General features: G+C 37.1%; 1 protein-coding gene and 1 pseudogene across 1 annotated transcript; both read right to left on the reverse strand.

Annotated features, from left to right (window-relative positions):
- Positions 1-11384: 11384 nt before the first annotated feature.
- Positions 11385-146820, reverse strand: LOC125138077 (bifunctional heparan sulfate N-deacetylase/N-sulfotransferase 3). The gene is made up of 13 exons (XM_047799323.1): positions 145658-146820; positions 103781-103868; positions 94372-94526; positions 77723-77908; positions 73364-73492; positions 44778-44960; positions 42287-42383; positions 37282-37405; positions 32488-32662; positions 28980-29150; positions 27216-27325; positions 17020-17122; positions 11385-11651 (listed from the first exon to the last, which is right to left on the reverse strand). The coding sequence occupies exons 1-13, from the start codon at positions 146678-146680 to the stop codon at positions 11532-11534; spliced, it is 2664 nt and encodes an 887-aa protein (XP_047655279.1). The 5' UTR covers positions 146681-146820; the 3' UTR covers positions 11385-11531.
- On the reverse strand, positions 108488-109310 carry LOC125138078 (ras-related protein Rab-40C-like; annotated as a pseudogene).
- Positions 146821-288358: the final 141538 nt, after the last annotated feature.

Raw genomic sequence — 288358 nt, forward strand, 5'->3', positions numbered from 1 at the left:
ATAGTATTTATAAACTAATATTCATAAAATATATAATGCTTTTTATACTGGACATATTAATAGTTGAAAATTTAATGATCATTTGGTAAAATTCTATTTGCTTTTGTTTTTTACACTATAATATACTTTGAGGATGTTTAATAATATCAAACATTTTCTCTAGTGCTTTAAATATTATTAAAATCTATATCTGAAAAGAAACATGCTTAATGTAAAACTGAATGAAAATGACAAGCATCCAATTTTTATTGGACACTAGGTGGTGCTATCATCCTATTATTTAAGGCTGTGTTCAACCCTAGGTTTTAATTCAATGCATTCATTTATTATTGTGGTATAAATGAATGTGTGGGTAATAACATGAAAATTTCAGGATATATAATGGATTTGCCAACCTACACTCTGGATTCCAGTTTTTTATGATAAATACACATAAAGAATATTGAAAACCTTTTATTCTACTAAAAAGGAACAAATTTCCCCAGATGCAGATTCTAAGAATGTAACTGAAATGCCACAACGTTTTTTATATGTGAACTTGGTGTATAGATTTCTAAAATACTAAATTAATAGAGATTTAATTCATTTACTGTTAGCTGAAGTATTTAAGTTGGAGTGTATCAAATTAGACAGTGATTTGGTTGGAGAAATGAAATATTTTTGCCCAGTACTTGGTCCTTGGTACATGCTCAGTGTTGAATGATGAATTAGGATGATAAAAGTGCAAAAATTTGTGGGAAATTATAGTGTTCAAAGGAAAAATAAATTGCCAGTTATCATATTAAAGCAAAAATGACAAATTTTTTTGATTTGGTACATATATTACCTGTCTTTGCCAAAAGGTTTAAATTTAAGGGTTTTTTTTTTCCCCCTTCTGTGGGAATATAGTCCAAGATTTATAATGGAAATCATTTTATAGAGAAAATTTTAGGATAAATTTTGGAACTGATCCATATTAGTTAAAATTTATAATTGAAATTGATTTCACTGTCTTGAATCTCAGTATTAGGGTTTACATTCTTCATGAGACTGTAAGGATTGTATTGATTAATTTCTATTTGATCCTCAAACAACTGACGGGGCTTATACTATGCTCTCTGAAAAATTTTAGCTTGAAGTGAATTTAGAAAAATCTTAACCTTCTTTTTTTAAAAATGAAAATAAAAGACTTCAGGTGGTATGTGAGAACACCCCAATTTACTATATGACATGTTTTAGTAGTTATTTCTTAATTCTATCCAAGTAAATTTATAGAAAATCAAGTAGAATTAGAATTAGATAAATGACTTTCAAATTTCTTTAATGTAAAAAACCCTTTTATTTGCATGATAATTTGTATAAATGGACTGTATGTCTTAGAAATCAGAAGAGTCCTAAAAAAATATCCCTGGAATTCTGTACATTTGATAAAAGTACTAGGAATTTTGGAATATTCATCATTCTTTTTTTTTAATTTTTAAAAGTTTTGTTGAAGTATGGATTTACAATGTTGTGATAATTTCTGATGTACAACAAAGTGATTCAGTTATACGTGTACGCACATCTATTCTTTTTCAGATTCTTTTCCCACATAGATTATCACAAAAAATTGGGTAGAGTTTCCTTTGCTATACAGCAGGTCCCCACTGATCAATCATTTTATATACCTCAGTGTGCCTATGCCAAACCCAAACCCCCACTCCATCCCTCCCCAACCATGTCCTTCGGTAATCATAGTTTTTCAAAGTTTGTGAGTCTTTTTCTCTTCCACAAATTAGTTCATTTATATCTTTTTTTAGATTCCACATATAAATTATAGCATATGATATTTGTGCTTCACTGTCTAACTTCACTTAGTATAATAATCTCTAGGTCCATCCATGTTGATGCACATGACATTATTTCATTCTTTTTTATGGCTGAGTAATATTCCATTGATGGAATACTCATCATTCTTTAGCACACTGAGCAGTAATGACTGAGAAGGTCCAAAGAGGGAAATGTAAAATGAGCAGACACAAATGGGGTTCTGAAAAGAACAGTTATAATACAGATATTAATGGTAATAGCTAATATTTATTGAGCAAATATATGCTCACTAACTCATTTTATTGTTACAACAAAAATGTGAGAATGTACTATTATCTTCATTTTACAGATGAGTGTATTGAGAGATAGAGAAATGATATGATTAGCCTAAGGTTAGGTTTGGGATTTGAGTGTAGTCTGGCTCAGGTCTACATTCTTAATTGGTGTGTGTTATAAAGAGGAAGAATGATACTAGGTATAAAATAAATATAAATCTGGGCCCAAATCTCACATTTTTGACTTTGCTTCTGTGTGACTTTGGGAAAATTATCTGTCTTTCCCATACCTGTTTCTTTGAGCAGTGACCTCTTTTTTAGCATTGTTGTTAGGGTAATTAATACGTGTAGTCTGGTAAATAGAAGGCACCACTTAAAAGTCTAGAAATTTTTTTGGTCTTACATTTAAAACTTATTTTGCCAATTTTAATTCTTTATTAGAAATTCATTATTTATGTGTGAATTTGTTTCCTGCTATTTAGGAGAAAGACATAGTATTTTAAGTCTGCATATTTGGGGAAATATATATCTTTGTTTATCAAATGTACTGATTTGTAAAAAAATTATACTTTTTTCTAACATTTAAATGTAAGAAGATGTGCCACATTAAAACCGCCATCCTTTGACTTTTTTTTTTGTTTTTTTTTTTTTGTCTTTTTAGGGCCACACCTGCAGCACATGGAGATTCCCAGCCTAGGGGCCCAGTTGGAGCTGTAGCTGCTGGCCTATACCAGAGGCACAGCAATGTGGTATCCAAGCTGCATTTGCAGCCTACACCACATCTCATGACAACGCTGGATCCTTTAACCCACTGAACAAGGCCAGGGATTGAATCCATGTCCTAATGGATGCTAGTAGGGTTCATTAACTGCTGAGCCACGACAGGAAATCCCTTTTGCCTTTTTTTCTTCCCCTTATTTATTGCTAAATTAATTAATTCACAAGTATTTGCTGAACACCTATTGCGTGCCAGAGACTAGACATGTAAATGATGAAAAAAAGGAAATACACTTGCCTTCATGAAGCTTATTACAATAGGAGACAACAACAAAAGTAATCAGTAAATTATATCATAAGATTATAGATGCTATGGCAAAACAAAAATTAGGTCAGGGTACTGGGAATCAGGAGAGCCAGGGAGGGAGAAATTTTATATAAGGTTGTTGGCCTTCTAAAAAATATATTTGGGCGGACATGCAAATGAATTGCAGGAGTTAGGCATGCGGAGCTTTGAGGGACTGTCAGCAAGGAAGCCAGTGCAGCTGCTGCAGAATGAGAGCGAGGGTGGAGGGTGGTGGTGGGGGGAGAGGAACTGAGGCTCAAAGGCAATAGACATCAGATCACATGAGAAAATAGAGCCAATGGGATTTCTTGACATTGAAAGTGGGGTGTGCTAATCAAGAGAGTGACCATCCTAACATAGTTACAGGTTTAGTCCTCATTCAAGGCAATGTTATACAAAGGCATGACTCTTAGAGTATATCCACTTAAGGATGAAACAGATTTCTTTTGCAGGAAGATGAAAATCTGCCTCCGTGCTCCATTTGCAGACTCACACCTAGTAAATCACCATTCCCCCCCCCCCGCCCCCGCCCCCGCCCCCTCGACTCTTCTGACTTGAGGCTGCCTGTCCACCTGTCCATACTCTTGACCTGGCTCTTGGCTCTTTTTCTGTGTGTCTCCATTGTAGCTAAGGGGATCTGGGATATAATGCTTATACAGTCGGTATAAATTCCATAATCCACAACTTGTGCAGAAGTGTAACTTTCTTTAGTTTTCAATAACTGTCTCCGTTTAAGACATAGTTCATCACTTTAGGGATTTTCAATTCTATTTTAGAAAAACCCAGTCAAATTCAGGATTCGTCTTTCTCTTTCTTCCCAAGGTAGCCTTGGACATGAGATGAGAGGGTGACACTTCGGCCTTAGACATCATCTGTCCTCTCTTGGCAGTGGATGAATCTCAAGTTCAGTCTCTGGTAAGTGGCCTTTGGCCTCCATAGTCTGGGCTCTTCCTATGCCCTGGAGTCACCATCTGTGCAGGTCAGTAGGTGTCCTGGTCCTAGCTGCTCGGTCCCTTTGGATCTGAAAAGACCTATTCTGAGTGTTTTCTGCAGGTTCTATGGAAAATGGGGATTTTTATGAGTTCTCCAGCGCCACTGTGAAGCCTGTGCCATCAGAAATGCCTAAAACACCATGTCCTGGTTTTACTAGTTTGCTCCCATACCAAAGGGAGGCAGAGGACACAGAGGAGGTTTCTTCTTGGCAGACTTTTAGCTATAAAGTAGGACACAGTTTCTCTACTCTTGGGTCCTCAGTCTTAAAGATCTCCCATCCTTTGATTTTTAGGACTCACTTTGGTGACAAGGAAGAAGGGCGGGAGGAGAAGAAACTCATACCTGTGTTTACCCCCCTTCTCTGTTTGCGGTATTCCTTCATCTCCAGGCCAGCCACTTCTGGTCTGGGGTGATGTGGACTTGGCTCTCTGTTTTCTTTCTTGTCTGTTATTTATGGTGTTAGCTTTACTTTAATTTACTAAATTACTTTCAAGATTACTAAATTATTTTCGAGCTATGCAGAGGTTCTTACACTTTTTGGTCTGAGGATCCCTTTATGTCTTAAAAAATGATTGAGACCCTCAAATGGCTTTTGTTTATAAGGGTTATATCTCTCAATACTTACTCTATTGGAAATATAAACTGAAGAACTAAAAAATATTAATTGTTTAAAAGCAACCAGAGCAAACACATAATAAAATCACAGTTTTAATGAAAAAAGTTACTTTTTTTCCAAAACAAACAAAAACATTAGTGAAGATAATGGCATTGTGTTACATTTTTGCACATCTCTTTTATGTTTGGCTTACTGGAAGATGGCTGGATTCTGATATTTAATTTTGCAATTCAATCTGTTTTGAAATATTACTTTTGCTGAAGTGTATGAAGAAATCTAAGCTCACCCAAATATGTATTTGGGAGAGGGAAATGTGTATTTATTGCCTTTCAGGTAACTGTGGATGTTTTTCTTTGATTATTAAGCTAAAACTTGACAAGTACTATTTTCTTAAAGATTATTTGTAATGTAGAATCTGATTATGAGCTGTTCACACTCTGATACATTTAATAACTCTTAGTTTATCTTGCCCTAAGAATGGGTCTTTTATAATTATAATTGTTATACCATATATAATGTTTTTGTGGTCTCCTGCATTGGTCATTTAGAAAATACTGGTTTACTGAGTTGTGCAGATCTTCCAAATATTAATATATTTCAATATAATATTAGAAAATCATATTTGTGGGAGTTCTCTAGTGGCCTAGTGGGTTAAGGAGGTGGTATTGTCAGTGCTGGGGCTTGGGCCATTGCTGTGGCACAAGTTTGATCTCTGGCCCAGGAACTTTCACATGCTTCAGGCTCAGCCAAAAATATATATATATATATATATATATATATATATATATATATATATATATACACACATATATATTTGTTAATATCACCACCAGTCTCATCAGAGAAAGTATTTAAATAATAATCTGCTGTTAAATTCCTAGTGTCAGACACAAGTATTGATTACCTCTCGAATTCCAACCACCACTTACCTTAATTCCTTGGTTCATCAACTTTAAGCAGCATTTGTTGGCTCCCACATGAGACATTTGGCTTATTTAGATCACTGTTCTTCATTTATACTCTTGCTCATCTTCCTAACTTTTAAGTTATATTTTTTAATTTATATTTTTATTTTTGTTTCTACTTTTTCTGTTATGTTTGTGGCTTTACATGTTGTGCTTAGACATAGATTTCTGCTGAACTTATTACTGCAGACCAAAAGCAGGCCAGAGTGTTCTCCAAAGAGAAGAGAGGGAGGAGGCATTGAACTCTTCAGGCCCAGTTTCTGCCTCCAGCTTTACCACCTAGATAATTCATGGCTCCTGCCCTATGGCAGAACGTGTGAGAGACAGGGAGAGTCACATGTTTCAGTAACTGGTGATAAAAGAACACAGGGGAAGTTGGTGCCCGTGACACATTTGACTTCTGCCATTGACAGAGGAGGAAATTGAGGTCCCAAAAGGAAAAGTGACTTACCCAGTGTTATTTGGTTAAGAACAGATATCATCCTATCCTATTTGTTATTCCAATTGTACTTAGGACGTTGAGTATGAAAACAACATGGTTTTCTCAACTTGATTATAGATGAGAATGAGAATATATCAACATTACATTTTCATAGCTTTTTATTGTTTTTAAAATTAGAATCTTTATAAGTTTGTTCATTTAGTCATTTGTACGTGAAACAAACCCTATTTTTTGTTAGTATTATGTTTTGTGGGCTTTTAAAAGTTTTTTTTTTTTTTGCTTTGAAAGATGAAAGTTAGGTTCTGAAAAGGTAACACCACAGCCCTAAGAGTATATAGCATTTTGAGCTTGCATTTCTGTTTAAAGTCATTGAAACTGAAAGGAAATTCAGATTCAGGATACTATTTACCAAATAGAGAAAATAAGACCAACTGTATAAATTATGCATAATATTTAAGAGCAAGATCTGGTTTCCATTTCAGTTATTGATTTGAAATAGAACATTTTGGCAGCAGAAATGCAGACAGCAGGCATTTCCTGCACTTAATTAATTCCCTCATAACCAAGAAACAGCTTGTTATAGACAGTTTTATGTAAGATTTGTCACAGATCCTGTGCACTTTGGAGATGTTTCACATTTTATTCAGTTTAATTCAGTTTTCTGCGTGATAAAACGTGGGTAAATACATTCTTCCTAACAATATCTTGGAGATTTTATGCTGTGAGTATTTAATTTGTGAAATTTGCTTTGACTTCCGTGAAAAGGATTGCTAGGCAAATAAAATACTTGACCTGAATCTGGTAAATGAATGTCTGTCTTAAACACTTATTGACACTTTTCATGATTCCTCTTTCTCTAAAAAGGATATGGTGAAAATATAGCAGGCTGCAATTTTTGTGATTTATTAATCTTTGTATATATAACTTTTGGGAATAGACTTGAGAAATGATAGAAACTCAATGGTTAGTACAGTTACAGGATGAATGGAAGAAAGTGGAAGGGGAGGTTAAAAAATAAATTTTGTTTACTAATAAATAAGTGAATAAATTCTTGGTGAATTTTTGTTAAGAGCACTAAATATGTAGAGAACTGAATGGACAACAAGTTGAGGACAAAAAAGAACAAGAACTAGTAGTCTCACTGGATGGAGTAAAGTGGCCCTCAAATTCTAGGAGGTACTCTTGGCCACAGGTGAGAGGCTGACTCAAAGCATATTCTAGATTTTCTTGGGAATGGAATGAATGCCACACTGTGTCTTTAGCTTTCAGCCTTAAAGCTAAAATTCATGGCTTGACCCGAGGAAATTTAATTTGCTTCTAGGTAAAGTTAAGTGGAGAAAAGGTAAACATTTCAAGCCAACACAAATAATTTCTTAAGGATCATCCGCCACAAGTATTCATGGCTCTTTCCACGACTGCCAACTATTTGGAGCTGGGTGTGTGTGCATGGGGTGGGGTGGGCAGCAAGAGGGCAGCAACTATGTTGTAGAGGGTAACCAAACAGAGTCCATTTTGGCAGAATAGAATTCAGCTATAGAGTATGATTTGAAAATAGAGAAATCTTGGGACTTTCCTGGTAGCCTTATGGTTAAGGACCCAGCATTGTCACTGCTGTGCCTTACGAGTCCTGGGAACTTTTGTATGCCATGGGCACAGCCAAAAAAAAAAAAAAAAAGAGAAATCTCTTTATTTTAAAATATTTGAACTGTTCAGTGCCTCCCCCTTCATGAGCCTCTAGGCTAAAACACAACTCCTGGAAAATACAGTGCTGATATCTCTGAAAAGTATAATGTCATAAGATATTATAAGCCACTCACATTGATGGGGTTGGTTTATTAACCACCTACCAGTTGGTTCTGGAATAGATAGAACACAGGATGGCATATTTTAGGTAGAATTATTGGGAGTCGGATGAATTGTAGATCGGGGAGCTGTGTGTGGGAGGGATAATCCTATGAGGCCCAGTTGGTGCCCGTAGATGGGGTGGGTTGCAACATGAGAAAATCGGATGTTTAGAAAAGAAAGGGACTGGAATAGAGAAAAGGAAGTTTGTGGAAAATGTTAATAAATATCTAATTCCTCTGCCCCTCCCCCCTTTTTTTGCAGAGATAGTTGTTTTGCTAGATTTTTGTTTGTTTTTGTTTATTTTAAAAAACCATTTATTGGAATATAGCTGACTTACAATGTTGTGTTTGATTCAGCAAAGTGAATCAATTATACATATACACATATCTATTTCTTTTCAGATTCTTTTCCCATATAAGCTCTCACAGAGTCTTGGGTAGGTTTCCCTGTGCTTTACTGTAGGTTCTGGTTCCTTATCAGTTTTGTATACAGTAGCGTGTATATACCAATTCCCAAAGAGAGACTAGCTCACACCTTTTAAAGCTCAAAAGAGAGGAGTGGATTTGTGGGGAGCAGAGTGGAGCACTGGGAGTGACAAATGCTGTAATAATTCAGGTTCTCAAGTCTGTTACATAATATCTATGTTTTTCTCTATTCTCTGGTCTCACGAGTGACCCTAGGAACTGCTTTATATCTATTAGGACTAAAAAAAAAAAAAAAAAGCTTATAAACATCGATTAGAAGATCTGTTAAAAATTGTATTGTTGAAAAGAAGCTTACTTATTTGCCACTGGCACGTTTTCTATGCATCTCTCCATTTTGAATCGTGTTAGTGGTATCTATATCCTACGACAAGACCCACTCCAGGCAAACACAATCAAATGCCTACTCATTACCCCAAATCACCAGGCCCAAACTCTTCATTTTCTTATCACAGTTTATTGTTGTTCATATGAGGTACCATGCTACTATCAGAATTATATCCAGGTTTTTTATTTTAAAAAACTCAGAGAAAAAAACGTTTCCATTAATTTTCATTCAATGTGAATGACAAGAATATTATAGCTATAAATACTGAAATAACCATTTCATTTCTTCCTGAGGAAGTTTCATATTTGAAGCAATGAAAAAGGAATTCTGTACAAAGCTAGTTTAAAATCACATTATCTCTCATTCTTTTCTCATGTGTATTTATGTCACTTTCAGAAAAGCATAATAACCAGCTGGAGTATACAGAAAATATTCAGGTCCTCTAGAGTTTGAGGTGCTTCCCAGATACAATGAGTGGTCAAAATTCCTTTCAAAGGTTTGCTGTTCTTAGTAGCATAATATCTGTACTATGAATGAGTACATTTTGGTATGATTTCTTCTTTTTTCTTTTTATTACACAAGCATCCAGTGTGTTTTTTTTTAAACGTTTCTTAAAGAGTGAGCCATTTATTTTAATTTTATCTTATTTTAAGAGTGTGCTGTTTAGTTGACACAATTTACCCAGACAAAATTATGCCATTTGCATCTTTGTTTTGAAGTTGAAATGCACATCTCATCCTTGAAAGATCTATGTATCAGTTTTTCTTTTATTTTTTTTAAATTAGTAGAAATGTTATCAAAATGAAAACATTATACTGTATGCAACTGTAAGGGCCTATTCTCACTATGTTTGATCTTCTTAAGCCAGTTTTCTTAAATTAGTGGAGATTAAAGACTATATTTGTTTTTCTACCATGTTGGGAACATGCTGTTTCAAAAACATTAGCTGTAAGCATGAGCACTGAGATTAACATATTTGTCCAAATGCTTTGACTTTGCTTTTACTGTCAGGGATCTTAAAACCTGGTTCTTTCTCCAGTTCTTTCTGCCAACAGCTTGTTTCTTTAAAAATTAGTATAGCATTTGGGTATATAAAACTTAAACAATTTTATTAATAATTATAATGCAGTTTAAAAAATTATAGTAAGTGGAAGTATCTCAAAATTTGTTTTTTATTTAGTGAGTAATTTATAGACTTTAGTTTCACACATTATAATGGCAATGAAAAAATTAGGGCATACTTTTTTTTTTTCTAATCATACTTTTGATAACATTGCATAAAAGCTTATGTAATCATAGCAGGGAATTTATTTACTACTTAAACTTTTTACATGTACAGTATATTTAAAAATTAAATAAATGTAAGCACAAGAAAATAAGTATGACATTCATTTTTTGAATACTTTACTAATCACAATAATTAAAAATTTAAGTGTAAATATATTGTAAGAACCATGCCTAGCTTATTTTTTCACTTCTTCCATTTAATTTAGTAGATAAGCCATAAATTGGACTACGTGCTATTGTCTTCTGTGAGAGTTATGTATGAGATATACTAAAAAAATTGGACTCATCTTTGCTTATCTTTTCCTGCCTTGTATCATTGCAAATACCAGATTAAAAATCATATATTAATTTGTTTTTTGTAATAAATCTCTAAGTTACAGAATTTCATTTTGAATTATCTGAAAAAATGTAGCTTTTCTATAATTGACAGGTAAATAATCTAACATCATCTAGAGAAACTGTCCTTACTTTCATTTAGTATGCTTTGTTCTAGGGAACATTAAAAACAATTTTATTTACACTTAAAAGTCAATCGGTTTCTGTAGATGACACATCCCTCAGATTCTAGGCAAGCATTTCTATAGAACCACTGAGGCAGTGATCTTCAGTTCACAGAAAAGCGACGTAGTTTGCCAATATATCTTCAAACCTCTACAGTTTCTCCCTTTTAGAGGATTTGGCCAGTACACTTTACATTGTTATTTACTGTTTTGGTATACTTATTGTGTTTCTCTTTCCCATCCAGTGAATTTAAAACCTATCTTTCAGAATAACAATGATAGAGAAGTTAGTTACTTTTACATAAATGCACTAGACTATGTTATGAGAAATCACTTTTTTTTTGCTATAACAATTTTTGATGCAGAAAAGCTCATAGATAGCTTTCCCACTCTCTGATCTAGCACAAATTTTAACTTATAATCCTTTTTAAATACATCAGTGGATTTATATTTTGGCAAGCATTTTTCATGGGTGTTAGGCCTTTGGCATTTTATGCTACATTGTGATGTTTGCTTCTTGTTTTGTAGGACACTTGATAGAATCAAAGAATAAGAAATCATTGTACAGGCAAACAGTGGTCTAAAAATCTACAGAGACACAATTTTAGTTGATATATAAAAGTGTAAATATGACTACGAAATGGAACAGTTCTGCATTTGTGTTTGATATTTATATTGGTTGTGATTGATTTTCACATGAATGCACAGTAGTCTCCACTAACCCCACAGGCTCAGATGCGGGCTAAGAGAAAGGCCATGGGCCTCAAGGCGTGTAACAGACACTTTTTTGTTTGTCTCGCATCATCCAAGTGCCAGCACATGGATGGAACCTTGTTCTTGTTTTCTCATTTGAAGAGGTATATTTTTCAACCGCTTTTTGGTAGCTTCTGGAAGTTTGGGAGAGGTGAGCGTTCCATGGAGATGGATTCTCGAGCTTTCTCTCAGTGCTATCTCACTTTCTGTAGCTCCTGCCTCAGCCAGGACGGCAGGGGCTGGCCCAGTCTGTGCAGCAGCTTGGAGAGCTCCACGTTGTGGTCCCGGTAGTAGCTGGATAGGAACGCTCTGCTCTGAGGAGGGAGGAGGTGATGGAACGACATTTTATCTCATTTGTTAAAGTATATTTCATATACTCTGACGACGTTCACATCTGTGTCAAGTAAACCACACTGTTTGAAAACATATTAAGCACATGGACTACTACTTTAGCACAATATAAACACAGTGACTCTCTTCTTCAAAATCCACACTGCACACACTTAACGCTATTTGTACTAGGGGAAGGGCCTTTTTTTTTCTTCTTATTCTTTTTTTTTTGGTCTTTTTGCCTTTTTCTAGGCCGCTCCCGCAGCATATGGAGGTTCCCAGGCTAGGGGTCTAATCGGAGCTGTAGCTGCAGGCCTGCGCCAGAGCCACAGCAACGCGGGATCCGAGCCATGTCTGCGACCTACACCACAGCTCACGGCAACGCCGGATCGTTAACCCACTGAGCAAGGGCAGGGATAGAACCCGCAACCTCACGGTTCCTAGTCAGATTCGTTAACCCCTGCGCCACAACGGGAACTCCATAGGGGAAGGGCTTTTGTATTTGGTTTACTTGATTGTGCAGAATTAAATGTTCAAATAACTAGACTGAGTGGCTAGAAGTATACTGGTAACAACTGATGGTGACTAATATGCACTATTAAAACCATCCTGGCTTTGAAGAAAGAGTGGGTTTGGTAAATCTATAAAAGAAAATACTCCTCTGTAGTCATTAATTTACATTTAGATTTTGAAAGTAATATTTTCTTAAGAGCTCTTTTAAGGTGTATACATTTTAAAGCATATACTCACAGCTAAAACAGTACTGTGGTAAACCTTAAAAATATAGTGGGTAAAGAAGACAAGGAAGGAAAGGAAGGCCTTGTAAACTCTCCTGACTTATGGGGAGGTAGACTTCCCTTTAACAAAGAAAAATAGTTTAGGAGTTCCCACCATGACACAGTTGGGTTAAGAACTGACTGCAGTGGCTCAGGTTGCTGCAGAAGTGCAGGTTTGATCCCTGCCTGGCGCAGTAGGTTAAAGGATCTGGTGTTGCCTTAGCTGCAGCTTGGATCCAGTCCCTAGTCTGAGAACTTCCATATGCCATGGGTGCAGCCAAAAAAGAAAAGAAAGTTTGATAATTGAAACTGTCAGAAATGGCAAGTGCTGTGTTGTAATTTGACATTTATTGAGGTTTATGTGTAATTTAAATGACCCTTGTTAGGAATGTTGTAAAGGGTGGATTTCTGCACCTGTATCTGTCTCTCTATACTAACCTGAGATTTTTAGTTGAGTTGAATCTTTTAAAGGTTTTAACTCCTTGCACTATTCTTTTCAATTTTTTTTTTTTGCTTTTTAGGCCACACCTATGGTACATGCAGGGTCTCAGGCTAGGGGTCTAATTGGAGCTATAGCTGCTGGCCTACGCCACAGCCACAGCAATGCCGGATCCTTAACCCACTGAGTGAGGCCAGGGATCTAACCCGCAACCTCATGGTTCCTAGTTGGATTTGTTTCAGCTGCGCCATGAGGGGAACTCTGTCCTTGTACTATTCTTTTTAAATGTCATATCTGGTACCCCATGTTAAATGCCACGGAAAAGCATTTTGTTTTATATTGATAATTTCAGTGTAACAGAGTGGTTTTTGCAGTAATTATGATCACTGGCATGAGACGGAACATTTGTGCTATATTCTAGCCATCTCTGTGATAAAGTGTGAATCCAAACCTTTGCGTGGCTTATGCATCAGTCTGTCTCATTCTCTGTTTTTGGTCTTCTTCAGCCATTAAGTCTAAAACCACCGACAAGCCCAGCTGGCAAACCCAGGCAAGAGAAAGGTGGAGACGTATTACATTTCCCAGATACACCCTCTGGGGGCCTGATGACCCTGGGACTTGTTTGCTGCCGGACAGACCTGGGGTCCAGGGATGAGCCCTGGGCTTTTGTGCTCCAACCTCCCCACTGGGTACTCCTTAGTCTCTACGCATAGTTCCTCTTTATGACTGAAGCCCTGTTTCAAACAACAGCAGCCTGGGGCTTCCCAGCGCCTGCTAGCTTGCTTCCCAATTTCCCCTATGGCAAAGGATTCTCTAACATCTTAACTAACTTTAGAATGGAAGCTCCTGGGATCCATATGTATACACATCCCTCTGAAGTTTGGAGTGTACCTTCTGAATCTAAGGATTATCTCAACCATAGCTCAAATTCTTGGCCTTTTGGGCATTATTTGCCAACCTGGCTATCTGTCCCCATGCTGCCTCTGTACCCACACCCTGCCCTGTGTCTTAGGATGTGTGTTTATTGGTACCCATCATCAAGTACTCTTTCTTCTTGTTGCTCTGCTCCCTCATTTGGCAAGATAAAGTGATAAGAGAGAGATCTGCAAAGCACAACATGACCTATTTGAGAGTCTAATATTCTCAGGTCAAAAGTTACTAAGACAGAACTCAGTGATATGCAGGATTTCTTGTAAACACATTGTGATCTGACAATCATTCAGAAAGGGGAACATTTTAGATGGCAAGATCACAGATAGGATATATGTTCATGTATGCCAAGGGAGTCTACTTCATGCACACTCATGTGAAATTAAAGTCATAAGAGGGAATAATGATGACACATAATATAATATAATTTTGTAATATAAAATATGATCAAAAAAGCACTCATATAATAAATTCAGGTTGATTACTGATCTATTGTTAATCTATTCAATGCTTTTGATTTGGAGAGGTAATAGACTTAGTAGTTAACTTAAAATGACAGTTTTTATTCCTTTCCTACAATATATTTTGATAAATAAAGTCAGAGTAGAAGCAGACCAACAACATTCTTAATTTCCAGGATCAAATGCATACTATGATGTTTTGTTGATACTTGCAGGGGAGGGTACTGCAAAAAAAAAAAAAAAAAAAACTCAATCCCCAGTCCCTTTTCCCTTCCATAGGTGGAGGAGAAGCAAGCAATGTGGTGACAGTACACCTACTCTAATTTGTTCTACACACTTGTGTTTCTATTATCTCCACAAAGGGTCCTATACTCTTGCCTCCTCTCTGGGCACTATTGGCACAAAATAAGCCACACTGTTCCCTCAAATAAACCCAGTCTGTATATGCTATTGTGATATAATAAGAAATACACATTTGTTTTTTTGTCTTTGGTTCCTAGCACAGGGCTCCTAAAACACTTGTAATTTCCTGAGTGACAAGGGTGAAAACAGTGTCTTTGGTTATTTATAAGTTCCTTTAAACCTTACCTGAGTTTCTGAGTTTATGCTAATGAAGTGACTCTTACACGGCCCCTAGGTAGCTTCCCATTGGGGCTAGTTGCTAGGGGAACCTAACATATATTAGACGGTTGGAACTTTGAGCCCTGCCCTTTGACCTCCAAGGGAAGGGAAAAGGGACTGGGGATTGAGTTAATCACCTATGGCCAACTATTTAATCAACCATGCCTAAGTAATGGGACCTCCATAAAAACCCTAAAGGAAGGGAATTGGAGAGATTCGGGGTTGGTAAATGCATCCATGTGCTGGGTGGGTGGTACACCCCAAACTCCACAGGGACAGAGAAGGTCCTAAGCTCCTACATACCTCTTCTTTTATAATAATAGGAAGTAAAGTGTTTCCCTGGGTGGTATAAATCATGATAGCATATTATCATGACCTGAGGAGGCAGTTGTGGGAGCCCCTGATTCGTAGCCAAATTGGACAGAAGTGTGGGTAACCTGGGGACCCACCACTTGCTATTGAAGTCTGAAGGGAGGCAGTTTTGTGGGACTGTGCCCTCAAACTGTGGGGCCTGTGCTGTCTCTGGCTAGATAGTATCAGAATTAAATTAAATTATACCTAGTTGGTGTCTGTGGAAAACTAGAGAATTGCTTGGTATGGAAAACTCACACATTTGACGTCAATCCTAAGAAAAAACTCCTTAGGATTATATTACACAGTTACCTTGTTGAAAGATATGGAAATGCTGATAACCTGAAAAGTTACATTTTTTTAAATCTTTCTCTACCACTAAATTTAATCTTATGTCTCAGTGTATGTTTGTAAAATAAAATAAAATGCTAAGAAAGATGTCCTACAGTGTCGCTTAAGTGGTTTGATTTTAATACATGAACAGAGAAATAGCTTTAATATACATGCAAGTAAGATGTTTTTATATTGCTGTCTTGAAATACTATGGAAATCACCCTTAAAAATTTATTAATGTATAAGGATTGTTTTCATAGTGCTCTGAAGGTATATTTTAATAATCCACCAAAGAAAACTGGAGCCTGAGAATGCAATCTGTTTATCAAAAAGTAGGAAGAACCTCCACAATGCGTTTTAGATAGACTTTAATTATGAGTTTAGTGAAGATAAGGCCTTGTTTTTATCAGGTTGGAGTTAAAAAAAAAAAAAGATCCTTGGAGTTCCTGTGGCTCAGTGGGTTAAGAATCCGACATAATATCTGTGAGGATGCAGGTTCGATCCCTGGCCTCCCTCAGTGGGTTAAGGATCTGAAGTTGCTTTGGCTGTGGCATAGGCCTGTAGCTGCAGCTCTGATTCTACCTCTATCCCAGGAATTTCCACATGCTCCAGGTATGGCCCTAAAAGGAAAAAAATAAAGGTCCTAAAAGTCTTCAGGTATTAAAAAGTATTCAGAAAAGTTTAGGCCACGCTAGGATTTTCGGACCACCGTAGAATTCTTAGTTAATGTATTAAACACTGTGGGGAAACAATCCTAAATAATTTAATTTTTGAGTTTAATTTTTTTTTAAACAAAGTTACTCTACTTGCATTCTTATAATCAAAACTGTTTGTTAACTAGACTGATTATGAAATCAAAATAATATCAATAAATTTTAATATATGTGCAATAAGCATTACAGTAAAAAAAAAAATAGGGTCTACAAACTGGGAAAACTGTAATATTAAGTGATCACCATGTCACATTCTGAACAGATATCTGCTGCACTGTTTGTTGTCTCCATTCTCCAGAACCTAAATTATCTGCTAGCATATTGTACATTTGGGAAACATATTCATTCTTTCATTAATAATTCAAAACTTAGTATACCAATAATTCATGTTACTATATAGGCCACTTACTACTATAGAGTGACTAAGTGAAAAAAGAAATTTTTAGTGTTAAAATTTCTGTTAATGTATCATTCTTTTTGGCATGAGATATTACCTTCTTGGTTTTGATTCAAAATGGCAAATTCTATTGTTTTCCTTTTTTCTTGCATGGTAGGTAATATATAACCAGAAAAATCAAAACAAGCAACCTGGATGCATTCCAATCCAAATGTCACTTTTAATTTTCATGAAGGGTGAATTTTTATTTTAATCATTTTTCTAAGAAAATAGATATATTATTATGTATCATTTTGCTTATTTAGTTTGTACTTTTAAGCTCTGTACTTACATCAGGATCCATTGGAGGGTATTTTCTTCCTTTGCTCTTTCCAAGGCATTTTGTTTTACCTTCTTCTAGTAACTGACACCAGAATCCTTTATGAGAATCAAACCTTGAAAAAAATTACAGAGGACAAAAAGGCATTTTTTCAAGCTACTTATAATAACAACCAAAAATATGAATATTTTTATTTGGATATTAATCTATAACCAGGGAAACTGGCATATTTTTTTCTTACTACATTACTTTGCACAAAGTCTTCTGGCATACTTCTGAATTCTCAGTCCATCTGTCATATTTGTGAGTTAGCCAGATTCCTAATAGAAAAATTGTCAGCAGAAGGTCTCCTATTAATAGAAATTAATAAGCCTACCTCCTTCATCTGGAAGGAAAAAGTTTTATAAATTATAAATTTCAAGCCCATTCTCTGCCTTTGCAGGGTCTAAAAATGACAAGTCAGGCTTCATCCATGTCTATGGGTTTACATACTACTTGTACTATTCAATTTCAGGGTAATAGAAGAGATAAAGTTTTGATGCATCCTGGAGTGATTAACTTTAGGATTCTCTAGCTATAATCCATTTAATTTTTTTTTCCAAAGCCACTTTCTTATTTTGGTATGAGCTCTGCATTAAAGTAAGAGAAGCTATAAATGAGGATTTTAATGGCATAATTATAACCAAAATAATAGCACATTAAATTTATATTTTGGTTTACCAAAATGTTTCATTTAACTCTTTCTCATTTGGGCTTTCCTTGTAACCCCTTAATGATATGGAGTACAGCATTTGTCCTATGTTATGTTTAATGGCACTTAGCATAGTGTTTGGCTCTTTGTGAATGCTCATCAAATGTCAGTTAAATAAAAAATGATAAAGAAGGATGGAGTTCCCATAGTGGCTCAGTGGTTAACGAAACTGACTAGTGTCAATGAGGAAGTGGGTTTGATCCCTGGCCTCTCTCAGTGGGTAAGGATCCAGCATTGTGGTGAGCTGTGGTGTAGATGGAAGATGTGGCTTGGCTCCTGGATTGCTATGGATGTGGTGTAGGCCGGCAGCTGTAGCTCTGATTCAACCCCTAGCCTGGGAACTTCCATATGCCACAGGTGCAGCCCTAAAAAGACAAAAAGCAAGAAAAAAAAAGATGAAGGAAATGTTTGCCAAGCTGTATTTAATCTTGGACTATATACTTTTTCAGTACGCAGGTGATGACTCAAGTCTAGGGTTCCTGACCCTAGGTCCAGAGACTTTTTTTCTTCACTGGTCTCTGAGTATATTTTGTATTACCTTTTATTATGAATAAATAGTAATATCCATGCTTGAATATAAAAGTGAAAGTAATAGTCAGCAGGGATAATTCTTTTTTATTTTATTTTTTTTATTGTTATTTCACCCAACATAATTTTTTTCCTCACTGTACAGCATGGGAACCCAGTTACACATACATGTATACATAATTTTTTTTCTCCCATTGTCGTGCTCCATTGTAGTATCTAGACATAGTTCTCAGTGCTGCACAGCAGGATCTCATTGTTAATCCATTCCAAAAGCAATAGTTTGCATCCGTTAACCCCAAACTCCCAATCCATCCCACTCCCTCCCCCTCCCCCCAGGCAACCATAAGTCTATTCTCCAAGTCCATGATTTTCTTTTCGTGGAAAGGTTCATTTGTGTTGTATATTAGATGCCAGATATGAGTGATATCATATGGTATTTGTCTTTCTCTTTCTGACTTACTTCACTCAGTATGAGAGTCTCTAGTTCCAGCAGAGATAATTCTTTAATGTTGCTTTCATTATGCAATGATTCTATTGCTATAATTTCTTCTACATTAGAAAGAATTATCATTTATGGCCACTTTTTCCTTTTATCTTTAGTATATTCTACTTCTCAGAATACTGCTTCTTAATTTTTTCTTAATAAGTATGAACAATTGTAAATTGAAATTAAGGCACATTTAAATTAGCATAAACACACGAAATACTAGGGATAAATTAACACAAACTATGTGCAAGATCTACATACTGAAAACTACAATTGTTAAGAGCAATTACAGAAAACATAAACAAGTTAATTAATTTCAAGATTTCTTATAATGCCACAGTAATCAAGGCTGTCATATTGGTACCAATAGATCGATAAATGAAATAGAATCTAGAAACAGACCAACACACCTGTCAACTGATTTTCAAAAACAGGTGCCAAGGTGGTCCAATGGGAAAGGACAGTCTTTTAAACAAATCGAGCTGAGAAACTTTGATATCTATATGGAAAACATGAATACTGACTCCTCACACTGTATATGGAAATTAACTTGAAATGGATCATAGAGCTAAATCTACTAAGAGCTAAAGTGTAAATATTCTGGAAGCAAACACAGGAAAAAAACACACATGGAATTTTTCGTATCCTTGGGTTAGGAAAATATTTCTTAGAACAAATGATAAAAGAAGAATAATGATAATTTTGAATACATAAAAATTTAAAAAATTAGCTTTTCATAAACACTTTAAGACAATGAAGAAAGAAACTACAGGTCAAGTAAAAATACTTGAAAAATGTATTTCTAATAAAGGACTTATATTCAGAATATGCAACTCAACTTAGTAAAAAACAGATGACATTACCAATGAAAATTGAATAAAATATTGGAAAAGACACATCATTAAAAACATAGATGAATGACCAATAAACAAATGAAAATTTGGTCAATGTTATTGGTCATTAAGGAAATGTAAATTAAAATCACCAATAAAATACCACAAGACACTCATTAGAATGGCTTAATTTAATAAGACCAATACCGAGTGCTGGCAAAGATGTGGAACAATTAGAACTGTGACACCTTGTTGGTAGAAATTTAAAATATCATAGCCAATTTGGAAAATTTCTTATAAAGTTAAATATGTAATCACTATATGACCCACCAATCCCATTTCTAGGTATTTACCCAAGAGAAATGAAAATACGTGTCCACATAAAGATCTATATACAAATGGTCATAGCAGCTCTGTTCTGAAGTGCCCCCAAATGGAAACAACTCTATGTCCATCAACTGGTGAAATGATTAATAGATGGTGGTATATCTATAAAATGGAATACTACTTAACAATAAAAAAAACCAATTACTGATAGATGTACCAATATGGAGGAATGTCAAAAGCATTACGCTAAGTGAAGGAAAGTAGAAGAGTGGTTGCTGGGGTCAGGGCTGAGGGGGAAGGATTGACTGCAGAAAAGTATGATGAAGCTTTTTGCATTAATGAAAATGTGCTATATCTTTATTGTGATGGCATGTTCAACTGTACATGTTTATCAAAATTCATCAAACTGTACAATTAATATAGGTGGATTTTATTATATGTATATTATATATACATCCAGTAAAGCTGATTTAAAATTATACTGTGATTGAATGTGATTTAGAGAATAGTCTTTATGTATCTAATCTTTCAGAGTTTATAACTACAGCCCAATGGAAAGAAGGCAAATCTATATTTCTGCCTCTCACTGCACTGGATATTAGAGACACTAAAGTATTATTTGCATCCCACTTATGCAAAGCCTGTTTCTGATCATTATTAAAGCAATTGTGTGGGATCAATATAGAACATGATATGTCCACATGTTGTTTATATCCTTTGAATCAGTAAGGCAACTGAATAAATTAATTTCATACCCAGAGGTGGAAGAAAGGAGAGCATTAATAAAGACTAAGATAGAAATAATCTATACATGAAAGCTGGGATGTAAAACATTTTTGAAAATCTGTTATTCATGTAATTTTTTCATTTAACATTTTGTTATTAGTAATTTCCATAACTGAATTCTGACTCATTTTATGTACTTAAGTGATCAAAATTCAGAATTCGGAACAATTATTATTATAATTTTTTTGCTAATATACCTAACTATAGATACATATCTGGAAAATTCACATGCCTTATGTTAAAATGAGCAGCCTTCCTTTTTTTTTTTTTGTCTTTTTGCCTTTTCTAGGGCCGCTCCCGCGGCATATGGAGGTTCTCAGGCTAGGGGATTAATCGGAGCTGTAGCCACCAGCCTACGTCAGAGCCACAGCAACGTGGGATCCCAGCCGCGTCTGCAACCTACACCACAGCTCACGGCAATGCCGGATCGTTAACCCACTGAGCAAGGCCAGGGATCGAACCTGCAACCCCATGATTCCTAGTCAAATTTGTTAACCACTGCGCCATGAGGGGAACTCCTAAAATGAGCAGCCTTCTGAATGAATGTTTAAGAAACACTAAACTTTACACATCTTAAATAAAATTAAAAGGAAAAATTTAAAGGAAAAATAGGTTGTTCTTTCACCTCTGCCAATTGATTATATCTCATGCAGTGGGCTGTCATGCTGGGCTTTACTGGAAAATATGTATGTGTGTGTGTTTGTATGTGTAGTGGACACCTAGCCCAGACATTGTGCATAAGTTTATAGGTAGTGGTGTAAGGCTATCACAGTGGAAACAGAAAGGAGAGGAAGGTAGAACGGAGACCATATTTGTTTTCCCAGGTGGCCTGAGGTAGAAGGCGAGGGATTGATGTTGACCTTGTGACTTTGAGGACACAAGCACTTCAGAGCCCACGTGAAGAAGCTCAACAGGAGATGGAGAAAAATCTCCCATATCTGTCCAGAATATCAGCAGTGTCCCTCTGAAGATTAGCCTTAGTACTACTGATATCTGGTAGAACAGCAAGGAAACCTTTTTGTGTAGGTACTGGCAGCTAGTCCTCTCACGGAGACACTAGTCACAGTTAGGACCTCCTTTACAGGCTTTCAGGGAGTGAATATTTTGGAGAAAATTTTATGTGTTGTTTAGTGTCTCTCCATGGATACCCCTTCCTGGAGGTAGCAATAGTTTGTCATTGTGTCCCCAGAATCATGCCCATAATAATTTAATAAATCATTGTTGAGTTAAAGAATGAAACAGGAATGGACTGGTTCTTCAGTTTATATGGACTATCACCAAGGGACACCTAGAGGTAACTGGAAGAGACTGGTGGGTGGGGATAATCAAGAGTCTCCAATGATTTGGCCTCCAATTGGTAACATTTCTATATTAATGAAAATGTGACCTTCATTTTACTCTTGGACAGGTGAATCCCAGGGAACATTCAGATTACATTTAGAAGGTTCACGAATGTTTGAAATGACTTTACCTTTTTTTTTTTTTTTTTTTGGCCACACCCACAGCGTGTGGAAGTTTCTGTGCCAGGAAATCAAACCCTCCTATTGCAGTGACCCAAGCCACCGCAGTGACAATGCTGGATCCTTAAGTTGCTGCACCACAAGAGAACTGAAATGTCTTTACATTAAAATAAATTTCCATGAAAGAATACTGAGTTGCAAATAATGCCGGTAAATTTTAAAAACAAAATAAACATGATTTAGGTGTTACTAATATGGAACAAGTACAGAAGTTCTTTTTAATCATTTCCTTCTCTATAAACATACTTTTATGATGTAATAAACCATTTTACTGATATACATTTTATTTTTAACAGCTTTTTTGAGATTATAACTTATATATTGTAACACATTTTAAGTGTATAATTCAATGATTTGTAGAAGATTTATATAGTTTGTATAGCCCTAGAACATTCCAATTTTAGAATATTTCCACCTTTCCCCCCAAAATTCCTTAAAAAGCCTACTGCAGTTAATCCCTGCTGTCACCTGCCCTTCCCCCAGCCCTAGACAAGCACTGATCTGTATTGTCTCTAAATTTATTTTTTCTAGATTTTTTTGGTGTGTGTGTGGTGTGGATATGCCAAATTTTCTTAAATCCATTTACCATTTTGGTTCCAGCTTTTGGCTATTAAGGGTAATGCTGCTGTGGGAACATGGATGCAACTAGAGATTCTCATACTACGTGAAGTCAGAAAGAGAAAGACAAATACCATATGATATCATTTGTATGTGGAACCTATCAACAAAATAGAAATAGACTCACAGACATAGAGAACAGACTTGTTGCTAAGGGGGAGGGGGAGGGAGTGGGATGCTGGGAGTTTGCGATAGTAAATGCAGATTATTACATTTAGAATGGATAAGCAATGAGGTCCTATGTACAGCACAGGGAACTGTATCCAGTCGCCTGATGGAAGATAATGTAAGAAAGGTAATGTATATGTATATATGTGACTGGATCACTTTGCTGTACAGCAGAAATTGGCACAACATTTTAAATCAACTATACTTTAATAAAAAATAAAAAAGAGTAATGCTGCTGTGAATAAATCTTTATAGACATAGCTTTTCATTTCTTTTGGGGTAGATTCCTAGGAATGGAATTGGATTATTTGTAAACTTCTGTTTACTTATTAAAAAACTGTAAAACTGATTTTCTAAAGTGGCCATGTATTATCTATAACCATCAGCAATATATGAAGTTTCCATTTTCTCTACACTCTTGCCAACATTTGGTGTTGTCTTTTGGATTATAGCCATTCTAGTGGTATTTCGATGTGGTTTAAATTTGCATATCACTATGCTTACACGTTTATTATGCAAAGTGACAATGTGTCTGGAGATGGATTCTTTATAATGTCTGAGACGACTTAAAAAGCTCATTTTAAGGTTTTGATTTTTAAAAGGAAGTACTTCCTGTCATTAAGCTCTCCATTAGTAAAAATTCACAATATTGTTTTTCTCTCATTCTTGTGCCAGTCTGAAGGGCTTAATAAATTGGCAGTTAGGCTCCAGAGGAATGACTGCTTTTCAATCCTGCTTCCTCAGCTTATTTGTGGAGTGATTTTTGAGTTAGCTTTTCTGTGCCCCGGTTTTTCTAGCTGAAAATTATTTTTAATTATTTTAAATTTTAATTATTACTAAAAATTCACACAACTCAGTCTGGTTTCATTCACATTAATAAACAGGTTAATTGACTGAGAAATAAAGATATGTGATATTTAACTAGCTAGAATTTGTAAGTGTGAAGACTCTTGTCATGATCATTGATGGCTAGGTATAATTGTAAATGGATATATTCTTGGGAAAATTACAAGTTTATATCTTTCATTTTAATTTAGATAAATTAGCACAGTTCCATGTTCAGCATTATTTTCCCTGCTTTTTCTTAAATGATTAGACAGCTTTTAAATACTGTGTAACACATAACGTGCAAGCTAAAATAATGTTAATGTATCAATCCTATTTATAACTTAGAGATTAAGGCTATGTTGAATAAAAATTGGAAAGTGTGAATTTACTTAATTGAATGAGAAAGTTTACAGCCACATATGGAAGTTCCCAGGCTAGGGGTCTAATTGGACCTGTAGCTGCCAGCCTACACCACAGCCACAGCAACACCAGATCCAAGCTGTGTCTGTGACCTATACCACAGCTCACAGCAAGGCCAGATCCTTAACCCACTGACCAAGGCCAGGGATCAAACTTGGATACTAATCCAGGTTACTAGATCCATGGATACCAGTTGGGTTCATTACCACTGAGCCAAGACGGGAACTCCCTCCATTTATATTTTTAAAAGTTTGTATTGCTTATTTCAGATCACAACCAACCATAGTCACTAAGAAAATCAGATTTTTTTTTAACATATTCAATGTCATTTAAAATCCATGATGATAATACCAAGTCATTTTAAGACATCATAGACTATCCACAACTGTATGAAATTTGAAAGTCTTGAACCCTTTCTGGAGTGGTTGTGGAAGGGAATAAATAATACCCTTAATTATGGAAATTTATTGTCATTTTTCTTGAAAATAGTTTTGGAATTGGGTTTTTTTATATTGAAGATAATTAGTTTATAGATCTCAAATTGGAATGCAAGATTGTATGGTAAAACATTTGCATCAGTTTACTTTCATTCATTTATTCTACTGTGTGCAAAGAACTGGATTTATGTGGTTTGTTGAGAACTCATCTGTTTGCAGTTCTGGGCCTTCTTAAAGGGCTTTAAATAATTTTTTTTCAGTACCGTTTTTTTTTTTCCTCATTATTATCAGGAAAAATATGCAGCAATAAATGACACTCCTGAGAACATATGTGTTCTACACCATCATCCCAACATGCCCAAAGCACCACTCAAACAACCTACCAGCACAGTTACTTTTAACAAGAGTAACTACATTTTGAGGGCAGGATCCAGCTCAGTTGCAAATGGCATAGGTGAAGGAGGATTTAGCCCTAAATAAATGACATGAAATCCCAAATATTCTACCACAGGTACACTGCTGGTTTTTACAAGGCATATCAAGCCAACTGAGTGACAAGAAAATATAAGAAGAAACTGAATGGCAGTACCTTATCTCTATCAGTAGGTTGAGTGCTTGGGCAACCTACTGGACCAGAAACTGTGGTTTCAGAGACTACAAACATCTTATCTTGCTACTTTGACCACTGAGCCCCCAACCAGGCTACAGAATCACATAAGGGGTAAGTTTAGTCAGATACATCCCAGGTGCAAAGTGACCCATGGTTCTTTGTATCTGGTACATTGCTTTGATACTATGTCTCTCGAGTTTATACTCCCTTTACTTGGCAGTGGAGGTGAATAAAAAGCTTGCTGCTGAGCTGGATGCAAAGGGGACAAATACACAGCATGTAGGTCAAGGACCATTCCATAAGAAAAAGATTATGTCTTTACAGAATACTCCACTTACTCTTTCTGAAATACAATGCTTTGCTATATACGCTATTTAAAAAAAAAAAAAAGACCCAAAGGTAAGCCAACTTGAAATAGAAAACTGTTTAGAAAATAAAAGCTTTCTTTTCTAAGAGATACTTAAAAAGATATAAAGCAGAAAGTGGACTTGAAGTTCTAAGTGAAGCTAAAATCACTCAGCTTTCCTTAAGGTCAAGCTGAAAGTTAAATACCTAAGGCTAGCATCTGTGTTAGTACTTCTGCTAAACTCTACAAAGCTCGAATACTACTCACACTACAGAAAACACAGAGGTCAAGAGGTTAATAGTAACAACAAAGTAGATGACTCTTAGGAAGGAAGCTCAAAAGTCAAGTTTCACCTACTCCTTTGTCCTCTAAATCAAAATGTCTCTCTTACATGTGCCTTTATATATGATTTGTGCAAGATGTACGTGATATTTGATGTTTTTCTGCCAATATTTTACTGTAAAGGATGGTGAAAGGCAAAGGAATCCTGTCTCTCACTTTCTAAACTGCTAAAGCATAAAGAGTACAATGAAAAGCGAAAATCAGTTGATCTAAATAACTGAGTTTTATACTGAGAAACACAATAGAAAAATTCGACAATTCAGTCTTATTTGGTTTTGTTAAGCCTCAGTCTATAATTTAAAATTAATACTTATATCATAGAGCCAGGTCCACAGCTCATTCAACTCAGTATCTTCCAGTTGCTTGTTCCGGTTGCAAGTGAAATAGGAACAAGCAATCCTCATACATTTGATTGCCAACCATTATAATGGACAAAGTAAGATGAAGTCCAGAGTCAGGATTAAGGTGAGCTAAGGGAGGTATCTTGGCTGACAAATTTTAGGAGGCACTCACTCTTAGGTATTTGTAGGGGAGAGAGTATGTGCCTCCTTAAATCCTAGTGTCTCTACTGCCTCACCTGGACCCCCACCCTGTTAGAGCTGATAACCTAAGAAAATCAGAGGGAACAAGCAGAAGAAAACCAGAGCTGTAACTGCTGGGGCCTCTGATGGAGAGGCCATGGGGTCAGTCATACAGAAGGTAAAGACCAGCAAAAGATGGAAGTATGTATAAGAGTAACAATAACACCTTTCTCTCTGCCTGTTCAGTCACTTGTTGGGCTATTTCTTGCTGTATGCCATTAGTTTTGAAAGTTACACAAAAGAGAGAGGAGTTTATAAACCACCTAGTTGATAAATCACCTTTTTATGCTTTCAAGAGGTCCCAATGTTGTCTGTTCAGTAGGCTCAGTGCTTACCAAGTCATTTTAAGTAGCCTATTTTAAGGTTAGTTGTTGCTTTTAAGATTTATAACTGTTGAGTTCCTCTACTTTCCCTCCAGGGGAAATCTTTCATAGTTAGGAATCAATAGAAGATTTTAGACATTTCTTTGCCATACTGTTGAAATGTTCTTTCCCAAATGGTTAATGACAACTGGAAAATAATCAGTATGTAAGGAACAGCTAAACTGACAGTTGCATCACCAAACTACAATTTCTTTAAGATAAATTCTCTGCCAAAACTTCAAGTAAATTAGAATATAAACTTACGTTAAAGCTTCTGAGTAATTATAATGAGGAGAGACTCCTAGAAACTTCTGTACTTCATCCATCACTGTAGCAGGATCAGTTCTTAGCTGTTGCCCATCGATAATTAGCAACTAAATTACCAAGGACATAAAAAAGAGGACAATGAACATTGAAAAAAGACATGTAACTATATAATTAAAAAATTCTGCACTCTGAATTTATTCAGTGAGAGATACTGTATTGAGGGGATTTGCATGCATCGTTGTTAAGAATTAACCAGGCCATTCTCATTAATTAACTGGAACAAAAAATAAATCACACTAATTAAGTACACTCATGTTTTGTCATCTGAAAAGTCCTACAAACACTATGAAATCATAAAAGACATTTGAGGATACTAAGAGAGCTTAAGAAATGTGACTGCAAAATCACAAATGGAAAGCAGGTTTAATGTTTTTTAATCTTTATTATTTTTATTTTAGGGCCGCACCCGCAGCTTGTGGAGGTTCCCAGGCTGGGGGTCTAATTGGAGTTACAGCTGCCAGCCTACGCCACACTACAGCCACAGCACCGCCAGATCCGAGCCGTGTCTGTGACTTACACCACAGCTCAAGGCAACACCAGATCCTTAACCTACTGAGCAAGGCCAGGGATCAAACCCACAACCTCATGGTTCCTAGTCGGATTGTTTCCTCTGTGCCATGACTGGAACTCCGGAAAGCAGGTTTAAAAACAGACAAAACAATGATTTCGTGATTCAAGCTGGGAAGGAGCACTTAGGAAAGAAAAAAGTTTACATGACCAGGTACAATGAATGGAGGACTTGTTAATTCTCCATGATTCCATTCAAAGGAGTGAGTAGCACTGTAAAGTTTTAAGAAATACTTTGATAATGCATTTGGAGAAAAAGGTAAGATTCCTAGAAAACCCGAAAGTAAATAAAAGTTCAACAGACTAAAGGGGAGAATTTGCTTGTACTCTGGTAAGGGAAGGGGGCGGGCCCAGCAAGATAAAATGACAGGAGACTATGATGGAAGGCCATAAAGCCTGGAAGGCAACCCTTGTTCACACCTCTTCTCCAATATTTCTATTTAGTCTATACTGGCATTCATTAGAACTTTCTGTGTCAATGGATACGTTCTATGGCTGTTGTATCTAACTGGTGGCTATTGAGCATTTGAAATGTGGTTGTGATTAAGAAACTTAATTTTTAATTTTGTATAACTTTAATAAAAATTTAAATAGCTATAGATGGTTGCCTATGTGGTATCATTTTAGATAGACTGGTTCTAGACATGCAGGCATACACCCTGTTTGATGTGACTGGTCTGCTTTATGCAATCCAGTGTAGGGTCTGACTTTGTAATCCAGGCTAATGCCAGGTAAAGGGAGGAGCAAGGAAGCCAAGAAATACATAGGACTTGTGAAAAAATCAGCGAGGTTGTTCAAAGGGAAATAATGGCACTTAATTAAGCAAAACAATGTTTGCCTTGTTTGGGTAAGAGGTTCTCAGGCTTTATTCTCAGAATAAGAATCAGGAGTATCAAGCTTTACAATCAGGAAAGGTACGCACTAGAAAACAGGGCAGGGAGAATCATCCAGAAAACTTCTAGAAAGAAAATAAGACAGTTTTTCTACCTTTCCCTATTATTGTCTGCCAGAGACTCATTTACAACTAGAGTAAAATCTGGTAATGTTTTAATGAGTAAAAATTTCCTCTAACCTAGAGGCAAAGTCATCAGCTTAATGAGATTGTAACATGTTTTAATTCTTATTGCTCAATACCTGAAAGGGAGGGAAATAAACAAGCCATCTCTCGATGTGGCTGGCATACCACCCTGGGACCAGACATCTCTTCTGCAAGGCTCTGAGCTCGGAGGGTGCACGAGGCCCGGCTGAGATCACTTCGTAGAAGCTGAACTTCAGAGCTGCAGGGTCTTCATGTGATCGCTGATGCTATGATGAAAAGGTGGATAATTAAGCTGACTTCAACCATAGGCATAAATAATTAAAAACCAATCTCTGTGACAAGTCTCAAAGCTAAAGGAAGGAGTGCCTCACTGCTGGAGAATTATTTGTTTTGCAATTAATAAAGGATGAAAATGTTTGCTGGGAGCATCAGGATTTAAAGTTATGACACTGATGAGAGGATGTGTTTGAGAATTATTTGGTAGAGGCAGAATTCTTCTTGATAGGATTCCCTAACCAATTTCACTGAGTCATTTCCTTAGTATATATATTTTATTCTGAAAGTCAACTTTTAAAAGTTGCATTAATGCCCTCTTTTCAGCTCATAGGAAACCATTTATTATGTCCGTTGAATATCCTTAATGCACAAAGCTCTCTGCTAGTTCTGCCACATGGTTTTGCTTCATCTAGTAATGCTGTTTTAGATTAAAAAAGCCCTATCGGCTATTTTAAATGGAGAAACTACTGAAAACTCTGACATGTGCATTATCTGAAATCCACAGCTTTTATCATATACCACCTAGCATCCAAAAGCCAAGATTATTTTACCTACTGGTAACCTTTGCGATGAATCACAATCACTTATTGTATAGAAAATGCAGAAAGCAGCAATCCAAATAGGAAAGTGTTTCATAATGGCTCAGGCTCAGGCCCAGGGATTTGAGGAAATCACCTTTTCCCTAAATTGACCAATAAATATTCAGGCTTAGTAGTGGATTGGTGGATGTTTACCACATCTAGTTGAATAGCAAATTTGCTGCAATTGAGATTCAAATTACTATACTACAAACTCTACTAGACTTCGTTAAGGCCTGCATTTTGCCACTGTGGAGTGATTTATTTGTAATATTTAGGACATTTTTTTAGCTTGCAGCCTTGAAACCTCCTTTTTCAGCAAATTCTCCATTTTTAAGGGGCTAAGTGGTTGTCAAGCTGCAATTTTCTTCTTTCTCTTTGAGTCAGTTAAAGCTTATTTCTCTTTTCTCCAGATATCCAGTAGAAAAGGTAAAAGGTGCAAGATCAAATCAATTTGCAATTTTTTGTATTTTTTATTTAAAAGATGGCTCTAGGAGTTTGGCATGGCTGGTTAGTGTGGAATTGCGGATTTCAGCTTTCCAAGCTGTCTCTCTTCCTCTTATGCAGATGATTATCAATACGCCTAGCCAGGATCCCATGACTTTTTCCCACTTTACAGTGGCCATGAAACCTTTCCTGACAATCTGTCCTTCTTTTTGTGAACCTGGAAAAACTGCTTGTGTTAAAAAAGACCCCATGCTGAGAAACTTTATTGTCTAATATCAGATATTGTCAGGAATGTAGATGTTTGAAATCACCGACAATGGAACATCCCACTCTTGCCTGAAGGATCCGAGATTTGTGGATTATTTTAACACAGAGAAGTAGCCTATTTCCAACCCAGGAGCAGAGTTGCAGACAAGGGGTTTTTGGACACAACAGTCCACATTTATCTTAACTTTATAGTTTCCAAGGAAATAGGACCCTTAGTCTGCTTTCCAGCCCTGACCTACTGATAACCCCCTTATAATAGCCCTGCTTGCACCTATCAAGCACGGCATTTGAATTTTACCTAAATTTTGTCCCTTACAAATCTTTCCCTTCTGTAGGGAAATGCCCAATAGTTCAGCTATTCAGTCTCCTCTGCTGCCACCAATTCATATACCTAACTTTTTGTTCCTGGTGATCTTTATCAAATGGACTTTATCACTCTGTAGGAGTCTGTCGCTTAGTACTTTGGGATTTATATACTGGTTATTTATACATATTTCTCCAGACTGAAAGCAATCTCAAGTGCAGCATCCTCATTTATTAATTTACCTTCAAATTGCACTTAGAACAATACTTTGCACATGGTCGTTATTAAAATAATTTAATGAATGGAAAAACACATGAACATTAGGAAAGTGGCTTTTAAATAACAAAACAGGAAAGATAACTAAAGATTTTAGAGACAAAAGACACTGACTCTATTAACTTTATTATGTTCTTATATATAATTTCTAAAATTAAACTTTTTTTAATAAAGTACAGTTGCTTTACAAAGTTGTGCCAATTTATGTCATATAGCAAAGTGACTCAGTCTTACATATTCTTATATATTTAATTTTGACTTTTTTTTATTGAATTTTTTTCCATTTGGTGATTAAGAAAATTGACAGCTTTTCTCCTTTTTTTTTTGTCTTTTTTTTAGGGCCACACCCGCAGCACATAGAAGATCCCAGGCTAGGGGTCATATTGGACTTACAGCTGCTGGCCTTCATCAGAGCCACTGCAATGCCAGATGTGAGCCACATCTGTGACCTATATCACAGCTCACTACAATGCCAAATTCTTAACCCGCTGAGCGAGGCCAGGGGTCAAACATGCGTCCTCATGGATACCAGTCACATTCATTTCTGCTGAACCATGACAGGAACTCCCTTTTCCCTACTATTTTAAATGGCTTCTTAAAGCAAAAATGTACTTGATATGTAAGTATTATTGTTAGAGTCTGTTACATTATTTCAAAGTGATCCTTTCTGTGCTAGGTTTGAACCAGCATCAGAGACATAATGGCAGTAAGTGTGTGAGAAAGAGGCTTAGAAAAGGGAACACTGGCTGGGCTTTTAAGGATGAAGAATTGTGTTTGGTTTTGCTACTAAATTATTTCTTCAGTCCAAATAGTTATTGAAGCTCTGTTAGAATCAGGGTCCTCAACCTATGGCCCATGGGCTAAATTTGGCTTGTTGCTTGTTTTTGTAAATAAAGTTTTACTAGAACACAGTTAGGCTTATTAATTTACATATCATCTATGGCTGCTTTTGCAATACAGTGGTAGAATTTCAACCATATGGCCTGCAAAGCCTGAAGTATTTACTCACTGGCCCTTTATAGATAAAACCTGTGGGGACTTCCCCTTTGGGGAATTAGTTATATTCCTTATCTGTAAAACTGAGATAATAATAGCAGTATTATACATATATTAAATGAAAAATAATGATTTTAAGTTATAACATTTTATGTTTAAAATGCAAATATATAGAAGCACAGATATATATGTAATATTTTGCTGTATTTAATTTAATTTCTTCATTGCATTAATACATTTTATTAAATAAATACATTTTATTGAATGCAAAATCAATAAAACTTAAGGACAAAATTTCTCTACAGAAACAAACAAAAAATGTATTCACCTTCCTGAAGATATAAAACTAGCAAATCTTCTCTTTTGTTAAAACCCAGGGAGGTGGCTGTTTGCTGAAAATGACCCTCCCTTCCTCATACTTCTTTTCTACCTGCTGGATTCTGTCTGAATTTTCCTTACCTGGTACCAGGAATATGCTCGGTCTGAGGGGTCAATAAGAATGGTGATGATCTTGGCTTTAGGGACCAGAGAAGCCGCTCTTTTAGGAGCTTCCTCTGAATGGAAGTAATTGGCACTCTTCTCAAACAGAAAGTCAGTGGTAACATTAGATGGGACTGGGAAGAAATCCATATACCTAGAAAAGGAATATTTCTCAAAATAAGACTGGTTTATATACAGACCCTGGTGACTGAAGATGTTAACGATGTCCCACGAACAAAGTTCATTTGTTTGCTAAACAGAAGCCTTTTCCTTTAAGGCATCTGTCCCATAAGCCTGTTAGCAAGGAAAAAAATATACAGAACAATAATAATGTATTTAAAAAATTTTTTTTTTCGTTCTGCTTAATATCAGGAAAAAAGGTTTGGGAGATAACAACAATGTAGACACAGAGTGAGTGATCAAATAGCACTAATAATCAACCTAATTGTGTAAAGTGAATGCAGAAATATTTTACAGAGAAAAATTGTTAGCACTCAACCAAACAATAAATTTTTGATCAAAACAAATGATATGTTCAGTTCAAAGGCATTTTAAAAGGACTTACGCCAAACAGTTTTTTACTTCATCACAAGTAAAATAATTTCATTCTCACTAATGCTGCTGTTACATCCAACTCCTATAAAGTGTCAAAGGGCAGAACAGATCCTGTGTAAGCACTGCCTATTTGCTTATTTTTTCCCATATAGAGCCATTTATAGTCTTTGGGATAATTATGAAAGTTTTAAAGTATGTACATATTTCCAGATATAAAATCCTATCCAATTTTCCAACATCAGTTCTTGTATCCTTAAGTGGGGTGAGAATTCAAATCACCAGCAGAGAGAACACAGGAATGCCTATCGCCTCCAGCATAGAATCATAGGACATAATGGATTTAGTGTAATGTTCCATTTGTACAAAATATCAAATATAAATGAATTCAGCATATAATATTAGCTATTTCTGAAGCACCAAGGAATATCTTTTAGAGGAAAAGGGGCCTTTTTAGAAAGAATATGGGAATTTAACTTCTAGGGTTTCTTACCTTTTATAATAATGGCCTCACTCTCTACCCACATCCTCTTTGATTTATAGGCCACTCTGACTATGAGTTATCAAGACAAGGAGGTTCAATAATTACTGAACAAGAAAGTCATTAATATTTACGTGATGACTTCTTTTTGCCGAGTGTTGTTTGCTTTCAGTCACACAATAAAGCTTCCAGTAGGTTTCCAGTTTTTAACATACTATAAAGTTTGGCTGGTACAACAAAGTGAGGTCTTGAAACTCAGGGCAATAAGGAAATCCTTTTATGTTTTCTGGAAATAGCCTTGTTGGTGATATATCATTCTGACATCCTTTTGTTTTAGGGGTAAAGAGGTATACAGACATTTCTGGAAAGCCTGATCTGCTATCTGTCCTGGTATATTCTATTTATAGAAAGTGCCAAATTTCAGGATACTTTTAAATTTTTTTTTATTTTTATTTTTTGGGGCCACATTTGTGGCATATGGAAGTTCCCAGGCTAGGGGTTGAACTGGAGCTGTAGCTGCCAGCCTACGCCACAGCCACAGCCACATGGGATCTGAACCATGTCTGTGACCTACACCATGGTTCACGGCAATGCCAGATCCTTAACCCACTGAGCCAGGCCAGGGATGGAACCTGAATCCTCATGGATACTAGTCGGTTCGTTATCACTTAGCCACGATGGGAACACCAAAATTTCAAGATACTTTAAAATTTAGATGACCACACTGATTCCAGTGTTGCTAAGGTTATATCAAGTATCTAGTGGTATCTTATTTGGTCCAAGCTTGTTTCAAGGCTCCAAAAATCACAAAAAAGTCCTCCAAAAATCACAATAGAAGGGCAGAAGTTACTGAATTCAGATAACTTTTAACTTCTAAAAGCTGTCTCACCTTCCCAGTAGTCTTCTATTCCTACGACACTTGAGGCTTTGAAAACTTCCTCAAGCAATTCTGAATCTTGGACCTATGATGTATTGGTTTTGCCTGGCTCCAGAGGCTCATGGAGAAAGCAGGGGTCAGTTCCTTGTTTGCCTATATGCCCATGTTTTTCTAACACAGTGACTGGTACATATAGCACTTAAGAAAGGTCTGATGAATAAACAAGAAAACACAAAGGATTCAGCTTCATATTTCCAGGGTGGAAATAGGCCCACATTTGGAGAATATGAATTCAGGTTATTCAAATAATTGGTGAGCAGGCTAGAGTAGTTTAACAATTTGGGAGTCAAAAGTGAATGCTTCTTTCATTTAAGCTTTGCCACCCCCATAACAACTCCGTAGTTCTTTTTTTTGTTTTTGCTTTTTTTTTTGTTTTGTTTTTTAACTGAGAGAGAGAGATGTGGTTTCTGCAACACTCTACATTTATTTGTTTCTTGGGTTGACCCTGTATTTCCAAGTGATTTTACTCAAAGCTAGATTGAGATGTGTAGAGGTTCTAAATGTTAGCAGGAATTTATGGCCCTCCCTGTGCCACTCCAACCCTCCTCTGCCTCCTTATATAATTATAAAAAATAATACCAAACCATAAAATATAACATTTAGCTATATGCATAAATCAAATATTTTTCTTGGAAATTCTAATGGAAAATTCTTGGCTATTTTGTCAAAGATGGAGTTTTCTCATTTTCCTTTGCCCTGCTTTGCTTGTGCCCTAAATCTGTGTTTAGGGCTGCCTGTTACTCAAGGCAGCCCTGATTTTACCCCATTCTTCAAGAACAGACCCATTAACTACCTATGCCTGCGCTAATTCTGTAAGTGACCTTGGTATGCTGAGACACATAATCTCCAACTTTGTGGCTCTGTGGTTCTAAAGGGATTGCTGGGGTCCTGATGCTTCGTGGAAAGGCAAGGCCAGTCCGAGGACTGTTGAGTACATTTGATATCTTTGAGAGCAAAGCTATAGTTATTGCTAATAGATTGACATTTGCAGGTACTATTATTTGTTATTTGTGTTAACTGCCTTTTATAAGCATGTAATTTGTCGATCAAAAGTGGGATATTGCAATTGGGATATTTTTAGTGAGATATAATTAAAATCTTTAATCCTTTCTACCTTTCTACTATTTATGCCATCTCTTTGTAACCTGCTTGAGGGACTTTCTATTCCTGTTATAGTGACTATACACATGACTGGGTTATGTACAGCTTTTTTTTTTTTTTAATTGAATAGTCTCACAGATATTCTTAAGTCCCAGGGAATCCAAGTATTATTGTCTTTCTCTCCACTTCTATTTTTTTTTAATTTCGTTTTTGTCTTTTGTCTTTTTAGGGCAGCACCCACGGCACATGGAGGTTCCCAGGCTAGGGGTCTAATCGAAGCTGTAGCTGCCAGCCTATGCCACAGCCATAGCAATGCCAGATTCGAGCCATGTCTGCAACCTACACCACAGCTCACAGCAATGCCGGATCCTTAACCCACTGAGAAAGGCTGGGGATCGAACCCACAACCTCATGGTTCCTAGTAGGATTTGTTTCTGCTGTATCATGATGGAAACTCCTCCTCTCCACTTCTAAAGCAAATTTTTTTTGGCTGCACCCATAGCATATGGAAGTTCCCAGGTCAGGGGCTGCATCCGAGCTGCAGCTGCCACCTATGCCAAAGCTGTGGCAATACTGGATCCATAACCCATTGTGCTGCATCAGTTTTTAACTACTCCCTTTAGTTCTGGTGTTAAAATCATTTTATTATACTCTAAATCATATATATTTGAGTCAGTGGGAAAATAGCTGCTAAAGTAGTTGCTGGTTTCTTGATTCTCACAGCTGTTATTTAACACTATGCAATTAATCAATTTCAAGCATGGATGAAATTGGCAGGGAATTATATATAATCAGGATATATGTAAATCCTAGTAGGTGCTAAATTCTACTCAATTCATTTCTTTAGATTTTCATTTGGACTACTCACAAGCAAACCTTGTGGGAGCTGATGCATGTAAAATATAGATCGTGCAATTTGACAACAGAATTAATATATAATACCTTTATGCTAAACTACATGCACAATGTTTATGTTCATGTTTGAGAGTTATTTTAAGGACTTACTCTTTTATATCACTTTCTGTCCAGAATTTATACCTTAACAGAAAGACTTCTGAGATACATTTTATGATTATGTCTGTTTGCAACTGTATTCCTGCTACATTACTATATTTTGTGTATATTTGACATGCTAACTTTTAATTTTAATTTAATTCTTGTCCTCAAATGGTTAGTATGGTCCTAATTTCAATTCAAAAGTCAAAAATTAAATTTTGTGATTTATTGATAGCCTTTTTATAACTTTCATTACTTATGAAATACATACACATTTCTAGTTCTATTTATTTATTTACCCTTTATACCAAAGTGAAATAGAAAACTATACACATGACCTGTAGCATCACTTTAAGGCAAAGTGCATAATAACAGAAAACTATGAAAGTGTTCTTGAGTAGAGAGGAATGAAATTCCTGAGTATTAGGTATTTCTCTGACTTTAGATCTGTAATTACCATCAAAAATAATTAATGCAAAGTAAAATTACATGTGACTCTCTTGAGGCGACAGGTCTCTTCATAAACTGAGAAAAGTTTGTTATAAATAATTTCTTTGCTCCTTCATGTTATTCAATCAGTATAAAAGGCACACAGGATAACTTCTGTTTAATTTGCTACAAGTTCATATGTTTATAAATATTAGTGCTAAATTTATACTGTGAACAGTACATATACTTTTAGATTTATACTAATAACCCATCTTACCAATCAATCCCCCTGTGGTAGTTATTTCTATTAAAGAACTGTACCTCCTCAAAGGTTTTTGGGCTGGGGGAGTTACTAAGGATGGAAGGATGCATAACCAGGAACAAATACAAAGCAGTGGTTCCTGAAAAGACAACAGAGGTTCAGAGATTAATTAAGGGAAAATACAGTTTCCTACTATTGGCATTTCAAAGTCATTAATAAACTACATATCACAGAGATCCAAACATACATATAAGTATTCCTTGAAGTAAACTGAATAGATAACCAGCATCTTAAAATAAGAAAGTTCTGAAATATGGGGAGAGTGTGATGTGAGAAGAGGCCTGATGCAGGAATTGGAAGAACTGGCTTTTGACCTCAGCTCAATCACTGACTTGGTCTGTGACTTTGGCGTCTAGCTCCTCTTTGTCTTGACTTATTAGCAGAAAATTGCCTGCCTTGCTTATTTCCTAGGCTTTCTCTGAGGATGAAAAGACATTTTGTACCTGAAGTCATTTTGATATTAATAGAGCATCATATAAATGAAATATATTATTATTTAATATGACACTACATGATCAAACCAATACTTTGATTTTCCTATAAAGTTGTTCCTGAGGACTATGAAAGCTTATTACATTTGAGACAGAATTTAAACCCTCAACAAGTTTCAGTTTGAATGTACTATTTACATACTTAAAAAAATAGTGTCGAAATTGTTTACATTGCTAAATTTGAAAAGAAAAATCGTGCCCTTTCCTAGTGACATAACAAACTCTGCATTTTTGAAAACATATCAGAGGTACCCATATGAATGTGACTTTTAATTTTTTTATAATGAGTAATGTCATAAACTGTTAAATTAGTGTTTTAGAGCCTAAATTACAAGTAAAAGGTTATAACTTAGTTACATTGCTCCAGGAGAAAGTAACGCAGTCTGAGTTCAGGTGTTTAACCAGGTGCTTACAACTATAACTTTGTGTATAAAATCATAATAAAAACAATCTGCTCTATGTATTCAATTTTCCCAAGAGAGAAATATACCCTCTATTTCCACTTCTCTACTCTAATGTGATTTACATTCTTATACAGTCTGATGGACCCAGACCTATTAATTGTCTTCTAGGTCAATAGCTAGCAATGGTAATCAGATATGGCCTTATCATATTTCTCTTGCTTGGAGAAATTACTGTTGTAATTTTGCTTACTATGAATGTTATGTTGCCATCTATATCAAACTTTGAATCTTCTTATCTTTCTGACAAGCTTTATTTAGTATTATACTTAAATCTACCATATGAACACATCAGAAAAATTGTGAAATAACTCTGTCAACAGCAAATATTGTTTAAAACAATGAGTTGGAAGAGGCAGTGTTTCTAGATTATATCTGAGCCAAACAATGAACATTTTATCTGTGATCAGACATAGCTATAGGGAATGCAGACATAGTAATCCACAATTTACAAGGCAAGAATGCTGTTCACAAGTTTGACTTAACGCAGTGGTTCTCAGGAGTTACCGTTGTGGCTTAGGGGGTTAAAAACCCAACTAGTATCCATGAGGATGCAGGTTCCATCCCTGGCCTCACTCAGTGAGTTAAGGATCAGGTGTTGCCACCAGCTGCATGTAGGTCACAGATACTGCTTGGATCCTATGTTGCCATGGCTATGGTGTAGGCTGGCAGCTGCAGCTCTGATTCGACCCCTAGTGTGGGAACTTCCATATGCTGTGGGTGTGGCCCTTTTTAGAAAAGAAACAAAATAAAACAAAAAAGCCAATGGTTTTCAAACAGGTGCATGCATCAGATTCACCTGGAGGGTTGGTAAGACAGAGAGCTGTGCTGTATCCCAGAGTTTCTGATTTAGTATACTTTGCGAAACACTGACTTAGAAGAAATGTGGGACAAAATCTAAAACTTATTGGGGAATGAAAATGGTAAAGCATTCTAGAGCATGATCTTTAGAGTCAGGTAACTTCTAGGATTGAGAGTTTTAGTTCTGGGAGTTCCTGTCATGGCTCAGTGAAAATAAACCCGACTAGTATCCATGAGGATGCAGGTTTGATCCCTGGCCTCACTTAGTGGGTTAAGGATCTGGCATTGCTGTGAGCTGTGGTGTAGGTTGCAGATGTGGCTTGATCCAGCGTAGCTATAGCTGTGGTGTAGGCTGGTAGCTACAGTTCCAATTAGACCCCTAGCCCGAGAACATCCATGTGCTATGGGTGTGGCCCTAAAAAGACAAAAAAAAAAAAGTTCTATTTCTGATGTTTATAAGCTGTGTGAACTTGGAATGAAAAAAGAATCTCACCTGAGTTTTAGTTTTCTTATATGTATAGTGAGGAAGAAAATATTTAGCTATCAGCGTTTTATGAGGGTCAAGTGAGATAATCTCTGTGAAAGTACCTAAACAGCTCCATATCTGAATATTAGTAAGGTATTTTTAAAATTAACATTTTTACTGAGATAAAATTCAGTAATACATTTTTTAAAAACTGAATAGAATTTGTGAAAACGGAGTAACTATTACAATGTGAAAAAAGATTAATTCCTTTTTAGATCAACCGATAACCTTTTCTGAGTTTTATTTTTAAGAACTGTATTAAATCATCTTGCTTGCTTTTTTTTTTTTTCCTTTTTTCACTGCTCTGTGGCATATGGGTTTCTAGGGCCAGGAATCAAATCCTAGTCACAGCTGCCACCTATACTGCAGCTGTGGCAATGGATCTTTAACCCACTGTTCTGGGCTGGGATCAAACTTGCATCCTTCAAGAGACACTTCTGGTCGTGTTGTGCCACAGCAGGAACTCTGTGTTGTTCGCTTTAAATAACATGATGAGCATTAAAAAGACAAACAAAAAGTGAATATGATCTAATCATTTGCATAAATTACAGGTACACTGTAATTTATTAGTGGTCAAAAAATTAAGTTGTGGTTTCTGAATTCGGCCTTTGCTTACTCAAATTCTTGGGTCTGAATAAACGTGTGTGTGTGTGTGTGTGTGTGTGTGTGTGTGTGTGTACATAATCCTACACACACACATTTAAAAAAAGCTTCAGGGAGTTCCCGTCCTGGAGCAGTGGTTAATGAATCCGACTAGGAACCATGAGGTTGCAGGTTCGGTCCCTGCCCTTGCTCAGTAGGTTAAAAAGATCCGGCGTTGCCGTGAGCTGTGGCGTAGGTTGCAGACGCAGCTTGGATCCCGCGTTGCTGTGGCTCTGTGGTAGGCCGGTGGCTACAGCTCCAATTGGACCCCTAGCCTGGGAACCTCCCTATGCTGCGGGATCGGCCCAAGAAATAGCAAAAAGACCAAAAAAAAAAAAAAAAAAGAACCAGTTTGGGTATTAAAAAAAAAAAACACTTCAGTTTTCATATTTTTGTTAGTTTCAATACCAAAAATATTTGCAAATCCAGATAACTATATGTCAGTGCAAGATTATTCAGAAAAATACTTTTTGACAAAACTGAAGTTAAAAATAAAGCTGGTTAATTTTTATGGAACTAATATAAGAAGATATTTTTGTTCATTTAAACAATAATTTCATAAAGTATCAATATATGCAATAATGTGGATGAATCTCAAAAGCATTATTCTAGGTGGAAGAAGTCAAACGGGAGATTACAAACTTTTTAGGGAGGTCAAAGTGTTCTAAATCTTGAACACTGGAGTGTTCAACAGTGTACAATTTCCAAAATTCATCAAACTGTGCATTTAAAAATGGGTGAATTTTATTGCCTGTAAATTATACCTCTGTAAAACTGGGGAAAAATTCAATTTCTATAAAAGGGAGTTAAAATTCCTGTCCAAAGGTAAATGTCATATACAGATTGTAACATAAACATTTGGAAACCCAACTGAATTCAAGATGACAAGTAATAATTCTGCCATCTAACCATGATATTAAAATGTCTGCATATCCAGCACAACACAAGAGGAAGCATATCCTGCAGGGCTTTCTGAAGCAAACTTGATCTGCCAAGCTTCAGCAAAGAGATGTGATTGTTAATGACAAAGCTACGTGATGACAGTAGGAGTTCGATGAAGAGACTTTAGTTTAAATGTGTTTCTGGTTGCTTCTTGACTTTAAATAGATAAAGACAAGTGAAATAAATAAGGCCAAGAGAAGTAGTTGTCCTATTTATTACTGTTGTCAGATTAATATTTGTAAATGGAACTAAGAGAAAATGAATAGGCTAAACGTACTGTGTACATTACATAGAATTCTCCCCATTTATTACTAGAGAAATAAGGGAAAGGAATGTATCTCTCTTAGGAAAGGATGTGGTTGAAATGGCTGTTTTCTGTCAAACAAGAAACTAAGAGCCCAAAATAATTTCTCATGCGGAATACAGCATGAATGTCTGGCATTTTAAAGCTTCCACTGGGCTTCGTTTTAATACTGTCTTACAGAAATAAGAAATTTATGGGAAAAAAATTGCATACCAATTTAAGAAAAGGTGTAAAAGATTTCTCCTGGGTATGAATAAATACCTTTCTTAGCACAAAGTTTTGTTTATGTCCAGGAATTCTGCTTGTCAAACATTCTTTATAGACCTTTAGAAAATGGTCACCTCTGCAAGAAATAGTTTAGAAATAAACTATGTAAGGAAGATAGCAGGAAGAAGCTAAAATTCTAGAAGATTTATAGATGTTTATATGTGTCCATCTCTATTTTTCATGAAATCCTATCCGTCACTCTTCAAACACATGATTAATTTTCATTTTATAAATGTTAGTAGCAACACCTTTCCGTTAAGATCTTTGGAGAAAATAACATTTCCCACCAAATTGCAGGATATTCAAACCGTGTGACATCTATCTTCATCCTTTTTACTTTAAAAAAGACTTCAACAAGAGCTTTTAAGTACATTATTGAGCTAAACAATGGTTATGTTGGAGAAAAAAATGTGTTATGCATTCATCAGTATTTATAGGAAGTTTGAGAAGTTACGTAACAAGACTCATTGTCTAGTCATCAGGATTTTTACACTGTTTGGTTAATGGTAACGTAAAAAGTTCTCACCAGTTTTCTGGGGTCCTATTACCAAGAATTTTGGTAAGCGATCACAGGTTTTTTCTTTAGACCAAATGTCTCTATGGCGTTTGTCATCACAAGGATTCTGAAGGGGAGAAGAAAATAGAGATGTATTTTTTTTTTGGTGGGTGCCCATTGTGTGTTAGAGTTTTTCAACTTCTGTCCTTGAAATGATATCCTAGGAAACAAGGCTATGTGACTCCTTCTTTTACATGAAAACCTTCAAGTGGCATCACGGAAGATATCAAATAACTTCTTTTCATCCCAAAGCTGAGTGTCTACAAAGGAGGTGGGGGAGGGGAGTCATTTCCACTATGGATAAACAGCCTCATGATACTGAGGCTTTAGTATTTTTTCCTGCCGTTGGCAGTTCTGTGTCTTAATTGTATGTGTGTGTGGAGTGTTTAAAACAGTGAGCTTGTTGAGGAGAGGCTTTGCTTCCTGCCAGCCTCAAATAGATATACCCTCAGCATTCATAAATTACTGAAATATAAGGTGTTAGATTTTTATTCCAAGTAACTTTGAGCTTTCCTGCTGTGCTTCAAAGGGATATGAATCTGGCAGTAATAGTACTCTTTAAAGAGACAGCAGATTCTTTCTGATGTCTTCAAAGGTTGGTAAATGTATGTCTAAAACTATGACTTTACAGATGCTAAAAGGCACTAAATTTCAGCAAAAGGGTAAAATAAGGATGCATTACTACCTTGGGGAATCTGCTTTTGGCCTATAGTTCTTAAATCAAAACCACTGTGCAAGGAACTAGAATATCCTAATTTTAACTGCAAAGTATATATTATATAAAGCATTAACATCAACCTTTAATACTCTTTAGGAATAAGCAAACAGGACAATACTTTATTTCTATTCAATTAACATTATAGATATGTGTAGTTAAATAAAACTTCTGCTTATTTAGCATAAACAACAGATTTTTCAGACTAAAATAAGTGTATTTTTTTTGGCTGTTGTTCTAGAAAAAAAGTGGTTTCACCTGAAATAATACCAATTTCAATGTAAAAACAAGGCGTTAAGGAGTTCCCCCTGTGGCACAGTGGATTAAGAATCCAACTGCCTCGGCTCAGGTTGCTGAAGAGGCATGGGTTTGATCCCTAGCCTGGATCCCTAGCCTGCAGTGGACTAAAGGATCTGGTGTTGCCACAGCTGCACTTTGGATTCAATCCCTGGCCTAGGAACTTCCTATGCCGTTAAAAAAAAAAAAAAAAAAGTATTAAATTAGCAGGAAAGTTGCAAGTCTTTCCAGTAGCTAACATTTGGTTAAGTTTTGGCACTCCAAAAGATAAAAAGATGTTTGTTTTTTTTAATGTCATCTACAAAATAATATGCAGTGACAGTTCTACAACCACTAGCTTTAACCTCCTAAAATGTGTAGTTTTGTTTCTTCTTAGGGTTATCTGTTTGTGCCCAGGAGGTAACTGGCTCAACTTCAAAGCTAAATGAATAGAGTATGAGTGCAGCATTTACTGTGCTTCAGTCTGTGAAATTTACTGAGTTCTTCTTCTGAAGATGGTTATTACTATACCATCAGTTCTGTCTTTCACTCTCTAGCAGCATTTAGGACAATGATTCAGAATGCAGTCTCTGAAGCCAGGTGGCCTGGAACTCTTTCCCATTCTGTCACATAGTAGCTGTATGACCTTAAGTGTCTCAGCCTTTCTTGTTCTCCAGCTTCTTCTTCTGTAAAATGAGGATAATAAGTATACCTACCTCATAGGGTAGTTGTGAGGATTAAATGAATTAACATATATAAAGCACCTAGTCTCACATATAATTAGCACTATGTAGTTATTTCGTAAGAGTATTACTTTGCTCAGGTCATGGAGTAGGCAATTTAAGCTCAAGGTGTTTTTGCAATTCTAGGCCACATGAGAGTGTAAGCTTTGAAATCTGGGTTATGCCTAGAACAGTTTGAATATGCCATTTCTATGTGACATTTTCTCTTAAGAAGCTCAGTGATTTTGCCACTAAGCACTTCCCCATGTCCAAAGTAATTCTCAATTAATATGTTTGAAAGCCTCCTATATTCTGCAGCTGCTGGTGCATCCTGTGATTCAGAGGCAGTTATCAGTTCTGAACTCTCTTCACCTATCCCTCTAATGTAATTTAGTTGTGAGAGGTATGGGGAGGTGCTCAAGGCTGACCAGCTGACTACCTCCCTAACACACCCTGAAACCACCTTCTGTTCTTTCAGCCTATTGTGATCTGCAAATTGGTCCCTTGCTCCTGATTGAAAACATTACATTCAACCTCTCACTGAGCTTTCAGAATCCCATAATTTCTAATGGGCATGGGAACAGAAAATTTGGTCTGCTATGAAGTTTCTCAAATCTACTAACACGTCCAAAATGCACATTATTTTACCCCCCAGACGCTGTCACTTTTCAGATTTGGATTACCTCCTAGAACTCCAAGATATGTTTTTGGGATTATTTCATTATACCAATAATCAACTCAATCTTACCTGCCAGAGAGGGTCTTTTTGATCAGGAAAGAGCTCAAAATATTTGTGAGCCAGCTGCACTGGCGGCAGTGTCTGAAGTCGCAAGTTGGTCCAGCTCTGCACGAAGTTTGCCAGATTAACAAATGTATACAATCCCAGCCGGTCATTCCCATAGTTGGACAAATGGGTCATGAAAATGCTGATCTGAAAAAGGCAAATGAACTTCGGTGTTCAAACACAAGTTATTTTAACTCTAGGGGGCAGTGCAATCATAGCAACGCTAGTTTTTCTCATGAAGTCTTTGTTCAGATTTTCAGTTCATGCCATGTTTATGATATCCCAAATACTCTCACTGTATTAATGGACACTGAAGAATGTGTTATTAGTAAGATCTGATGAGCATTTCTATGGGGTTTTAATATATTTAATAACAAAAAATGGGTGCAACTGCCATATATCCATGTTAGTGCAATTAGATTGCTGCTGAATGACATAACCTAGATGTTCACACATCATGGCTTCCTGATATGTGAACTATTCATAATTTGAGGCAGCAGGATCCCAGGAGGCTGGGATTTTATCATGCCAATCAGTTTAATTTGATTTGTAATGTAGTACATAAAGTTAAGGGGTATAAATAATCAATGAATTGTCATTATTAGCATTAACTGAATATCCTCTGATTTGTATTTATTAGAGGCCATGATGACAAAAGACTAGTGACTAATTTTTACTAAAATAAATATCAACTATTTTCCATCACTAACACTCTAAAACTATTTTCCGTATTTATTGCATCATCTGTTTCCAATATCAAATACTTTTTTGAGGCAAGTTTTCAGTGCTTGACTAGATAAAATAAATTCTTCCTATGGAAGCAGGTGTCCTAGATTGAATCCATGTATTGAAATAAAATTACAGCAAACATGGGAAACTTCTTATAATAAAATAAATTTGAATTCTGGAGATTTAATTAAATTGGTCAGGAATGTAGAAGGGTCATTTTTAAAGCTACTGCTTTAAGTGAATGCAAATAGTTTTTGTTGGTTAGTGTTGAAAAATGGAAATAATTCTGAATGAGATTTTCAATGGCAATAAAAATGACTGTGGCATTCATGTAGCTATAAAAAGATCATAAAAATAATCTTATGAAAGTAATACTTCCTAAAATATATAATCTTATATAAATGAAGAGTAATAACACTTGTTATAATTATCACAGTAATGAATATAAAATGTTCATTCATTGAGAGACAAAGAAATATTCTCGAAAGTTTATTGAGGTAAAGTGACAGAAATAAGAGTAAGGTTTGATATAATGAAATACAAAACATAATTATTTACAACTATGAATAAGAGGAAACAGTGATATCTTGTATTTTAAAGAACAAATCCTGTGGACTTTCACATAAAAAGCTTGAAGAATGATCAATTGTGTTTAATTGTGTTTCTATTCACTCTGCCGAATATATTTTAAATCTTAGAATTTTCACAGAAAGAATAGTCTGAGAGTGATTTTATGTAGCTACCAGATGACTGATGAAGTCATGGAATTGATAAGACTTACCATTGGAGGTATTTGTGAGAAATGAGACTTTAAAAATTTAACCTTCTGGTCATTTATTGATTTTTTATGGCCATATCGACAGCTTATGGAAGTTCCCAGGCCAGGGATTGGATCTGATCCACAGCTGGGACAATGCCAGATCCTTAACCTACTGTGCCGAGGCCAGGGATTGAACCTGTGCTACCTCAAAGACAACACTGGATGATTAACTGGCTGGGCCAAGAGTGTGAACACCAAACCTTCAGGTTATTTTTTTTTTTATAGTAGCTTATATTGTTTGACTTTTCCCTCTTCCTTTTTCATCCAAAATTCATCAAAACAGTGGGGTATTGAGAGACTTAAGAGAATCATACTTAAATTTGGAAGTTCTTTTCTAATGTCTGCTAAAGGCAGTCTATTATCATTAGTTTTATATGCCACATTTTTCAACATAGCCCAATAACAATGGCAAAATGATACTTCAAGTTTACTTTCTATTAAATTTTTTTCATACAATGTAAAACTATATTATGTTAACTTAGCCACTAGTTCAAGTTTCTTGCTTTATTTTTATGAAAGGTTTATCCAAAAATCCGTGTCTGTATTTCACTTGAATAATATCTACATTGGACAGAAAATGAAAAACGTGGAGATAGTATGTGACTTGTTCTAATACATGTGACCTCCTTTTGAATTTACTTTTCAACCTTGGAAAGCATTTTATGATGTGACATTTAAAACATAGTGCCACTTTTTTACTTGTATGAGTATAAAAAGTAAAAAAATGCTTCTTTCTTTGGTAAAAGCAAAGTGACCTAAAGTGAGTATGAACTACTTGATGACACCGCTTTTGCTGAAACTGAACTTGATTGGCAAGAATTATGGTAACACTTATAAGGTATTGAACTTAATCCTGTAAAAGAAAAGCTACTTATCCTCCAACCATAGACCCTTTCTAGATTTTCAATTCTATTTTTGTATATCTGCTTTAATATAATGCAAAGTGGAAAGGACTATTTCAAAGTGCTGGTTTTGCAGTGCATGTCACCTCCTGACAGTTTTAGACTTTGGACTCAAGGCTGGGATTTGTTTTGTGCTCCTAAAGAAATGTAGGGCCCTAAAAGGAGTATAATTGATCAGACACAAAACACCTCAGTTTCTTTCTTTTTTCTTCTTTTTAGTACTTTGCCTGTAGCATATGGAAGTTCCCAGGCTAGGGGTTGAATCAGAGCCTATGCCACAGCCATAATAACATTAGGTCTGAGCCATGTCTGTGACCTACACTGCAGCTCATAGCAACGCTGGATCGGTAACCCACTGAGCAAGGCCAGGGATTGAACCCACATCCTAATGGATACTAGTCAGGTATGTTAACCACTGAGCCACAATGTGAACTCCCCAATTTCTTTTTAAACTTTTTTTTAGGGAATGAATCACAACACTCTCTCTGTACATGACATACAGTATAATCTTTTACTGAATATATAACCTCTCCAAGTTTTATTTACTGTTTTTTTTTAGTTGGGAAGGTGTGTGCAACAGGACAGGTGGGAACAGATATATAATGAGAATGTTTTGCCCAAAATTTAGCTTGCTTTCCAAACAATATTTCTTCTTACTTCTGTTCTGACCTATGACAACTATAGTGTCACATTACTTCTTGGCAGTTCTGTATCTGACAATTGCTGCATGGACTAGAAAGTAACAAATAAGCAGCTTGAAAATGTTGCTATTTCAGGGACAGCAGATATTAGTTTTTCCCCAAAGAAGATGCCTTTATAATTTTAAGAGTATTTCAGAACTGAGGGTTTTTGTTTGCTTTTAAAAAAGCATTGAATATATCAAAGTAAGTTTTCTTTCTTTTTTTTTTTAAAGAAAGTAAGTTATCTTTACTATACATGCAGAATCCAACAAGAAGGAAAATGTCAAAAAAAATTACAAGAGCATTTCTGTAACAGTTTTAGTTATAAGCACACTACAGGTAATTAGTTGTTGTCCAAAAGACTAATCAGCCGCTTAAAACTCAAATCACTGGAAACTGCCAAAGGCATAAAGCTTATCTGATTTACAGTTGAAAAAAATTCTAGCCCAATAAACATAGATTTGTATCTATGATTTTTTTTTTCTGTAAAAGGCAAAACGTAAATACCAAGTATCATATGTATTGACATTTATGGGAAAGGAAAGAGATACCAATTGTAAAAGTGTGGCTAAGAGAAAGATATCAGGAGCTTTAGCTACACTTTCCAGACTCAACCATGTGAATCTAGTAAGTTACAGGTATCAGAGATGGATGGATAACCACCAGGAAGAATAAGGAGCAAAACATGCATCCCATGCAAACACAATGGACAATGTATAATTACTGTTTGTTTTGAGAACATAAGGGGGAGGGGAGAAGAATTAGGGTATAAAAAAAGTATGTTACTTATATGTTGATTATAAACCATGCCATTTATGATCATGCTGCTCAGTTCAAATCCACAAGCATTTTTGTTTGTTTGTTTATTTGTTTTACCTATTTGCTAGATACTCCGACTGGTTTGGGCTGGTGGTACAAATATATATATGTTGTTCATTCTTTTTAAGTCTTACTTGAGAAAAAGAATTCAAAAGGCACAAAAGAGCATACAGTGAGAAAGATTTGCCCTTTACATCTCTGGCCTTCAGCCAACCGGTTTTATTTTGTTTTCGTATCCTTCCATGTGACCAAAGCTTCAAGAGACTTAGCACATATACAGATCACGTAGGAAGTTTATAAAAGTTCAGATGACTCAGATTCTGATTTTCTAGGTTTGGAGGGTGCCCTTGTGCCTGCCTTTTAGAGAATCATCCCTAGTTTTCTTGATGCAAGTGCCTGTGGAATACGATTTGAGGAAAACTGGCCAGACCCACTGTTTATTCCCATGGAAAAGATTTTGTTCACCAAAAGCCATCAGCTTTTCTATAGCGGTCTTTTAAAATACATTTTAAAAAAGAAGCATGTCTTGTCAAGTTTATAAATAAAGTTTGATGTTCTAGACTTAGAGCTAATCCTGCCACAAAGGACAACTTGGTAAATGCCCTGCCTGTGCCTTCGGAGGGCTTTTGCACTGCTGACACACGTGTGGAGATGCACAGAGGATAGTTAAAAAAAGAACTGGTCCATATAGACATGTTCAGTTGTTCCTAAATCCCCTTCGATCCTGTTTTTATTATTATTTTTTTTTTTGCCAAAGCAAAAATTCTTCATCTCCACATGTACCTCTCAGATGCATATTACCTTATGACTTCTCTATTTTAAAGGCTGCTCGTCACATTCATTTTTACTTCATTTCATAGCATTGAAAAAGTTGTGTGGAAGAGGACAAACATACTTAACTTCTTTAGGAGAAAAATGCGGAAAGCAGTTTATTTTGGGAGAATAGTGAGCAAACTGGGAACACTTCATTTTTATTACTATGAAAGATGTATGAGTTTTCCCATTCTCAGGATGGTACTTTATTACATGAGCATGTATTTTTCTGGAAAATAAGTTAAAAATTCTAAGGAGAAGGCTCTTCTAATGAGGCACTGGGCCTAAACTTCCAATTCTGTAATTTCCCAGGTCAAACCCTCTATTTCCTCACTGTCTTCTGAATTAAATAACATTCAGGCTGTCTTCCTAAATTATAACAGGAACTTAGGTTACCTTTCCACTCTTGTCTGTGCTCAGGGCCCCAGTCAGCTTGCCTTGCTTACTGTTCCCCTGTGTTCCCTGGACTCACCTGCCTCTGTGCTTTGTCTAGTTTCTTCTCTAGAAAACACTGCCTCGCTTTTCTACTGATGTCAGTCCCGGGTATCCAGAGTGTAACATTTACCTTTTCAGAGCTCTCTAGGCAAATGCAATCTTTTAAAAATTTGAGCCCCAGGGCATTCCAGTTTAGTCTTTTAAACATTTTCTTACTCTGGCCTGTATTATGCTTTAAAAATAAAATCTTTTCACTTGTGTCTAGATTGTAAGTTCCTTGGGGGCTGGCATGGGGTCCTTTCAGAGAACTTTATTCTCTGAACTGCTTAGGATATGTAGTTATGTGTCTTGAATTGGCCCCAATAATCTTATTTAAAAAGTTCGGAAATTTAGGGTCAGTTATCTTTTCAGAGTCATTCATTCTGATAATCCTTTAGCACTGTTCAAATTGTGAGCCTCCTCAATGATTTATTCTTGTTTCTTTCAACTTTGTTGCCATTTGCACTGTACTCTTTTGGCTGAACTCCTCCTGCCCAGTCTTCACTTGTTTTTTTTAGTGCCTGCTTCCCTCCATTTCCTGTGAAACCTCCTTCCTTTGTAAATAAATGTTGTCTTTAGGTCTTTGACTTTGGCCTGCATGGTGGTTAAGAACATGGGCTCTGCCACATACTGGCTCTTTGATCTTAGCAAGTTATTCAATCTCTTATGTACTTTAATTTATTTATCTAAAAAGGAAAAAAAGAGTAGAATAAATAGTAACTACCTCACAGAGGTGTTGTGATGATTAAATGTAATATAACAAAACATTTAGGAGTTCCTGTCGTGGTTCAGTGGTTAACGAATCCGACTAGGAACCATGAGGTTGAGGGTTCAATCCTTGGCCTTGCTCAGTGGTTTAAGGATCTGGCATTGCCCTGAGCTGTGGTGTAGGTTGCAGACGCGGCTCCGATCCCGCATTGCTGTGGCTCTGGCGTAGGCCTGTGGCTACATCTCTGATTAGACCGCTAGCCTAGGAACCTCCATATGCCACGAATGTGGCTCTAGAAAAGGAAAGAAAAAAAAATGAAAAAACCCCCAAAACATTTATTTAAAGCACTGCTTGGCACACAGGAATTGTTTAATAAATAATAGCTTTTCGCTATTGTTTTTATTGTTGTATTACTGTGATTTTGGAGGAACATCATTTCTCACTTATAGCCTCCTTCCAGCAACTCATCAACCTTATCTATACCTCTAGACTTTGAATCCCTTAATTTTTTTCTGCATCTGTCAATGTACATCTGATCATTTCCTCCACCAGGTAAGATTCTATGGTCAACAATTTGAACTTCTCTCCTGCTATCATCCTCAGATTCCCAAACCATATTTTTGCTTTCAGTGCACTGCAGATCTGAGACTTTGAATCAATTTTCCATCCAATTTCTTCACACCTGCATGTGAACTATACAGCACAGCTAGAAAAAGATGGGAACTCTTCAGATCACTTAGGCACATGGTCCCCAATTTGAATGGAATCCCCCATACTACTGGATATGCTTTTTATTCATTCTTTATCCCCTCACTTGTCAGTTCCCTTCAGCAGTTATTTCAGACTCTCATTCTTCTCTTGAGGCCTTTTGCTCAGTCTCCACTCACCACAGTCTCCCTAGTTCATTATCCCATGATTAATGGGGAGTAACGATCATTAGGCAGGAACTCTTTCAACTTCCTACCCATATCCACAGACATTTGTCTTTTAAAAATTCCTCCTGACACTTTCAGTATCAGACAGAGCTGTCCCATTTTGTATTCAAGATTAATATATCTCCAAGTGTTTCTTACCCCATCTACTTTCAACTGCCAAGAGATCTCATTTTAACACTTATTTCTCTGTTTTCCTCTATTTTTAATCCTTTCTACTGGTCCTTTCCTACTGCCTGAGAACATGCTTGAGTCTCTCGCATTTTAGGTTCTCTTGAGTTTTGTACTTTTCTAGGCACTGTCCTTCCCAGCCAAGGTCTTCAAAGGAGTAGTGTATAGGTGCTGTCTTTACTCCCCATTTCCTTTCACTTTTCAGTACTTTGTAATCTGGCTTTTGTTCCCACCATTCCATCGAAAATGCCTTGTCAAAGGTGAGCAGGTACAAATAAAATATCTATAGTCTTAAAAATCATTATGTAACTCACACATTAAACTCTTCGATTCATGGAGTATAATCATTAGAGTAACCTAATCACTTTTTTGCACTGTCCCTTCAACATTTATTCAGTGTGGGTGGTCTTCCCCTTATCCCTGGATGAAGGCTAAGGTAGGAGCATGGCCTCCCTGGTTTCTTAGGTGAACAGAAAGCTCTCCTGTAGCTTTAAGTTGCTAACACTGTATTGATTTTGTAGTTTAAATCTCCTAATCCAGAACATAATCAAGACTCCAAACTTCTTGCTAGCTGAGGTTTCTGATCCCTTAGTGTCTGGAACATGGAGATGAAGGAGGTAAAGGGATGCAGGGAACTATGATGTGACTGATATTGTCACAAGGTGGTGGGCAGTTAAAGCCATTTGAGATCTTTGGAGATGCTCCCTTGAGGCCCCAGAATGCAATTTCCTTTATGAGGCTAGTGCAATCCTCAGTCTTCTGTCAGGAGCCCTTTTAAAAGGATTCCCAGATAACATTCCTACTAAGAATTTCACATCCGGTCCCTGGGATTTGGGGCCCTTTGACTTGACTTTGGAACAGAAAGCACATACTTCTTAGATGTGGCCCCTTCCTCCTCTGACACAGACCATTTTAGCCAATTTCTCTCTCATGCTTTAATTTTATGAGCCATGAGGCAGACACCAACCTAACACATCCCCATTATGCAGGAAACACATACCAAGCTCTTGGATGGTTCCAGTGACCCTCAAGCCAGAGGTGAGATGAGCAGCCGGGCAACCATTTACCCTATGCTCTCCCACGGGTAGAAAAGTGGTATGCTCACTGCACAGCAGAACTCTCGCCAAAAGTCTGCCTCACAAATTCTCCTTGATTTCCAGAAACTTGGTCATTTTATCCTGGATGTGGGTGAGACATGGGAAATTTCTTTTCATAATGGTCCCACTCATAGCTCACTTTGGTGCTAATATCTTTTGTATTTTGTGTTGTTACAACTGTTTTATGCTAAAAATTACTTTCATGAATTTTATCACCTTGTCCAACAGGAGAAAAAAAGACGTCACTTCCATTTTTAAGGCTTAAATTCATTGAGTACCGTTTTTCTACCTGGCTTGTGCCTTAATCATCATTTAAGAATATCAGTGGGAAAGCTCAATTGCGGAATAATTTGGCAAAGGACCCTTAACATTTTGAATTTGGGATAGGCTTTACAGGAAAGCTGAAAGGGTAAATCAATTGCTCTCAATTAGGGACAGGTTTCAAAGGTACAGTGATGAGGTCAATGTAATTTAAAGCAATTTAGCTTGGAACATTTGTCTTTTTTATAACATTTATGTCTCTCACTTAATTTTTCTGGCTATACATTCAGAACTGCAAGTTCAGCCCTTTTATTACAAGCTAATGATTGATGATCAATTAACATTTCTGTTAGGTGCCAGAAGAAGTAATTCTATTGGTTTAATGCATTGCCATTACTTGAGCTGCTGAACAAATGTTTACATGCACAAGAGCGTCTCCAGCTCTCAGACCAGCAATTTTCAGTCCATTTTGCATTGTGTACCTTGGGTGTGCTGATCTGATATTGTCTCCGCATTACTCTGAAAGACCCTGTTGCAGTTGTTTGGAGACTAGACAACAGCTGTTCTTCTGTGAGACTCACAAAGTGACAGCATAACGAATACAGTTATACCTTATGATAAATTTAAAAATGATTAATTAAGAGAAATGCTTATTTAAGCAGCAACAGAGTATGAAGGTTATATTCAATTTTGCAGTGAAAACATTTTTTTTTCTTCTAGCAGAAAACATTTTGCTTCTTAGTTTTCAAGCACTGCTTCCAAGGCATAATGAAGATATAGAGAGGAGATGAAATTGAACCTCCCTGAAGGGGTTTAATATAACTGGAAAAAAAAAACAACAACAAAAAACCCCAAACATGACAAAATTAACAACAACAAAAAAATCCTTGAAGTAAATGGACATACATGAAAATCTGATTTTGGCGCATCTGTGAATGAATTACATTTAGATAATCACAAAAATCAGCTTCATTATCAGGAGGTTTCAGTTAATTGCATTTGGTCATAAAGCTGAATTCAGTTGGGGGGGGGAGCGGGGGGAGTTGGAATGTAACCACACCAGACAAGTGCCTTTATTTTATATTTAAAAAGCTAGGTTTTGCTGTCAAGTTTCTGAATATTCAAAAATACAAAAAATTTCCTTTTTATTTATTTATTTTAAGGCAGTCCCTCTAATAAAATTGGTTTGTAAAATGTTGGAAGATTTTGGGTATATCCATTTTGTACAGAAATTTATGTAGAGGCAGTTCTCATCCTGGCTCAGTGGTTAACGAATCTAACTAGGAACCATGAGGTTGTGTGTTCAATCCCTGGCCTTGCTCAGTGGGTTAAGGATCTGGTGTTGCCGTGAGCTGTGGTGTAGGTTGCAGGTCCTGCGTTGCTGTGGCTCTGGCATAGGCCGGCAGCTACAGCTCTGATTGGACCCCTAGCCTGGGAACCCCCATATGCCATGGGAGCGGCCCTAAAAAACAAACAAAAACAAACAAAAAAAGAATAAACACTCTAGGTATTAACAGAGTCACTTAGGTCTCTATACCTTCAACAAAAGGAAAAATATCCTGGCTTGACTGGGCCCATACAGCCATGGTTTAGTGTTTTGACTGAAAAAAGGCATTTTAAGAAAAAAAGTTTGGCACAAGATGGCACAAGTGAATTAATTCTTTCAGGGCTTTGAAGGAAATAAGCCCGGATACAAGAGTCAGCTAAGGTACCATATGAAACTTAATTAAAAGCAAGATAACGAGAAGGGCATTTCTGAAGAAATGGATTGAGAGAAGAAATATAAAGGATTCCAAACCTTTATGAGTCAGCACAGCTAGAGGCCACCTACTGCCAAAGCTACTGGCAGCTGGAGGCTCTCTTTCAGCTGTGGTGAGAAAAATACTCTTGAGATAAAAGGTGGTAAGGTCAGAAAAGATTGTAGCTAGATCAAATATCTATTTTTTTAAAAAAACTGCAGTAGGAATCCCACATTTAGTCTATAATTAGTTATTACTGCTTAGTTACAAGTTCTTTAAAAATAACTTATTTATAGATAAACCAATCTATAAGTAATACTGTTATGTAATTGAGAAGTTACATTTTCTAAAAGTGAATTATCTGAGGAATTAGGTAAACCATCTTAAGAAGAACTGGAGTTTGTATATGTTTCCTTTCTGAATCTGTGAACCCTTTCACATAGTAGCAGCTACCCAGAACTGCACATAACAGGTACCAGGTACAAGGAGACTTAACAGGTTATGAAATCTGAAGTGTAGATTTAGTCCTCTACTAAAGGTCAACGTTTTTGTAGTGACTTAAAGGAAAGTCCTAAGAATATTTACTTGGATATCATCAACATCATCATCATCACAATCAGGAAAGCTTCAGACATATTAGAATTTTGAAAGAACTGCAAAGGTTTTTATAAATGGTTTCATTAAACACCAATGTCTGGGGAATAGTGCCTGCTGAATAAGAAAATTCACTTTATTAGGTGGATAGCTGGGCAGAGGGCAGAAGGGCAGGGTTCTCCAGTTCCTTTCTGCTGTGAAGGCAGTTTTCTGTATTTTTCTATATATGGCTCCCGTTCTAAGCTTTATGGAACTTTATGATGACACTCACGTTTAGGTGTTTCATCTGGAAGGATGCCTGAACCACTTGAATGACTTCCTAAATGATCTCTTTGCCTTTGTTTCTCCCAACTCTATTATGTTCCATATACTAATACCAGAGAAATTCTCCAAGGCAAAACTCCCTTGCTTAGAAAATATCAGTAACTCCTTATTTGCCACTAAGTTAGCCTTCTTTTCCTAGTATGCAGAATCCTTGACAAAACAGAGCCATATTCCTTCTTGAGTTTTATTTTCCTCCACAAACACTCTCCAAGGAGAAAACTGAACCACTTCTTATTTTCCAAATGCTCATGCTTTAGGCTTGATATCTACTTCCTCTGTAAAGAATACTTCTCTATCTATGTGTCTTTCAGGCTAAATTCTATCCACTGCTCAAGTGCCATCTCAAACATTACCTACTTAAGGTCAAAATTGATCAGTCCTTAGACTTATGCTCTTTATTCTGCTAGTAGTCAGTGTACACCTAGAATAAACAAATACTTATACTATAATCATTGACTTTTGGTCTAGGTGTAATTCAGACCTTCTTGGTTGTGTAGATGCCTACTTCACAGATGAAAGGAAGGAAGAAGTCAGAAGCACGATGTGTGCAAGGTTTCTAGTTTGAGTGTTGTAGAGGGTGATGACAAGGAAAAAATATATATTGAATGCTCACTATCTGGCCAGTATTATATATTTTTAATCTCATCACTCATAAGAAGAATGCTAATGAAGGTGGATACTACAATTCCCTTTTTACAATCAGACAAGCCAGATAGCTAGGAAAGAGCTGAGTTAAGAACTAAACCCACATCTATCTGGAAGCAAAAGCCTGGAGTCTGTCACACGGCACTACACTGACGATGTCTGGTAGAGAACAGTAGGAAGAAATGGCTAATATCTTGAACTGTATCTCTGAAGATGGAGAAAGAAAAACCTACAAAAAGCTAATTTGAGAACATTGGCATCACTTACTGGAATCATCTAATGTAAAGTGTCTTATACTCTATGGATGTCAATTTATTAGAGCACAAGGAGATGGGCAAATCATATGCAGAAGAGTGTGATTTAGAAGGTGGGGAAAGATTTACTGTATCTAGCAAGACTTCCATTCTACTTTTAAAATGATAGGTGAATGTGTTGATTCTGTCTGGAAAATTATATCACTTGTCTGTCATTCCATAAACAGGATAAAATGGGTAAGTGTGTGTGTGTGTGTGTGTGTGTGTGTGTGTGTGTACATGCATTGGAGTTTTTGTCTTTCTTTTTAGGTATCTGTTTGTATGTCTTGAGGCCCATCTACATAAGTGAAATCCTTCCCTATTTCCACATAAACTGATATCACTATAAACTAGAAGGTAAGGTCTGCTTCAACTTTAGAGAAATGTTAAGCATATAGAAAACAGAAGCAATGATAATATTAAGAGTGTTAGTATTAAGTCAAAAAGAAAATGAACAAAAATATTTCCAGAATTTACAGTTTTTTTGGAGTTAACAGAAAGTGAAGTTAAAGGCCACTTTTATATGAGGCCAATCACTTTGAAAAGTATAAGATGCTGATGAAAGAAACCAAAGATGACAGATGGAAGATATACCATGTTCCTGGATTGGAAGAATCAATATTGTCAAAATGACCATACTTCCCAAGACAATCTGCAGATTCAATGCAATCCCTATCAAATTATCAATGGCATTTTTCATAGAACGAGAACAAAAAATTTTAAAAGTTGTTTGGAAACACAAAAGACCTTGAATAGCTGAAGTAATCCTGAAAAAGAAAAACAGAATTGGAAGAATCAGGCTCTCAGACTTTAGAATAGACTACAAAGCTACAGTCATCAAAACAGTAGGGTACTGACAAAACCCAGAAATAAAGATCAGTGGAACAGGATACAAAGACCAGAGATAAACTCATGCACTTATGGTCAACTAATCTATAATAAAAGAGGCAAGAATATTCAATGGGGAGTTCCCACTGTGACTCAGTGAGTTAAGAACCTAACATAGTGACCATGGGGATGTGGGTTTGATCTCTGGCCTCATGTAGTGGCCCCTCCATCTATCTGGAGAAAACCATAATTCGAAAAGATCTGACATTGCTGCAAGCTGCAGCATAGGTTGCAGATGTGGCTTGGATCTGGTGTTGCTGTGGCTGTGGTGTAGGCAAGCAGCTGTAGCACCAATTCAACCCCTAGCCTGGGAAATTCTATATGCTGCAGGTGCAGCCATTAAAAAAAAAAAAAAGAGTATATAACGGAAAAAGAGACAGTCTCTTCAATAAGCAGTGCTGGGAAAATTGTTTATCTACATATAAAATAATGAAATTAGAATACTATTTTAGACTCTACACAAAAATAAACTCAAAATGGAATAAAGACCTAAACGTAAGGCCAGATACTAAAAAACTCCTATAGGAAAACATAGGCAGAACATTCTCTGACATAAATTGCAGCAATATCTTTTTTGATTCACCTCCTACAGTAATGAAAATAAAAACAAAAATAAACAAATGGGATCTAATTAAACTGGAATACTTCTGCATAGCAAAGGAAACCATAAAAAAATGAAAAAACAACACACAGAACGGGAAAAAAAATCTTTGCAAATGAAGCAACCAACAAGGGATTAATCTCTAAAATATACAAACATCTCATGCAACTTTATATATATATGTATATATATATATATGTGTATATATATATATATATAAAACCCAATCAAAAAATGGTCAGAAAATCTAAATTGACATTTTTCCAAAGAAGACAGACAGATGGCCATAACACATGTGAAAAGATGCTCAATATAGCTAATTATTAGAGAAATACAAATCAAAACTACAATGACGTATCACCTCATACCTGTCAGAACAGCCATCATCAAAAAGTCTACAAACAATAAATGCTGGAGAGGGTGTGGAGAAAAGGAAATCATCCTACGCTGTTTGTGAGAATGTAATTGGTGCAACCACTATGGAGAACAGTATGGAGATTCCTCAAAGAACAGAAACAAATGCACAGATTTCAAAAGCAATCTTAGGTTACTATAAGGGAAACCATGCAGCAGGGAGAGAGGAACTGGGAGGATGGGAATAAAATATACACACTACTGTATGAAATAGATGTTTAACACTAACCTACTGTATAGCTCAGGGAATCTACTCAATAGTTGGTAATAACTTATATGGGAAAAAAGAATGGAATATAAACTAATTCACTTTGCTATACACCTTAAGCTAATACAACATTGTGAGTCAACTATACCCCAACAAAAAAACAAACAAACAGCCAAATACAGAACTACCATATGACCCAGTAATCCCACTCGTGGGCATCTATCTGGAGAAAACCATAGTTCAAAAAGATACATGCAGCCCATTGTTCATTGCAGCAGTATTTACAATAGCCATGTTGTGTAAGCAACCTAAATGTCCATGAATAGAGGAATGGATAAAGTAGATATGGTACATATATACAGTGGAATATTACTCAGCCATAAAAAAGAATGAAATAATGCCATTTGCAGCAACGTGAGTGGACCTAGAGATTATTATACTAAGTCAAGTTAGTCAGACAGTGAAATACAGACATCATATGATATCACTTATATGCGGAATCTAAAAAAGGATACAAATGAACTTATTTGCAGATAAGCGTGAGACAGACTCACAGACTTTGACTACAAAGTTATGGTTACCAAAAGAGAACAGGTAGGGGGGGTGGACAGAGGGTTTAGGATTGGCATATGCACTCTGTGGTATATGGAATGACTGGCCAATGGGGACATGCTGTATAGCATAGAGAACTCTACACAATATTATATAATATGATAATATTTTATTATTAAAATATTCTGTGACAATCTATGTAGAAAAAGAATATGAAAGAGAATGGATGTGTGAACATGTATAACTGAATCACTTTGTTGTACAGCAGAAATTATCGCAAATTTGTAAATCAACTATACTTCAGTAAAACTTTAAAAAACAAAAAAAATCGAGATTATTAAAAATGGCCTAGTTCGCATATATACACATGAAATGAAATGCTTTCTAGAATATTAAATGATAAGTCATCTCATATGTCTGAAATTCTGTAGGCATTTAAAAATATAATTTAGCTTATGTATCTATTACATTTCAATTATATTTTAATGTTATTTGGAGATGTAATTAAACATCTATTTCCCATTACATGTTTCTTTAGAATTATTACTTCTTAAGAAACAAATAAACCATTGGGATGTTTTGTACAGAAATTTGGTGATTCGTATTTACTGTTCTTGAAATAAAGTGGAAAAGTCTTATTTGTCCTTCATTTGCCAACTAATTAACAAAGCAGGGAAAAAAAACTGATAGAGAACAAAGAACTTCATGGAAAATGTAAAGGCCTAGACATGTTTTGTAACCATCCAACTTTCATGGTCACAGGGCACAAGTGAGAATGCAGACCACAAACACAGATGTGCTCATGATTAGAGAAGGTAAATATGATTTATTTTCTTTGATATGTGAAATAAAAGCACATTTATACTAATCAGTTATGGATACTCGATACCATGTATGATTATATAATAATGAGTACATCAGTTACAGTTTTCTAAAAAAATAGAACCAACAGGATGTATGCACGTATGTATACCCCCCCCCCCCCCCACACACAGTGTAGATCAGCAGAGCTGAAGACCCTGGGAAGAGCTGCAGTTTGAGTCCAAATACAGTCTGCTGCAAGAATTTCCTCTTCTTCTGAGGATGTCAGTCTTTTTCTATTCAGGCCTTTAAATGACTAGATGAGGCCAACCCACATTATGAATAATAATCTGCTTTATTCAGTCCACTAGTTTAAATGTTTTCCCATCTAAATAATGTCTTCCCAGAAATATCTAAAATAATGATTGACTCAGTATCTGGGTACCCTGGCCTACCCCTGAATTTGTAAAATTAACCGTCACAGAGAAGAGGAATTCTTTTTTAAAAAAGGTTTCATTTGCTTTTTAAATACAACATGTAACAAAACAATTCATTAACTATTTTGTCATGCCCGTTCTCCTTAGAACCTAGAACCCAGTTTTTTTTTTTTTTTTTTTGTCTTTTTGCTATTTCTTGGGCCGCTCCTGCGGCATTTGGGAGGTTCTCAGGCTAGGGGTCCAATCGGAGCTGTAGCCACCGGCCTACACCAGAGCCACAGCAACTCGGGATCCGAGCCGCGTCTGCAACCTACACCACAGCTCACGGCAACGCCGGATCATTAACCCGCTGAGCAAGGGCAGGGACCGAACCTGCAACCTCATGGTTCCTAGTCGGATTCCTTAACCACTGCACCACGACGGGAACTCCCAGAACCCAGTTTTATGAGAGGGTTTTGCTCAGAAAGAAGAGGGAGAGAGATGTGTAAAACTCTGCAAAACTAAAGCTAAGACAGAGGTTCTGTGAGTGAGGAGCTGCCTTTGGCACCCTTTGACTACCCTGAGTAACTGGCAGGACCTATCATTTGAGTGAAAGCCTCTGAGGTATATCTGTGTAGACCAGGGCCTAGGATTCTGGGTTCCCAAACTCAGTCCAGAATCCCTTATCCCAGTCTGACATACATAGAAGCCACAGATCTGCTGGCCTTTGCATAATCACACAGGCTTAGCCAGTGAATAATTAAGAGGATGTGAACCTGGAGTTATTTTAGTTTCATTTTCATCTGAGGTCCAAAGATAAAAGCTGTTAAATCCTAAATTTCAGAGTGAGAGCCTGGGCTACTTATCTTTCAAGGGCAGTGGTAGAAAACCTTTGGGCTATTTACTCTCTAGAGGATTGTTGTTACTAAAGAATTTGAGTGGTCTTTGTCCCAGATTCCTGGGAGGAAACTCTAACCCTTAGAACTTCCCACCTAATAGAAGTTCTTTGTTATTCATGGTGGGTCCCAATGGTTTATGCTAATAGATTGACTCACAGAGGGCCCTCCATAGCTTATGCTAATGAGATGATTCAGTATAGGGATAGACTAAGCCAGAAAGACCAACCACGTAATCAGAGGGTTGGAGCTTTAACCTACTTGACATCAAACTGAGCTCCTCTGAAGGCAAGGAAGGAGGAAAGGGTTGGAAATTGAGTTCTCGATCATGTGGCCAGTGATTTAATCAAATGTGCCAATGTAAAGAAATCCCAATAAAAACCCTGAACACCGAAAGTTGGTGGAGCTTCTTGGTTGATGAACACATTGATTACCAGGAAAGTGATGTGTCCGGATTCCACGATGAGTGGGCAAAGAAGCTCTGTGTTCTTTCCCAGACCTTGCCCTCTGTGTACCCTTTAAAATAAAACTGCAGTCATAGCTGGAGTGCTCTCCTGAGCTCTTTGGGTCCCAACCTGAGGGGATAGTGGGAACACTTGAATTTGTAGCCCACTGGTCAGAGTACAGGTGGCCTGGGGAGCCCCTAGCCACTTGCGGCTGACATCTGAAGTCAAGGCAGTTTTCTTGGGAACCAGGCCTTTAAACCTGTGGAGTCTGAAGCTAATGCCAGGTGGTGAGCATCAGAATTGAACTGAATTATAGTATACTCTGTTGAAGTGAAAACAGAAAAGGATATAAAAGAGAAAAGTAGTGAAGTGGCTGAGGGAGTTTGAAAATTATAATTTTTTTAATGAAAGTTATCAGTGTGCTATGAATGCCCTCCTTCCGACTCCTATGGAGGAAGTAGGACTATTTCTCACCTGAAGACTAGTGAATAGAGCATCCAGATCACACTGAGAGATATATATTTAGCATTATTTAGGGACTCGAAAGTGAAAGTTTAATAGAGATAGCAACTTTTAAACCAGAGAAAGTAGTACAGGTGGCAACACTTGGTGATGGATGGGTAGTAATTATCAACATTTGATATTAATGAGATGGAAAAAAAAAGGGAACTAAATGGAACCAAGAGCAAGAGGAGCCTTATGTTAGTAAAAGAATGAACACTGAGCAGAAACTAGGCAAGAAAAAGGTGGGGAAAAGAAGAAATCAGAAGAAAAAATTTATGGTTTCATGGTTAAAGGGAGTTTAGTTGGTAATACTGGCATGGATAGGCTATTAGATAAAAAGGGCAGGTAGATTCTGGTGGAGGTCTTTGAGTATTCTCTGCGAGGCAAGAAAACGTCAGGGAAATCAAGGCTAAATGTTTGGAGCACTGAATTGATGAAGGGTGCAAAAGGGTTCACAGCCAAAGCTGAGAGAGGGATGCTGGTAAAATATGGGGTATTATAAAAGCAGCATGAAGCACTCTGTAGACTATGATGAATGACTGGGGTTCTGGTCATGGATTTAATCTTAGGAGGGTTATAGAGTGGTGGGTCCAAGCAAAAGAAATGAGAAAATTACAGGTGACAATGGGGAGGAAGGTAGAAAGGGAATCACAGGAAGGGATCCTTACAAAGGCTGCTAAGGATGAACTCCAGGATATTTGCATCTGGAAGAGTGACTAAGGAGAGGATTCTTTCAAGACTCAGAGAGTCAAGGAGAAGTAAAACATTAGAATGAAAATGGTGCCAAACATTTTGTGAATGCGCACGAGTCTCTGAATTGGAAATAGTGGTGGGAGTATTTAAACACAAAAATTACATCTGATAGAAATGTTTAAGTTAGCAGCACGCTATCAAAATATTCCATCTCCTTTCACTTGGAAGCATAAATGCTTTAGGAACATACTGGGCAGCGCTGCTGAGATCTCTGTTCAATGACAGTTAGTTCACAGTCCAGCCAGCCATGCAGAGTGATGAATATAGCTTTAAAAATTCTGAACAAAATGGTGTGTTACTTCCTATATTCTTCATCAGATCTGATTTCTCTTGTAAATATAAGTAGGGATCATTTGCAAAATAACAGAGTAGAATTTCCTGTGCAGACAGATGCTTTTTATATTTATAAAGCTTGAGCTCCTTTTTTTTCCTTTTTTTCTTTTTTTAAAAAAATGCTCTGGGAGACTAGAAACTGATATGATTTTTCACATCAAGTTTAGTTTAACATATGGCAAGAGCTCTATGAGACGATCTCCAAACTTTGCAGTTAACAGTTTCCAGCCTACACAGGAAGCAAAGCTGTGCTTCTGACGCATTCCCGCGCTATGGGAAGACGGCAGAGAACAGCCTAAAGTTAAACCACATAAATTATGTTTATACAAAGCGCAGCATTCCATTTAAACCGCAGTAGTGCAGAAAGCTTCAGGTGATGTTTCAATTCCATTTCTACATTGTTCTAGCAAAATATTTCAAGGCTTATCAATAACTAAGCAGCTGATAAGTCTATTCTTGAAGATTTTACTTAAACAAAAAACAAATTCTGAATTCGATACTGCCTATTCTGAGGGGCCTCAGTTGAGTAATCACATTGTGTTTCTAAGTCTTCTGTTAGATTCTTAAGTATCAAACAAAACAAAACAAAGCAAACAAATATGTCATCTCTCCAGAACCCCTGGAGAAAACCGCTAGGATAACTTTTGTGCAAAATTTTTAGGTACTACATTCCTCCTGTATTACAGAGTATACAGAAAATAAAGTATTGAATATAATGGTTACCTCACTCAGTATGGCATCGAGTTGTATGTCTTGTCATAAAATTGTTGTACATAACCACATAGCTATGCTTTTTGAGTTCTTAAGTGCTCTTTAACAGGTGGGTTTTTTTGGGGGTGGGGGAGGGAGGATCCTGCTCTTGTGTCAGCTTTCATTTCCCAGGGCCATTGCTATAGCATTCTTTCTCTCCTTTCTCTCATGTTCTAATGTTTGTGTGTGATATATCTCTTAAGATGAGAAACTGATCAAGAAGTGTGGCTTATTTCTGTTTAAAAATGAGGCTATTCACAGCTGAGCGTGGGCCATGGATATTCTATCAACAAAGCACAATCACAGAAGAAAGAATGAGGACCTTCCTTTTATTGTTTGTTTCTCTTTGGTCAAATTAGGGAATCTCTTTGAACCCCAGTTTCCTTATCTATAGCATGCCTCATAGGATTGCTGTTAAAGTCAAATAAAATAATATACACAAAGCCTCATAGAGTCGTTGCTAGAATGAACTTAGGTCCTTTAGAAAAAGCATATGGCACATGGCCTTTGTCTCTTTTCTTTCTACGGAGGGACCTTCTTGCTAACTGCCTTGTTCTTGCTGCAGTCCACTCAGTCGTTAAAGGGAAAAGGCAGAATTACTGATAGTTGAACTATTATCAGTGTTTTACTGCTTGTCCTATGGAGTTTTAGAAGTTGCTAATATGTTGATATTGAAGAAAGTTACTTTATATTCTCAAAAAGTATTGTTCAACCAAACTTTTCAAATTTGAAGAAAGTTACTTTATATTCTTAAAAAGTACTGTTGAACCAAATCCCTTAATATAATACTTTGTCTGAAAATAACTTGTATAAATGGTAATTCATAAGTCAACTGTTTGATCATTCTTTGCTAGTAGGAAATCTTGTGTTACTACTTTATAAATCAGTGCTTTACACTTCTTGTTAAAAAGATGATGGAGGGAGTTCCCGTCGTGGCGCAGTGGTTAACGAATCTGAGGTTCGATCCCTGGCCTTGCTCAGTGGGTTAATGATCCGGCGTTGCCGTGAGCTGTGGTGTAGGTTGCAGACAAGGCTCAGATCCCGCGTTGCTGTGGCTCTGACGTAGGCCGGTGGCTACAGCTCTGATTCGATCCCTAGCCTGGGAACCTCCGTATGCTGCAGGAGCGGCCCAAGAAATGGCAAAAAGACCAAAAAAAAAAAAAAAAAGAAAAAAAAGATGATGGAAATTGAAAGAAAAACTTTAAAATACAGAAAAGCAGAAAGAAAAAAATACTCAATTTTCAACATCCAAAGATATATTTCTTTTCAGTATGTACAGTTTTTTTAAACAAAATTTTGATGCCTTTTATTTAATTTTGTATCCTGTTTATCCATATCTTTTACTTCTCATGTTATTGCCAAATTATTCATACACATACATTTTAAAACATGCATAATAATCTAAGTGGACATAATTTATTTATACTTTCCCTTCAGTTGGATATCATTTATTTCCATTTTCTTTCCTCATTACAATTAATGCTTTTTTCTATATCTAGGATAGATTCCTAGAAGTGGAATTATAGTATTAAAGGATATAAATATTTTTTAAGTCTTTTGCCAAGTTGGAAAATGGCAATTTTAGAATTATAATTTTGTACAGAGGACACCTAGCTAAGCCTTCCTAGCATTTAACCGTCCTGCTTCCTCCAAATGAATGTCAGCCTACTTCATTGCAGATAGAGAATCATACCTGAGGTTTGCTTGCTTTACAGATGCCAGTGTGGTGAGCATTCAGATGGTCCACTAAAACTTCTTTGAACATGATTTCTAATGTCTGTTAAATGCTTAACTTCTAATAAGAGGGACCTGTGTTGTTGTTGTTGTTATACCAGTGATACTGATATTGTATAAAAGCACATGGAAGCACGGAATAAACGCTGCAGGAGAACCAGAGTGAGCATGCCCTTTCTTGCCTGTCCCAGAACCTACACTACTTCTTGGCCCCTTATCTGGCTGTGAGTTCCTGACACACTCAATTTACCAACGATCCCTACTTAACATGGGGTTCACTGGTTTGGAAGGAAAAATGTGGCCAATCTACTCACCTGGGAAATCAAAAGGCCCAGTCATCTATGGGACCAATACCTCCCCTGAAGAGAGTATCATATGACCTTCAGAAAAGAACCATAAGGAGTTCTTGTCATGGTGCAGTGGAGACAAATCCGACTAGGAACCATGAGGTTGTGGGTTTGATCCCTGGCCTTGCTCAGTAGGTTAAGGATCTGGCGTTGCCATAAGTTGTGGTGTAGGTCACAGACATGGCTCAGATCTGGCATTGCTGTGGCTGTGGTGTAGTCTGGCAGCTGTAGCTCTTTTTTGACCCCTAGCCGGGGAACCTCCATATGCTGCGGGTGTGGCCCTAAAAAGCTAAATAAATAAATAAATAAATAGAAAAAAACATAATTCTGTAGAGACCTAAGACTGAAACATCAGGGACAAAAATATCCAATGACAATATGGCTTCTGTAAGGGTCTCCATTCAAGACAGGAAAATACTAATGTCTGTGATAGGTAGCACCATGCTCTAGGGCCATGGACAAGTGAGGTCCTTCAGAACCCTGAGCATTAGGCAAAGGCTGCCAAGCAAGAAAGCCAGTGGATTAAATCCTGCAAAGTAAAATCTTGTTAAGAATTTGCTAGTTACTGTAGGGCATGCTTAGACAATCTAAACCTCAAATATAATGCAGTATACTTTGGAAGTAAGATTGAAACTGAGTATCAAGCATCCTGAGGGGAATATCAAATAGGTAAAATCCCAATTTTATTTTATTTTATTTTATTATTTTTTCGTCTTTTTGCCTTTTCTTGGGCCGCTCCCGCAGCATATGGAGGTTCCCAGGCTAGGGGTCGAATCGGAGCTGTAGCTGTCGGCCTACGCCAGAGCCACAGCAATGCGGGATCCGAGCCGCGTCTGCGACCTACACCACAGCTCACGGCAACGCCAGATCGTTAACCCACTGAGCAAGGGCAGGGACCGAACCCGCAACCTCCTGGTTCCTAGTCGGATTCGTTAACCACTGCGCCACGATGGGAACTCCCCAATTTTAACATAACTGGAAACCTTTTTAGGTTTTCCCAGCTGGTTCTGATTTCCCTTTCCTAAACTGAATTCTCAGGCATTTTGGGGGAAGTGAGAAGTGATCTGGCTTTGAGTTCTTCTACGGCTGAAGTTCCTACAACCAAGATAAAAGTCAGTAGGCAGGGAATCGAGGTTTCACATCAGAGATTCTCTAAGACATGGTCACAAAGATTTACAAAGATGTTTAAGAGGCATCAATTAAAACAGGATATTGTAAGCAACCTGCTGTTTCTAAAACAAGCCAAGCACACCCATTGGGTTTTTGTTGTTCCCTTTGCCCCAAGATGAGATCAGGGAGTAAGGGTTTTAGATCACACAAGGTCCTGCAGGTTGTGGTAAGGAGTCTGGCCTCTACTCTGAGGAGTATGGTTTGGAGGATGTGAGAAGAGAAATAACATAATTATTTGAGAAGCATGTTATAAATCTATAGGAAAGCAAAAAGTAGGACAATGAACATCTGTATATCCTTCACCTATTCTCCAGTTGCTTATACTTCACTATGTTTGCTTTGTATTTTCTTTGTTTCTTTTTCTCTTAAATATACCTGGTATTTTGCTAAATCACTTTAAAATAAGTTCCAGCAAGGAAGACTCCCCCACAATTTCTGTCTCTTCTGGAACTTTGCCACTCCCCTGTAAAGAGGTGGAATCGAATTCTACTTTCGAATGTGCTCAGGTTTTGTGAGGTAGAAATGCTGCTTTGACTTCTGAATTCAATGTGATTCTGCTTCTGCCTTGGTTGCCCTAACACTTGAGGAGCCCTAAAGCCCTCTGACTGCCCTGAGACCATCCTTCTGTGAGGAAGCCCCTTGGGAGAGGTCACATGCAAAAGCCCTGAGACCCTGTGAGGAGACTTCAGCAAGCTCACGGCTGTTCCATCTGCCTGGTTTTCTGGCCCCAGTCACTCTCTGACTGCGACCTCATGAGACACTGGAAGTCAGAATCCCCGCCCAGGCCAGCACTTTCTGAATTCTAACCTGCAGATACCATGAGGGATAATAAAATGATGAACTTTTTAAAAGCCATTATGTTCTGAGATATTTCATTAGCCAGCAGTAATAACTAGAAACATGATCTTTATACATACATTTTAAAAAAAATTCAGGATCCAAGATTTAGAAATTATGTTAGGTTATTATATCTTTTAGTTTCTTTTAAACTAGAATAATTCTCCTTTCTTATTGTTTTAAAACATGTTATCTTTTTTGAAAAGCCCAGGACATTTGTTTTATAGAATATATCAATTTTTGGATTTGTGAGATTGTTTCTTCATGACTGGATCCATCTTTAAAAATGTACTGTCAAAAATATAAAAAGGTATTTCTTTCAATTTTTTCTTTAACTGTGGTTAAAAAAAGTAAGATGAAATATACCCTCTTCTCAAATTTTTAAATGTGCAGTGCAGCAGGTGCCTGTTGTACAGCAAAGTTCTATAACTTTCCCATCTTGCATGGCTGAAACTCTGTAACCACTGAACAGCAACCCTTATTCCCTACTCCCAGCCCTGGCAACCACCATCCTACTTTGTTCCTATGAGTCTGGCTACTTTAGATACCTCGAACAAGTGGGATCATGCAGTATCTGTCCTCTGTGACTGGCTTATTTCACTTAGCATATAATGTCCTCAAGGTTCATTCATGTTGTAGCATATGACAGGACTTCCTTCCTTTTTAAGGCTGAATAATATTCCACTATACATATATACCATATTTTCTTTATTCATTCATCTGTCAGTGGACATCCAAGTTATTTCAAACTCTTGGCCATTGTGTATAATTAATGCTGCAACAAACATAGGGGAGCAGGTATCTCTTCGAGATCCTGTTTTCAATTCTTTTGGATAAATATCCAGAAGTAGGATTGCTGGATGAGATGGTAATCCTATTTTTAATTTTCTTTGCATTCTCTCATTAGTGTTGTACCACTTTGCATCTCTACAAGGATGTATGAGAATATCTGTTTTCCCACAGCCTTGTCCACAGAATATTTTTATCAGTGTTTTGAATTTTTGGTAACATGATGGATAAGAAATGGTATCTCAATGTATATATATATTTTGTTAATTAAAAAAAAAATTAGGGCTGCACTCTTGGCATATGGAAGTTCCCAGGCTAGGGGTCTAATCGAAGCTGCAGCTGCTGGCCTCACCACAGCTAGTAACACCAGAGCTGTGAGCCACGTCTGTGACCTACACCACAGCTTGCAGCAATGCTGGCTCCTTAACCCAAAGAAGGAGGCCAGGGCTCAAACCCGAATCCTAATGGATACTAGTCTGGTTTGTTTCTGCTGAGCCACAACTGAAACTCTGGTATCTCAATATATTTAACTTTGCATTTTTCTTCTATGAGTGAAAATGAATATCTTTTTATACGTTTAGTCACTTTCAAAATGATCTCTCTGGATATCATGTTGGGTGAAAATGACAGCACAGCATGTAAACTCTTGAATCAAGTGAAATCTGTGAGTAGCTACTCTCAAGGCAACTAGATTTTCCTTCAAATTCAAAGGCTAGTCCATATACAGGCATACTAAATTAACGAGTGCATTGTTCTTTATTGAGAACCTGCTATAAGCCTACCAAAGATTTTGCAACATATCTGGAATAAGACATGATGCTTTCAATCAAGGAATGCAAAAACTCAATGGATGAAAAAGATAACTGATTATAGTACTAGGGCAAGTTATGGTAGGTTATGCCTGGTGCTATGAGAACACAGAGGGTAAACAGGAAAGTTGGGGGAAGCCTCTATACAAAGATGATGTATGAGTCCACATTTGTTAGAGGGCATTACAGTCTGAGGCAGTAGCACTTGAAGGCACAGAACTAGGTAACAGGTCTTGTTTAGGGAACTACAAATTCTGTATGGATGGCCTGAAAGATGCACATATGAGATTATTGAAAACAGACCATAAAGGTGGGTAGGAGCCAAATTTCATTTTTTTTCCAAGTGAAGGACTATAAATAATAACATATATACTTTTTATCATTAAAACAATAAATCTTGATGTTATTTATAAATTGATCATTTACTTTTTAATTGATAATTTTTAAAAATTTAAAATTTTTTTACTTTATTAAACTTTTTAAACTTATAAAACCAAAATATTTTATTTCATTTATTTCCTACTTTCCATATCAGCCCTATTTTTCTGTCAACGTTCTTTATGACTAACTGTAGTTTTATATAATTACTTGCCACTGTGAGATTAAGAATATTACATGAAAGCACAATTAAATCTTTTTGATTCTATAGTTAAGAAAAATAGGAGTACAATAAATTCTCTAGCCATTGAAATGGATATTTTTTAGAAATTTATGAAAATAGATATTAAGGTAAAGAAATGAATATATGTTATTCTTTTTTAATCCTTTCATAATTTCACATAACTTATAGGATAAACAAAAAAAGTCCTTCAGATGTACTTTTAAAGAACTATAAATAATAACATATATACTTTTTTATCATTAAAACAATAAATCTTATTGATGTTATTTATAAATTGATCATTTACTTTTTAATTGATAATTTTTAAAATTAAAAAAAAAAATTTTAGGAGTTCATGTCATGGTGCAGTGGTGAACATATCCAACTAGGAACCAGGAGGTTGCGGGTTTGACCCCAGGCCTTGCTCAGTGGGTTTAGGATCCAGCATTGCTGTGAGCTGTGGTGTAGGTGGCAGACGTGGCTGGGATACCGCGTTGCTGTGGCTGTGGTGTAGGATGGTGGCTGCAGTTCCAATTCGACTCCTAGCCTGGGAACCTCCATATGCTGTGGGAAGTGGCCCTAGAAAACGTAAAAACACAAAGAAAAACCTTTTTTTAAAAAAAATTTATTAGACTTTTTAAACTTATAAAGCCAAAATATTTTATTTCATTTATTTCCTACTTTCCATATCAGCTAGAGTTCTCTAGTCACTAAGAAAACCATTAATTCTCACTGATTTTTAAAAATCCCACTATAGCTTTGGGCTCATTTTCCATTCTGATACCATGATCACAGGTCCACAATTTCTATTTCTCCATTTTATTCTTCTGCAAATATTTCCCAAATTTGCCTGATCATGAGTCACCTAAAGCTCATGGTAATCATACAGGTCCCTGAAACTGTCCCCTGGAGGTTCTGATATATTAAATCTGGACTTTTTTTTTGGTTGTGTCCCAGATAATACTCATTATTAGGCATGTTCAGAGTTTATTCTTCTATTATCTAAAGTTATTATCATTTATTTTTCAATAAAGGGTTTTCTGTTATCACAATGTTTTCCAGGATTAGTAAACAAGAAAAGAAAGAGACATAACATTTCCCATTAGGAAAAAAAAGCTGTTTCCTTTTAGATGAATTTTATAGATAAGCATGCATAAGCCATACACATGCAAATTATAGTTTTTTAAAAAAATTTAATGTGGGTTAATTTCAATTTATGCAAGCTAACTTCCTGCATTAATTTTATTTTATTTTCATTGTAATTCACTCATATTTAAACTCCCAGTTTAAAATACTCATTCTATTTACCATGTTTATGGTTTTCCTTTAATTAGAGAAATGCAATTTAGATTGAGCTTTCAGGAATTTAGGTAAGGGGTACAGAGGATATGGTGCATAGGTGCTATATTAAACTGAGAAACATGGAGACAAAGTATTTACTAAAACATGGACATAAGGGAATTGGCTACTGTTTGTATGGGATGTTTAACAGTTTGATGAAGGAAGTAAAATATTGCTATGCTGTCAGGAATTGGGGTCGAATCAGAGCTGTAGCTGCCGGCCTATGGCCACAGCAATGCGGAATCCAGGCCACATCTGTGACCTACACCACAGATCATGGCAATGTTGGATCCTTAATCCACTGAGTGAGGCCAGGGATTGAACCTGCGTCCTCATGGATGCCAGTCAGGTTTGTTTCCACTGAGCCACAATGGGGACTTCCATCCTGATTTCTAGATACACATGCTGACTTGCCCAAAGATGAGTTACCCTTACTTCTATCTCATTTTCTAGGAGCTGAGAAATAGACAGTTATTGAATAGAAGTAGATGATGAAAAACATCTGCAATTTTATTTCCAAAACCTGTAAAAGTAAGGTCAAGAGGAGTCCTGCAAATTTTATCTTTTTTAATCCCTATCTTATCCAACTTTTATGCTGATAGAATTTTTTTCACATTTGGAAAATTATATTTTTCTTTCATCTTGAGTCTTGCTAACACCAGGGACAAATTTGCTATAGACAAATCTTTACTTTTTATGTCAGTGATTTTCAGAAAGGAAATAAAAACCCCTTCTTTCCCTTATACACCTTACTTCAATTAGTTCTTTCTCTATACAACATTACAACACTTGCCTCAAGGAGAAATAAGTACAAATGGTTCATTCTGGAGCTGGTACACTGGTATCAAGAAGTAAAGGAGGAACAACAGGGGCCCCTTAAAACAGGCTGTTATGTCTTAGCCTGAGACACGGCTAGATAAGATCTACATGAATCCACAAAAATGACCATATTTGCTTATCTATTCCTCTCTCATTTTGCTTCTACTTTTACTTTAAATAGGAAAAACATAGAGGTAATCATCATTAAATGAAAAACTAGTCCCATTGGGAAGAGGAACATTTTAGAGGTGAAAATCTTATTCTGCCTAAAGGTAAGAATCTCTGAATTTTGATCACTTCCCAATGCAGAGGAGAGTTTGCTGGGTCACTTCCTTGGCTCTATCTGTAAGCTTTTTATGTCATTATTACTTGTAGAATGAGTTTGCCCCCATCTCCAGAGGTGGTTCCATTTTGTTTTCACTACTGTTTTGGAACTGAAACTTCATGATATGACTGATGACTACCAACCCCCTGGCCTCTTTTGTCATCTGCCCTGACATTTCTCATTATTTATTTGGAGAATAACTCAGAGTACTTACTGGGTTGAGGACCACAGTGAAGAAAAGTTCACCTCCTTGGATACTCTTGTCCAGCTCTTTAGGACCTCCTGGATATTCTTTGTAAAAAATTGTGTGAGTGAAAAGCCCACAGGTTTGTCTTGGGAGAACCTGAAGGGAGAATGAACAAGTAAGGAAAAGGTTCCTTTCCACCAATTAATATCAATTAATATGTTGAAACTTTGCTTTTTTTTTCTCATGCAAGATAATGCACAAGCTGGTGCCACTATTTGACTCTTAACCAACACCCCCGAATCCTGCACAATCTGGAAAAGTGGGATGACATCACTATAGCAGGGATACTGAAGAGAGTTGGAAGAAATATGTTAGAAATAAGATAGACTTCAAACTATTTTAGCCACTTATCTATTTTAAATTTCCAAGCCAGTACTTCTTTTCTGAAGCCTAGTATGTTCCAGTATCTTGATATAAAAGAAAAAAGAAGTAAAAATGAGACTTTAAAAATATTGGAATCGGAGTTCCCATCGTGGCGCAGTGGTTAACGAATCCGACTAGGAACCACGAGATTGCAGGTTCGTCACTGGCTCTGCTCAGTGGTTTAAGGATCTGGTGTTGCTGTGAGCTGTGGTGTAGGTTGCAGACGCAGCTGGGATCCCGCGTTGCACTGGCTCTGGTATAGGCCGGTGGCTACAGCTCCAACTGGATCCCTAGCCTGGGAATCTCCATATGCCGTGGGAGCGGCCCAAGAAATAGCAGAAAGACAAAAAAAAAAAAAAAAAAAAAAGAAAAAAAAAAAGAAAAGAAAAATTGGAATCGCTTCTACTACATTATAATTCCAGTAGACAAAAATTTTAAGGGTGATACTTGTGTCAAATTCTACATGTGCATTAGAAAAAGAAGTCAATTATTAACTTAATGTGATTCTTAGGAAATGACATTTTAAATTAGAACAAATATTTGAGAAACAAATCATGGTTTCTGTTCTACTCTAAAAGGACTACTGTAGGTGGTAGTAACTGCCCCAAATTTTAAGACTGCCAGTTCCAAAAGTAAGAAAAAGATTATACATTTGGTTAATAATTTTATAAAAGGCAACAAACAAAATGATAAAAGATCATTTAGTAAAAAGTCTTATTTTCATCCCCTGTATCCCCTGCACATCCTCACATCTTCTTTAATTATTGTACTGATATTTTACCAGGAAAGTTGTAAGAATTTGAAAAAAAATCCTTATCACAAATGAGTATAATTGAAGTAAATAAAATAATCTGTTTCACTTACATCTTAAATTATTTGAATTTGAACACAGGGAAGAGAAAGTGTCAGGCTTTCCCCTGCAACCCTGAGGAGGTTCACACTTCCAAAAGGATAGGAGTCACTGTGAGCCCTAGGACAGTCAGTGGGCCACCAAAGGAGGCTGAGGAGATACCTGCAGTGTAAGAGGGTCATATCACATTGCCTTGCTCCCTAAACACAACGCTACAGGATACTAAACATGTTCCTTGAAGTAGCTCTCTTGTGTTAGAGAAAGAATGAGGAAAGTGCATTGCTCTCTAAAATGTTTCTGGGAGTGTAACACTATCAAATTCAAACTTTGAGATATTGATGAGCCCCCTGGAAACCTTACAGCTGCTGACAGAGACTGGGAGGTGGTTATGAAAGCCATAGTTGGAAGAATTATGGCCAGTGGACCTAATGCCAATATTCTGTTCATAAGGCCTTAATCTAGAGCAACTGCCAATAAATGCTCCAGGTAAAGACCACCTAGCATGCTGCCAGTAGGATCTGTGGGACTCTCTACCAATGGGCATCTCCATTAGAAAGAGTAAGTAGTAGGTAATCGGATGTATGGTCCAGTTGCTTTGAGTAGGGCTCATTTCAGAGAGTCACATTTAACAACCAGGGAGGGGTTAGGATAGAGAGTCCTGGTTTTCCATCAGTGCCTTACTGAATGGAGAGAACAATTGCCCAGCAGATAATGCAATAGGGCTGGAGCCTCAAAGACTCTGGTTAGGGCACAGACACTTTGAAAACATCTTGGTAAGCTTTTATGTTCCTAATAGAGTTACAAGATGATGTGATACAGGAATTCAGAAGAAAATAAGATCAGTAGAGGCCTGACATAGGTATTGAGTTGCAATATATACACCAAGGTGCTTTACATTAAATTATATAGGATAAGGGACTTGATACTATAAAATAAAAGGAACAGGAATATGTAGAGAGTAGAAGGAAAGTCTTTCAAAGTGGGAAGAATGTCAAAGGCATGGACACAGCAATACTGCTGCAGAACCTTTTTGGCTGGAGTGAGTCTGTGTCAGCTAAAGGAAAAGAGAGGATAGAAAGGTAGAGCTAGTTTAAATTGTTTTCAGGTCCTTGAGGAGCAAGTTGAGGGGTGTGGAAACAATTGGAAGGAATCAGGTTGGGAAGGCCAAGGTGAAGGCAGAGTCTTAGAAGGATTAAAATGTTGGCACTATCCATGGGATAGATTGCAGTTGGAGGGGGGGATAGAAGCTGTAAATAGACAAAGTAGGAACCAACACCATGGTTTACAAATGAAAGTCAAGGCAATGAATTAGGCTGTGGGAAAGAAGAGAAATAAAAAATATATATTATGAAGGAATTATTGATGGAGTGTAGACACTGATTGGAAAGGGGGGGAAGGTCAGTGGATGTTCAAATTGCAGCTGAATTAGGGATAGCGAGATCCATAGACCAATAGCTAGTTTGAAGAGAAGATAATAAGTTTCACTTCAGGCCTTATGAGTTTCGCTTGTGAATAGATAAAAACACCAAAGTTTCCTTCATTTCACATATAGGTGTGATCTAAGTAAGGTTCACTTCTCAGTTCTCTGTTCTTTTTCCTCTGCAGTCTCTCCCTAGGGGGGCACACTGGCTGCTGTGGTCTCAATTTACAACTCTGTCTGGATGACTCCAAGCCCTGTCCTCTCTCTCTAACTGCACATTCAACTGGGGACATTGCCAACTTGGAAATTCTGATCCAAGGGCCCACAAAGTAAACAGAGTTCCCATGGATTGATGCCTAAGTGGAACCACAGCAAAGGTTCCGTCAAAACAGGAAATCTGTTAGAGCCTTTATGACCTGCAAGATTCATACATTTATAATGCAGGTAAAATAGGTTTTCAGGAGAAGTGAAAATGAACATATCTCATGGGACATATCCAACAAAGTTTTCTGGCAGTATAAAGAGAAACAGAAACAAAAGAGAACAACATTGAATAAAGTCCCTGGAGATTTAAGTGTACTAGTCTACTAAGATTGTGTATGATTTAAATATGACGGGAGAGTATTGACATGCTTTTAAATTATAATATAATGCAGGGAAAAAGACTGGCAGCTTGAGGCACAGTCAGTTCATTTTCAGTAAGGAGGGATGGCAGGCTGGGATAAAATGTGGCCATCATGTTCCCATCCCTCATTTACTCAGTTTTCATTGAGGGAGGAGTTAAGATGGAAGTTGGTCCAAGTTAAATGTCATTATCCAGTCTGTAATTTTTGTAGACATAGGAAAAATGTCTGAAAAGGAGTCAATTATACCTCATTCTAGAGGGTAGACATCTGTTCAAACAGTTTGACAGAGTTATGGTATCTGACCCCAATAGTGTCCTGCGTGGTGTTCCTTTCCAGCGCGTGTCTAAACCAGGAGGCCCACTCCTAATGTCACCAGCATTCTTTGACTTTTCTGACTTGGGAAAAAATTAGGATTTAATTACTTACTTTGAGAGGTCTCACTAAGCAGTAGGTAATAACATATCTTGACAATATACATTTGTCACTCATGTTAAAAAGAGTAGAGACACTTTGGAGAAAAATTGACAATGGATATAAATGACTTAACATCATCTCCTATTTGTACTTTATATTATGATCTGTTAATGATTATGCAGGACATGTGGCTTCTTGTTGAGTTTTTTTTTTTTTTTTTTTTTAAGTCTGACATGATAACCAGAAAGATACAGTTTGGCTTGTAAAAGAGTGGCATGGTTAATATACAGAGAGACGGTGTCAGTTTTACATGCTAAATAACTTTTTGAAGAAATGATGGCTTCTGTAAACTATCTGCAAGTTAAATATAATGTTTCCTTAATATTTTAACATTAGTGTCTGCTTAATTGCAGTAGTGTCAGTAAAAACAAAACAAAACAAAACACTTTAAAGTTATATTTGAAGAGCTGAAAAGAAGTGACTTTCGTTAAAACATCCTTTGCTTAGATCTGAGAAACATTCCTCCTGCAGCATGGAGCATTTCATACTGTTAAGCATTTAATATTTCATCCTTCTCTTCTGTTCTTTCCTCAAATTTGGAATGTAAATCTGGCAGAATGAGTTGTACCCTATGCCTACCGGAGGAAGCTCACCATGATGTTCTTGTGAATGAAGCCCCTCCGATATCTAGCTGGTTTCAGGTGTGGATATTCTTCAGTGCTGGTGATTCTAATATTCCAAACCTTCTTCCAGGCCTCATAGAGCTGCACGTGTACGGGGTAGACACCAGAATGGTGAGGGGCCACTGCATAGCCCATGTCAGTGGGGATGCCATGCTCCTACAGCCAAGCAAATGTTAGTTAGAAAACGGGGAGATTCATCTTGACCCTATTTTTACCCCAGGATTTTCAAATGTACTATAAACACATTTGTCTCAATCCATAATTACTTACTTGTGTGGTGAAATTAGAGGGAGCAATATGAAGACTGCTAGACTTCATGAAGCTCAGTGGCCATTCCACCAGCCTTTATGATGATACTTTTGTGTTGAAGAGGTGGTGGGAGAGGACTCATGATTTTCACAAAAAATATGAAAGAGTCTGCATCTAGTGCATCCTGTCACAGCCACCTGTTCTTCTTTTTCCACAATTTTAGTAAATTAAATGACAATCACTTGCTACAAACAACCACTCAGCACTCCCCACAAAATAAAACCAACATTTATTCGAGGGACAGAACACATTCTGACATCACTAGGCTTGCTAACATGATCTTATTTTGCTGTATTGCAGCCCAGTTTCTACCACGTTTGCCACATTTCTGGTGGTCCCTCAGCAAGTGGTCCAGTAATAGACAATGCTTAGACAATGCTCCCTGCCTCAGGAGAAGCACACTTTTAATTAGAAAATGTAGTAAAATTTTATAGAGCAATTTTCTTTGAAGCCAGAGCCCTGGTTATAATGAAAGTAGAAGGTACAGAAAGAGCCAAAGAATCTGGAAATTTAGTTAAGTTGAAGTCCAGCTTTAACACATAAAATGAATCCATTTAAAAATATACTATCCGAATTATACACACACCCAGACACACACACACATACCCACCCCCAGACACACACAGACACACACACACACACACACACACACACACACTCATTCACTCACTACTTTCTTCTATTTGCTTGGTCCTGATCAGATCTGGAAATTCCAAAAATAAATCTCTATGACAAGTGGACTATTCTGGAAGGGACCTGGGGCAACTTTGTATAATTGTGATTATTCTTCTTCATTTGAGATGCTCCATTAACCCTGATAAGTCTCTAGCATAAAAGATGAAATGTCTTTTATTAAAAGAACACTCATGGCTTCAGAAGTAGATGTATATTTTTTTCCTGAATGATATTCTATTTTTCTCCCTGTATTTTTCAATTGCTTTATAGTTATCAAATGTTCCACCCAAGTAGAATTCTTTTGAATTAGTTATGGCTTTTCTTCATGGCAAAGCACAATTTCACATACAGAAAACCATACTATCAGTCTGCTAAATGCATTGCATTGTAGAAATATGCTACAAATGGATATGGAGAAAGTGGAAAAGGCATGGCAAGCTTTGTTTTTTGCCCTAAGTAAAAGCAGGAAGTAAGGAAGTGTACGAGCACCTGAACACAGAAGGAAAATGGGTTGCCAGTGGTTTGTCATTAGTACCTGCCAGACTCCTTCAATACACCATCAAACTCTCTCAAAATTTGGTCCCAACCTAACATGGCTTATCTCCTGTCAGCATTTATCCCCACCCCACCCCAGTTTCTGATGATTCCCTTCAGGTCTTTGCTGTACATTGTACATATTTACTACCCAGTTGGAATCTTCCTTTCCTCTTGTAAACTTTTCATCATTCAAAATTCAGTTCAGGAGTTCCCATCGTGGCTCAGTGGTTAGCGAATCCGACTAGGAACCATGAGGTTGCGGGTTCGATCCATGGCCTTGCTCAGTGGGTTAAAAGATCCGGCATTGCTGTGAGCTGTGGTGTAGGTTGCAGAGGCTGCTCGGATCCTGTGTTGCTGTGGCTCTGGTGTAGGCCAGTGGCAAATTCAAATATCTCCAAATTTGTGAGAAATTATGCTGGCAGAAAGCTCAAGGTAGTTTTTAATACCTGTTGGTGGTCAGTTATGTCTTCAGAAAACAGTGTAAGAACAGGACAGTTCCACACAGCAGAGACTTTTCCCTTATTTTGGAACATTTCCAAATATTTGCACACCACTGTCTACACATTTTTGTTTTTCTTCTTAACTTTTAACAGTAAAGAAATACTGCTTTATTTTTTTTAGTCTCATCTTTTATTTGTGTGCTGGTACCTTGTGGTACAGTGGCAGAAAACTCCATCTCTGGAGTCAAACAGGTCTAGCTATTTCACTCTTGCATTTACCACCTGTGTGGCCTTTGGAGAAATATTTATGGCCTCTAAGCCTTATAAATGGTTCAGAAAAATTAAATAATACATGGAAAGCATTTAGTACAGTTCCTGAAATGTGATACACATTCAATGAATGTTGTTTATTGTTGTCATTACAACTCCTTTTTTTTTTGTCTTAGGGCCACACTTGTGGCATAAGGAGGTTCCCAGGCTAGAGACTGAATCAGAGCTGTAGCTGCCGGCCTACACCACAGCCATAGCAACTTGGGATCTGAGATGCGTCTTCGACCTATACCACAGCTCTCAGCAACACTGGATCTTTAACCCACTGAGTGAAGCCAGGGATTGAACCTGCATCCTTATGGATAGATACTAGTCAGATTCGTTTCTGCTGAGCCACGACATGAACTCCTACTGTTTCAATTTTTAATAAGCTATCATCCTACTTAACTCAACTATATGTGGAAATTATGAAAATATTGGGCTACCCATTTTTTCAATAAAAAATATAGTTCTTTTTTCTCTACTTTCTTTGTGGATTTGGGGTTCTCCCACGTGAGACTTCTGTGGCTTTTAACCTGCTATCCCTTCTTGGGCCTGCTTTCCTCCTGGTCTGTCTAGATACTCTCAACCAGTGCCATGTGGCTCCAGCCTGTCAATCATTGAATATTAGTTAGTCGGTGGTGTCTTTCAAATGAGATAAAGGCAACATAAATTAGCTCCATAATTTGCGTTCAATACCAGAGAGAACAGCTAAAATCTTACTGTATAGAAAAGTTTGGGACAAAATTGCAGGTAGTGTGCTCTGGGAGGCAGATTATTATGTTTAGAAGATTTGGTCAAAATGCTAAATTCTTGATCGATTATTCTCTTCCAGATCTTTTTTTTTTCTTTCTTTTTCTTGGTCTTTTTAGGGCTGTACCTGTGGCACATGGAGGTTCCCAGGCTAGGCATTGATTCAGAGCTGTAGCCTCTGGCCTAAGCCACATCCATTGCAATGCCAGATCCGAGCAGGGTCTGCAACCTACACCTTAGCTCATGGCAATGCCAGATCCTTAACCCACTGAGCAAGGCCAGGGATCAAACCTGCTCTTCACGGATCCTAGTCAGATTGGTTTCCTCTGAGCCACAATGGAAACTCCCTCTTCCAGATCTTTTAATTTGAAATTAAGTACACTATTATTTTGGAATCTGGGGCAAAAAGTCTAAAAGAGTAGACACTTTAGCTTAAAAAGTTAATTATCCTTATTCTTTTCATTAATCCTTGATTGAAAGTAGCATCTTAGATATAGGAACTCTGTAATCGCCATCAAAATTTCCCTAGTAGACCACATGGGCCAAAAACACTGGGCGATTGGCTATGTTCTAGTATGTATGTTAAATACTTAGAACACAAATGGGATTACTTAGTAATCACAATTGAATTCTTCATCTCTACCTCTCAGGTCTACCAGAAATGCTCTTTCCACAGGGTTCCTCCATGCGACTAAATGACATGGATCAGTTATCAGCCAACCAGTTGCTGTGTCAAAAAGATACACGCTTGATATTCTTGATACCTGTTTCCTCATTCTTTCCTAAATCTAGCTCATTATCATGTCCTATCAGTATGCTTCTAGTATAAATCTTAAATCTATCCGCTTTTCTCCAATTCTATTATCATAACCATCACCCTAATCCAATCTACCATTTTATTCCATGGCCTTCTAGAATAGGCTCCTAACTGATCTACCCATTTCCACTCTTGCCTGCTTCCAATCCATTCTCTACATAGCAAACGGAGTAATATTTAACAGAGCCAAATATGACATGTGACTTCCTACTCACAATCCTTCCATGGTTTCATCTTGTACTTGAGATAAAATACAAAATCCTTAGGATGGTTGTGAGACTTGCATATGACTCTTGCTTCTTTCGCTTGCCTTATTTTGCACCACCCTCCACTTTTCATTGTATTTAGTCACATTAATGTTTTCCCCAAATTCGCCAAGTAATTTCCTACCTCAGCATCATCTCACACGTATGTGGTTTTCCCAGACTAGAGTTTCTCTATCCAACTCTTCATCTAGATAAATTTGACACCTCTCTTAGGAAAATTTTCTGTGATATCTTCAAAGAAGCCTCCTCTGACAAGTCCCAATTCAAATTAAGTCCACATTAAGCCTTCTCTTAGTAACATTCATGTTTTTCCACAGTACAGTTTGTAAGTCGATATTGCTTCATATAATTATTTCTTAATGTCTCCCTTCCTCATTACACAATAAGCTCCATGAGTTCTGGGCTCTGTTTTATCCACTGCTATATGCCCAGTGTCTTGCCAACAGCAAGCGCTCAACGAATATTAGTGAATAAGTGTGGGCACTGATTCTGACTCCCTTCCTCTCATTATAATGTTTACTTTCTCAGTTATCTCAAACCGTCAGTACATCTGCAGAATGGGCATATGGTAACTCATAGGAATATTTAACACCTATATAAATAATACTTGACAACACTTTTGAGACTATAGTTAAAATTATTATTCAAGTGAAAAGTGGACATTTATTACTATGAATTTCTATTTAAATCACACAGTATAGTTAAAAAATCACAAGATTTCCCTGAACTGTGTATTTCAAAATGAAGAATGTGATGATAATACAATTTATCAAATAAAATACGGCACAATATTTCTTAGAGAAATTTCCCCAAAACCAAAATAAAGAAAATAAAAAAGTGGTATTCAAGTATTTGAGAAACACAATCACTTAATTCCTGAAGAAGTCATCATTTATTACTATCAGTGATAATATTTCTGTATTTAAATTCTTGCTAATAATCAAGAATGGTACTTTTAATATTTTTCTCTAATTCAATCTTTCTAAAGAGAAGAACATTTTTAATTTCCACTAATGACCTGAAGATTTATTACCTATTTCCATATTTCTCAGATTAGCAAGTACACAAACTAATGTAATTAGGAAACTGCACAATAATAGGAAATCAAACAGACGTTCGGCATTATACAGTTGAAAAAAATCTAAAACTGCGTTACAACATAATTTTAAAATACTTCTAAATGCTTTTCTGTGGTTCATTTTGGTTAGAAAGTCCCATTTTCTCAGTATATAGAAATTCATGCTTTGGCTAACTATCTCACAGTATTGAGAATTTACATTTACAATTAAAAATTGGCTTATAATAAAGTTTCCCTATGTTTATGTTTGGTGGTATCTTTTGAAGTTGTTTCTAGAAAAATTTTGCTTTGATTTTTAAAATGGCTTCCTTAAAAGCTGGGGCAGTTTGAGATATTATTTCACATGGAAAACAATACATTTTCCCAGATCATAGGAGAATGTTTGAGAGTAGAATTAGAACCTTTTCACTAAAAGACACATGCATGCACAAACACACATGCATGTATACACACACACAATATGTGAAGAAAACAAATTTATGAAACTACTCCTTTGAATCTGAGGAGCATTTTAAAGCTTCTAAAGACAGTTTGTTTTCCTAAGGTAAAACTAATGGGTCACACATGAATTTTAGCTTATGAGAAGCTGTGGGGCCTCTGGCACTTGGAAAAGGAGTCCGATAGCTGTGACTCAGGGGAAGTAAGAAATGGCATAAAGGTGGCCCAATATATTTAAATTACTATTTAAAAGACTCTTATTTCCTCTTTACCAGGAACAAAACCAGACAAGTTAGGATTTATTTTTAGTTAGAGGATAAGGCTTGATACTGAATGCTAAGAGTGTAAACATTAGAATATGTTTCTGTGATAAATGACGATATTTAGGGTATGGTATGAAATGAAAGATCTTGAAAGAAATAATTACCTTTATAGGAATCTTATTGTTAATTTGTTTTCAATTGTGAAATAAACGAGTTGTACAAATAGTCACTAAGTTTCAGATTTAAAATTCTGTTTCTTTCAAATAATCTTTGTGGTTTTAGAAGTGATCTTATATTCAGATGCTAAATATATATGCACTATTTTAAATCCATGATCTAATCTTAAAGTAACATGCGTAATTTTCTTCCTTCATATTTAAGAAACTGATGATGCCTAAAATGTGATAGGCATATTTATATACATTTGGATAATATCTATAGATTTGGCCACTAGATTCCTTTCTAGTTTTTTTTTTTTTTTAAACAGAGTGTTCTTTAATTCATAATATAAATTCTGTTTCCTGGCTGGTATATGAAAAATCTGGAGTGATGATCATGTGGTTTTTAATAGATTTGGTTTAAGAGTTTAAAATCATCCTCTGTTGGCAGCTGTTGTGTAATAAAAAAGTTGGCTGGTCTTCATCATCCCTGGTTCCTGGGAGGTAAGCCCTAAATCCTTGGAATTTCCTGAGAGATAGGAATGTCTTTATTATTCATGGTGGGTCCTCAGACACATCTGAGTTTATGTTAACAAGATACCACTTCAGTGTCTGACCATGCCAGAAAGACCAACCATGCACTAGGAGAGTTGGGGCTTTGAGCCAGATGTTATCAGCCTGACCTTTAGGGAGGAGAGGATAGTTAGATGTTGAGTTCAATCATGTGGCCAATGACTCAATCAGTCATGCCTATGAAATGAAACTCCAATAAAAATTGTGAACACCAAGGCTGCGGTGACCTTTCCCAGGTAGTTATATTCCTATGGGTCCAGAAATCCAGGCAGGGATATGCTTTGTCTCACAGTTCGGATTTTAAAAAGGCATGGCTACAATAACAAAAGATACAAATGTCTTTAGATAAAGGTGTTAATAATAAGATCTTGTGAAATAGAATGGCATCATAATTTATAAAATGAGTTCATCACTCATGAACCTCATCTAAACTAAATGTCCTCATCACTGTAAAGTTACTCAGATCTGGAGAAGAGTCTGTAGTGTTTCATTAACTGTATAGTGAGAAAAGAATCTAATTTTTCCTATATTAACCCATGACAATAACATTGTCAGTATCTACGGGGACTCTCGGGGGACGTTTAGTACCGTGGTGGAAGCACACATTTAGAAGTCCTAGGCATGGAGTTCCCGTCGTGGCGCAGTGGTTAACGAATCCGACTAGGAACCATGAGGTTGCGGGTTCGGTCCCTGCCCTTGCTCAGTGGGTTAACGATCAGGCGTTGCCGTGAGCTGTGGTGTAGGTTGCAGACGCGGCTCGGATCCCGCGTTGCTGTGGCTCTGGCGTAGGCCGGCGGTTACAGCTCCGATTAGACCCCTAGCCTGGGAACCTCCATATGCCGCGGGATCGGCCCAAGAAATAGCAACAACAACAACAACAACAAAAGAAAAAAAAAAAACTAGGCTCAGTTTCAGTGCTGCCCTTCATTAATGATAGAACCTTGGGCAGTGTATACAACTTCACCAAACCTCAATTCCTTTATTTGCCAAGTAGGGCTAATAAAATAAAGAATGAAAGATACAAGCAATGTTATAGGTCAAGTGTCATTTAATTTCCTTTTCATCTTATTAACATTATTCTCTTGCTTAGTGAAACAACAAATCAAACAAAGAAATGAAGGTAAACTAAGAATCCTTTCACCATTGCTTCCAGCCCGTTAAAAACTCAGGATTCTTATTTAAGAGCAGATATTCCTGAAAGAAGATACCATATCATTATCAATCTTATCTAAAAAAAGATTTACCAAACAGTATACACTGCTTCTGCAAAAAGTAACTGATATCATGTATAAAGTAGGAAGTAAAAATGTACTTGTTGAACTATAAATTGATAAGGTCATAACAATGCCAACAGCAAAAGTCCTTTCTCAACACCACATATTCCCCTTCAAGTTTGCTACTCCAAGTTAATGGCTGAATTATTTGAAGAATTTAAACAAAATTTAGTAAGATTAATGTGTTAAGAAATTCCAGAAATATGTATAAAAATATCTAATCACTATGTTGTATAATAGGAACTAGCATGGCATTGTAGGTCAATTATACTTTAAAAACAAACAAACTCATGGAAAAAGAGATCAGATTTGTAATTACCAGAGACGGGGATGGGAGAAGGGGGGATTGGATGAAAGTAGTCAAAAGGTACAAACTTCCAGTTATAAGATAAATAAATACTAGGGTTGTAATATATAGCATGATAAATATATAAGAAAGTTGTTAAAAGAGTGAATCTGAGGAGTTCTCATCACAAAGAAAAATTTTTTTTTTCTATTCCATTAATTTTGTATCTGTATGAGATGATGGATGTTCACCAAGCTTTTTGTGGTAATCATTTCATCATGTATATAAATCAAATCATCATGCTGTATACCTTAAACTTACACAGTGCTGTGTGTCAATTATATCTCAATAAAACCGGAAGAATAAAAGAGAAATTCTAGAAAAAAAATTAGCTAAACTTCAGTACCAGTACAGAAAAAGATTATAAAAGGTATGTATACTCAGTTTGAAACTTCATTTTCACTTGTAACCTCTAAAAAATAATTGTTTGGGGGACAGTGACAGATTTTCTTCTAGTTTTCCCCCAAAATTATGTAATTTATTTCAAGTAAGTTTCCATTTAACAGAGCATACTGTTTTCCTCTCTTAGAGTTCCCTTCAGAATTTCTGAAGTGTTCTCAGATTTTTGTTGAGTGTCTCATAAATAAACACACCACTAAAGGGTACACTTTTATAAGAATTCTCAAAAGAATGATGTAAACACTTGTACTTTGCACAGGCCAGGTTGACTTCTTTGAATTGCTAAAATTTCTTCAAGCAAACACATGAAGGAGTTTGTAGAAATGTAAAAAAAAAAAAAATGAATCTATGAAGCTTTATTTTCCTATGCTGTAGCAAAATAACTGAAAATAAAATTATCTTGAGACACAATGGAGGAATTGGAGGGTTTAATTTAATCCAGTTTTCTCAGAGTTTGAAGCCATGAGTTTAATATAGACCTTTGAGGGTCCTTGAGAGGTAATAAAGCTATAAACAATTCAGGGACAGGCTTAAATTTCCAAAGTATTTGCAAACACATTTAATCTTTCTAAATACATAAGGTTGATTAGACTATAAATCTTTAAGTCTGCATGGTACTAATTTTAACTGAAGTAATATTACTGACAGAATAGAAAAGTTGCTATTGATCTTTGTTATAACTATTGCATACCCTCTGATATTTATAATAGCCATAAGGATAGTTAATACTTGTGGTGCTGATGACACAAACACAAAAAATTATATGAATCATGTAACAAACAGCTACTGAAAAGATAAACATTGTAAAATGCCAGGTTTAACATTTTGACTTTGTTTAGAAATATAACTCTTCAGAGTTTCCGTCATGGCTCAGTGGTAATGAACCTGACTAGTATCCATGAAGAAGTGGTTTGATCCCTGGCCTTGCTCAGTGGGTTAAGGATCCTGCATTGCTGTGGCTGTGGCATAGGTCAGCAGCTGTAGCTCTGACTTGACTCCTAGCCTGGGAACTTCCATATGCCACAGGAGTGGCCCTAAAAAAGCAAAAGAAGAAAGAAAGAAAGAAAGAAAGAAAGAAATACAACTCTCCAAGGAAGTAAGAGCATTCTGGTTATGAAGTTTTTCTAATAGTAGTCAATAACAGAACCAATGGCATGGCAGTTTTCAGTTATAAAAACCATGCTGATTATGTGGGCTTTGGAGCTTGACAGATCTAGGATCAAATCCATCCTTTCTCTACCTTTCAATGGTTGTGTGATTTTAAGAAAATTGTGTAAGCTCTCTGAGCCTTACCTTTTGCATATTAAATATAGGAATAACTAGGCTCACAGGTGGTTGTGGAGATTAATTGAGGATAGGTGAAATCTGGAGAGTCAAGAATCTTTCTCCCTGAAACACAAGGTTCTGTTTCATGCAGGGGAAAGAGAATAACAGAATTTTTTTAAAAAAAATTTTTATTTATACTTATTTATTTTTGCTTTTTAGGGCTGCACCCGCGGCATATGGAGAGTCCCAGGCTAGGGGTCAAATAGGAGCTACAGCTGCCAGCCTTTGTCACAGCCACAGCAATACCAAATCCTTAACACACTGAGTGAGGCCAGGGATTGAACCCACAACCTCAGGTTCCTAGTCGGATTTGTTTCCGCTGGGCCATGATGGGAACTCTAATAACAGAATTTCAAATGTCACAGCTTTCCCTGATCTAAGCATAAATGAAAGGAAAAGAATAGGGGGGTGGGGAGACTAGTTTGGATGCTGCTGCAGTGATCCAGGTGTGGGATAAAAAAAATTGGAAGTGGAGCAAGGATGGGCAGTTTTGAAATGGAGTAGGATATGGTGCAAAAGAAAGAACTCATAGAAACTGAATGATTGGGAACTTGGAGTGAGAGAGACGAAAAAGCCAAAGAAGATTAGCAGTTGTGTGGATTTTATTCTCATCGATGGATTGATAGATTGATCTTATTCAGGGATAGAACTCAAAATATTTACCAGTCTGCATGCCATCCACCGATCCATGAGACCTTTTGCCAGCTGGAGAGCTGGAGCCAGATGTTGGAGACTCTGAGCCAGGCCCCTTTAGTTGCTGAGTAGTTGGGTGGTTTGGGACATCCCTGGGGAGGGTCGGAGGTGGTAGTTGGGAGTATTGACACTTTTCAATATTGTAATAACTGACAGGGCCATACCAGTACTTTTAAGTTGAATATTAACCCTGATAATATAACCTTAATCTTCTTGTGTATCTTTTATCCCAAGTTTCTTCAGCCATTCTCCTTGTGAAGTAAATCATATGCCATTTTGGTCATCCTGTCCTGAATAATGGCTGGTGTCTTTCCTAAACTGTGCTGCCTGCATTAATGGATAAGTGGTCTACCAGCTCAGAGGAGAATTTCTGCATCATGATTTGAACTCCATTTCTATTAGGACTCTTGAAATTATACTTTATTTTCAATATCAATAAAATAAAAATGTAAATCTAATGTCCCTTTTTTATAAAGTGCTTCACCGAAGTAAAAATGATAAAATTCATTTATTCTCTAGCTGGCAAGAAAACTAATTAAGAGATTATTATATATTCCTTAAGCCAGCAAGTCTTTCAATATATTTTAAATTACATTTTGATATTATAATCTTTACTTCCATTTTGGAAAAGTTAATGTGCTCACTAATCTAAAAAGTTGCATAATTGACACTAGACATTTCAGCTAATGTAAATTAGCAGGTTCTGCTGAACCTGGAAAAGAGGGAGGAAAAGGACATGATATGACAGAATAGTGATAATGCAGTCAAAAGTACAATCCTAGGCAAGATTTTATGATTTTATGTTTTCAGGATCGGGAACATTGTCCCACTTCTACTAATCTACTAATTTTGATAGCATCATTTATAACAGAGCTAAGTATCATTGATATTGGCAATAAGTTCTATGATAAAAATTTCTATTAATTATTTTATCATTAAAAATTAAACTATTACAATTCACTAAAATTTAAATCCAGTTCTTCATTTGAGAGTATATATACTGATGATTTTTTGACATTTAAATGTAGTTATTTTTCTAATAGAATTTTATCCAATTTTTAAAGCTGTATAATAGCTATTTTAAATTGTGTTAGAGGTCAGTAATTAATGTTACAATTAATCATTGCCTCAGAAATGATACGTTTCCAAAAAAAAAAAAATCCCCTGTTGAAATTTCATTTTAATACCTGCATTGGTCCATATTTGACAACTAAAAATATTTTCTAATCAACCTCTGAAGCTGTATTTTCTGATGGTGGTAATCATCAAATGCAAGTTTGCTTAAAGGATTTGCTTGACCTTCCATCATAAGCACTCAGACAGAGCTTTCAAAGCTAAATTAAAGTGGACCTCAAATTCCCTTGTGATATAGAAGTGTCCACATGGTGCAAAAGGATTAATAGATCAGTTGTGTTTGCTAAAACACAGTGAAAATAGCAGGTGTTTGGCTGTAAATGGTGATAGAGAAGGCCCAACCAAAGGGTTTTACATCATAGCCTCAGATTCTCTCAGATGGAAGTGTTGAAATGTCCTTTTAACCCAATTACTTGTTTGACTATTGAATTTTATCCATGACCTCGAGTTTTGTTTGAAAATCCAGTTGCTTCTTTGTATGTTCTTTCAGCTCCTTCATTGGGCAACATTCATGCTCATCTTTAAATTTAGAGCCTCCACACTGGTGGAAAAAATAGCAGAATGTGACCCAATTTAGAAATGCAATATTAGCACAATACTGCTTGTTCCATCCAGTGAGCTGAGAGTGGAGGCAGAATTTTCTCCAGAATAAAGTCTTTTGGAATTAGAGTGTATATCTATACATGATAAATTATATCTAGTTATATGGAAATGTTGTGTGTCTTCCTTCCCAACATTTTAGAAACTCTGCCAACCTTAGAGAACCTTTGGGAACCTAAGGTTAAAGTTGCTCTATGAGTTCCACCTCTTGTTCTCAATCTCCCCCTGTGTCAGCAGAATTCCCACATACTCTCTTGGATTACTGGGAAAAGAGAAATCTAGACTTATACCTGTGAATTGCTTTGGGAGCCTACTGAGGAAGCTTGGAGATCACAATTTATGAAGTTTTAGAAAACCGGGATTTCTCATTTTAAATTATACCACTAGTGAGCCTTATCATCATGAGGGGGCACCTGTATTTTTCTGACAATAGTTTTCTTCTCTATAGCGTGAGAATAAATATACCTACAATGCAGAGTTGTTGTAAGAATATAGAATACATCCAAAATTAAGTCAGAAAGAGAAGGACAAATACCATATGATACCGCTTATATGTGGAATCTGAAATATGGTACAAATGAACCAATCCACAAAACAGAAACAGACTCACAGACATGGATAACAGACTTGTGGTTGCCAAGGCAGGGGTAGGGAGTGGGACGGACTGGGAGTTTAGGGTTAGTAGAAGCAAACTATTACATTTAGAATGGATAAACAGTGAGGTCCTACTATATAGCACAGGGAACTATACCCAGTCTTTTTGGATAGACCATGATGGAAGATAATATAAGAAAGGGAATGTGTGTGTGTGTGTGTGTGTGTGTGTGTGAGATATATCACTGGGTCACTTTGCTGTGCAGCACAAATTAGCACATTATAAATCAACTATAATACTAATAAAAAACTAAAATGAAACACTTGAACTTTTATTACATCTTTAAATTTAGTAACAAAGCAGTTTTATAACCCTAAAGCTTTAGTGGGAAGTAAAAGAGGTAACACATATTGGAAAATGTGTAGAATTCACATTAACTAAATATTTTTTGAATACAAAATAAGCTTTTAAACTTGAAGATTTTTGTCCCTCTTACCTATCACTCCAAATACCTCAGGAACCCAGGCAAAAACTGAAGATGGCAGTTTTATGATACTGAATATAGTGATAATAAAAACAACAGTTATTATCTACTTAGTGTGTGTTAAGTACTAATCACTGTTCCCCAATGCTTCTATTATCCTTCATGTTTTCTTGGCTCAGAAGGGACTGATCCTGGATTCAGTCTCTTCTCATGTGTGTCCTCTCTTGACAAAAAAGCTGACTGGTTCCGTATTTGATTAAACTTTTATGAATGTTCCATACTGCCTCAAGGACCATAATTTGGGTTGTCAACCTGAAGCTAGGAATGATACCTTTAAGAAATGTCCTCTGCTTGGAATTTGAGGTTAAGAATGACCAAATTTCAATTCTGAATTACTCTTTCGGTTCATGATGCTTTTCAGTTGAGAATTCCAAAAAAAAATGTGTAACTCCTGTGTATATCTGTTCTTACTGCATGTACTCTCAAGTATGTTTTGAGCATAATCATAATACTGGCATACATTGATTCATTCATCCAAGTCACAATAGAATACCATTATTTTAGATAATATTCTATTTTCAGGAGAATATTTATGTGAATATCATGTCTTTGATCAAATCTGCCTTGATAAACTATTGTTTTTGAAGGCTACCAAAACAGCAATAACGACAAACCTCAAAATCTTCCTCCTCACCTCTTAGTTTATCTTTTACTGGTACTTTCTGTATGTATTTTCCTCTTTTACAAATTCCTTTCTTTCTCCACAATTTTAAAAAGAAACCACAAAGTAATTTTCTTTTCTACATCCTCTCTCGCTGATGAATGTTACTAACATGAGCATTCTTTTAGACTTCTGAACATGATAGAATTAATGCTTGCAGCATGGAGGGGGTTTTTAGTGCTCTCTATTACAAATTGTGACATTTATCCATTTTTACATCCTGTTTATTACGCCTATTTATATTTTTGGGGAAAATGGTGGCTCTCCATCTCACAGGAGTTTGCAAATGCTGTCAAAACATAGTCACAATAGGAGCATTATAGGACACTATTTTTGCTTTCTTGACAAAATCTCAATACGTGACAAAGGTGCACTTGAAGCTGTGTATTTATTTTGGGGAGTAGATTGAAGTTAAAAGATAAGCATGGGCCCCTGATGCTAGCCTTAAGCATCTGGCCTTCTGTATCCTCGTGGAAAAAGCAATGCATTTTATAAACTCTAACTTTTCTTGCATAAATTTGAGTTAGGTACCATGTGGATCAACTACCCAAACATCTCTGGGCTTTAAAGTTGATGTAGAGTATATTCCATGATAATTGGGCAAGAGGGCATCATACTTAAATTCTGATTAGCCAAAAAACTGATAGTTACATGGCTGGGTGGCCAGCAGAGGGAGATGTTACACTTGCTCGTGTTTCCACAGTGTTACAAGCCCAATCTATGCCATTTTACAGTAAAATATGTTGAGGGTAGATATATAAGGAAATCATATATCTTCAGGTTTAGGAACTATAATGTTGGTAAAGGCATATGCACGTGTGGAAGTTTCAAAACTGAGCAGATTGTACTTCAAATCAGTCATTTCTGGTTTGAAAGTCAGGACTTCACATCTGTAGTAAAACATTTTCTGTCTGTCAAGGGAGTGGTTACATTTTAGAATTTTTCAAATCATACCCAAATTAACCAGTGCAGTGTATTTTAATTTGTTTTGCACACTAGGCTTAGTCTACAATTAGTGGGATTTGCCTAGAAACATAATTTGATGGTTTTAGATTTATTAACATAAGCTACAAACACTATAATATAAGTTTGGGGGTTTGCCAATGAGAAAAATGCTGTAACAGACATATTACACTTCAATTGCTTTTTGAGTGGTAATTTCTGCTGCCTTGATCATTTATACTATAAATACTTACTGAGTATCTTTATAAGCTAGGAACTATGATGGACAGACTGTAATTTCTAGCTCAGGGTACTCCCTGCCCAGGGAGGGAGAATGCTGGGTAAATAATGGCTTGTCTGGACTACCTCCACATGTTTGTGTGCCCATTAGAATAATTCAAAGAAACAAAGGTCAAACATCCTCCCCACCCCAAACACATGGCTTATTCACTTGTTAACCATTATTGACCATCTCTACTTTTACTGTATATTTTCCTATCCCAAATCTGAATCCCTTTAGCATAAAATATTGTTATCTTCCTTCAGTCAAGTGAATGTTCCATTCTTATGTTATATGTATGTGATGGCTTTGAAATGGTTTTCTTCCCATTTCTGTTGCTTCTGGATCAAGTCTTCATTGCCTTCTGCCCACAATATAGTCTCCTACCTGCAGTTTTCCCTCAGCCTCATTTAACTCCAAATTCTCTCTGACGCTTAAATCTTATTCTTATTTTAGAGGGTACCTAAAATCCTATTTCTACAATATTTCCCTAGGTACTCCCAATGACATTCATTTCTCCAAACTGTGGGTTTTATGTCTGTGTGGTTTGGCACTAGGTCAAGGAATATTTCATCTTGTTGGAGACTTTTTAAAACAATTGAATTATAGTTGATTTACAATGTTGTGTTAGTTTCTGTTGTACAGCAAACTTATTCAAGTATGTATATATTGAAGAACTTTTTCCTGTTCTTTTCTATTGTGTTTTATCATAGGATATCGAATACAATTCCCTGTGCTATATGTAGGAACTTGTTTATCTGTTTTATATATAGTAGTTTGCATCTGCTAATCCCAAACTCCTACTTTATCCCTCCCACAACCCCTTTGTTAACCATAAGTTTTTTCTGTGTGGAGATTTGTTTTATGTGTATATTTTGTCTTCCCAGTATAGCAGGAGCTCCTTCTGGATATCATATTTTATGAGCTCTGTCTGCAATGTCATGTAACTGAATCTTGTGAGTGTGTTGTGAAGTTCCTTTTAAATTAGACCACTCAAAGCATTAAGAATAGTGATGAACAACCAATACAAACTCAAAAGTCACATAATGAAAGGCTGAAATACCAATTCGTTCTAATGATCACACAGGAAAACCTGCTTAAAAGTGCCAATATGCTAAAAACCTCTAAGATGTTCTCAATATAAAAAGCTAGTCATTTCTGTTATCAGTGTACATTAGTTCAATGTAATATTCAAAGTGAGTTACTTACTAAGGCAAATTTTTTGTTGAGAATCATCTGCTCCACCAAAGATGACTCATTATGGAAGAGGTGCGGCTGCATATGGCTCCACATATGTGGAAACCACCAGAACTCATCAACAGACCCCAAAAGACGGTCATCCCCTTCATCTTCCTCTTCAGTTCCTTGGATGGAGTGAAAGGGGGAAAGATTATTTAGTTAATTTCTGTTGTACTGATTGCCTATTTATATGTCTGTATGTATCTATCTGTCCATCTATCCATCCATCCCTCCATCCAATTATGTAATCCTAAATATGTATTTGAAAGATACCATTTATACTATCTTAGATACATAAAAGACTTTGAACATGAAATGTAGCAAAGGAAAATCTGTCACTTGGCAAATTATACACCATGACCAGGTTGGGTTCATCCCAGGTTCACAAGGATGGTTCAACATACGCAAATCAATCAGCATCATACACCACATTAACAAAAAAAAAGTCAAAAATCATATGATCATCTCAATAGACGCAGAAAAAGCATTTGACAAAGTCCAACATCCATTCATGATCAAGACCCTCACCAAAGTGGGTATAGAGGGAATATTCCTGAATATAATCAAAGCCATTTATGAGAAACCCACAGCAAATATAATCCTCAATGGGGAAAAACTGAAAGCCTTCTCACTCAAACCGGGAGCAAGACAGGGATGCCCACTCTCACCACTGCTCTTCAACATCGTTTTGGAAGTTCTAGCCACAGCAATTAGACAAACAAAAGAAATAAAAGGCATCCATATAAGAAGAGAAGAGATCAAACTGTCACTGTATGCAGATGACATGATACTATACATAGAAAACCCTAAGGACTCAACCCCAAAACTACTTGAACGGATTAATAAATTCAGCAAAGTAGCAGGATATAAGATTCACATTCAGAAGTCAGTTGCATTTCATTGTATACCAGCAATGAAATATTAGAAAAGGAATACAAAAATACGATACCTTTTAAAATTGCACCTCACAAAATCAAATACCTCGGAATACACCTGACCAAGGAGGTAAAGGACCTATATGCCGAGAACTATAAAACTTTAATCAAAGAAATCAAAGAAGATGTAAAGAAATGGAAAGATATTCCATGTTCCTGGATTGGGAAAATCAATATTGTAAAAATGGCTGTACTACCCAGAGCAATCTACAGATTCAATGCAATCCCTATCCAATTACCCAGGACATTTTTCACAGAACTAGAACAAACAATCCGAACATTTATATGGAACCACAGAAGACCCAGAATCGCCAAAGCAATCCTGAGAAACAAAAACCAAGCAGGAGGCATAACTCTCCCAGACTTTAAGAAATACTACAAAGCCACAGTCATCAAAACAGTGTGGTACTGGTATCAAAACAGACAGACAGACCAATGGAACAGAATAGAGAACCCGGAAATAAACCCTGACACCTATGGTCAATTAATCTTTGACAAGGGAGGCAAGAACATAAAATGGGAAAAAGAAAGTCTATTCAGCAAGCATTGCTGGGAAACCTGGACAGCTGCATGCAAAGCAATGAAACTAGAACACACACCCTCACACCATGCACAAAAATAAACTCCAAATGGCTGAAAGACTTAAATATACGACAGGACACCATCAAACTCCTAGAAGAAAACATAGGCAAAACACTCTCTGACATCAACATCATGAATATTTTCTCAGGTCAGTCTCCCAAAGCAATCGAAATTAGAGCAAAAATAAACCCATGGGACCTCATCAAACTGAAAAGCTTTTGCACAGCAAAGGAAACCCAAAAGAAAACAAAAAGACAACTTACAGAGTGGGAGAAAACTGTTTCAAATGATGCAACCGACAAGGGCTTAATCTCTAGAATATATAAACAACTTATACAACCCAACAGCAAAAAAGCTAATCAATCAATGGAAAAATGGGCAAAAGACCTGAATAGACATTTCTCCAAAGAAGATATACAGATGGCCAGCAAACACATGAAAAAATGCTCAACATCGCTGATTATAAGAGAAATGCAAATCAAAACTACCATGAGATATCACCTCACACCAGTCAGAATGGCCATCATTAATAAATCCACAAATAACAAGTGCTGGAGGGGCTGTGGAGAAAAGGGAACCCTCCTGCACTGTTGGTGGGAATGTAAACTGGTATAGCCACTATGGAGAACAGTTTGGAGATACCTTAGACATCTATACATAGAACTTCCATATGACCCCGCAATCCCACTCTTGGGCATCTATCCGGACAAAACTCTACTTAAAAGAGACATGTGCACCCGCATGTTCATTGCAGCACTATTCACAATAGCTAGGACATGGAAACAACCCAAATGTCCATCGACAGAGGATTGGATTCGGAAGAGGTGGTATATATACACAATGGAATACTACTCAGCCATAAAAAAGAATGACATAATGCCATTTGCAGCAACATGGATGGAGCTAGAAAATCTCATCCTGAGTGAAATGAGCCAGAAAGACAAAGACAAATACCATATGATATCACTTATAACTGGAATCTAATATCCAGCACAAATGAACATCTCCTCAGAAAAGAAAATCATGGACTTGGAGAAGAGACTTCTGGCTGCCTGATGGGAGGGGGAGGGAGTGGGAGGGATCGGGAGCTTGGGCTTATCAGACACAACTTAGAATAGATTTACAAGGAGATCCTGCTGAATAGCATTGAGAACTTTGTCTAGAGACTCATGTTGCAACAGAAGAAAGGCTGGGGGAAAAATGTAATTGTAATGTATACATGTAAGGATAACCTGACCCCCTTGCTGTACAGTGGGAAAATAAAAAAAAAAAAAAAAGAGAACAACCAGACACTGCAGCACAACTCTTTTAAAAGTTTTAAAACATGAGACATTGATATAAAAATCACTGCGAGGTGGAAACACACAACCTGTCCAACGGACTTGAGGACTTTTAACTTCAGGGATTTCTGTGTAATTTGTTGTTTGGAGAGAATGGGGGATAAGTAAGGAATGCAGTCAAGGGCATATGAATGAGGCAATGACCTCTCGTGGTAGATCATTTCATCATGGGTTGTGACACAACAGTGCAATGAAATAATTCCATAATTTATCTGGATTACTCCTTAGGTCTCAGAAGAAGTTACTCAGTGTATATTTAGTGAAAACTAAGGCATAAAAAGGGGAAAAAGGGAAGGAAATGTAGGAAAATTAGAGAAAGCTGAAGGAAAGAAAAAAGAAAGTATGAAAGTGATGGAAAGAAGCTGAGAAGTGGTAAAATTGTAAAACAATCTAAGTAGCACCATGCTCCTTGGTGGCACTCAAGTCCCTCCCACTTGTCCTTTCTCTCAAGTTCTTGAAAGCTGACTTTCCACCCAGAAACCTCTATTTCCTTGAGACTCAGCTTTGTTGTTGTCCCTCTGATTTTTCACATTTGGGCTTGTTTTCTTTCTTTCATTTTCTCCAATCTGCAGTTTAGTTTAGTGTGGGAAATTACACAGTTCTCTGAACTTCTGTGAGGGGGTAGGAGTCTCTTTCTGTACTTCCGCAGGCAGAATTTCTTTACTGAAGCATGAAATGAGAGCAGTGTAATGTGCCTGTCCTTTGTGATATTAACCGTCACAAAGTTAGGCGGCCACACTTTAATTTCAGCCACAATACTGAATCCAATAAGGTCCTAGAACAGCGGATTCCTCAAATGATGTCCTCTTTGTGTGTAGGAAAACCTCCTCTCATATTTTCAGCCATAATTCTGATGTGACTGGTGTTAATAGGGCCCTACAGGCTAAAAATGGGAAGTGGACTTCTCCCCTGGCACAGCCAGCTGAGCCCAGAGCTTGTTACACTGTGCTTTCATTTAATTTTCCAAGAGAAGAAAGGCAGAACCCATTGGTGGGAAATGAATCAGATTCTATGATGTGGTGGGCAATGCAAGACACCAGAGATAAAGACATAGTATGAGGCTGCATGGATGTTCTCATTTATATAGGAGGAATAGGATGAGTGGTATAGAATGAGTGGAATAACAAATCTTTCAACAAGGACAGTCTTCAATTTCATTTTCAAGTGCTTAAGTACTCTGCTGATATGAAGGAACTTTTTCTCTCTCTGTAAAGAGCATCTTTAATCCGTTTTTTCCCCTTATTTTTTCTTCTTTGTCATATAATCATGCTACCACAGCACAGTTTAACAAGTATAGCCTTGGGAGTCACACATTTTTAGTTTATTTGTAGGTTACATCACATTTGAGTTGTGTCATTGTGGGCAGGTCACTGTTCATGTCAGCAAAAATATCAAGTGTCTACATAGTCCTGACACATACTGGGTAATCTAAAATGCCTATCTTTTTTCCTCCTATATTTCCTGCTCCTGCTCCTGTTCTTCTTGTATCTCTTACATGTGTCTTTCAGGTTTTTTTTTTTTCCCACTATAATATTGCATGGGAGGGTGTTTCATGTAGTGTTATGTAGCAGAGGGGACACTGTATTTAAGAATTTAAGAACTAGGAGTTCCCTAGTGGCCTAACAGTTAAGGACCCAACATTGTCACTGCTATGACTTGGCTTACTGCTGTGGCGAGGGTTCTATGCCTGGCCCAGGAGCTTCCATATGCCGTGGGTGCGACCCTAAAAAAACAACAACAACAACAAAAAAAACAAAAAACAAAACAAAAAAGAAATATTTGCTGCATATGACTGGTTATGCTTAAATACATATATATATATATTTATACATAAGAATGATGTCATTTGGTTTCCTTGCAGTTAAACATCTCTACTCTCCCCTTGCTGAACATTTTGTATGTCCTCAGAATACCATATTAATTGAGATTATAGTCAGTTACTTGTTACAGTTTTACTTTCCCATACTGAAAACAGGCAGACATCTCTTGGGGTTTCCCAGTAATCAGTTTATTCCTGACTTCCACCGCCCCTGCCTAAGCTGAAATTTCTAGTTTATGAAAAGTCACCCCTTCTATGACTTTTAATCTCTATTCCTTCTCTCCTACATCTCCTATCTTTCCCTGCATCCTTCTTATCTCCCCTTTATGTATTTTTCTAGTCAACCTTTCCCAAAGTTTATTTATCAGGATAATACGACAGATTTCAGAATTCTTTGGAAAGAGTTCAGGCATGTGTTGTCCTTTCCTGAATATCATGGTGAAATCTGCTATTAAAATATTCATAATTTTAATCATGGAAGAGTCAGACAATGTCTGCCCTCTGACAGATTTATGTAAATTCACAGTAGGCGTAATTGTATGCCTATCCTTTTTTATTCATAAGTCGTTCTTATCTAATTTCCTTTAAATCCTTGTAAATCATTTTACAGTAGAACTGATTATATTGAGAACAAGTATCTATTGCTTATTACTTAAAACATCATGGTAAAAAGCAGTTGAAACATAGTTGTTCATAGCTGATTGTCCTCGCCTCTTGACACTGCTTTATCCCTCTATTTTACTAATTTTTGTCAGAACTGGAGAAAGAGAGAACTAGAAGTCAAATTCCTCAATTTTTAAGTGTCATTTCTTAAGTTGTTACAAAACTACACTCAGATCTTATAGTTAATGCAAATTATTATTTTATGTATCTATTCGAATAACCTATGTCTCTTTTGTATTTTCTCTGTAGTATTTCCTACTCTGATATTATATTAAAAACCATCATTGATGAAGACTGTGTTATGTTTTTCAACTGTCATCTCATTTAATTCTCACTACAACCCTCCGAGCTAAGAGCCACTGCTAACTCTGTTTTACAGATAAGAGAATTGATATTTGGAGGGGTGAAGTAATTTGTCACAAGTCATTGGGAATATTGCGATAGAAGCTGAATTCTGACCCAGATCACACAACTCCAAATTTAGGACCTTTAGCCATCACTGACCAAACTTAGAAGTTAGAAATAATTAGCATTTACTCATTCATCTAACATTACTCTTCATGTTGTTAATTCTGTGCTATAATTGGAATTTACAAATACTATTGTTTCTCAGTGATTTGGGAAAATATACAGTCCTAAAGAATCCACAGATTAGGGGAAGGAACCTTTTGCCATTCAACTTCCTTAATCAAAGGTTGCCCATTAAATGATGAAAACTGATTTTTTCTAGTATGTAAGACTTGGGCTCTGACTGACCTAAAGTTAAGACTATTTTTTAACACTTAACTAGCTATATGACCTTGGGCCCCCTCTAAGTTTCTATGTTATTATTTAGAAAACAAGATAATACATCCTTTAACTCCTAGCATTCAGTGAAAAGGTACATGAAAAGTGCTTAGCTAAGTACCTAGAGTATGGTGGTGCTTACAAAAAAGGAACTGTAATTTGTATTCCTTCATCTCTTTATTTCTCACAAAGTGCACAAATCCTTCAAAAACTAAAATGAATCAAACAAAAGGAAACCCTCTTCTGAAATAAAGTCTTACTATTATGACAGTGCTGTTTTACTCCTTCCCTTCAAGACTGAATAAAATAGAATTTTTAGTAGAAAAAGGAATTACTCATTTAGAAGGCAAGACAATGTAATTCAATTAAACTTTACAATACGTAATTTTAAAAGGATTCATAGTATTAAATTTTATATCTGTTCCCACTGAAAGCTGATTTTATGCAACCCTAGCTAAGTTTTTGTGGATGCTTTCAGACCTTATACAGACAACAAAACTCTTCAAGCCTTGGCCTTAGCTTCCTCCTCTGTTCTATTTTCCCTGGCTTAGAGAGGGGACATTCTTACTGTGAGCTGTGGGAAGTACCTGTAAGGAAAAAGGACAAATCTGTCAGAAAAAACAATGAAGGAAAGCAACTGGCTAGAGACATTCATTAGCCTTCAGCACTGGGCAAAAAATTGAGTTCCCAGGAGTGTTTTCTTATATTTCTATTATGTTCGAGGAAGTAATTATTCTTAATACTTAGGGTGATTTTCCTTCACAACACAACATGGTCAAATTTTATTTGAACAACCTGACCTTGTTCCATATAAATACTAATAGTTAAAATAAGAGTAATTTTATTTTCACTGAATCATTTGTTGACTAATTCATTTTTTTTTTTTTCAATAGACTCTGTTCTACTTGCTGATGTTATAGCAGGAAAGTCTTTGTGGAGTGTTCACTTTAGTGAAGGAAGAAAAACAATTGATAATTTAAAAATAAAGTGCATTCAACATCCATTCATGATAAAACATTTAGCAATTTAGAATTTCTTAAACTAAAAATGAGTTTCTATAAAATAGTCTGTTCAAAGAATTCCCCTCAAAAATAGGAACAAAACTACTGAAGTATTTTCCCTGAGGTCGGGAACAAGATATGAGTGTTACTATCACCACCTTTATCTAATATTTACTGGAGATCCAAGCTAGTGCAATAGGCAAAGAAAAGAAAAAAATTCATAAAGCTCAGAAAGAAATAAAATTTCTACTATTCAAAAATTAAATGATTGAATAGGTAGAGAATCCCAAAGAATCTATAATCTATAGAATTAATAAATGAATGTAGCAAGGTTGAATATAAGGTCTATACATAAAATCAATTATATTTCTACATGCTAGCAACAGAGAAATGGCAAGTAAAAAATGAACAAGACACCATTTACTACTGCACCAAAACACTCTACCATGGAATAAATATAAAAACAATAAAGTTTTGTGAAGTATAGTTAAAGAGGACCTACATATGTTCAAGGGTAGGAAGGCTCAAGATTTAGGGTAGCAATTCTCCCCAAATTAATTAATGGATTTAATGTAATCACAATCAAAATTCTAGTGAGTTTCTTTGTAAATATTGGTAAGATTTTAAAATTTGTATAAAAATGCAAAAAGAATTGCCAAGGAAATCTTGAAGATGAACAAACTTGAAGGACTTACAATAACAGATATCAACATCAATTATAAAGTTATGATAGATAAGCTAGTATGATGACACAAATAGATCCAATAGACAGGAGAGTCCAGAAACAGAGTCCACACAAATGTGGACTTCTAATTTATGACAATGATGCCACCAGGGTACCTTGGGAAAGGGGTGACCTTTTCAATACTTAGTACCAGTTAGATATCTTTATGGAAAAAAGAGGATATTTGACCCCTATGTCACACATACACAAAAATCAATTTCAGATGGATCTCAGATGTATACATTTTAAGAATGTAGGAACATATTTTCATGATTTTGTGGCATGAGAAGATGTCTTTAAAAAGATACAAAAAAGGAAAAAGATAAATTGGACTGTAATAAAATTAAGTATTTTTGTACACTCCAGTAGGAGTGTAAAAAGACACCTACACATTAGGAGGAAATATTTGCAAAACATAACTGACAAAGGGCTCATTAGAAATATATAAAAAATTTCTACAAATCAGTAAGTAAAAGCAGACAATCAGTTTAAAAAATACCAAGGTATTTCAAAATAGAGGATATCTAAATGGTCAATAAATATACAAAAGAAGCTCAGTTTCACTACTCATCAGTAAAATGTGCATTTAAACCATAATATGATATCTCTATATACCCACCAGAAAGCCTAAATTAAAAAGACAATATCAAATACTGGTCAGAATGTAGAACAACAGGACAATTCATAAACTGTTGGAAATATAAATTGGTGTAAACATTTGAAAAACTGGCATTATCTACTAAAGCTGATCATAAATGTACCATACAACAAGCAATTCTTCTCCTGACTGATAACCAACAGAAAAAACTACTTATGTCCTCTGAAGGAGAGGTACAAAATTGTCCTTAACACAACTATTCAAAAACAGTCAAAAGTCCAGAAAAAATCCAACCATCTACGTTGGAAAGGAACGGAATAAAGAAATTTTGATGAATTCAAAACAGTAGAATCCTAAAACCAATGAAGATGAGAGAATTACAAATATACACACCAATTTCTGTAAAACCAAAATAATATTAAACCAAACAAGCTGCATATGGAAGAGTATATATACTATACGTTTTCTTTTATACACATCTCAAAGCCTGGCAAACTCATTTACGATATTAGAGGTCAGGATAGTGTTTTTCTGTGAGAGAAGCTAGTGACTGTAAGACAGTACAAAGGAGAGGGTGTGTGAGATTCTGGTAGTTTCTCTTTCTTGATCTGCATGTTGGGTAAACAGCTCTGCACATTTTGTGAAAATTCATCGAGCGCTATACTTATTACTTATGCACATTTATACATGTAAATTATTGTTCAAAAGAAAAGAAAGGCCCTTAGATAATAATATGGTGGGTAAAAGTTCAAACTATTAATATTTTTAAAGGTTGAAAAAATAATAGGTTAAATGAAATTGAAAAATATGAGGAAAAAAAGTAGGGGAGAGATACAGGTACTATCGGAAGGTGTGAAGAGGAAAGGGTCACAGTTTTAAAGAGCTTGATCAGAGAGGCTTTAATGAGAACAGTTAATCTCCTTTTTCTTACCTGTATGGTAAAATTTCCCTGAAAATCCCAGGTTGAATGTAAAATTTGTGATTTGCGTGCGCAAGAGATTCTGAGTATCAAGCAGGGCCTGAAATACATAATTTAAAAAAATGTATCAGGTAGAGAATGGCCTTGAGAAGACATCTTCCTTCAGCCTTAAAATATAAAACTTATGCATCAGAATATTAAATGATGGAAAGTAGTTTCTTTACCACTTTGCAACTACAGAGATGCTTCTGAGATTACATAAATATATACACAAATGTATCCTTTAGCTTGCAATAAGACAGCAGAAAGTATCAGCCAGAAAAGGGAGGTTAAATAAAAAGTTTATTCTTCATGTATCAAAGGAGCTAGTGTCTAGGACATAAAATACATCTTGTTTTACCCCTCAGGGACATAATTCACCAACTGTCAAAAGAAGGACTCTTTTTAAATGAAATTATGCAAGAATATATATTAAAAGAAACAGATTGTTGCTTTTCAGATACATCTTTGGTCTTTAAAATACAAGACTTTTCAATCTTTAAGTCTTAGATTCCCCAAAGATAACAAAAACAAACACATAGATACAGAGAGCAAATGAGTGGTTGCCAAAGGGTGGGGCTGCAGGGGAAAGGAGTGGAATAAGTGAGAGATTAAGAGGTACCAACTTCTGGTCATGGGGATGTACTTGACAGGGGATATGAGAACTACGGTCAGTAATACTATAACAACTTCGTATGGGGAAGATGGTTTCTAGACTTAGGATGTCGATCATTTTGTAGTGTATTTAAATGTCTAATCACTATGCTCTACTTCTGAAGCTAACATAATACTGTATGAAATTTTAATTTAAAAAGAAGTAAATAAGAGATAGATAATATATAGATACAGATATAATTTTCACTAATATATAATTATATAATATAATTATATTACTATATAATATCTTGCTGACAAATATAATAATGCCTGGTATTTTATGCCGCTTTAAAAAAGTTTATCAAGCACTCCTGTATATATTATCTCTTTTGTATTCCTCATCACAATTCTATGAGTTAGATAATTATCTCCACTTTAGCAAATGAAGGACCAAGTTCAAAGAGATAATATGTATTATCTATCACTAACAATAACAACTGTATTAGTAGTAGTAATATTAGTAGCAGCAGTAATAGAGGGGCAGCAGCTAATGACTGTTGAACACAAACAATCATGGGATCTCAATAAAATGTATAGTTTCTCCCCCCAAAAAGATCAAGACCATGAACATGAGGATCAGGGCTTCCACATATCAGTTATACTATTAAAAGATTTTGTTGTGGATCGAGCTGTATTATGGAGGGGTAGGGAAGGTTTTGGTGTTGTATAGCAAAAAGAGTATCTAATCTGGAATCAAGCGACCTACATCCTTAATCTAGGATCTACCTACCAATTTTATCTGTGAAAATGGACAAGTCATTTCTCTTCAGTTTCTTCATGTGTAAAAGAAGTGTTGACTAAGATCCTTTGCAAATCTATTTAGTGTTACCTTATGCTTCACTGGAGGAGAGAAAGAATGTAAGAATGTGAATTTAAATAAGAATGAGAAAGAAAAGAAGAAGGAAAATCCATTAAATACTGATAGCATGATAAATACTTTAAAGAATATAGCAATTAAAAACTCCGATTCAAAATAGATTTAACTGTCATTAGTAGGGGGGTTTTGTTTGTCTGTTTGTCAATGAAAACGTAAATTAGAGGAGGTTCACTATTATTGTGCTACTGTCAATTTCTCCCTTAATGTCTGTTAATATTCGCTTTTTGCATTTACGTGCTCCTCTGCTATGTGCATACATACATACAGGTTTTATATCTTTTTTAAAAAATTGATCCCTTTATCATTAGTAAGCCCTTCTTTGTCTCTTTTTACAGTCTTTGTTTTAAACTTTATTTCCCCTAAGTATTGCTATCCCAGCTTCTGTTTTATTTCCATTTGCATTAGAATATCTTTTCTCATTCCCTCACTTATAGTCTGTGTGTGTTAGAGATCAGCTATGAATCTCTTGTAGGCAATAAATATTTGGGTCTTAATCCATTCAACTCTATGTCTTTCGATTGGAACATTTATCTATTTACATTTAAAGTAATCATTGATAGGTATGTACTTATTGCCATTGTGTATTATTTTCCAGGTTTTTTTTTTTTAAATAGTTCTTTCTTTCCTTTTTCTCCTGCTCTCTTCTCTTGTGATTTAATGACTATTGTTAGTATTACGTTTGAATTCATTTCTCTTTATTTTTTGTGTATGTATTATGGGTTTTTGGTTTTTGGTTAACATGACGTTTATATATAAAAATATTTATGTATGGCTGATGATCTGTTAAGCTCAAATACCTTCTAATAGACTTACATTTTTACTCCCTTGCCCCTGGATTTTATGTTTTTGATGTTATATTTTATATCTTTTTATTTTATGTATCCCTTAATTACTTACTGTAGCTCTAGATGAATTTACTACTTTTGCCTTTTTTTTTTTTTTTTTTTTTTTTGGCCATGCCCATGGCATATGCAAGTTCTTGGGCCAGGAATCAAATCTGTGCCTCAGTAGCAACCCAAGCTGCTGTAGTAACAGTGCTGGATCCTTAACCCGATGGGCTACTGGAGAACTCCCACTACTTTTAACCTTCTTACTAGCTTTATAAGTGATTAGTCCACTACCTTTACTGTATTTATTTACTATATTTACTTTTACCTGAGATTTTTCCTTTCATAATTTTCTTATTTCTACTTATGGCTTTTTCTTTTCTACTTAGTGAAGTGCCTTATTTCTCGTAAGGCTAGTTTAGTGGTGATGAACTCTTGAAGCATTTGCTTGTTTGTAAAACTATTTATCTGTCTTTCAATTGTGAATGATAACCTTAATACGTTGATATTCCTTGTTGTATGTTTTTCCCTTTCAGCATTTTGAATGTATAATGCCACTCCCTTCTGGCCAGCAAAGCTTCTGCTGAGAAGTCAGCTCATGGTCTTGTGGGAGTTCCCTTGTACATAACAAGTTGTTTTTCTCTTGCGGATCTTAATATTCTCTATCTTTAATTTTTGACATTTTAGTTAAAATGTGCCTTGATGGGATGAACTTCTTTGACTTCATCTTTTTTTTTGGGCCAGAGTTGAATTGCATTTACTGTACAAAGAAAGTAAAACCGTCCCTAATGAGCCCAGGAATGTCACAAGTGAGGACAGCAGCAAAGGATGGTGTTGACCCAGGACCATCTTTCCCCAAAACAAAGTCCAAAGAAGGGGCTCTTGCGCCTGACCCTGCTGGAAGCCAGGCCTTGGCCAGGCTCCCACTCACAGGTGCTGCAGCCCCTCCCTGCCTCACCTCCCAGAAGAGCAGCCCCTGGGGCACCCACCACAGAACAGTCCCCAAGCACAGGGGTCACAGGCCAGGGAAGGGCCCATAGGCAGGAGGTGGAGTTGAGCCACTGTGACCTGCGATCACGTCACCAGCCAGATGGATGCAAGCTCAGGCTGGCTGGTGGGTCCTGGAGGAGGGGCTCAGGCTCCACCACTAAGAAATGAGTGACAGGTGACCTCAAAGAGGGGTGACACCAGGTGAGGAGCAGCTATGGGATATCACCCAAGGTCAGGAGACCAGCTGGCCAGAACAGGGTCTAGAAACCTGAGGAGGCAAGTGGAACAGGCTCAGACCAAACGTGCCCAGGACCTGGCGGCCCCAGCAAGTACTTATTGTCTACAGATAGCTTGCGTCTTCCACTCAGACAGACTTGGAGCCAATTTCGTGTAGCAGCATTTTGTAAACAGAACCAGGGGAGGCTGTCTGTCCCCATGTGGGGTGGGAGGGAGCTGGGGGGGTTTTGGGGGTATATGCCCCACTCCCCCTTTTCCAAGAAACATGGATGGAAATTCCACTTGGGAACCTGCAAATTGCTCATGGCTCTAAACCCATAGCTCTGTGACACACAGGATGTCATCCAGGAAGGCTGACAGGAGTCCTGGAAGCTGCAGCCCAGCCACACAGACTGCTGGGGCCTGGACCCTTGCCACTGCCCAGCATTACACGGTGGGGACGCTGACCACTACACTCAGAAAGGCCGCCGCGAGTGGCCACAGCGTCTGACACTGCTGCTGCCCAAGGCTTCCATGTGTCCCCACTGGCCCTCACACAGCCCACATCCCTGTGATAAGTGTCATGTGAAGTTGGATTCACACCTTGATGGTGGATTTCTTCCCATCTTTGGTTCAAAGACCCGCCCTCTCCCAGGGTCCCCAAGCTCATCCTCCCAGCTGTCATGGGCTCACCCATTGGTTGCAAGCAGGCTTCCCTGCTGGTCCTTTGAAAATGTACAAAAGGGGTGAACCATCTTTTACATAAATAAGAAAGGGAACTGACCCCCAGTCCCAGGGACAGCCCTTTCAAGGTGGGGGGAGGGAAACGGGGAGCTGGGAGGGGCAGGCAGAGCTGCCTCCTGGGCTTTTCTGAGCCACACCTTGGGGTCCTGGGTGTGGCTTGCCACCATCCCAGCAGCACAGCCCCACACTGGCCTGTGGAGCTGGTCTAGCTGAGCCCACCAGCCTACGAGGTGGATCCCCAAACTTCCCAGGAGGGACTGTGTGGCCAAAGTTTCCTTGCACACAGCACTGGGCCTGGCATCCAGCCAGGAGTATCCCCCAAGCGTGAGCTCTCCCAGAGGGCGTCTGGATGAGATGCAGCCTGCCCGGCTAAGAGATCTTACAGTTGCTCCGAGAGCAGTTCTGGGGCGGCCTCTGAGGGGGTCGGATGGACTTGGACCTCTTGAGGCTGTTGCCTTTGCTGCCACTGCCCCCTGTTCCACTAGCCAGTAAGTGGGATCTCTCGTGCGTCATGGTGGCGTTCATGCCATTGGCCATCGAGAATGGCTTGAGGTGGCTCTTGATGGTGACAGGCAGCGGGAGCTTGTCGATGAGGTGCACAGGGGTGCGGGAAACCATGGCATGGCAGCAGAGGTCGGTTTGGCTTCCAGATCTCCATGCCATGCTGCATGAGCACAATGCAGGACAGCTCCATGAAGGACTCAAGACGTTGAAGTTGCACAGCGGGCTGACTTCGAAGAAGGTCATGAAGTTTTTCTCCATGTAGGCGCTTGCCTGCTCTGTCAGGACTTGGTGCTTGAAGACCAGGTGTAGCCAGCGGCGACCAGAATCCAAGGGACCCTGGGAGCGTGCTCATTGATCTCCTTGATGCACTGGTCAGTGCTGTGGCAGGACCAGCAGTTGGTGATGTCACATACCAGGAGGATCCACTGCGCATTCCTGTAGTAGGACCCGAAGATGGTGCAGAACCTGCTCTGGCCCGGTGTCCGAGAGCTCCATCTTGACCCCGCCGGCCGTCCATCAGGACGGTGGTTGTCTTGTAGTCAATTCCATTGCTGTAGGTGTTCGGGGACTCAGCTGCGCCATCCTGTAGGCTCTCCGGGATCTCCTCCTTGCCCACGTCACTGTCGCCCACCAGCAGGAATTTAAGCAGGTAGTTGTAGCTCTTGACTGGACTGCCCTGCGTCCCCATCTTGGCTCATGTGCTGGCGAGCTGCACCTGCATGCCCACGCCGCTGTGTTCACCAGTGGAGACCTCCGACCGACCTGCGGGTGAGGGTGAGAGAGGCTGGTGGTCTACGAGGCTGCTCCACCTGTGCCTGCACCTGCTCTGCCGCCCCAGCTTTGCTTCCCTTTGCCTCGCCTCAGTGCCACAGCCCCCTTGACTTCATCTTCTTGGGTTCTCTCTGTACTTCCTTAATCTGGATATCTATTTCTTCCCAAGGCTAGGGAGGTTTTCAGTTTTTTGTTTTTTTTTTTCAGATAAGTTTTATGCCTCCCTCTGTCTTCTCCTTTTGGGACCTCTATAATGTGAATGTTAATATGTTCGACGTTATTCCAAAAGTCTCTTAAATACTTCTATTAAAAAATTTTGTTTCCCTCTTTTATGTTCAGCATGGGTGATTTCTATTACTCTGAATTTCAGATTGCTAATCTATTCTTTTGTATCATCTAATCTACTGTTGATTTCTTCTAGTATATTTTTTATTTCATTTATTGTATTCTTCAGCTGATTGGTTCTTTCTTATATTTTCTAACTCTTTGTTGTAGCTTTTACCGTGTACATCCGTTCTTCTCCTGAGCTCAGTGATCATCTTTATGACAATTACTTGAGATCTTTATTGGGTATATTGCTTATCTCTGTTTTAGTGTTTTTCCTGAGATGTTTGTTTTGTTCCTTCAAATATCTTCTCATTTTTCCTAATTCTCTCTCTCTCTCTCTTTTTTTCCTATGTATTAGATAGTAGTACTGTTGTGTCTTCCAATCTTGGAGAAGTAGCCTTATGTAGAAGACATCTTATGGGGACCAGCAGTAGGCTCCCAGTGGCTACCTGACCTAGATGCTCCAGAGGTGCCTCCTATATGGTCTAAGTGTGTGCCCTTTCATTGTATCAGGGCCAACTACTCTTGGTATGCTGGTAGGTGGAGCTGGATCCTGGCCCAGCTGATTTCCAGGGGCCCACTAGTGGGTGGGACAAGTCCCCCGTGATAATGGGCTAGAGGGTGGATTCCAAAATGTCACTTGCTAGTACCACCGTCAGCACAGTACAAGATCCCAAAGATGGCTGTCGCCAGAATCTCAGGGGAATCCCAGCTGCCTCTTGCCTCTCCAGGAGGTTCACCAAATTCAGCTAGTGATTCTGACCCAGGTTCCTCTCAAATTGGTGTCTTCACACTGGGACCTGGATGGATGCCCTTTGTGTATGCTCTTTAAACACAGAGTCTCATTCTCCTATAGCACTTTGCCTCTCCTGAATGTAAACTCTGCTGGTTTTCAAAGCCTGACTTTCTAGGGGCTTGTATTCATAGTGCAGAATCCCTGGGCTAGGGAGCCTGACGTGGGGCTCAGACTCCCTCATTCCTTAAGAAGGACCTCTTGTTTGTGGGCCACCAACCAGGAGGTATGCGTCTTGACTAGATAGCTTCTCCTACCCATCTTGTTGTAGCTCCTTCTTTATATTTTTGATTGTGGAAAATCTTTTCTGCTACTCTTCAGGTTGTTCTATAGGTACTCTGTATCTGGTTTTAATTTTGGTATGCCCATGGGAGGAGGTGAGTTCTAGGTTTTCCTGCTACATCATCTTGATTTTTCATTTATTTCTTGAAGTTTTTTCCCCCCTCATTTTATTTACCTTCAGTCTTCTCCTACCCTCTCATTTCTTCTACCAAGTTGAATATTCTACCTGGATTTTCCTCTTAGATTGTATCTTTCTTTATTCATCTTAATTTCATTCTCTCATTTTTCTCCTTTCAGTGGTAAGGATATGGAGAGAAAAATCCATTTTAAAATTATTTCTTGTGTGGCCAGTGCTTTACATCTTAAAGTTGGAATTTTTTTCTGTTGTTTCCCTGAAAATAATTCATTTGTATTTATTGTATGTGGAAGGTTAGTTATGGTTCTCAGCCTTGGAGAAGTGGCCCTCTGTAGGGTATGTCCTTTGTGTCCCAGGAGCACACTCCCCTCTCATCACCCAAGGGCCAGGGACCAGCTGGTTCAATAGGTTCTGAGGTGTGTTTTCAGACTTCATTCCACAGGCTGCTGGATTGCAGTTTTCTTGCTTCTGGTGTCTGTCCACTGGTGACTGGAGCTAGGTCTTGGGCCTCTGGTGGGCAGGGCCATGTGAAGGGGTATGTCCAGAGGTCTCTGTGGGCTTAAGAGGTCTTTAGGTAGTCTGTCTGCTGATGGGTGGGGCTGTGTGCCTGCTGTTGGTCGCTTGGCCTGAAATGTTGTAGCACTGGAACCTATGGGTTGTTGTGTATATCTGTTACGAGTGTCCTTGTCCCCACAGTGAGCCACAGCTGATATCTAAAATCTAAAATCTAATCATAGTAATCTAAATCAGTGTTCACATACCACATTCAGAAAACCACATGTGTTCTGGGTAAGCAAATGTTCTCTGATATGCAAAGCACTTTGGCCATGGAAGAAGCAATTAATCACTATCATTTACAGAGTTATCATTTACTGATCTCTTCTGATCTAAGAACCCTAAGAACATAGATGTCTATTGTCAAAAATGGGCTGATTACTGAAAAAAAATGGTACTTTATTTTTGATTGTTCCATAACTTTAAAAAAATTTTTATTTTATTTTATTTTTTTGTCTTTTGTCTTTTTTTTTTTTGTTTGTTGTTGTTGTTGCTATTTCTTGGGCCGCTCCCGCGCCATATGGAGGTTCCCAGGCTAGGGGTTGAATCGGAGCTGTAGCCACCGGCCTACACCAGAGCCACAGCAACTCGGGATCCGAGCTGCGTCTGCGACCTACACCACAGCTCCTGGCAACGCCGGATCGTTAACCCACTGAGCAAGGGCAGGGACCGAACCCGCAACCTCATGGTTCCTAGTCGGATTCGTTAACCACTGTGCCACGACGGGAACTCCTAAAAAATTTTTTAATCACGTTTTTTTTTTTATTATAGTTGATTTACAATGGTCTGCCAATTTCTGCTATAGAGCAGAAATACATATACATATACTCTTTTTCTTACATTATCCTCCCACCAGGTTCCATCACAAGTGATTGGATATAGTTCCTTGCAGCTATATAGCAGGACCTCATTGCTAATCCACTCTAAATGTAATAGTTTGCATCTACTATCCCGAAACTCCCTGTCCACTGCACTCCCTCCTCCTTCTCCTTGGTAACCACAAGACTGTTCTCCATGTCCAAAACTTATACATATATATATATAACATATAAATAATATATATAATTATATAATATATATATTTCAGGGAAATTGAACATTCTACACATCAGTGATTATCTTTAAAATAACATGTTTTTTCTAATTAAAAAATTAAAATCATGAATAAATCTACCTCATAGCCCAAGTTAATATTATGATAGAATTCCATCCAATTTTTATTAAAAACTTCATATACTTGGGTTGATGTAGATATATAGATGTGTAAGCAAAATTAGAGCCATAACGTAAAAATTGGAACTGCATCAATTTTGATTAAAAATTAGTTTTGAATTTTGCCTTTTTCATTTAATAGTATATTACGAGCTTTCTCCCATCACATTAATCTTCCAAAATAAAAAATTTTAATGGATGATGAATATTGCATCAAATGGGCATACTATAATTTATTCAACCATTTTATACTACTGTTGTGCATTTAGATTCTTTACATTTTCTAAATACTTCTCTGTATCAATACCTATTTATATAGCAATGAAGTAACCATTTCTGTAGGAGAAAATAAATCTGTTTATTCTTCAGCAAACAAAACAATTTTTGAGCAAATGTGAAAATGCTTATGAAAGTATTTCAGGGAACATAATAGCCAATTAATATTGTAAGAGAATTGCGTTATGAATATAATTTACATGAAAAATTGTCTATTTCCAAAATTATTTTTTCAAATTTGAATTTATATGCTGCCCCACTAAATTATTTTTTTGAAGCTTCCTTCTATAAAGCCAAAAATACTTGCAGGTATTAGAACATGTAGTTGATGGCAAAAAAAAAAAAAAAAAACAATCAAATTTAAAGAAATTGAGTTCTGGAAACTGAGCAAAATGGGAGCTTTTATATATCTTTGGGTTTTCTCCAACTTTCTTTCCAGAATGAAAATATCAATTGAAGCAAATCAAAAAATAAAAATTAAACAATAATTTCAAAGGAGTTTTATATGGAGATTCATGTTAGGACTCATTACATGTGTGACATTCTTTGGGGAACTATCTGCTAGCTTTTCGTTTCTTATCTGGACTTCCCAGATTATGTCTTGAGGTACTTTGTTATATAATCAGCACTGAGAAGTATAAACAAAGAGTAAGATGGTCCAAGTAGCTGTATTTTGGTAACTTTTACAAGGCTGTGTATTTCTTTCTAAGTGATCTTAGTGAATTTATTCTCTAAAGCAATACTCATGTACTTTATTATTTATATTACAGTAACAGAGGAAGGACAAAAGTTTTTGTGAAAGCCAAGGAGAAAAGAGTAACATGGCAATCTTGAATTATTTGTTATGTACTTAAACTGTCCAGAGCATACATTATACATAACCTCTAAATTGTACAGGTGAGAGATGGTTTTGCTAGAACACTTGTTGAGTTGAAATTGGCAAATAATGATACATGAGTGGCAAAATAGGAAACAAGTACTATTCTCATTAAGTGTTCATTTGAAATTGTTATGCATATTCTATTTAGCATATAGTTAATATACTTAAATATTCAAAATACTAATATGCTTTAAAAAATAAACATAAAAGTAGTTCAGTTTCTTATAATATAGTGCCTTAAGGAAGCTAAGTTACATTTCATTCAGTTGTACAGAAGGGGTTTTATGTGTTGTAAGAAGTGTAATTTTAATACCTTAATAATTTAAAATACCTGATTCTAGCAGAAAGGAAGGACAGCTGTAAGATTCTATATGAGGGGACTAAGCATCATAACCCATGAACTATTTCTAGAGCAAATTAGGTTTCCTTTAACAGTTGCAGAGCTATGTTAGAAACCCCTAAAGTAGCATATGTGTGTTCTGCTTAAGAAGTGAAAGTGGTAAATACTTAAAAAAAAAAAAGAAAAAAAAAACTGGTAAAATATTTCTTAGTCACTACCCCCCACTGAATAAAAGTAAGTTTGAGTTTTATGTTAAAAGCAAAATGTGAGATTGAAGCTGGACTATAAATTCCATGAGATGGTGACTACGTCCAATTCAATTTTCATCCCCAAAGCTCAGCATATTAGGAGTAAAAGAGGAGCAAGTAACTATTTCTTGAATGGGGCCACGAGTGAGTTTCTGATGGAGCACATAGTGTGAGTAACCTCATAAAGACTTGACAACAATGATGTGAAATATTTTTTTGCTATTTTCTTTTCACGAACTGTTTTGAATCTTGAATTAATTTCAACATATTTCATGTTCAAAAACATAACTATAAAGCATTTTATTTTCAAATTATTTGTTAAGTGCTAAAATAAAAGCATTCCCTATTTCAGTGCTTTTCAAACTTCTATGTGCATGAAGATCATCTGAAAAGATTAATAAAATGCAGATTCCTGGGTTCTAGCTTGGAGGTGCTGAATAACAGTGATGAGGCAGGGCCAAAACAACCCAGGTGATTTTTATATAGGTGACATCTTACCACACTCTAAGAATCACTGTCCTTGATTTCAAATAGTTCAATGCAGTTTCTCATTAATTATAGGCATGTTTTTCTTTGAGAATATGAAATCTTTGATGGCTACTATATAGCAAAAATGTTGGTACACAGTAGGCATTAAGCTAATCAGTGATTTTATGAGCTACATAATTGATGAGTATTGTGAATTCTAAAATAAAAATATTCTAGAAAAAAAGGAATATGCAGGATCACCAGAATTCATTTGAGGTCCTATGTATTGGCCTCAAAGTACCCTAGCATGGCTAGAGTAGTGTGGGTTGGAAATTATACAATACAGATTGTAGCCTCTCAAGTTTTCATCTATATCTTTATCAATTTATTTTCCTTAGTTTTTCCTAATAAAAGTTCCTTTCAGCTGGGTTCCGGGAACCAGTTACTCAGGTTGCCACTTGAGGTAAAATGTGGTAACCTAGGACAAACAGCTTCAATCGAGGCAAGATAAGGTATGAGAAGGCAAATGCTTATAGAAGATAGAGGTATCTTAAGAATCAGATCGTCATGGGACTGTGAAATAGTTCAGCTGATATGGAAAAGTTTGGCAGTTCCTGGAAAAGTTTGGCAGTTCCCAGAAAAATTAAATGTAGAATTATCATATGACCCAGCAGTTACACTCCTCATTTTATCCTCAAACAACTGAAAACAGGTGTTTAGGCAAGTACCTGTACACACATGTTGATAGCACCACTATTCACAGTAGCCGAAAGGTAAAACAACTCGTGTCCATCAGTGGATGAACAGCTAAACAAACTGCAGTTCAGTACATACAACGGAATATTGTTCAGCTATGAAAAGAATGAAGTGCTAATATATGCTACAATGAGGATATCTAGAAACATTAACGTTAAGTGAGAGAAGCCAGACATAAAGTGTCACACACTCTATGATTCTATTTATATAAAGTACCCAGAATAGGTAAACCTATTGAGATAGAAGGTATACTGGTATTGCCGGGTATAGGCAGGAGAAATTGGGTATAACTGCTTAATGGGTTTCCTTTTAGGGTGATGGAGATGTTCTGTACCAGACTGAGGTGGTGGTTGCACAACACTCTGAACGGACTAAATGCCAGTGAAATGTTTATTTTAAAATAGAATGTATACATGTATGTGTAACATTTTTTCTACCGTACAGCATGGTGTACGGTAGAAAAAAAAATTGTATTGGGGAAATAACAATTTAAAAAAAAGGTAAAAAAATGGTAGTTTTATGTAGGTGAATTTCACTTCAATAAACAAAAAAGTCAGAGCGTGCAACTATGTGTACTATTGCCCTTATGTTTTTTTATACATTTTATTGAAAAGGTATTACATGAATTACGCTACAAAAATTATTTCTAATACATGCCCTATATCCTTTACATTGACTTTAAGAAAACTGTTCAGAAACAAGAGCAAATAAACACTTCAGGAACTGTTAGGAAGTAGTGACCATTGATGTTCAAAAATTCCTTCGTTATTTGGCCTTGCCTTAGACTTTATCATCTATCAACTTCCTTCCTGTTCACTCAGCTGTGGATTCACTTGTCTTTATCCTATTCCTGGAACATAACAAGTCTGTTTTCAGTTTAAGGGCTTTAGTCTTGCTGTTTCCTCTTTAAAGATATTCTTTCTCCAGATATTCATGTGGTTTATCTCCTCCCCTCTTTCAGGTCTCTGTTAAACATCATCTGCTTTATGAGGACTTCCTTAACTACCACCCCTTTTTAAAACTGAAGGATTTATAAGGTTATATTTGTTTCAGAGGTACAACATCACGATTTGATACTTTTATAGCTTATACTCCTTTAAAGTTATTATTAAATAATGGTTATATCCACTTTTCTGTATGTTATATTACTTTATACCTCTTAATCTCCTTCCCCTATCTTGACCCTCCCCCCACTCCTCTCTCCTCTAGCAACCACTAGCTTGTTTTCTGTATTTATTACTCCATTTCTGTTTTGTTATAATCATTTGTTTTATTTTTTAGATTCCACATATAAGTGAAAGCATGCAATATTTGTCTTTGTCTGACCTACTTCACTAAGCATAATATCCTCCAGGTCCATCCATGCTGTTGCAGATGGCAATATTCCACTCTTTTTTATGGTTGAGTAGTACTCCATTGTGTGTTTGTGTGTGTGTGTGTGTGTATACACTACATCTTCTTCATCCATTCATTTGTTGAGGAAACTTCAGCTGATTCCATACCTTTGCTATTTTAAATGATGCGTCTATGAACCTTGGAGTGCATACATTTTTTTTCAAATTTGTGTTTTCATTTTTCTTTAAATATATTCTCAGGAGTAACTGCTGGATCATATGGTCATTCTAATTTTAATTTCTTGAGGAACCTCCATATTGTTTTCATTATGGCTATTAATCATCCTCTTTTAAACAGATGATTATATATTTGGTTTCCCTCTTTATTTTCCTTTTCACAGAATTTATTAGTATGATTGGTATATATTTACTGATAGTCATTAATTTTGCTTTCTCCTATTAGAATCATTCATTTAGTTTTCCAAGAGAGTAGATATACTATCTGTCTTTACAATGCTGGATCTACATTGCCCAGAGCAGTGCTTGGCATAGTAGGCCTGCAGGAGCCGCTTGTTGAAAGATGAAAGAATAAATGAGATGGCGGTAATGCCACAGTAATTCCCAACCAGCAAAGAAGAGAATAATATTTGACAGAGGTGATGGCTTCCATGGCGAGGACATATTACTCATATAACTTGACTATCAATACTCACGTTACAAGAGGCACATTAGAATCATGTTCCACAAGTGGGTAGATCATCAGCATTGGGTAGGAGCCCTTGCTCTGGTGAGGGGTTAAGTAGTGCTCAGACAAACCTATGGGTTCTTTAGGTAATGAGGTCCGGTTCGGTCCAATGAAGAACCTTTCAGTGTGGCTTTACATCAGATCACAGAATCTCTTTGAGATGGACTGAAATGCTTTATAATTTTTTCTTGAAGAAAGCTGAGGTAAAGGCGTAAGTGTGTACTTTGCTTAGCAACTTAGTCCACTAGAGCCTAACTGTAAAGGTATATGTAAGAAAAATGTCTATGAAATCAAAACAATTATCAGGAAGCCAGTATTAACATTATTGGAGTTATTCTTTAAGAAAGCGTTTCATGCTCCTCACTTGGAATCTCTTTATTTTACTTTATAGGCCTGATAAGCTCTGTGATATGGTTTCAAAGACTATATCAGATTAGTGAAGATAAATTGAGTCTATAGAAACTAATTTCAAAGAAAGATATTAAAGAACTTAATAGAAGAATTAGGCCGAAAAAGTGTAAGTCATCACAAAAACTAAATCCATATACATATTAGGGTGGAAGCAAATAGCCTGACACATCTCCATAGTCTCTGAAGCTTCACTGCATTATAGTCTAAACACTGATCAATAAAAATGAACATAATGAAGTTGAAAAAACAATTGTGCCATTGAATTTATAAATCAATTTATTAATTCAGTATACATTCACTGAGTGTTTACCATGTGTCAGGTCCTGTGTTCATTGCTGGGATAATCAAATTAGATCCACCACTCAGTCATAGGGCATTTCAAGGAGAAAATGAGATAAAACTGAGAACAGTCTTTTTACACTATAATGTACCAATGTATAAGAATATTAATATCGCCTAAAATAAGTTTTCTGGAAAATGGTTTACATTATTAAAGTCAAATGCCATTCTTGAATGACTTAGATATGAATCTGGCAATTTCAGGCCATCACTTCATTCTTCTCAGCTCTAGCCCACAGACCTTCTTGTTGTCGGGGAAATGCTCCAGGCTTCTTCCTGCTTCTGCACCTTTACTTTCACTATTCTTTTTCTCTTCTCCATATAGTCACATTTTTAATTTACATTTATTTTATGTCTCTGCTCAAATATCACCTCATCAGAGAGGCTTTCCCTGACCATCTATGTAAACTTGACAACAACACACTTCCACCCCCAAGGCCCAGATTTTCCTTATCTCCTTTGCCCTACACTGTATTCTCCACAGCACTGTCAGTGCCTAAAATATCGTATTGCAGACTTGTGTGCATTATTGACAACTCCCACTGAACATAAGGAATATGAGAGCAAGGACCTGGCTTGTTTCATTCACTGAAGACTGCCCAGCCTGGCATGTAGCAGGTACTCATAAATATTTTTTTGAATAAATAAGTGAGTAAATGGATGCTCCTGAATTGAAATTTAGGGTAGTTTGAGCTGAAGTGGAAGTAAAATTCTGGAGTTAAAACAGGAACTAAAATTGAGGAAAAATTATTTGGGCTAGTCCAGCTTCCCTGAAACAGCAGCTTCTCTGAGAAGCAAAAAGAATGGAGGCTCTAAAGATGGAAAGAGAGAAAAGTCCAGCTGACTTGAAGAGACCAGAAATAGAAATGGCCTAACATCTGACAAAGACTTCAAGCCAAGTCAAGCTACCAGAATAACTTACTATGACTTTCTGACAACATTCTAATTGGGAGGCTACTGAGAAAGATAATAGCGTGGTTTCTGGAGGGAAGGTTCCTGGGCTTGAATCCCAGTGAAGTACACTGAGTAACTTTTCACCTCGGCAAGCGTCTTTCCTGAGCCTCAATTTTCTTATTTTGAAAAAAAATGTGTGACAACACCAATATCACAGGGTTGTAGGTTTTAGGTGATATAATCTATGCAAAGAGCAGTGCTTGCAACATGATAACCATAATAGAATTTTAATATGTTATCCTGATTCTGAAAAGAAAGATTTAAAGTCTCACAAGTAGATATAACATTAAAGTCATAAATATTAAAGCAGGTGGTTTAAGAAGGAAAAAATGATAGAGAATAAATGGATTAAATTAGAATACAAATATTAAAAATGCACAATCCTTTGGCACTAATATTAGCTCTGTATGGACTCTACTACAATGGGCTGAGTCTGGGAGGCATATTACTATAACTGAAAGGGGGAGGGGATTCAGTTCTTTCACGGAGGGGATCCTCCATTCCTTCAGGGGGTGACCGCAGGACATATTTAGCAATCAAAACTCAACTAGGGAGTCCTCTGTTTAGGGCTGAACTAAGGAGGCATCATAAATAATGATAATCAAGAGTAGAATCACAGAATCTGAAGCTGGAAGATATTTAAGAGATTGCCAAGCCCGGTATTTCTCAAATTGTTGCATTGAAGTATGTATCTTTGAACAGGATGATAAGCTTATTAGCGCCGATTCCTCATACTCCTGGATTTTGCTCTATAGATTGTTCCTAGCATACCCCAACCCCCCCAAAAGGAATGATTTTGTCCTTTATTTCTCTGTTGAAAATATGGATAAACTATGTACAGTGGGTTTTAGAAAGGCCTTCCTTACAGAGGGAGAGTCTTTGGGTTAGTTTGAATACAAATATTTCAGAGATGAATGAAGTTACACAAAATTGACATAAGCTAAATTACAACCTGTATACTTATATAAAATTAATATCCCAAGACAAACTGTAAAGGTGTTGACAGTACTGGGGGTTGAAGAGTACTGAAGCCACAACCCCAGGTTGTACTTGGGGAAGCCTATCCTAGTTGAGAACTGTTTTTTTTTGTTGCTGTTGTTGGTTTCTTTTGTTTGTTTTTTAAATTTTATTGAAGAGAACTGTTAGGATCAGGGTCCCTAGCATTAAAATCAAGGGAGCTGCCTGTGAGCAGCACCAGGCGAGGTAGGCACGCCCTAACCCTGCCCCATTTTGAGTCAGCTGAGGAGAGCAACGGGCACTCCATCCAGACAATGTTAAGTTTCATATTTATTTGTATTCTGTGAATATTATTAGCTTGCTTGTCATTCACAATTAAATGCCCTAGGACCTGCCTATGGGTAAAAACACATATTCTATTTTGGCCATGGTTTTAGTAACTGCAGATAACCCTAAAGATCTACTTTCATCAAATTATGAATAGTGATTAATCTGATAAGGAGTGTTTTAAAATACTATTTCCAAATATCTCATTGCTATTATTTTTATTCTCAATATTTAAAAAATATTTACCACTGGAGCTTCCCTAGATGTCTGTCATTTCTGTGATTTGACTGGTATTTTCACAGAAAACCCAAGTGGTGACTAAGGCTTTATGGCCAATGGTTCCACTTATTTTCAACTTCACTGTGAATGAGGTGGGAATTGAAACCAAAGAGAGGAAAACATGTAACCTTCTAACTCTCCTCTAACATCTCTAGTATTGAGTTTTCTTATATCTGGCAACCACCCCAGGTTGTACTTGGGGAAGCCTATCCTAACTGAGAACTGTTTTTGTTGTTGTTGTTGTTGTTTTTTTTTTAATTTTATTGAAGAAAACTGTTAGGATCAGTGTCCATAGCATTAAAATCAAGGCTTCTGAGCTTGGAATTATCTCTCCTCAGAGAAGCAAGGTAAGTTGGAATTTAGCTATAAGTGTGCACACTTCTCTTGCCCTCTGTGTGCTACCCTTTGAAACAAAGAGTCTGATAAGCAGATTGAAAAGAATCTTTAAAAAGCAGTCATCCTCAGTACAATGATTTACACTTTTCAGAGATGCCCCCCACTCCCCTACCTTTCTCCACCAAAATAGTCCAAATATGAACACTGGAGAAGGTCTGGGTTGGCAGCCAAAGCTCCAGTTCTAATAGGTGGTGATGAGTAGTATCATACACTGAATTATTAGGATAGTTTGGAACTGATTAGGTCTATACTTGGGCTTAGGAGAAATCCTACCATTCTGAGATATTATGGCAGGGTGTCCAGACAACCTCAATGGGATTTCTTTGAGGTTCCATCAGTTTGTGAATGTGAGGGGGAGGGGTTGGTGAGAAAGAGAGGAAGAGAATATGGAATACATGGGACCTTCCAGGATTCTCTATCAGCTAGAAAGCATTATGACCTTGCCAGCCTTTCTAGTGATCTCCACAACTGCAGCTAACTCAGGGTCCCACAGCCACCTCTGAGAAAAGCCACAGAGGACCTAACAGAAAGAGTGAACTGGAACTCTATACTTTGTGCCACCAAGAGAATAATGACTGAACATACTACCATGCTGCAATTCTGATTTTGCAATAAAAAATAATGTAATTTTACATTTGTATTATTGCTTATAATACTTAAAAAGCTTTCACAGATCATCTCATCTGATCTTTACAAGACTCAGGAATAGTCAGGGTAAGCACTATTACTGCCACTTTACACTTACATTTAAGCTCAGATATGTTAAGTGCCTTGCTTAAACCCACACAGTAAAGAAGAGGCAGAATGGGGGATTTAAACCCATATTTCCATATGGTATAAGCTGTCTTGTCTAGAAACAAGAAAACTAAAAATATCTTCACTAATATACTTTCCAAGTATAGTATCTTACATAGACAAGTCTTTCAATTTTTTTTTAAGACTATGAAACAGTCTTTCCTGTCACAAACTACATCTTTTTTATTTTTCTACACTAATATTTTTGTATCGATATGGAAAGATAATGTGTTTCGTTTGTATGTTTATTGATCAATATTCTCTCCCCATAGTCATATTACCTTTCTCTCTCCCTCTTTCTATTTATGTAATCTTTCTGGAGTATGAGTTAGCTCTTCATTTATCTATCACAAGAAGTGCATTTAAAAATGGAAGAAGCTCAGACTAGACTGATGAAAGTATAGCGCTTATACATTCACTCATGTATAGTATAGCATATAGATTAAGGCTTGATAGCCTGAGAGATAGTCTTAAAAGTGCTCTATTGTGATTTTCCACAAGCAAGAATGACTTTCATGTTGACACGAAATATGATTTTTCTGTCCTTAGACCAAGCTGGTAAGCAGATTGCTTTTATGTAATTCCTGTGAAGCTGGCAGGAGGTGACTCATATACATAAATGCCTCTTTCAATCAGGAAGGTGTCAGAGGGCGGGTGGGTGGTGTCTGAATGACTAAGTTTTAAGATGTTAGGGGTACTAAAAAACAATCTCCTGAAATGAGGGTGCCTAGGGAGATGCACACCTGAGGATCTGGATCACATCGATGAATCAAAGGAGAATTTCGCAAAGATTTTACTACATTGTTTGAATCTCACTCTTTACTTCATAACTCAATGCAAAGAGAAATTCTTTGAACTACTCATAAATTAAAGAGCTCAGAGTTTAAAAAAGCTCTAGGTATAAGACTTGGTTCCAAGATGCTCAAATTGAAATATTAAATACATTCTATGAAAGAGACAGAAGAGTTATGGGTATGGAAAATTTATGAGAAGGTCACAGAAATTTTTAGAAAGACCCACAGTGGAGGACGAGACTGTTCCTGAGAAAATGAAGTGACTACTCACTATGTCATTGAAGTAAAATAAAACGTTCCTACAAATGAACAGAATAAAAATCTCTATTAAAATCCTTGAAAGAATTTCAGGTAAATGTGAAGTAACAAAATAGCCAAGTATCTAGGTGGTAGTCCCTAAGAGCCAATGTTTTCAGTAAACGCTCAGTGGAACAGGTAAAAGCTAATACGGTAATTGAACTCCTAGGGAAAGCTAAACGTATTGACAGGGTGAAATTCTTCATTTCATGGCTTCGTGTTCTGGTTTTCTCATGAGGCCATGTTACATATCTGCTGTTTGGGGGCAGAGCAAAAACAAAACAAACAACCGTGAAAACCAAACCAAACCAAACCAAGCCAAAGCCCCACCAAGGGTGGAGCAAGTTGTTAATAACCAAGAATGATCAGTGTAAGCAAGGGTAAGAACCTGGATTCAACAATGTTGTCAATAAAAGGCTGCAATGTTTTTTTCACTCACTTATCACTGTGTACATTATGTTGGATGATGACTGCCTTTCCCTAACATCAGCTTATTCAGGGACTGTATGATTAATTTCAATTATAGCAGCAGAACAGTGTCTTTTAGTACTTTCCCCCCTTCATATCTGTTTAAGAATATATATGAATTCTAAATGTTTTCAGGCAGTTCTGGGACTGCTGTCCAAACTCAGACCCTTTTTAAATTTTATTCTGCTAAAGTTTTCTTGATGTGGTGAATTTCTGAGAGCACTCAGAAGCATTATTTCAGGAGACTTTTTGATATGGTCCACCACTGTCAATAAAGATTTTGGGAAATACGAAATCTTATTTCTGTAGCAAATCTATTGTGTTAGGAAGCAATCATTATTTTCTTTAGTCTTATTTTTATATGAGTTGCTTTAAAGAACATGTAATTGATTTTCTGTGAAGAGTTGCTAAGAAAGAAAATCCCTATGGAATGGTGAAAAGGCATATTTTCATCTTTGTTTGTTTTAGTGTAGGATTAAGAGTCCATCTTCTAAAGTTGCAAATAAGTTTGTATGATTTACTTGAATGAGGGTTTTGTTATTCTTGCAGCCTAATTATAATTTACTTTAATAATTTCTGCTTAATGTAATGGTTCTTTAAAAAGCCAACATATTACAAAAGTGGTCATGCTTGACATCACATTGTTATTAAGAGTTCTGAGAGAGATTTGAAAACCACCAAAACCAGGAGTCATATATTCAAAGTGACAGAAAAACATGCTGATCGAGCCTATAAGTCTGGCAATAGGCTCTGGTGCAAAAAGTGGCATTTAGGCCACAAGTACAGCTCAAACTTTGCAGGTTGTATATACTATTGTTCCTAAAGATAGGGAGTTAGTTAAGGGAAGTAAGATTGATTTTTTTTTTTGTCTTTTGTCCTTTTAGGGCCACACTGTGGCATATGGAGGTTCCCAGGCTAGGGGTCTAATCAGAGCTGTAGCCACCGGCCTACACCAGAGCCACAGCAATGCCAGATCTGAGCTGCATCTGGGACCTACACCACAGCTCACGTCAGCGCTGGATCCTTAACCCACTGAGCAAGGCCAAGGATTGAACCCGCAACCTCATGGTTCCTAGTCAGATTCGTTTCTGCTGTGCCATGATGGGAACTCCAAGACTGAATGTTAAAAATTAAGAAGGCACAGAAGCAGACTAGAGTTAGATAGGGTTTGACTTCTGCTCTTCCATTTACAAGCTGTATGACCTTGGTAATGTTTGAGTCTAGTCTTTTGTTCAAATGACACCTTCTTTATGAGGATGTTATGAAGAATGACTGAAATAATACATGGAAGCACTAGACTAGATAATCAGCTTAAAACACATAAAATATCTCCAAAAATATTCCTTTTATCTCTATCCATTCCTGATACATGCTTCTACAGCAACAAAAGGCAAACTAAGGACACCCAAGGTACATTTGGAAATGGGTCCAATGGCGTGGATTAGTGAAGGGGGTGTTTTAAGTACCTCTCATGAAAACTGTACTTAGAGTCAGTTCTAATTAAAGCTAACATTTATTGAGCAATGGCACTTAATGTTGACTAGACTCTGTGCTAAGGATGGGCAATCTCATTTAAATCATTCAGCAACTTGTTTTTGTTGAATTATTTCAATAATCAATTCAACAAGTAGATACTATTATTTAATTCATTATACATAGAAGGAAACTAAGCCACAGAGAGGTTAAGTAAATTGAACAGAAATTAAAAACAGAAATTTAATTTAGTTTAAAAAAGGAATATGGGATATTCCTTTGCAAGAGGGCTATGTGACTTGGAGATTATATGTTCATAGCACTAAATCCATATTAATTTTAAAAGCATGCATTGAAAACATTAATAAAATGTACACACATTCATGAAGAAAAGCTTAGATGGTGTTGGAAGTCATCTCTCCATGGTATTATTGAATTCCTGCATATCTTGTGAGCAGAGGCACCAACACTCAAAAGACCTTATCACTGAGGCAGCAAACACATCCTACACAAATGCTTGAGCCCTACTAATAACACTAATCGCTACATCCCTAACCGCCGTCTACAGCACCCGAATTATTTTCTTTGCACTTCTGGGATAACCATGCTTTTCACCCCTAGTTCTAATTAATGAGAACAATCCTTTATTTTTTTTATTTATTTTATTTTTTTTTTTTGGTCTTTTTTTTGCTATTTCTTGGGCCGCTCCCGCGGCATATGGAGATTCCCAGGCTAGGGGTCCAATCGGAGCTGTAGCCACCGGCCTACACCAGAGCCACAGCAACGCGGGATCTGAGCCGCGTCTGCAACCTACACCACAGCTCACGGCAACGCCGGATCGTTAACCCACTGAGCAAGGGCAGGGATCGAACCCGCAACCTCATGGTTCCTAGTTGGATTCGTTAACCACTGCGCCACGACGGGAACTCCGAGAACAATCCTTTATTAATCAACTCTATCAAATGCCTTCTAATCGGAAGCATCTTGGCTGGCTTTCTTATGGAAAAGACCTTTCGAGCTGTCTTTTCAAGAATTCTATAGAGCGGATAGTGTTGTAAGACAGAGATAGTGTCTTTCTTCAGAGCAAAGGGCAAGTTTGCTAACTTTCCAGTATAAACAAGGCCTTGTTAACTTCCAGGGCAAAGGTTAGGCAGGATTACCATGCATTTTAAAGGATTTGGGTTCCCCAATATTAGGGTTCCTCTTCTGTAATGCAACCTACTGCATGTGCAGGTGTCAATCATCTAGACCTCCTCACATCACCCTGAGGAATTGGGACTTGGAGAACCAGCTCAGATGTGACTATTCTGGCTACTGCTATTGCTGTAAGAAAATATTTCTCTCTGACTCAGGAGTCTTATACTTTCTGATAACATCCAGGAAACTGTAGCAGGCTGACTTGCTAGCTTGCAAACAGAATGAAAGTTCAGACTCTTCCTTCCCACTTATTAACAAGTCACAAAAGGAAAATTGTAAACATCCAAGGACAAGAAAGGATCCAGTTTATTTAAGGTACCATCTAAAGCAACTGCATAAAGATGTAGGTGGGAAAAATAATCATCCCTGAAGGCTGTGTTTTACAATGAACCAAAAGGCTTTGGGGTAGAATCAGCGTGTGTGTGTGTGTGTGTGTGTGTGTGTGTACAAAAAATAGGAGAGGACCCCTCCCGCCCCCGCAAAAAACCCCAAAACAACCCATATTGCTTGAAGCCAGGGAAAACTAATAAATATACATGACCATAAACAGCTTTCTAAAGACAGGTACACTGTGCTTCACATGATTTATATGTTTGCTCCTGGTTTAAAAATGAGCACCAGGACTAAGTTCACAAAAGCTGTTAAATTCTTCTGATGTTCAGAGCTGCAGGATGTTGTTTCCTATCTATATTTTTAGGAGGCAACTATTTTGTCTGACAAACTGAGTGGAAAAAGAAGGGTTAATTTACTGTGAGTTATAATTCATGGTTAATAAATTATAATAGGCAACAGTGAGTAAAGAAACAGTAGCTTAATGGGGATACAGAAAAGAGGTGTTTTTTCACTTTAATTTTACTTCACTAACACAGTCCATCCTCTTGGTGGCAGGGAATAATGGGACCATAAGAGCCCTTACCTCTGGATCTTGCTAAGTCTGTTTAAAAGCAACAAACAACCTGATTTAAAAATGGGCAGAAGATCTGAATAGACATTTTTCCAAAAAGGAAGTGAAGATGGCCAACAGGCACATGAAATCTGCTCAACATCCTTAATTATCAGGGAAATGTAAATCAAAACGACAATGACGAGTTCCTGTCGTGGCGCAGTGGTTAACGAATCCGACTAGGAACCATGAGGTTGCGGGTTCGGTCCCTGCCCTTGCTCAGTGGGTTGACGATCCGGCGTTGCCGTGAGCTGTGGTGTAGGTTGCAGACGCGGCTCGGATCCCGCGTTGTTGTGGCTCTGGCGTAGGCTGGTGGCTACAGCTCCGATTCGACTCCTAGCCTGGGAACCTCCATATGCCGCGGGAGCGGCCCAAGAAATAGCAACAACAACAACAAAAAAAGACAAAAAAAACCCCCAAAAAACAAAAAACAAAACAACAACAACAAAAAAAACGACAATGAGTTATCACCTCACACCTGTCAGGTTGCTTATCACCAGAAAGAGCACAAATAATGAATGTTGGTGAGGATGTGGAGAAAAGGGAACCCTTGCTGGTGGGAATGTAAATTGGTGCAGCCACTGTGGAAAACAGTATGATGTTTCTCAAAAAAACAAAAAATAGAACTACCATATAATCCAGCAATTCCACTCCTGGATATATATCTGAAAAAAACAAGAGCACTAATTTGAAAAGATACACACATCCCAATGTTCATCGACACATTAATTTATAGTTGCCAAGATAGGGAAGCAACCTAAGTGTCCATGAAGAGATAAATGGTTAAAGAAAAAGTGATATATATATGTAAAGGAATATTACACACCCATTAAAAAGAATGAAATGATGCCATTTGCAGCAACATGGATGGACTTGGAAGGCATTATGCTAAGTGAAATAAGTCAGACAGAGAAAGACAAATAATGTATATCACTCATGTGTGGAATCTAAAAAAGTACAACAAACTATTAAATAAAACACAAAAGAAGCAGACTCACAGATATAGAGAACAAACTAGAGGTTATCAGTTGGAAGAGGGAAAGGGGAGGGGCAATATAAGGGTTGGGGATTAAGAGGTACAAACTATTCTGTATGAAATAAGCTACAAGGATATATAGTACAGCATGGGGAATATAACAGTATTTTATGATAACTATAAATGGAGTATAACCTTAAATTTTTTTTTTTTGTCTCTTTAGGGCTGCACCTGCGACATATGGAGGTTCCCAGGCTAGGGATCCAATTGGAGCTGTAGCCGCTGGCCTACGCCACACCCACAGCAACTCAGGATCCGAGCCACATCTGTGACTTAAACCACAGCTCATGGCAATGCTGGATCCTCAACCCACTGAGTGGGGCCAGGAACTGAACTCATGTCCTCATTGATACTAGTTGGGTTTGCTAACCACTGAGCCATGATGGGAACTCCTTAAAAATTGTTAATCACTCTATTGTACACTTGTAACTTACATGATGTATATCAACAATACTTCAATAAACAGAACATTGTAAATCAACTATATTTTAATAAAAAAATAAAAAAAACTTCAACAATAAAAACCCAAACCAAAACAAAAAATGCAACAAATTAGTGGCCAGCACAGAAGGAGTGCTCAACCCCAGGTGCATTTTTCTGCACGCCAGACAAGTGCAAGGTGCTGTGCTTCTCAGGAGCAGTTCAAGATGGTAAAATCCTGAACTCACCATTTCCCACAGACACACCAAGTCTGCAGCTACATATGGAACATTCCCTCTGAAAAAGACTCAAAAACTAGCCAAGCTTCCTTGCCCCCAACCCCGTCCCAGTGTAGCAATGCATAATTGGGAGGGATCTCAGAAAACAGCACTTCTACTTGAGGAGTGAGAGGTTTATGCCCCACATCAGGCACCCAACTCTTGGGACTTGCCCCAGAGAGACAAGCCTCCAAATCATCTGGCTTTAAAACCAACAAGCCTTATGTCTTAGAGATGGAAAGGGCTGGAGGGAACTGACACTCTACTCTCAACATGCTCACACAGACTCACTGACCCTAGAACCTCGTGCAGAAACAGCAGTTTGAAAAACACCTAGATAGGGAGATCCTATTGTGGGTTAAGAACACAACATAGTGTCCATGAGGATGTGGGTTCGATCCCTGGCCTCGCTCAGTGGGTTAAGGATCTGATGTTGCTGCAGCTGCAATTAAGTAGCAGATGTGACTCGGATCCAGCATTGCTGTGGCTGCATAGGCCAGCAGCTGGAACTCCAATTCAGCTTCTAGCCTGGGAACTTTCATGTGTGGCAGGCGTGGCTGTAAAAAGAAAAAAAAAAAAAAGATCACATGTGAAGCAGATTCTTTTGCTAGCCTTAAAGCATCTGCTGGAGGGGTAGGGGCCTGTTGGGACTCTCTGGGCATTGAGTCACTGGCAGGAGTCATTTGTACTCTATTTCTTCCTTGCTAGCTTTGGGGGGCATGTCGTCACAGCTCTCTCCTGCTACCCACTAAAGCCAGCAAGCATGCCCCACCCCTGAGCTCTCCTTATTAAAAGTGTCTGGCATGTCTCAGCCCTGTGTTTTTCCACTTCCTTGATAAAGCTGGCAGGCATGCCCCAGCCCTGCACTCTGCTGCTGCCTTGCTAAAGCCAATGGACACGTCCAGTCCACAATAGGGGACACCCTTGAACAGCATATTGACCTAATAAGTATATATAAAACATTCTATTCAAAAGCAGCAGAATACATATTCTTTCCTCTTAAGTACACATGGAACATTCTTCAGGACAGATCATATACTCAGCCACAAAACAAGTCTAAATAAATTTAGGAAGACTGAAATCATATAAAGCATCTTTTCCAACCACAACATTATAAAATAATATTATATAAGATGAAAACTGGAAAAAAATCACAAATATGTGGAAATTAAACAATATGCTACTGATCAATGAGTTAATGAAGAAATCAAAGGAGAAATTTAAAAATGCCTTGAGACAGATTTAAAGTACACCATACCAAAATCTTTGGGATGAAGCAAAAACAGTTCTAAGGACGTTCATAGCAATAAAGGCCTACCTCAAGAAACTAGAAAAATCTCAAAAAATCTAACAAAACACCTAAAAAAAAAAAGAAAGAAAAAGAAGGACAAATGAAGCCCAAAGTTAACAGAAGGAAGGAAGTTATTAAAATCAGAATGTAAATAAATGAAAAGATACTAAAAAGACAATTGGTAAAAAAAAATCAATGAAACTAAGAGCTGATTCTCTGAAAAGATAGAAAAATTGACAAAACTTTAATGAAATTCACTAAGAAAAAAAGAGAGGGAACAAATAAATAAAATCAGAAATGAAAGTGTAGAAGTTACAACTATGTCAATAAATACAAAGGATCATAAGCGACTTCTATGAACAATTAAAGGCCAACAAATTGGACAACCTAGAAGAAATGAAGAAATTCCTAGAAACACACAATCTTCCAAGACTAAATTATGAAGGAAAGGAAAGTCTGAATAGACTGATTGGTAGTAAGGAGACTGAATCAGTAATCAAAACCTTCCAACAAACACAAGTTCAGGACCAGAAGACTTCACTGATGAATTCTATTCAAACACTCAAAACTTCAGGACCAGAAGACTTCACTGATAAATTCTACCAAACATTCAAAGAATATTTAATTCCTATCCTTTTCAAACTTTTCAAGAAGCTGCAGAAGAGGGAATGCTTCCAAACTTATTTTATGAAGCCAGCTTTACCCTGTTACCAAAACCAGACCAGGACACCACCAAAAAAGAAAATTAAAGGCTAATACCTCTGATGAACATACATGCAAAAATCCCCAACAAAATATTAGCAAATCAAATAAAACAACACTTTAAAGAATCATGTACCATTACGAAGTGGGATTTTTACTAGGGATGCAAGGATGGTTCACCCTCTAGAAATCAGTCAGTGTGATACAACACATTAACAAAATAAAGGATAAAATCAAATGATTATCTCAGTAGTTTCAGAAAAAGCATTTGATAAAATTCAACATCAATTTATGACAAAAACTATCAACAAAATGGTTATAGAAGAATGTAGTTAACATAATAAAGCCTATAGCTAACATACTCTTTTCAATGGTGAAAAGCTAGAAGCCTTTCCTCTAATACCAGGAACAAGACAAGGATGCCCATTCTCACCAATTTTGTTCACAAAGGATTGGAAGTCCTGGCCAGAGCAATTAGGTGAGAAAACAGACATAAATGTCACCTAAACTGGAAAGGAGGAAGTAAAACTGTCACTTTTTGTCAATGATGTGATATTATATACAGAAAACCCTAAACACTCTATCAAAAAAATCGTTAGGATAAATGAATTCAGTAAAATTTCAGGATATAAAATTGATATGCAAAAATCTATTGCATTTCCATATACTACTAATGAACTATCAGAGAAATGAAGGAAATAATCCCTTTTATAATTGCATTGAAAGAATAAAATCCTAGTAATAAATTTAACCAAGAAGATCAAAGATCTGTACATTGAAAACCACAAGACAGTAATGAAACTGAAGACACAAACAAATGAAAAGTTAGTCTGTCTTCATGGATTAGAAAAACTAATATTGTTTAAATGTCCATACTTCCCAAAGCAATCTACTGATTCAGTGCAATCCCTATCAAAATTCCAGTGGCATTTTTAAAACAAAGAGAACAAACAATTCTAAAATTTGTATGGAACTGTGAAAGACTACAAATAGTGTAAGTAATCTTGAGAAAGAACAAACTAGTTGCATCATGCTCTCTTATTTCAAACTCTAATACAAAGCTATAGTAATCAAAACAGTATGGTATTGGCATAAGAGCAGGCACATAGATAAATGGAACTTAATGGAGGGTCCAGATATGGTGAATTAATTTACAACAAAGGAGCTAAAAATATACAATAGGGAAAGGAAAAGTGTCTTCAATAAATGGTGTTGGAAAAACTGTACATCCACATATGAAAGAATGAAATTAGACTACTATCTTAGACCATTTATAAAAATGAACTCAAAATGGCTTAAAGACTTGAATGTAAGACCTGAACCCATGAAGTTCCTAGGAGAAAACAGGCTGTAAGCCCCTTGACATTGATCTTGAGAGGATTTTTTTTTTTTAATTTGATTCCAAAGCAAAGCCTACAAAAGCAAAAAGAAGCAAGTGGAACTACATCAAATTAAAAGCTTCTGCACAGCAAGGGAAACCATTAACAAAAGGAAAAGGCAACCTACTGAATGGGAGAAAATATTTGCAAATTATACACTTGACAAGGAGTGAATACTCAAAATATATAAAGAACACATACAACACTATGACAACAACAAAAAACCTCCACAAAACAATCCAATTAAGAAATAGGCAGAGGATCTGAAAAGACATTTAAGATATACAGGCGACCAGCAGATACATGAAAAGATGCTCAACATAACTAATCATCATGGAAATGCAAATCAAAACCACAACAAGCTATCACCTCACACCTGAGAATGGCTACCATCAAAAAGAAAAGAAATAGCAAATATTTGCAAGGATGTGGAGAAAAGGGAATCCTGGTGTATTATTGGTGGGACTGTAAATTGGTGCTGCCACTATGGAACCATATGGTGGTTCCTCAAAAAATTAAAAGTACATCTCTGATATGATCCAATAATTCCACTTCTGGTGTTTATCGAAGAAAATAAAAACATTAATTTGAAAAGATATATGCACCTCTTATTATTTACAATAGCCAAGATACCTAAACAATCTAATAGTCTATTAACAGACACACACACACACACACATGAATGCACACACAGGAATACTACTCAGCCATACAAAAGGAAATCTTGTTATTTGGGACAACATGGATGGATCTTGAAGGGATTATGTTAAATGAAATAAGTCAAAAAGGAAAGATGGTCTCATTTAGACTTCAGACTTTATGAGGTAGGTATTTTCAGCATCCCCACTTTAAAGATGAGACTAGGATTCAGCCTGGTTGAGTAACTTGTTTAAGCCTCACAACTTGCATGGATCTGAGATTTGAGCATAAGTTTGCTTTAGTCCAAAGCCTCACTATATTTTCATTTTAAGTGTCTTTCTTGTGCAATAGATAGACAGAACCTATCTTCCTAGGTCTAGGAAGATAAATTTATTCATGAATCAGGACTCCTCTGATTTTGCAAAAGGGTTATATTTCTTTTTCTTCTCACACTAAAAAAAATTTAGTTAATCTTCTTCCTTAGAGCAAAATAATTCATGTCCTCAGTAACTAGTCCTTCATATGGTAACATGGAAAAGACAAATTATTCATTATAATTCTTTAAATACTTGATATCCAACAGACATTGATATAGTCTATATGTATTACTCTGTAGTAGGTACAGAGAAGGACATGAAGAAAAAGTATGCCATGTAATCTTAACATAAGGAGCCTATAATCTGAAGGAAAAAGATATACGTGAAATGCAAAATTAAGGACAGTTCATAATCCAGAACTTCAAATGAGACTTTTATGAATTAATTTAAGAATAAGATGTTCTCTAAAAACAACGAGTGAGATAAAGAATTCATTCAGACTCAGCCATTTCTCTGACATCTAAATCTATCTGAGCTCTGACCTTAATGGTAAGCACCCCGGGACTTGTCCTGTTCTTTTCTCTTCTCTGTTGTCTTTTCCTCAGTGATTTCATCCAGGGTCAGGGCTTTAAATACTGTCAATATGTTAATGAGATCTTGATTTATATCTTTCCACCTGACAGCTCCCTGAATTCTAAGCTTGCATGCCCCCCTGTCTGCATATCTCCATATGGACATACAAAAAACATTGTAGGAGTTCCCATCATGGCACAGTGGAAACGAATCCGACTAGGAACCATGAAGTTGCGGGTTTGATCCCTGGGCTCACTCAGTGGGTTAAGGATCCGGCGTTTCCGTGATCTGCGGTGTAGGTCACAGATGCAGCTCGGATCCTGCATTGCTGTGGCTCTGGCATAGGCTGGTGGCTGCAGCTCCGATTAAACCCCTAGCCTGGGAACCTCCATATGCCGTGGGTGCAGCCCCCAAAAGACAAAAAGACAAAAAAAAATAAAAATAAAATAAAAAACATTGTAAACAAGTCTGAAAGAGAACTGCTCTTTCTCCCTTAATAGTACCTAATACCGTGGGATAGGCACCTTTCTAAGTACTTTACATGTATTTAATCCTTAGGGCACACCTATGAGATGGGTGCGATGATGGTTCTAATTTTACACAAGAGGAAACAGGCACAGAGGCCAAGTTCATTGGTCAAGGATAGTAGGTAATGAAGAGGAGAAGCCAGCTTAGCTGGTGTCCACAGGGCATGCTCTCATAGCAGCTGCAGGGTATTCCTTTCTCTTGTCTCCAACTCAGGGACTACATCAATGCCAGGCCAAAATCTTAGGAATTATCCTGATTCCATCCTTTCTTGAAGCTCCCAACCATTAGCATTTTCTTTCATTTATATTTCCAAAATAGAGCTCAATTCTGCTGTCTTCTCTCCATCTTTCTTCCCACCATTATTACTCACCTGGCCTGCCATGGCTGCCTACCTGGGTTCTCACCTGTTACTTTTCTATAGTCTATTCTCCAGATGACAGTCAGTATGATTTTTTTAAAACCCCCCTAAATCCAACCTTATCATAACCTTGCCAAAGGTCTCCAGTGGCTGCTAACTGAAATTAGAATAAAATCCAAACTCCTCTAGAGGAGAAAGGAAGGCGACTGCCTTTCTGAACTAACCTCACTGCAGGCTCCTTCACGCCCACCATGCTCTACTCACAACAGCCTCCCTTTTTCTCCCTCTTGACCCCACTCAGCTTGTTCCACAGCGTCTCTCTGCATGGACCTCTCTTAGCTCAGATCTTTGGATTCACTGCCGGCTCATCTCCTCTTTCAGGTCTCAGTTCAAATACCACATCTGAGAGAAGTTTCCTCTCCAGCTTCTCCCAAATCAGAACTCTCCTCGTGCCCTCCTGGCCTACACTTTCCACAGCTCAACTCAAAGAACTTGTTTTATTTTTTTCATCGCTCTCTTATCTCCACCAGAGAATATTTTATTTGTTCATTTGTTTGTGTGTTTATTGTCTGTTTCTTCTCATTAGAGAAGTAAGATGCTTGCAGTCAGTGAACATGTCAGTTTTGGCCACCACTGTATCACCAGTTCCGAAAAGGATGCCTGGCACCTAGTAGGCGTTGTTCATATTTTTTGAGTGGATAACCAAAAAAGGTCTTATTTTCTTTTAGCTGAATTTATACCTCCAAGGTATTTAAAAGAACTAATTTTAGCCATTTTAGAATTTTTTCCAAAATGCTGCTCAAGTACACTCTCCTAGGGCATACGTTCATACTAAAACATTGCTGAAATTTATTGAGGGCCTGCTGGAATTAGGCATTTGACATACACCGTCATTCTCACAAGCAACACACCCTCTGTGAAGTAGGTACTGTTCTCATTTTAAAGATAATGGAAACTGATGCTGAGAAAGATTAAGAAACCCGCCCACGATTATTCAGCTAGAAAGGGATAGAATTGAGATTTGGGACCAGGTTGGTCTGTCTGACTTTATATCCCAAACTCTTTTCAGCAGGAATATTATGTTCAGCTATGCAACTGGGAAGAAAGAGTAAATAATCAGAAAGATGAAACGATAACAAGCTTTTCAATCTACGAAAATGTGAAAGCCAACAGGAGAAGAGTTGAGGTTTACAAATGGTTCAACTTGAACCAAAATGATAACAGATTTTATAAGAATTAAGGGCTGGGAAATTTATTTCAAATTAAAAGTAACCTTACATTATCCTCCATCAAGAGAGAAAAAGAACTGTAACTTCTTAAAGACAAACGTTTAAAATTTCCTATGATAAAATTTCTTTTCTTTGTTTTAAAAATACTTCCTTGTTCAGCAGAAACTGGCACATTGTAAATCAACTATACTTTAATAAAAAAAAAAAAGCTCCCTGTTTAGTTGTCTGAGGAACCTCCATCCTGTTCTTCATAGAGGTTGTGCCAATTTACATTCCCACCAACAGTGTAGAAGGGTTCCCTTTTTTCCACACCCTCTCCAACATTTGTTACATGATGGCCATTCTGACCGGTGTGAGGTGGCACATCATTGTAATTTTGATTTGAAAAAAAAAAAAGTACTTCCTTATTAATGGCTTTTTAAAATCATCTGGTGTGGTACCTCTATCCCATCTATAATTCAGCCCAAGCCTTGGTAAGTTCTTTGATATCATATTATAAGCATATTCCATTAAACTTGAAACACAAAGAATATTTCTTTCTCTTCCTACCCTGCTTCCTGTCTTTGTTCCTTCTTTTCTCCTCACTGTTCCCCACTCCCCCCAAAAGGTTTCTCTTTCCCAGTTCTTTTAAACCTCTTGCTCATGGCCCTCTTTGCCTCTTCCTGAAAGATCACAGAAGAAAAGTAATGCCTTTCATTACTCTGTCAAAATTTACCCACTGTTTCTTTATTAGGCCATACTAAGGCATCCATTTATTGGAATCACTTTCTCAAATACTCTGCTTCTTGTGCCTACTCCGCCCATCTCCACAGGAAGTTTCACATATGTACATACTGGCTAAAATATTGTCAAACAGTCTTGATGTATGGCTCAAAAGTAAGTGAAAATAAGAACTCTTCCATTATTAGGTTGAAATCAGTCACAAAACTATTAATTCCATTATATATGGGCTTATATACATAGAATTAAATATTTTTATACAAAATTATTTTAACATGCTTTCTATAGAGAAAGACAATAGGACCCCTGTCTTTGTCTTTTGCGATAATATTGAATGTAGTTTATTTAAACATAATTTCCTCAAACTTGCATGTCTGCCATCAACATTAGAATCATCTAGGTGAGCATATTAAACATAGACTCCTCTGCTCTCCCTAGGTTTACCAAGTCAAAATCTGTGAGTGTGGGACTGGGAAATCTGCAACTTAAACAAGCATTTTAAGTGACTATTTTGCCACATCTGATTTGGAAATTCATGAAAACAGTCTAATCCTGATAAGCGATTAAATACATCTAAATATCTCTTAGGGAAAGATTGTCAGGATGAAACTGGTGGAAAATTCTTAGATTGGTCCTTAAAAAAAAACTATTTAACACCCTGCTTTTTGTTCATTTACAAGTTATAAACTGATTCATTATTGGCGACTCTTAAAAGTATCTCTGTTTTAGGCTCATCAACAATAAAAATACAGTTATAAAGTATTGACTTTGTCATACAAGACTGGCTTAAAGAGCAAGCTTAAGTTTGGTAATGATTTTGCTCCTTGGAGGCATTCAGTTATAACAGAAAACTAATGTGAAAACATGATGGCTTAAACAAGGAAGATGTGCAGTGAATCACCTTCCTAGGCTACCCCTGCTCTTGAAGATGCTACATTGACAGTGTATAAATTTCCAAGTATGGAGCATTGAACACTGGCCTCTGTTAAGGCTCTGAATTATCTGGAAGGGTTGATGAACAGCCATTGTTACTGTATCCATTAGAGATCAATCCCATTTAGGGAAATGAAACTTTTTGAGTGCAAGGAGCCACTGGGTCTTCCTTGAGAATGGCGATTGAGTACTCATTACTTCTTGTGAAGTTGCATGTGGCAGTAATTTTGGAGATCTAGTTCTAGCAATGAAGTTCTAACAAGAATGGAAAAATACAGCTTTCTTTTTCCATTATTCATTTGCCCCTCAGACCAATGGTAATTCTCCTCCATCAGATAGGAAATAACAAAGTTTGGAGAAGTCTTTTCTCTCTTTACTCCCTTTAAATGCTTATTACATTTCTAAAGCAGATTAGGACATTATGCAAAGCTATTTTGAATATCAACTTAAACTATTTTTTTAGCAAAGCAAATACACTAGAGTTCAAATGAGTTCCTAATAATTCCCTCTTTCTCTCAAAAATATTGTCAGATAGTTTTTATTACAACATTACATATAAACTTTCTTAAAGGTATTTTTCAGTAGTATATCAGAAATCTAGGTCTGACAGGACACAAGTATTAACTGATAACAGCATCTCTAACCTTTGAATGGTTTATGGTCAAAACCACTCAATTCAATTACTCAAGGGTATCAGGTAAGTTGTCTTTCTATGTGAACTCAAATACCTTGTTTCTCAGGATTCCTAAAGAAGGAATGGTTATTTTATATGGTGTTCTGCTGTATATAGATTTTATACAAGATAAAGAATAGAATAGTGAAGATTTTTTTTTTCTTTTTTAGATCATTGTTCAATGCCCCAGCCAGCTGGCTTAATTTCTACAGGCAGTTTTTTTTTTCTTTTTTTGGAAAGCTGATTCTCCTCAGTATATATAGTTCAAGGAAAAAATAGAGGATAGTAAGTTACGTAAAAATAAATATGTAAATCTAAAGGGGGAGAAAAGAAGCATTGCTATACAAATCTAAACACCGGGGAATCAAAGCAAGGGAGTGGAGGAGTGAAAGAATAAGCAGATGGATCAGAACTCCACTGTTGTTTTTGGATTGGGGTAATTAGAGGAGGGATTCTAAAGCGGGAAAGCAATAAAATAAGGGTACTGAAGCTGAGGGGGTTCAGCAACACAAGAGAAGTCAAAAACGATAAGATGGAAAGAGAAAAACAGGTCTACAGAAACTGGTGACCAGTGCTTAAGCAACTGTGTGGTAGTCCTAGTAAACTGGCTTTTAACATTGGTTTTTAATTGGCCTCATAAGGGATGCACTTTTAGAAAAACGGCCTTAGAAATCACTGAAGTAGTGAATTGGTGATGGTCACATATCTGCTCCTACCGAGCCATCTTTGGAGAGCTCAGTTTCTTAATCTGCCCAGGTGAGAAAAGGGTTACTTGCTTGCCAGTGTTAACCTGTAGAGTATAAGGAATAGGAAGCGTTTATGAGCACAATAATTTAATTTTCTCTAATTAATTACTATTGACTCAAGAGAGCTAAATTAATTATTTGATCGTAGGTTATGTCATCAAGGTTGCACTTCCCAATGAGAAAGTAGTCAAGTCTTTGGGGTGATTGAGCAGCTATAAGAATTGCTGACATGATAACATGAAAAACATAGACTGTGGCAGAATAATGCTTCCTTCTTCCTCTGCCCTCCTCAATATAAACATGTCCTAATCCCTGAAACCTGGGAATATGTGATGTGGTATGGCAAGGATTTTGCAGCTGTGACTAAATTAAGGACCTTGACACAGGGATTATGTGGGTTGGTGAGCTAATCACATGGACCCTTCAAAAGTGGAAAACCTTCCTAGTTTATTAGAGGGAGATGTGGCTATGAAGGAAAGGTTAAAAAGAGATGTACCACTGCTAGCTCTGAAGATGAAGGAAGGGAACACGAGCCAAGGAATGTGGGAAGACTTTAGAAGATGCAAAAAATGAAGCAATAGCTTCTCCCCTAGAGCCGCCAAAAAGAAACACAGCCTTGCTAATTCCTGGAATTTAGCCCAGTGAGACCGCTGGCCTCCATCAATTGGTTAAAGATCTGGTGTCGCTGTGAGCTGTGGTATAGGTCACAGAGGCGGCTTGGATCTGGCTCTGGCGTAGGCTGGCAGCTGTAGCTCTGATTAGACTCCTAGCCTGGGAACCTCCATATGCTGCGGGTGGGGCCCTAAAAAGTAAAAAAAAAAAAAAAAAAAAAAAAAAAAAAAAAAAAAAAAAAGAAGAAAAAAAAGAAAAGAATTATGGAGTATTTTAAAAAATCAATCCACAGAAGGACATAAGCCAGTAATTGGCAAACAGCAAAATTTTCTCCTTTGTTCTTCACTTCCTTTATAAAAAATTGTGTTTCATTAGTCATCAATGTACCCCTCGAAATCCTTATCATACTGCTGTGACAGAGCAGATGTTAATAATTTTCTGAACTGAGTATCTTTAGAACTTAAATCTGTACTTAGTACTTTCCTCTCGGAATCTCTTGCCCATCTACTGCGTTAAACTTGGCATTGCCTGGTTGAGCTTTAGTACCATCTATGATGGCCCTGCTCTTTATCCTGCTTGGGAAGGATTCACCTCATCAGACCTTTAAAAATGTAATGAGTCCCCAAATATTCTCTTTATATATTCATGTGGTGTTCAGCAACAGCATTTTGTCTCCTTTAAATGATTTAGAACTCATCCTTTTAGAGTGTCATTGCTTAACAAATGACTCCTTGATATGAAGAGTAATAAAGACACATTTCATCTCAGAATGTAACAAATTTAATGAAGTTTATTAAGCATAAGTAGACTATGAATGTGATGGTTTTTCCCTTCGCTAAATTCTTTTCTTACTTCCTCATGTGAAATTATTGCTGAAAACTATTCCCTGAAAATAGTCCCTTAATATCATTGTCTCTATAGTTGCTAGCACAGGCTGGCTATTTGCTTTTGATAATATTATTGAGGATGATTCTTTTATATTATAAATCACATTACATCAAATTTAGAAGTATTCCACCAAACTTAAAAAAAAAGAGAGAGAGAAACATTTTATGTACATTCATAAAGACAGTTCCAAAATGCCTAACTTTTTGATAATTATGAAAAAGTTAGGGACTTGTAGGGTTCTGACATCATTTACTACCACAAACATTCAGGTGACTTCTAGGAAGCTGTATTTTTCCTAGTATGGGCAGCAACGGCTAGACATGAGAGAACTATTAACTAAGCATTGTGAACTCAACAAAATTATCTTTCCAAGATGAGGGTAAATAAAGACATCTACCTTCCATGAAATCTGAGAATTTACCATGAACAGACTCTCACTAAAGAACATGCTCAGGATATGCTCAGGAAGAATGAGATTCATTCATTCAACAAATACCTGTGCAGCCAAGCACACTTTGATGCTGGGGTACCTCAGTGAAAAGATGGAGTGTAAGGAAACAGTGGGGAGGGTTAGGGGTGAAGACAGGGAAGGGCTGCTGAGTGCCTCCAGTCACACTGCAGGCTTCTCCTCAGCATGGCCTGGTTGGTTCTTCACTTTCTCATTCATAGATGTTAGGAAGTTTGTCAAAGTTAGAAAGGGAGTGTGTGCCTATTACAGAAAGAGAAGGAGGGAGAAACAGTCAGGAGAGTGACACACAGCTCTTTTATTTGTTAGGAGTGTAGTTGCAGAGTGTTCACTAAAACCCTAAAAGACCACTTTTATCAGAGCCTCCTCCCTGTCCCACTTCCCATCTATTTTAGGGGTGAAGTGTTACAGGAAATGGTCTAAGTCTAAAGATGTAATGAATCTTAGGCCAAGAGTGAAGTCATTCTTCTGAGAGAGAATTTGAATTGTTAGTATTCATTCAGTCGTGCTGTGCTTTCATGTATAACTTTAAAATGCTTTAATGGGAGAAGCATCTATTTATACACCACTTTCACTTTCCAAAAGCCCTTTCTCCAAAAAACCATTAGTCTCAGGAAGTTTGAGGACAGGTCTTGGAACACCAGGAACTTGAATTTTCTAGCATCACAAAACTAGTCCATGGTGAACTTGTCCATATAGTTCAATAACACACACACACACACACACACACACACACACACACACACACACACACACGCTTTCCTGACTTCAATTTAACTGAAAGCAGTAATGCCCTTTTGAAGAACATTTTAATTGTCTAAACTATATTTTTCGGTTCTTTAAGGACTATATGGCTCATGGCTTGTAAGTTCTGCAACTAATGAAGACAACATCTTAGGTCTGTAATTTACTTTCTTTGAAGTCATATTTTGTGCCACATCATAGCTTCTTCTGCAGCTTTGAGGCTCTTTGAAACATGCTCATATTATTCAGTAGCTAGGCAGGTAAAAACTGATATTGCATTGCTAATTCTAATCTTCCTATTAAATAAGGAAACAGGTTTTTCGTTGTTGTTGTTCTACATAAGGAAAAAAAGAAGCACTTTTGCAGTAATTAGCATAGTAGTTAAAATTTATGTTATGCACCATCTTTCTAATTTTGCAAGAAACATTCTGTTACCTTCGATTTTTTTCCCCCGTTCTTTTCAGTTTTCCTAATACACCAAATAAGGCAAATATAATACTTTTTATTAGTGGTAATAATTAAATAAATAAATTTGATGAAAATGTTTCAATTGATTATATATTGTTAATTTCTGCATCCATGACCTTTTCTTAGATTGCCTGCTATTGGATCTTTCTTTGTAGGAAAAAAATCCTTCCCTTACCGTAGTTATTTAGGGAGAACTATCATTCCAGTTTGCCTGGGACTCTGAGTTTTAGCATTGAATGCCCTCGGTCTAAACAAACCAGGATGGTTGGACATTCTGACTCCAGTCCACGCTCCAGTTAATTTCTATTCTCTCTTTTATATTGAAATTTCTCCACGGAGTACTCCACACTCTCCTTTTTCATATCTTAACCCTCTGATTTACCCCTGAACTTACTTCAACTGTGCCTCTGCCTGGATCACTCTGGATTTTGTAACAGCCCCCAGTGAACTTTTTCTTCTGCCAAAGGAGACTTTCCACTCTTACTTCAGTGGACCCTGCTATTAGATTTTATATTGCTCCTACCCTCACTGAAGCTTTTATTCCCAAGGCTTGTATAGCATCATAGCTTTCCAGTCTCTGACTATTCTTTTTAACTCTTATTCACAGGATTCTCTCTCTCTACTTGTTTTCTGAAAGACTATTCTCTTCAAGATTGTGCACTTGATCTTCTTCTCTTATCACCCTTATTATAAACCCTTCCCTTGGCTTATCTCACATACATGCTTTGAACCATCCCTTATAGAGAATAACCTCAAAAATCACCCAGACTTTTGTGAACCAGCTACCTGTTAAACATTGTTCCTATATGTCCCAGATGCACTTGAATAAAACTGAAAATCTGAATATGACCTCTATGACCTTCACTATGATCTGCATGATCTCTCCTCTTTGGTGTTGGAATAATCAACTATTATTTACCTGTGCCCAAATGTTAATGTCATCCTTGATTATATTCTCTTTCATCTCCGTTGATCCCATTACTAAGTTGTTCAGTTTTACCTTCCATATAGTTCTTATATTGGTCTTTTCTATTCTTATTCTCATTTCCTAGTGAAGAAATCTCCTTCTTTTGTCTAAATATCATCGCTACAGACTCCCAAATCATCCTATCAGTATAGTTTTGCCTTCTAAATCTGTTCTGTTTAATAGGACTTAATAGTTCTGGTACACAGCTTACAATATGGTGTTTCACAAAGCATGAATTACACAAAACAGGTACCTTTACTCTTGTACTCACCACACTTCAAGCTATCTACCTGTTTATCACCTCCCACCCCACTTGTAGGAAGATGTACACTCAACAAGGGGGAGACATGCTTTACGTATCTTTGTATCCCTAGTGCATGCCTCCGTGCCTGACGTGTGATATGGCTGCATCAAGTACTAAGCCGGTGGATAATCAGAACGGAGTTCACCTATGTGCTTTCCAATTTCTAACTATACACCCCTCACCTTCTCTTCTAAAGCGATAGGACCATGGTTTATGATCCTACTCACATATCACCAAAAATACTTCACATATAGTATATGCTTAGTAGCAACAGAATAAATCAGTAAAAGAATGAATGAATGATTGGGTAACTATGTTTAGACTTTTGTTTTGCGACATAATCACAAATACAATTTTAAGTAGTTCAAAAACCCCAATAATTCAAAACATACTTTCCTTTAAGCCTTTAGGAGCGGTTAGAAAATAAATTCCCGTCTAAATGTGAGCAATTCATAAAATATTTTGCACATGTTAAATTCTTACTGAATTTATTCAGAAAGGTTTTAATTTTTTATACCACTTAAAAATTGCTTAACCTTGAGAACCCTAAAGGCATTTTGTATTTCATATAGTTTTAGACGATATAGTACCATTTGCATAAAAAACTCAGATTTATCTGGCATATTTTCCATTGGTATAACAACATATTTTGGCAGTTTTAAATACTTATATTTCAGAAATAAAATCTTAAAACATTTTTATCACAATATCTTGCAATGGAAAAATTCAAAAAAGAATTATACATTGTAAGTTTCAAGGACATAATAAGTGTTTAAACTACCAGCTGGTTTTTAATTTAGCTACATTTTCAAAGACTGTTTCAAAAGACTAATGAAAACCTTAAGCACAACTTTATTAATTAATTTGTATTGACTTATAAGGAAGAGTCTTCTAGAATATAAAAGTTGTTTTTTTCTTTTTCAGTCTTCACACTCTCTTATGGTAACATTTAATGGTCCTTCTGGTACTTTTAGCTCATTTAAATAGTGTGATGAACATCAGTATTATTTGCCAGATGCTTAGTGTCTGGAGACAGGAATATAGTTTCAAGACTTTCCGTCTGATATAATTCTTTATATTTTACCAAAAGGTCAAAGCTGTATAGAATAAAAAATTATGTACCAAAATCTCTCCTTTCACTTTTATGAGAAATCAATACACAGTGTAAAAGAGATAGAATCCAATGGCATTTTGAATGGAAAACTAAGACAAATGTAGGTCATTTTAATTTTAAATTCCATTAATATTAAAGAGCCAGTTGTTTATGTAATATAATCCATTCACAATAATAACCAACTATCTTCAATAATTGTTTCCTAAGGGCAGAAGTTTCACACAATAAGAAATCTAATTCAATATACATGTGGCATGATAGGCTTCATATGTGTACCGGAAGTGTTCAATGAATTCTGAAAGTTAATGTAAATCCTTATATTTATATGTGAGTAAGTATGCTTGTGTATTCATAGCTCTCCATATTTAGTAGTGCTAATTTTCAGAGTTTTAAAAAAGTAAGAGTAAATGAGTTGTACATTTGACTTCCAAAAATATCTGAACTTGCTACGTGTGAGATCTTTAATTCTTGAAAATTCGTGGGAGTATTTACTGTCATTAAAACAAATTCACCTTGATTTCATATTTAAATGGACTAAAGTCTTAAATTAGTAAGAGTTTACTAAGGTGGACAGTTTCCTGGAAAATAATTAGACAAAATGGTTTCCATTCTGTAGTTTTAAATACACATAGAAATGCATTTCAGGATTCTTCCATAATCTTTTAGTACCATCTTCATTTCTTGATTCAGAGAAAAATATATTATCAGTTTAATTGTCCTAGGGCTGAGAGATAGCCCCATATCTCAAAAATAGTTGAGGGCAGAGAACTTATCTCAGTTTGCATAAGAACTTCCCTAATAAAAGAAATAGTCCCGTGCCCCAGGAAATCCCTTATCCTTAGACAAAACTACTGAGAGATAAAGTAAGCTTTGACACTTTGAGATAAAGAATCTTACCTTAACATCATTGGTGTTCATTCTTGTTCCTTCCTTTCCCACAAAAATATCATCAATATCCACAAGAATGTACCTGTCCAAGGACAATGTTAGTCTCTTCCCTGACAAGAAGGAAATGGCATCTATGAAGATGAGCTTGTGCAGCCAAAAGTTCAAGTTGTTGCCAAAAAGAACTCTTTGAACTCCATCATGGAGCCCCAGGTCATGTATGACAGTGGCATGAAAAGCACCTTTAGGGATAGGAGGAGAAAGGTTTTCTGGAGTTTTAACTTTGGCAAATATCACTGGTTGGTAGGCTGAGTGATTAATCTGGAAAACGGTCCAGTCAGTTCCAGGTAAAGAACCTTTTTCAAGCTTAGAAGATTTGGTCACATGAAGCAATGGAGAATGAGGATTAATACAGCAATCTTTTACTGCAAGGTTTCCATACAGAGAAAAAGGGAAACCTTTCAACTGAAAACTCTGTAGACTCTTCTCACTAGTTTTGTGGAATCCAATGACACCCACACTGTATTCAACACAGTATTTATCTAAAAGGCTTCGATTCCAAGAGTCCATGTTTATATACTTTAAAATATTCTCATAAATAATGAGAATATATTTGCCTCGAGTTTTTTCTATAAGTGCTGGGAGATCCCCCTTCCCAGGAGCAATTTCAATGTGATACTGGAATCTACTGGATTCTAGGATCATGATGATGTCTTGACCAAGCGATGAGTACTGGCTCTCCACAAACACCAGGACTGTGGGATCTGTCCTCGAGGCATCAGAAAGCTTCGTTGTCTTCACTTCCATCAACCTGTATGGTAGGTGCTGGAAGGCACCACAGTCTACTTCAGAAGCCATCTCAGAGAGTTCATTTTCCTGTTTGTAGCCACTGTACAGGTAGTAAGCAGAAATAATAATGCTCACCATGCAAAATGTGGCAAGCAGAATCACTGTCCTTTGAAAGTGTCTGTGCAGCTTCATGATAAAACTCATGTTGTATATAGTTTGCTCAGACTGTTCTAATAGAAGCACCATAAAAAAATAATAAAAGAAAAGACGGTGTTTCAGATACTTTTCCAGTCTTAGTCAATAATTTATGTAACCATTGCAGCACATTTGTATCGCTTGATCAGGACTCACAGAAAATATAGCCTGAAAAGTAGAATGGAATAGAATAGGATATTAGTCATTCAAATAAAACGAGCAAGGTAATGTTAGTTTTCATCTCCATAGGTACATGATTAAGGACTCAACCTAGAGCAACCGGGCCTTGAAACTTGAAATCTACCTGAGAAAGGTGGTTTGTGGATGTGTGCGTGTGTGCGTGTGTGTGTGTGTGTGTGTGTGTCCATCTAATCAGAGCTACAGCTGCTGGCTTATGCGACAGCCACAGCAACACCAGATCTGAGCCGAGTCTGTGAACTACACCACAGCTCATGGCAACGCCGGATCCTTAACCCACTGAGCGAGGCCAGGGATCAAACCTGCAACATCATGGTTCCTGGTTGGATTAAAAATGAGCAAGTTTTTTTAGGCTAGGGGTCCAATCGGAGCTGTAGCTGCCAGCCTACGCCAAAGCCACAGCAACGCGGGATCCGAGCCGCATCTGCAACCTACACCACAGCTCATGGCAATGCCGGATCCTTAACCCACTGAGCAAGGGCAGGGATAGAACCCGCAACCTCATGGTTCCTAGTTGGATTCATTAACCACTGGGCCATGACGGGAACTCCAAAAAATGAGCAAGTTTTTATCTTGTTGACTGGCATGAGTGGCAACCTGTTAGGCAGATAAACCTGTGTATTGTAAGTAAGAAAACCTCTCTTTCATTCTCCCATATTTGGATGAAGACATGGGAGGGGTAGAAAGAGGAACAGGACTCTTTGAACAGAAAGTTTCTATCCCTAGTATAGAAATGACATTGGGCTAAGAAGGAATTTCCTTTTACTCACAGGGATTTGCACCAAACTCTGTAGATCATATCAGCCTAAGACCACAGAGAGGTCACCTGAGCCATAAAGCTCCTGGATCATGTAACAGAGGCTCAAGCTATGTGTACTTAACTACATATACTTAATACTCATAAAAGTGTGGATGTATTGCAATAAATGTTACAATTAAGATATTAGTTTCTGCTTTTAGGAAAAGCTTGGCAATTATATCAAAAAGTACTATAAAAGTACTTTTTCAAAAATATAATGAAAACAACTGAAACTTCATGAAAAACCTGTTAGGCAATAATTTCAAATCCTTTTCAAGTCTTATTAACCTTTAAAAATTTAGAAACTTTTGAAAAATGACAAAAAAGAAACAGTTGCTTTTTAGAGCAGAAGTCTTACGGTCCTGGAACTTTCCAAGGAAATATCATGGAATATAAAAAAAAATATTAGGAATGGACTTATTGTTGTCCATAAAGCAGGCTGAAAGCTAGCTGTCAGATAATGAGCACTGGGGGAAAACACTGCAGTTGATGTTTTCCCTAAGATTAGGGTTTATTACACTTCTTCCCCTTATTGCCCTGGTACCTTCTAAGTAAAATGTTAAGGTTAAAATAAATGGTCACTAAGAACATTTGAGCTCTAATATTCTGTGATAGTCTCTATGAAATAAGCAATGAACACTATTTTGAATAATATAATTATTTTTATGAATAATATAATACTATGAAATATAACTGCAGGATATTTACATGATAAATATCCTATTTATCTTGTACATTATATATTGCAGTTTATTTACTCAAATATTTAGAGAATACATATCATTCATTCAAATATTGATGGGGCTCTGTTTAGAAAGTTAATGTTCAGCAGAGTGAATTTCTTTAAAGGGTCCAAAATGATAAGATAGAGACAGTGACTAGAATGGCAAACGACAACATATGATTGTTGATTAGAGATAAATGACTGTCACAGGATGAGAAAAGAAAGACGCTGTGGCAAGTGGGGGAGTCTGCAATGCTGGGGTGGGGGTTTGGATGTGGGCAGAGCCTTGAAGGATGAGGGTGATATGAATAGGCATCTGAGAGAGAGGGAACTTGACAGAGGCAGGTGTGAGTACAATACAGGGCAAGGGACCCTCAGATGAATTATTGAAGGAAAGAGTAAGGAATACTAAAAAGTAAACTACAAAGTACGGGTGGCTTGGAGAGATTAGAACGCATACAAGTTCATCATTGAGAAAACATGCAGGGAGCCATCCAACTTTTCTGATTTGGGAAATGACATGATAAGGGTGAGGTTTTGGGGGGAGGGGTGAGTTAATCAAGACTGTGGGGGTAACACAGGGCAGTGTTAGAGTCAACTCTGGCAAGCTAGTATGTTCATTTCGCACAGTTTAATCACGAACTGTTAATGATTCCAGAGCAGACAGAATGTGGGCAGGGACAAGTCGGAGGGCCACCGCAAAGGAAGGAGGTGAAGAATTTCATACGTCCTGTCATACGGAAGTTCCTGGGCCTGGGATAGAATCTGAGCTGCCAGATCCGTAACCGACAGCCCTGGGTCTGGGGATCAAACCAGCAAGGCCTCAGAGATGAGCCAGATCATTAACCCGCAGTGCCATAAGGGGAACTCCAGAGGTCCTACTCTTTTAAACTTTCTCACATAAGTTTAGATGTGATTTAAACAAATCAAAATTACCAGGACAGCTGAAAGTTTTCATTCTAACTGTAGTTATTTCATTTTGAAAAGTAATTGCACTTTTAAAGTTAGGTATAGGTTTATGAATAATATAATAGTCTGAGGTATAATAGCAGGATATAAAATCTCACATCTCTCTAGGCCTCTGTTTCAATTTTAGCTGTGAAGTTTCTTTAACTAGATACAAAATGCATTACCACATTTTACATTTCAGATAGCAGTGTCTCATAGTTTGTTCCTATTGTCAGAAGTGAAAGGCATGTAACTCATACAATTCTTACCCATGATGAGGCAGAGGGGTTAAGAGTATTTGCTCTTACTTTTTAGGATGGTTAGAGGAAACTACCAAAGCTAACTTCTCCATGAGCAGGTATAAAATACTGACAGAGGTGTCTTTTCTACTCAATGCTTCAAGTTTCCTCCTAAAGCCAAAGGGAATTCCAGTGTATGTCCTTGAGCCTAAGATTTGGTCTAACATATTTAAATGGGTACGTTAAAATTCTCTTACTTTTCTGCAAACCCTTTTTGTCTGCACATCTCACTTTGCTGTGGCCAAATTTAGTCTTTGCTGTGGACTCTCAAAATTTCCTCTTCCAACTACAACCTCATCCACCACCACCAACTTCCCATTCTTTGGCTGTCTCTATTAGCTCCAAAGATCTCAGGATGGACTGAACTGTTGCTGGTACCCCTCATTCTGCACTGGATAGCTCTGTGGCAGCTTCACCTGAGTCAGCGGTGAGGCATCACTAGGAAGACAGTTACATGAGGGAAATTAAGCTCTTCCACACAATTCCCTTGTGCAAACTTCTTAGTATGGAGCTCACCTTCTAAGCATGGCAAGACCCAGCAGTCCCACACAGCCACTGTGGAAAGTGCCCCTCTCTACTTCGTGACACTATTGTAATTAAAATTTTGTTTAAAAACAGTGTCCCCTATTTAATTGTAGACTCTAGGAGGGTGAAGATAATGCTTCTTTTTTGTCTATCATTGAGTCCCTAGTGTCAGGCACAGAGTAAGATAGCACCCAACTATTCGTGGAATTAGTTGAGGGGAAATACAATGGCATATTAACCTTATAGGTTAATTTGACACTTCTACTTTTTTCTAATGCCATAAATTATTTTTAAGGCTACACATCACTATTACTGTGATTACAATTATCTATAAATTTGCTGGATTTAATGTCTCTGTTTTATCTAAAAACTAAGAAAATATATTCATACCATCCTAACACTGGATAAAAAGCAACTATGATCAATTTTAAATCTTTACCAACCCAAAGATACCTTTCAATTAATCATTCTGCAAGCAGTCTTCAGGTATTTATTGAACACCTGCTTTGGGCTTAGTGCTATACTAAGTGCTGGGGATCCCACAGAAATAATTTTAGGACTGATTCTTGTCTGCTGAATCATGGTTTCTACTAGGGAAAATAAGTTTGGTGAAACAACAGCCAACATTATATCACACATAATAAGTAGTGATTGTGATATACAGACTATATCTGTTACAAGTTTCAAAAGAAAGAGTAAGAGGGATTAATAAAACTTATGACAATTAGTGGCACTTTCTAAGAGACATGGTGCTTGAGGGGGACACGACAGGATGGGCAGGATTTGGATATGAGGCTGAGGTGAACATGTCAGGCATAGGAACCTGGCAAGGTTTAAGAAATGCAATACTTACAGTGTGTTTATTTTAGAGTCAGACTAAACTAATCACAAGGTCCTATGGGTTGGATTTAAAGTGGAACTATTTCATTGAAAGACTTCTGTGGGTAGACGAATGTCCTTGGAAGTGATAATGAACACAAGAATGGAGTGTCGACTTGGAATTAGCATTGGATATATCTGAACAGAAGAGAGACAACAAAAATAGTGTTTATGGATGACTAGTGTAGCAGTGACAGCCAGAATGGACAAACAGCAGTAATATGAAAAGAGAGAGCACACACTGCATTGCACAGAGTGAAGAAGTAGGTGGTGCTGGGGCAGTCCCGACTAAGATTCTGTTGCCTAATCCAGGTGGAGGGTGGTCTGAGTCTGGGCAAAGGTGGTTATCAGGGAGAGTGGAAACAGGGACATGGGAGGAAAAGAGAAAAGGACATGATTACTGGTTGGGGATAGGCAGGCTTGGGGACTAGAAGAATAAAAGTGCCAGTAATAAAAACACCATAGTGCAGAGTGGAATTGGCTTGAACCAGTGATGGACAGTTAGGGTTCAGGCAGGTGACTAAAGGATGTGTGCAGAGAGAGCAAAATCACAGTGTTCTACAAAAGAGCTTGATGTTGACAAATAAGAAAGTCAAGGAAGTATTGGACATTGATGGATCACAGGCAAATCTAAATATGCGACACAACTTGATTCCTTAGGGAAGTCCTTCTGAGCAACTCCACTTCCCCCTTTAGGCCAGGTCCCCAGATTATACATTCTACACTTTGACGCTTTTATCGCAACTCCTATTAAATTTTATTAGCAACATTATTTAATGTCTCTGTTTTGTTAGACTGAACTTTCCAAAGGCATAGGATTCTTATTATTCCCAGTAACCTTTCAAACAAGACACAGGAGGAAAACATTTTTAAAGGTCAATAAGTTCAACAGGCAAACACTCCAGTGTAGTGATGACTGTGTTCTTGAAGGGCTCTCACAAAAATACATGGAAAATTTCAGACTTCTGCATGATCAGAAGGGCTTTCTGATCACTACAGAACAGGCACCCTAGCCTGCATGTTAAAAGGCTTCCATGGACACATCTGTCTGTCTTAGAAAGTACAGAGCTGACAGCTGTGGTTGAATTTGGCTACCTATTAGACCTATGGTGAGGAATATGGTAGGTGACAATATATTACATTTAGAACAGGCAGGCATTGTGGAAGAGTCACAGCAGTCCCGGGAAAGTTGCAAGGCTGGGCTAGTTGTGGACATCACCACCTCATCAAGCTTTCCTAGAAGGCGCACTGAAGGAAACAACATCCTGTGGAAAGGCAGAGTAACAACCACCGCAACACTGTAATATTAACAAACACTTACTACATGCCAACATGGTCTTGGGCTCTTCAAAGGCTAAGTAACCTGCTCAAGAAGCCACAGTGTGCAGTAGCTGAACTTATTGTGAACTTGACAGCCTACCTCAAAGATACTATACACCTGGGATGGCACCTGCAACACATCCCTTTCATGCCAGGAACAAGGAGGAAATGGATTATCAGGAAGCTCTTTTCTTTTGATGCTGCAGTTTCTTCATGAAAGTGGGGATACTTGTGGTACATACTTAATAGGGTTCTGAGGAAGATTAGAAGATACAGGTATAAAAAGCTCTTAGAAAATTGTCTTGCACAGACAATGAATATACTAAATGCTACCTGCTATGATGGTGATGACATAAATAACATCTGAAATGAGAGAACTATCCTGATAATGGCTAATAAAAATGCACTAAGTGGAGTTCCTTTTATGGCTCAGTGGTTAATGAACCCGGCTAGTATCCATGACGATGCGGGTTTGATACCTGGCCTCGCTCAGTGGGTTAAGGATTGGGCATTGCTGTGGCTGTGATGTAGGCTGCAACTGTACTTCTGATCCAACCCCTAGCATGGGACCTGCATATGCTGGAGGTGCAGCCCTAAAAAGCAAAAAAAAAAAAAAAAAAAGTACCAAGGGTTCACAAAGAGATAGCTACAAGCATTCTTGTGTAGGCAGAGCTGTGGGAAGTACAGAAGTCCATCTTTGATGCAGGAATAGTCAGATGGGTTTCAGTGCAGAGGAAGAGGCCCAGTAAGAGGTATAACCAGCACCATGTCCATCCTTGAGCTTCTTCTTCTAATCCATCCTCCTTTTCCCAGATGAGCTGACATATTCCCTGGCTTTATCATCTACGCTCCCCAAATTCCAAATGCTTATTTGCAACTCACACCTCTTTTATGAGCGCCAGGATTTCAAATTGAACTATCAAATTTATATAATAACAACTGCTCACAGTAACCATGCCCTTTCTTATTAGAGACCAGTCACTCCTTAGCTCCACTGGAACCATGTTGCAAGCAAACTCAACCTGTCCATGGCTGAATTTGTGATCTATCCTCTAAAATCAACTTCATCTTTCCACAACCACCTAGGGGCTCATCCTTGACACCTTTTTTCCTCACTCCTGCTTATCTAAATAGAAGTGCTATCATTTCCATTTTCCAAAACTCATTTGACCCAGTGCACCTCTCCCTTTTTCCCAGGCAATGTCCCTCTCGCTTGAACTATGGCAATGACTAGCCTCACCAGAAACACTCCTGGCTCCCTCTATACTTTTCTCTCCAGCATCACGGTCCAAATCTGATTGTTTCTTGCCAGCTGAAAATCCAACAATGGCTGCCTATCTCGCTTACTGATTAAAACCCAAAGTCCAACACATGTCCCTCAAGACACTGAGGTATGCTTCCCACTCTTATTTCTCAGGCCTGATTTTGACGGCATGCTCCCTGCTAATTTCCAGGTAAATGGGTCCTCTTTCAGTTCCCCCGAAGAGGTTACAGCCTCTTTTCTGCCTCAGGGTCTTCTCACATGCTGTTTTCTTTGGAAGTTTCCTCCCCTGTTCTCCTTTGGCTTCATTCTCCAAATCCTGTGGCCCGAAGCAGAAGTGTCCCTGCCTCACAAGAGCCTCCCCAACTCCCCAGATCTTTCAGGTGTCCCTGTAACACCCTCTGACATCACCATCTATTTGAATTCTGCAGCACATTCCATAGTTATAATTAGTCATGTGATTTTCTGTGTAAAATTTCTTCATAGTTTGGAACTATCTGTAAGCACTTGTTCTGTTCACATCTGTATTCTTGATATCAACACAGTGCCTGAAGATAGAACAGCCCACCGAATACTTAGTAAATGAGTGGAAAAGAACCCCTACCAAATTTTACAAGTAACAGCTGCCTTCACAAAGTAGGGCAGTCATGAAGTAAAACTATCTTCATGAACGGATAGCTCCATCCATCACACTAGCCTCAAACTGTCAGGGTGATAATATAAACACTGTAAATGGCCACCTTGACCACAGCCATACATCAGGCATATCCAGACCATACCCTTCACTGCCTCTTATTCAAACCCCTATTTTTCCCATTCTGATATTTTTCAGAATTTGGAGTGGTTAGAGTTGTTTTGCAAATGCATCTGTTTTCCAACAAGGAGACATTAGCCATTGTTTAATTATCTACCATTAATGAAAGTCAGAGGGAACAATTATTTTTTGGAATCACAGGCCATTCCATATTCTCAGTGATGAACTGACTATTAACAAACATACACTTTGCAAAGCATTGCAAAATCTGCAAGGGGAAGTACCCAGTTGTCACTGTAACCTATCTTTTTTCTTCCACTAACACCCACCGTCATCCCAAAGTAAAAATCAATTTCTAAATGAAATAGAATCATGTTGGCAGCACAAGAAATGTGAAAAAAAAGATTGCCATCTGGAAAATGAGTATTAATAACTAAAGAACTTCAGGTTCTATCTAGATGAAAGATATTTAAAAGATCTTGACAATATTCCTCTTTCACAAAATTAACCATATTTTATAGTGTTGAAAAATGCATTGGGAACCTCGAATATATTATATGAATTTGCTAAAAGTAATTTAGCAATATTAAAAATTGACAAAGAACATGCCTTGCTCTGAGAAAGAATGTGTGAAATTGTGTCATATTAATTGAACCCTGCTGTGGTAGGCGAGTGAGATGCTGATTTGCATGGTGTATGACCAAGAATATGCTCTGTCTTCAGAACTGGGATTTTTTTTGTTTGTTTGTTTTTATGATGGATGGGAGAAAAGCTGCACTTGGGGGTATTAGCTTTGTTTGATATATTCAATGGAAAATGACTCTTTATTGCAATTTTCCATCCTTTGTTATTTAGAAACTATGAAGGAAAGAATACATTTTGTTCACCTCCCTCACTGTTATGCCATCCAGTGAGACAAGAGAAGAAAACTATCCCACTGCTGCTTGCTGTTTGTTCTGCTTGTGTGACTCAAAGGGGGAAATGTCTGCCTATATCCTCTGAAGTTCAGCTAGAATGTATGCATCAATGCACGCCTAACTGCAGGGCATTCTGACTACTGTCAGTGCAGTTTTCAGGGTATAATTTAACTCTTGTCATTTTTATCCTTCTCCAGAGTCATGAGAACAAGAGATTATTAACTCAGGATCTCATTGTTTGCTTGGACCATAAGATGTAGAATTACAGATCAGTTTTTGGCTATGTTTTAGGGCAGGTTATAGAATCCAGAGAAGCAGAGGCAACCAATCCTCAGAGAGAAGAGAATGCAGCGAGGAGAGAGGAGGAATGAGAGGAGAAATCAAAACATTTAATGGAGTCCTGAGGAGGCCTGAGGTCCTGGCTCTATTAGTCTCTGCCCTATGGATTCATCAGTGAATAAGTCAGACAGATTCATCCTTTGTTTCCTTGGGCATCTTTCAGAACAAGTGATATCCAACCCAACTGGTATAGCAAGAAAGGAGAAAGAAATCACCTAAACTAGACTGTACATACCTCATTAGGGAAGGCACCACATGTAATGGTCCTGGAAACTGCTTTATGCCTGGGACAACAGTAGGTGCTGTGTAAATATTTCTTGAATAAATGATCATTTCATACTTAAGAATAGAAGTGTTAAAAATGATTGGAATAGGACATGAATTTCCTATTTTATTTCAATAGGCATATCAAGCACAAATATTTGAAACCTATAGAGAAACAGTGTAATTTAGTTGTTAGAGCATGTGCATTGGATCCAGACTTAAACTGAATACCAGGTTTATCACATGCCAAGGATGCGATCTTAAGACAGGCAGGTCACCTCGTAGCACCTCAATTTCCTCATCTGTGAAGTGGAAATATTTACAGTTATCTACCTCAAATAATCTTTATGAAGATCACATGAGCTAAAAATTAATATATATATAAAGTACTTAGAACAGTGCCTGGTACAAGTAACCATTCTATGAGCCTTAGCTGTCGTTTTAATAACTTATCTATTTCTAAAAATCTAGGCAAAAGCATTTATCCTCAGTAAGTTCAGTTTTTCATTATTCTCTATTTTTTTTTTTTTACATGTCCGTTTGTCCTACCCTCCAGAACAAATTCCACAGCGTTGGGCAATACAGAGGATAGGAAAGGATCTCTGAGATCCTCAGTTTCCAGGGGAGGGACCGATGCTCAGAGCCAGCAAAGGACTTGTCCGAGCTACAGCTCTCATGGCAAAACCAGGCTTAGAATTCAAGTCTAGCATCATGTTCTCAAATACTGCAATCAAAGAAAAAGATTTAAAAGTGAACTGTATGTAAAATGGATACTCATCATGGATACTGAGATGCTAAAAGGTTTTAGTACAGAACTTCAAAACTTGATTTTTTGACAAGGTAGTGAAGAGTTATAGGCCTCAGGAATTTGTAGGAGTTTTTGTGAAATAATTTCTTATACTCAATAATTACAGCAGGTCCAGACCTTTTCTCTAGTTATACAACATGCATGAAATTGATGAAAAAGGTTTTAGTACAGCATGAGGAATATATCACTCATTGTGACATCCCATAGCCTAAGAATATAGGGTTTTTTTTTTTTTTTTAATTAAAAACAAACAAGCAGACAAACCAACCAGCTGGTTTTCTAAAACCAATTCTTGAGTATTCTAAGAGAAACTTCAGTTATGAAACAATTTTGAGCACCATTCGGACTAGTTACCATTACAATACAAGCTGTTACTTTTGTGGCCTGGCAGCATCCTCTACTCTAGGTGTTCAGAGTTCTTGCACTTTACTGTGGATGCTCATCTCCGACAGCCACAGCACAGGTTAAGTCAACTTCCACTGTATTCTCCCTATTGTCTAAATTGATAAGCAATTAGAAATCCAAGGCATTTATTTAGCTGAGAATAGTGTTTTTACCACCTATTCTATTTCCCTCTTTTTTTTTTAAATCTTTTATTTATGTGTATATTTTTTTTCTACTGTACAGCATGGTGACTCAGTTATACTTATATGTATATATTCTTTTACAGTGCATATAGGTCACAAAGTATTTTATACCTCAAATTTTACCTAAATTTAAAAGTTGCCCCTGGTTGCCAATGAACAGTTGAGACTCGATCAGGATTCAAGGAAGTCATGGAAGATGCCCTGAATTAAGAGAAAAGCTGTAATTTCTTTATGGTTTTAAAATTCTGAAATGACAAGTCAACCTTTGACTCTACAGATTTTACCTCATACTAACTTCTGCAGCAGAATATATTGTTCAGAAAAAAGAACTTCAAATCCCCTATTTTTTCAACAAATCTTTTAGTTATGCCACAAATTAAAATTTGCGGTACTCTTCAGAAACAATACTTTTCTCAAGAAAATGTATTAAAAGAGAAGGTATACTATACTTGATTGAACTATAACAAATCTCTCCAGAAAGAGATAAAAGTTTTGTTTTATCTAAAGTGTTTTGGCAACATGATAATCTTTATTCTAAAGACTATAAAGAAAATTAACTTATGTGACCAGTTTAATATCAATATTTACTTATACAAAGAAAGAAGTCTTCTGTTTTATCATCAAGACCATAAAGAAAAACAATAAAAACATCATAGAGATGGCAGGTACTGTCTGAGTTAACTGGAGAAAGAAAAGGAAAAGAGCTTCTGTTAAGGCAAGCCTCTCGATATGTTCAGTTCTATTTTCTAAAAGAATCTCTTTCAAATTTAATTTTGAAATCTCCTCAAATACAACATTAATAGAGAGTTGAAGAAAGAGAAAAAAATGCCCTTCAGCTGAATATCAGATGTTGGAGAGATTATCTTCCACATCATTCTGCTCTCTTGTGGTGAACAGCACTGTTCAAGAGTTGATAATATGATATTTTCTAAGAAAAAGTGGATCTGAGATCAGCTTCACATGTGTCTCAAGACTGGATGTGTATTTTAATATTAAGATACAGCTGTTTACATTACTTAGGAGTGATTTCCTCAAAACTCTTTCACATTACATATGCAGCTTTACTCCAATATGTTTCTAAAGAATATGGATAAACATCAACTTTAAATGACTTTGAGGCTTAAATAGTTTCCAGATATTGGAACTAGTTGGAAGATGATCTAGGTAAACCTCTTAAGAAAATGTAACTTAGTTCCTCAAAAAAAAAAAAAGTGGATATATTACATGAAAAATACATATATTTTCTTTTAAAGTTTCTATATTCAATACCTAGGCTATTTCTTGCCAGTTGCATTAAATTTTATTAATTATATAATTTTAATTAATGTTTATAAATGAATTGTGTCAAATAGGAAGATTTGTTGAGGATCATTATTGTCTATACAAGTGGTTTTAGTTTAAACCTCTGATATTGCTCACAAATTTCTAGTCCATCAAGCACAGACGTGTCCTGTTTAACAAATCTGCTGCAGAATAATTACAAGTTGCTGGAGATCTTAAACAATTATAAGTGATCATCCCTTTAATACTTTAATTTTATAAAAGAGAAGCTTTAAAATTACATCAGAATGAGAAGATATCTGTTTCACTCAATTTAATTAAATGTTCTGTTTCTTCTCTAAGGATAAAAGTAAGCACTTGTTCAATCCTGAAATTCTTAAATTAATTGAAAACAAAGTTGTTACTCCTAAATTTATAAGTGAGCAATTAATGCACAGTATAAATAAATGGATGAACTTACCTGGAATTAAAATTGAAAGAGCTGAAAACACTTGAGAAAGTTTCAATAGAAAAGAAACTGAAACAGCAGTATCCACCACCACCGGCTCAGGCTTTTGGCTTTACAAGCGGCAGCAGTAGCAGTTCAGGCCCAGTAGCCATGTGTTATGTAACATCTCATTAATATTAGCCATCAAACTGCTACCAAGCTGGTGAGGCACTAGAGGGCAAGAGTGTCACATGCAAGACCCGTCGCCAAGGGATAGGCTTTGGTACCACTTTGGCAGACAGATGCTAACTAAGCTGATAAATAACAATACCTGAATGCAGCAGCGAACTTGTAATGTTCCTCAAAGAATATTTTACATGTCAATTTGCTGTCTAGTTGAAGAGTTAACAGGTTAATAAATACGCATAAGCAAATCACCAAACCATGCAAAACTTTCCAGATTCTATTTACAAACCTACAGTCATGCAGGAGGCTTTTTTTTTTCATTGTCTAAATAAACTTATTTAAAACAGGAGAGGAAAGGATGATTAAAACGAGTTTCAGGACCTCTTCAAACCACGAGAAACTTGTCCTGACCGTGCTCGCCACTTCTGGAGTCCGTATTTCAGGTCCCCCGGGTCCGGTTTCTGGGCGAGGACCGCCTGGTGATTCCCTCGGGCTTCGGGCGTCCGCTGGATCCTCGTTCCCGGGTCCTCGGCCTCCGCGGCTGCTCGCGGCGGCTCCGAAGTCCGGGCGGCACTCGTGGGCGACCCGGTGCCGGGAGCTGGGCGGCGACCACGCGCAGGCAGCCCTTCCCCTCGCAAGCCCGGGTCCCAGCGGACTTGGCTGGTGGACACCTCGGATGTTCCGGGAGCACGGGCGGGGCCCGGCCGGAGCGGCTGCGGGGCGAGCGCGGCGGGCGCGTGGGGGACTCCTGCGCTCGCTCGGATGCGCTCCGCCGACCGGGGACCCGCCTGGCCGCGCCGCCGCCGCCGCCCTCACGCCGCCTCCCGGGGCGGGCGCCGCCACCTCCCCGCTCCCGGCCCGCGCGCGCCTGCTAGCCGGGGGAAGGGGAGGGGGCAGGAGCCGGGTACTGGAGGCGCCTCCATCCGCCTGCCTCTCACCGCAGTCCGCCCAGCTGATCAGCCTCCGGGAGCCTCGGCGTGGGGACCCCGGGCGTCCCCCACCCCGCGGGTTACGCTGTGTGGGAAGTGGGTGTGGAGTCCTAGAGACGCGCCGGGAAGGTGGAGCAAGCATATCCGCGTCGTCCCCTCAGGTCGCGTTCCTGCTGGTGACACTGGTATTGGCAGTGCAGTGAGGGGCGGGGAGCTTCAAGGTTGTAACCTGGGAGCTGCCTTTTTGCCGGCTTTCTAAAGGCCATGTGTTCCAGCTCCTGAAGACAGGTGGAAGGCCAGCAATTGGAGGGACATTCTGGGTACAAGGTGTGAAGTTATGCTTTTCAAAACTATAGATTGGTTAGGAGCCTCAATGGAATGATTTTTTCTAATCCCACTTTGGTCCATTAATATAACATATGTGAAAGTTCTAATAAGTAGGGGCAGTGAGTCCACTAATGATAATTAGCAGTGGGTATTTGTAATTGTGCTTTCCAGCTACTTAACTCCTCTTTATGGCAACAGTATCTCGTTCATTTTGGAGTATTGAACCAGCATCCCTTAGCCAGTTTGCTTCAGGTAATGTTAACCACTGCCTTCACTCAACTGGGTGACCCACGACTCAGTTCTAGCCTTTGGATGTGTTTTGTCCTCCTGCTAGGTAGGACTGATTTACAGACAGGTATATGAGCCAAATCTGGCCAATCAGAGACAAGAAGGCACTGTTTTGGAGACTTTCTTTTGTCCCCCTTAGGAGGTAAACTCTCTTCTATGGCACTTTGCAGAGTGAAATGTGTGCTTAGAGCTTTTTCGTGTTGCCATGTGACATCTGGGAATGAAGTTAATATTCAGGATAGCATACCTGAAAGTTGGAGAAAAGCTAAATCTAGATGGGAATATTTGAGTTTCGAATCCAGCTGTTGCTGAAACAAAGTCTTAACGCTGGATATTTTCAAATATGAGTCAATAAATTCAGATTGGTCTTAAGGCAGCTTGGGTTGAAATTTCTGCCGTTTGGAACTGAAAGAGAGCCAAATGTTACAGAAATTAAATATTTGGTCATCTATTAAGTTTATGGGGACATTTGGGTACTCTATAGAAAGACCTTCGATTAGATCCTGTCTTGAGTTTGAAATTTTAGAAAGTCTGAAAGTTGTATATTCTTTTTGCTCTTTAGATAAAGAGGTTACAGAAGTAACTGAACCAGTTACTCCTTCTGGAAGACTCTGGAAATGTCAAAGTGGTAGATTTCTTTCATTCTTTTAAATTTTTTAATTATAGTTGATTTACAATGTTCCTTTAATTTCTGCTATACAGCAAAGTGGCCCAGCCACCCATACACACACATACTTTTTTTTTTTTTTTTTCATTTTCCACCACGTTCTAACCCAAGAGACCAGACACATTTCCCTGTGCTGTACAGCAGGACCCCATCAGCCATCCATTCTAAATGTAACAGTCTGCACATACCAATCCCAGACTTCCTGTCTGTCCCCCTCTCACCCCTCTCCCCCCTGGCAAACACAAGTCTGCTCTCCATGTCCATGATCTGTTTCTGTTTTGTAAATAGATCATTTGTGCCATATTTTGGACTCCACATATAAGTGATATCATATGCTTTCTCTTTCTGACTTACTTCACTTAGTATGAGAATCTCTAGTTTCAAAGATGGTAGATTTCTTTTGCCAGATGACATATACTAAGATTTTTAAGTTAATTAATTTTATTGTGGTTCCCTCCAGAGTCTTGTGCCTTTTGAAATTTAAAGAAACTCTATCTGTCTGTCTGTCTGTCTATCTATCTATCTGCCTACCTATCTACCTTTTTTGGCCTCCTGCAGCATATGGAATTCCCAGGCCAGGGATCAGATCCAAGTCTCAGTTGCAAGCTTTGCTGCTGCTGCAATGCCAGATCCGTAACCCACTGTTCTGGGCAGGGGACTGAACCTGTATCCTTGTGCTGCAGAGGCAGTATAGATACCACTGTGCCAAAGCGAGAACACCTATATTTTTAAAAAAGTATTTCTTTTTCAGAGAACTTGCTCTGTCATCCAAGCACCTTTACATTCATTATTCTACTTATCAAAAAAGAAAAAAATAGAAAAGAAAAAAAACAGAAATTATGGAACATCTACTAAATGGCCCTGAGATTACAACAATATTTTTATGAGAAAATAAAAGCAGGAAACTTCCCTGCCTTTCAGTTACTTATGTGTTGATATAGGGATAGGAGGTCAGGCTTGTCTACAAGATTTCAGGAAATAGAAAAGATTCATGGATTGATACATTCCTGAATATCTTTAGGTATATATCTAGGTTCAGAAATGGCATTCACTTTTCTTTCCCTTTCTGTCTTTCCTGCACAAAAACAAACAAACAAAAAAATAGAAAACTTCTACAAAATCATATCTTTAGTATTTGGGGGTCTTCTTCAGCTAGGTTTGATTAGAGGCACAAAGTTCCTGATGCCTTGGGAAAAATTGCTACCTTCACCAGTGACTGCCACTCTAACCATCTATTTGGAAGTACAGACACCTTTGGGTTCTGAGGTTTCTTCTTATGCGTTTGTTAAATCTTATAGCTCTATTCCTCAAATTTTTATCTGTACACATATAAAATTTAAGCCCGTATAATAGCAGATCGATATGTTGCCTCTATTTTCTTCCTCTTTACTCGCTTAGCAGAAGATAAAACAGCAGTGTCAACCATTGTCCCCTCTAGCCCTTCCCTCCTGTCTCCTTTCCCTATCTCAGGAATATTAAGGCAATATTTTTTTCCTCCTGAGAGATTCTAACTTATGGAACACTCATTATAGGCAACAAAGAACTTGTGTCAGTGGCTGAGGCAAAGGTGGGAAAGGTAATCTGGTCCAGAGACTTATATTAGCAAAGCACCTCAAATTTAGTATAATCTCCAAATGAGCTTATACAGTATTTTTTAATGTGATAAACATGTTAAGTTTAGCCTATTCTTATGGGATATACCACAGTTTTTGTATCTGCCTTTGGCATATCTACCATTACTGTTTATGGAAATACTGGGGACTTCAAAAAGGAATAAGTTCAGGCTTCTATCAGCCTCTGAGAAGCCCTGAGACAATTTGAAATATGTTTTTCAGAAACCTGAATTCAAATCAAAAGTAAATTAAATATGTGTAGACTATTAAAAATAAGAGAAAAAGAACAAAACTATAGACTTTTGCATATTGAAATATTTACCCTTTGTATTTAGTCACTCAAATAAGACATTGAATGATGGAGGTTTAACAATTTATGCTTCATATAGTTTAAAAATTGTTTCTTTTGATATATTTTGTCCTTTATCTAAATACTTCTACATGGTGGTGATGATTAGGAAGGACTGAGAAGCTCATCTCAAGCTGCAGAGTCAATTTCTAATTTTCAGTGTCTAGATTAAAGCAATATATTATTTTAACAAATTTTTAAAATTGCAGGTGTTAATAGAGAATACATTAGTATTTCTGACCTGAAATAGCTAGGAAGTGTAAGTATTACCTTCCTTGAAAGATACTCATCTTGGATTTATAGTTATAGTAATTAATGACACTGCAAAGTTACTGAAAGCTAATGGGATTAAGATTTAAAAGAAAGCACATTCAGGAGTTCCTTCCATGGCACAGTGGGTTAAGAATCCCTACTGCAGCAGTTTGGGTTGCTGCAGAGGTACAGGTTCAATCCCTGGCCCTGCACAGTGGGTGAAAGATCTGGCATTGCCGCAGTTGCGGCTCAGATTTTGTCCTTGACCCAGGAACTTCCATATGCCATGGGTGTGGCCATTAAAAAAAAAAAAAAAAGCAAGCAAGCATATTCTAGCTGGAAAGGATATGTACCCATCTTTCTTTATTGTCTCAAGAAATGCTAAGTGAAAATAGATCAAAAGTGAAAAGCAAAAGGACTGATTAGGAGGAAAGGAAAGGGAAGCGGTATCTTTCTCAAAAGCCAGAGAAAGGTGAATTTTACCTGCCTCTAAGTCTCCTTGCAAGCATGCCTGTGAAAAGTGTATAAGTTTGAATTAGTAGTAAGAAAATTTCATCATATTTTATAAAACTCCAATTTAAAGCTTAGTAGACCAGACTGGAGGGGTGGTCTTCAAACTTTAGTGTGCAGCAATATGCTCTGGAAAGCTTACTAAATCACATGTTGCTGGGCCGCACCCCCAGAGTCTCTGATTCACTAGGAGTGGGGTAGGGCTGAAAGATTTGCAAAAGTTCCCAGGTGAAATAGACATTACTTATCTGAGAGCCCCTGGATTAGCACATTACTAAGAACACACGCTGTGTCTTTGTGTAGGTCTAGAAGAATGAGCATTTTATTATTTAAATTACTTGGTTTTCAAAACTAATTCTCTTTTTAAATTTTATTTTATTTATTTATTTTGTTCTTTTTAGGCCTGCACCTGCAGCATATGGAAGTTCCCAGGCAAGGGGTTGAATCAGAGCTATACCTATCAGCCTACACCACAGCCACAGCGATGCCATATCTGAGCCACATCAGAGATCTGCACTGCAGCTTGTGGCAACACTGGATCCTTAACCCACTGAGTGAAGCCAGGGATCGAACCCATATCCTCATAAATACTAGTAGGTTCTTAACCCACTGAGCCACAATGGAATGGGAACTCCTTAATTCTCTCTTTTTTATGTTAATCATGATAAATATACGCTAAAGTCAAGATTTGGCTTCTCATACAGTCAATTAGGTAAACTATCAGTGAAAAGAAAATGGTTTGTTAAAATAGATAGGGCCTTTGGCATAGTGGCATAGTAAAAAGTAGCTAGATTTGAACAGAGGAAAACAGGTGCTGCCCTCTTACCTCTTTGAGTGCCGCCTCCCCGGCTGGTTCATTTTGTGTTCACCACTGCCCCAGGTACAGGGCCTTGCACAAGAGTGTCCATTTAAAACATTCTAGGAGTTCCCGTCGTGGCGCAGTGGTTAACGAATCCGACTAGGAACCATGAGGTTGCGGGTTCGGTCCCTGCCCTTGCTCAGTGGGTTAACGATCCAGCGTTGCCGTGAGCTGTGGTGTAGGTTGCAGATGCGGCTTGGATCCCGCGTTGCTGTGGCTCTGGCGTAGGCTGGTGGCTACAGCTCCGATTCGACCCCTAGCCTGGGAACCTCCATATGCCGCAGGAGCGGCCCAAGAAATAGCAAAAAGACAAAAAGACAAAAAAAAAAACATTCTAAAGAAGAGAAGGGTATTATTTTCTTAGCTAATAGGTCATGTTTTTCATTGTCTCTGATAAAGGAGATCACCTTACTACATCTTGTCATTAAAATTTGTTTTTATTCTTCAGCCCAAAATACCTGTATACATTATCTTCTATCATTTCTGTTTAATTTTCAAATGCTTTGTCCTCAAATAGCTTTTCCTGGAGTTCCCGTAGTGGCTCAGCAGAAACGAATCTAACTAACATCCAGGCAGGTTCGATCCCTGGCCTCTCTCAGTGGGTTAAGGATTGGTGTTGCCGTGAGCTGTGGTATAGGTCGCAGACATGGCTCAGATCTGATATTGCTGTGGCTGTGGCGTAGGCCAGTCGCTGCAGCTCTGATTTGACTCCTACCCTGGGAAACTCCATATGCTGCAGAGGCAGCCCTAAAAAGAGAGAGAGAAAAAAAAATAGCTCTTTCCCAACTAGTTTAAGTTCTTCTGTGCTGATCACAATATATGTAGTTTATTGCCAGCCTTGGGTGATGTCTGTTTGGCAGTATAAACATATTCATATCTATAGGTTTGACATGAAGTATGAAATAACTATTGTTTTATTCCATATTAATGGGGAAATACAAGCAATCATCAGATTATGAAACACACTTTGTGAGTATTCAAAGTTGTATCTTGATATTCAGGCAAGACCAAACATCATTAAGGTGTTTCTTTGATCTAGCTTCCAACATTAAATCATCATTTTATAGCTTGGCCTCATGCTATGTAGTACAAGAGAGATTCATTGTGAGAGTAAAATGGATGATTTCTCTTTCAATTTGTGTGAAAACAGCCTTCATAAAAAAGACCCCAGAATACTTTCCCTATCACCGTAGTATGATGTTTCTCCATTATATCTGATCCTTTGATTTCAAGAGGTTGAGGAAAATAATAAATATTCAGAAAGCAGGAGTTGTATGAATTAATTTTATTCTGCTCCTCTGAAAGTATGTCTTTGAGATAGTGATATGAGAAGTTGTTAGGAAAAAAAGAGAAATAGTAGAGGAAATCGAGATGCCTTGTATGTTATGGATTGACAAATCCAATATTCTTAGGCTTGAGGCTTTTGGATTGAATTATCTACCAAACATTTGAATTATAGAACTGTGAGTATAAAAAACAAAAATTTAATTGGGAAAGGGAAAATTTATGCACATAGGTTTTCTCCCTCAGACATGAGCAAGGGCCCTCTGTAGTAACAGAAGAAATAGAAAATGGAAATTCTGCTCACTTAGCATTAAATTTAAGTATTGCTCAGCATCTTCTGCATTCTGAGAGAAAAGGTAATAAATGCCCTCATTCATTTTTTTGTAAAATCCACACTTGAAATCAAACACTTCCACTTAAATGAAATGAAATGAAATTACTGGAACCTAATGGTTAAACCCAAAGTATTTTTCTAAAAAGTCTCACTTTAATTGTTGGGAATCCATGATCATTTTATTTTCCCTCCATAGGATACAGCTCAGCCCTCTGAAAAAGATAAATAAATATGGATTGGGCAAATGAATCTAGACCTTAAAATGTTTTCCTTAAGCTCTTTATGTAAAATATATTTAAGAATTAATTTCTAATAGATTCCATTAGTAGTTTGTGCCTATGGATTTATGTGTAAATTACTTATTTAGGACATTATTCTTTTGTTGATCAGGGTAGAGAATAAAGTTAGTGAAGACCCTCTAGATTTCTAAAACTTGTTTTAGAGCAAAAAAAAAAATTAAACTGGGTTAAAGGATTTGGGATGGTAACAGAAGTATTTTTTATTCAAGCCTGACTATTCTGGGGGCAACAGCTTTTTGGCTCTTGAGAAGCTCTTAACTTTAACCCAATATGTAAAACTATTACTTTTCAGTATAGGATAGAATTTAAGCCCAATAAAGCCAGGAGAAACATATCAGTTTTATTTATATTACTTTATAAATAATAAGCTGTGTATGAGCATTTCTTGAAGTCAGTATTGGTTATTTTATATACATATCCATCACTGTGAGTTTTATGTAACTTTACCTAAGAATTAACCATTTGGACAAACAGTGATGATAAAACCTTTACACAATAATAGCAATGAGAATGGCAGTAAGACAGAAAACACAATTAAGCACTTGTCACTTGTCAGAGCTCTGTGTATTTGTGTTATATAATCTATGTAAAAGCTCAACAAAGTATATTGTAATTGTGTAGAAGCAGAAAACCAAGCTTAGGAAGTAATATTGCACAGTCCAAGCATACTCTGAGGTATGTTAGGCGATAGAGATAAAAGAAAAAAAGATGACTGGCAGAAATTTAATCCCAAAAGTCAGGCTCATTTCGTTATTGAATTAGTTATATTTATACTATCATCAAATATATATGGGATATCTACATATATGTATATAATATGCTGCATAAATGTAGTGTGAACTAGAAAGATTGCAGCAGACCTTGCCCTTCTGATTTTCACCTTGTTATTACACAGCTAAATTCACAGTTAATTTAATTACATAATTTACAATCATCCTGTACTATTGTAAGTGCCACAGAGAAAAGATACTGGGTAATGAGAGTGAGTATCAGGCAACTTGAACTGCTCTGGGGAGAAGTGAGGGGGTTAAGATATCAGGGAAACTTACCTTGGGGCTGACTTTCAATCTCTCATGGTACCTAGCTTAATTTCATTCTTTTGCAGGAAACAAACCAACCAAGGGTCCAGGGTCCAGTGTGAAAGGTAGAGCGTGTATGTGAAGGAATTTAATTTCAGTAATACAACAATAACCTAACCTGTTTTGGAAAGATCCCAGTTTAAAAAAAAAAAAATTCAGTGTTTACAATCACCTGACCCCACTAATTGTTTTCTGGAGGACTGGCTTGACTATGTAACTGATAATTTTTATAAACCCTTAAAATGGTGCAGCACCCTTTAGTAACCAACCCTCTATACCTTCCTCTGGCCTGTCTTCTCTTCCTTTTGTTCTTTCCTTTTCTTCATCAGTCCTTTTGCTTGGGGGTATGTCGAACACCACAGAGAAAGACCAAACAAAATGCATCAATTATCTAGATATTTCCACCCTTCTGGAGCTTGACCAACACTTAGCATTTGTGCAAATGAATAATAAACTCACATTTTTGTACGTCAATAAAATTTATTTCTTGACATTATATTGTAGTAGAATCTATGTAAAGGTATATAACCTGGGCCCCAGCTTGGGTTGTGCCATTTTCCAGTTACTTAACTTTGGGCTGGTAACCTGGTAAATAGAGTAATGGACACTCATCAAGAGAGTTGAGATTAAAAATTAGAAATGTGGAGTTCCCGTCGTGGTGCAGTGGTTAACGAATCCGACTAGGAACCATGAGGTTGCGGGTTCGGTCCCTGCCCTTGCTCAGTGGGTTAAGGGTCCGGCGTTGCCGTGAGCTGTGGTGTAGGTTGCAGATACGGCTTGGATCCCGCGTTGCTGTGGCTCTGGCGTAGGCCGGTGGCTTCAGCTCCGATTATACCCCTAGCCTGGGAACCTCCATATGCCGTGGGAGCGGCCCAAGAAATAGCAACAACAACAACAACAACAATAACAACAACAACAAAAGACAAAAAAAAAATTAGAAATGTGAGAAAGTGCTATGAAATTTGCAAAGGGATAAATGATACACAACCATTTTAAAAACAGAGTTATCAGGTTGATCACATTTATAAAAATGAAAAGATAGTTAAAAGACTAGGTCAAATTGATTTACCTGAGAATCAGTTCCTAGTGTACATGTGAATTGAACATGATATTCTTTTCAAACATTTTTCTTCTTCTAAAGGAATTTAATTTCTATCCTTCTACTATAAAACTACAACTACTGGTCAAGTTAGTAGATGTAACCAGGGAACATCCTTTTGCCACCTCCTAATCTATCCCAGACACTGTCATATTCCTCATCTCACTGACAGAACTGTGTTTAGAAGTTCTGATGGGAAGGTCTCTGACTGGAAGGCAGTCTGCTAATTATCTTCCAATATTCAGTCTCTCCTCTGACCACAGTAATAGCACTTGTATCAGGACATATGGATACCAAAAAAAAAAAAAAAAAAAAGGCTGCATTTTTCAACTCAATGTGGCTCAGCTCTAGCTAATGGGATCCAAGAGGAAAGATCATGTGATTCTTTCTGGGAAACTTTCTGTGGTAGACAAACACTAAGAAGCCCTTATTATCTCTTTCTTCTGGGGTTCAGGTCCTTGTACCTTCTTCCTCCCTTTGAGTGTGTGTGGGACCAGTGACTTGTTTCTAACCAATAAAATGTGCAAAGATGATGGGATATCACTCCCATGGCTAGGTTATGTTACATAGACTCCATCTTGCCAGATGGCTAACTCTAGACATTCTCCTTCTTGGCTCAATAAAGTAAGAGGGCACACTGGGGGAATACATGTGTCAAAGAACTTCAGAGGTCCTCAAGAAACTGTGGAAGGCCTCTAGGAACTGAGGGCAACCTCCAGGCAACGGCCAGTAATAAGCTGGACCATCTGTCCTACAAGCACAGGAAACAAATTCTGCTAACAACTTGTCATCTTAGAAGTAGATTCTTCCCTAGTTGAGCCCCCAGATGAGAATGCAGCCTGGCCAATAGCAACATTGCAAAACCCTAAGTAGAGGAACTAGCTAAGTAGTATCTGTATTCCTGACCCATGGAAACTGTAAGATAATAAATATCTATTATTTAAGTTGCTAAATATGTGATAATTTGTTTTATGGAATAGATAACTAATACACCCCTTCAGAGACAGTTGGCACAAGCCCTTCACCCTCTTACTCTCTTTCATGTCTTATTCCATCCTGCTGCCTAAAACTCAGCTACTACTTTGCTGGACCAAGGACTACACTTTTGGGATGATGGAGCCTTCAAATGAAGACATCTAGGTTCCTAGGGAGAGAGGAATTCATATAAGCATAACCATTTATCTTGTTTGAGCCATTATTTTGCCTTTTCTAGTTTTCTATCATTATTCCAAATAGTTTATTATTATTAACGGGACTTTGTTTTATGTTACTGTTTATTACAATAAGAACTTGTGTTTACTATTGGATATTTGGAAAGAACAAAGTATACAGAAGAAGGGGTAAAACTCATTAGTTTACATTCAGAAACATATCCGTTAACATCTACAGCATTTTAATCTAACTTTTGAAAAAGACTTCTATAGCAAATATTGGTACCATTTAAATGTCATGAGTTCTCTGTCATTAAGATAGTTTATTGAAATGACTTTAAAACATCTGTTTGGAATGTGAAAAAGCCAATCAAACAAGTATTTGGCAAGAAAGAGACAAAATGTCCCACCCTTTTTTTTTTCTCAATATATTTGAGCTTTTTAAAAAGTCAATTTAGGCCATTTGTTTTTATGTTCAGAAATGTGACCTCAGTAGCTTAACAGATAAGTAAGAGTCCCAACCCCTGGCTATAGACGTAGAAGTTAATTTTTGGTACCCCAAATATGTAGATTTTCTGCATTCACTGATGAATCTTAGATTTTTGCTTAACTCTGTGTGTGTGTGTATATATGTGTGTGTGTTATATATATATATATATGCTGTGATTTTGCTAATATTTTCACATGATAGTTAAAAGTTTTCATAAACTCAAACTTACCATATTATTCATTGCAGCTTTTTAAAAGTTGAAGATTTACTAATCTTAGTTTGAGAGTTTTATTTTAAAAATTCTCAAGTTCAAGGTTCTTAGTTATGGTCCTTCTCATAATAGGGCCAATGTGTCTTTCAAGCTGAACTCTTAATTTCTTCATAGAATCTCTGATTTTTCCATCCCCCAATTCAGATTATTTCCTCTCTACATTACCCAGATGGCATTAAGAAGCAGCCACTTTTTATATAATAAAACTTTCTTATTTCCACCTCTGTTCTGCTGATCTGCATGGAGTAGAGATTCATTAGCATTTTTGTTGGAAATTTAATTGATAAATACTGCTGAAAGCTGTAATATCTGTATTTTGCACTTATTAAAATAAGGAGGATAATTTTCTTTCTTTCTTTTTTTTTTATTTTCCCACTGTACAGCAAGGGGGTCAGGTTATCCTTACATGTATACATTACAATTACATTTTTCCCCCAGCAGGATAATTTTCTTTTTGCTTTTTAGGGCCGAACTCATGGCATATGGAGATTCCCAGGCTAGGGGTCAAATCAGAGCTACCGTCTCCAGCCTACACCACAGCTGCCAGCAACGCTGGCTCCTTAACCCACTGAGTGAGGCCAAGGATGGAACCTGCCACCTCATGGTTCCTAGTCTGATGCTTTTCTGCAGCGCCACAATGGGAACTCCAAGAGGATCATTTTCAATGAAAAGTCCATGAATTTACTTCATGCACAAGGAAAGATTTGAGAAGAATATATAAAAGTAGGAAATGTAAGTATAGATTTTGGAAATCTGTAACTTTATCTTCTGAACCGAAGTCATGTTAAGGAGACATGGTTCTTGTCATTGTGCTTCACATGTTTCGTCCTTCTCAAGAGAAAACCTGTCCATGGTATCTTACTGTATTTCCTTTGAAAATGAGGAAAATAGAAGAAAACGATGCGAAGAGTACAATATGATGTTTTTTAGAAAATGGTAATTTATAGAAACTCTCCCATTCAAGGTGAAAGTGTCAATTAGCACTTAGAAGATTTTGTGTTCAAGAGTACTTCACAGAAAATAGATAACCAAATTGAAGCATTCCTCTTTAAAAATCCTCTCAGAGTATTTAGCTGTTTCTTTGTACCCTGAGCACAGAAGAGCACTGAGGGCGGGATCCTGTGGTGCACAATTCATGCTTAGGCATTCCTTGTTTTATTGCACTTTTTAAAAAACTGTGCTTCATGAATACTGCACGCTTTACAAACTAAAGGTTTATGGCAACAGTACATGGGTCTATTGATGCCATTTTTCCAACAGCACTTGCTCAATTCTTTCTCTTTTTCACATTTTGGTAATTCTTGCGGTATTTCAAGCCCTCTTATGACTTGAAGACTCAGATGATGGTTAGCATTTTTTGACTTGGAAGAATTTTTTTTTGTCTTTTTGCCTTTTATGGGGCCTCTCCCATGGCATATGGAGGTTCCCAGGCTAGGGGTCTAATCGGAGCTGTAGCTGCCAGCCTACGCCAGAGCCACAGCAACGCGGGATCCGAGCCGCGTCTGCAACCTATACCACAGCTCACGACAATGCCAGATCCTTAACCCACTGAGCAAGGCCAGGGATTGAACCTGCAACCTCATGGTTCCTAGCTGGATTCGTTAACCGCTGAGCCACGACGGGAACTCCATGGCTTGGAAGAATTTTCAAATCAAGGTATGCATATAGGTTTTTTAGACATGATGCTATTGCACGCTTAATAGATTGTAGTATAGTGTAGATATAACCTTTATATGCCATGGGAAACAAAAAAATTTGTGTGACTTGCTTTATTGTCATATTCACTTTATTGTGGCCATCTGGAATTTTGGAGAACCTTCAGTATCTCCAAAATATGCCTGTACTTAATGGAGTAAGTTTTTTAAAAAAATTAATAAATCCTCATAGTTATATTAGAAACTTAAAAAATGGAAATAGATCTCCTAATTTGAAAATCAAAATATAGGTGGGATTGAAAAATTGACTTATTGGTTTGAAAAATACTTTTATAATCTAATAACTCTTAGATGATTCTTTGTTTTAACTACACATGAAGCACAAGTTCAAGGTTCAGGCTTTGAGACATTCAAGTTAGTGGTAGAAAGAAACCTTCAGCTCTGATCCTTTAACTCCTTTGAATAAACTTCTCCCATCTTGTGAAATGGAGCTTTTATTTGTGGTGGCATGGTATTTTAAACCCATGCCAGATAATTTAGTTGAAAAATAGGAAACTCTTTGTTATTTAAATTGGAAAAAAGTTAGTGCTTATCCTAAATTAAACAACTTTTTTTCCCTTCACCTTCTGAAAAAAAAGGAAAGAAAGAAGAAAGAAGAAAGAAAGAGAGAAAGAAAGAAAAACTTTGTGCATTGTTTCTTACATTTGGCACAATTTTAGACATAGTCAGTTTTATGCTTGATCAAGGTAGAATGGGCAGATGACTTTGCCTCTAGGAGGTAAACCAGAAAGCTGGTGAAAGGGGAGGAAATTTGCTTTTTCCTCGTCATGTTGCTTTATATATTTGATGTACAACTCCAGATTCCATTTTGTTGCAGTTTTATTTTCTACGTTTCTATGTAAGGTAAAAGATTCCAGTGATTTGCCATTTTAAGAAGAATTTCTAATTTCAGAGAGGTGAAGCCCTTTAAAAATTAATTAATTAGTTATTATTATCATTTTTTACCAGAGCACATTTAATGATGGTAAAGCAAATGCTGCTACTTGTGTATTCATAGGGTAGTTCTTGTTCAAGGTGGTGGTGTCCTTGTAAATCTCACCATTGGGTATTCCAACCCAAGGATCATATTTTGAGTCCTAAGCTATATCATTGACCACATACCACATCTTGATGGTCTTTCTCTGTAGCCAGAAACGCAATAATATGGAAACAGTCAAAGCGAGCACTGTGGAGCCAGATTGGTAGAGCTGAGTACTCCCAAGAAGAAAGAATGACATTTCTAATGACTAATTTCTGTAAATGACGGCAAAAACTCAATGGACATTTTGCAGTTCTATTTCCAAATGATACCACCTTGTTTGAAAATGAAATTAAAATATTTTGTAAAAGTCAATAGCCTTGTGGTATGGCAGAAACAGTATTGAACTTGGAATCAAGGGCTCTGAGTTCACTTTTATTTGAGTATTTCTCAAACAGACTCTCTGAATCAGAATCACTGGGAATATTTGCTAAAATGCAGATCCCCCAAACTCTGCCCAAATGAATTAAATTAGAATCTTGGTGGAGACATATGGGAAGCTGTTCTACCAATTGCCTTAAGTGATTTTTATGCACGCTAAAATTCAAGATCCTCTATTCCTATTTCTGTTTCTTAAATTTTCCTAAGTTTCTTTTATTTCCTAGCTATGTTGATTCTGCTAGTCTTTAAGTATTATATTTCGGGGGTATAGTAGTTATTTTGTTAAGATTATTATCACTTCTGTAAGTGAAAAATTACATTCTGTAGGTATAGTTAATGATTGACCTTAACAACATTGTAATCTTCTTTTATTTACTTCTCTGCTATTTTCAAACTGAAATTTCAGAAGAATTTAGTGCTGTGTGATTTCCCTTGCTCCTGATTTTAGAACATACAGAAAAAAATTTCTTCCCATAAAAAGTATAATGTGGGTGTTACGTTATGCCCTTAGAAGGAGATAGATAACAGAGATGAAGGAAATACACAACCTTAATGATCACACCGCCAACAAATCCTGCAATGATTCAACAGTCAGGTTTTATGTCAACAAGATTTTGGTACTGAAGAAAAGCACTGAAAATAAATAGGATGATTGAAGAGCTTTGAAGAGGGATGAAGAGAATAATAAAATGAAATTATTGAGGGAGGTATTAAAATCAGAGATGATGATGAATCTTCAATCCTCTGTAAGTACCACAAGCTTCATAAGGGCAGCAGATTCTCATAAAATTCCTCTGAGTAGCATTTTAGCTTGATTTAAATATATGTATATTACTGCTTCTTATTAACATTTTTTTTTCCTCCCTCCTGTGGTATCCTGAGTGACTTGCAGGGGAAAAACACATAATTCCTTTGTAAGAATAAGGAAACCATAGTATGAAAGAAAATTTAATGCAGAGCAACAAAGGGGAATATAGAATTGAGTATGCTTTACATCGAGTTTGCTGAGATTATATTTGAAGACTCTGATTGACACTGTGATCTGTCACAATGTCTCAAAAGTTTACACTGGAGAGAGCAGATTACAATTTTTCATCTAACTTAATATTAATGGGAAAAATATAAAAACAGAAACTCAGCCTGAGGCCTTTGTGCTGCAGTAGGAAGAAAGAATATAATTACTTTTGTCTTGGGAATAAGGTGATGTATGTAGATCCGTCATTTGTAAAAAGCACTGGCTGGATATTAATCTTCCTTTTCCCACTATCATTGTGGTACTCTCACTACTTAGAACCCTTGGGTTGCATTTGAGATTTTTAGCTTTAGTTATTGGCTTCCAATTCAGGATGAAATGATTTTTTTTTTCTCATCTTCTAAAGTGCATAGTTAAAACAATGAAGAACTGAAATCGGAATACCAGATATATCTAAGAACACTTAAGAGTATGTTTATCACTGGCTAAATATTGGCTTATAACAACCAATTAAAAAAAAACAAATTGCTTCTCTAGAGTTTTTATAGTGTCAGATGTCAGAAGCATTCTGTTTTGGAAGTGGATAAACAAATAATTACAAAATATTTGTAGGAATGTAAACATAGCAAAAATCAGCAGAGTTGAGGGACTTTTTCCAAGTGCCCTTTTAAAAGAGCTCATTAATTTATTTGACCTCCGTCTGTTGAATGCATGATATTATTCAACATGTGTCTTCCATAACGTATATCCTTCTAATCCTTCTTGTAACAGCTTTAAGGCAGACCTCCAAGAAATGTCCTAGTAAAAATACAGTAGTAAAAGCACAGCAAGAAGGGACCCAGGGATAAACAGTTAAGCTACAGTTTCTAATAAATTATTATTAGAAAATTATTAATGGATAATCTGTTGATTATGTATGTTATCTATTGGTTAAGGTTGTAAGGCTCTCTCCTGCCTTAAAATGATTGATTTTGTCTCTAATGCTATATTACCTGATAAAAGATATTACTTATGGTAAATTTAAAACAGCTAGAATTTGAAACATTTTTGTTTCATGTTTACTAAACCAACACTGTTGGCCAACACGAGGTAATTTTTGAGCATGAAATATCAAGTTATGTCATGTCTAATTTTTCTAATTCCAGCAGTCATTTGGAAGTTGTTCCTGGTCATAGATTGGGGGATGTGAATTCTGTGCCTTTAGCAAAGGAGTCTAACCTTTCTTTGTCAAACTGTTGTAATATTTCTCCTCTTGACATCAACAATGTCCAAAGTACACCTATCAAGGTACATATGGTACAAATGGAACAAACATAAAATGATTTATGCACACTTAAGTGTGTCCTATATCTTACTAAATGAAGATGAATTACTGTGCTTTGCAGGAATGCATTCTCTCCTCCCTTGTAGATTCCAAAAGCATGGTCTTAGGTCTACTGAAAATGTGTTTTAATGTATTGCCGCTGTTTTTCCACTTTCTGATGTCTGCTATATGACTGATTGTTGCAATGTTCCTGTAGGGAATCTTAGTTGGATTTTATTTTGGATAGAACTTAACATATGCAAGATTTAGATTTCTCTTTATATTACTTGTTCTTATGTGATTTCTATTAAAATATTTCCATTGGTGTATGTAATAGTCAAGTTTTTGATGTGACAACTTATTATTTTCCTTTTGCGTGTGTGTCATTTTATGAGGTCACTAATGAACTTTCTACTGATGCACTTTGGTTAAAGCACTTTAGCACAAAGAATGGCTTTTAGGGATCAATAATTATGGTGAATAAAGTAATGCATTGATGTAGAAAAGGAGCATTTATCTTTAACGTTATAAATGCACACTATTTTGTGGTATAATGGACAAGCTCGCCCCAATCTATCACTCTGCAGAGTATTACCATTCATAGTCTGACTGATGTTTTATCAGAAAAGTGTTAAGGCAAAGAATTAAGAGTTTTCAAGGAGCCAAAGAAAGACTATATGATCTCACCCATAAGCCTCAGGGAAATATTTTGCATAAAATCTGTTCCTTGATGCTTTTAAGTTTAGGATTGTGAAAGTCCTTTGATTTTTCTTGTTTGATTCTGCCAATGTGCTGAAAGGTCAGACAGAAAAGACAGTTAAGTAATTTGGATACTGAAAGACTTATTGTCCCCAAACTTACGTGGTTTACATTCCATTGCTGGAGAAATGTATAGTTGTTCATATTTGTGTGAAAAGAAAACCCTCAGCTAAAACTGTATTACAGATATGTAGCGTACAATTGTCAATCTATTTAGGATCCAAAGATTTTATTTTAAAGTACTTAAGAAAATCTTTTAATCTTGTTCTATATTTGAAAGGTTGAAACATAGTCTGATGTGAACCATAGAAGACCTCTAAAATTTTTGTAGGTCAACTGGATTTTCTTTTTATAGCAGTTCTTATTCCTTGTCCAGCAGAAAGGCAGGCAGGGATCCAATTGCTAAACTTGTTATCCAACTAGTATCTCATTTTAATAATGAAGACACCAAAGACTGGAGGAATTAACCAAGTATTGAATTTTACATAAATAAGTAATAGAAAAATTGAAGTATTTTGATTTGGAAGGAGCATATAAAAGGCATAAAAATCAGAGGAAATTAGATTAGATAATTTCATACAGATTAGATAATTACCAAATGCAAGTAGTAATACAAGCTTTGTTTCCAGTTGCTTAGAAAGATTCTTCTACTACTTTCATATATTCTGAAACAATTCTTAACTGTTCAGAATAGCTAAGAGATTTCCTTCTTTATGTAATTATGATCATGTTCTAAGGTGAATAAATAGCATTAAATGAACATTTTTAATTTCAGATAAGTTTTTTATTGACGAATTATTTTTTTCAGGCACTAAAATATTTTATTATTTACTTTGATTTGTATTAATGTCTACTAATAGTTATTGATTTTATTTTCTTGAATCTGTATATTATATGGCTACAATTCACGTATCCAGAAGTTTGCCTTTCATTCAAAAATATATCTACATTTATTTCAGTCTTTTAAATATCTGTCTCAGAATGCTTTTTAGGTTTTTTTTATAGGTCCTTCAGATCAAGATTTTATTTTCATATTTCACATTTTTTGTTATTGTGAAAGGGATGATCTCAAAATATTTTATTACTGATTATTATAACTATGTAGATTATTTCTTCTTTTTGATCATGTACTATTGCATTTAGATTGTTTTTAATCTGTTTATTCAGTTCATTGCAGCTATATAAAATATTCTCTTGATCTCAACAAAACCTATTTGTCTAATTTTGACTAGTAATTTATGAGAAGAGCATATTTCCCACCAAAGAATTTGTCGCATTATTTGTGTGATTGTTTGTAGATGTCCCCAAATTATTGTTCTGTGTGGTTTTATTTGGCTGCTTTGTTGAATTTTGTTATTAAATCTAAGAGTTTTATGGTTGGTTCTGTTAGTTTTTCTGGGCAGTCACAAAATGTAAAAAATTATAATTTTGATCTTTTCCAATTGAAGTGGTCATTTTTTCCTTTTTTGATTGATTTTTGGCAGTAAAAAGAAATTTCATGATAAGATTTTAGTGTAGATAGGTGAAAATCTTGATTTATTTCCAGTTTGAATGGGATATCTTTGGTATTTGACATTGGGTAATATTTTTAATAGGCTGTGTTTATCCTGTTAAGAATGGCTCATTTTATTCCAAGCTTAATTTACTTTTCTTCTAATCAAAAACCTTTTCAGCATCTGCAATAGTATTATATTTTCAAGCTTGACCTATTAATTTAATTATATATTGTAACTCTTATTTGTGGAATACTTACCTCTTTCCTCCTTCTTTACTTGTCTCCTCCCTTCCTTCTTTCCTTCCTTCTTTCTTCAGTAAAAAACAAAACAAAAACACACAAAAAACACCTTATGTCTTGTCATAGATTATTCTTTTAATGTAAAACATTTTAATCTTTAACTATAAATAATGTTAGTTGAGGAAATGGATCCTTGATTGGATAATATTTTCTTCAGAATATTCTTCAAAAAGGTGTGTGAAACACTTGCTGAGTTCTTTTTCAGAAACTATTCTGCAGTACAAATCATAGGACCTAGATTTGTTGTGTCTGACAATTCTCCCAAAAAACAGTTAAGCGTTCTTTGATAAGACACACAGAAATCTAGCAAACAAAAATAAAGAACAATTTTTGCAAATTATACACTTAGTAGAGAAACCTATCTCATTTTCAGCATTATACAGACATTTAATATCAGTCCATTTTAAAGCACTATTTTAAAGAAAAGTAATAGGAAATAAATTTAGATAACTAACATTAATATTTGGTTAGTTTTTTTCAACTGTGGAACTCAATTTTATGACAATTATCTTTAAGCATGTTGTTTTATTTATTTATTATTATCGATTATTTTGATTAAAGCAAACTACAAAGAAAAATAATTTGGAAACATCTGTAAATAGTCTTTTGTGTGATAATCCTTTTGGTGGAAGGTATACTCTTTTCATAAATTACTGCTAAATCAAAATTAGACAGATTTTGTCGGAATCAATTCTACAAAGCTGCAATGGTAAATAAAGAACCATCTAACTGCAATAGGACCTAAAGAAAAAATCAGAAAGTATGTGTTTTGCTGGTGACAAATTAGAATATCTTGTGTTTATTAACCCTCCTAAAACTATTTTGTGTTTAGTTGCAACTCTAAAGTTCCAAGTGCATCAAATTTCTTCAGTTGTTTCTCAGTTATTGTGAACCAACCAATGAAAAATATTTTATTTATTCAAGGCCATAATAAGGAAGTTTAAGTGCTTCATATTTTGAAGATTTAACTACTTAGAACTATTTCATAACTAAATGAAAATACGATGAACAGAGTTATTTTACAGGTGAATATATTTAGAATATTAGACAGTTGAGTATATTATAGGTATCACCTTTAGGAAAATAATTCTGTGTGGATGGGTGGTTTCAAGACAAATTATCATGTGAGATAAACTGAAGAAAGCGCTTTCTCATCTCTTTTTTTCATAGCTTTCCTCTTGTGTTAGCACTCATGAGGATATCTCACTTCTACTTTTTATTTAGGAAAAGAAAAATTGATTATCTAATTCTTCAGCCTGGTATACTGAGTCCCATGGTAAAATTTTTGGCATCCCTAATATTCAAAAGAATGCAAATTTAAACAATAACGAGTCAATTTTAACATCTTTTAAATTAGCATAGACATTAAAAATGATAATAGCTTAATGCTGGCAAGTTCCTAACAAAGCTGGTACATTACATGTAAATTCATATACCTCTCAGAAAATACTCCAGCTATATATATATCATAAACATCATACTTTTTGATTCTGTAGTTATACTGTTGGGAATTTACCCTGAGGGAACTCTTCAAAAGAAGAAAAAAACTATGAGCATTAAGAAGCTCTTTATAAATAATAATTATAATGAAAAATTGAGAGTAAATTAAATACTAAAAACATGGGAATAATGAAGTAAATTAAGGTATAGGCAGCTGATGTCATATTCTATTGTCATTAAGTAAAAATCCTGAGAATTGTTCAACATGGAAAAATGTTTCAGATGTCAGGCTAAATGGCAAAAAGTGAGAGGCAAAATTTTGTGTACTCACCACTATAGACTCAAGTCTACATGTACATATTCTGGAAAGAAAAGCTAAAAAGCTCACATTAGACATGTGTATTATAGATTTTTTTCTTTTAAAATGTATGTTGATATTTTAAATGTGTATATTGCATTTTAGTGGATAACTAGCTAACAGTTTATTGATAATTTATATTGAAAAATTCTTGAAAAATAATTCCTTCCCGTAGTTCGTAGCTTAAGCCACATCTACTTTATATTTAACATTATGGATGCATAACACTATCTAAAACATATGCAGCGTTGGATGGTTTCAGTGAATCTGCTGTGGAGATATGTGTGATCTGGCACATCACTTAAGTTTGCTTAGCTGATAAAATATGTTCTATATATTTCATCTACTTATATACCTAGAATTTATTATTTTTCCAAACACATTTGCATTTGCTTACAACAAAATCATATATATAATCACAAAGGTATTTGGATTTTAGACTGATAAAGTTGTAGAGCAAAGTTATATTATTTGATGAAGAAAATGACATGCCATGAAAATAACAAAATGGGAGTTCCCTTGTGGTACAGCAGGTTAAGGATTTGGTGTTGTCGCTTCAGTGGCTTGGTTTGCTGTTGTGGTGCGGGTTTGATTCCTGGTCCAGGAACTTCCACAGGGGCAGCCAAAATAGAAAGAAAGAAAGAAAATAACAGAATGAATTATTTATAGGATTAAATGATACATTCATACATGTATATACATACCTAATGGCATTCTATCATTTTCTCTGTGTATATTCTATATTTTTAGACATTTTTGGACCTCAGCAATCATGTAGATCAGGGCTTCCAAACTCAAATCCTACATGAACAGTACTACTATGTACAAAGCTGTTTGGGTTTCATTTACAGTGTGTGACCCATCCAAAGAGAGCAACAGTGACTGAGGTCTTCCTTGTTGTCTTGGGAGAATAGAAGCTGAATGTTCAAAAGAAGACCATCAGGTACTAGAGCTTTAGGTGAAAACTCTCTATAGCACTGAAATTAATTCATATGATGAATATGAAAACACAGTGGGCCAAGCAAAATACATTTTATTTGTAGGTCACACCCAGCCCAGATCAGCCGGATTATGATCTCTAGTTCTAGTTAATGTCACTTCATTTTATTTTATTATTTTATTCTATTTTAGAATTAAAGTATGACAGTCAAAGAAGAGGAATGACTTGTCTTAAGATCACAGCAAATTAGTCACAGAACCGCCTCTAGAACTAGGTCTTCCGACCTTTGGCCCTTTGCTTTTTCTGGTGAAACCAATTTTTTATTTTTGTCTGCCAAGGAAGTATTCTTTATTTAAAAATATTCATAACTGTAGAACACAGAGAATACTTCATTTGTTCGGGAAATTTAATTTTAGTGCTATGCTTTTAGAACTACTTTTGCACAAATCTTCCAAAAGCTCAAATTTCCCTGAAAGTCAAACAGCAGCCATTCCTACTTCCCTCACACATATGCATGGATAAACTCTGGGTGTGAAGCATTCTGCCAATATAGAGCAAATGATTCCTTTTATAAGAGGGCATCATAAAGAAAAGTGGGAACCTGGTCATCTTTCCACACTCCAAATGACACTGGCTTTTGAGACCTTATTTTTTTTTTTTTAATGATGAAGATGATCATTTTTATGTTATGTTTTTCCCAACAATTGAAAATTCAAGTAATGTCTAAAAATAATAAACTTTTCAAAAATTACTTTCAATTCAAAAAATTCCTCTCACACATAAAAATAAATTTACCAATAAATAGAGATTAAATTAAGACTAGTTCCATAACTATTCACCAAGACATATTTAAAACATTGATCATTAACCAAGAAGACAAATAAATTGGATGTCGTGAAACAAGTAGGGGTAATTAGTTTTACTGGCAATAGGCATGTGGGGAAATTCAACACCCAATTACTGAAACCCTATTTTGAATGGAGTTTTTGTGCTCTCTAGCTTATTTGTCAAATGTCTGCTCCAAGAAGGGGGGAGCTGCAGAATGTTGAGCTTTGGAACTTCTTGCAGTTTCAGAATAATGAGTGATTGACAATATTATTTACATTTTAACATCTCATATCTAATCAGTCACATTCTCTAGCCCAAGACAGCGCTTGCTTTATAATTTTTTCCTCTCATTAACATGGCACCCCCTACTTGCCAATCAACTCAAAGGCCCTTCATTTATAAGAAATTTTTGCATATATTAAACAATGGTTATTGTAAAAAATATTTTAGTGGAAACATCTAATTCTGTGTCTCCTTTCTTTAGTCTTCTTTTGCAGCCTAGTCTGCCTTTCAATCTTCAATCAGTCTTCCTAAAAGCTTGTTTTGATTAGGTCATTCCTCTGATCAAAATCTTTGAATTTTTGTCCTTAGATATGAATGCCTAAGCCAAAGGTTTCCTGACCGTGAGCACCCAGATTACTGCAGTGAATTCATAGGGATGCCATAGAATTTTTGTAGAAATTGAAGGAAGGACAGTAGACACCTACCAGAAACTGTGAAACTACTACCTCAAGATAGTTTGCAGTTTAATATTTGCTTGTCCTATAATTTCTTTGGGTGACATTTTATCTTTTCAAAGGTAAGTTTTTAACAATTGTTATGAAAAAAAAAAAGCAAGTACCTCTTGGAAAACAATGTGGGACATGAATTGAGGATGGTGGCACTTGGTCCGATTTTGACTCAAGAAATTATGCAGTGCTCAACTGGCATATGCATCCCATTAGTAATTACTTATGGTTTCTTAAGGGTGAAATAAAATATAATTTTTCTTTACATGTATGTATATTTATTTTTCAAATGATTAGTAACTTGTTAGAACATAAACAGTTATTAAGTTGTTTGAACCTAATTAATAAATGGAGATATTAGGTATTTCTTTTCGTCTAGAGGTGCCATGAAAAAATTACTGAGATAAAAAAGTACCATGAACCGAGAAGATTTGGCAATCTCTGGCTAAGCCTTTTAGCCTTGCATTCAATGTTCTTTAAATATGTCCCCAATTCTTTTTGATTTCTGTTAGGCCAGTTCCTTATTTTATTGCACTTTTATCTCTAGAATGGTATGTTCATTGTCTCTTGATCATGGTTTATCCAGTCAGTACTTTGCGTATTTACTCACCAACCTGCAATTTTTGGTCCCTATACTTTCCACATGTACAATTTGTTGAGATAATGATTTTCATTTTGTTATCTCATCTTCCATCCTTTGTCCAAACAGGTTCTCAGGCATTTGTAAATCCTCAAATAAGCAGAAAAGGGGGGTTTCTTTTCATTGGAAAAAAAAGCTGTTGATAGACAAACTGTTTTATGGACTTTATTTTATTCAGAAGGACAGAGTCCTTGAGAGATTTGTTTGGGATTGAGGGAGAATAGGAAGGGGACCTGTTCCCAACCTCAGTCCTGGCTTCTGCCGATTGCTGGCAACGTAGCTCTCCATTCATTGCTTCCATCTTCATGAGGTATACCGTGTGTCTCTGTATCTTTCCTTTTTCTTTTAAGGACACTTACATTGAATTTTGGGCCCACCCTGAACCCAGGGTGATTTCATCTCAATATCCTTAAGGAATTTCATCTGCAAAGACCCTAATTCCAAATAAAGTCACGTTCTGAGGTTCCAGGTAGACATGGATTTGGGGAACACTCTTCATCCCACTACAGAGAGTAATACACTCTGGGAATCTTAGGAGATCTGCAGATAAAGAATATGGGAGACCTGTACTTACAACCTCTCTGGCAAGGCCAGCAGGGGTGGCACAGTGTTAAAAGGAATGAAAGGGATCCTATTTCACCAAGTAGGAGAAAACTTGGGTACCAGAGGTCTGGCATAACTGATTATCCTGTCCAAACTTGGCACAGAAGGAGCAGTCACTTGCCTTCAAGGAACCACTTGCCTTGGGTCATATTTCATTTGAATAAAGTAATTTCACAATTACCGTATGTTTTGTACATTCAAGTGTGTAAAACACAATTTGTCACTACAGCCACCCTATTCTACTCTTCCTGTAAGACTGAGCTCCAATTCTCTTTCTCAGGGAAAACTCAGACTGAAGTTATTCCTTTCTTCTTAGTAGTGAGAGTGAATTTCTTTCAGTAATTAATACTGTGTTGCTTCATCTCATTTTTCTCTCTCAGAGTATTTACATTTCAAGTATGCCAAACTGTTTATCATTTCGCATATTTATATTGTTTTCCGACTATATTAGATTTTAGCTCCTTTAAGGAAGGACTATGTTTTATATATCTTGGTAGTGGTCACAATTCTTACCATCATGGGTTCATTAGATATGGATTTAACTTGACTTACTGCATTTACTTTTTGTTCTGGGTATTCATATCATGTCCTATTTCTCCTTTGATAAAGTTTTAAATATATTTTTTAAAACATAGTAGCATCTGGTATTTATCCAATGCAAACAAATTATTTGGGTTTTTTTTAACAGCGCATTCAGCTGGTAAACATTCTTTATGATTTTGACCAACCCATTCCAAGATAAACGGCAAGTAAAAAAAGTAGGTTTTGTTTTCTAAGTCCCTTGGCACCGCAGGTGTACCAAAATTGTTTCCTTTTGTGTTGAGCGGCATTGCTAGCCAACCTTAGCAGTTTCTGAATTTCACAATCTGGTTTGTTTTATCAGAACTATATAGCAGTGAGCTCTGGGTAAGTGGGAAATGAATTGCAATCTGATACACAAACAAATCCTCTGGGGCTCCATAGATGTTCTTATGGGGTTGCTCTGCTCTGCTGAATTTCTTTTCCTTGGTGTGTAACTTTTATATTATATTGGAACTGAGAAAAATACAAAATTTAGGAAAAAATGTAATCTCAAAATACTTAAATCATGTTCAAGAAAATAATTAGTCTGCCATGTCTAGGAGAAAGAAACATTACTTTCCCCCTGTTTTATTGAAAAGAGTGATAGACTTAAACACAAAGTGAGAACAAATGGTATCAATGAAACTTTTCTTCAGTTCCAGAACATTCAATGCCCAGAATAGATTTGAATATTTCCCAGGAAATCTTTGAACTTGACAAAGATATTTCTTGTTTAAATCTGAGAAATTTAAAAAGGCAGTATTATCCTTATGAAACTCCTAATTGTGTTTATTTGCCTGCATATAAATCTGCATATGAATTTGGCCTGATTTTTAGCTGATACCTCTTCAGAATTTTTTTAATTTAATTTTTATTGTTATAGTTGATTTACAGTATTCTGTCAATTTCCATTGTACAGCAAAGTGACCAAGCCACCCCTCCCGCCATATGTATATACTCCTTTCTCATAATATCTTCCATCATGTTCTATCACAAGTGATTGGAAATAGTTCCCTGTGCTACACAGAAGGACCCCGTTGTTTATCCATTCTAAATGTAATAGTTTGCATCTACTAACCCCAAACTCCCAGCCCATCCCACACCTTCCCTCTCCCCCTTGGCAACCACAAGTCTGTTCTCCATGTCTATGAGTCTTTTTCAGTTTCTGCAGATAGATTCATTTGTGCCATATTTTACATATAAGTGATGTCATATGATATTTGATTCTACATATAAGTGATTCTACATATAAGTGATGTCATATGATATTTGTCTTTCCCTTTCTGACTTACTTCACTTAGTTTGAGAGTCTCTAATTCTACCCATGTTGCTGCAAATGGAATTATTTTGTTCTTTTTTATGTCTGAGTAGTATTCCATTGTGTATATATAAAACATCTTCTTAATCCATTCATCTCTTGATGGACATTTAGGTTGTTTCCACAGTCTTGGCTGATGTGAATAGTGCTGCAATGAACATAGTGGTGCATATATCATTTTCAATGAAGTGTTGTCTTGATATATGCTCAGGAGTGGGACTGCTGGATCATACAGTAGTTCCGTATTTAGTTTTCTGAGGTACCTCCATACTGTTTTCCATAGTGATTGTAACAATTTACATTCCTACCAACAATGAAGGAAGGTGCCCTTTTCTCCACATCCTCTCCAGCATTTCTTACTTGTTGACTTGTTAATGATGGCCATTCTGAGCTGTGTGAGGTGGTACCTCATAGTAGTTTTGATTTGCATTTCTCTAATAATTAGTGGTATCGAGCACTTTTTCATGTGCCTGTTGCTCTCTCTTCTTTGGAGAGATATCTATTCAGGTCTTATGCCCACTTTTCAATTGGGTCATTTATTTTTTTGTTGTTGAGCTGTATGAGTTGTTTGTATGTATTGGAGATTCGGCCCTTGTTGGGTGTGTAGTTTGAAACTATTTTCTCCCATTCTGTAGGTTCTCTCTCTCTCTTTTTTTTAATAGTTTCCTTTGCTGTAAAAAGCTTGTAAGTTTAATTAGGTCCTATCGGTTTATTTTTCTTCCTTTTGCCTTGGGAGACTGACCTAAGAAAACATTTGTGTGGTGGATGGCAGAGAATGTTCTCTTCTAGAGGTTTGATGGTATCTTGTCCTATGTTTAAGTCTTTAAGCCATTTTGAGTTTATTTTTGTGCATGGTGTGAGGGTGTGTTCCATGTTAATTGATTTACATGCAGCTATCCAGTTTTGCCATCACCCCTTGCTGAAGAGACCATCTTTTTCTCATTTTATATTCTTGCCATCTTTGTCAAAGATTAATTGACCGTAGGCGTCTGTTTCTTTCTGGGTTCTCAATTCTGTTCCGCTGATCTGTACGTCTGTTTTGGTACCAGTACCACACTGTCTTGATTACTGTAGATTTGTAATATTGTCTGAAGTCTGGGAGAGTTATGCCTCTTGCTTGGTTTTTGTTCCTCAGGATTGCTTTGGCAATTCTGGGTCTTTTATCGTTCCACATAAATTTTTGGATTGTTTGTTGTAGTTCTGTGAAAAATGTCATGGGTAATTTGATAGGGATTGCATTGAATCTGTAGATTGCTTTAGGTAGTATGCAACAATATTAATTCTTCCAGTCCAGGAGCATGGAATATCTTTCCATTTTTTGAACCCTCTTTATTTTTTTATTTTTTTGTCTTTTTGTCTTGTTGTTGTTGTTGTTGTTGTTGCTATTTCTTGGGCCGCTCCCGTGGCATATGGAGGTTCCCAGGCTAGGGGTCCAGTTGGAGCTGTAGCCACCGGCCTACGCCAGAGCCACAGCAACGCGGGATCCGAGCCGCGTCTGCAACCTACACCACAGCTCACGGCAACGCCGAATCGTTAACCCACCGAGCAAGGGCAGGGACCGAACCCGCAACCTCATGGTTCCTAGTTGGATTCGTTAACCACTGCGCCACGACGGGAACTCCTGAACCCTCTTTAATTTCCTTGACTAATGTTTTATAGTTCTCAGCATATAAGTCTTTCATCTCCTTGGTCAGGTTTATTCCTAGATATTTAATTTTCTTGGATGTGATTTTAAAAGGTACTGTATTTTAGTATTCCCTTTCTAATATCTCATTTTTAGTATACAGAAATGCAGGCAATTTCTGAATGTTACTCTTACATCCTGCTGCTTTGCTGAATTCATTGTTCAGTTTGAGTAGTTTTTGTGCAGAGTCCTTAGGGTTTTCTGTATATAGTATCATGTCATCTGCATACAGCGACAATTTTACCTCTTCTCTTACAATTTGGATACCTTTTATTTCTTTTGTTTGTCTGTTTGCTCTGGCTAGAACTTCAAATACTATGTTGAATAAAAGTAGTGAGAGTGGGCATCCTTGTCTTGTTCCAGATTTTAGTGGGCAGGCTTTCAACTTTTCTCTATTCCATATTATATTGACTGTGAGTTTGTCATAAATGGCTAAATGACTATTCTTAAAAGTCTCTCTAATCAACATAAAGAAAAGAACTTCTTAGATTTTCTTGCAAAATTGCGCACTCTTTGCCACAAAAATAAGTATTTTTTTCCTCCTAATTCTAATGTAAAAACTATGTCTCCATTAAATTAGAAAGTGAATCTACTTCTGTACATTTCACTGATTTTTTTTTTTTAAGGTAATGGCCTCCCTTAATTTCTACCCCTGCATGTGCAGTCTGTATAGCAGTGTCCTGTAGCCTCTGCCTCTAGGCTGAACAGTGCCTACGTTTTGAATTGGTGGCCAACACTGAATATTTGGTAATTTGATAACATGAAATTTATCTTCTGTTTAAAATAAGAAAATCCAGCTTTACATAGTTCACATTCTCCAAATCATTAGCCCATTAACTTCAGAGTTTATTCCTTTATGCAGGTTCTGAAATAAATACATCATCGACGTAATCCAGTCCTCTGGGGTTCTTTTGGCCAGGCTTGTTCTGGCCTTGAGCAGGTAGGAAGACTTTTGATCCTAAGAACAGCTGTTCCTTGAGGACGCTGGTTTTAGTAAATGGTAGCTGTCCTAATAACCTTAATGCTATCTTGATAATTTGTGTGCTCCTTTAGCCCTTTGTCTGTATTTACATAATACCCTATTTAGGCTACCGAGCTCTACTGTATTCACTTGGAGCTCTTCACTGCCCTGCATTCCTGATCTCTGTATATGGCCCTTTTTAGAACCCCTTGCCCATGCCTCATAGAACTATGCTCAGCCTCACTATGATTTTTTTGATATTAATTTCTATTTTTGTGGCCATAACTTTATTCTGAAACTCAGCTAAGCTTACTGGGGGGGATGAAGAAAATGAAACCCAAAGAGAGGTAACAAGTAAGAGCACAAAGTAGTTAGTGTATGAGGGGAGTTTCTTCAAATTCAAAAGGATTTGGTGGGTGTGGAAGATCCTACATTAAAACCTTGGTGACCTTCTCACTGGAATTGGCATGCTGGCTCTCCTTGGCACTGACCACCACCATAGGGCTATGTTTCACTAACCTAGAGACCTTGTGATTGCCATACAGCTAACCAGAAGGACAAATGAGAACTCTAGAGCCACTGGTATTGGGTCCAATATTTGCCTTAGACAAGGTTCCGGGACTGGTAGACTTCCATACATGTTCTTAGCAATGTATTTATCTTAGCAGATGGCTTTTCCATCCGTGTTATTACTGCATGTGAAATTACCACTCAGATATGAAAACAGAGTAATCATTCTGTAAATATAGAAATCCTTGTCACACAGCCCTTTCTCTGGTTCTCAGAAAAAATACATTTTCTGCTGTTTTTAGAACTTTGTCTGAAAAGACCCTCACAAAAGGCAGGGGCTCATTTCAATAATAATACTGAATTGTGCAACTATGAGTTGGTCCTGACTGGAATCAGCCTGGCATTTACATGGTGGCGGCTTTAAGAAGTAGCATGTGTAAATTATCTGACCCTTTCTTTGGATTTCCAACTAAGTCTGTTATCTTCTTTTGGATACTGTCTTCTCTCCTGGCTGGAATCTTATCACCTGAAGCTGATCATCAACCTGGGCACTGCTCCTTCCTCAGTGGGGGATGTTGGTTCCCAGGTTCAGGCTTCCCCTATATCTTATGAACCACCCTGTTGTGTTACTTACCTGGGCCAAGGGATTTAATAGACTGCACATTTCTAGATCTGTGTTCTGGTTTAGAATTAGAAGAGATGGAGTGCATGAAGCCATGGCATTGACTGTGGAAAAGTGAAAATAATTAGAAGAACAGATAGGGTTATAGTAAAAATTTGGCAGTGGAGAAATAAAAGAGGACTCTTGTGGGCATGAAAGGAATGGCATCAGTATATAGCACTTTATTTCACATGATCATTTTGGTAACTAAACATGTAGTTTAGAGGTAAATACAGATGATTAACTGTGAAGCCTAATAGAATTTCTTACATTCATTCACTGAGTCGTAAATATTCCATCTTGGCATGTCCTGGACCAGGGCCCGCTTCTGCTCTCTTGTTTAGAAAATGAGTTTTCATTGCTGAGGAAATATTCTCTGTGAATAAAATACTGAGAAGTATTAATAAAGAGAAGTCATACCTATCATCTCACCCTTACTTCTCTTCCTACATAAGGTTTAGAGCTTGTAAAAATTGAATGAAACTGAGTTTAACAGACAACACTGAAAAATTCATGTAAAAGTCTTGATATGACTTTCTCTTAAAAACAAACTGGAAGCTGTAGCAATGCGAGGTCGACGTTTCTAAGCTGTCAGTGCGCCCTCTTTAGGACAGGGGGTGTATTTTCATGCACTTCCTCTTGATTGTTCCTACATCAAACTTGCTTTTCTTAGGCATGTTACTCACCAAGCCCCTGTAGACCTTTGAGCGCCACCCTCTTTTCATTATGCTGGCCTTTTGTTCTCAGAAAAACCTCATTGTGCATTTTATTTGTATAATACAGGTATTTCAGGAACCAGTTGCATCCTTAATATAATAATATCCAGAATCTCCAAACTCTAGTAATCTTCTGGCAAGAGGAATCAGGAGTCCAAGGCCCCAGGTTTCTCTTGGAAATTTCCATGCTCTAGCAACTAGTGCAAGCATTGTGGTGACCAACCCCAGGGGATACTGCGCCTTTAGTGGGCACTTACTTTCTTGGCCACGTGCATGAACTTGAATTTTGACTTTAATTTTTTTTCTTAAAAAAAAAACAACTAAGAAAAACTGAGCTTTTCAAACACCTTACTCAGTAGTGAGAAATAACCAAGAAAATTAGATACAGCATGGAAGAAACCTAAACAGTCTTGTTTACAAAGGTATAGCTCACTCCTTGGAGAGAACAGACCCCATCAGTTTCCATATGATGTGATAATCACAGCTCCTATTTTCTGAGTGCTTACCATCTGTCAGGTACTATATTGGGGTGAGATTTATTTATTTATTCATTAAATCTTTATGAAAACCCTATAAGGTAATGATATTTTCTCCCATTTTCCAACTGGAAAACTGAGATTGAGAGGCAAAGTAACTGTCAATATATCACACATTTTATTAACTGAAAAGCAGGGTGTTTATTCCCAGATCTGATTCTAAAGCTGACACTTTCTTATTTTACTATATTTTATCAACGACTGAGTGGAGGGTATATCCTGGGGTCTTTGAGTAGTGAAATCAATGAGAAGACGGGGAATATGAATATAGAGAAAAATATTAGCTTAAGCTTTCCCCTTCTTTGCTACAGGCCTACACGGGCAATCAGACTGGCAATGTCTTTAACATCTATTCCCCAGGATGCCAGACTTATTTTTTGCTTTTTTTTTTTTTTAGTGCCACACCCAAGGCATATGGAGTTTCCCAGGCTAAGGGTCGAACCAGAGCTGCAGCTGCTGGCCTATGCCACAGCCAACGACATAGGATCTGAGCTGCATCTGCAACCTCCGCCACAGCTCATGGCAATGACAGATTCTTAACCCACTCACAGATACCAGGGATCAAACCTGTGTCCTTATAGATACTAGTCAGATTCATTTCCACTGAGCCATGATGGGAACTCCAAGACTTGGTATCTTGATAGCCAGGATGAATGATGCTGCACGCTTCTGTAAAAGGCTTGTCTTTCCAATTGTGTTCTCTATATTAAAATGCATCCTTTTAAAAACCTTTGAATCTTCCAGCCCAAACTATAGGAGACTGGCCTTATGGCCCTCATATCTGGTAACTGCAGTATTGGCCTTCACATTGCAGCAATGTCTTCTGTATGTCACTTATGTTGAAATGTGTGGAGAGTTTTCCTCACAGGGTCCAGAGTGGGAGAGGGGAATTCTTTCCATCCCATGTTGAAACCTGGGGGGGCTGGAAGGGAATGTGACCCCAGGTGGAGGAAGGTCAAGTCTTAGTTGTTGAGTGTTTTCTGTAGGGATAGGTGGGGAATGTAGGGGTTACGGAGACGGGAAAAACACATTCTCTCTGGAGAGAGTTTTGGACCTTCCTAGTTTCTAACTCCTGGAAGGATATAACACAGCAGCAGAAGCACTGTCTCAGAGCAGTGGGGAGGCATATTTTAATTCTGTGTTTTCTGGGTTTTACTTTCATTTATGGGTGATGGTGCTATGGTCTGAATGTTTGTGTTCCCCCAAATTTGTATGTTGAAATTATAATGCCAGTTGTGATGGTATTGGGAGGTGGGGCTTTTGGGTGATGAGGGTGGAGTCTTCATGAATATAAATAGTATTTTTCTAGAAAATACCCCACAGAGATCCCTTGCCCTTCTACCACATGAGAAGACCATGAAAAGGCACTGGCTATGTATCAAGAGAAGGGCTCTCGACCAACCAGGCAGACACCCTAATCTCGGACTTCTCAGCCTCCAGAACTGTGAGAAATAAATTTCTTTTTTCTGTAAGCCATAAATTTCTTTTGCCTATAACCTGAATGGGCCAAGACTGATGGTTATAAAGAGAAGCAGTTATACTTCTATTCCAAGGGAACATAGAGCCATTGCTCCATCATCCAGGGGAAAGGTTTGAAGGAAAAACAATTTCAATTGTGCACAGACCAAGTTGTGGCTGGAGATGACCAGAAAACAGAGTTTGTCCTGAAAGGGACTTTTTTGTTAAGGCTTCTTATTTCCTTGTCTCTTTTATCAATGACTGAGTGGAGGGTATATCCTGGGGTCTTTGAGTAGTGAAATCAGTGAGAAGATGGGGAATATGAATACAGAGGAAAAGCACAACCCTGTGCTGAGGGCCTGTGGGGGTGTCGGGCTGATACAGTATTAATGACATGGGCCGTGTTTTGGACACTGTGATAAGACCCCCAGCTTTCCACTTTAGAATTGAAGGATTTACTCCCCCAGTTGCTAAAAATACTGTAATCTCAGTGGTCATCCCCTACAGAGTATGCTTCTGCTGAGAAGCAACCCACTCAAGGTCACACTCTAATTTCTGGGGTGGCCTGTATCCAATGATTAATATACATGGGATATGAAAATGTTGGCCTTATCTCCTTAACTCAGGACAACTCCGAAGGATCACTGCAGCTTTACAGCTTCCCAAGGAGTTGGCTGGGGCCTCCGTTGAGATTGCATTGATGCTCAATTCCTTTTGATCAGTTCAGATTTTTTCCTCCTCCTTTCTGTACATATTGACCCTAAGAGCACTTCCTAATAACTGTCTTACACAATTAACTCTGTCTCAGATTTTCTTCCTGGGGAATCTGACATGTGACAGTCACAAACAGGAGGGGAGCAGAGGGGGCTTCTTTGTTTACAGTGGCAGATGTGCTAGTGATCCAGGAGGGTTGTTCTAGTGAGGGATGCTCTATCAGCTACAGAGTTGGAGGACAATTGTGCCTGGAATGATCACACTGTCAAGGGCTTTGTAATGTTCTTGCAAATACCGTGTCCTTATTTGTTTCCCTTTATAAGCTTCTGAAGATTTTGGAAATACATGGAAGTTTATATCTTGGTTTATTTAGAGGCCAGTGGAATAGACACAGGTGTTTCTCTGTAGACAACTATAGAAGATTCCATCTGACATATGAAAATTTTTCTGATTATTTGGTCCATGTGAATTTTCTTATTTCTAAGTCTGCATCTCTTAATCTGTATTTCCAAATTTGCTACTCATCTTTAGGCTTCTACTCTTTGCTGCTCTATATTCCTAATAAATGTATGCATTTTCTAAGAATGTTTACTGCTTAGGTTTACAGCCATCACAACAAATAACTCAGATTTGGGCACAGAGGAAATATTAATAAATAATTTCTGATTAGATTCAGATTAAGCTCTCATTAATGGTTTGAGCAATGGGTATATGATTGAAAAAACTCTATTACATAGGGAACAGAATGAGCCATTGGGGCAGTTTGTCAAGGAAATAGCCTGGGATCATTTATTTTATTTTATTTTTTTGGATTGTGGGATAATTCTATTTTTTGAGGAACCATCAAACAATTTTCCATACTGGCTGCACCAGTTTACATTCCCACCAACAGTGCACACAGGTTCCCTTTTCTTCACATCCTCACCAGAATTCGTTATTTGTTGTCTTCGATGATAGGGGTCAGACAGATGTGAGGTAGTATCTTGTGGTTTTGATTAGTCATGTTGAGCATATTTTCACGTGCCTGTTGGCTACCTGTATGCCTTCTTTGTAAAAATGTCTGTTCAGATCCTCTGCCCACTTTTTTTTTATGACTCAAATGAATTTATCACATCTGTAGTTGTATAATGATCATAACAATCCAATTTCACAGGATTTCCATCCCATAACCCGAGCACACCCCCCTCACCCCCAAACTGTCTCCTCTGGAGACAAGTTTTTTCAGTGTCTGTGAGTCAGCATCTGTTCTGCAAAAAAGTTCAGTCTGTCCTTTTTTCAGATTCCACATGTCAGTGAAAGCATTTGATGTTGGTGTCTCATCGTATGGCTGACTTCACTTAGCATGATAATTTCTAGGGCTATGGACGTAGAAATTAGCCTGGGATCATTTAAAAATTTTATTTCCAAATCTCTATTACTTGCTTTCACTTTTACCTCTTTTCTTTAAAAAATATTTTCTTTTTATTTTATAAATTCCTGTGCAATATCAAAGATGTCTTAAACACACACACACAATCACTTATATTACCACAACACAAATAATTATTATTATATTCTTTTAGGGATTTTTATATTCAAGGCTCTACATATTTATATCATACACCTAAAGCAATGTAGGGCAGAGTCACCCGCATTCATAGTCACTAATCTGATTGGTGAAAAAGAGTGTATCATCATGTTATATTGTATTTCTTTTATTAATGGTGAAATTAAACATTGTTTACCAGGTGTCTATTGACATTTCTTTGCCCTTATTGAGAATCTACCAAGACCCAGACAGTATGCTAGGTACCTAACACCTGTTAACTCATTTAATAAACCTAACACTTCAGCCGATATTCCTTTATGTCCATTCACTGGGAGACTTATTTCCTCCTATTGTGTTATGATCTGGTACCACAAAAATAAAAATCGCTCTATATCTTCTTTAGCAACTGAAAAAGCCTGTTCAACTTATGGTCACTCCAATGAGTCTTGTAAAGATGGAAGTTATCTTAGGAGGGAATGTCACCATTTTAAAGTGTTAAACATTTCAAGAAACTGAGCCACAGAGAATGAGAAGACCCAAGCTGCTTAGACTGGTTGAGGGGCTGGGGTGGTGTCTGAGTCCCCTGGCTGCTGGTCTTGTCCTCTTTCTGTTACATTATTTCTTCTTTACACACACACAGACACCATCAGAGACTGATTGTAGAGAAATCTCTAGATAAAAATTAAAATAACCCTCATGAATAAAAAAGACAGGAACTATCAAGAAATAACTTAGAATTGAGCACACAGAGCTTTGAGCTAAAGGTCATGGTTACCTCATGGCACAAGTGGAATAAGCTTGTGAGATGGGGAAATATACCTCTTATTCAGGGTTGGCAGAGATGAAATATTTAAATAGCCTTTAAAAAATATTGCTTTCCCGAACCCACAGAAAATATTTGTCAAACAGCTATTGCTCTTACTTTAGAAAACTTTAGTTTAAAAAAGAACAAATAATTTGCATATTATAAAGAAGATAAATCAGCAGGTAGCAAATAAATGCCAGGTAATATATATTTGTCTTTTGGCTGCTATCCAATATCCATTCCCATTTCCAATCAACACCTTGGTTTTTCTGGGAAAGACACAAATTTCTCTTATTCTAAATACTCCTGTTCAAACTTTTTCACGGCAGTTCACAGAAAAAAAAATTACATTACTACCCACCAAACATATACCTATTTATATAAAATTAAATGTTTCAACAAAAAATATGACATCAGGTGATGCACTCTGGTATTTTTATTTCTAGTCTATATTAGTCTATTCTTTTAAAAAATTGCTTGTAGTCCATTGTATTGAGTGTATGGCCCACAAATGGGATTTTTTTTTTACTGTTTTTTTTTTATTACCAAATGAATTTATCACATCTGTAGTTGTATAATGATGAGATTTTTTTACACTTTGAAAAATACTCATCTAATTCTGTATGATTTGAGTGTGGTTGAATTGATCTCAGGAGTGGCTAAATTACTAGCAATAGACATCCATTGAGGGACAGGTGAATAATCCAGGCAAAGCCAATGAGATGAAAGGAAATGTTTGCTGGGACACGAAGATGTGAATTTTATAAACCACAGACACTTTACTACCATCAAGGTAGAGTGTACTGTGGCCAGCCACTGTGGGGAGCCTGAGGCTAATGATTTTACTGCAGCAGCAGAGTGGAGACTTGGTAAGAGACAGATCCTGGGTGATAACATTGGAGTCCCTCTATCAAGTCACTTTATCAGTCACATTTCCTGACAGTTCAGAGACATAAGCCCATAAATTCCCTATATTGTTAGACGATCTCATAGGATGAACACTTAAATTCATAATTTATAATTTTATCTACTATTATAAAAGGATATGATTATAAGAGGATATGATTTTTTTAAAGGATCTAAGTCACTGTTTGGAATTATTCACAGGCAGTGGGATTAAGTGATCCATTTCAATTTATTGCTTGCCACAGTGATTTCTGGATTAAAATACATCCCTGTGACATTGACAGCTTAAGATTTTGAGGAGAAACTTATTCTCTAATGACTCATTCTTGGGAGAAGTGAGAGCTCTGTTTTAAGATCAGGGGTCACATCTATTAGGAATTAAGGTGATGCCACACTGGACATTCATCATGGACAGTTCAAGAAGATTGTGTTCTTCTAAAGACTAATGGAAGTCTCCGAGGGACCAGAGGGTATGATACTTCAGCTCCAGAAGGGGGGAGTGTTTGTCAGCAGGCATGGAGGGAGCATACCTAGTACCCTGATAAGGCTTTTGAATGAATTACAAATCTGCAGAAGGCCCCCATCTAACAAGTGCTCAGGGACCCCTAAAGGCTTGGGACACTAGGAAGGGACAGAAGAGAAGGATGTGTTACTTTGTGTCATGGGTGGACGATGTAACTAAACCTAGTTCATAATCTTAGGTTAATTTTGGTCTTTAATAAACCTTTCAGATATATCTGCTTATAAGGATAGTGTTCTTATTTTCTAGGGCCTCTTTAGGAAAAATAGCACAAGCTATGGAAGTCTCGAGCTTGAAGTTAGAGGCCCTGGTTTTACTTTCTGTCTTTTTTTAGCAGATTTTTAAAAAATTTATTATAGTTGATTTACAATGTTCTGTCAAAATCATATGTATATATAATAATAATATATATTCACATATATAATCATATATATATTCTTTTTCTCATATTATCCTCCATCATGTTCTATCACAAGTGATTGGATATAGTTCCCTGTGCTATATAGCAGGATCTCATTGCTTATCCTCTCCAAATGCAATAGTTTGCATCTCCTAACCCCAAACTCCTACTTTCTGTCTTTGTGACACTTAGAGGCTCTTTGTATTGTTATCTAGGAAATGAGGTAATACCAGTACCTATTGTACTGATTGCATTGAGGTCATTTTGGCCAATAGATGCAAAATGCAGGTAAAAATGATTTGAAAATTGTGAATAATTATATAAAAAGTAAGAAATGTTTTATCTATATTTATAGGAAGAAACATAGCCCTTCTTTTCACAAATGCCCTGTCAGTAATAAAAAAAAGAAATTAAACTAATTGTTAATTAAAGAGGGCCAAAAATTAAAGAGTCTCAATTTCCCAAAGTTCAAAATCTTTATTCTATCTGATAATGAGTATGATTATGATATTTTTATTTTTAAGTGACTTTGTCATTAAACTTGGCAACTAATTACTGAAAGTGTAAGAGTCAAAGCTCTTTAAAGGTTAAGAACAAGTACAGTAGGTGCTTTTGTCTGTTATTCTATATTGTTCAAAGTACAATCATATCACTTTAGTCAATCCTGTGATGTTAGAAATAGGATTTTAGAGATTAATAATCCACCCCAGGATTTTGCAGATCAAGAACCTCATGTTAGGGCTTTTGCATTGTTTAAAGATACAGAACTAATTTTTGAGAGAGCTGGAACTGACATGAAGGATGTTTTTTGTTTCATTCAGACATTTTTCTCAATGATCCATGTTGATTCTCAAGAAAAAACAAAATCCTAGCTACAGTGGTTTTAATTCTTGAGTTTCTCAAACCTAAATACATATATTGCTCCCACATCAGAGAAGTAGCTGACTTATAGCATGAAGTACTGTCATAGAAGATGAGAAACAACATCTTTTATGGATATTGGTTATAAAAGAGCTGCTGATAGTAGCACTAGGGAGAAAGACCCATTAAATATCTACTGATCATAAGGGTGCTTTCAGTCTCAGAATACAATTATCAGAAAAATAATGGCATCTCTCCTTTGAATATTTTCTTTGCTCCAAAAGTTAGTGGTGATTTCCAAAGGTAGAAACTGAAGGTTGAAACCAAGGGATTGTTTAGCAGTCCAGAAAGATCAATTAGACACTTTAGTTTCCTCCTGTATTCTATGCAAGTAGAAACCCATCCCTCATTGATTTTGGCAGGAATCTGGAGGTTTCTTGTTTGGGGAAACTGAACCAAAAGATTCCAGGCGAGGGACAGCAGGAGTAGCTGAATATAAGCAAGACGAGCCATACCAAAAAGAAAAGATCATGTCAAAACACACATACTGAATGATGAGACCACCCAGACCTCTTGTACCTTTTGGACTTGTGCCTCTTGGCACAACATTATGGGTAGATTAGAGTTACTCAACAGATTCTTCCCTGGAGAAATTATATAGCTCTTCAGACAAGACACGTGATTACAGACACCTGCAGATATCTTGACAATTGGCTGCGTGCCACTAAACAAAATGCACCCATGCATGTAGAACTTCCAGTCTGACAGCTATTATCTCAAATATGAAGAAACAAAAATTAATAATTAAACATTTTAGAGAAGCCTCCAACACATAATACTAAAACCCAAACAAAATCAATAGAAAATGGAACACCGAGAAAAAAGAGAAAATGCAGGGAGTGGAAGAATCCTTCAAAGGAGAAAATGCCTATTTATAAAAAAACTTTAAAAACTCCCAGGGATAATCAGAGCATATTTACATATTAAAAATATAGAGCTAATCAAAAAAATCTATTGTTAGGAAGATAAAGTCAAATAAATCTCCCAGAAGGTAACCAAACTACAAAGAGATCTAAAATTGCAGGGCAAAGATAAGAAATTTAGAATGTGAATCCCAAGACATTAAAAAAAAAAATGATTAGGATACCGGAAAAGGAAAGCGGAGAAAAAGGACGGAGAAATCTATTTAGGAAAATATCAAAGAACTGAAAGATGTTTATTTTCACATTCAAAGCTTTCACCACCTAATTTCACAGATGTGTTAATATCATTCATGAGTATAACAGAAATGTATTGAGTGTCCACTATGTGTCAGTTCTGCTACTAAGTCCAGGGATAAAGCAGAAGCCACATCACTGAGAGCCTGCCCTCACAGACTTTAACCTCCGGTGAGGCCGAAAGAGAGGAATAAGTCATCCCACCAAAAAATGTCAAACTGCAGTTATGACACATGTTAGGAAGAAGTACATGGTGCCAAGAAAGACTGTTCTTAGAGGCTCTGATCTAATAAGAGAGATCGGGAAAAGTTTTCTGAGGAAATGGTGGTTGAGCTACAATGAAAGAAAAGCAAACTTCATCTAACCAGAGAGGGCAGGATAAGCATTTCAGGCAGGGGAAAGTACACTGCAAAGGTTCACTGAGGTAAGGAAGCATGGGGAGTACAAGTGACTGAAAGAAACCAGTGTGGATGTAATGGGGAGACAAGTGGGGAACATGGAGTGACATGGGGCCAGAGATCAGAAGCAAGTGCGGTGCTGACTGGGCAGAATTTTATAGGCAGTGTTAGAGTCTGCCTTTTTCCTATATGTACACAGTTTGCACTCATTGAAAAGTTGTAAGCAAGAGTGGGGATGGGGTAAAATTTGTGTTATGTAAAGGTCACTCCACCTCCAATGTGGAGTATAGATTGGAGGAAGGTCAGGGATGAGAGGCTGTGGTGATGCTAGGCAGCTTTCACAGTTGCCATGCAGAGGATGATGGTAGCTTGGACAAATGTGATCATGATGAGGATGAAGAGAAGAGGAAGTTCTTGAAATACTTGGTGGGTTAAATTGGCAGGAATTTGAGATCAGTTGTATCAAGGGTTGCGAATGTTCTAGGGAAAACAGCTTGGCTAGTCTGACCAAAAACCCAAAAGGAGGTAAATATAAATTAAGGACATTAGAATTGTCAAAATGAATATATGTACATATGACAAAAGTGTTTAAAACTTTTATGAGTAAGTTCTGGGTATAATTCAATACAGTAAGCTTGAAAATCTAGATACAAAGTAAATTTTCTAGGACAACAAAAATAACCGTTTCTTTTCATGATTTATGACATCCTGGATCTCCAAGATGGAAGTAAAAGAGACGGGCTCAGTGGTGACTGCTGTAAGGGGTGAATCATGGAAGATTTGGGTACTATTGGTTAGTGCTCTAATCATGGCATCTGAAAATGCTCTAATCAGCTCTTCTGTGGCCCTTTAAAAGTAACCTTGATAATCACACCATGGTCCACTTTTGCTCCCCACCCCTAGTGAATAACCAACTTGGCATTTCTCTGGGGAGTTACTGGCCAGAGAAGCCGAAATCTCTGCAGCATCCTCTCCTGATCCAGAGCTTTTAGGGATGTGCTATTTTTCTCACGTATTTTCCTGACATTTCAGCAGTACTGTAGGGAAAGGGGAAATAATGTATGCTTTTTATTCTATCATATTGAACTAGACATAGTGGTTATTTTTCTAAATATATCTTTGTAGTTAAAACTCATTTTCATTATTTTTAAAAATTTAATTAGTATGATAATCTTTGAATTAAATGTTTAAATAAAAATATTTTTCTCAAGCTTATCTTCTCTTTGTCTTGGTAATCTTATTTATGATGAAGTTTATTTAGACATAAGGAACATCATCATTACTTATTGGTACTCATATATTATGTCTGTATAATTTAGAATTATAATTTGTGGAATTAGGAATAATTTAAGGGAAAACATTTCATAAAGATGTGAATGCCAAAGGGGTTTCTGTGTCTCAGAGCCTCTGGTTTCTCTGCTTTAAAATATCTGGCAGAGATGAACTCCAAGTAAAGCAGGGTGAATAAATAAATTCCTCTTCATACAACTACAAGGCATTTTGGAATAAAAACAACAACAACCATACAGTGAGTTACATATTTTTATAAGTTACAAATTTTGCAATCATACAAACCAGTGCTGTGGTGTGCTAACTTGTCATTAGAAGGCTAACGGCAGCATTCTCTGAAAAAATGATTTGGTTGAATGGTCCTGACTCAGCTATACTTAAAATCTTATTACTTTCACCTGCTTTCATAAATGGTGGTCTGGCTCAACACTCAAAATCAGGGATCACCTTAAAGGGAGAGGAATTGAAATATTTAAAATATCCACACCATGCTACTGATTTGCTATTTTTGTTGGAAGAAACTATGTGATAATGTATTTTATGTCTTAAAATACTACATTTGGGCCACAGAAATGTTCATGTGGATTTATTTTATTTTATTTTATTTTTCCCAAATGCTCTCTTAACTTTCTTTTGCTAGGTAATTACTTGTGTGTCACCAGAAGAACCCTACATGGACTTATATCTGCATGAGTGAAAAAGAAAGCTTATATTTCCTCTCCATCACTGAGGACCATTGATTTTTACCTCCTAAATATCTCTCACATCAGTCTACATTACCCTCTCTCCCTACTATCCATTCTAAGCCAAAACTCCATTGTTTGGCTCTAAGGCTGGTGAAATAGCTTCTCAATTGTTCTTTTTTTTTTTCATTTATTTTTTATTAAAGTATAGTTGATTTACACTGTTTCTTCAAGTTCTGTTCTAGTCTATTTTGCCCTAATAAGCAATTCTTTAGGGAGTAACTAGTGACCTCTTTAAAATAAAAATCTTATTATGATACTCCCAGCTTATCATTTCTTCATTTCCCATGCTCTTGAAACACAGTTCAAAAGCCTTAGTTTGTTCTGTAAAAGCACAAATGACAACTTCTGAAAAAAAAACAAAAACCAAAAACAAAACCCGGAATGTTTCTTTCACTGCACCTCTTATAGTTTATGACTACTCATTTGTGTAAATTTTTGCCTTGCTTCCTCATTTGTGATAGTTTTGTTTTTGATTTCACTTCTACATATGTATAAATCTCACATAGATTGTTACTATTTTAATTTTAAACAATTATTTAAAATCGCTTTTTATTGAATTAGAGATTTTAAAGTCCATATGCTTTACAATTTTCATAGTTTCATACAGATGATTTCATATAATCCCATAATAACTCTCTTTTTTCTCCTACCCCTTTATTGCTTCTCTCTCCTCCTCTCTCCCCACTGGTAACCACTAATTTCTTCTCTGTATCTGAGTCAGCTTTTTTTGTCTGTTTTATTCACTAGTTTGTTGTACTTTTTAGATTCCACATGAGATATACAGTATTTGTCTTTCTCAGTTTAATTTATTTAACTTAGCATAATGCCTTCCAAGTCCATCCATGTTGCTGCAAATGGCAAAATTTCATTCTTCTTTTGGCTGAGTAGTATTCCATTTATATATATATATATATGAAATATTTATAAGCTCATATACATTTATAAACATATATATTTTCTTTATCCATTAATCTGTTGATGGACACTTAGGTTGCTTCCATACCTTGGCAACTGTAAATTATTTTTTAAAGAGACCTAAAAATCACAAAATGGCTTTAAACATTTACCTTCCTTTTTACCATTTCTGTAGCTGTTTATTTCTTTATATAAATAAAAATTTTAATATTGTCTTAAACCTTTTGGCTAAAGAATCTCCTTTAGCATTTCTTGTAGTGTAGGTCTTCTGGAAATTCATTTTATTTACATAAATAAAAACAAAATAAAGAATTTTTCACTTAGTATGAGAATCTTTAGTTCCATCCATGTTGCTGCAAATGGCATTAGTTTATCTTTTTTATGGCTGAGTAGTATTCCATTGTATACATGTACCATATCTTCTTAATCCATTCATCTGTTGATGGACATTTAGGTTGTTTCCATGTCTTGGCTATTATAGATAGTGCTGCTATGAACATAGGGGTGCATGTATCTTTTCAAATTATAGTTTTGTCCAGATATATGCTCAGGAGTGGGATCCTATGACAACTGTGTTTTTAGTTTTCCATAGTTGCTGCACCAATATACATTCCCACCAACTGTTTTGGACGGTTCCTTTTTCTCCACCCCCCTTCCAGCATTTGTTATTTGTAGATTTTTTAATGATGGCCATTCTGACCTGTGTAAGATGGTACCTCATAGTAGTTTTACTTTGTGTTTCTCTAATAATTAGCAATGCTGAGCATATTTTCACATTTTTGTTTTTTTGCCCATCTTTATGTCTTCTTTGGAGATATGTCTATTTAGTTCTTCTACCCCATTATTTTTTAAATTCCCTTTCTTATATTATCTTCCATCATGGTCTATCCCATAAGACTGAATGTAGTTCCCTGTGCTATACAGTAGGACCTCATTGCTTATTCATTTAAAATAAATTATTAAAGTATAGTTAATTTACAATGTTCCTTCAATTTCTGTTGTATAGTAATTATACACGAGAAAGAGGGAAAGTAATAACAAATGATATTTCAAGGCAATATAGTATGGGTTATGATTTTAGAAAGTAGTAGATTGCAAAAGGATTGGCATGAACACAGACAAAACGTCTTTCAGAAATCCTATGAGGATCCAATTATCATTATCTCATATTTTCAAAGAATATTTGATGACAAAGAAAAATGTTCGCTTTAAACTTTTAATTAGGAAAAAGTAGTTTCAAATTTTGTAATTAGAAATTAATTTTAATTAAAAAAGTTTAAAGGCTACATTTAAATTGAGAAACTTAGTTATTGTTGGCAGTTTGAGAATATAAGCTATAAGTTATATAGCATTTTCAAATAACATACATTTAACCTGTATTTTAATAATAAAATTAGAAAAGTATAAATATTAATATAATTTTATTTCTAATGAGTTTTTAATGATATGTTTACACTATAAAGAAAATACATAATGAGGTCGTGTTAGAGAAATTATACATTTTTTATGCTTTTGAGGACAGGGACGTAAAGCCACTAGAAGTGGCTAAAAAGTGTTATAGAAAAATGTGTAATGGGAGTGGCTAATATGGTATTAGGTTTCCACACACTGGAATTTTATTTGATTATACTTTCAATTCCTGCCAGCTAAAGGAGCCTGCAGAAGAGACATTACTCTTGCCTGAACTGGAATGTTACACATAATCAAGTCGGACAAGAAAGAGGAAAAACAATATTTGTCATGTTGAAATTATATAATCTTTAAGCAAAAGACAAAGGTATTTGGAGCAGGTAATATATAGATTGTCAGAATGAATTTATCAACGTCAAAAAATGACGACATTAATGCTACAAAATTTGTCTGAAGGAAATTGCTTAAATAGCAAATAACATGAAATAAATGATGATCTTTATAAAAAAATGAAAATTCTAATATTATACCTCTTCCATCTGTATTTGTAGTTCTCTTTCATTTGTCAAATATAATTTCTGTGGTGTCTTTTTACATTTGTACTATGAAGTAGTTTACTGGAGAATTTTTTGCTCCATTTGCATAACTCATTTAAATCTTTGTGCAGTTGTATCAGTTTTACTATTTATCCTATTAGTGTAATTCACTTAAATTTATTTTCATAATCTATTCTTTTTAAAAAAGATGCTGGAATAAAAATTTGAAAAGTACCTCTACATTTTACTTTTCTAAATAAAAGAAACCATATTATACTTTTTTATATATAAAAGTTAACTTTAGAAGGAGTTGATTGTGTCATTTTGACTTATTATTTATTTCACAAAGTGTTTTTATACCAGCCAGACATAGTTGCAAAAAAGTACGTTTTTTTCTTTTTATTAAAGGCATTCAGTTTGCATAATATTCTGTCACTTGGATGGTATTTTTTTTTTCCTTGAAGGATAATATGGAAAGTGTCGTGAAATTGTGTTAGAATTTGTACAGTTATTCCACTTATCATGTAATTTCTATGAAAGAGTCAACTTTCCAAACATTTTAAAAACTGTGATACTGTTTCCAACCCTTTGCAATTCTTTTTTTTTTGTAATAAAGCAATTTTTCTAGCTCAATTACTTGGCACTATTTATAACTAAAGAATTTACATGATATTTGTTGCCAAGTTGTGTTATGCCCCAAAATGAACAATTTGTTTCAGCTTTGGAGAAGTTTAGCATTTTTCTGTCTCTAAAGAAAAAGGAAAATGATACCATTCTGTGAACTTGCTAGCCATTGGTCATAACTCTGTCTAGCACACATTTATTACGATGATCTCTTACTGAAGCAGAATCTTTTTTTTATACATTTATTTATTTATTTATTTTTTCCTTTTATAGGGCTGCTTCCTGTGGCATATGGAGGTTCCCAGGCTAGGGGTCTAATAGGAGCTGTAGCTGCCGGCCTACGTCAGAGCCACAGCAACATGGGATCCGAGCTGTCTGCGACCTATACCACAGCTCATGGCAACTCTGGATCCTTAACCCACTGAGCAAGGCCAGGGATCAAACCTGCAACCTCATGGTTCCTAGTCAGATTTGTTAACCACTGCGCCACTATGGGAATTCCCTGAAGCAGAATCTTAAACTTTCTTTTGTATTTGCAGACTTGTTTCCTCTTTTTAACTTATTATACCAAATAAAAATAGTCATTCATTCACTCGAATATTTCTGAATGAATGCTATAGGCAAGGCATCATTCTGAATACTGGACATACAACTGTGAACAAACAGGCAAAATTCCCCAGCCCTCAAGTAGCTGGCATTCTGGTGGAGCCCAAGACAGAGGGTACATAAAGGAGAGAAAGAGCTCATATGTCATGTGGTCAGTGCTTTTGTCTGTTTGGGCTGTTATGATGAAATACCACTCACTGGGTGGCTTATAAAAGTTATTGCTCACAGTTCTGGAGGTTGGATAGTGCAGGATCAAGGTAACAGCATGGTTGCCTTCTGGGCAGGATCCCTTCTGGACATCTTCTTGCTGTGTCCTCATATGATGGAAGGGGCTAGGGATCTCCCGGAGCCTCTTTCACAAACGCTAATCCCATTTATGAGGGCACCACCCTTATGACCTACCAAAGGCCCCACCTTCTACTACATTACAAAGGGCACTTGGATTTCAGTGTATGAAGTTTCCAGGCACACATTCCAGTCACAGTAGTCACAAATGCTATGGAGAAAAAAAAAAAAGAAAGAAAGGAGATAGTGAGAGAGGAGGGACCTGGACTGGGAGCTGCAGTTTAAAGACTGGAGGAATGCTGACTCATGGACTTTGAAAAACTTATGGTTTCCAAAGGAGACAGTTCTGGGGGTGGGTGGATACACTGGGGTTGTGGGATGGAAATCCTATAAAATTGGATTGTGATGATCATTGTACGACTATAAATGTAATAAATTCATTGAGTAATAAAATAAATTAAAAAAAAAAAGATTGGAGGAATGTAAATTGGCCATCACATGCATGATCCCTCACAACTGTGTCATTTAGCTAATCAGTTCCCATGGTATATAGATGATGTAGAAAAAAACAGTTTTGTAAATGATCATTTTTTAAAAAGTTGAATTAACTATAACAATTACTACCACTAATAAAAATCATGTCCCCTCAGGGGCATAGAGCAGATCTGGCCATTCTGAATATGATAAAAATTGAATTTGTAAAGTTTTTGCAAAAGCAAAAGGGTGTTGTTCTATGCTTTAATAGCCTAAAGCTGTGAAAAGAACCCAGTGGTGTTTCAATTAGGTTCAGCTGTGGAGAATAAAAAAAGCCTGCAATATAGTGGCTTAAGCTAAGAGATGCATTTTCTTTGTGATATAAATGAAGAAAAAAGCTTGAGTTGCTAGCTCTAGAGTGGCAACCCAATGGTATTGTGGACCCAGCTCCTTCTTTTATTTGTTTTTCCTCTGCTGTTTATATATCCTCATCCTAAGTGATAAGTAAGTGTGAGTACAGGGCACTCAGTGAGTGATTGTGCCCAGTGTGCATTGAGGGGTTGACCGGAGGGGCGTGGGGGGCTCTGACCCTGCACACTGTAAAGAAAGGACTGGCCCCAAACTGGCTTCTGGGCAATGATAGCCTCTGAGCCCCGGGAACATCCTACCTGATAAGAGTGTTCCTGGGGCCTCAGCCTGTACCAGGTCATTTATGGTGAACACCTGATTTTGTCCTCCAGGGCCCCGGGCTATGCTCTCATCCTGAACCTCTGTTAGGCCAGAGACTGCATCGCTCAGGTCAGTTGCATGTGTGCTCCCAGCCTGTTGTCTGACTCCCAGCCAGAACTTGGACATTCAGGTGAGCTTCTCTGCTTGGCAATACTTGATACTTGCCACACCTCATTGCTGGGAGAATTAAGGGCTGTCTGTGAAATTATTCTGGGAAAGGACCAGCAGAGTCTACCTGGAAACAGGTCTGGTTTCTCCTGGTATCCCCCTTGAATCGTTTTCTCACCGTGTTTCTTGTCTGTGTTCTTATGATGTAATAACCAAATGGTGAATATAACAGCTTTTCTGGGTCCTGTAAGTCCTGCTAGTGAATTACTCAGTGGTCTTGGGAGCTCCTGACATAGTAAGTGATTACTAGTTACATTAGTGCTGCAGATCATGGGAAGAAGGCCATGACTTTCCGAGTAAAGATACTTCCTGAATGTTGAACACAATACCCTTTTATGTATTGGCTAAAAGCTGGTTACAAGGCCACCCTAGCTATGATTTTATACAGTTTGGTCACAGCATGTTCTTCCTGAACTTGGATTCTTTTCACTAAAGCAAAAGAGGAGAGTAGATATTAAAAAGCAACCAGCAGTCTCTTCTACAGGTAGATGAAATTTGATTTCTAAGGAAAATGAAATTTGACTTCTAAGAAAAATATACTTCTTATCTACTTGGGTGTTTGCTCATTTTGTTAAAATCTCCTTGTCCTATTTGATATCACTTGGTTTTAATTTAAAAGTACCTTGATTTATTTATTGCTATCAAAATCTTCATTGAAAATTTGGTGTTTGCATGTAGATTTCTCTGTTTCCCTTATTCCTTTTCTTTAATGTATACATGTTGGAAACTTTCCTCAGGCCCCTGTGCCAAGTTAATGAGGCACTGCTGCTGGAGGTGACAACACATGATAAAGACAAAGTGTTTGGCAGGAATTTAGCTGCTTTTTTAGGACCAAAATGAGATCTTAGTTTTGTGCTTTATCCATCTATTTTCTGACTATGTATCTATCTATTTTCTTGTCTGTCAATGGAATAGACAATGGAACTGAACTGACCTCCTGGCCACATTCTCACCAATTTGGGACTGTCCTTTTAAGTTTTCCTTAGAGCGGATGCATTCTGTCCCTGGTTTGATATAGGCCCTGTGATGCCATGTCGGTGGGGTCTCCCATGCAGCACTCTGGACATTCTCCCTTTTCTCCTCCCCTCTCCTTTTTGTTTCCCTATTTGCCTCCATTTCCCACCACGGCTGTACCAGACAAGCTGGCCATGCTATTAATCCCCTGGAGGGAAGCCGACTCATCAGCAGCCCCTGTGAAGGGAGGAGGTCTAACTCATTCCAGATTTGGGGTGGCCACTGTCTGTGCCACATCACCCCCTCTCCCTCATTTTCACCGAGGGCATCTGTGTTAGAGTGGCCTCCTGACCCATCCATAGGCTACTCATGAAGCAATCTGGCCCGTGTAAACTCTGCTCAAATGAGGATTGACTGGGCAAATTAGAATCTTTCTCTTTTGAATTTAAGCTGGAAGTATGGACCAGGAGACTCAGGTAGCTGAAGCAGAAGTTGGGGAAAATGTTCAGAGAAACAGCAGGACAGGAAGGCCATGAGGAAATAAATGTGTGGATGCTGTTGTTGATAGTTTGTGAAAGGAGAAAAAACATAGACAGGAGCTGAATATCATGCAAGAAGAGAAGCAATAAACTTCTGCCACCCAGGTAGAAAGAAAATCCATCCCTGCCCTAGAGCTCTGAATCTCCACTTCAGTGTTTTGGTCTCTGACTTTTAAAAAAATCAAAGCATAGTTGACGTACAACGTTGCATTAATTTCTGCTATACTGCAAAGTGATTCAGTTATACATATATACCCTCTTTTTAAAAATATTCTTTTACGTTATAGTTTATCATGGGATATTGACTGTTATTCTCTGGGTTGTACAGTAGAATCTCATTGTTTCTGTGGCATTTTCTGCTCCAGGATTGCCATGAGATTCCCATAGTCCTTACGCATTTATCTTTACAATAAATTACTTGAGGTGATCCTGTGAGAACCCAACTCACATCAGTTTTTTACCATTTTAGGTCATTCTCTCTCTTTATCCTCAAATGGCTATTCTTAGTTCTGAACTCACATTCTCTCCCTCTTCAGTTTTTCACAATTTAGTTCTCACACTACAGTTCTTTACATTCTCTTCTTGAGAGAGTTCCCTTTTACTCTCAGCCAGGTCATACACTCTTTAGTATATTTCTACAAGGACTCACAATTTATATTTATGTGTTAAAGCAAACCCTCACTGGCCACCATTAAACATTTAACCCCCCCCCCCCCCCGCCTCCGCCTTCCCTCACCTCTCTGGTGCCTCACATTTTTTGTTGTAAGTCACCCTACCCAAAATGGAGAGAATTCTTTGTACTTCACAAACTCCTGGAGGAGAAGGACCAGTTCTCTCTCTCTCTGTATAAACAGATAAGTTTATATAACTTCTACAAAACTACAGCTGTCATGTGGTTTATAAATAAGACCTTAGAATGCTGGAATGACTCACTTTGCTAAATGATATGCAGAACACATTAACAAAATATGTGTGTCAAGGGATTTATATTTTTGTTTCTAAAAACTTTTCCTATGACATTGTCCTTAAGCCAGTGTCTGTCAAAAATTCTTGAACGGTTGCACCATTTTTTTTTTTTTCCCAAATGTGAAATCCCAATATATAAGACATACAGTGTGGAGCTACTCTGTTGGGAACAGGAATGAAAGCCCGAAGTCTCCCTGTCTCCATAGCTTATCCTGCCAAATCTCTGCTGGATTCACCTTGAGGCATCTTCTTTGAGCCTCACAGCTCTTGAGAGTACAGTTTGAAAACTATTTCTCTGAATCTTGAGACCTATAAACAAAGTCTGCATGATTTTTCCTGCTGGAGGTGAATGGAACCATTGACTACTGTCCAAAGTCAAACTCCTTCCATCCCTAGGAAGTCCTGAGTCAGACTCTCACCCTCTCCAAGAAAGGGACTTTTCCCTTGTCTACTCCCTATTTGCCCTGTCATTTTCTACCTCTGATTAGCCCATCCTCACAACTTTAATTCCAATGGACATTTCATTTGCTTCTTGAATGAATATAGTAACTTGTTCTAAAGCATATTTGTGCTTTTCCCCAGAGCATCCTACTTAACTCATTTCCCTGGCATCTCTATCCTGTCAGAGCTGGGATATGTGCTCCATGAGCAGTGGTGCTGAGCCTCAGGTTTCTATGTCAGATGCAATAGGAGGGCACCAAGATGACTAAGAGGCACTAAATGCAAGTGAGCACTAAAAGGAGGTGACTTGGTTGGTGTCCCACCTCTGCAGACTGCTTGGATCTCAGTGAGCTGTTACTGAATGTCAGACTTGCACCAGGAGATGCCCTGACAGAGCCCCCGTCTCTGAGACGTTGATATAGTGTTAGCTGGGTAAGAGCTTCATCGTCGCAGGGCTGCAGTACTTTGGGGTCTGACCTATCTTGATGTCCTTTTCATTCCTTCTCACATACCCTTTCCTCTTCTTTTTTCATTATTTAAGCATAATATAAGTATCTTTTTCATAGTTTGAGTGACATGTGGAACTCTGTACCACGATGCAATGATGCAAAGGTGAGTTCCCATCACAGCTTTTACATCCTGATCACCTTTTGCTATCTTTGTGGGAGAGGACAGCAGAGCAACACAAGTTACTTGTGGAAACTCCTCTGACTATGAGTAGTCCTGTGTGAACTCTCCCTTCATGGTAAACTTGGGAGAATAGACAGGAATCACTTTTGTGACTGGACTTAAAATGTCCAAGAGGTATTAGGGGACTTGGCAGGGAATAAGATTATATTAATCTTGTTATATCTTGGGATGATATTGTGAACTGACCAAGTTTGCTGTGGAAGCAGGATGGAGTTACATTATGATCAAATTAGAATATATACATATATATATATATATATATATATATATATATATATATCTATCTCACTGAACACAATGCTTAGGTCACTGATCACTCAGTGAATAGTGTTAATTGGGGCTATTATTATTACCATCATCATTATTATTTTTTTTAGTTTAACATCAACCTGGGTCAGATTGACAATATGATATTAGATCTTTGTGAAGACTAGTTAATTTTGTCTTTCATTCTACAGGAACATTACCAGCATTGTTTCCCTAGTACATATCATTATGCCTAGTATCATGATAGGCTTTTAAACAATTCTTTGGAATGACTGAGTGAGTTCCTAACCTTGGCATATTGTTTACCATATTCTGGCAAGTCAAATCCATGTACATCTATCACCATGACTGGAAAAGTAAAACAGAACAGCTAACTGTAACTAATGTCATTTAACTAAATGCTGGATTTGCTTTTATCCTATTTTATTTTTGTTAATTTTTTCTTGAATGTGACTTTTGATTGTCTTTAGTGTTTTTATTAAAAATTTTTATTATAGTTGATTTACAATGTTCTGTCAATTTCTGTTGTATAGCACAGTAACCCAGTTAGGAGTATATATATATATGTTATTCTTCTCACATTATCTTCCATCATGTTTCACCTGGCTTCAACCCGATGTTATGATGGTTTCAACCATCACAAGTTGGTTCTGCATGTCCATGAGTTTGTTTCTTTTCTATAGATAGGTTCCTTTGTGCCATGTATTAGATTCCAGATATAAGTGATATCATATGGTATTTATCTTTCTTTTTCTGACTTCATTTAATATGAAAGTCTATGGTTCCATCCATGTTGCTGCAAATGGCATTATTTTGTTCTTTTTATGGCTGAGTAGTACTCCATTGTGTATATGCACCACATCTTCTGAATCCATTCATCTGTCGATGGACATTTAGGTTGTTTCCATGTCTGGGCTATTGTCAATAGTGTTGCAATGAACATAGGGGTGCATATATCTTTTTCAATGAAAGTTTTATCCAGATATAGGCCCAGGAGTGGGATTGCTGGATCATATGGTAGTTCTATGTTTAGTTTTCTGAGGTACTTTCATACTGTTTTCCATAGTGGTTGATCAATGAACTCAGCAGTGTAGCAAGATACAGATTAACATTCAGAAATTGGTTGTATTTTCACTAACAGTAAAATATTAGAAATGGAATACTAAAATACAATACCTTTTAAAATCACACCCAAGAAAATTAAATACCTAGGAATAAACTTGACTAAGGAGGTGAAAGACTTATATGCTGAGAACTATAAAACACTAGTCAAGGAAATTAAAGAGGATTCAAAGAAATGAAAAGATATTCCATGCTCCTGGATTGGAAGAATTAATATTGTTGAAAAGGCCATACCAACTGAAGTAATCTACAGATTCAATGCAATCCCTATCAAATTACCCATGACATTTTTCACAGAACTACAACAAACAATCCAAACATTCATATGGAACCACAGAAAACCCAGAATCACCAAAGCAATTCTGAGGAACAAAAACCAAGCAAGAGGCATAACTCTCCCAGGCTTCAGACAATATTACAAATCTACAGTAATCAAGACAGTGTGGTACTGGTACCAAAACAGACATACAGACCAGTGGGACAGAATAGAGAACCCAGAAAGAAACACAGACGCCTATGGTCAATTAATCTTTGACAAAGATGGCAAGAATATAAAATGAGAAAAAGATGGTCTCTTCGGCAAGAGGTGATGGCAAAACTGGATAGCTGCATGTAAATCAATTAACATGGAACACACCCTCACACCATGCACAAAAATAAACTCAAAATGGCTTAAAGACTTAAACATAAGGCAAGACATCATCGAACCTCTAAAAGAGAACATAAGCAAAACATTCTCTGACATCAACTGTACAAATGTTTTCTTAGGTTAGTCTCCCAAGGCAATAGAAATAAAAACAAAAATAAACCAATAGGGCCTAATCAAACTTAAAAGCTTTTGTACAGCAAAGGAAACCATAGAAAAAAAGAACCTATGGAATGGGAGAAAATAGTTTCAAACTATGCACCCAACAAGGGCTTAATATCCAACATATACAAACAACTCCTACAACTCAACAACAAAAAAACAAACAACGCAATTGAAAAATAGGCAGAAGACCCAAATAGACATCTCTCCAAAGAAGACATACAGGTAGCTGACAGGTACATGTAAAGATGCTCAACATCACTAATTATTAGAGAAATGCATATCAAAACTACAATGAGGTACCACTTCATATTGGTCAGAATGGCCCATAATTAACGTCAACAAATAACAAATACTTGAAAGGGTTTGGAGAAAAGGGCACCCTCCTACACTCTTGATAGGAATGTAAATTGTCCTATTTTGTTTTAATGCCAGTTTCCAATTTTTCAGACCCTGTACTCGTAGAGGAGACTTTGCACTGCTCTAGGAAGCATTAAGAGGAGAGTTACAGATGTTTTCATTTTGTGTTTATTAAGCATTGAGATCCACTTAGTATAGCTCTTGGCAAATGTAAAGTTTCTGGAACACAAAGGTTGCACCATATGCAAAGCATTGTGCCTCTGCCTGCACTTTCTTTGCTAACAGTTTGGAGTCAATAGCTTAGAACACAATGGCTGTTAAAGCTGGGTTTACAAGTCAGTGAAAGGGGGAAATTTATCAGATGATAAACTTTTATAGTTCCTGTTCATGGTGTGGTTGGCAGAAGAATAATTAACATTGACAACATATTCTTTTTTCACAATCCATTTTCTTTTAACCCAAGGTCACCTAAATGCCCAACTAAGTCAGTCAGCTATGGGTGCAAATGGTTTTTTCCTTGAATTCTTGCACTTTCTTGGGGAAATTAAAAGAGTATTTCCACAGAACATTTGCCTATTCTTGATGTCACTGTTTTTCAGGGCCTCATTGTGTGTGTTTGAATGGAAGCAGTGTGCCTGTACAGGGTAGAGAGCAATCAGAAAAACCATATCCTTTTGAGTTTTGCCTTGTGGTTATGGGGATGGAGGAGGAGGCAGGTGTATAAGTAACTGTTTTGTAAACCCCCTTAGGAGAGGGGATGAATTCCTTTCTTTAGTTACTGCAAATGTATCCTGAGTAGACATAACTAATATATTTATGCTGTTTTAGTTTTCTGCACAGTTTCAATTGAATGACATTGTTTGCCAACTTTATATCTGACTTAAGGTTTTCAGTTCAAAAATTGCATAAGTTACAAGCACATCCCGTTTTTAAAAATTATCAAGCCAAATTCTGCAAATACTTGTAAGCCTGATTTAAATTACGAGGAAGCATGGGTAATGCTGAAGAACAGCTTACTATATCAATATCCACAATACAGGTTTTGGATGTGAAATATTATCCCCATTTCTGTATAAATAAACTTAGTTAAGACTTAAGTTGGACTCTAGAAACAATAGATATTTTTCTTTTAATTATTTTTAAAAAACTCTTATTACTATTATTATTATTATTGTTTGCTTTTTAGGAACACAGGTGTGCCTATATGGAAGTTCCCAGGCTAAGGGTGGAATCAGAGCTATAGCTGCTGGCCTGCAACACAGCCACAGCCACAGCAACACAGGATCCGAGCCTCAGGATCTGAGCCTCGTTTATGACCTACACCACAATTCATGGCAATGCCAGATCCTTAACCCATTGAGCGAGGCCGGGGATTGAACCCATGTCCTCGTGGATATTGATGGGATTCCTTACCAGTGAACCATGACAGAAACTCCCTAAAACTCCTTTTTAAAAACAAAATTATGATAATTTGACAATAGTGCTGGGATTCTAATTTTCACTCCCTTTGCTACCACTACCCTCGGGACAAGTGAGTAATAACTCTAAATTGTCACATATTCCTGACTGAGATACATTTGTTTAACAAGAGGTCTCTAAATATAAAAGTGATGTGCAATAATCAATAATTAGAGAAGATACATTTGTATCTCTGGGAAAATCAAGAGCTTCATCTGAAAAACTAGATGAAGAGGAGAAAAATGTAAAAACTTTAAAGCTATAAAATGTTGATAAATTATATAAAAATTTCTTACTAGAATAATAGTATAAAAGTCAAAAGACAAGAGACAAACTAGAGGAAAATATTTAGAAATATAGAGAATATCTAATTACAAGGTACATGGAAAACTACTACAAATCTATTAAATGCAATTGAAACATAAACAACATGGCCAGATTTTATAGGAAAAAAAAAAGATTTTTAAGCAAAAGACAAGACATTCAACTTACAATAACAAATATACAAATTAATATCAAATCAAAAACCACTTTGTCACCAATTATATTGCCATTTTTTAGTAACAAAGTTGGTAAAGACCTTGGCAGGAGATTTATTCTTTTATTGATGGGAGTATGATTTGGTAAATCTTCATGGAGAAACGCTTAACAGTACCTATTAAAATTTAAAATGTATATTTTCTTTTACCCAGCAATTCTACTTTGATATATATATATATATATATATATAAATACATATATATATAGTATATACACATATATATATTTGCTTTTCAGAGCTGCACTCACAGCATATGGAGGTTCCCAGGCTAGGGGTCGAATTGGAGCTACAGCTGCCGACCTACACCATAGCCATAGCAATGCCAGATCTGAGCTGTGTCTTTGACCTCCACCATAGCTCACAGCAACGCCCAATCCTTAACCCACTGAGTGAGGCCAGGGATTGAACACACGAGCTCATGGTTCATAGTCAGATTCGTTTCTGCTGTGCCACAGTGGGAACTCCCCACTTTGATGTTTATTCTTACAGTTTATATATCCAATGTGTGTGCAAATATTAACTTCATTAACATATTTTTTGATACAGCAAAAGATTGGAAACCACCTAAATGCCCATGTAGGTCATAGATTAAATGAATAATGAAACACTACAATGTGGTGTGCTAAGCCACCATTAAATGGTAACAGTTCTACCTACACTATATGGATGAACCTTAAAATCTATGGTAAAATGAAAAAAAACTTAGACACAGAATAGGATGCATAATATGTGTGCTATTTAAAAAATAATACACACAAGTATATGTTAGTACAGGAATACAGCTAGAAGAATATACCAAAATTGATAATATTTATTACACTGCAGCCATGGAAAAGAAAAGGATAATACAGGACAGGGAGGAAGATTTCTGTCTCCTCTCTGTTTTTTCATGTTCCCAGAGTGAATGGGGTTATGTGAATTAGTATTTACCAACCTTTGAATAGGTTATCACTTATAACACCAGTATTAGGTAATATAGAAATCGTATTAACACAGAGAGATAGTATCATGTCTGAGGAATGAAAGGCTAAGGGAATTTAAATAAGTTGCACAAGGTCAAAAAGCTTGTTGGCGGGAACCCTCCTACACTGTTGGTGAGAATGTAAATTGGTGCAGCCATTATGGAGAATAGTATGGAGGTTCATTAATAAAAAATAGAACTACCATATAATCTGGCAATCCCATTCCTGGGCATATATCTGGAAAACACAAGAACTTTAATTTGAAAAGATGCATGCACCCAAGTGTTCATAGAACCACTGTTTGCAGTAGCCAAGACATGGAAACAACCTAAATATCTATTGACAAATGAATGGATCAAGAAAATGTGGTGTGTGTGTGCGTGTGTGTGTGTGTGTGTGTGTGTGTGTGTACACACAATGGAATACCACTAGGCCATAATAAGAATGTGATAATGCCATTTATAGCAATATGGACAGACCTTGAGATACAAAGTGAAGTAAATCAGAGAAAGGTAAATATATCACTTACATGTGGACTCTAAAAAATGGTACAAATGAATTTATTTAAAAAACAGAAATAGGAGTTCCTGTTGTGGCTCAGTGGTTAACGAATCCGACTAGGAACCATGAGGTTGTGGGTTTGATCCCTGGCCTTGCTCAGAGGGTTAAGGATCTGGCATTGCCATGAGCTATGGTGTAGGTTGCAGACGCAGCTCAGATCCCACGTTGCTGTGGCTCTGGCGTAGGCCAACGGCTACAACTCTGATTAGCCCCCTAGCCTGGCAACCTCCACATGTTGTGGGAGAAGCCCTAGAAAAGGCAAAAAGACACACACACAAAAAACCCCCAGAAATAGACTCCCAAACATAGAAAACAAACTTATATTTACCAAAGGGGAAAGTGGCAGGAGGAGAGCTAAATTAGGAGTTTTAGATTTAAAGATACATACTACTATATATAATGTAGATAAACAACAAAGACCTACTGTATATAGCACAGGGAATGTTATTCAATTTCTTATAATAGCCTATAATGGAAAAGAATCTAAAAAAGACATATATATATTTTCTTTTCTTTATATATGTATAACTGAATCACTTTGTTGTCTACTCGCAACTAACACAATGTTGTAAGTCAATTATACCTCAATTAAAAAAAAAAGCTTGTTGGAGTCAGAATCAGGAAGTGACTCCTAAAGGCACTGGTTGGGAATAGGCATGGCTGTCTTTCATGGCTAGGAGCACTGTTAGTCAAATGATGTCTTTCGGTTGTTGCCACGCCTCTTAAAATTCCTTAGCATGTCCTTCCCAACCAATGGCACATGCTTAACTTTGGTGATATTAAAGGATGAAACCACCACTTAATATCCAGATGGAAAAACACACACACTGCTGAATTTATTGTTTACTTAACTAAAGGAGAGCTATGCTGTTAATCTACTCTGAGCATAACATTGAACTGATTTTGTACAGTTTTTTGGATGTATCAAATCAGGGAATGAGTGGAGCTTCAGAGATGGCTTGATGTCAGCCATAAAAACATGGTTATTTGGGGCAGAGTGTAGTGGACAGATTGGCTTTTAGAAGCTTATTCATTGGGGTGAGCCTATACCTAACTGGCTGACTTTCAAAAGAGAACTGTCAGTGATTAGTTGGATTACAGAAGTGTGTTTGCCAAAGCAAGTTAACACTGATTGATTAAATTGATCTAAAACCAGTTCTGGTGAGTATCTGTTGTTATAGCTACAACATAATCAGACTTTTCTTAGGTGTATGGGAACTTAAAAATTTTTTTTTTTTTTGGTCTTTTTGCCATTTCTTGGGCCGCTCCCGCGGCATATGGAGGTTCCCAGGCTAGGGGTCGAATTGGAGCTACAGCCACCAGCCTACACCAGAGCCACAGCAACGCGGGATCCGAGCCGCGTCTGCAACCTACACCACAGCTCACGGCAACGCCAGATCGTTAACCCACTGAGCAAGGGCAGGGACCGAACCCGCAACCTCATGGTTCCTAGTCGGATTCGTTAACCACTGCGCCACAACGGGAACTCCGGAACTTAAAAATTTTTAATTCTCCATGATTACAGAAAATTTTTATTCTGAATGGCCTACCTAGCTTATCTTCTCACTTCCAAACAATTCCTGTTCTTCAGTGCCATTCAAGTGTGTCTCCTGGGTCACTTACTATGTAGATTGTTGTGGTTTGTTTCTCTAGTTCAGCTTTGCTCATTTTCTTCTCTCACATAAAGAAGGCGTGAAAGATGCAATGACATTTTGGGGTGTAATATTCTAAAGTTATGATATCAGCCTAATCTTTGTGTAGTCAGAATCCTTGCTGAACCTGGAGAGAATTCGGATTTCCTTGGCTCTATCTGAGGAATTTGTTATTACAGTTAATTAGTCATCTATCTACATGGCAGCCTGATTATTTTGGCTGTGGGAGAAAAGGAGAGGTTGGTGCGCAGGATACCTGAGAAAGGACAGAAAATAACAACGAAGGAGGTGTTAAAGGGTCAAGTCCATGGTTCATACATACTTTATTGAGCACCTATGGAAGAACTGTAGGATGGAGCACTGTTTTCATGGAAAAAATGTTTTTGGGTATGATGAGAAGTAGCACAATAGAATCACTGGGAGCAGGGCAGTTTCACCAGGATCTTTCTGATCTTCGTAGGTTAGTGGCTTTGGAACTCAGGAGACAGCATTCTTAATGACTTTTCATGGGTGGCACCATCAGGAATTGTAGGCTTGAGGCCCCTTCAACCAAGTGAGAGACTAAATGTTATTGCTAAGGAGAAACTGGGACAAGAGAGGAAGACAGAGAAGGTGTGACAAGGGGTTATAGCTTAAAAAAGTTTGAGAGCACAGGTGGCCTCTCATCTGTGGAGGCGTAAAAAACTCTAGAAGGCAATTTTCAAGCAGGCTGACTTTGTGGATAAATGGGGACAAGAACAGATTATTTGTATGATTGTCTCTGTGTCCCTATATTTATGTAATTGTTAGTGACGGCCATCTCCATCGATAGGACTGAGCCCTAGGGACACTGAGTTTACATTTACTCATTAGGTCATAGATGTGACCTGCAGCTGGCATTGTCATGGCTGTGGAATAGGCTGACAGCTGTAGCTCTGATTAGACCCCTAGGCTGGGATCTTCCATATGCTGCAGGTGTAGAACTAACAAAAAAAAAAAAAGACTCATAAAAACTTCTATCTTTTTCTATTCATTGCCAATCCATCCATTTATTCATTTACCTAGTCATTTACTCACTTAGGTTTTAGGCAACAAGCATTTAGTAGGTGCTCATGATGATGAAAGGACAGTTTCTACACTCATAACATGATGTTTGCCATCCAGTTGTAAGTCAGCAATCACATTCACTATTATAATATTTTGATGTGTGCAGTGGAGTTATATGGAGAATGAACATTTTTTTTTTTTCTTTTTAGGGCTGCACCTGTGGCATATGTAAGTTCCCAGGCTAGGGGTTGAATCAGAGTTACAACTGCTGGCCTACACCACTGCCACAGCGATGCAAGATCCAAGCCATACCTGCAACCTACACCACGGCTCATAGAAACACCAGATCCTTAACCTACTGAGAGAAGCCAAGAAATGAACCTGCATCCTCATGGATACTGGTTGGGTTTGTTAACACTGAGCCACAATGGGTTTGTTAACACTGAGAATGAACATGTTATGCAGAGAAACAGGAGCTCCAATCAGCTGGGCACAGCTGGGGAAGGTCTCCTACAAAAGGTGAAAACTGAGTTGGAAAAGATTGGTTGGCTTCTAGATATTAATGGGGAAGGAGTGAATCCCAGGCAGAGGTGTCTGCAAATGCCTGTGAGGTTTGTCAGGGAACAACAGGTGATTTAAAATTACTTGAATATTTAGGGTAGAAGTGGAGTGGTGAAGAGAGATATTGGGTAGATGGTAAGGACCCATGTAATGAAATGACCCTTTGTGCCACAGCAGAGTTTATTATGGAAAGCAATTGATAAAGGAGTCACAGGATTAGATCTATATTAATGTAAATCGTATTGATGATATTTTTCAGTATTATAAATTTAAGTAATTGTATGTGAGTATACATCTACATTCTTTATTCTAGCTGTCCATTATTCTTTTCTCAAGTATGCTCCCTATCTTATTTTTTTATTCAATACCCAGTTCAACTTCACAGGAACCTGTCTCAACTCTTTAAGAGTAAGTTAAGAAAATCCTTGAAACAGATCCTAAAAGGGCATGTAAAGATGCTCTCATTTGACAGCCAGTGTCATCTTTCCAATCAAGAATTAGAGGTCCTATTTGAACTAGACACATTGAAAATACATCTAGAATCGGCAGCTTGAGAAACATATTTGGAAAAGCCATTCTCCACAGAAGAATGGTCTTCTCTATTGTTTCGGCAGAGCATTTAGTTTTTAGAAGATCGTCAGATAAAAGTCCAACTCCACATTTTTGCCTCTGGGAACAACCTTTTTCTTCTTCTGCTTCTCCTGTCCTCATTATTGACGTAATTCCCTTTGGAATCCTTGTATAAAGAAAGACATCTGTTTCCATTTTCTTCTTCCTAGAGAGAAGAACAGGATCTCTATACATCATTGAATAGATTAGTATCATGAGTGTTAGCACTTTCTTAAGGCATAAGCTCAAAGACCAAGGAGAATTGGGGACCCAGAAGACAAGATGCAAAGTGTTTTCCCCATATTATAAGATGTTTTATTGCTGCTGCTGCTGCTGCTTGATGTGAAAGATAGCTTTGTTATTGTTTTTCTTTGCTTTCTTTCCCTCCTCCTCTCTCTCCCTCTTTCCCTTGCTTTCTCTCCCCCCCCCCCTTTTTTTTTTTTTTAGTGTTTGGAATTATTAAAGAGACACAGCAGTATTCAACTTCCTACAAAGGGCAAATTTACACTGACAGTTGGCTCTCTGCAACTGCTGGTTCCACATCGTTGGTTTCATCAACCAGGGATCAAAAATATATGTTTTTTTAAATTCTAAAATGTTCCAGGAGTTCCCATCATGGCTCAGCGGAAACAAATCTGACTAGTATCCATGAGGACTCAGGTTGGATCCCTGGCCTCACTGAGTGGGTTAAGGATCCAGCATTGCCATAAGCTGTGGTGTAGGTTGCAGATGTGGCTCAGATCTGGTGTTGCTGTGGCTGTGGCATAGGCTCGCAGCTATAGATCTGATTCAACCCCTAGCCTGGGAAACTCCATATGCTGCCAGTGTGACCCTAAAAAGACAAAAAAAAAAAAAAGTTCCAAAAAGAAAAACTTGAATTTTCTGTTTATGGGAAACGATTTACATAACATTTTACATTGTATGAGGTATTACAAGTAATCCACAGATAATTTAAAGTATATGGAGGATGTACATAGTGTATATAGAAATATTATGTCATTTTATAAAGGGACTTGAGAATCCTTGGATTTTGGTCATTGAGAGGGATTCTGAAGCAAATCCTTTGATACTGAGGGATGACTGTAAATACCAAATGAGAAGATAATTCTTGGTTTTTTTTTATAACATCTCGCAAGTAAAATATGTCTCAAATGGTTTTATAACTCAGAAGAGAGGTATAAACCTAAAATTAAAAAAAAATATATAGGGGATTTCCCGTCGTGGCGCAGTGGTTAACGAATCCAACTAGGAACCATGAGGTTGCCGGTTTGGTCCCTGCCCTTGCTCAGTGGGTTAAGGATCTGGCGTTGCCGTGAGCTGTGGTGTAGGTCGCAGACCCGGCTCAGATCCCGCGTTGCTGTGTCTCTGGCGTAGGCCGGTGGCTACAGCTCTGATTCGACACCTAGCCTGGGAACCTCCATGTGCCGCAGGAGCGGCCCAAAGAAATAGCAAAAAGACCAAAAAAAAAAAAAATATATATATATATATATATAGGGAGTGACAAGAGAATAAGAGAGAAAAGAGAGATGGTATATTGTGTCTCAAGCAGCGTGGTTAATTGAGTTTTTTGTGATTCATTTTGGGTAAGATACGCTTTATGAATTATGAACATATTTAGTAATAAAGGATAAATTAGTTTACTATTACAAATGAGTTTTCAAAAATATGCAGAGCTTCAACTAGGTAAAAGTGGTTTTATCTTGTGATTTTCTTTTTCTTCTGCAAATTATTTTTTTCTATCATCAGACTTTGTGAAAATTTCCTTTGTACTATATATATCAGTGTAACTCTTTTTTTTTTGTCTTTTTGTCTTTTTTTGTTGTTGTTGTTGTAGTTGTTGTTGTTGTTGCTATTCCTTGGGCCGCTCCCGCGGCATATGGAGGGTCCCAGGCTAGGGGTGTAATCGGAGCTGTAGCCGCCGGCCTACGCCAGAGCCACAGCAAGGCGGGATCCAAGCCGCGTCTGCAACCTACACCACACCTCAGGGCAACGCCGGATTGTTAACCCACTGAGCAAGGGCAGGGACCGAACCTGCAACCTCATGGTTCCTAGTTGGATTCGTTAACCACTGCGCCACGACGGGAATCTCCAATATCAGTGTAACTCTTAAGTTTCATGAATATCAGGTATGAAACACACCCTGTAATGCATGCTATGTAGGTACTATTTAAACTTTTGTATAAAAAAATATATTTTTTGTTTTGAAATTGTATGGTTTTTTTTTTTTGATAGAAACATTTAGTTTGAAGCTGACAGCAGAAAGCAACAAGGAAATCAATATTTGTCAAAGGCACACCATATACTAGGCCCTACATATTCAAAATATTATGTAATCCTTACATAAATTCTAATTTAGCAATTGTTTTCTCCATTTTATGGATGAAGATGCCCAGGCTCAGAGAGGTTCTCAGGGCATTGTTTGCATAAAATCCAAGTACTGGCACTTTGAATAAGGCTCAAACCTTCCTATGATCTTTGCAGAGTATTATATAACAGTTTGGAGACTAATGACCCTATTGAGGAAGTTAAATGTTTTGTGCCAAATTCAGATAACTTTTCATATTCCCAGAACTTGTTTCCAAAATAGGCTTATCCCAAATTATGATTCAGTCATTGTTTTAGTGGCATTTCTTCAAACTGAGGACTGTTTCATTTGCTCTACTTCACCTTGCTGAAGCTGAAAACTGGTAAGATGTGTAGAAGAGGATCCTGAAATAGATTTCAGGGTATCTGATTAGACCTGGAGAAGGAAAGAGAACAGTATCATGCTGTTAACTTTTAGAGCTGGTGGGGCCAGTGACAAAATAGCTATTTCCCTCTCTTCCAAGTCCTGACACACTTGGTATTTGAGTTATCAGTTGCTATCTGATCAGACACACATTTACATTTTAACTAAAGTTTTCACCTATAAACTAGATGATTTTGGTGTGTGGTTTCCAGAACAGAATTTTAGTCAATTTAGTGATTTACATACTATTGTCTTGTGTATTTGACACACACACACACGCATATATATATTTGAAAAATTACTCAAATTCTAGGCTTTTTTGTCTCAAAGAAATGAAGATATTTTTATACAAAATTTCACCTAATAAGAGGTTTCATGAATTCCTGTTGTGGCTCAGAGGTAATGAACCTCGCTAGTATCCATGTGGACACAGGTTGGATCCCTGGCCCCGCTCAGTGGGTTAAGGATCCTGCATGACCTGTGGTGTAGATCACAGATGCGGCTCTGATATTGCATTGCTGTGGCTGCGATGTAGGCTGGTGGCTGCAGCTCCAATTCAACCCCTAGCCTGGGAACTTCCATATGCTGCAGGTATGGCCCTGAAACAAATAAACAACAACAATGGCAAACAGTGGGTTTCATAGAAAGTCCTTTATAAGATCCTCCCCTAGGCCTTGTTTCTCACTCTTGGCACCATTGACATGTTGGATTAAATGCTTTGTTGCGGAGGCTGTTCTGTGCATCATAGGATGTGAGACAGCACCCCCAGGGTCTACACTAGATGCCACTGGCACCTCCCCTTCACACTGTGACAATCAAAAATGTTTCCAGGTATTAGAACAAATCCCTGAAAGACAACCCCTTTGAGAACCATTGCCATATGTCCCTTCAGCTTTATTTCTGGTCAGTTTGGGATAGAAAAGAGAAAGACTTGTCTTGACGAGTTATAAAGGAAAATAGGAAAGAAAAAAAGTGAGATAAATAAAATTAGATGTGAGATAGCAGGATTATCCTTAACATACTCAAAAGGAAAACAGTCCAAATGTTCATCAACTGGTGAATGAATAAACTGTGGTCCAGCCATACAGTGGGAATTTAGCAATAAATAGAAATGAACTACTGAGCCATGCAAAATCATTTTGGATTTTAAATGAATTTCAGAAATACCATGCTTAATGGAAGAAACTGGATACAAAAGACTATGTATTCTATGATTCCATCTCTATGAAATTCTAGGAAAGATAGAACTATAGTGGCAGGAAACAGATCTTGAATATTTGAAGCTGACATAGTGGGAGGGATTGACCTCAGAAGGACATGAGGGAATTTCGTGGTGGTGAACATGTTCTATGTATTGACTGTAGTGGTGGTTATAGGACTGTATTCATTGCCGGTATGCGTGGAATGTATCATTAAAATGGATTAATTTATTGTATGTAAATTATACCTCAAGAACGCTGTTTAAAAATAGATGTGAAGACAGAGGAGGAGAATATACCATAGAGGACAGGATGGGGAAGTCATTTTCAAACTCATTTTTGTAAACAGACTGTGGCAGCTGACCTCTGTGGAAGTAGATGTGGATGCCGGGGGCTGAAGCTGATTGGCAGGTTTGATTTTGTCTTGGGGAAAATCCCCTGGCAGTCGCTATTTTTACATAGTGGTTTGTTCCTAGTGGGGCCAGTCAGGGTTGTCTCAGAGATGATCTGGCAACCTCTGGATCCTTGGGACCTATCATCTAGGAACCCAGAGGCTCCTTTCAGAAACTATGAATAAACAGGAGGTAGGAGATGTAATGCTGCCAGTAAGGTTCAGCACCTACAGCACAGAGTCAGCTAGCAGTGTCTTAGACTCCGAGAGGCCAAGCCAACTGTAGGAATGAACTTTCAGTTCTTGTTCATTAACTAAGCATGTCTTCAGTGCTTCTTTCCTCCTTAAACCACTTCAGGAGCTTTTGACATAAAACAGTGTGAACTAACAATATGAGAACTTAATGTATGCTTAGCATATACTTACCTTTTCTAGGAAATGATTAAGGAAATCGTAAGAAAAAAAAAATCAAAGACAGCTCTTGCCATGGAGTTAGAACAAGGACTTCAAGAAAAGGTTTAAAATTGACTAATTTTGAAAAGGCTTTAAAACTGGACAAATCTGTTTATAAATCCTGCTCCAGTCACTCTCTAGCTCGGTGGCCTTGAGTCATTTATTTCCTTTTTTGAGATAGAGTTCTTGGTATAGATAATGGGATAGCATATTTATGTAGAGTTATTATGAGAGTACTAAAGTACTACATTAGTTCCCTATGGTTGTTATAACAAATTACCATAAACTCGGTGGCTTAAAAAAAGAAATTTATGCCCTTGAAGTTCTGGAGAACAAAACTCCAAAATCAAGGTGGCCAGGCCACATTCCCTCTAGAGACTCTAAGGGAGAATCCTCTGCTTCTCTCAGGTTTTGGTGGCCATCAGGATTTCCGTGGCTTCATCATTCCAATTCTGTTTCTGTCTTCACATGGCCTGCTCCTGTTTATCTATTTTCCCTTTGCACTTTTTATAAAATAAGAACATCTGTCATTGTATCAGGGACTTTTCCTTTTTTCTTTTCTTTTTTGGCTGCACCCATGGCATATGGAAATTCCTGGGGCTAGGGATTGAATTCAAGCCACAGATGCAAACTACATACACCACAGCTGAAGCAACACTGGATCCTTAACCCACTGCACCAGACCAGGAATCGAACCCATGCCTTTGCAATGACCTGAGCTATTGCAGCTGAATCCTTAACCACAACACCACAGTGAGAACTCCCTCTAGGGCTTTTCTTAATCCAAGATGGTCTCATCTCAAAGTCCTTAATTATACTGAGAAACACCCCTTTTCCAAGTAGGATCATATTCACAGGTTCTGAGTAGACACATCTTTTGGGTGGGGTGGTGCACATTTCACCCTGCTGCAAGTCCTTCTCAAGAGCATGTAGTGCCTCAATATTCAATACTTGGTACCTATTATGATGTCCCTGATTTTCTTTTTATAATTTCATTAGGGCTAAAACAATAACTTCCGTATTAATTGAATTTGAATGCTTCAAATTTGATATAATTCTACTCCTATAGGCACAATAATATATCAAGATGAACCATTTCTAGAATTAATTAAAATTCTACAATTAATTAGCCCCCTTTCCAATACTGTGACAATGTTTTTTTTTTTTTCCTCCAATCTTCTATTGTAGCCTTATATTTTCCCAGTAGGGGTGAGCATTAGGATATGCGGTCATTATTTTTATTTTCATATGTTATTTTATTATTATTATTATTATTTTGCTTTTTTTTAGGGCTGAACCCACAGCATATGGAGGTTCCCAGGCTAGGAGGTCGAATTGGAGCTACAGCTGCCAGCCTACACCATAGTTACAGCAACGTGGCATCTGAGTCCATGTATGGGACCCACACCACAGCTCACCATAATGCTGGAGCCTGGACTCACTGAGCGAGGCCAGTGATTGAACCCAAGTCCTCCTGAATACTAGTCAGATTCATTTCTACTGCACCATGAAGCGAATTCCTCATATGTTATTTTAACAACAAATATTTATTAAATAATTATGATGAAAACAGTGCATTGGAAGGCAATACACAGTGTAAGACTGGATAATCTGGGAATTTGCTGTAACTCTATGGAATAGAAGGGAATTAATCTGTGTAGAGTCTAAGCATACATTATTTTTTTGCTCCTCTAGAAAGCTCTGAGGTGCTGTTGTTATACCATTTTCTACACAGCCTCACTCACTCACTCAAGGTCAACTAAGTTGGATGAGTGATTTGACTGGCTTAAGGAGCATCCCTACATATGGAACTCTGACTATAATAACAGAATATATAAGCCCATTATCCTACCCCTCTTTCCAAATCAAAAATTTTAGTTACGTGCCTCTACAACATAATAGCTTTCGAAGTTATGATTCAAATGAATCTCTGCTTTGCTCAGCAGCGTGATTCTGCCCAGTAGCTTAAGTAAACTCCAAAGAAGCTTCCCCCCTCCCTTTTCATAGGTTTAATAACCATCTTTTCTCCCTCACCATCCCTTTGTGGTGATATACAGGCTCGGTATTTTCTGTAGATAACACAACACAAGATCAAAATGTGTGGAGGGGAAATAAACGGCGTGGGAGCATCATCCGTTGTCCGCGGGCAGCGCGCTGGCAGCGATTCCTTTGCTTTACTGCGGGTTTGACAGGCGTCCTGCTCCCTGACGGGGAGGTGAAAGCGCCCAGCGGCGGCTGCAAAAGCAGCTTCGGGTGATTAAATCTCAGTCTTTCTGCCAGGAAACTGCCTGTGATGTCTTTTCTCACAACTACTTATGTCTCATTACAAGCCTTCTTTCTTCTCTGCAGACTTGGCCCTGGCATTGCAAAGAAAAAATGCTCACGCGGCACGTTTTGCTTTCAGATCCCTTACCTTTATATTTTAGGTGACAGGATGCTTTATTTGCTCATTAACAAAGAAGCTGAAAACAGAGGAAAATGTTTCTGAAAATACTGAAGCTTGCACATGCATTTCTAGTCTAAATAGAAATGCTCAAGGTTTTTTCTCCCCAGTAGATCATAAATACATGTCCTCACTCTGTTTTTACTGATATTTTCTAAACAACTATTACAGTATTTCAATAAATATCTTTGTGCTTGTTATGTAGTGGATTTGTGGGTCTATATAAAGACATAAAAATATGAATTTAACCAACATATTTAGATGTCATCCAGCAAAAGCAAAGATTAATATTTACAGATAGATATTGTAAAAATATGTAGACATTCAGTTTGATTATAAGAACAGGCTTTTGGATGCTGGTGATTTATGAAAAAAAAACAAAAAAAAAAAACCAAAAAACAAAACCCAAAAAAACAAGGCCCAAAGCACCCAGAAGATTACAAATAATATTGAGCTGCAGGGTGACTGAAGCATCATCTATATGATTTAGGAATGAGTTTATTTATTTAAAGAAGAAGAAAAACAAAACCAAAACAGTCACAGACATGGAAACATGCGTTTGCCATCCTTTCTTCTATTTTGCCTTCATTTCTTTCTTATTTTCATTGACGAATGGATGTGATGTTTTTATTAGATGAGTCAATTCAGGAATTAACAGAGCTAAATGTCAAGTTATCCTAGAAAAAACACAAGTATACAGATTTAAGTTTCGTTCTCTAGAAGCAGAGCCTGAGACGAAGAGCCAGGTATATGCGTTTTGTTGAGGGCGTGGCCCTATTCACAAGTGAAGCAGGACCGAGGGGAGAGGACGGTGCAAGAATATGGTCTCAGAGTTCCTGTCGTGGCTCAGTGGTTAATGAATCCGACTAGGAACCATGAGGTTGTGAGTTCGATCCCTGGACTTGCTCAGTGGGATAAGGATCCAGTGTTGCTGTGACCTGTGTGTAGGTTGCATACGCAGCTCAGATCCCACGTTGCTGTGGCTCTGGCATAGGCCAGTGGCTACAGCTCCAATTCGACCCCTAACCTGGGAACCTCCATATGCCGCAGGAGCGGCCCTAGAAAAGGCAGAAAGCCAAAAAAAAAAAAAAAAAAAGAAGAATATGGTCTCAGGGAGAGTCCGTCCAGTGCTGGCCTGGCGGATAGGGGGCAGGTGGTTCAGGAGTGGATCTCATCCCCCATCCCTTCTCTTGAGGCTGCTGGGGATGGTGTATCTTTATTCATTGCTGTGGGTTTGTGTGTGAGGCTGGATGGTGAGGTGGGGACAAAATTTTCCTTAGCTCCTTTTCAGCTAAGGCCAAGTCATTGAAGGAAGGTGCAGCTCTGAGCCAGCAGGAGCCAGCACTTTCTCATGATGCCTAGACATGAGTGTGCTGGACCAGAAAGGCAAGGTGGGACTGACACCTCCCTATCATCTACTTATAACTTAAAGTTGTGTGTATGTGGTGATAGTAATTTGGCTGGAAAGAACCCCATGTCTTCAAATGTGTTGGCTAAAACTTTGTCTTTTGGTATTCATTCTATGAGCAGATAAACTCAGCATTGTTTACAATGCTGAAACGTTGGGATAGGTAAAATTGCAAACACCTCATCTCAGAATTGTGTTAATTAATATATTACTGTTCTTTTAAGAGTTAGATAAATTTAGTTGAAGGAATTGAATTTGAATAACATAAATAACTTCAATTTGTACTTAAGATACTGGCATAAAAAATGAATACAGCAGGAGCTGTGGGCAGTCAGAGGGATGGAAACTGGCAAGGTAATAACAGCCTCATTGCTTTGGGTCAGGTCAGGCTGTCCTGTGTAAACCTGTGTGAAAATAACTGCATAGTCATCATAAAGTCATAGGTCAATTTGTAGCTTATTATTAGTTACATTTTTTTTCTACTCCACAGAGCTGGTATTCTAAGCCATTAATTCAGACTGTATAACTGTACTTTTAATTGGTATTAAATTTTGCAAAGATGTTTAGCAAACATAGGTTGGAGGAAGTAGAAAAATGAAAGCTCATGATTAAGTACCTGTATTTTATGAGTCAGAAGTTCAAGACTGGAAAAGGGGATAGGTTTGCCCCCATTCTTAACAGTGTATATCTAATACTTCAGTCTAATTTAGATTAACATTTAGATTAGATTACATAGAGTCAGTGTGCACTATAAATAAAGTGTCTGTAACTGTGTATGTATGTATTTTGGGGAGTGCTTCACTTCTTTTAATAAATTTTCAAAAATTAAAAATTTTATGTTGATAAAAGAAAACGTGAAATTTTCTGTGATAATATTTTAAAAAAGAAAGATAAAAGGTAATATATTTAGGTTGGTTCCAATTTTTATTATCATTGTTAATAATAATGCAATGAATATGCTGATACACTAGCCTTTCCCCTTTATTTTTGATAATTGTATTCTCTTTGCCAAAGGGCACATCAATTACTTTTATTTACTGTTCATTATTTAAGCGCTTATAGGAAAAAACTGTAATGAAAAAACATATCTAAATCTTACTTGTGTTTATTCACAATGAAATTCATCTATTGGTAGATGTGAATATGTGTGTGGTATTAAGTTCTGAAATAAAATGAAGGGTACAGTTTTCCATAATTTTCTAGGCTTCAGAAGTGATTATATATATATTTTTTTGTCTTTTGTCTTTTCAGGGCCGCACCCCACAGCATATGGAGGTTCCCAGGCTAGGGGTCTAAACAGAGCTGCTGCTGCCAGCCTACACTACAGTCACAGAAACTCAGGATTTGAGCCGTGTCTGCGACCTACATCACAGCTCATGGCAACGCCGGGTCCTTAACCCACTGAGCAAGGCCAGGGATCGAACCTGCAACCTCATGGTTCCTAGTCAGATTCGCTTCTACTGTACCACGAAGGGAACTCCCAGAAGTGATTACATTTTTTAGAATTTTCTGCTACTTAAAAATTTAAAAAAGCCTGTTTAAATTACTATCTATATTCAGAACTTTGGAAGTAAACTTTTAAGGTACATTATTATATTTCAGTGTATTCTCCAACTTGTTTTTCATCTATTTAGGTTCCTATTTAGATCAGTTATAGAACTTTTATTCTTTCCTATAAAAATGTCTTTTATAGTAGAATTTTCAAGTTTGTTAGCATGCAACTATGCATTATGTTCTTGTGAAAAATAACAGATCTTTAACCAAACCAAAACTCACTTTTATCATCTATCCCCTTTCTCATGCTCAATTTTATTTATTTTTTCTCTCTCATAACTTTTTATTTGGTTTCTTCTGCCTCAGTGATTTTGGGATAAAACAAAATTAATGTTTAAATAAAAAATTATCAGATTAGGAGTTCCTGCTGTGGGACAGTGGGTTAAGAATCCCACTGCAGTGGCTCAGGTCACTGCAGAGGCACAGGTTTGATCCTGCTAGGGATCAGTGGGTTAAAAGATATATAGCATTGCCACAGTGGCTCAGATTCAGTCCCTTGCCTGGGAACTTCTATATGCTGAAGTTGCAGTCATTAAAAAAAAAAAAATTTACCAGGTAAGGCTCCAAGCTTGATGCTTGTTATATTGCTGAAATTTCCTGGAATCTATGAGCCATTTTGGTTTGAAGTATATGATTTTTTTAGGTGAGAAAATTTTCATTTTATTACATCTCTGAATATTATTCTTCCATTTGAGCATCTGTAATTTCTAGTGTGAGATCAATTCTCACTTATGTGGTTCTTATGTTTTCTTTTTGCAATCTGAGTTTTGTGTTTTTGTCTTTCTCAATAGTAATTCAATTTTAGGCTTTTTTTTTTTTTTTTTAGCCTTCAATGAGCATTTAAATTGTCATTACATTTTAAATTTCCTTTTTTTCTCTTTCATGAAACTCTAATTTTATGTCTGATTTTTTTCTTATATTATCCTTAAGGCTAAGCTTCTTGAATTTTATTAAATTGTACCTTGCTTTTAAAATGTGAAGAATGCTAGGCAAATCTTTCTTAGAAACATTTTTTCATACATTTCTTGAAGAAAGTCATTTTCACAGACATGATTTTCATTTTCATCTGTGCCTTTAGGGCAATATTCCTTGTTTAGCATTTTTTACATGCCTTATTTTTCTCCCTTATTAATCATTCTGGGAGTGAGAACTTGCCAGACTCAGCATTGATGAACAGCCCTGTCATTGTAGATGATGTGACCTTAGCCCTTCAAACAATAACTTGGTTAATGGCAGCCCCATTTTCCTGATCTAATTCTAAAAACCAGGTTAATAGCTTCTTCTCTCTGTTTAATATGAAATTCTTAGGCATTTCTCTGCTTAACGTATTGAAACTGGATTGGCCCCTTTTCACAATTTTGGGGCCCTTTAACTTGCTTAGAGAGCTAGGGATCTCACATGGCTCTGTTCTCCAGCCTCCACCTGTTCTGCTCTCAGTGTGTATTCATTCCTGGCCCCTGTCAATGCCTTCTCTTGGGCTCTCAGAATTCCATAAAATTTTTTTTCTCTTTACCTTTTATGGGGCAACTGAAGTAGTAGTTTTGTAGATAAGTGGTGACGACATTGGAATTACCTGAACTCTTAGAAACTCCTGGAACTCCTGTTCTCCTAGAAAACAGTAACACCATAAGAAATCTTCAGACTCTTTTGTGTTCTGGGAAATGACATGCTGTAAAGAACCACTCTTCCCCATATAACTTGGGTAAGTCTCATGGACGACCCCTTAATTACCTACCACAAAGCCAGATATAGACTCTCCAAATTTCCCTTCTTTGCTTTGTTGACCTGAAAGAAAATGACTGCCAGATATTTCTCCAGCAAAGATAGATTTATTTGGGATCAGCAGAGAATTGCAGTTTGGGGTCTACAACCATGGTAAACTATGTGCAAGCCTGGCAAAGGAAGGGAAGGATAATTGGGCAGCTATGGTAAACAAAGAGTCCATGGTTTTTCACTGGCTGAATTCTTACCAGGAAAGAAGAGGAATCTGTCTTCTTCCTGTGGACTCTGCTGTTGTCACAGGTCATGAGAACTCCCTCTTCTGGTCTCCCAGCTCTATTTAGTTGAGGTTTCTTTTTATTTTTTACAGCTTCATAAATGATTGGCCAAATTGTTTCTTCCATATTTTAAAAATTAAATTATAATTGATTTACAATGTTGTGCCAGTTTCTGCTGCACAGCTAAGTGACTCAGTCATATACATATATATACACATATGTATATATACATGCTTTTTCTTACGTTATCTTCCATCATGGTCTATCCCAAGAGATTGGAAACAGTCCCTTGTGCTATACAATAGGACCTTACTGTTTATCCATTCTAAATATAGTTTGCATTTACTAATGCCAAACTCCCAGTCCATCCCACTCTCCTCCCCTCCCCTTCTCCTTGGCAACGACAAATCTGTTCTCCATGTCTATGGGCTTGTTTCTGTTTTGTAGATAGGTTTGTTTCACCATATTTTAGATTACATATATAAGTGATATCATATGTCATTTGTTTTTCTCCTTCTGACTTTACTTCACCTAGTATGATAATCTCTAGGCGCATCCATGTTGCTATGATGGCATTATTTTGTTCTTTGTATGTCTGAGTAGTATTCTACTGTGCATATGTATCACAGATTCTTAATCCATTCATTTGTTGTTTCCATGTCTTGGCTATTGTGAATAGTGCTCTTATGAACATAGGGGTGCAGGTATCATTTTGAATTACAGTTTTTTTCCAGATATATGCCAAGGAGTGGGATTGCTAGATCATATGGTAGTTCTATATTTAGTTTTCTGAGGTACTTCCATACTGTTTTTCGTAGTGGTTGTAGTAAGTTACATTCCCACTAACAGTATAGGAGGATTCCCTTTTCTCCATATCGTCACCAGCATTTGTCATTTGTAGATGTATTAATGATGGCCATTCTGACCTGTGTGACGTGGTACCTTATTGTAATTTTGATTTGAATTTTTCTAATAATTGGGGATGTTGAGCATTTTTTCATATGTCTAATGGCCATCCTTAAGTCCTCTTTGGTGAAATGTCTATCTAGGTCTTCTGCCCATATTTCAGTTGTTTATTTTTTGTTGTATCCCTATCCATTAATCAGAATAAGATGTTAACCAAATTTGGGGCAATTTTCCTTTTCTCCTGGACCCCTGCACTTTGATCCCCACTCAGCCTGAGACAATCCTCCTTATAGATCTCTCCTTGAGAAATAGTCTTACCTCAAGTTAAAATGTTCTCTGATCTGTTGTCTGATCTCACCACCCTTGGTCATCTCACTTCATACACCTGAGTCATTCTAGTCCGGCTATTCCTCTCTACAAAAAAAGCCCTTTTCTGCTTAACCTTGACATGCTTACAAATCTTAGGGCTGGAGAGTTCTACCTAATGCAGTAGTTAATTTTACTCCATTGAATTGTCAATAATCATAAATGGCCATACATATAAGGTTTATTTCTGGGCTCAAGTTTATTCCATTGATCTATAGGTCTATCCTAATGCCAGTACCATGTCGTCTTGACTTCTGTAACTTTGCAGTCAGTTTTGAAATCAGGAAGTATGAATGCTCTAATTTGTTATTTTTTCAAGATGGTTTTCACTCTTCTACATCTCTTGCATTTCCATATGAATTTTAGTGTAAGTTTTTCAATTTATGCAAAAAAAAATCAGCCAGGAGTTGGATAGAAATTTTATTAAATGTGTAGGACTCTGTAGATGTGTAGAAGTGTGTAGAAAATTTGGGGAACAGTACAATCTTAACAATGTTAAACCTTCCAATTACTGAATGTGGGATTACTCCCCATTTATTTAGATCATGAAATTTTTCAATGTTTTGTAGTTTTCAGTATATGTCTTGTACTTCTTTTTAAAATTATTGCTAAGTATTTTTTGATGCTGTTATAAATGAAATTTTCTTAATTTTGTCTTCAATAGGTTCCCATTTTCTTTTTAACATTTATTTACTGTGTGTGTGTGTGTTTCTTTACTATGGTTTGAAAACTATAGGAGGCTCCCTATTAGTTTCCTAGAGCTGCCACAGCAAAATAATCATGAACTAGGTGGCTTAAAACAACAAAAATGTATTATCTTGCAGTTCTGGAGGTCAAAATCAAGGTGTTGGCAGGACCATGCTCCCTCTGAAACTGGTAGTGGAAGCCTCTTTTAACTCATCCTAACTGCTGGTGGTTTTCTGGTCATTCTTGGCATTTGTTGGCTTGTAGATGCATAACTCCAATCTTTCTTATTCTTCTCCTTCCTCCTCTTCCTCCAATACTGGATCCCTTTACCCACTGCCCAAGGTTGAGGTTCAAACCTGTGTCCTGGGGCTGCAGAAATGCTACTTATCCCATTGCACCACAGCAGGAACTCCTCCAATATACTTTTGTTGCCACATGGTTGTTGGTTCTGAGTCTTGTCTTCACAAAGGAAAGGACACTGGTCTTGTTGATTAGGTCTCACCCTAATGACCTCTTTACACCTTAATTACATCTGCAAAGACCCTATTTCCAAATGGTGACATTCACAGGTAGCAGCATTAGGACTTCAATATATCTTTTGGGGGATATAATTCAACCTATAACATGTTCCAGAAGATTTCTAGATTCTCTTGGGCAGTGGAAAATCCACTGGTTTCCTTAAATTACAAAATCTAGTTGTAATTAAAAAATAGAATGTCCAGGGGAGTTCCCATCGTGGCTCAGCAGGAAATGAATCTAACTAGCATCCATGAGGATGAGCTTCAAGCCCTGGCTCTGCTCAGTGGGTTAAGGATCTGGTGTTGCCATGAGCTGTGGTGTAGGTCGCAGACTCGGTTCAGCTCCTGTGTTGCTGTGGCTGTGGTATAGGCCAGCAGCTATAGCTCTCGTTCGCCCCCTAGCCTGGGAACCTTCAAATACAGTGGGTGCAGCCCTAAAAAGACAAAAAAAAAAAAAAAAAAAAGAAAAAAAAAAGAAAAAGAGAATGTCCAGGAGCTCCCATTATGTCTCAGTGGGTTAAGTATCTATGGCTCAGTGGGCTTAGTATCTGAGGTTGTCTTGAGGATGCGGATTCCTGGGTTAAGGATCCAGAATTGCCGTGAGCTGTGGTATAGGTCACAGATGAGGCTTGGATCTAGTGTTGCTGTGGCTGTGGTGTAGGCTGGCAGGTGCAGCTCTGATTTGACCCCTGGCCTGGGAACTTCCTTATGCAGCAGGTGCAGCCATAAAAAGACAAAAACCAAAACCAAAACCAAAATAAAACAAACAAAAAATAACAAATTTCCAGCCCATGTCAAAGGTAAAGTGCATAGGAGACAAGCATATAGTGGGTTCCTGCTCTCCAGAGACATGTATAAGTTGAGTTTCTTTTCTCTTTCTTGCTGGGCTACTTCCCCACCTGCTGTTTCTGACCCTCTGAGTCTGGAATGGAGGGAGGAAAGGAAAAGAGAGCTTTCATTTTGCTGGTGTGGATTATAAGCTACCATCATTCTCTCAATGTGTAGATAATACTTAAAACTGACCTTTCATGTGTTCTTTAGAGATTCCTCCATAAACTTTTTGGCTATAAATCCTGTGGTGTCTCTCCTTTTTGCATACTACTCATCTGGCTGCTTTCTCTCTCAGCTCCTGGTCTTCCAGCAGTGACCCCTAGCAGATACTCAGTGTTGGAGACCATTTATTCTTCCATGTGGGCAATTTTGTTGGGAAGAAGGTTACCTCATGTCACCTTTCTGTACTGCCTGGTGTACGTCTGGTTCTTGGGAAATACTAAAGAATTTCTCTTCTGGAAAGGTCAGCTACCTCTTTTTGAAGGAAAGAGTTAGCTAGCCACCTCCTTTCCATTACAGTTTCTCAGGTGGTCCATTGCTTCTAACCTATAGAAACTCATACCAACTTCCCATCATTGTAGCCCCTCTGAATATACTTCAGGTGAAGAGGTGACGAGGGTTGGCTCTTTGACCAAACTCTGGTCAGGCTCCTCAGAGCCCTCTTCTCACATAGGCCATGGCCTCCAAAACCTGGAACAAATTTCACATAACTTCTAACAGCTCAAAGCCACGTCTCTATGATGATCCTAGTTCTCCTTAAAGTGCCTGCCTAAGAAAATGCAAAGAATTTACTGTTTGTTCTAGCCAACACCTGAAGACTAAGGCCCTGACTCCCAGTCACCATGGGCGTGGAGGGGTCTAATGTCCATAAACACCAGTTAGCAAATCTGGATGGGCTTCACACAGACAAACTCCCTTCTGTCTTCCTGCTTTTTGTAATTTCTCACTTTCCAGACTGTACTGAGCCCTATTCAGTCCCTTCCTACTCCTTGACTCAACCTGTAAAATGTCCAGTCACTTCTGTGGAAATCAATGTCGGGTTCCCTTTACAATGGATTCCTTCCTATTGCGATAGCTCTGACTGATTAAAATCCATCCTTACCACTTTCCCTAGTGTCCAGCCTTGCTTGTCCTTTTTTTTTTCTTTGCTTTTTAGGGCCACATGTGCAGCACATGGAAGTTCCCAGGCTAGGGGTCGAATCAGAGTTACAGCTGCCACCCTATGCCACAGCAATGCCAGATTCGAGCCACATCTTCAACATATGCTGCAGCTTGCAGCAATGCTGGATCCGTAACCCATGAGTGAGGCCAGGGATCAAATCCACATTCTCATGGATATTTGTCAGGTTCATAACCTGCTGAACCACACAGGAACTCCCAGCTTTGTCTTTGCTAGAGGGAAGCGACCTTTTCCTCTCCGACTTTTCAGGAGCTGAGACTCATGGCACTCAAATGTCTTTCTTCAAAGATTGTCCTCACATAGTTCTCCTGAGTCTCCATGCATCTATAGACCTGATCTAGATGAGAGACTTCTACTTAAAGGGCCCAGTAATCATAGAACTGGTTATTATAGTTTGGGTTCCCCCAGGAGCAGCCCCTGAGACAGGGATTTGAGTGCTGTAGGTCAGTTATTTGGAAAGGGCAGAGAACATCAGTAGGGGAAAAGAGGAATGAGAGAAAGAAGCAAAGCTTCTCTTCTAGAAAGAAGCTGTGCCATTAAAACAGCTACCATAACAAAGAATTGAAGCTTAATCTCACATGAAAACTCTGGGGAGTTATATAAAATGCATGTCTCAGAATAATCCCAACCAGAGGGGTAAGAGAGAATGATCCTTATGCACCAGAGTTGGTTGAAGGATGTTTCTTTCTAGCAAGAAGGATGTGGTATATATACACAATGGAATACTACTCAGCCATAAAAAAGAATGACATAATGCCATTTGCAGCAACATGGATGGAGCTAGAGAACCTCATACTGAGTGAAATGAGCCAGAAAGACAAAGACAAATACCATATGATATCACTTATAACTGGAATCTAATATCCAGCACAAATGAACATCTCCTCAGAAAAGAAAATCATGGACTTGGAGAAGAGACTTGTGGCTGCCTGATGGGAGGGGGAGGGGGAGGGAGTGGGAGGGATCGGGAGCTTGGGCTTCTCAGACACAACTTAGAATAGATTTACAAGGAGATCCTGCTGAATAGCATTGAGAACTTTGTCTAGATACTCATGTTGCAACAGAAGAAAGGCTGGGGGAAAAATGTAATTGTAATGTATACATGTAAGGATAACCTGACCCCCTTGCTGTACAGTGGGAAAAAAATAATAATAAATAATTTAAATAATTAAAAAAAAAAGAAAACAAAGTGTTACTTTCCTGGCATTTCCAGCCTGCCACACCTGTGAGCAGAAAGACTCTGTAGAGATTGAGAATAAGACTTCACACTCATAGATGTGGGTCCCAGCAGCTGGAAGTTTCCTGATGGCATTGAGATAAAAGGCTCAAGGGATGTGGGTGGTACCATGGCTCTGTCTTTTGCATCTCTGCCCTGCACCCTCAGATTCCATTTGTGCCAAGGCGGTGGCTGGTCACAGCTTCTTAAAAAAAGAAAAATCTTTACAATACAAAGATTGAAAGGCCCAGCTACAAGCTTAGTCTCTGCTACTGCCATTTGTCCCAAGTCCAATTTATCGTTCCTTTTTTTTTTTTCCTTTTATTTGTCATCTCTCTTTTCTACCACCCATTCTAGATTGTCCACACCCTCCCCCAGCATTTCTGCTCATCTCTGCTGTTGCCCAGTGGGATAACACAGACAGACTGTAGCCGATACCTTATTCATATCCCCTTGGATACTTTCCCCATTTTTTTTGCATACACCGAGTTGCAGTGTTCTTTCATGTCCAGCAGTCAGTACCTGAATCACTTTGGCACAGGGCTATCATTGGGCTGCTGGAACCCACTTTGCCTACAATCAGAGAGACTCAGGAGTACATGGAAACTTACATCCACGCTAGGGGCAACTCTTAAGCAATGACTAATAGGTTCCAGGATGTAACTACTCTGTTTTCTTACCCCTGTTAAGTACCACTGTGAGATGCCACATACACTGTCCCCACAGCTCTCCTGTGGGATGGAAACATTGTTTCTTTATATTGGTTTCTGCTTGATGTCATACTGTTGCTTGACCTTCCTTCCCAGTCTCATATATTTACCATATCTTCTTTATTCATTCATCTGTTGATGTACATTTAGGTTGTTTCCATGTCTTGGCTATTGTAGAACACCATATTTTTGTGAAGTACAATTTATAATCTCCTTCTAGTAAATAATTACTGTTCTTGGTGAAATACTTAAACAATTTTCTAACATTCGATGGGATTAAAACATTCTGGAAAATAATTCACCCATCTACTCAGCTAACTGTCGTTATTTGTGCATTTCTATCTGAGTCTAGTCTAAAAGTTAATTGTTATTGGGGAGTTCCCACCGTGATGCAATGGAAACGAATCTGACTAGGAACCATGAGGTTGTGGGTTCGATCCCTGGCTTTGCTCAGTGGGTTAAGGATCTGGCCTTGCCATGAGCTGTGGTGTAGGTTGCAGACGCGGCTCAGATCCCTAGTTGCTGTGGCTCTGGCATAGGCCGGTGGCTATAGTTCTGATATGACCCCTAGCCTGGGAACCTCCATATGCCATGAGTGTGGCCCTAAAAAGACAAAAGACAAATTAAATAAATAAATAAATAAATAAAAGTTAATCATTATAAAGCCATACTTTTTCCCTACAAAATATTCCTATTCAGAGTAAATCTTTGAATTAGCCTACTAGGGGCCTTCTTTGTTGTAGGAACAGTGTAATAAACTTGAACACCTGCTCACAACTACATTGTTGAAAAGTTCGCTTGCTATTTTTTTTCCTCCCGCACTTTCTTCCCACTCTTGAGGCAGACCTGAGCTGGGTGACAAGATGTGTTTATATTGAATTAAATTTAGAGCCACACTATTACATAAAGTCGGCCTGGAAATTTTAATTATTCAAGTGAGATGAGATTACTGTTGTGACTAATGTGTGCTATAAAGGCTAAGGGGCTTAAAGAAAGAACTAGACCCTTTATTGAAGGAGCAAAGGGAGAAAGAAGAGAGTGGCTTCTTGACTGTGCTCTACTAAACAAGCTCATTAACAGTACCCATGTAAATCTTCCTACATAACTCTGAAACCCATACTTATGTACTTTATCATTCTCTTGATTCATAAGCATGAATTTTGTTGCCTTAGTTCAGTGTATTATATGTCAGTGTGTGGTTCTAGGTCTGTTCATTGGTTTTTCAGTAATAGATGATTGAGATGATATCCTAAATACAGGAATTCCCTGTTAGTTGGTGGAGACTCCAGTATGAGGTAAAATGTTTGTGGTCATTTCTACAGTTAATAAAAACTCTTAAACAATAATTGGATATTCTCCCAGCATTCAAGTTCTTTACCATTTCTTCTCTTAAATAAGACCTTTATATTCTCATTGGATTCCTTCCTATTATAATTATGGTCCACCCAATTCAATTTGCAGGTTTTTTTTTTTTTTGGTGGAATTTAGAAGAAATGTTCTTAAAACAATATTAAAAGTTAATATGAACTTCATTACTATACCAATATCTTGCTCATATTCTGTGTATAATAATTAACAGTTAAATTGGATGAAATACATTGTCTCATAAGCAAAAGAAAAGAAAATCCTATTTCTTAATTTTGGCTGTTCTAAAACTGCAGTCATTGCCTCTGTGCTCATTACTCCAACAATATTTCACAAATCTGTCTTTTTTTTTTTTTTTGTCCTTTTGCCATTTCTTGGGCTACTCCTGCAGCATTTGGAGGTTCCCAGGCTAGGGGTCTAATCAGAGCTGTAGCCACCAGCCTACGCCAGAGCCACAGCAACGCGTGATCCGAGCTGCGTCTGCGACCTACACCACAGCTCACAGTAACACCAGATCCTTAACACACTGAGCAAGGCCAGCGATCAAACCCACAACCTCATGGTTCCTAGTTGGATTCATTAACCACTGAACCACAATGGGAACTCCAAATCTGTCAATTTTTACAAATGTTTGGCCTCTGAAATTTTTTGCTTTGTTATATGGTCCATAAATCTTTGCTTCTATATCAGTTTTGGGGATTTATGTTCTATTGTTATTTAAAATCCCTCTTTGGTCATTAGTTCTTTGACTTTGAATTCTGTTTTACATTCTATTAATAATGCCACAGTCCTGTTTTTCCTTTGTTTGCATTTATTTGTTATATATTTATCCATATTTTATTTGTTATATGTTATATATATATATTTATTTATCCATATATATTTATTTGTTATATATATATCCATATCTTTATTTTTAACCTTTAATGAAACCACTTTGTTTTAGGCATGTTTTCTGTAAAGAGCCTTTCTTTTAAGTAAGTCTTTGTTTATCTTTTTTCTGTCATGAATTCTGGGAAACCTGTGCCATGTGCTGTGAGATTGTTTCTTTGCCTTTCAGTGGAAACTCCAATCTGAACTTTGGTTCTAACTCAAATGGAGGGCCATGGGTTTTCATAGCAGTGTTCAGCCTATTCATGTTTATTTGGTCCTGGGTGCCTCATTTGAAGTTACCCTTAATTATGTTTTCTTGTGTGCATGTGTGTGCCAGCTTCTATTTAGCCTTAATTTTACATTTTTATGTTACTGTTTTCAATTTCTTTACATTTTTAATATTTTTTTAAGATTGACCAGTTTATATTTCATCTTGCACAACTTATACCCTTCTTTATCCATTTAGAAATTCTGCTTTGCACCTTCCCTTGCATTTAGAAGTGCTTTTTTTCTCTCTCTCACTTAGTAGTTACTTTCATATATATGTACTTTCATATATATATATTCTCCAGGACATTTTACTTGCCACTTCTTCCCCATCCACCCAATAAGACATGACTTTTTAATTGTTTTTCTTACCCAATTCCTCAAGTTGCACAGCATTTGCTTTCTGAAAACACCTGGGTTTTACTCAGATAACTTAGAATTTTAGTTCTAAGCCATCATAAGATTTTAGCTTATAATATCTTTGATTCCTAGAACACTCACTTTTTACTTAAACCTTAGCTTCTGCTCATGTAATCATCTCTTTCAATTTATTAAAAATGTAAGGGTCATTGCTCACCACTCTTTCCTCTTGTATTTCATATTCCCCCAGCTTGGGATCCTATTTTTGAATTCATTTTTATTTCATTTAAGCACTTCCCCAAGTATGCTGACTAGATTAGTGCATGAGATTTGTACTCAATAAGCTTTGAATGTCAAATTTCCTTTTAAAAGATATTTTATAAGAATAATATCTTGGCCGAAGTGTGTGGGATTCTTCAGTCACGCACTTTTTCCTCTCATGGCCTTAAAATTATTTCAGCATTTTGTACATTCCAGAGTTACAGCTAAGAAGTATGGTATTTGTATAGTTATCTTCCTCTTCAAGTAATGTTTTGCATAAAATTTAATTTTATAGCCGTTTTTAGTTCTGAGAAAAGTTGAGCATAAAGTACAAAAATTTCCCATATATCCCCATCATCCTCCACAATCTTCCCCATGCGAACATCCCACACCAGAGTCTAGTATATTTTTAAGATTTTTAATTTAAATTTGAATTTGAGAATGCTCAAGAAACATCTTAATATACATTAAGAAATTAATTATGCCCAAGGATTGGTGAGGTCTTTAAATGCAAGAAATTTTCATCCATCGTTACTTTGATTACAACTAGTTCTATTCTTACTCTCTTTTCTTTTCTTTTTTTGAAATTCCCATTACTTGCATGTTTATGAATTAGGCCTCCTATTTTATCTTCCAGATTTAATATTCATTCTTATTTTTTTCATTCGTTTTCCCCTTTGAATTATGGCATATCTTTTTTTATTTAACTTGCCTGCATCTGTAAGGAACCACCTGTTCTGATTGTTCAGTTGGTCCCATCTTCTCCAACCTCTTGTGTCTCCTTAAATGGCCTATAGTTTTTATTTACCAGCTTATCAGGTATGTTATTATCAGGATTTAATGTGACCCCTCAACAGCCATGTGGGTCAGTATGTTTAGTCTCTTTGTTAGTAGGAAACAGAAGGCAGTGAAAGGTTGAGTTGGATTGTTGGTGGTGTTGATTATTGTGTTGGTGGTGTTGGTTGTAGCAGTTGTGGTGGTGGTGGTGATGTGTGTGTATGTATATATATGTGTGTGTGAAAATGACCAGTAGGCAGTCTGAGATATTTATTTTGAATTATTTTGGGAAGAACTCTATTTTCAAGTTAAAGTGAGCTGGGGCCCTCCTAGGCACAACACTCTTATCTCCTGCTTATGCCACTAGTGTGAGGGAGAAGCCAGACACAGAAGCAGATAGGGACAGGGAGGGAGGCGCCCCAGGTTGTCTCCCATGTCTTCTCAGCAGGTAAGTCTCTTCCCACACACAGCATCTTGGTTTATTCTTTTCCCTGCTGGAGTACTCTCTATTTCCTGCGACAGCCAGCCTCAAAGTTCTCTATGTTAGGTGGGATGAAGTGGAGGTATTGTAACAAAAAGGTCTAAACCCAGAATGGCCTACAAAACAAGTTTATTTCTCTCTCACTTAACTGAGATAAGTGGTCTAGAGCAACAGTCAGCCCTGCTTTACCCAGACACTTCCTCCTGTTGGGTGATTGACATCAGTACGATCAAAGTTGAGTTACCGTAGGTTATACCTGTGGGAAAGGGAAGAGCTTGGTGTATATGCAGGATTTAAAGCCAGGCTTGGAGATGCCACACATCACCCCTACAAACATCCCATTCATTAGAACTAGGCCAATGGCAACAAGTGGCACTTATTCTTTCCCAGAATGTGAGGACGTATATTCTCTTGTGAGCAGCCCCGAACTAGCTAAACTCTATTTCTATGGAAGAAGAAGAAATTGGAATTTTTAGTCCAGTGGGACACCTTAGTTACAGTATCACAGCTTTTCTAGAAATGACTCCAATGATTTGCTTGTTATTTTATTACTTGCATTAGTCACTGCAGCAAGGAGTTGGGAGGGAGAGAGGGTTGGTAGTACCTCATGTGCCCAGAACATTGGATTGTTTCTCTCTAATGACTACATGAACCTACTGCTGGGACGGCATCTAATTATTAGAGCCTCTTAATGATTAGGTAATTTATAGGCTGAATAGGAGACCTTTGATAACAAAGAAGGCACTTCTAATAAGCACAGTAGAACACTAAGAAAACTGCAATGTATGTCATCCTATCTATTAAGTTCTTAATTCTAGAGACTGAGAAATCATTTTTCTTATGGTATTATTATTTTGCTGTAAAATTTAAGCTAAGAATAGGGGAGATTATTATAACGAAACAAGTGCCATTTCTGCAGAATTCCATTTTCCTCCTACTGACTACCTGGTCTCTAGGACCAAAATCAGAGGGTCCTGACCCACAGTCTTATGCACAATTGAAATAACAACTTATATTGCAGCTTGCAAGCTGCTCTCACATACACTGTCTCCCTTGGCTATCATGTGAGTGCTGTGTGGTGAGTGGTATTATTATCTCTATTGTATTGATGAAGGAGAGATCCAGGAGGATTAAGACCGTGAAATGGTAGAACCAGAACCAGCCTTTACATCTCCTACTTCCGATGATTGTGCTCTTTCACTGCAGCAGGCAGTTTGCACTCATTCTGACAGCTGTCTTTCTTTTGAGTGGATTTTTAAGCAAGAGTGAAATGTAGTCAGCTCCTTGAAGTATCAACCTAAGAGCAGATACCGAATGCTGGATATACTGTCTTTGGAATTAAAAATCAAAGAGATAATCAGGTGCTCACTATTCTCTTCATCTCCGTTTCCATTATGGATAAGTGTGAAATTTGTTTCTAGGAAGAAATATTTACAGTTTTCTTTCACTGTCATTCCTTCTTTATCAATAGTAATTGAGCATGTCTCTTAAATAGGTAGTCTTTATGTTATTTCTTTCTCTTCAGAATTGTTTTTTCAAAAATATTCAAAATCTTGGGAGATTATTTTGAGGCTGTAAAGGTAATAATGTAATGTTTTGCTAAATATTTTGTGAATAGTTTTAAACCAACTTGAATATGTCACAATTACAAATATGCTGATTACATGACTATTGTTTGTCCTGCTTATTCGTCATTTCTCATAATATCTTTCATTCTGCTTATAAATTTATAAAATAGATCATCTGGGAAAGATCTTAGAGATCAAGTAATTTATCACACAAAGCCCCATTTAATAGGAAGACAATATCCAGATTTCTAATTCTTTCTAAAAAGGAGAAAAACAAAAATAAATAGGAAAAAACAAACAAACCAAACCAAATAAAGATACCCAAATTAAATGAAAAGTAAACTATAAGGATATTAAATAATAAACTTTTAGTGTACTTTCCTTATGCAGTTGAAATCCAACTCTTTTATTTCAGCTTTACTTCCTGGTATTGGGGTTACACCCAATATGCAATAGTTTCTAGAGATTACAAGATTTAAAATCATTTGATTACATCTCTCTTTAAAAAAAATTATTGGAGTATAGTTGACTTACAAAGTTGTGTTAGTTTTAGGTGTACAGCAAAGTAAATCAGTTATACATATACCTATATCCATTCCTTTTCAGAATCTTTTCCCACATAGGTCATTACATAGTACTAATTATATCTCTTTTACAACCACATTGTTTCTAACTTTTTTTGTATCTTTAACTTTCTGAAAATTCTTACAAATTCCTATAATCCACATCACCACAAAAATAATGTGTTAGAAAATTGGTCCTTATGTCTCGGAGACACTGTTAGTGCCTTGCCAATATCTCTTGGGCATTTACCATTTCTGGGTAATGTTAATGTCTTCTTACTGCCAAGAGCTGCCACTCTCATCCAGAGGGCTTTCTCTGTTTGCAGAAATAAGCTTGGCTCCCCGAACAGGGAAAGCCAGAGATGCCAGGCAGTAAATGCTCCTGGGAGCAGTCCTCAACCTGTCATGTATAGAAATGGATAAAACCTGTCTTTTTTTTTTTTTTGCTATTGAAAGTCCACAAATAGTGGTGCTGGCAGAAGTACTGCAGACAGAAAAGACAATCTATGCTAAAGAAATGTATGTAATCCTGTGAGTATGAAGCATTGCATTCTATAGGAAGATTCAGTGTAACCAGTCAACTTATCACAAGATAGCTGGCTAGTCCTGTGAGAGATATGGGCAATTCAGGGGCTTGGCATTGGCCTGGCCTCTGACTGGAGAGTTAGCAGTGATGGCCTCTATCCTAATGCTTTGGTTTTGTGTCTTGTAACTTTCCTGAAAATATCTGATAAGGGGTTAACTTCCAAAATATATAAAGTACTTCTACACCTCAATAGCAAACAACAACAACAACAAAACTCTAATAACTCTATTAAAAATGGACTAAGGATTTGAGTAGATATTTCTCCAGAGAAGACATACAAATGACCAACAAGTGTTTGAAAAGGTCAAATGCCACTTAATGCCACTAATCATCAGGAAATGCAAATCAAACCACAAGGAAATATCACCTCACATCTATCATGATGGCTATTAAAAAAAAAGAAAGACAAGTGTTGGTGAGAATGTGGAGACATTGGAACCCTGTACACTGTTGGTGGGGATGCAAAATGGTGCAGCTGCTATAGAAAACAATATGGATGTTCCTCAAAAAATTAAAAATTGATCTCCCAGATGAACCAGCAGAACTACTTCTATGTACTTATCTAAAATAATTGAAATGAGAATCCTGAAGAGATATTAGTACTGCCGTGTTCATTACTGTATTACTTATAATAGCCAAGATGTGGAACAAACCTAAATGCTCATTGGCAGGTGAATTGATTAAAAATTGGTGTAGGAGTTCCCATTGTGGCGCAGTGGAAACAAATCCGACTAGTATCCATGAGGATGCTTGTTGTATCCCTGGTCTCACTCAGTCAGTTAAGGATCCATTGTTGCCTGAGCTATGGTGTAGGTCACAGATGTGGCTCAGATCTGGTGTCACTGTGGCTGGTGGTATAGACTGGCAGCTCTAGCTCTGATTCAGCCCCTAGCCTGGGAACTTCCATATGCTGCGGATGCAGCTCTAAAAAGAAAAAAATAATTGGTATGTACAATGAGCTATTATATAGCCTTTAAAAAGAAGGAATTCCTGTCATATGCAACAATATGTATGAACCCTGAGGAACTTATGCTGAGTGAAAAGCTAGTTATAGGGCAGTTATTGCATGATACCGCTTATATTACAAATCTAAGTGGATCATAATCATGCAGTAATTCCACTAAAATAGTCAATTGCAAAGAAACAGATTAGAATAGTGGTTGCCAGGGATTGGAGGGAATAGGATATGGGGAGTTGCTGATCAACTGGTACAAACTTCATACACAAGATGAGTGATTTCTAAAGATCTGCTGTACAACACTGTGACTGTAGATAATAATACGGTATTGTGCTCTTACAAATCTGTTAAGAGAGTAGATCTCATGTTAGGTGTTCTTATAATAGAAACAAAAAAATATTTCCTATATGAAAGATAAATGGAATAAACAGATTCAAAACAATAACTGTATTTAAGATATTGAAAAATATTAATAAAGATTAAAATACATTTTCTGATAAACTTAATGATTTTCTTTTAAAATTTTTTTAAAATATAGACTTTATATTTAAGAACAGTTCAGTTTACAGAAAAGTTGAAGGTATACTACAGAAAGTTCCCATGTAGCTGCCTTGTTTTCCTTTTTACTAACATCATACATTAATATGGTACTGATATTCCCTATGACCAGTGGAGTTATCATCCACTGCAAATGCAAAATGAAGATGGGTTTGACAGACTCAAGGATCAGGAAATAAAACATTTATCTATTTACTGGTAAAATATGCATTGGTGAATAATGTCCATTTAATAGAATTATATTTAAATAATCATGGGAAATAAAAATATAAAATGAAATGCAAAGGCCATAATTTTTAAATAAAAATGCTTAATATGAAAAATACCTTAAAAATTTATTTATACAGTATTTGGAATAATGGGAAAGCAACTAATAAGGAGTGAAAAAAATTATAAAATGAATGAGGATCAGATATAATGATCACCACCTCCTGTCTCTGGGCTGTGATAGAGCACTCTAGCAACACCCCCCACCACCCCTCACCTCAGTCACTTATCTTAGGTGTAGAATCAGACCTCTTTGGAGAGGGCAGGGCTAGGCTTAGTGAATGATGGAAAAGTCACTGAGGTTCTCTCTGCACTACTGGACCTTGCTGGAAATTTGCATAGGGTCTGCAGAAGCCATGTGCAGAGATGTGCTATGTCTTATGACCTGCTATAAATTTCCTGGGGAAGATGCCATGGGAAGCCACTGACTTGGTGGCTGCTGCATCCTGCATGGAGTTGGAGAAGTTGTCCTCTGCAGGAGCTGGGTGCTGAAGAAAGACACACAACTTGCTGGTGCCCGGAGTTTGAGAAATAGAGATCTTCAGGACCTCAGCATTGGACACAGGGTCCAGAACCAGAGAACTGCACCCTGCAGGACCAAGTATTGGAGAAATGATGCTCTGTAGTGCTGGCAGGTGGACACAGAGAGAGTCAGGGCATCAGAAGCTTGCCTGCTCACAGAGCAGCACAAAAGCAGGCAGGTGCAGTGTCCATGTCAGAAAGGTCACCAAAGTGAGCATGGGACTGTGAGCTCACTGAGAGACTGCAATTCTGGGCATGCAATTGGAACAGAGAGACACAGGCTGTTCTCATTCATCTAGCTGATGTAAACTGTAAAGTCAGTGCTGAGAAATCCCCTAAATAGCAGCACACTGGGACTGGGAAGAGCCTGTTCCTTTTGCAATAATAAAATGCTTAATATTCACTCTAATAAAAATGCTTAATATTGTTCTTGCTCCAAGGGAGGTTACTTATTAGGTCTAAGTCCATTATCACAGAACAGATAATGAAGGGTGAATTTAGAAATGAGAGACAATAAATTGATAACTGGCATGCAGGTAGATTGTGACTTTAGCATTAAAATAAATCTTTAACTTCAGCTTTTAAATATATCTAATGTTTTCTAAATAGCATGATGATTTTCTGCCATTTTCATCCATTTGTAAATCACATGAACAAACTCGTTAATTGTTCAGAAATTCTTTTTTCTTTTTATTTAAACTAGTACTTCCATTTCACTTTTGGATAATGTCACTGTATTTTATTTGTAATTCTTTCATACTTCACTGACACAAAATATGTTTGTGAAATGAAATGAAAGATTTAAATGCTTTACTATCATAAGGAAGACTATAGGATTTTAAGGAGACTTGTATTAGCAATATCGTTCAATTCTTTTCAGTCCTTTCTCATTAAATACCAAATATCACCTAGCGATATATAAACTATTTTTAATAATTTCCCACCTGATGACTTAGTTCTCCTTCATTTTTGTTAAAACAAAGAACTAGAAATTCACTGGTTTTGAAAAATAATGTGTAACCTAGTCATTAGAGTCATTTGTTCTCTCAGTTTTGCTGAAGGATACTAAAAAGTCTTTATAATAGACAGCAAAAGGCTCTAATTTTACCTGTCACTCTTTCACTTAGATTCTTATATTCAAAAATAAAATTGGAATAAAATCAACCCTATAAAATTAGAAATTATATTGTTTTTCTTCTGAGCTGTAAACAAACATATAGTCATACCAATTTTCAAATTTTCAAAGTGCCATAAAAAGGCATAACAGATGGGCAAAGAAGACACTTGAGAATTTTTATAAGTAGAGATAAATTAATAATTTTATTTCATAGTTTTAAATATTTAAGATAATTATTCATATGAAATAATCAGAATATCATAATAATAATTAAGGGGGGGACTAATGTTCTAACGAAGGTGATTTTCTTAAGTATAGGCCATTACATCTCAGATTGCTCTTTGTAATATTGTGTGCCACAATTGCACATAAATAGATGTTCTGACACCCGTAAGTTTACACTTTGGTTCAGGTTTTCAGAAATCTTGACAGTATAGCTATCACAGATAGATGTTTCTTTTAGAAACTCATAAAATCTTTCTGGTATTTTGCCCAGATTAGAGACATCAGAAGAAAGGTAAGCTGACTTAAAGATAGATGAATTAAAAATATCCAATTTGAAGAACACAGAGAAAAAAAGATTCAGGAAAAATAAACTGTGCCTCAGTCATTTGAGCAATGTATCAAAAAGTCTAGCATATGGAGTTCCCGTCGTGGCGCAGTGGTTAACGAATCCGACTAGGAACCATGAGGTTGCGGGTTCGGTCCTTGCCCTTGCTCAGTGGGTTAACGATCCTGCGTTGCCATGAGCTGTTGCAGACACAGCTCGGATCCCACATTGCTGTGGCTCTGGGGTAGGCCGGTGGCTACAGCTCCGATTCAACCCCTAGCCTGGGAACCTCCATATGCCGCGGGAGCGGCCCAAGAAATAGCTAAAAAGACAAAAAAAAAAAAAAAAAAGTCTAGCATATGAATGAGGTCCAAAATAAGTGAGAAAATATTTGAAGAATAGCATAAATTTTCCTAAATGTGATGAAAAAAATCAGCTTACAGTTCCAATATGCTCAGTAAACCCTAAATGGAATCAATACAACTGGGGATATTATAGTATAATTGTTGAAAACCAAAGATAAAGAGAAAATTTTGAGAGCAGCCAGAGGAGAGAGGGAATATTACATAGAGTTGAACAATTTTACAGATATTGACTTCACATCAGAAACAGTGGAGAGAGATGCTAGAACACATTTCTATAAAGTGCTGAAAATAACCTGTCAATCCAGATTTCTCCATCCAGCAAGAATGACTGACAAACCTGAGGTAAAATAAAGGTATTTTTTTATACAAATTAAAGCAGAGAGAATTCAGTTCTATCAGACTTACATTTCAAGAAATGTAAGAGGAAGTTAGTTTTTCAGTCAGTTGAAGGGAAATTACACAAGATAGCAATTCAAATCTATGGGAATAAAGAATATCAGAAATTGTAATATGTGAGTAAATATAAAAAAATGCATATTTATTCTTTTCATTTCCTAAAAGGCCGCTAGTATATTAAATCAAAAGTAATTGCATTGCACAAGGGTGTTATACGTAGCAGTAAGTGATATTAACAATATACGAAAGGATAAGAAATGGCAGGCATATGGAATTATACTACGTAAGGCGTTTATATTTATAAAGCAGAAATTATAAAATGATAAAGAAATGATGCTAAAAGACTTTGATTAGTAAAGCATATGTATCATTACACTCACAAAAACTAAAAAGAAAAGTACACATGCATAAAATAAATGGAAATCATCCAACCAAAAAAAAAAGTAACAAAGGAGAAAACCTTTCCTTGAAAAAGGCACATGCACCTGTACACCCATATGTTCATTGCAGCACTATTCACAATAGCCAAGACATGGAAACAACTTAAATGTCCTTTAACAGATGAATGGATTAAGAAGATGTGGTATATATACACAGTGGAATACTGCTCGGCCATAAAAAAGAACAGAATAATGCCATCTGCAGCAACATGGATGGAACTAGAGACTCTCATACTAAGTGAAGTAGGTCAGAAAGAGAAAGACAAATAGTGTATGATTTCAGGTATATCTGGAATCTAATATACAGCACAAATGAAACTTTTCATAGAAAAGAAACTCATGGACTTGAAGAACAGACTTGTGTTTGCCAAGGGGGAGGGGGAGGGAGTAGGATGGACTGGGAATCTGGGGTTAATAGATGCAAACTATTGCATTTGGAGTGAATAAGCAATGAGATCCTGCTGTATAACACTGGGAACTGTAATCACTTGTGATTGAGCATGATGGATGATAATGTGAGAAAAAGAATGCATATATATATATATATATATATATATATATATATATATACACACACATATATATATATATGCACACACACACATATATACACACATATATGTGCTGGGTTACTTTGAAGTACAGTAAAAAATTGACAGAACACTATAAACCAACTATATTGGAAAAAATAAAAATCATTAAAAAAAAAAGAAAATTAAATAGTAAAAGCACATATGGCTAAAGTCATAGGAAATAAAATCAGATATGAATGTGTTTGATTAACCCAAAGTAGGAAAAAAAGGAAACAATAAAGAGTAAACAAGTTGGGAAAGAACATTGCAAGATGGTAGATTTAAATGTACCTATATCAATGATAATTATTTGGTCTAAACATTTCAAGTAAAAGGCAATGATTATCAGTCTGAATACACAAGGCTCAACTAAATACTAACTATATGAAAGGCACATTATACTCAGAAATCTGGGTAGGTTGAAGGTAAAAGGACGAAAAAAGATATACCATGTAAACAGTAAGCCTGTTTCAGACAAGATAGGCTTCAACTTAAGGATAAATTCATCAAGAAGACATAACAATCATGAATCTGTATGCAGAATTTGAAAATACATGAAGCAAAAATTGACAGAGTTAGTGGGAGAAAGTGGTAATTTCACAAGCATAGCTTTAGATTTTTATTATCCTTCTCTCAATTTTTCATAAAATAGGTAGATTAAAAACCAGTAATCAGCAACATATATTAATGTCAAGTCATTAAAATGTACACCAGAAACTAACATGTTATATATTAATTATATCTCAATTAAAAAAACAGTAATGGTATGAAAGATCTGAAGAACATTATCATTACACTGATGTTTATATAAAAATACATAGAATAACTATGAATTAAAATTCTTTTCAAGTGCACATTGAACACTCTCCAGGATATATGTTGGAGGATAAAATAAGTCTCGATAAAACTTAAAACATTGAATTCTTGGAGTTTTTCTCTGACCAAAAGGTAATTGAATTAAAACATTTAAAAAATAAGTTATATATAAAATCCCAAATATTCAGAAATTAAAAAGCATGGTTCTGAGTTACTGATCAAATAAGAAATATTAAGAGAAGTGAGAAAATATGTTGAAATGAATGAAAATGACAATACAGTATATCAAAATTTGTGATATTTGGCTAATATAGGTCTTAGAGGGAATTTTTTATCTTTAAACATTTACATATTTAAAGTATTGATCAATAATGTTGATCTACCAATGATGATTAAGCAAAGAGAGAGAATATACAAATTATATCACAAATTAAAGAAGATATCACTATAGATTCTATAAACATTAAAAAGAACATAGAGTTAATTCTAAGAACTTTATGCCAATACATTTGAAATCTTAAATGAAATAGACAAAATCCTTAAAAAATACAATTTACCAAAAGTGCCTTAGGAATAAATATAAAATCTGAAAAACTCTATAGTGATTAAAGAAATTTACAGTTGATTTACAATGTTGTGTGATTTCTGTTGTATAGAAGAGTGACTCAGCCACACATAAATACATTCTTTTTCATATTCTTTTCCATCATGGTTTATTCTTGGATCTAGTTCCCTGTGCTATACAGTAGGACCCCATTGTTTATCCATTCTAAATGTAATAATTTGCATCTACTAGTCCCAGACTCCTAGTTCATTCCTCCCCCTCCCTACTCCCCCTTGGTAACCACAACTTGTTCTCTACATCTGTGAGTTCTGTTTTTGTTTTGTAGATAGGTTCATCTGTACCATATTTTACATTCCACATCTAAGTGATATGATATGGTATTTATTTTTCTCTTTCTGGCTTCACTTAGTATGATTATCTCTAGTTGCATCCATGTTGCTGCAGATATAATTTCATTCTTTTTTATAGCTGAGTAGTATTCCATTGTGTATATGTATCACATCTTATTAATACATTCATTTGTTGATGGACATTTAGGTTTTTTTCCATATCTTGGCTATTGTGAATAGTGCTCCTATGAATATATGGGTGCATGTATCTTTTTGAGTGAAAGTTTTGTCCAGATATATGCCCAGGAATGGGATTGCTGGATCATATGGTAGTTACATTTTTAGTTTTCTGAGGAACCTCCGTACTGTTTTCCATAGCGCTTGCAGTAACACATTCCCACAAACGTTCCTTCCCATGTAGGAAGTTTCCCTTTCCTCCACACCCTCTCCAGCACTGTTATTTAGAGACTTTTTAATAATGGCCATGCTGACCCATGTGATGTGCTACCTCATTATAGTTTTTTGATTTGCATTTCTCTAATAATTAGTGATGTTGAGCATCTTTTCATGTGCCTACTAGCTATCTGTATGTCTTTGGAGAAATGTTTATTTAGGTTTTATGCCCACTTTTGGATTGGGTTATTTGTTTTTTGTTCAGTTGTATGAGCTGTTTGTATATTTTGGAGATTAAGGTTAACTTTATTGTTTGTATCATTTGCAAAGATTTTCTCCCATTCTATGAGTTTTTTTTTTTTTAATGATTTCCTTTGCTGTACAAAATCTTGTAAGTTTGGTTTATTTTTGTTTTTATTTCTATTGCTTTGGGAAACTGACCTTAGAAAACATTGGTATGATTTATGTTGGAGAACATTTTGCCTATGTTCTCTTCTAAAAGTTTTGTGGTGCCATGTCTTATGATAAGAGAAGACATATTTTATAAGATGTCATTTTTCTTATATAGATCTATAGATGTGTCAAAATCACAGGTTATTTTTTGTAAAAAATATTTTCAACAAATGATGCTGATTTTCCATATAAAAAAGTAAACCTCAGCCTAACTCATATCATATACAGGTATTATTTGAAATTGATCACAGGCTTAAATGTAAAAATCAAAAAAGAGAAAACTTCTAGAAAAAAAATAGAGAAATCTTGCAATCTGAGGTTAGGCAGGATATATATACATATATAAAATCCTTCAAATAATAAAAGTTGATAAACTGGATTTCACCAAAATTTAAAACTTCTGCCTTCAAAAGATATCATCAAGAAAATGAAAAGGTAAGGCCACAGACTGGGAGTGAATATTTATAGTACATAAATGTAAATAAGGACTTGTATCCAAAATATAAACAGAATCCCTATCACCTAGTATTCTGATTTAAAAAGTTTTAAAAAGCAAAAGACTAGAACATACACTTAACAGAAGAAGATATACTCGTGATCAATAACTATGTAAGAATATTATTAATTATCAGGGAGATGCAAATTAAAACTAACATGAAAAACAATTTTACACCCTCTGAAGTGGGTAATACTAAAGGACATAGTACTATGTGTTGGAGTAGATGTGAAATAATTGATACTCTAATACATTGTTGGTGGGAGTATAACATGGTACATTCAATTTGGAAAACAGTTTAGCAGTCTCTTATAAAATTTAAATATCCACGCAATACATATGAACTAATAGTTCCACTCCTATGCATTTACCTAAGGGTATAAAAATATGTCACACAATATTATTAGCATAGGCTAGTAATAATATTAGCATAATATTAGCATAGGCTAATATTTAGAACAGTTTTTTTGGTAAACCCAGACACTGGAAATAAGCCAGTGTATATGTATATTCATAGATGAATGGATAAGCAAATTGTGGCATAGTCATATGATGGACTACTACTCAGAGTGATATAAAGAAAGGAAATACTGATGAATACAGCATAGATGAATCTCAAAAACATTGAGAAAAATAGCCAAGTGCAAAAAAGTGCTTAATGTATGATGCCATTTATGTAAAGTATATATATTTGTCAGAACTCATTTAACTCTACTTTTAAAAACCTATGCTTTTTAATGTATTAAATCATATCCTAATAAAGCTAAAGAGTCAATGGAGGAGTTCCTGCTGTGGTTCAGCAGATTAAGAATTCAACCAGTTTCCATGAGGATGCAAGTTCAGTCCCTGGCCTCACTCAGCGGGGATTAAGGATCCAGAATTGTCACAAGCTGTGGTGTACGTAGGTCATAGATGTAGCTCGGATCCTGCATTGCTGTGGCTGTGGCATAGTCAGGTAGCTGTAGCTGCGTTCGACCCTAGCCAGGGAACTTCCATATGGCACTGGTGCAGCCCTAAAATAAAAAAAAGAAAAAAAAAGAGTCAATGGAAATCTTTTGCTTCAGTACTGCTTCTGTAGGTAGAGTGGGAAAGAGAGCTGGATGTGGATTTGGAAGAGGAGAGAGATGGGTTTAGAACCCATGGGACCAATGCTCCTTTCTGTCACCATATGTAAGCATAAGCACCTGCAGGGATTAATGGCTGTTTTTCAATTCACATACAGATTCCTTTAATGCAGAGCCCTGTAGGAAATTCTGGGAGAACAGTTTCCAGATTAGCCAAGCTGACACAATACACCTCAGTAACCATGAATCACGATAGTTCTATTTTTAGAAGTGAGAAAAACCCAAGCCTTACAATTTCACCCACCAAAGCTTGAGAAAATTGGGAGAAAAAAATTTAAATGCACCACAGTTTTCTAAAGGGTAAAATTTTCACTTGATATTGTTAGCTGTCAAATTAACTTTTCTTACTTCATTTGCACACATGAAATTTATTCATAAAGGCTGTGCATGGTACACTGAGCAGCGGGCTATTTCTAAAGTCTCTTTGAATTTACTACTCAGTTTTTTTCTCATTTTACTTCCTTAGTGTTTACCATCCAGCTATTATTATGTATATCTTGTAAATATATAATTACACACCAGGTTTGCACATAGCTGAACAAACCTTTTTCAGTGGGAAAGGAGTATTTATAAGCACAGCTGTTTTTATTACCACGTTATTCGCAGGCCTCCCACCTAGGGACCAGGAAAAAAAAAAACCCACAATAAAAAGGCACACCTCTCTTCATTATTCTTCTCATTCTACACATGAATTTGTGACGAGAAAGCACAATTTTCTCCCAGGTTTAAATGCTGGATGTGGTTTCTTTTAGGTAACTAATGAGCCTCTCTGACACGTGATCGAATTGCTGAGAAGCACAGTATTCAAACTCATTCTGGTGCTCAGTAACTAACTTTCACTCTAAACTGCTTTCTTTTTTCAATATTCTTGACTTTGCCATTAACCTTGATAATTTCTTGGTGTGGAAAAACTTTTATAACATGAAAATTGTTTTTTTTTAATTCTGTTATTCAGTTAGTCACCAAAGTCCATGAATATTTATTCACTTTCTTATTTAATATTTGTTAGACATTTACCAGGTGCTGGGAAAGAAAATGGGCCCAGAGGATCAGAGGAGAAAAGACGAATTTAACGTGGCCACAGTGCCTCCCCCCGACCCCTTCCCATGGCTGCAGCCCTCCTCCTTCACCATGGGCTCAAGTGTATTCTGTTCTCTATATGACTCACCAGAAATTTTCCCATACTAATCAATCAAACTTAAGCTCTGTCGCACACATTTTAAGGTATTACGTCCTTTTCCTGGCCCTTATTTCCTCTATAGCACCCCTACCCACAAATTTATTTCCTTTTATTCCTCCCTCCCAAATTTATTTCCCACTGCTCCCATCAAAATTCAATCTTACCTCACCACTGTCATACCACTTACTCTCTTCCTCAATGCATTAGTTTCAAGCCCATCTCCCAGACTTTGCTTCTGTCTCACTACCTGGGGGGCTTTCTTCTCTTCTCTTCTCCTCACACCTCCCCATGCTTCACAATCCATTTTTGACAATTCTTTATCCTATGTATGAATTTCCAATTAGTAAATGTTATATATTAATAGAATTATATTAATCTGTTTTTCTCAATCTTTGTGTATATTTTCTTAACAGTATTTTTTAATTAAAGCTTATCTGCTTTTTATGCTGCAAAACTGCTGGCAGGCATTTAATTCACAGACAACTGCAATGCAGTGATTAGGAGCCCAGATTCTGAAACCTCATACTGGATTTATATTTCATCTCTTCACTCTCTGATCCCTAGCAAGTTATTTAATTTCTCTGTGCCGCAGTGCCTTCATCTGCAAAGAGCAGATTATTATATTACCTCTCTCGTAGGACTGATATGAAGATTAAGTGATAAAAATACTGCAAAGTGCTTAGAAAGTACCAGCAACATAGTAAATATTAGCAGTAGTAGTATTAAGCAAATAGTTGTTAGTTGAAAATAGAGATGCACATACACTACAATTAACAAAGTACTTCACAAGAGCAAAAGAATGTAGAGAGAGATAACATGGAGAAACTACTGATCCTGTGTATAGTGAAATATATATAATTGTCAAAGTTTCTCCATTCATCATACTCACCTGGCAATCTCCCAATCCTGGTTGGATATTTACCACTGAACACAATGATGTCTTCACAAATGAACTTGTTTGGAGAAAATGCAATCAGGCCTACTGATGGTGGTTTAAATTCCTGGGTACTAATATTTAGTCCACCAAGAGTGCTTCCTGGGGACCACCCATGTTTTCCTAGTCCATTCATCCTGCCATTGTCCTCAGTTAACTATATCATACCTTCTTCTTGCTTCTTAGTCCTTCATCTAAGTTTCTCCCCTGTCCTTATGCCTAGCTGAAAAAATAGCTTCATATTGTGGTAAGGAGAAGAGAATGTCCACAGCTTCTCACTGATACATCTCCCCGCCTTCCTACACAAATCTAAAAGCTCTGCTCTCCCTCCTATAGTGTGACAAGCAGTTAGGGCTCCATCGAAGTTCGCCCCTTAAGTTGTACTCTAGAGCTTGCTCCTCTTGACATTTTTCCAGCATTCTGCCTCTCTCTTGCGCATATGGTTAATATTTCCCTCTCTGCTGGATCAGTCTTTTCTGTATACAAAATGGCTCTTTCTCTCATCTAAAATATGTTCCAGTGACCACCACTTCTCCCTCCAGCTTGCAGGCCATTTCTCTGCTCCCTTTACCACAACATTCCTCAAGAGTTGTCTCTATTCTTTATCTCTATTTTCTCTTCTCTCCTGAACCTAATCTGATGAATGATGTGCCCAATACTCTACCCAAACTGTTCTTACCAAGGTCATGAGTGACTTATCAACAGTATTTGGTGTAATTAATTCCTCCATCTTGAAAAACTTTGTGGTTCTCCTACCATACTGGCTTCTATTTTTCAGTCTCACTTGTTTGTTTCTTCCTCATTAAATTTATGTTTGAAGATAGAACTGACTGAGCACCCAATCCTTAGACCTCTTATTTTCTGTAGTTTTGCTGTAACCTCTAGGTAATTTCCTCTAGTTCCATAGATTTAAGTAACATGTGTGTCTGTTAGGGTTTGAGCAGCAAAGCAGAATCCCCATGAATGATATGGAATCGTTGGAGGTCTTTTTGTGGTTGCTGGTGAAGAAGTTCTGGAAGGCTGTTGGTTCTGCAGCTGGTATGTTTTAACGTAATTGTAAATAAGCAAGAGCTGGTAGTCTGGAAGAAAAGCTGGACATAAAGCTTGAGAGAGTGAAGGTAACCCAGAGGGAAAGGGAAAACTGGAATTTACCAGGACAAACCAGAACCTTCCTTCCTCCAACTTGGACAAACTGGAAGAAGCTGGTGCACTTCATCATGGAGCTGCACTTATCTTGGCCCAGGACTTGGAGAAGCTAAAGGAAGGAATTCAGTGTGAATGGGAAGAATTATATGCCTGGGCGTGGCCCCTGCCATCATGGTGCACAAACAGATCAGCAGTAGATTTGTAAGCTGACAGCAATGCTTGGTGTCCTCCCTTCAGAGCTGAGGGCCCACTGGCACACTTCCACCTTGCAAATCATCCACAAACATCTCTTGTGGCCAACTCTAACACAGAACTCACAGGGAAGGGAATTTAGGGATAATTTTCATTAGCTAATTTGACATGGTTCAAAATGATCACATTCCTTGTGTATTGAAAATCCTGTTTTGTATCTATTGCTCAGATATCTCCCCTGAAGTCCAGATTTGTAAATCTGCCCACTGACATTTCTCCTCAGACATCTAGCAAACGTCTCAAATTTAACTTCTCCTAATGTAGTCATTTGCACCTCAGTACACTTACCTTTATACTTCTAGCTGCTCAGGCAACTGGAGCTAGCCCTGCCTCTTCTCTTTTATCCACATCTGATCCGTCAAAAGGTAGGGTTACTTCAAAATAGAGATAGATAACCCTTGGTAAACAAACTGACACTTTTCCAAAGCTCAGTCACTTAATGGATTTGGATGAGTGGTATCTTTTGTTATTCAAGCTTACAATCAATGCCTGTGATCTGAATATGGGAACTAAATAGAATAGCATAATGAGGCCTGAACATATATTCAGAAACTGATATTTCTCATCATCTCTGTCAAAACCACAATCATCTCTCTCCTGGATTTGTCTCCCTCCTCCACACTTGTTCCACTGTAATCTATTTACTTAACATAGCATTCAGAATGATCCTTAAAAAAAAAAAGTCAAATCATGTTACCCCTCTGATCGTAACCCAGGGTAAAACCCCAAGATTTAAAAACCAAAATCCAGCTCCCTAAAATAAATCTCTCATGTGAATTTTGAAGCTGGTAAGTCTAAAATATGCAAGGCAGGGCAGTAGGTACTGATATTGCAGTCTGGAATTCTAGAAGGAATGAAAAGCAGAATTCATTCCTTTTCAGGAGAACTCAGTTCTTTTTTCTCCTATAGCCTTCAATAGATTGGATGAGGCCCACCATATTATGGAGAATAATTTCTTTTACTAAAACACATGCAAACAAACTCTGTGGCTCTGTTTATTTGGTACCCTGACTAATATAGTGACCTTTTCATTGAAGTCTTCTGTTGAAAATGGGAACCATCCCCATAAAATTGCCCCATGGTAATCTTTATTCCACTTATCCTGTTTTATTTTTCTCCACAGTCCATATATACTATTATACTTGTATGGTTATTTATACTATCTTTTTCTTTGCTTATGCTAGAACATCTAAACTTCATGAAGATAGGGACTTTTTTTGGTCCTTTACTGACTCTCTGAAAGAGTGTTCAGCTTCTAGTAGGCACTCAGGAAGTATTGTTGAATGAATGAATGAATTAATAAATGAATCAGTCTAAAATAAATTGAGTTTCTGATTTAGTTGAAAAATCTTTGGCAAAGACTGACTCCTTAGAATGACATTGAAAAGAGATTAATTCAACATTAGGGGAAAGTAGTGGGAAGAAAGAGCGAAGTATGACAGCACAGAGATGCCAAATTTGTTATAAACTAAAAGAGAAAGGAAAAGAGAAAAAACCCTAAAAAGAAGGAACTAATAATTTCTTGATTTGCATTGTATAATTTAAAAATTGATAATTATAGTTCTTGGCTTTCTTGCCTCTGCCTGGGGTAGAAAAGCAGTGCAAAGAAAAATTAGCAAAGAGAAATGAATGAAAACAAAAGAAAGGACAAAAATTTGGGAAAAGCAAAGGGAAGACAAATGGCTTTAATGAATACCAGTGCTTGGCTGCGATTAGGAACCACACATGTTAATGCTACCTATTTACGTAGATTCTAACATAGTTTATCTGTTTGCAGAAAAGAGAAATTAGCTTATGCTAGAAAATATGAAACTGAATAAAGCACTAAATATTTATAGCCTGCAGAATAAAACTGAGTAGAAAAGATTATTTAGGGAATTTAAATATTTTATGCATTTCATTTAAAAAGATATTCTGTACTTGCAGTCCTGACAAAAACAGATAAAATAAAATAAAAAGCATGCTCACTCCCTCTCGATGAGATATGAATCCCAGACAATGCATTGTAAGACTAAGGTGGCTTTTAAAGTTCCACTCATTCACTTACTTCTTTATTCATTTATGCACCAAGTGTGCATTGATTATTTTCCATCTGCCAGACACTGCAAAAGGCGCTGTGTTTAAGAACTTATCAGATATGATTCTTGACTTGTGAGCTTAGAGGCTACCATGGTAGCAGAAGCTAAGAACTAATCAGATACGTAAATAATTGCAGAATGTGATGAGATAAAAAAGGAAAATATAAGATGTTATGTGTTACTATAATTGGGAGACTTAATTTTGATGAGTGCTAGGGCAGAACATTCTGGGGCCTTTTTACAATAAGATCTGAAAGCTCGGTAGGGCTTAACTAAGCAGTGAATGGGAGGATTGAAGTTTGAAATGAAGGAACAAAATATCTAAAGCAGGAAGAAAAGGCTTGGCATATTTGTAAAACTGAAATCAGTCCAGAATGTTCAAAGAGAATGTTACTGAGGAGGAAGACAGGGGCCAGGCTCTGTGTGGCATTGTAGTCTTGTTAAGGATTTGGGTATTCATATTTTGTGCTTAAAATATCAACATTTCTGTGTGGAGCTGAAAATATGCTATCAGAAAATTTTGTGCAAGGGGACAGAGTATCTGCAAATAGTTCACTGCTAGAATCTAGGAAGAAAGGCTTTGTAAAATCTATCATCAATTCATAACAGTAGTTATCCTAATGTCAGATGCAGACTCTGGAATTGACATTGAAGTGCAGGTCATTTATTTGAGAGCTGATTCCAGGAAGCACAGTGGGGAAGAGAAGGCGGTAAATCAAATGAGGGACAGAAGGTTTGGGAGGACGAATCATGGTCCCCAGGATATCCAGGGTCTAATTTCCTGGAACCTATGAGTGTTACCTTATATGGCAAAAAGGTCTTTACAGATATGATTAAAATAAGGATCTTGAAGTGGTCCTAATCCTAGACTATCCAAATGGGCCCTAAATGATATGACAAGTGTCCTTGTACGAGAGAGACAAAGGGAGGTTTAATACAGAAGAGAAGGTCATGTGACTACCAAAGCAGGGCTTGGAGTGATGCACTTTGGTAACAGAAGGAGTAGCCCTGAAGAGCTGAAAAAGGCCAGAAATAGATCATCCTTAGAGAATTCCAGAGTGACCCTGCCAACTAATTTCAGCTCAGTAAAACCCACTTTGGACTTCTAATTTCCATAACTGTAAGATAGTAAATTTGTGTTGTCTTTAGTCACTATGTTGGTTATAATTTGTTACAGCACCAATCAGAAACTAATACAAAAGCAGATATAGAAGACTATACATTAATAGGTGGATTATTCTGTGGGCAACTAGTGCTTATGCTACTGGCAGTCTCTGGGAAACAGTGAAAAATACCACCGGAATTGATAGAAGACTATACATTAATAGGTGGATTATTCTGTGGGCAACTAGTGCTTATGCTACTGGCAGTCTCTGGGAAACAGTGAAAAATACCACCGGAATTGTTCCAGCTCAGTGTCAAGGAAGCTGGAATGATCATCAACCAACATACATTCATGATTTCCTGAGTGTGGATTTCAAAGGCATAACTGCTTGGTACTTCTAGACATCCTCTAGTGTGCTCACCACACATGTGTCTGAGCCAGAGAGAGCCTTCAGACACATAGTGACATATGTATGCAATTGGAAACCACTAGCATGTGTGGAAAGGTTGAGGGATGAATGTACTGACAGTGTCTGCAACAGTCCACCCCTTAGAGTTTATCCTCTTGTGTGCATGTTTTGTCTGTTCTTTCGTTGATTTTTCAAGGAAGTTTTAATTTCTTTTTTTTTAAATCTCAAAATAGAGAGTACAGTGAGATAAATCATAGTCGTTAGTCCCTGATAACATGGTCCAAGACCATATTTGACATTTATCTTATTCCTTTTCTTTTACTACTTCTAGATCTCCCTGCCATCAGCCAGTACTTCTGTTGGTCTGTTTTTGTTTGTTTGTTTGTTTTGCCCAGTGAAGTAATTAAGGTCTTCCCCACTAAGGGATTAAGCCTTGCTTACTGTGCCCTTCTCAGGCTGTGAATGCTGCAAATGACTCTCTTGCTCATTATCAGGCATGGATGTGCTAATGAAGCCCTAAGGATTCCTCTTAGTTATGATATTTTCTTCCTTATCTCCTTTATTCAAAAATAATGTTATCTTCTTATGATAGTCATAGATAATTACTCTGAACAATGGAGTAACTCCATGTGTGCTTGATAATCTGTAAGCATATAAGATGGGGGGGCATTTGCAGCTTTAGATTTTGTGAAGTCCTTACTGTGTCCACAGGTAGAAACATACCTTCATCTAGAAATTACAGTTTTCCCAAGTGTGTCTTCAAGAATGATGTTGAGGGAGGTTACTTCTACTTTTTGGTTTCCAGGCCCATATATTGAAGCTACCAGCATCATAACACCATATAATAGTTGCTTCAAAGTACATACTTCATGTTAAGGAAGATTCCCCAAGTATACAAGGTATCATCCCCAAACTAATGCCTTAAATGCACCTTTGAGAGGCCCTTCCCAAGTTTTATTAGTCTGGAAGCTTCCACATGAAGCAGTTCATAGTAGGACTGGTAGATTCCAGATTTAGGGGCACATTGTCACACCTCTTATGTGATGAAGACACGCCTCTCATCCAAGTCAATGTGCTATGGGATCCTGTTTGGTAAATCAGACCCTCCAAGAGGTATTGAATAACAATGTTATTTAAGTCAGGGCAGAAAGAAAGGCAAATCCACATTTTGAACACACACAATCTCAGGAAGGACAAATTATTGCCCCTTTCAGAGCAGAAGGGATCCACAATAATCCATTGCCCCTCATTGTTTGGTTAGTCTCCATATGTGATGGAACCACATTGAGTTTTAGTATCAGTCTCTTGTTGTTGACAGTTGACAGATTGGACTTTCAACCCTGACAGTAGCTTGATAAGCCTTGCTGAGAAGGAGCCTTATTCTTGGGCCCATGCTAAGCTTCCATAACTGCCAACACGTCTATTTCATTCACGGGCCCTTTATGAAAGCATTGTGGTGGATTAGGACAGAGGCTGGCTGACATCCACAAGGCAAATCATACTATGTATTCTTACTCCATGGTAGATGCTCTCCGGTGAATTTTGATAAGAGATTCAAAGTTGTACACACTTTGTCTCCACTCACATAAGTACATAGCATGCCTTGTCTCCAGTCTTCCTGTATTGCTTCCTGTCCCCCAACAAACCAAAAAACACCATGTGCCACAGCCTAGCAGCCCATTACCTCAGACCATTTCTCCCTTAATACCCAGTTAGTAACCAAGTGTGCTGCTGAAAGCTTGGCCACTGATGAAGGAGTTTCCCCTGATCACTGTTATTCAAGCATTGTTGGGAGGAGCTGGAACATGGCAATGGTAAATTTCAGCTTGCACCAAACCTCTAAATTATTCAGTCAATAAAACAGGCCTGAGTTTCTTCCTCCTCCATCAGCTTATCTTTGAGATTCCTTTCCAATCCATAATCTATCATGAAGCCTTAGGTATGAGATGAGAGAAAGACATAAGTTCAGCCAACTTGATTGCATGAGGATCTGGTCCACATATTTATGTCATTTACAATGCTCACTGGACCTTATTGTGTACAATCATGAGCCTATCTTTGCCATTATATCATGACAACTGCTATGTTACCCCAGTATGATGACTTGATGGGTCTGACACTAGTCAACTCATAAGAAGAAGCTCTTGTCACATTTAATGTCCTGTAGTCAGATACTCATTTTTCACCAGGACTTAGGAAGATGCCAGAAGCTGCTTTTCAAACAATAATAGTTCTCTGCTGCCAAAGGCATGATCTAGGTTTCTGAGCTATGAGCATCTTACCAGGCCTTGCTTGGGCACACAAGCCACAAAGCATCTAAAGGTAGATACCTCTAGCACCATAGTGTCTACCAGATACAAGCGATCTGTGTTGCCAATTGGCTATAAGAAGTCCAGTTCCAGATTCTCATTTTAAGAGACTGCTGCCTAACATCACTCAGAGCTCTAGAAATTGAGACTAAGATGGTTTGAATAAAAGTAGTACTTGAGATATTATTTTAGGAAGCACTGGCAAGGGATGTAAGAAGTAAAAACAAGTAAGGGAAGGAACTCAGTACGGGTTGTGTTAATGAGCAGGTTATCGCTGTCAGCAATGTCTCCTTCAGGAGAACTTACCTTTACTCTCCTCTGTCCTTACTCAGTGATCATAGGGTTGGATTGATCAAAACATCAGGAATGGAGCTATCTGTGAGTTTAGCACTATCATCTGATCAACACTACCACTGTTGAGCACCCAGACTGCCAACAGTAGAGGCCAATATCTTCTGGCAGAACCAGTCAGATACCTTTTGGAAGATTGAAAATACTGAATACTTACCATCACGTAGGGCGTGGTGCTTTGTCCTCCCAGGAGTAGACACATTTTTTTTTGCTACTAAATTAATAGACTTTATTTTTAAAAGCAGTTTTAAATTCAAAGCAAAATTTAATGGAAAGCACACAGTTCCCACATACTCCTGCTCTTCCTGCTTCCTGCCTTCCATCCCTAGCAGAGCATCCTCTACTATCAACATCCTGAATCAGTAACACATTGTTATAGTGAGTGAACCAATGTTGACACATCACTATCAAGTCCATAGTTTCCATTAGGATTCACATTTTGTGCTTATATTGTATGGGTTTTGACAAATGTATAATGCCATGCAATCACCATTATAGTGTCATACAGAACAGTTCCCCTACCCTAAAATTCCCCTGTGCTTCTCCTATTTCACTCTTTACTCCTTTCTCTGAACCCCTGGTATCTGCCAATATTTTTTAAATCTTTCTAGTTTTGCCTTTTCCAGAATGTAATGTAGTTGGAATCAAGCAGCATGGAACATTTTTTAGACTGGTGTCTTTCACTTAATTATATGCCTTTAAGTTTCCTCTGAGGCTTGCTAGTTCATTTCTTTTTAGCGCTGAATAATATTCCATTGTCTTGATGTACCACAGATTATTTATCTATCTAGCTATTTAAGGATAGTTTGGCTGATTCCAAGCTTGGGCAATTATGAATAAAACTACTATAAATGTCCATGTGCAGATTTCGTGTGAAATAAGTTTTCAACTCCTTTGCTTAAATACCAAGAATCACATTTGCTGTATTGTATGGTAATAGCATGTTTTAGTTTTGTAAGGAACTGCCAAACTGTCTTTTGCTGGTTTTGCATTCTCATCAGCAACGAATGAGGGTTCCTCTTGTTCTACATCCTCACAGGCATTTGGTGTTGTAAACACATTTTCTTGGCATGGGTTTGTCTTCCCTCCCTCCAACAGTTCTGCTGGCCTCACCATTTCTACACTTTCAGAATGCCTTATCCATACCATAGTAGCTTGTTATACTGGCTCTAAGAAGAGGTCATGCATAATTGCAGAGGAAGTGTGGCAGTGGGCTCATTACCAACGATTCCAATTATTACACCACATTCCCTGTCACACAGGGAAGAATATTGGAATAAACTGCTAAGATTCAGTATGGGGGAAAGCTGAGATGCAAGCATTCCGTGAGATTGGGGAACTGTTGTATAGCATATGATATCCATCTTAAATAAGCCACTAATAAATGGTGCTCTCTTGCCCACCGAGAGTATATGTAGGTATGTCAAACAAGGTGAGGAGAAGGAAATAGACATATCTCACCATTATACCTTATAATCTGATAGAATTTTTGTTTCTTCTCCATGACCTTGAGTTGTGAATTTGCTCATCCTGGTCCTCAAGGTAGGACTTCACTAGAAAAATAATTATGGTTCTAATAAATTAGAAGTTGAGGTTTCCCCTTGAATATTGGGGTTCTTAATGACAGTAATTCAACTTTCAGGGTGGTTGATCCTAATAACTAGATGCACATTGGTTTGTTGCTAAACAATGGGTGAAAAAACACTAGTTTTAGAATCCAGGGTATTCACTGGAGGATCCCTTAGTACTCTTTTGCCCAAAAGTTGTAGTCACTGTAAAAAAAAAAGACAACGTCACCAAAGACACAGATCCTGCAGAGATAAAGATTTGGGTCACCCTACTAGGTAAAGAATCTTGTGCAGCCAAAGTGCTGGCAAAAGTAAGAGGAATCTCAGATAAGTGTTGGAAGAGTTCTCATATTTCCAAGATTGCTATCATGGAAGTAATAGAGTTGTGGGCCATAACAACTATGTTTGGTGATGTTAAGTATTTATTTTATCCTTTCTTCACTCATTACCTTATATCAAAGAATATTAGTTGTTTCTAACATTCTAGGATTTACATGGAGTTCTGACCACACTGATAACACTCTGCAGTTACACCTTAACTGGTAGGATTTCTTGAATTTCTTGTGTTCATGCTTTTCATCCAACAAAGGATCAGAGTAGATGTTAAGGAGGAAGGGGATGTATTATGCTAGACGTCTTCTATTTGCTCCTCCCACTTTCTTCCCACTTGTTCTTTCTCTTCAATAGGGCTGAACCATCTGGATGTGAATGGACAGCAATGTTCTCCTCATTGCACAGGTTTTCTCCTTTTGGATTTCATGATTTCTTTAACCTCTTCTTTGCTCAGTTCTTTCGAATTAGGGAGGTAAGATTTGCATTACTGGACTATCTTTTTTGGTTCCCCTCTACAAATGTATTTGTAAACAATGTCTTTACAATTGCTCCCCTTACATGATTGTATTTCACATGTGTCAGCAATTTCTTGTGGGGAGCCTAACTAATAAAGATGGTGAGTAGTTTTGGATATGTTGGTTCTGAGGATTCTGGAGATTTATACTGATGAAATTTCCAAAGAGAATAGATGGGGAAAGGTCTAGACTGGTGACATGACAGTTTGGAAAATTACTAGTAGATAAGCAGATAGGATCACCCAGGTGGAGCACCAGGCTGATGGTAGAATCCTGGGACACAGACACTGAGGTGGCAGGCACAGGATGGGGATCTTCCAATGGAGGGAAAGATAGCTCAGGCATCAAATTACTAAGAAAAGCAGGAGTAGGCAGCATAATGGGACAAGATGGTGTGGAGGTTTTTAAAAAGAAAAATGTTATTACCCATGTAAAGATGCAGCAGAGAGCACTACTAAGATGATCATTTAAAAAGAAAGTGCAATTGTATAGGGAAAATGAAAAGTGAAAATTCTGGAGGAAATTTAAGTCAGTAAAGACACGCTAATCGGAGTTCCTGCTACGGTGCAGTCGGTTAAGGATCTGCAATTGCTAAGCTGTGGTGTAAGGTACAGCTCCAGGTGGGGTTTGATCACTGGCCTAGGAACTTCCATATGCCCCAGGAGCAGCCAAAAAGAAAAAAAAGGAGAAGATAGATTGAAGTTGAGAAATGTGTTGGAATAAAAGAAGCAAAGTCAGTTTCAAAAAAGATACTTGTAAAGGAAGGACGAAAAGTTACTGGGCACAGAAAGATGGCATGAAGTCTTGGAAGAAATTATGCTTTTGGGGATAAGGAGCGCTTCAGCATTTTTTTAAGACTTGAGAACACAATTGTGACTAAAGATATATGAAGGAGATGGAGGACAAAAGGAGAGATGCCCCAGAATAAAGCCAAGAGAGTGTGGAGAAAAGTTGAACTTAATTAGGAGAAACTGCTCAACTTCTGGACCTTTGAGTTAGGCCCAGATATGGATGTAGGTTAACTTATAGGTAGAAGGCAGAACATTAGAAGTTCAATTTATCATTTCAATTTTCTTATGAAGTTTCTGTTGTGAGTAAAAAGTGGGTTGGGAAGAAGACAAAGTATGAAACAGATATTGGAAGAAATAGGAGGTGACATTGACCACAGACAAATAAAAGGGTGGGTGGTAACGAGGGCTCAGGTGGTTTTAGGATACAGGAATATATAGAGGCAATTATCTACATATATGTGTTTTCTCCAGCAAGCCTTAGACTTCCTCTTTATAGACATGAAAAAGGCAATAGTTATCACTGATCCAGCTGTTAAGTGTTAAGAAATAGAAGTATTTGTTTCTTCCTTCCTCTCTTCCTCCTTTCTGCTTCCTTTCCCTCCTCACCTTTTCCCTTCATTCCCCAGTCCCATCTTTCCTTGCCACCTTTATATCCTTCTTCCCTTTTTCATTCCTTTCTACTCTTTCTCTTTTCTTTCTTCCCTCTTCCGTTCTTTTCTTTTTTCCTTCTAACATTCATGGTATAATTTTAGGTATTAGATATTGTGAAAGCTGCATAAGATACATGTTACAGTGTATTTTATAGTATAAAAAAAAATCCCCACAAAATGCTGGCAATGTCAACGGACTGATAATGGTTATTAATCTTCACATAATAGCAGGTGGGAAGAAAAAAGTGTTTGTTTTCATGTTTTGAGTTTTTGTTAATTTTGTCCATTAGGGAGTATAGAAAGTGATGCGTGGACTATTCTGAATATTTTACCTTTAATATTTTTCAGTAAGGCCTCCAACCCCATCAACACTTCTAGTTCTCCACACTGTGACATTTGGCAACTTAGGAAACTCCTGCATACCATTTATAACTATTAGGAGCTGGTATTATTTCTTCTAGGTTATTACATAGCCACCTTCCTCAACCAAAGCTTCCCTGTGGCCATGTTGATAATGTACATGGTGAGTGCTGGTCTCCTCCTTGAGGTGTGTGGCCTCTTCTAGGCCTGCTTTCCCCACTGTTCTTGATTACCTTTGTAAAAAATGAATAAAGAGAAACCTCAGTTAAATAGAGTTGAGAAGCACAAGGGGGAACCTCTTATGCCCTGTGGTGATAACAGAGCCCAACAGGAAGAAGAGAATCCTCTTCTTTCCTGGTAAGGGCTTGGTCAATGAAAAGCCATGGACTCTTTGTTTACTGTAGTGGCCCAATTTCCTCTCCCTCCATAAAAATGTTCTCCTTCCATTGCTATGTGGGGACTTGTGTGTGGTTCATCATGGCTGCACACCCCAAATTACAATTCTCTGTTGCTCCTGAATAAACCCCATCTTTGCTAGAGAAATATCTGGCAGCCTTTGTTTCAGGTCAATACATTCATATGAACTGGGAAGTGTCTTTTAGGGTTGACCACTCTCCTCTCTTAGGGGCCAGCAGAAAACCTGGCAACCTATCTTCTCACCCAAACTCTGTCCTGGGCACTTTGCTATAATTAAGGAAAAAAGAAAAGAAAACAAACAAAAAATAAGACAAACAAATAAACAAAAACTCCCTCTGGACAAAGAACATTTCTTTATATCAGTGTACAAAATAAGGAAAATCTATTAAGGTTTGTAGTCAAAAAAATAGAACTTGGAGGGTGGGAAATAAGATGGGAAGACAAATTTGGATTAATGTACATGATGTCATCTAATTCTTCCAAGTATGGAATTGAGGATGAAAACAAAAGGAAAGAAATCTCCCTTCCAAAGACATTGAGGTTACACATATTTTTTACAACTTAGCTCAGAAACTCAGTGGTGGCAGCCACATTAAATGAAGTGACATAGTCTTCACCTTCCATGTTTTCCTTTTCTTGGCCCATTCAGAATGTATGTGACAGAACTAGATATTTTTTCCTATTGCAAAGTTGAAAATGAGTATTAGTGAACCATTTTTGTCTACATTTCACAAAGTTAAATTGTTTAAAAAGTAATTTCTAGTACAGTAGCCTGAGGGTAAGGGATGACTTTCAGTGGTTTGAAAGTATGGATCACCAAATGCTTTAATTGTTAAAAAGCCAAACTGGTGTCTTAAGTTTCAAAATTGACCCTCTTCAGGACCCACATGTTATGGCTAATTCCTTAGTTCTGTTTCTTATGTTTTGGTTACCTGGCAATGAGCAATATGTCAAGGAAAAAGGATCAGGCAATTGTCTCTCACCCTACCTGTCTTTGGCCATGGTCTCCCACCCATTGACTTCGGTGACTTCAAAGACATCTCTAAGTGAAAGAAAAAGACACTATCCCTGTGGGCTGGACAGTGGCAGCATCCTTTTGACTGAGATAAAATAGCACTTACATTATCAGAATCTTTTTCTCTTTCCTCCTCTCCCTCTCACTAACTGAAATGTTTAGATAGTTAATGTCGAAGGCTGAGAGTGTGTTTTTCCAATGAAATGACATATCATCATATTTTATATTTTGTTTTTGTTTCCACCCAACCCAAGTGAGAGCTATTATACAGGTGGACAAGGCAACAATTAGGATACATTACTGTCAAAAATACTTTAAAAATTAATATTTCCCCATTGTTTTCCTATAAGGTAGATGTGGTTTTCTTTATCAGAGTAGACTATGTATTTAGTGTGTTGGCAGATGCATACTGAGCTTTGTTTGTGGGTTTAGTGCTGCTTCAGAGCTAAACTTGCTCTGACTGGTGGAAGACTCTAAAGCACAAACAAGAGGAATCTGGTCTGTATGCAATCTTTTTCCTAGGCATTTTTTTTTTTCTGAATAGCTGCAAAGCTACACAAATCAATAAGAGAGCATTGATAGAAGAGGAATTGTTTGGATGTGCTACTAGGACATAATGTTCAGGCAGTAAATGTGATGTAATTGATTCATGCAGCCCTTGCTGGTTTCTGGCATCATTATGTATATTTCTATATTTATATGTGAATAACAATCAAGTAAACGAATGACACTGACAAATTCCTCTCTCTGTTTTCTTGTATTGGTTTCCTTCCTGTGCCCTCATTTTTTGTTGTTTGTGGTCTGTGAATTATATACTATATAAGCTGCCACAGCTGTTTGTCAGTTCTTTCTAAAAGCGTTTTCTTTCTGTGAGAAGACTAGATCATTCTGGATACTTGGTTCCTCACAGATGTCTGGAATTCCATCCAAGGCTCCCTGTCTTGGTGATGAATGATTTTTGTTTCAAATTGCTAAAATATAGCTTTGGAAAATGGCTGGTTTCAGGAAAGACATTTCGGTGAATCACTCGAGGTTTGGATATTCTACCTTGAGTAACTGTACAAATGTGAAAAATAAACAACTAGCAGCTAGGTATCACATTTTCAAATTTCTATTCATGATCTATTCAGGAATAGTATAAAACAGCGAGGGATTTTCTAATATTTATCAGACATTGTTATTTTCTTGATTGGAGGGTAAAGGAGTTTTTGGAAGACTATCTTACCTGAAATGTAGTTTCTTTGATTGTATTGTTTTAAATGCAAAGACTTGGAAGAAATAGGCCAGGCAGTATTCATTTTTAAAATCTCCATCACACAGTTGATATGTAATTATGTTTGGACAGTAAGGGTTAAACATGACAATGCCTGCAGAAGTCAATACAATACTGTAAATCAACTATACTTAAATTAAAAAAAAATAAGGGGAGTCCCTGTTGTGGCACAGCAGAAATGAATCTGACTAGAATTCATGAGGATATGGGTTTGATCCCTGGCCTCACTCAGTGGGTCCGGGATCTGGCGTTGCCTGAGCTGTGGTGTAGGTTGCAGATGCAGCTTGGATCCTGCCTTGCTGTGGCTGTGGCATAGGCCAGCAGCTATAGCTCTGATTCAACACTTTTTTTTTTTATTTTCCCACTGTACAGCAAGGGGGTCAGGTTATCCTTACATGTATACATTACAATTACATTTTTCCCCCAGCCTTTCTTCTGTTGCAACATGAGTCTCTAGACAAAGTTCTCAATGCTATTCAGCAGGATCTGCGTGTAAATCTATTCTAAGTTGTGTCTGATAAGCCCAAGCTCCCGATCCCTCCCACTCCCTCCCCCTCCCATCAGGCAGCCACAAGTCTCTTCTCCAAGTCCATGATTTTCTTTTCTAAGGAGATGTTCATTTGTGCTGGATATTAGATTCCAGTTATAAGTGATATCATATGGTATTTGTCTTTGTCTTTCTGGCTCATTTCACTCAGGATGAGGTTCTCTAGCTCCATCCATGTTGCTGCAAATGGCATTATGTCATTCTTTTTTATGGCTGAGTAGTATTCCATTGTGTATATATACCACCTCTTCCGAACCCAATCATCTGTCGATGGACATTTGGGTTGTTTCCATGTCTTGGCTATTGTGAATAGTGCTGCAATGAACATGCGGGTGCATGTGTCTCTTTTAAGTAGAGTTTTGTCCGGATAGATGCCCAAGAGTGGGATTGCAGGGTCATATGGAAGTTCTGTATGGAAGATCTAAGGTATCTCCAAACTGTTCTCCATAGTGGCTGTACCAGTTTACATTCTCACCAACAGTGCAGGAGGGTTCCCTTTTCTCCACAGCCCCTCCAGCACTTGTTATTTGTGGATTTATTAATGATGGCCATTCTGACTGGTGTGAGGTGATATCTCATGGTAGTTTTGATTTGCATTTCTCTTATAACCAGCGATGTTGAGCATTTTTTCATGTGTTTGCTGGCCATCTGTATATCTTCTTTGGAGAAATGTCTATTCAGGTCTTTTGCCCATTTTTCCATTGCTTGGTTGGCTTTTTTGCTGTTGGGTTGTATAACTTGTTTATATATTCTAGAGATTAAGCCCTTGTCAGTTGCATCATTTGAAACAGTTTTCTCCCACTCTGTAAGTTGTCTTTTTTTTTCTTTTGGGTTTCCTTTGCTGTGCAAAAGCTTTTCAGTTTGATGAGGTCCCATGGGTTTATTTTTGCTCTAATTTTGATTGCTTTGGGAGACTGACCTGAGAAAATATTCATGATGTTGATGTCAGAGAGTGTTTTGCCTATGTTTTCTTCTAGGAGTTTGATGGTGTCCTGTCGTATATTTAAGTCTTTCAGCCATTTGGAGTCTATTTTTGTGCATGGTGTGAGGGTGTGTTCTAGTGTCATTGCTTTGCATGCAGCTGTCCAGGTTTCCCAGCAATGCTTGCTGAATAGACTTTCTTTTTCCCATTTGATGTTCTTGCCTCCCTTGTCAAAGATTAATGGACCATAGGTGTCAGGGTTTATTTCCGGGTTCTCTATTCTGTTCCATTGGTCTGTCTGTCTGTTTTGATACCAGTACCACACTGTTTTGATGACTGTGGCTTTGTAGTATTTCTTGAAGTCTGGGAGAGTTATGCCTCCTGCTTGGTTTTTGTTTCTCAGGATTGCTTTGGCGATTCTGGGTCTTTTGTGGTTCCATATAAATGTTCGGATTGTTTGTTCTAGTTCTGTGAAAAATGTCATGGATAATTTGATAGGGATTGCATTGAATCTGTAGATTGCTTTGGGTAGTACAGCCATTTTTACAATATGGATTTTCCCAATCCAGGAACATGGAATAGCTTTCCATTTCTTTACATCTTCTTTGATTTCTTTGATTAAAGTTTTATAGTTCTCGGCATATAGGTCCTTTACCTCCTTGGTCAGGTGTATTCCGAGGTATTTGATTTTGTGAGGTGCAATTTTAAAAGGTATCGTATTTTTGTATTCCTTTTCTAATATTTCATTGCTGGTATACAGAAATGGAACTGACTTCTGAATGTTAATCTTATATCCTGCTACTTTGCTGAATTTATGAATCAGTTCAAGGAGTTTTGGGGTTGAGTCCTTCGGGTTTTCTATGTATACTATCATGTCATCTGCATACAGTGACAGTTTGATCTCTTCTCTTCCTATATGGATGCCTTTTATTTCTTTGGTTTGTCTAATTGCTGTGGCTAGGACTTCCAAAACTCTGTTGAAGAGCAGTGGTGAGAGTGGGCATCCCTGTCTTGTTCCAGATTGGAGTGAGAAGGCTTTCCGTTTTTCCCCATTGAGTATTCTATTTGCTGTGGGTTTCTCATAAATGGCTTTGATTATATTCAGGAATGTTCCCTCTATACCCACTTTGCCGAGGGTCTTGATCATGAATGGATGTTGGACTTTGTCAAATGCTTTTTCTGCGTCTATTGAGATGATCATATGATTTTTGACTTTTTTTTTTTTGTTAATGTGGTGTATGATGCTGATTGATTTGCATATGTTGAACCATCCTTGTGAACCTGGGATGAACCCAACCTGGTCATTGTGTATAATTTTTTTGGTATGTTGTTGGATTCGGTTGGCTAAGATTTTGTTGAGAATTTTTGCATCTATATTCATCAATGATATTGGGCGATAGTTTTCTTTTTTGGTGCTATCTCTGTCTGGTTTTGGAATGAGGGTGATGGTGGCATCATAGAATGTCTTTGGGAGTATTCCTTCTTCTTCAACCTTTTGAAAGAGTTTAAGGAGGATGGGCACCAATTCCTCTTTATATGTTTGATAAAATTCACCTGTGAAGCCATCTGGTCCTGGACTTTTATTTGTAGGGAGTGATTTTATGACCTCTTCAATTTCATTTCTAGTGATTGGTCTGTTCAGTTGATCTGTTTCTACTTGATTCAGTTTTGGCAAGCTGTAAGATTCTAGGAAATTGTCCATTTCTTCCAGATTGTCAAACTTGTTGCCATAGAGTTGTTCATAGTATTCTCTTATGGTTTTTTGTATTTCTGCTGTATCCGTTGTGATTTCTCCTTTTTCATTTCTAATTTTGGTTATTTGGGTTCTTTCTCTCCTCTTTTTAGTGAGTCTGGCCAGGGGTTTGTCAATTTTGTTCACCTTTTCAAAGAACCAGCCTTTGGTTTTATTAATTTTCTCTATTGTTTTTTGAGTCTCTATTTTATTGATTTCTTCTTTGATCTTTATAATTTCCTTCCTTCTGCTGACTTTAGGACTTTTTTGTTCTTCTTTTTCTAATTCATTCAGGTGGAGGTTTAAGTTGTCAATTTGGGATCTTTCTTCTTTTTTGAGAAAGGCCTGTATTGCAATAAATTTCCCTCTGAGCACTGCTTTCGCAGCATCCCATAGATTTTGAACAGTTGTGTCGTCATTATCATTTGTTTCAAGGTAGTTTTTAATTTCCTTCTTGATTTCCTCATTGACCCATTGGTTTTTTAGTAGCATGTTGTTTAGTCTCCATGCAGTCGGTTTTTTCTCTATCCTTTTCCCATGGTTGATTTCTAATTTCATGGCATTGTGGTCAGAGAAGATACTTGAGATAATTTCTATGCTCCTAAATTTATTGAGATTCGCTTTGTGTCCCAATATGTGGTCGATTCTGGAGAGTGTTCCATGAGCATTTGAGAAGAATGTGTATTCTGCTTTTTTTGGATGTAGTGTCCTGAAGATGTCAATTAAGTCTCACTTTTCTATTGTTTCCTTTAGGATCTCTGTTGCTTTATTGGTTTTCTGTCTAGAGGATCTGTCCATTGATATGAGGGGGGTATTAAGGTCTCCTACTATGATTGTATTCTCATCAATATCTCCCTTTATGTCTGTTAATATTTGTTGTATGTATCTGGGTGCTCCTGTATTTGGGGCATATATGTTGACAATAGTAACATCCTCTCCTTGGATGGATCCCTTAATCATTAAATACTGTCCTTCTTTGTCTTTCTTTATGTCTTATGTTTTAAAGTCTATTTTGTCTGATATGAGCATTGTGACTCCTGCTTTTCTGTCATGTCTATTGGCGTGAAATATTTTTCCCCACCCTTTCACTTTCAATCTATATGTATCTTTTGTCCTAAGGTGAGTTTCTTGTAGGCAGCATATTGAAGGTTTTTGCCTTTTTATCCACTCAGCCAGTCTGTGTCTTTTGATTGGGGCATTCAGTCCATTGACATTTGAGGTGATAATTGATAGATGATTATTTATTGCCATTTGAACCTCGTGTTCCAGTTGATTCTATGGTTCTCCAGTCTTCCTTTCTTTCTTTTTTTTTTTTTTTGGTTGGATGGTCTCCTGTTATTATCTGCTTGAGTGTATTTTTTTTTCCATTTTTTGCAAATGCAATATTTGGTTTTGGCTTGTGGTTGCCCTGTTTTTTAAGTATTGCTAACCCCTTCCCATAATTGTGTGTTTTAGCCTGATGGTCCTGTAAGTTCAAACACTTCATTACTATATTAAAATTAAGAAGAGAAACATACAAACAAACAAAAAGGGTTATTTACTTCCCAATATCCCTTGCCCACATTTTATGGTTTTGATGACTCTTTTTTATTTTTTTCTTTTTAATTTTATTTTGTTTGAGGCCTGTTCATGATTAAATCTGTATGCTGGCTTATTTGAGTGACTGCTCTCTGATTGTGGTTTCCTCAGTCCTACTTCTTCCTCTTCTTCTTCTTTTTTTTTTTTCTTTTCTTTTTTCTTCCCTTTCCTTCTTTTCTTTTTGGTTTAGAGAAGCCCTTTCAGTATTTCCTTTAACCTGGGTTTTGTGTTGCTGTATTCTTTTAGTTTTTGTTTGTTGGAAAAAATTTTTATTTCCCCTTCTATTTTAAATGATATTTTTCCTGGATAGAGTAGTCTAGGTTGCATATTTTTTTTCCTTGTAGCACTTTAAATATCTCTTGCCATTCCCTCCTGGCCTGTAGTGTTTCTGTAGAGAAGTCAGCTGATATTCTTATGGGGGTTCCCTTGTAGGTAACATTCTGTTTTTCTCTTGCTGCCTTTAGGATCCTCTCTTTATCACTAACTTTTGCCATTTTTATTATGTTGTGTCTTGCTGTGGGTCTATTTGGGTTCAGTTTGTTTGGGGCCCTCTGTGCTTCTTGTATCTTGAACCCAGTATCCTTTAGATTTGGGAAGTTTCCAGTGATAATTTCTTCAAATATATTTTCCATCCCCTTATCTTTTTCTACTCCTTCTGGAATTCCTATTATGCGTAGATTGGCCCGCTTTATATTATCCCATAGGTCTCTTATATTGCTTTTCAGTTTTTTGATTTGGTTTTCTGTCTGTTGTCCGGATTGAGTGATTTCCATTATTCTATCTTCCATATCACTGATTCGTTCTTCTGCATTATTCATTCTGGTTTTTACTGCCCTTAGTTCAGTTTGCATCTCTTCAAATGAATGTTCTAGTTTTCCTTGGCTCCTCCTTATATGTTCTAGTTCCTTTCTGAGGGTATCTGCATTACTGTTCATATCTTCTCTTAATTCCTTCAGTATTTTCACTGTTTCTCTGTTGAACTCCAGGTCTGTCAGACTGCAGAGATCTGTTTCATTGTTGACTGTTTTAGGTGAGTTCTCCTGTTGGTTTGACTGGGGGTGGTTTCTCAGCTTCTTCATCTTGCTTGTTTTCTTTCTCCTGAGGGAGTTGTACTCTCCATTATTGGGCAGTGTTTGCCTTGTCACTGTCGTGGAATATTTCCTGAGGGCTGGCATTGTTGGTCAATCTTTTTTGAGGCAGTGTGGCTTTTCTGGAGTGTTGATGGGGCTAACAGTGTTTCTTTGAAGCAGAGGAGGACTTCCTGAGGGCAGACAGGACTGGGAGGTCCACACCACGATGGTAGCAGATGTCACTTGGTCATGCAGAGCTTGCTCTGGTGTTTTTAGGCTGTGGGGTTCTTGCAGGGGGTTGGCAGTGTTGGGCAGCTGTTCCTCAGGAGTGCAGCACCCCCTGGGGGCTGGAGCAGCTATCTGGGTCACTGAGAACCTAAGAGGCTCTTCCCTAGGGCAGCCCAACTCAGAAGGATGGCCTGAGAATGTAGGCAGAACTTTTCACAGTCTGGCCAAGCTTGTTGCAGCTTTTCTGAGCTGCAGGGGTTCTTTTAGGGGTCTGGTGGTGCTGAGCAGCTATTCCAAGGGAGTGGGGGACCCCCTAGGGGCTTGGGCGGGTAGCAGGGCCACTGGAAACCCAAGAGGCTCCTCCCCAGGGCAGCCTGACTCAGAAAGACCGTCTGAGATCTTTTCCCGACTCGGCCAGGCTTGTTGCAGCTCTTCTGGGCTGCAGGGGGTCCTGCCTGGAGCTGGCAGTCCTATGTAGCTGATCCACTAGGGCACCCCCTGGGGGCTTGGGCGGGTAGCAGGGCCGTTGGAAACCGAAGAGGCTCCCTCCCGGGGCAGCCCGACTCAGAAAAACCACCCGGGAATTAGGCAGATCTATTCACTGCCTGGCTAGGCTTGTTCTAGCTTTTCTGGGCTGCAGGCCTTTTCTCGGGGGCTGGTAGTGTTTGGTGCTACTCTGCGGAAGTGTAGCCCCTCCAAAGGGCAAGCAGGCCTGTGCAGGGACAGCCCCTGTGGTGGTAGACTTCAGGCAGTTGTTGAGGTCAGCCCTCCTGGATGGCAGGCATCCCCAGGTTTGGCGAGAGCGTAGGGGGTGGTGGGGGTGGGGGGAGGGGATGCACTGGGAAGCACAGCTTTCAGCTAGCTAGCGGGCCTGTAAGCTTGTTGTGGCGTGGGGGGTATTCTATGGGGACCCACCCCTTTTTCTCTCCCCTCCCCAGCACGGGTGCAGACCAGGCTCTTTTCCCAGGTTCCCTCTGATGCGGCTTTCCACTTCCCCGCCCTAGAGTATTGCTCCCTTCCTCTGCAACAGCTTTGTTTTCTAGTCTCCCAGGCAGTCTCTGCCCCGTCAAATGGTTTCTAGACCTCCCAAGCAGTTTCCACTCCGCCCCGCCCCCCCAGCCCGGGGACTAACCTCTGAAGCCGAGGACTCGGTGCCCAGCCCCCACCCAGGCATCTCAATTTTTGGTGACTGTGCCTGTAGTTCAGATGGTCCGTTCGGTTCTTGATCGGCTTTTCCGTACTCCAACTTACTGCTACACTCTTCTCTGCATCTGGAGATTCCTCTGGTTTGTTTGATCTTTCCCCCACGTAGGTGACTTTCCAGGGTGCGGGATCCCTTTCTCCTCCGCAGTTCCCTTTCGGGAGCGCCCGTCCCGCTCGGATTCACCTTCTCTCACTCTCCTTTTTTCTCCCATTCTGCCCCATAATGTTATGAACTTCTTGCCGTTATTGGAGTTTGGTTCTTCTGCCAGCGATTGGTTGCTGTTCTGTGCGAGTCATTTATTCTGTAGATGTGCTTTTTTTTGTTGTGTTTGTGGGAGAGGGCGAGTGTGTCCCTCTACTCCTCCGCCATCTTGTCCTCTCGGGCTGATTCAACTCTTAGCCTGGGAATTTCCATATTCTTTGGGTGTCGCCTTAAAATGAAAAAAAAAAAAAATTAGTAGGAATGAAAATGAGATGATGGATTTAAATAAAAAAAGAAAACTAGATGGACAAGTGGAGAAGTGTTGGTTAACTTAACAGACCAAAAAGAAAAATAAAATTGAAATTGAAGTTGGCAGAGGAAAAACTTCGGAATAGCTATTTCCCACTAAGCAGTGCATGCCAGCTTCAAGATGTGGAAACAGCAAGAACCAAGGGGACTGAAAACAAGATCTGTTTGAAAGTCCATGTAGAAAGGAGTTTGACCTTTCATATCACGGTTGTCACCCTGAAAAACTGCCTCATCCTTGCAGGAGACTCTGGAGTGAAATAACCCGTGGGACAATGAATTCAGAGACACAGGTCTCGTGTTCCTAAGTAGATGCAAGGGGAGGGGGCACATAGCACCTCTCTGGGTGGGAATGAGAGCTCCATTGGGGACATTGGTGGGAATTGGGGGTTAGGCACCCTCTCTGCATCATTAAAATGAACACTAACCCATAGGAACTTGATGAATAAGACTAACCTACTTGGTATAGGAATAATTTTAATTTTGATTTCATTCTATTCAGTCGAAACTCCTGAATCAAATTATTTTTACTTTAGTCATTTTATCTGGTGACCCTCAGAAATCTCAATAAATATCTGAATTTTCAAATGTATTCCAAAATACAAGAGGTTATTAACTTTGTTGTATAAAGTCATAAGACCCTGGCCACTGAAATCATGCCTGATAACTCTACAACCATGTTTGTGCAAGAAACTTTAGAAGCCCCCTAAGACTTTGAGTAGCAGCTATGGTGGACTATTCTTATCACATTGATAACTTTCTGCCTCAAGCACTTGCTGTGTCTTTTGACATTTTCTCAAGGTTTGGGCAGCTCAGTCCCCAAACACAGCAGCCTGGAAGTGCAAGGGGTTAATACCCGTTAGGCAACCTTAACCAAAAAGGGTTAAGATTGACAGATAAACATTACAACCTACCCAGCACCAGAGGAATGATGCAGAGATATGGCCTCTAAGATTCCTCAGAGGATCTCAGTTGGGATCGAATCTCAGTTGCCAGAAGTGGGTGCCAGCTCAGTGTTGCACCTTTAATGAGCTTTCTTCCCTTTACTTTTCATGGTCCTCATTTCTGCTTCCTGAGAGCCCCTCCCATGTCAGCTATCTGTACTGAGGTCCTTGACTCAGGCTCTGCTTTGGAGGAAAACCAAAGTTAGAGGACTCCCATATAAATATTTAGCTGACCTCATGAAAACTGTTGTCATCCTATTTCTACTCCCTGTAGAGAAGAAGGAAACCAAGGGTGCTTAGAATTTTGCAAATATATGTGTTGAGATTTTCATTTGACTTGCTTGCCTTAGGACTAATCTGAATGACATGGTTATTAGCATTTATGGAAGATAAAACTTTTCTTATTTTTGACTGTTGATTCATAGCAAAACCAGAATTTCAGTAGCTGGCACTTCATATTAATTGAAATACTGTTATTAAAAGAAAGTGTAATTTGGGACTAGTGTAGTAAAGGAGACTAATTAGAGACACAGTCATTCCCATAGAGATGCCTGTAGGACTGGCAGGCTCTGGAATGAAGGGCCCACCTTCTTCTCTTTCTTCAGAAATGAAGGCGGTCTGGCTTGGGAAGTACTGCTGATGTGTGCAGAGTGTCAGCGTTAAAGAAGCCGAGGAACTAAAAAAGGGTCTGTACCGAACATAAATTTCCCAGCATTTTTTTCCTTTTCTGTGTCTTATCCTGACCTTGGAGTCTGGAATACCGCTCATTTTTTTCTTTAATGTACAGATTGGCAGACTCCTAACCAGGAAATATTTCAAGTTTTATGGTTTTCTTTTTTCTGAATCGGATCTTTTCCTACCTAGCAGAGACTATTTATCATCCCAACCAGCTTCACATCACTCTCCTCACCCTCATGCACAGAGAAAAGAGTAAGGAAACCCAAGAAAGGAATGTTAAAGGGGAGAGAGATTTTCTCCATGATGTTTGTCTAATTAGAACTTTAAATATATAATTCAAAATTTTTTCTAATTATTTGTGGCATAGGTAATACAAACAGTACTAAATGCCTCTTTTAAAGGCAACTAGTAATACCAGTTGTTTTGTGTAAACTCCAAAATATTATGTGTGCATGTAAATGTACATATGCATGTGTACATATATATCACTATATATATACATCAAATATGTAACCATATCATAATTTATCTATAATGTATTATATATGTTATGTATATAATTATAATATATAAAATTATGTTTATATATAATCAGTAACAGTACCAATGTGCATACTCTTCTATTTACACCTTGCTTTTTCACTTAGAGTATTTTATAAAGTTTTCCACAGTAGAAATATTTAACAGAATCAATATTTTTAATGTCTGCATAGTATCCATTTTGAGGCGTATGTCATCAATGATTTAACCAACCTTCAGGATAGGGGTTTGGTAGAGATTTGGCATTTTTGGTCAATCTTAGCTAATACAAACAATGTTGCAATAAATATCCTTCTGTGTGTCCCATTTTTCTAATACATCACCAAGTCAGCAGGATAAATTCCTAGTAGAACTGCTGAAATAAAATGTCTGAGAATTTATAACTTTGATAAAGGTTTTGAAATTACTATTAGATATGAAATATAATTAGTTGAAACTATAGGTGTTACATAAAAATATGACATTGGATCAGTAGTTTAGTTTCTCTTATATTTTAAATTTTTTTTTATTTTTTTGCTTTTTGCTATTTTTAGGGCTGAACCCATGGCATATGGAAGTTCCCATGCTAGGGGTTGAATGGGAGCTGCATCTGCAACCTACACCACAGCTCAGGGCAAAACCGGATCCTTAACCCACTGAGCAGAGCCAGGGATCCAACCTGCATTCTCATGGATACTAGTCAGATTCATAATCCACTGAGCCATGATGGGAACTCCCTAGTTTCTCTTATTATTAAATAAATTGAGAGCCATTTGTGTTTCCTTTACTCAACCTTCTTTTTATTTACTCATTTTTTCCTCTTATTATTTTATTGATTTGTAAAATTCTTATATATAAGGAAATTAGTCTTTGTGAGTGATGTAAGCAATGTAATATGTGTTGTAATTTTTTCCTATTTTTCATTTGTCTTTTGATTTTTTTGGTGATTTTTGCATGCAGAAAGTTTAAATTTGTGTGCTGTTAAATGTATTTTTTCAAAGCTCTGAGTTTTGTAAGATACTGGGGAGAGATTCCTTTTCCTGAGATTATTAATTAATTTATTTAATGTTTTCTTTTAGCACTTTTTAAGGTATTTTTATATTAAATCTTTGATCTATTTTGAATTTATTTTGTGTAAGTTATGAGTTAGGAAAAAATCTTGATTTTTTCCCCCCAGGCATCTGCTAAGTTGTCTGAAAAGTCTTTGTTAAATAATCCATCTTCCCCATTTGAAATACTATTTTTATCATACTATATTCATATATATATTAGATTTAATTCTTTATTTTGCTATGTTCTATTGTCCTCTTTTTCTAGTCATGCATAAATATCACACCCTTCTTTATTACTGTAGTTTTATAAAAATACTTTTGTATCTAGACATCTAGTCTCCTGTCTACCCTTATTATTAATGTTATCCTGTTTATTCTTTTTTTTTTAACTGAAGTATAGTTGATTTACAATTTTGTGTTAGTTTCAGGTATATAGCAAAGTGATGTTATATATATATTTCACATTATTTTACATTATAATTATTATAAAACATGGAATATAAATCCCTGTGCTCTACAGTAAAGCCTTGTTGATTATCTATTTTACGTAAAATAGTTTCTGTTAATCCCATACTCCTAACCTTATTTCTCCCTGCTTCCTTTCCCCTTTGGTAACCATAATTTTGTTTTATCTGAGTCTGTTTCTGTTTTGTATATTGATGCATTTGTGTTATTTTTTAGATACCACATGTAAGTGAGATCATATAATATCTCTCTTTCTCTGACTTACTTCCAAGTATAATATTCTCTAGGTCCATATATGTTGCTACAAATGGCAACATTTCATTCTTTTTTATATCCCATTGTAATATTCTTAAACCAATCATACGTTGATGGGCACTTGGGTTGTTTCCATGTCTTGGCTATTGTAAATAGTGCTGCTGTGAACGCTGGGGTGCATTTATCTTTTTGAATTGGAGTTTCTGTCTTTTCTTTTCTTTTTTTTTTGTCTTTTTGCTATTTCTTTGGGCCGCTCCCACTGCATATGGAGGTTCCCAGGCTAGGGGTCGAATCGGAGCTGTAGCCATTGGCTTATGCCAGAGCCACAGCAACGCAGGATCCGAGCCGCGTCTGCGACCTACACCACAGCTCACGGCAACGCCAGACGTTAACCCACTGAGCAAGGGCAGGGACAGAACCCGCAACCTCAGGGTTCCTAGTCGGATTCGTTAACCATGCACCACAACGGGAACTCCTGTCTTTTCTTGATATATGCTGAGGAGTGGGATTGCTAGATCACATTGTAGCTCTATTTTTAGTTTTTTAATGAACCTTCACACTGTTTTCCATAGTGGCTGCACCAATTTATATTCTCACCAACAATGTAGGAGGGTTGCTTTTTTTCCACACCCTCTCCAGCATTTGTTATTTGTAAACTTTTTGATGATAGCAACTCTGATTGCTGTGAGGTGAAACCTCACTGTAGTTTTGATTTGTGTTTTTCTAACAATTAGCAATGATGAGCATATTTTCATGTGCCTATTGGCCATCCATTTGTCTTCTTGGGAGAAATGGCTATTTAGGACATTTTTTGATTGAGTTGTTTTGTATTTTTGATATTAAATTGTATCAGGTGTTTGTATATTTTGGATATTAACCCCTTGTTGGCCGCATCATGTTCAAATATTTTCTTCTAGTCCATAGCTTGTCTTTTTGTTTTATTTGTGGTTTCCTCGCTGTGTAAAAGTTTTAAGTTTGATTAGGTTCCATTTATTTATTTTTGATATTATTTCTTCTGTCTTGGGAGACTGATCTATGAAAATATTGCTATGATTTTTGTCATAGAATGTTTTGCCTGTGTTCTCTTCTAGGTGCTTTATGATTTAATATCTTATATTTAGATCTTTAACCATTTTGAATTTATTTTTGTATGTGGTGTGAAGGAGTGGTCTAATTTCATTGATTTACATATAGCTGTCCAGTTTTCCCAAAACCCCTTGTTGAAGAGACTGTCTTTTCTTCATTCTATATTCTTGCCTCCTTTGTCACAGATTAGTTGACCATAGGTTTGTGGGTTTATTTCTATGTTCTATATTCTCTTCCATTGATCCATGTATCTTTTTTTGTGCCAATACCACATCATTTTGATTGTAGCTTTGTGGTATAATATGAAGTCTAGAAGGGTTATGACTCCAGCTTTTCTCTTTTTTTCTTATATTCTGTTTATTCTTGTATAATAGTTTTGCACATATATTTTATTTTTGTTTTTTAATTTTTTTGTCTTTTTGCCATTTCTTGGGCCACTCCCATGGCATATGGAGGTTTCCAGGCTAGGGGTCGAATCGGAGCTGTAGCCACCGGCCTAGGCCACAGCCACAGCAACGCAGGATCAAAGCCACATCTGCAGCCCACACCACAGCTCACGGCAACACCAGATCCTCAACCCACTGAACAAGGCCAGGGATCAAACCCGCAACCCCATGGTTCCCAGTCGGATTCGTTAACCACCGAGCCACGATGGGAACTCCTGCACATACATTTTAGAATTGCCTGGTTTGAGGTTTTTAAAAGGTTTTTTTGAGATGTCATATTAAGATTTTTGATTAATTCAGATAATTGATACTCATGTTATAAAATGTTGCAACCAAGAACTGATATGATTTTCCATGCTTTCCATCTTCTGTGTCCCTCAGTAATATTGTAAAGTTATTATTTATTAAGATCTCACATTTCTTCAGTTCCCTTTGGGCATTTTATCATTTTAGTAGTATTATGAGTGATTACTCCTACTTAGTAATTTCTCTCAAAATTTATAAAAGTTCTTCAGTTGATTTTATGGCTTTCCAAACAAATAATTGTGTTATCAACAAATAATGATACTTTTATTTTTTCCATCCAGTTTTGTGTCTCAGATGCTTCTTTCCCTAAATTTGTGGCTAATATTTCAGAAATAAAGTTAAAAAATAGAAATGAAAAAGGATATCCATTTTATTTATTTATTTATTTATTTATTTATTTATTTATTTATTTTGCTTTTTTAGCGCCGCACCCACAGCATGGAAGTTCGCAGGCTAGGGGTTGAATCAGAGCTACAGCTACTGGTCTATGCCACAGCCATAGCAATGCAGGATTGGAGCCGTGTCTGCTACCTATTCCACAGCTCATGGCAATGCCAGATCCTTAACCCACTGAGCGAGGCCAGGGATCAAACCCACAATCTCTGGTTAACTGCTGAATTGTGAAGGGAACTCCCGGATATCCATTTATTTATTTTTAAATTAAAAATTTTTATTGCATCAATGAGAGTTCGTTTTCCCTCTCTCCTTCAAATTTTCCATTATGCATTTGGTGAATACTTCAGAAATAATTTTTTAAATGATATACTTTATTTTTCAAAGCAGTTTTATATTTTTATATTTACTAAGAAGTCTTTTTCTTCATGATATTTCTAATTTTGCCCTCATTTCTGTAATATTATTTATTTTCTTCTCATTTTTCTCTGAGCTCAGACATGTCACAATTTCATCTCCTATTATTGTCCTGTATCTTCCCTGAGATATGTACCTTATCTTCTTGAGACCATCACATCACACATTTATTTAAAATTATGATTTTGCCATGGGCCACAGTTTTCATTGGTGATGTAGTCTTGTTTGGGGGA

The sequence above is a fragment of the Phacochoerus africanus genome, chromosome 10 (genome assembly GCF_016906955.1).
Source record: "Phacochoerus africanus isolate WHEZ1 chromosome 10, ROS_Pafr_v1, whole genome shotgun sequence".
Lineage (NCBI taxonomy): Eukaryota > Metazoa > Chordata > Mammalia > Artiodactyla > Suidae > Phacochoerus > Phacochoerus africanus.

What these genes read in the sequence shown, in the direction of transcription:
- LOC125138077 (XM_047799323.1), bottom strand. Translation starts at nt 146,680, where the DNA reads ATGGTGCTTCTATTAGAACAGTCTGAGCAAACTATATACAACATGAGT. An exon ending in AGGGAAATTTTACCATACAG is followed by an intron (nt 94,527 to 103,780) that starts GTAAGAAAAAGG and finishes ACTCCATCCAAG; the next exon opens with GAACTGAAGAGGAAGATGAA. An exon ending in AATAGGACCCCAGAAAACTG is followed by an intron (nt 37,406 to 42,286) that starts GTGAGAACTTTT and finishes TTGTCTTTTCAG; the next exon opens with GAACCACTGCTTTGTATTTG.